The following is a 288358-nucleotide window of genomic DNA, read 5'->3' as shown; positions in this document are numbered from 1 at the left end:
CGGCATGCTGGTGGCGCACAGCAGCAGGCCACCTGCCCATGGACCACAGCAGCAAGCCTGCTTACCCACTGACCCCAGCAGTTTTCCAGCCTATGGATCCCACCAGCCAGCCCACTCAGAATCTCTGGCCAGCCTGACTGGTGAAGAGCTTTCCCTGCTGAAGCCAACCTGTAAAGATTAAAAGAGATGACTCCTTCTTCAAAAGTACAGGCACCAGTGCAAAGCCATAAGGATCACAAAGAATCAGGAAAATACAACGATGCCAAAAGAACACAGTAAAACTGGTAACTGATCTTTTAAAAGATGGAGACCTAAGAACTGCCTGGAAAAGAATTCAAAATAAGTGTCTTAAATAATCTCAGTGAACTATTAGAGAACACAGAAAGAAAGCCACATGATATCATGAAAACAATACATGAACAAAATGAGAACTTCAACAAAGACATAGAGATGATAAAAGAAAATAAATTTTGGAGCTGAAGGACACAATGACCGAACTGAAAAATTTCAGAGGAAACTTCAACAGCAGACTTGATCAGGTAGAAGAAGAGGCATCAGTGTGCACAAAGAGAGATCGTTAGAAATTATCCAGTCAGAGGAACAAAAAAAAAACAGAAATAATTTTTTAAAAGTAAAGAGAACTTAGGGAACTTATGAACATGATCAAACATACCAATATATGCTTTATGGGATTTCTACAAAGAGAAGAGGAAGAGAAAGTGGTAGAAAACTTATTTAAGGAAATAATGGTTGAAAACTTCCCACATCTGGGAAGGGAAATAGACATCCAGTTTTATGAAGCCCAGATAACCCCAATTACCCAATTAGAAGAGTAAAGAGAAAAAAGAATTTAAAAAAAGAGTGAACAGGGCCTACAAGAATTGTGGGGCACCATCAAGTGAACCAATTTCCACATAATAGACATTCCCAAAGGAGACAAAAGAGAAAAAGCCTAGAAAGCATACTTAAATAAATAATGGATAAAATTTTCCCAAATCTGAAAAAAAAATAACACCATTCAGGTACAAGAAGCTCAGAAGTTACCAATAAAATTCAGCCCAAAGAGGAAATCCCAAAGGCACATTATAATCAAATTTACAAAAATCAAAGACAAAGAAAGAATGCTTAAAGCAGCAAGATAAAAGAAACATACCAAATGCAAGAGATACCCAATACAGCTTTCAGTGGATTTCTCAGCAGAAACCTTGCAGGCAAGGACAGAGTGGAATGCTGTATTTGATGTGCTAAAGGAAAAAACTACCAACCAAGCATACTGTGCCTAGCATAGCTATTCTTCAGATACTAAGGAAAGATAGACTTTCCCACACAAACAAAAGCAGAAGGAATTCATCATCACCAAATCTGTGTTACAAGAAATGCCAAAGGGAGTTCTTCAATTTGAAAGAAATGGTTGCTAACACGTAACAAGAAAATATCTAAGGGTATTAAACTCACTAATAAAAGAAAAAAAGACAAATTCAGAATATCCTAATACTGCAATTGGGGCAAGTAAATCACTTATTTCTTAAGTATGAAGACAGAAGACAGCCGGGCGTGGTGGCTCACGCCTGTAATCCCAGCACTTTGGGAGGCCGAGGCGGGCGGATCACGAGGTCAGGAGATCGAGACCATCCTGGCTAACACAGTGAAACCCCGTCTCTACTGAAAAATACAAAAAATTAGCCGGGCATGGTGGCGGGCGCCTGTAGTCCCAGCTACGCGGGAGGCTGAGGCAGGAGAATGGCGTGAACCCGGGAGGCGGAGCTTGCAGTGAGCCGAGATCGCGCCACTGCACTCCAGCCTGGGCGACAGAGCGAGACTCCGTCTCAAAAAAAAAAAAAAAAAAAAAAAAAAAGAAGACAGAAGACAAAACTATTAAACATGATGGTAACTACAACAATTGGTTAAAAGATAGGCAATATAAAAAGATGTAAATTGAAACATGAAAAAGTCAAGATGGGGCATATTAGTGGAGAGTTTATTTTTGTTACTTTTATTCTTTGCAGTCAAATTAAGTCATTATCAATTTAAAATAACCTGTTATAACTATAAGATGTTTTTTGTACACATGGTAAACACAAAGCAAAAACCTGTAATAGATATACTAAAAATAAGTGGCACAGAATCAAAACATACTACTAGAAAAAAATCACTTAACCATGAAGGAAGACAGTGATAGAGGGAAAAAGAAGAAAAGGTCTGAAAAACAACCAGAAAACAAATAAAGTGGTGGTAATAAACCCTTACCTATCAATAATAACCTTGAATATAAATGGATTAAATTATCCAGTTAAAAGACAAAGAATGACTGAATGGATAAAAAACAAGACCCATGGCCGGGCACAGTGGCTCATGCCTGTAATCCCAGCACTTTTGGAGGCCGAGGTGGGTGGATCACAAGGTCAGGAGTTTGAGATCAGCGTGGCCAACATGATGAAACCCCATCTCTACTAAAAACACAAAAACTAGCCGGGCATGGTGGCAAGCGTGTGTAATCCCAGCTACTCAGGAGCTGAGGCAGGAGAATCACTTGAACCTGGGAGGCGAAGGTTGCAGTGAGCGAAGATTGCGCCACCGCACTCCAGCCTGGGTGACAGAGCGAGACTTCATCTCAAACAAACAAACAACAACAAAAAGAAGACCCAACTATATGCTATCTACAAGAAACTCATTTCACCTAAACCTATGTGATACAGCGAAAGCATCTCAAAGAGGGAAGCTCAGCAATAAATGCCTACATAAAAGGTAGAACCAGTGGAGGAATGTGGAACCATGGCCACTATAGTTGCTCTTTGCAGAGGTCTGGGGAGGAAGAAGTTGACACACCTTGTAATGGCTGCTGTTAGCCTTACACATCCCAGGACTCATATGGTGCTATGGAGAAGAGGTTGTTCACAATATAAACAGATATCCAGCAATGAGGACCTGCCCATTCCAATGGAAAATTCTTATAAAGAAGCCCTTAAGAAATGTATCTTGTGTGGAAAGCAGGTAGATTTTAAGAATGTACAGCATCCCAGTTTATTTCTCCATTTGTTGGATGCATTTGTGGAAGGCACAAAACAGGTCTTTGTGGGAAGAAACAGAAAGAAATCACAAAAGCAATTAAGAGAGCTCAAATAATGGGGTTTCTGCCAGTTACATCCAAGGGTGCTGCATATCTCAAGGACCCTAAAGTTTGTAACATCAGATATCAGGAGTAAATTATATCATGTTACCACTGATAAACTTATTTTACAGTTAAAAAAAAACAAGGTAGAAAGACTTCAAATAAACAAACCAATGACACACCTCAAGGAACTAGAAAAGCAAGAACAAAGCCAATGCAAAATAATTAGAAGGAAAAAAATAATAAACATTAGAGCAGAAAAAAATTAAATTGAAACCAAAGAAAACCATATAAACGATCATTGTTGTTTCGTTTTGTTTTGTGTTTTAGTTTAAAGAGAGTTTATTCAAGCACAAAGATTTAGCACTGTAACCCAGAACATGCTTCCAAGTTGTCTTGGGGAGTGCTCCAGAGAACAAATGAGAGACTCAAGTTTTTAAAGAAAACAAAGGATGAATCAGGAGAGTTGGTGATTACCAAAGTTGTTCATCAGCAATTCTCATTGGTTTACAAAATGACATTGGTATTAACCAATTGTCTATCCATTGTTCAACGATAGTGTGTATGGCATTGTATGGCTACTTGCTGTCAGTCTAAAGCTTACATAGCAGGTGACTTCAAGAGGTAATTATTTCACTCAAGGGGTAGTGAGACTTGACTGCTATTACAATTTAAATGCTTTTCTGAGCCTAATAATTTAAAGATTTATTTCTCATTTCCCCCTTTTGAGCAAAATCTTTATTTTTGAAATAACTGATCAAAATCTGAGTGTCAGAAAGCTCACTTCTGATAGTCCTGTCTCACACTGAGGAGGGAAGGAGGAGAAGTCTCAGTGAGGAATTTTTATTTTAAGAGCATTCAAAAGTAAAATTAGGATGGCATCACAGAGTGGCAAAGAATGAGACCTCAGTCAGATCATTGATTTATCACCTGTTGAATCATCTGTAGTATTTGGAAATGCCATCATTTTAGTTTTCTTGGAAGAAGTAATATATAAGGATTATAAGCAAAAAAGAGAATTTGTATGAAAGAATGAAAAAAACAAAAAGACGAGTTTCATTAGGAAGCCAACTGAAAACATCATGAAGAAAATTAAATACAGGTTCTTCTTTAGAGATTTGTTGTAACCAAGAAATAATTCAGAGTTTAGTCCAAATTGTAGGAAAATAATAAAAACTCAGAAACAGTGGTCAGGGCTAGAATCTAATAACAAATGTATATAATTTCCTGTGAAATAGTTTTTCTTTCTCTAGTTCCCCATTTTTTACCAAAGGGAAATCTTAGTAGGACCAATTTACTTGTAAAATAAGTTTCCATATGACATTTGACCTGCTAATTTGTATGAATTGCAACAAGAATAGTGATTAGCCCTAAAGACAGCTTTGTAAGTTGGCTTTGCTGGAGCTTTTTCATAACAAATTTCAGATTAGACTTTCAAAGCCTCTTGAGGCTGGGAAGACAAGCCATGAATTCACCATTGGACTTTGCCTGTAATACTTATACAAATTGAGTGAATTCCTGTCTTCTCAAGGTCCCTAATTATCTTGAGGTTCCTGGGCCTGTTAGAATGTGATATTCTTTTCTTACTGTAAGGTCAGGAATCTTGTAAGGGAACCATGTAAATAATGTACCAAGCCAGTCTTTCTCCAAGTCTATTGGTCTTATAAAGTCAATTTCATTCCCTCAAAGCAGTTTGGTCATATCCAAAAATGTGTCATTCCAGTCGTTATGTCATGGAAAACAGATTCTTATTGAACTTATGAAAATATCTATATTGCCATAAAATAAGAACACTCAAATAGTTCCCAAATTTTGGAGAAATCAGGTCAAGAGAAAGGCAAATGTTTTAATTTTGCTTACAAAACTCTACTTTACCCAATTGCTATAAGCTATGAATACCTCAAAAAAGAAAAAAAAGTATTTGGCTTTGAAAACAAAATATAAAAAGAATCGGTAATGTTTCAACCAAAAAAGACATAAAAAGCATTTCAGTCTTCTATCGGTTCAGTCCCATGTAATTAACTTTTGTTCTGCTTGATGTTGGGTTAGCAATCCTCATAAGCACATCAACTTTTTCTTATTACTATTATTATTATGATGATGATGATTTTGAGACAGAGTCTCACTCTGTGGTCCAGGCTGGAGTACAATGGCGGAATCTCAGCTCACCTCAGCTCAATCTCCACCTCCTGGGCTCATGTAATTCTCCCACCTCAGCCTCCCAAGTAGCTGGGACTACAGGCATGGGACACCATGCCTGTCTAATTTTTCCACTTTTAGTAGAGACAGGGTTTTGCCATGTTGCCCAAGCTGGTCTTGAACTCCTGGGCTCAAGTGATCCACCAGCCTTAGTCTCCCAAAGTGCTAGGATTACTGGCATGAGACACACACCGGACCCACATCAGCTTTTTAACTGAAGTCCTGAAAGTTTTTACCTATTCCAATGGTATTATCTTGAAAGTTATGAGAAATCTGTGTTCACAAGTACTTGTCAATATTCTTTCTATGAATTTCCTTTTGCTGACTTGTCAGGTTCTGAGTTCCCTTCACTGCAGCTTCAAGCAGAATAGCTTTGATGTCCTACTCACAGTGCCAAAACTACATGGTCCAAGGGAAAGTGTCCCCTTTGCCTCCTGAAAGTTTACAAAGGCTACTGCAACCTTCAACAGGTTCAGCTGGGCAAAAACAGCCCACGCCTGTACCAGCGTGCCAGCTGTCAGTGAAGCAGCAGAAGTCAAAGGAAGCCTGCTTCAGGTCCCATCTTGGTCACCCAAATGTCAATTTATGTTTACTGATTTATTATAAAGGATATTAAAAAGACACAGATGAAAGGGTGCATAAGCTAGGTCTGATGGAAGGGATTCAGAGCTTCCATGCCCTCCCTGGGCATGCCACTCTCTGGGAACCTCTATGTGTTCAGTTCTCCAGAAACTCAAAAATTTGTTTTTTTTTTTTTTGAAAAGATAAAATCACCAAAGCTTTAGCTAAGTAAAAAAAAAAAAAAAAGAGAAGAATCAAATAAATTAAAACAAAAATAAAAAGGAGACATTACTACTGATACCACAGAAACACAAAAGATCATTAAAGACTATTATGAACAACTATATGCCAACAAATCGGAAAACCTGAAAGAAATGAATACATTTCTGCACACATATAACTTACCAAGACTGAACCATGAAGAAACAGAAAACCTGAACAGACCAATAACAAGTAATGACATTGAAGTACTAATAAAAGGTCTCCCATTAAAAGAAAAAAAGTCCAGGAACTGACAACTTCAGTGCTGAATTCTACTAAACATTTAAAGAACTAGTACCAATCCTACTCAAACAATTCCAAAAAATTGAAGAGAAGGGAATACTTCCAAAGTCCTTCTACAATGCCAGCATTACTGCAATACCAAATAAGGATACAACAAAAAAGATAAGGATACAGCAAAAAGATAAGGATAAGGATACAACAAAAAACAAAACTACAGGCCAATATTCCTGATAAATATAGATACAAAAAATTCTCCGCAAAATACTGGCAAACCAAATTCAACAACACATTAAAAAGAACATTTGTCATGATCAAGTGAGATTCATTCCAGGAATTCAAAGACGATTCAACATACACAAATCAACGAACATGATAAATCACATTAACAAAATGAAGAACAAAAGACATAATGATTATTTAAATAAATGCTGAAAACATTTTATAAAATTTACATTGCTTCATGATTAAAATTCTCAACAAGCTGTATATAGAAGAAACATATCTCAACACAATAAAACCACATATGAAAAGTCCACAGCTAAAATCATACTGAATGGTGAAAAAGTTGAAAGCCTTTCCTCTGAAATCTATAACAAGACAAGAATACCCACTTTCACTATTTTTATTCAATATAGTGCTGGAAGTCCTAGCTAGAGTAATTAGGCAAGAGAAGGACATAAAGGACATCCAATATCCTTAACAAGCATCAGTACAAAAATTCTCAACAAAATCCTGGCAAACCAAATCCAGCAGCAAATCAAAAATCCTATGCACCATGATCCAGTAGGCCTCATCCCCAGGTTGCAAGTTGGTTCCACATATGCAAATTAGTAAATGTGATTCATCACATAAACAGAACTAAGGATAAAAACCACATTATTTTCTCAATAGATGCAGAAAAGGCATTAAATAAAATTCAAAATCCAGGTGCAGCGGCTCACGCCTGTAATCCCAGCACTTTGGGAGGCTGAGGCGGGCAGAACACGAGGTCAGGAAATCGAGACCATCCTGGCTAACATGGTGAAACCCCCTCTCTACTAAAAAATACAAAAAATTAGCCAGGCGTGGTGGCAGGTGCCTGGAGTCCCAGCTACTCGGGAGGCTGAGGCAGGAGAATGGTGTGAACCCAGGAGACAGAGATTGCAGTGAGCCAAGATCATGCCACTGCACTCCAGCCTGGGTGACAGAGCGAGAAACTGTCTCAAAAAAAAAAAAAATTCAAAATCCATTTATGTTAAGAAGTCTCAATAAACTAGGTATTTAAGGAACATACTTCAAAATGATAAGAGCAATCTATGCAAACCCACAGCCAACATCATGCTAAATTGGCAAAAGCTAGAAGCATTCCCCTTGAAAACCAGCATAAGACAAGGATACCCTCCTTCACTACTCCTATTCAACATAGTATTGGAAGTTCTGGCTAGGGCGATCAGGCAAGAGAAAGAAATAAAGGACATTCAAATAAAAATGAGATGAAGTCAAGCTATCCCTGTTCAAAAATGACATGATCCTATATCTAGAAAACCTCAGTCTCAGCCCAAAAGCTTCTTAAGGTGATAAACAACTTAAGCAAAGTCTCAAGGAACAAAATGAATGTGTGAAAATCACTAGCATTTCTTTACCCTGACAACAGTCAAGCCAAAAGCCAGATCAGGAATGAACTCCCATTCACCACTGCCACCAAAACAATAAAATACCTAGGAATACAGCTACTAGGGAGGTGAAAGATCCCTACAATAAGAATTAGAAAACACTGCTCAAAGAAACCAGAGATGACACAAATGGGAAAACATTCCTTGCTCATGGATAGAAAGAATTAGTATCATGAAAATGGCCATACTGCCCGAAGCAATTTATAGATTCAATGCTATTCCCATTAAACTACCACTGACATTCTTCACAGACCTAGAAAAAACTATGGTAAAATTCATATGGACCTAAAAAAGAGCCTGTATAGCCAAGGCAATTCTAAGCACAAAAAACAAAGCTCATGGCATCACATTACCAGACTTCAAACTATACTACAGGGCTACAGTAACCAAAACAGCATGGTACTGGTACAAAAACAGACACATAGACCAATGGAACAGAATACACAACCAGAAATAAGACCACACACTTACAACCATCTGATTTTTTACAAACCTGACAAAAACAAGCAATGGGGAAGGGATTCCTTATTCAATAAATGGTGCTGGGATAACTAGCCAGCCATTTGCAGAAGATTGAAATTGGACCCCTTCATTATATCATATACAAAAATTAACTCAAGATGGATTAAACACTTAAATGTAAAACCCCAAACTGTAAAAATCCTGGAAGATAACTTAGGCAATACCATTCAGAACATAGGCATGGGCAAAAATTTCATGACAAAGACACCAAAAGCAATTGCAACAAAAGCAAAAATTGACAAATGGGATCTAATTAAACTAAAAAGCTTCTCCACAGCAAAAGAAACTATCAACTGAGTAAGCAAACAACCTACAGAATGGGAGACAATTTTTGCCCACTATGCACTGACAAAGGCCTAATATCCAAAGTCTATAAAGAACTTAAACAAATTTACAAGAAAAAAACAAACAACCCCATAAAAAAAAGTGGGCAAAGGACATGAACAGACATTTTTCAAAATAAAGCATACATGCAGCCAACAATCATATTAAAAAAATACTGAAAATCACTGGTCATGAGAGAAATACAAATCAAAACCGCAATGAGATACCATCTAACACCAGTCAGAACGGCTACAATTAAAAAGTTAAAAAAATAGATGCTGGTGAGGTTGTGGAGAAAAAGGAATGCTTATACACTCTTAGTGGGAGTGTAAATTAGTTTGGCTATTGTGGAGAACAGTGTGGCGATTCCTCAAAGACCTAAAGACAGAAATGCCATTCGACCCAGCAATCCCATTACTGGGTATATACCCAAAGGGATATAAGTCATTTTATTATGAAAACACATGCATATGTATGTTCACTGTAGTACTATTCACGATAATGAAGACATGGAATCAACCTAACTGCCCAAGAATGATATTCTGGGTAAAGAAAATGTGGTAACTATACCCCATGGAATATTGTGCAGCCATAGAAAAAAAAGAATGAGATCATGTCCTAGGCAGGGACATGGATTGGAGCTGGAGGCCATTATTCTTAGCAAACTAACACAGGAACAGAAAACCAAATACTGCATTTTCTCACTTATAAGTGGGAGCTAAATGATGAGAACACATGGACACATAGTGGAAAACAACACACAGTGGGGCCTTTTGGAGGGTGGTGGGTGGGAGGAGGGGGAAGATCAAGAAAAACAACTAATGTGTACTAAGTTTAATATTTGGGTGATTGTTGGGGAACAGGCCCCCAAATCTGGCCATAAACTGGCCCCAAAACTGGCCATAAACAAAATCTCTGCAGCACTGTGACATGTTCGCATGTTCAGCATGATGGCCATGATGGCCACGCTGAAGGTTGTGGGTTTACCAGAATGAGGGCAAGGAACACCTGGCCCACCCAGGGCAGAAAACCACTTAAAGGTGTTCCTAAGCCACAAACAATAGCATGAGCGATCTGTGCCTTAAGGACATGCTCCTACTTCAGATAACTAGCCAGAGCCCATCCCTTTGTTTCAGCCCATCCCTTGGTTTCCCATAAGGAATACTTTTAGTAAATTTATAATCTATAGAAACGATGCTTATCACTGGCTTGCTGTCAGTAAATATGTGGGTAAATCTCTGTTCAAGGTTCTCAGTTCTGAAGGCTGTGAGACCCCTGATTTCCCACTCCACATGCTATATTTCTGTGTGTGTGTCTTTAATACCTCTAGCACCACTGGGTTAGAGTCTCCACGACCAAGCTGGTCTCTGGTCTCGGCAGGTAATGAAATAATCTGTACAACAAACCCCCATGACATGTTTACCTTTGTGACAAACCTGCACTTGCACCCCTGAACTTAAAATAAAAGTTAAAAAAAAAAAAAAGGAAATAAAGGGCATCCAAATTGGAAAGGAAGAAGTCAAACTGTCCTTGTTCACAGGCGACATGATCCTGTATTTAGAAAAACCTAAAAACTCCCCCAAAAAACAACTGGAAATGATAAATGAATTCAGTAAAAGTGGCAGTATACAAAATCAACACACAAAAATCAGTAACAGATTTATACACAAAGAGTGAACAAAATGAAAAAGAAATCAGGAAAACAATTCCATTTACAATAGCTACAAAAAATACCTAGAAATACATTTAACCAAAGGAGTGAAAATCTCTACAACAAAAACTATAAAACACTGATGAAAAAAATTAAAGAGGATATAAACACATATGTGAAAAGATATCCCATGCTCACAGATTGGAAGAATTAATATTGTTAAAATGTTCATACTACCCAAAGTGATCTACAGATTCAATGCAATATCTATGAAAATACAAATGGCATTTTATATTATTTTTTTCTGACACAGGGTCTTGCTCTGTCACCCAGGCTGGAATGCAGTGGCATGATCACAGCTCACTATAGCCTCAACCTCCCAGACTCAAGCAGTCTTCCCACTCAGCCTCCCAAGTAGCTAGGACTGCAGGCAGCTGTCACCACACCCAGCTATTTTTGAAAATTTTTTGTAGAAACAGGGATTTCACTGTGTTGCCGAGGCTGGTCTCCAACTCCTGGCCTCAAGCAATCCTCCTGCCCGAGCCTCTCAAACTGCAGTGATTACAGGTGTGAGCCACTGCCCCCAGCCAACATTCTTTAAGAAATAGAAAAAACAATCCTACAATTTGTGTAGACCCGCAAAACACCTTGAATAACCAAAGCAATCCTGACCAGAAACAACAAATCTGGAATCACTATCTGACTTCAAAATATACTACAAAGCTATAGTAACCAAAATAGCATGGTACTGGCACAAAAAACAGACACATAGACAATGGCATTGCAGAGAGAATCCAGAAATAAATTCACACATTTACAACAAACTCATTTTCAACAAAGACACCAAGAGCATGCACTGGGAAAAGGATAGTGTCTTCAGTAAACAGTGCTGGGAAAACTGGATAGCCACATGCAGAGTAATGGAACTAGAACCCTATCTCTTACAACATACAAAAATCAAATCAAAATGGATTAAAAACTTAAATCTAAGACATGAAACTATAAATCTACTGAAACAAAGCATGGAAAAGGGATTCGGAACATTTGTCTGGGCAAAGATTTTTTTGGTAAGACCTCACAAGAGCAAGCAACACGAGTAAAAATAGGATGGGTGTAGTGGCTCATGCCTGTAATCCTAGCACTTTGGGAGGCCAAGGTGGGCAAATTTCTTGAACCTAGGAGTTTGAGACCAGCCTGGGTGACATGGTGAAACCCCTTCTCAACAAAAAAAAATTTATAAAAATTAGCTGGGTGTGGGGCATGTGTTTATAGTCCCAGCTGCTCAGGGGACTGAGGTGGGAGGATTAGTTGAGCCCAGGAGGTTGAGGCTGCAGTGAGTTGTGATCACACCACTGCACTCCAGCTTGGGCAACAGAGTGAGACCCTGTCTCAGAAAAAAAAAAAGTAAAAATAGACAAATGGGATTATATCAAGCTAAAATTTCTGCACAGCAAAGAAAACAACCGAGAGAAAAGATAACCTACAGAACGGGAGAAAATATGTGTAAACTATCCATCTGCCAAAGGATTAATAACCAGAATATTAAGGAACTCAACTTAATAGTGAAATTAAAATAATCTGATTTAAAAATGGGCAAATGATCTGAATACATATTTCACAAAAGAAGACAAATAATATGTATATGGAAAAAATGTTCAACATCACTAATCATCAGGGAAATACAACTCAAAGCCAAAATGAGACAACATCCCACCCTAGTTTAAATGGCCATTATCAAAAAGAAAAAAAATAGCAAATGTTAGCAAAGGTGCAGAGGAAGGGAAATGCTAGCACACTGTTGGTGAGAATGTAAATTAGTACAGACACTAGGAAAACCATGTGACGGTTCCTCAAAAAGTGAATCCAGCAATCTCACTGCTGGGTTTACCTCTACAAGAAAGCAAATTCATATATCAAAGAGATATCTGCACTCTTGTGTTTATTGCAGCAGCATTCACAATAGCCAAGTTATGAAATCAACTTACATGTCAATCAATGCATGAATGAATAAATAAAATGTGACTTATACACAAATGGAATTCTATTCACCTATAAAAACAAGGAAATTCTGTCATTTGCAGTAACATAGATAGAACTGGAAGACATTATGTTAACTGATATAAGCAAGGCACAGAAAGACAAACATCACATGTTCTCAGTCACATATAGGAGCTAAAAACATTGAGCTCATGAAGGTAGAGAGTAGAATGATGATTACCAGAGGGTGAGAAGGAGAAGGGGAAGGAAGCAATTTTTAAAAGTCCGGTTAATGGGTACAAAATTCAATTACAACCAGGCGCAGTGTATATTGCCTGTAATCCCAGCACTCTGGGAGGCTGAGGTGGGAGAATTTCTGAGCCCAGGAGTTTGAGACCAGCATGGGCAATATAGCAAGACCTCGTCTCTGCAAAAAATAAAACTAAAAAGCTAGCCAGGCATGGTGTTACATGCCTGTAATCCTAGCTACTTGGAAGGCTGAGGCAGGAGGCAGGAAGGAGGATTGTTTGAGCCCAGGAGCTTAAGGCTGCAGTGAGCAATGATCATAATACTGCACTCACAGTCTGGGCAACAGAGTGAGACCCCGTCTCTAAAAAAAAGAAAAAATCAGTGGAGGGAGGTAGAAATTTTAAAAAGTAAAAATAGAAATTCAATTACGTAGAAGGAAAAAGTTCTAGTGATCCATAGCACAGGAGGCTGACTAGAGTTCACAATTTTTTTTTTTTTTTTAAGACGGAGTCTCTGTTGCCAGCCTGGAGTGCAGTGGCACGATCTAGGCTCATTGCAACCTCTGCCTCCCGGGTTCAAGCGATTCTCTTGCCTCAGCCTTCTGAGTATCTGTGATTACAGGCACATGCCACCATACCCAGCTAATTTTTGTATTTTTTAGTAGAGACGGGGTTTCACCATGTTGGCCAGGATGGTCTCGATCTCTTGACCTCGTGATCCTCCCGCCTAGGCCTCCCAAAGTCCTGGGATTACAGGCATGAGCCACCAAGCCCAGCCCACAATAATTTATTGTACATTTTGAAACAGCTAGAAGAGAAGATCTGGAGTATTCTCAACACAGAGAAAGAATAAATGTTTGAGGTGACAGATATCCTATTGCCCTCATTTGATCATTATACATTGCATGTATGTATCAAAATATCACATATAACCCTTAATTAGGTATAATTATTATATATAAATGAAAAACCAGAAAAATTTAGAAAATATCTGAAGACAAATGAAAACAAAAACACAACATATTAAAACTTATGGGATAAACCAAAAGCAATATGAAGAGGGAAGTTTATGGCAATAAATGTCTATAAAGCAATAAAAAGGAAGAAATATCTCAAATAAACAACCCAACTTTACATTCAAGGAATTTGAAAAAGAAGAGCAAACTAAGCCCAAAGTTAGCAAAAGGAAGCAAACAATAAAGATGAAAACAGAAACAAATAAAATAGAGAATAGAAAAATACCAGACAAAAATTTAAAAGACTATGATTTGTTTTTTTAAAAAGATAAACAGAATCAACAAATCCTTGGCTAGACTAAGAAAAAAATAGAGAAGACTGAATAATATCAGAAAGAGGAGACGTTAAAACTGATACCACAGAAATAAAAAGGGATCATAAGAGACTACTATGAACTGTTATATGCCAACCAATTTGATAACCTAGAAGAAAAGGATAAATTCCTAGGAACATAAAACCTAAGAAGACTGAAATCAAGAAGAAATAGAAAGCCTGAACAGACCCATAGCAAACAAGGAGATTGAATCGGTAATAATAATAATTTGGAAAACCTTCCAACAAAGAAAAGCCCAGGACAAGATGGCTTCACAAATAAATTTTACCGAACAGTCAAAGAAGAACTAACCCCAATTCTTATTAAACTCTTTTTAAAAAAATGTAAGAAAAGGGAACACACTCAAATGCATTTTATGAGGCAAGCATCACCGTGATTCCAGCGCAGACAAAGACAACACAAGAAAACAAATCTACAGGTCAATAGCATGTGAACATTGATGCAAAAAATCTTCAACAAAATGTCGCCAAACTGAATTTAACTACATATTAAAAGGATCATACACCATAATCAAGTGAGATTTGTCCCTGGGAGAAAAGGATGGCTCAACATATGCACATCAATCAATGTAATATTGATTATTGACAAAATGAATGATAAAAATCACATGATTGTCTCAATAGATGCAGAAAAAACACTTTAAAAAATTCAACATTTTTCATGATATAAACCCTCAACAAATTAGGTATGGAAGGAACTTACCTCAACACAATAAAAGTTAGTTATGAAAAGTCTGTAGCTAACGTTATACTCAATGGTGAATACTGAAAATTTTTCCAGTAAAATCTGGACCAGGCAAGGATGCCCACTCTTGCCACTCCTCTTAAACATAGTACAGAGAATTCCTAGCCAGAGCATTTAGGCAAATAAATAAATAAACGGCATCCAAATTTGAAAGGCAGAAGTAAAATTATCTCTGTTTGCAGATGGCATGACCTTATTATATGTGGAAAACCCTAATGATTACACACACACACACACACGCACACACAGAAAAACTGTTGCAACTAATAAATTCAGTATACTTGAGAATATAAAATCAACATATAAAAATTAAGGCTAGGCACTGTGGCTCATATCTGTAATCCCAGCATTTTGGGAGGCTGAGGTGGGCAGATAGCTTGAGTGCAGTTGTTTAACACCAGCCTGGACAACATGACAAAACCTCATCTCTACAAAAAATACAAAAATTAGCTGGGTGTGGTGGCATCCACCTGTAGTCCCAACTACTTGGGAGGCTGAGGTGGGAGAATTGCTTGAGCCCAAGAGGTCGAGGCTGCAGTGAGCCATGATTGCACGATTGTACTTTAGCCTTGGTGACAGAGTAAGACTCTGCCTCAAAAAAAGAAAAAAAAAATGCAATAGAGATGCAGAACAAAAAATAGTTGCATTTCTATACACTAACAACAAACTATTCAGAAGGAAAATTGTATTAGTTTGTTCTCACACTGCTAATAAAGACATACCCAAGACTTGGTAATTTATAAACGAAAGAGGTTTAACTGACTTACAGTTCCACATGGCTGAGGAGACCTAAGGAAACTTACAATTATGGTGGAAGCCACCTCTTCCCAGGACAGCAGGAAGAGAGAATGAGTGCCGAACACAGGAGAAAGCTCCTTATAAAACCATCAAGTCTTGTGAGAACTCACTCACTATCATGAGAACAGCATGGGGGGGAATCTGCCCCCATGATTCAATTACCTCCCACCAGGCCCCTCCCAAAACATGTGGGGATTATGGAATTACAATTCAAGATGAGATTTGGGTGGGGACACAAAGCCAAACCAGATTGGAAATTAAAGAAACCATCCTATTTGCAATAGCATTAAACAATAAGAATAAATTTAATCAAAGGGCTGAAAAACATGTACGCTAAAAACTATAAAACACCGATTAAAGAAATTAAAGCAGACGCAAATAAATGGAAATACACCTCATGTTCATAGATTGAATGATTAATACTGTTAAAATGTCCATATTACCCAAAACTATCTCTATATTTAATACAATCTTTGTTTTTTTTGTTTTTGTTTTTGTTTCTGTTTTTTTTGAGACAGAGTCTCACTCTGTCGCCCAGGCTGGAGTGCAGTGGTATGATATCGGCTCACTGCAACCTCCGCCTCCTGGGTTCAAACAATTCTTGTGCCTCAGCCTCCCAAGAAGCTGGGATTACAGTCATGTGCCACCATGCTTGGATATTTTATTGTTGTTGTTGTATTTTTAGCCAAGACAGAGCTTCATCATGTTGGCCAGGCTGATCTCGAACCCCTGGGCTCAAGTGATTCACCCACCTCAGCCTCTCAAAGTGCTGAATTACAGGCGTAAGCCACTGCAATCAACCTGAAATCTTTATTAAAATCCCAATGTATGTTTTACAGAAATAGGAAAGGTAATTCTAAAATCATATGAATCATAAGCAAAGCAATTTAGAGCAAGAAGAACAAAACTGGAAATATCACATTACTTAATTTCAAAATATATTACAAAGCTGCAGTAATGAAAACAATATGGTACTAGGTTATAAAAAGAGATACAGACTAATGGAATAGAATAGAGAGTGCCAGAATAAATCCAGGCATGTACAGTCAACTGATCTTCCACAAGGATATAAGAATATACAACGGGGAAGTTGTAGGCTTTTCAACAAATGGTGTTGGAAAGACTGGTTACTCACATGAGAAAGAATGGAACTGGATTCTTAAATCATAATATACACAAAAATCAACTCGAAATAAACATTTAAATGTAAGATCTGAAACAGTAAAACTAGTGGAAGAAAACATAGAGTTTTAAAAAGCTTCTTGACATTGGCCTTGGCAATGATGTCTTGGATATGGCCACCAAAGCACAGGCAACAAAAGCAAAAATGGACAAGTGAGATTACATCAAACTAAAAAACTTCGGCATAGCAAAGGAAACAACAAAATGGAAAGACAACCTACATAATGAGAGAAAGTATTGCAAACCATGTATCTGATAAAGGGTTAGTGTCCAAAATACATAAGGAACTCCTACAACTTATTAGCAAAAATAAATAGATAAATAAATAACCCAATTAGAAAATGGGCAAAGAAATTGAGTAGACATTTCTCCAAAGAAGACATACAAATGACTAACATATTGATGAAGATGTGTTCAACATAATAGTCATCAAGGAAATGCAAATCAAAACCACAATGAGATCGCACCTATGAGGATGGCTACTATTAGAAAAACAAAAGATAAGTGTTGGTGAAAATGTGGGGAAGAGAGAATGCTTTTACATTATTGATGGGAGTGTAAATTGGTGCAACCACTCGGGAAAACAGTATGGAGGTTCCTCAAAAAATTAAAAGTAGAACTACTATGATTCTAAGTATATATCCAAATAAATTGAAAGCAGGATTTGGAAGAAGAATGAAGGAACAGTAACCTGTTCATTGCAGCATTATCCATAATATTAAAAACATGGAAGCAACCTAAATGCTAAATGTCTGTAGACAGATGAAAGGGTGAAGAAAATGTGTGTGTGTAGTGTGTGTATACATATAGTGTATATATAAACATTGAATACCATATATATGGTGTTTAATATTTCATCATATAATACACCATATATATGGTGTTTAATGTTTATATATATAGAGAGAGAGTGTGTGTGTGTATGTGTGTGTGTGTGTGTGTATGGTGAAATATTACTTAGCCTTTAAAAAGAAAGAATTTTTTCCTTATTGACAACATGGATCAACCCAGAAGACATTAAGCTAAGTGAAGTAAGCCAGACACCAAAGGACAAATTTACATGATACCACTTATACATGGAATCTAAAACAGCCGAAGTCATAGAAGCAGAGAGTAGCATGGTAGTTGCCAGGGGCTAGGGAGAGAAGAAAATGGGGAGATATGGGTCAAAGGGTACAAAATTTTGGTTGTGCAGGATGAATAAATCTTCCAGATCTACTATTCAGTAGTATATATTATACATAGTATAGTGTCTATGGTTAACAACACCATATTGTATACTTAAAAATTTACTAAGTGGGGCCGGGGGTGGTGGCCCATGCCTGTAATCCCAGCACTTTGTGAGGCCAAGTGGGGAGGATGGCTTGAGCCCAGGAGTTGGAGACCAGCCTGGGCAACATGGCAAAACTCTGTCTCTACAAAAAATGAAAAAGTAACCAGGCATGGTGGCAAACACCTGAGGTTCCAGCTTCTCAGAAGACTGAGGTGGGAGGAATTGCTTGAGCCTGAGAGGTTAAGGCTGCAGTGAGCCATATTCATGCCTCTGCACTCCAGGCTAGGAAGCAGAGAAAGACCCTGTCTCCAAAAAAAGAGAGAAAATTTACTAAGTGGGTAGATCTTATGTTAAGTGCTCTTATCACAAATAGTAATAATAATTAATAAACAGGGCAGGAGGAAGCTTTTGGAGTTGGTAAATATGTTTATGGCATAAATTGTCATGATGATTTCATAGGTACATAATTATCTCCAAATTCATCAAGTTGTGTACAGTAAATTTGTACAGCTTTTTGTTTATCAGTCATACTTCTATAAAGTGGCTTTTTAAAAGCAGAGAGAGAATTCTGATAGCCAACAATGGGATGGGAAAGAAGGGAGAGACAAGAGATGGAGGCACCAATGAAGGTGCTCATCTGTCTGCAGATGCATGACTCAGCCTACATCTGTGGGCTGAGCATGTCCTTAAGAAAACCTGGTTCATGTACCAGTCTGCACAGGTGTAATCTCACAACAGAATCACTGCAGCCATGTCAGCTACAGGAATGAAACAGAGGCACGTCACCCTTTGTACTCTGCATGGGTAAAGCCTCTTCTGTGTTAATTTTGGTTGTCACATGTTAAAGGACATCAGCAAATCAGAACATTCAAGAGAGCGAGAATACCCATCACTATGTCATAGAGGAGATGACTGAAAGAACTAGGCACATCCAGTCTGAAACAAAGAAAATGTCGTTAAATGATGGGAAAGGGTCTAGTGTGTATTACACTGCTGGTGCCTTATAAATATTCGTGAATTTTAGGAAAAAATAAAAGAGGGAACAGAACAGCTGCTTTCATACAGCTGAAGGACTTTCATAGAAAAGCAAATTAATACTAATGGTTAGATGGTGCTGGGATTCACAGATTGAGAGAGCTATTAACCTAGATGATTCTGAAATTCTCTGATTCCATCCAATCTCCCCAGAGTCCCCAGGGAATCAGCCTTACCTGGAGAATTGTGTTGGCTTTGAAGGCTATGTTTAAATAAAGGAATATTCACAAGCTGGAACAGGTCCAGAAAAGAGCATTATCTTATAACCAGCATTATTATATTCAGTTACATTTTAGCAGGTTGATAAGGTGCACTTTCTTCTTTCCTCCTTAAAAATAACATTTAATGCTTTACTTGATTATAAAAGTATTCATATCCTTTTAAGAATATTTAGAAGCAGTCTTGGCTGGGCGTGGTGGCTCACGCCTATAATCCCAGCACTTTGGGAGGCCGAGGTGGGCAGATCACAATATCAGGAGATCGAGACCATCCTGGCCAACATAGTGAAACCCCATCTCTACTAAAAATACAAAAATTAGCCTGGCGTGGTGGTAGGTGCCTGTAATCCCACCTACTCAGGAGGCAGAGGCAGGAGAATCCTGGCAACAGAGTGAGACTCCGTCTCAAAAAAAAGAAAGAAAAAATATTTAGAAGCAGTCTCACCATCCCAAAACAACAATTTTTAATATTTTAATATTCTAGTATATTGCCTTCTCAGTTTTTCTATGCACACAGGCAGATTTCTACTTTCGAATATAATGGAAAGAATATACAAATCCCTAATCAAATCTTGCCTTTCAGACGCAACCTTCACAGTTTACTTCTGGCATTATGGACGTCATCACTAATTCTGAATCTTTTCTAAACAATTGAGCTCACAGGTATGACTGCAGCTGACAGCCCACTTCAGATGTCCAACTTCATATTGTCACTGCATTTGTGAGAATGACAGATCTTGCCACAGCACTTTCATAGTTCCATTCCCCTCTCCCTTTTATAAAATAATGACAAGATGTAATAGAAATATTCAGACAATTGCCCAAGCACAGCAATGATGCAGGTGCCAAAATTAAAACTTTGGCCAGCAAGCAGTTTCCTGGTAAGATTCCTCAAAATGCTGATCAGTTGATGTATAAAGTGCTCAATCAGCATGCGAAAGGCAGATTGGGAGAATGAGTGCAAGTCAAACAGAACAAAATCAAGATCTCAATCTCTTTCGTCTCTAAGTGAAATGCATGTTGTGATTCAGGTTTTAGATCCCACTCTGTGCATATAACGTATTTCTGCCGCGTCATTAAACTTTCCTTGAACAGATTGGAAATGGTGTATAATGTCCACCCGATGAATTTACCTTAATAAATTTAACTATTCTATCATTAATACTTATGCTATGGGCAATTTTTATCATAAAAGTTATCCTAAACTTAATATCCTTGTAGAGAAACTTTAACGTGCATTATTTTTGTAGGCAAAATGCTTAGAAGTAAAATATGACTTTAAAGGGTAAGCATTTGAATGATTCTTGATCCGTTTTGCCAAATTGCTCTCAAGAATGTGATCCTTTAATGATTACAGTCACACCAACAGGACGGAAAGCTACTGTTTTATCCTTCCTGCAACTTTTTTTGTTTTTTGTTTTTTGTTTTTTTTTTTTTTTGAGGCTGAGTCTCGCTCTGTCGCCCAGGCTGGAGTGCAGTGGTGCGATCTCAGCTCACTGCAAGCTCCACCTCCCAGGTTCAAGCAGTTCTTCTGCCTCAGCCTCCAGAGTAGCTGGTACTACAAGCGTGCAACCACCAGGCCCAGCTGTATTTTTAGTAGACACTGACTATTATCTCCTTTTTTCCTTCAGTCCTTGACAGTAGGCAAAATGCTATTTTTCTCATTTCCATTTCTATATTTGAAAGATAGGATCTCTTCATATTTATTGAGATTGTATTATTTTTGTGTGTGTTTCATTCACTTTTTATCCACCGATATTTAAAATATTCAGCATTACCCTTGTGTTTTGCTGGGATTTCTTGAATGAAACATATTCAAATTCTCCACCAATGGAGAAACCTGCTCAGAGCCAGCCAAGGTCCAGCACGGAGTTGGAGCTGACAAGCACGGCGGTGGGTGGGGAGCACCGCAAGTCAGGGTGCTGCAGAGCAGAGGCAGCGGGACTGCTGCGGGGCTCGGCGGGTGAGGAGAGGCACGGAACCCCAGGTGCCTGCGCACCGCTGCGCCACCCAGTACCCCCATCATCAGCGGAGTGGGAGGGCTGGTCCCTGCTGGGAAAGGAGACGGAGGTTTTCATGCTTTTTGTTTTGTTTTTCTTCTGTTTTGTAGTTTTTTGTAGAGACGAGGTCTTGGTCTCACCATTTTGCCCAGCCTGGTCTCGAACTCCTGGGCCCAAGCGCTCCTCCCGCCTTGGCCTCCTAAAGTGCTGAGATTCCAGGCCGTGAGTCACCGCGCTCTGCCAGAAGACAGGTTTTCACACTTTCCTGTGTATCAGAATCACCTGGCCTGCTTCGTAAGACAAAAGGCTGGGCCTCTCCACAGAGCCTGGGATTCAGTAGGTCTGGGGTGGGCCGGGAGAAGGAGCCTCCTAACCAGCGCGCAGGGAAAGGCCGCGCCGGGGCTGCGGCGAGGTGGGTCCTGTGCACCTGCCGGGCGGGCACAGCCGCGCCTGGTTCCCTGCTCTCAGGGGCCTTCAAGCTACCCCTCAAGCGAAGAGGCAGTGCCTTCTGAGAAGGGTGTGGGTGCAGGCCATTGTGGGGTGTCAATTCTCTAAGTTCTTCATCTCCCTGCCCGACCCCCGCGGCTGGTTCACACAAAATCACCTTCCACAATGCCTCTCCATGTGACAAAAGCAGGGCTTGTGCCTGGCCCATCCCCCGTCTCAGAAAAGAGTGTAAAAGACAACCGTACCAAGAGACCCTTCTGAATAGAACCCCACGGTAGCTGATGAAACACCTTGCTCCTGCCAAGGCCTCATCCTTCTGGCCCTGAATACTGTGCTGTCCCTATAAGCCCGGGCGTGGAACCGCCGGAATTCAGCATTGCTGTAGTGCAGCTGCAAGAGAGACCTCACCCCTTCCAACCCACCTCCACTCCTCACAAATTACTCTCAAAGGACTCACAGATCCCGAGAGAAGGTCTTACCAGAGCACAGCAAAAAAAGTGTGGAATTCTAAAAATACCTTTTGTTCTTTCCTACTTCATTAGTAGAGATATCATTAGCTAGAAGGAAAAATCTCTCCAAAAAGCAGGAGCAGTGTAGGTTAATGGTGCAGATTATTTTCGTTGTGAATGGAATGTTTTCTGAGGACCATCGAGATATACAAGACCTGCACATTAATATTTGGTGAGCTTTCCTTCAGATTTCATGTATCATTCAATAAGGAAATCAAACTCATGTGGTCAAATAAGGCCATAAAATATTCCAATTGCATAAATCCTCACTTTTATTTGATCAGAGAAAATGTTCATTATGCTCTGCCTTTTGTTAATACAAAATAAAAAGTATACCGCAGGGGTTAGACCAAGGACAATTTTGGTCAATTATCTTTTTAAAATGAATTTTTTTTGGCATTAAAAAAAAACTCTTATTTAATTATTCTTCAAGCCAAACCCTGGAATCCAGTGCATGCTTGCCTACACATTTACTGAAGTGATATCATGGCTTCTTCTATGCTTTCCACCCATACACCTCAGTCTAGTTACGTGTAATATTTTATTGTTAGAAATTAAGTGTTGCTGATCAGCATTGTTATCTTGTTTTTACAATTCAATAGTACACATAATGGAATTATATCTCATCGCTATTGTTTTAATCTTGCTATTGGCACTCTTAAAAGACAGATTTGATAATTTATTTCTCAATGTTATTTGTAATATTCCTCAAATTGCATGTTAACATTTATGTATAAAAATTTTCTATTTTTTCTAACAGAAATTGACTAAGATGTGACAGATGGTTTGACTTTCAGTGCAACATCTATAAAAGCTAACATGGGATGGATGTGATGCAGAACTATACCGCCTTCTAACAGCAAGCAAGGTTCATCCACGGATACATGAATTAATTGGGAAAGAATTCTCATCTGTTTCATTAAGTGATGTACTCCCAAAACAATTTTAATAATTTTTAATAACGAGTTTAATGCATTTGTTGTTTTGATTGGTTTATATATATATATTATGTGACAGAGAAGTATGACAGAATAATCAATAAAAGACATCAAGAAAAAATCAATATTACAATAAAATTGTGTGGAAAAGTAGAAAAAATAAACATAGAAGGAAAAACACAATTTACAGTTGTCAAAGGTTTTGTTTGTGTACTTTTTTTAAGGATGATAGTGTATTTCATATTACTAGAGCACTTAGATTATATTGTCTACATTTAGAGCATATACATTTACTATGTATATAGAACATATATTAATATATGTGTTTTATGTATATATACACACACATACACATACACACACAGACAGTAATATTGTTTCCAGTTTTCACTTTTAACAAAATTGAATCAAGTAGTCAGATGGAAAATAATTTGTAATGATGGATTATTACATAATTTGGGGCATATAACTCCAAACACATCTAAAGTATTGAATATCGTCATAACATATATGTTATATATATACACACACAATTCATACAGTATATGTTATATATACATATATACCTATATACATATATCACATATTGTGGTAACACATACTCTGTGTGTCTGTGTATATATATATAAAACATATACTGTATTAATGTATTCTATATGTATATATATTGTGTGTATATAAATATATATATAGTTAAAAGTCAATGTTTCCGATATACCAAAATTACATTCTTTTCAGATATTTAAACTTGGGGTGAAACATGTCAACAGCCATCTTTGCAATGGGTAAAAAGGGATACAGTTTTTCAGTGTACTTTTAGGAATTTGCGAGAAAAAGTTTGGAGAGCATTACTGTAACTATGGTGTTTCATTTGAATGGGCATGTTTTTCTGACATACAGAGGTGTACATCTTCTCTATGGTTGAATCCCATGTTTCTTTGTGCCATTACTTTTGCTGCCTTCATGCTTAGCTAGTTCTTCCTCATTCAGTTCTATCTTCTAGGGGTTTTAGTAGCTCCTTGGGAGTGTATTTTAACAGAACAATCTCTGACGTCTCTCACTGATCCCGTTTCCTAGTAACATCAGCACTTACCTTTCTGAGACATTTCTCAATGTCTTCCCACCACGGGCTGCAAGCCTTTGTCCTCTCACTCCTTAAGAGAGTGTCCTGTGACTGTATACCATCTAGCATATTTTTAAGTTGATATTTAACATTTTTATCATACATTGGAATAGTTTCAGCATATGGCATATGTTGACATTACAAAAATTACATGCTCTTTTAAATGTGTCCAGTGGAATCTAAACAGCCTGAAAATTATATACCCACCATCCACCAAATTTAAAAATGTGTGAACATGGCTGGGCGTGGTGGCGCACGCTGGTTATCCCAGCACTCTGAGAGGCCGAGGTAGGAGGATTGCTTGAGCCCAGGGGCTCCAGAACAACCTCAGCAACACAGCAAGACCTTGTCTCTACAAAATTTGTTTTTTAATTAGCTGAGCATGGCAGAATGTGCCTGTAGTCTTAGCTACTCAGGAGGCTGTGGTAGGAGGATCACTTGAGCCCAGAAGGTCAAGGAAGCAGTGAGCTGAGATCACATCACTGAACTCCAGCCTGGGTGACAGAGTGAGACCCTGTCTCAAAAAAAAAAAAAAAAAGTGTGTGAACAATCTCCTCCTTAAGTATCCATTTTTTCTCCTGCAACTCCTGTTTTCATTCCTCTTCCTCCACAGAATTTTATTATAACAATTTCTTATGCTTAAAACTCTTCTGTTCATCACACTATCAGGTTTCTTGCTACAAAAGCTATGTATAAAAACTTAAAATTTTAATTTTCTTCAACATGTCTCTAAATGTTAAATAACTTTTTCCAGTTATTGTAAATGATTTATTCCAGTTATCATGGTTATTAACACTCAATTCATTAAGGTAAAATGACTACATTATAACTTGATAATTATTAATAGTGAAAATATGCACTTATCAGAAACACATCTTATAATGAGATAAATGGTACTAAAACTGTTTTCAAATTACTTTATGTATCCATGGATGAATATTACTTACTGGTAGCATGACATATGATTCGGTATCAGTTGGATTCCTATTTTTTATATATGTAAGCATGGCGAAAAACGTTTTTACATGAGTAAATACATCTGAATGGAAAGTGTTTTGTTGTAAAGATTCCACTCCTTCTAAGTTATGTGCTGAAAATTACATGAAGATTGATCATAAAAAACTTTTTTTGAGATAGTCTTGCTTTGTCACCCAGGCTAGAGTGTAGCGGTACAATCATGGCTCACTGCAGCCTCAAACTCCTAAACTCAAGGGGTCCTCCCACCTCAGCCTCCTGAGTAGCCAGGATCACAGATGTGTGCCACCACGCCCAGTTAATTTTTATTTTTAGTAGACATGGGGTCTCACTATGTTGCCCAGGTTGGTCTTGAAATCCTGGGCTCAACCAGTCCTCCCACCTCAACCTCTCAAAGTGCTGGGATTACAGACATGAGCCACTGCGCCCAGCCTAAAAATTACTTTTAATGATCTAATCCATTAGTTTATAAATTGACTAGATCCTCTTTCAGTTCATGGAAAGCAAAGAACTAGAACAATCTGACTTGCCAGAAGATTAGTAACACAGCCATTAGTCACTCACTTTCTCACACTTTCCCAACACTGCAAAAATCCTCTGGTGGGTGGGCTGTGGCCGTGGCCAGGGAGGCCTTCCTCCTCTGGGCTGATGCAACATTGCCCTGGGTGGAAAGATCTGCTTGGGGAGGGAGCTGGGTGCTGTGGAGGAAGGCGGGGAAGAACTGCATCTCCATCAGGGCCTGCCCATGAAGATGGTGTTAGGTTCTGGAACACAGCTTGCTTAACACTGCCTGTGCCCTTGCAAACTTTGTGTCTTGCTGGGGCTTGTAGATCCCAGTTTGCAAATGGTGGCATTGTGTAAATCCCAACTCCCTCAGGCAAGGGCAAAAACACATCACCTCAAACTGTGTTTTGTGCTTTTTTTTTGGCAGGGGGCCTAATGTTTTATAATTTATGTATTCATATATATTAGCAAACTGTTATGGAGGCTCCTGTACCACCTGACCCACCCTTCAGCTGAGAGCCCCACTCATGCTGGGTGCCCAGGAAATTGCAGGCCTGGCCTGGAAGCTCAGCAGCTGAGTGGCACATTGCAGGGGATGAAAAGCCAGGAGGATAAGGCGGCCTGGGGGGACCCTGAGGGCCAGAACTATGAGATGTCCTCCAGGCGAGAGAGGAAGGAAGCCACTGCGGGGAGGATCGGCCTGGAACCCAGACTGACAGCTCTTCCTTTCCAAACACAGCCCCCAAGAGATGGAGAACTCAGATGGCCCCATTTCCAGACAAACAAATGCCACTGTTTTTGTTCTTTCACAAATCTGGTTCCCTTGACAATTAAAACCAAGTCATAGCTGGGTACAGTGGTGTGTGCCTCTAGTTCTAGCTACCTGGGATGCTGAGGTGGGAGGATCACTTGAGGCCAGAAGTTCAAGACCAGCCTGGGCAACATACTGAGACCCCCATGTCTATAAGAAAGAATAAAATTAGGTTATAGATCTTATTTTAATAAACTTGTTTTCAGCACAATGTCTAATTTTAAAAACAACAATGTGCTCTTAGTAGTCAGACTTGGACTATTGCTGTTGTTTAAAAAAATACACACACCTTTTTCTCAAAAAGAGATGATTCTGAAAGTTTTCCAGCAGGAAACATCTCTAATGTAACTGGAGTTAATGAATGATGACTTAGGTAAAAGACACTTTCTACCCATGCTGCCATGCCAGCCTCCTGGTCTGCCAGGGAGAGCTGTGGCCTGCAGCCCAGGGGTCATGAGGGTGAGCTGGCCCAGGAGGACCACGTGGAATGCTTCACAAGATTGCCTCAGATGGCAGGGCACGGTATAGAAGGCAAATCAGAGGAGGAGTGACATTTTCTGCGGTTATAAGGAAGACAGGTGAGGCCGAGAGCTTGAAGAAGGGCTTGCAGCTGTCCTGACATTAAAAGGCTTGTTCATTATGGGGGTCATGAAGCTGTTTCTCATCTTGCTTGGGCTCTTTGTGAAGGACAGATGTGACACCCTCACATCCTTGAGGCTGGCGTCTCAGGTTTTTTGGTGGCGAGTCCCCGAGGCCCACTCCAGTGAGCCAAAGGCAGGAGCCCATGGGATTCTTGGCCAGGACCCACATCCCTGGAACCTGGGCTGTGTGGGGCCCTAGACTAAGATCTCTCCTCGACCAACGGCCAGCCAAGCTCCTCTGAGTCCTCTTCTCAACAATACCTCCACCCTGGCCTATAAAGACTTCAGCTAACACTAACATGGCATCTAGCAGCTCATGGCCACATCCCTAGGATGACACCAGCCCCCCTTATAGTCCCTACCTCAGGAAACTCAAGGCTGCCAAAAAATTCCCTGTTCCAGCCAATCCCTGCAGCTACGGCCCCTGTCTCCCGGCCTCTGTGGGACATCAGGAGCTAACTTCGACCAGAGCCAGTTAGCAGCCCAGTGGGGCCGGCCCGTCCTTCCTGGGCTTTGCAATTTCTCACTTCCTGACTCCAGCAAGCCTTCCCTCACCCCTCCCTCCTCCCTTGGAAACATCCACTCACCTCTGTACACATCCAAGCTGACTTCAGTTCACACTGTAACTTCTTCCCCACTGCAATGGTTATTACTGTGAAAAATCTCTCCTGACCCTCTCACTACTGCCTGGCTTTGTTTGTCTTTGACACTCTGGGTTCAGGTAGGACAGGGTGTGCCCGGCCACAGCCCCCTCCAGTGACTGCAGGCTGACCCACTTCCTGCCGTGTGTGAGGTTTTGGAGTGGCAAGTTTGTTCTGCTTTGTTTCATGGTTTTCAGTCCCTCCCAATATCCCCTGGCCTGTGGTCACCACAGTCAGCCCAGGCCAGCAACTGACCCTGGCTGGAGGTTAACACCACGGAGCTGCCCACACGTGTGTGCCCGAGTCCCTGCCCATGCCTCAGCAATGGTCACAGGCTTCTCACCTCCATTCAGCCCCCCTATTTGGGGCCCTACCTTTAGCCAGCTAGCCAAGTGCTCATTGTAACCCAATATTTGTATTCATTCGCCATAGAAAATTTGTCAAATGGGTAATGCATTTCTTTTTACCCGCCTCTTAGTGACTGGCCTTATGATCAGAATCAAGTGCTATTTTGTGGCCACCGGCCCCTCATTGGCCCCTTCCTCAAACCCATGCAGGATCTGGAGTGAAATGCCCTCAGGTTGACCCCTGCTCAGAGCCCAGGCCAGGTGAGACCGGCTGGTGGGTGCACTTGGAGATCACACCCCGGCTGCTCAAGGGACACTTTGAGCTAGAGCAACATGCATCAGTGTGCACCGAGCCCTTCCTGTGCACCTGCACTGCAACTAGAGCTTTCTAAGAATTGTCTCACTCCATCCCCAAGAATTGTGTGGCTGGGGGGATATGCTCACCCACATTTTGCAGATGGCAGAGAGTCTTGCAGAGCTGCCAGCGTTCCTGAGGCTCACACAGCCAGCCGTGTTGGGGCGGATGCTCCGGCCTCTTGTCTGGCTCCAGAGCGAGGCAGCGCCTTGCAGCACATTCCCAGCAATTTCCTCATTGGGAGGCTTCCTAGGAAACCAGCCTCCCTGCATATGTGGACACTGCGATGCATCAGCCCTATGCCTGCTTCCTCCCAAGCTGAAGGCACCCACTCATGAACCGCCCTTGATATGCCAGGGCATCTTACGCTGCACTGGGTTCCTATTTACGTGTAACCACATTTCACTACCTAAACAATGCCTGTTTATTATCTCATGGTTCTGGTAGATCAGGACTCTAGACAGCCTTGAGCCGAGTCCTCTGCTCAGAGTCTCCCAGGCTGAAATCCAGGCATCAGCACAGGCTGCAGGCTCATCTGAGGCTGGGGATCCTCTTCCAGCTCACTGGTGCTTGGCAGGATCCAGCTGGGCTGTAACACTGAGGTCTGTATATTCTTGCTGGCTGTCAGCCAGGGGTCACTCTGAGCTCCTAGAGGCCACTCTCACGTTTGGAGAGTGTCAATCAAAATATGACTGGGCAGCGGCTCACACCTGTTCTCCCGGTACTCATAGAGGCAGAGGCAGGAGGATCGCTTGAGCCAGGAATTCCGGACTTGCTTGGGTGGCATAGGGAGACTGTCTCTACAAAAGGAAAAAAAAAAAAAAAAAAGAGCAAAATATGGCAGCTGACTTCCTCAAGGCCAGCAGGAGGATGTCTATTGCTGCCTCTTGTCTCCTTTAAGGGATCACCCGATTAGGTCAAGCCCACTCAGGATAATCTCCTTTTTATTGACTCAAAGTGAACTGATCAGGGACCTTCACTATATTTGCAAAGTCCCTTTTTGCCTGTTCACACTGAAACCGTGTTGTCTTCACAGGAGTATCCCACACTCAAGGGGAGATGCTATTCAGAGTACGTACATGAGGGTGGGGACTTTGGAAACCATGTTACAACTCAGCCTACCGCACTCCCCATTATCAAATTCTCCCAGTCCCTCTTCCTGAGGCCAAACCTAATGCTGGAATTCCTCACCCCTCCCTGGACCTCAGAATAGTGAACTTCACTCTCACTTAAAAACAAGGACAACTAAATGACAGACCTGGTATTGTAGAAACTCAGGAGACTGTATTGCCTTCATGCACCAACTGGTGACAGGAATACGTGAATCTGTGAGTCAAAAGGGTACACTCCACTTAGACTCATGGAGGATGGGCACCTTCTCCCCACCCAGGCCCAGCTCCACATCGTTCTCACACTGTCACTGTCAGACTGACCTCTGCCCATTCAAAGCATTGCACATAAGCTTGGGCATAGCTTGCTTGCTTGTGAGGACTGAAGTTTGTCCAGACAGATGAGGCTTTGCTCAACACCTTGGCTCCAACCATGTCACATGGATCCTCCTCCACATTCAGCATTGCAGATTGGCTGAATTCCAAATGCCCCACAACTAGGGCAAAGGAGAGGCAGACCTTCTGAGACAGAAGGGAGACAGTGAGTTATCACAGGGCAGCTCACGTAATAGGTATGAGCCATCCATGAGAGTGGTTGCCCACTCCTAGAGAACAGAGGGAAACGGTGAACAAGACCGGACTCCCAACTTGCACTATTCAACAAGAACCCGCGAGAACTGTGCCACGCTTAATTGAGTATTCCTGCCTCCCCGGCAGCCATCAGCTAGCATGCAACTTTAATCTGTCCTATTAACTGATGTCTGCATGTGGTGAAGGAAGAAATTCACATGGTTCAGAAGGGCCGTCAGTGAAATCACAGGCCTTCTCACTCCACTGAGGTAACCACTGTTCTTCTGGCTCCAGTTCTTCTGTGAGTTTCCATTTATGTCTTTTTCAAGTAAGTCCTGAGAGATTTCCCCAGCTTTAGCTTCCAGATTTGCAACTTGGTGTTCAGCCATTTCCAATTTATTATCCTGCTCTAACCTTTGGCTCATGTTTCATTTATCATGTTTCAAAATTCCAAGAACACATTATATTTCTCTAAAACTCCTTTTACATAGCAGTCCATTGTCATTTTAAGGCTGTATCTTCCTGTAGTGTGTGTGTGTGCATGTGGTGTGTGCATGTGTGTGTGTGTATACACAGTCACTTGTCACTTAACAACAGGGATACACTCTGAGAAATGCTCATTAAGTGATTCTGTCATCCTGCAAACTTCATAGATAAACCTGGATGGCATAGCATCCAACACACCTAGGCTGCATGGGACGGCCTATTGCTCCTAGGCTACAAACCTATACAGCATGTTACTGTACTGAATACTGTAGGCAGTTATAACACAATGGTAAGTATTTGTCTATCCAAACATATCTAAACATAGAAAAGATACAGTAAAAATGTAGTGTAAGAGATGAAGAATGGGACACCCGGATAAGACAATTACCATGAATGGGGCTTGCAGGACAGGGAGTTACTCTGGATGAGTCAGTGAGTGAGTGGTGAGTGAATGTGAAGACCAGGACATTACTGTAGAATACTATAGACTTTAGAAACACTGTACACTTAGGCTGCATTAAATTTATAAAAAATATTTTTTTCTTCAATAACAAACTAACCTTAGCTTACTGTAACATTTTTACTTTACAAACTTTTAAATTTTTAAAAACTTTTGACTCTTGTAATAACACCTTAAAACACAAACACAAAATATGTTGTTTCTTTATATTCTAATACTCTAAGCTTTTTTTTCTATTTAAAAACTTTTAAAAAACCTTTTTAAACTCTCTCGTTAAAAGTTAAGACACAGCTAGGTATGCTGGCTCACACCTATAATCCCAGCACTTTGGGAGGCCAAGGCAGAAGGACAGTTTGAGTCCAGAAGTATGAGACCAGCTTGGGCAACATGGTGAAACCCCATCTCTATAAAAAATACACAAATTAGCCAGGTGTGGCAGTGTGCACCTGTGGTCCCAGCTATTCAGGAGGCTGAGATGGGAGGATTGCTTGAGCCCAGGAGGTGGAGGTTGCAGTGAGCTGAGCTAGCACCACTGCACTCCAGTCTGGGCAACAGGGCAAGAGCCTGTGTCAAAAAAAAAAAAAAAAAAAGGAAGACACAAACACACACATTAGCTTAGGCCTACACAGGCTCAGGATCATCAATATCACCACCTTTCACCTCCATATCTTGTCTACTGAAAGGTCTTCAGGGGCCATGACATGCATGAATCATGGCCGAGATCGCCCAATGCATTTCAACCTGGGCAACGGAGTGAGACCCTGTCTCAAAACATTAAAATATATATATATATAAAATAAGGCCTTCTTCTGGAATACCTCCTAAGGGACTGCCTGAGGCTATTTTATAGTTAACTATTTTTTTTATAAGTAGAAGGAGTACATTCTAAAATAAAAAGTATAGTAAATACGTAAGCCAGTAACATAGTCTTTCTCAAGTACTTAGTCTTTACTATCAAGTACTTGGTACTGTATGTGATTGTATTGCTATACCTTTACGAGACTGGCAGTGCAGTAGGTTTACTTCCACCAGCATCACCACAAACACATGAGTAATTGCACTGCACTAAGACATTAGGATGAGTATAATGTCACTAGGAAACAGAAATCTTTTAGTGGCATTATAAACTTACAGGACCACGGCTGTGTTCATCACTGAACAAAATGTCATTATATGACATGACTCTGTGTGTGTGTGTATATATATATATGAGTGTATATATATATATATAGGGCATGTATATATATACGTAATATTAATATAAACAATTATATTACACACATGCACTCAATTAATATCTTTGTCCAACGAAGTTTCCCCTGTTCTCTGGATTCCTTCTTGATCTTCCTCCCTTGTTTGTAGTTTTCCTCACTCTTCAGGTTTTCTTTTGAGGACTGCAGGGTTTGGTACAGGTGGTGAGGAGGGCGGAACCCTCTGGCAGTCAGGTCAGGCAAGGTGCGCTGGCGGAGGGTGGGCTGTGGGAGCCTTGTCCCCAGCGCAGTCAGCTCTGCCCCATCAGGACCAAGGGCAAAGGGTGGAAAGCAAGGACCCAGCACCTTCGGTGAGCCCACACAGTGATTCACCAGATCCCCCCACCACTCCTGCTCTTTGCCTTGAGAGACCTCAGCTTGTTTCTCATGTCTCCCAGGGAAAAACCCTGCTGATCTTCTTACATTCAGACTATAGTTTACCCCCTGCTCAAACACTCAACCCCGCTCTCAAGGTCCTCTCGCGATTTCCTCAGAATTCATGGCCCATGGATGCCCCTTTTCTGTGTTCCAGCATCTGTGTGTTTTCTTTCTTTTGAAAGTCTCTTTTCTGTCATTTCAGTGGGACTCCTGGAGGAGAGGACAGAGCTGCATGGGCCCTGCCCACTGTGGCCATCATTGTCTCTGCACCCACTGCCTCTACCCACCTTGTCTCTTGAGAGCTGGGGCTTGTGTGTTCGCTGAGGGCTTAGACACCCTCTTGCATTCAATGGATGGAAACCCCATGCCTTCCCTGGGGAAGCAGAGACCATGGCCTGCACGTGGTTCTCAGTACTCAGAGTGCCTATGGTGAACACAGAGGCCAGGCCCCACTTTCAGAGATGCTGATCCAAGAGGGTTAAGATGGACCTGGGACTTCAGCCAGGATGCATGGTGATGCAATGGCAGGACTCTGACCACTGTCACACAAGGCTGTTCAGGAGCAAAGAGGCCCAGGTCTGATCCACCTCCATTACTTACTCACTGTGTGCCCTTGGGGGAATCTAGCTCAACTCTCCAAGCTGTAGAAAGGAAAGGAGGGTGGTCCCTACCTTCTGGGTTTGATTGGATGATTAAATGGTAAAATGCAGCACAAGAAAGAACATAGCACATGGGATGTGCTAAGTGGATGCTAGCTATTAAAATTACCATCTACACAATTGCGTGCACCCCAAGGTTCCCATGCTTCGGGCTGGTTTTGGCAGGTTTCCCCAGGTGTTGAGGTTGGAGGCCACTTCTAGGGTGTCCTCAGGAGCCAGTGGAGTGTGAAGGACAGTCCCTTCCTTCATGAAGGCCTCTGGCTAAATGCCGATGGACCCTTCCTGATGGCTTTTCCTGGTCTTTCAGACTCCTCCGTGGATGGCAGCCTGTCTGCAGTTAGTGCTCTTTAATTTTTATATTTTTGTAGAGGCAAGGTCTTACTATGTTGTCCCAGGCTGGTCTCAAATGTTTTTCCTCAAGGTACCCTCCTGTCTCAGCCTCCCAAAGCGCTGGTATGACAGGTGCGAGCCACTGCACCCAACCAAGTCGTCAATTTCTGCAGCAGGCAGAATACTTCCCTCTAACTCTCTCGGATAATTTTTCTATTTCTCATCTATTATTCTTGGGAAGACTAAATGCCAAATATATTAGAATTTTGCCCAAATTAGAAGAAAAGGCAGAGTGGCTACTGAGTCCTTTATTGTATTGTATGATTGGATCAGGTGAATGTTGTGGTTGGGGCCGCTCAGCCCTCATTCTTATCCCTGCGTGCATTCTCTTTTCTGGGTGACTTTGCATGAGGATGTGCTCCAGAGGGTATCTTGCATCAACCCAGAACCAAATAAACAATTGTTCTGTTTCTTTTTGTTTTCTTTCTTTTTTTCTTTTCTTTTCTTTTCTTTTGTTTTTTTTTTTTTCCACTGCAATGGAGGCTTGCAATGAGGGAGAGAGACTGGACTTAATGACCAAATATTTTTTGTAAATATCTGTCCTTGGTAACAAGAGCCTTCATTTGCTGTGAGAAAAAAGAAATAAAAAGTCATGGTGTTAGGAACACTGATATACAACTAGAGATGTAAGGACATCTTCAACACAAGGAAGAGTTGGATAATAACTCCAGAGATTCCCAAATAGCCCATGATTGTTGGATTCAGAACTGGGCCCATAGAGAGAACAGAGATCAAGACCAGAGCTCTAGCTGCTGCCAAAATGAGCAACAGGAGTTTTCTCCACTTTGAAAAGATGTGAAGATATCAGCTGGTGATAAATCAGGTGATTGCGATAAAATGGAAAGTTTTCCTTTCTAATCTAACAGGAGTGTCAATGGTTGGAAAAGAAAGCTGATATGGAATATCAATGTAGGTGGGTCAAAGTTCATCTTGATAAATATCAAAGGGAAAAATGACCTTGATTTAAATTGTTGGTACATAACACTTCAAAGGAGAAAGGTGGTTGCTTCAAAGTACCCCCTTTATTATTTTATCCTGCTGTGGAACTGAAAGATGAAAACATCGTTGTAACAAAATAGATTTCAATTTAAATAATGTCTACTCTGGAAAACATGATCTTATCAAAGGAAAAGAAGGAGGGAGGGAGGAAGGGAGGAAGGGAGGAAAAGGAAACACTAAGCACAGTGATTCTGAGAATCAAGGAGATTATTTCCTTCTGGCACAAATGCAAAAACATGAGATTATTAAAAATTAGATTACTATGGAACAATTTGTTTCCCATTCATCTTTGCTGTTATCTCAGTTCATATTTTAATGACATTGCAGGGAAAATTGAGTGGTTTATCTCTCTTTTAAAAATTTTATGATGCACCCTCCCCGGTCCCATGTGAGTCTGACCTGGACGCAGCAGGGGCTTCCTCACATTGCAAGTCTACAAGGAACACAGAAGGAACTCTCCTTGGACCACAGAGCCCAGTGGTGCTAGCATGGCTCGCCGCCTATATTATACCCGATGGCCACCTGGGGTTGGCTCTAGTATTGCAGACCATGGGCACCCTGGCTACCAAACACTCCTCCCCAGCAGCATTGAGATCAGGAATGCAGTTGCCACCTGGCAGTGAGACCAGGAGAGGCTGCCCTGTTAGGAGAGTTGAAGTAACTTTAGTTCAGATACTGAAAGTTTTTCAAAAGTCTTTTCCAAAAGAAACGACTTCTCAATATTTCTATCATTCTTACAAATGTGCTTTTGGATGCTGATTTAGAGTCAAGCTTCCTTGCAATTATTTTGTTCTCAGCTCTACCATGTGTTGGACTCAATAGTACTCCCACCTGTTACATAGTTCACTTGAGCTATTGGTATGATGCTTATTAAACATAATAATAATAATATTCCTCTGACTCCAACAATGTTTAAAAAGAATTATACCCCACAGCCAAGTGGGATTTATCCCAGGTATGCAAGGCCACGTCAACATTTAAAAGTCAATTAATATAATCCATCACATCAACAGGCTAAGAAGAAAAATTTCATGATTGTATTATAGATGCAGAGAAAGTATTTGACAAAATCCAACACTCATTCATGATTTTAAAAAAACCCTCAGTATACTAGGAATAGAGAGGAACTTCCTCAACTTGGTAAATAATATCTACAAAAAGCCTACAACTAACATCATAGTTAATGGCAAGAAACAAGAAGCTTTCCCACTAAGTTCAGGAAAAAGGCAAGGATGTCCCCACTCACCACTGCTTTTCCATATCATCCTGGAAGTCCTAGCTAATGCAATTAGACAAAAAAAAAAAATAAAGGTATACACATTAGGAAAAAACTTCTGAGACTAGTGAGTGATTATAGCAAGGTTGCAGGATACAAGGTAAATGTACAAGTGGAATTTGAAATAATAACACTCCTTTGTGATCATTTCAATTTGAATTCCCAGTGCTTAAATTAACATGCAACTTTTCTTTGTTTTCTAGTTGTAAAGTTTCATCTTTCTGTTTTCTTCAGCTGTTCTCTGCCCCTGCCCTGTCTGCCATTCCAAGCCCAAGGCCCGGGAGCACAGTGAGCAAGCAGGTCCCTCTTCCTTGCCTGTCCCATCCTCATGGAGAGCACACATCACTCTGCAAGAGCTCCATGCTGTGCTTAGCCAGTCACAGCTGCCCTGGGAAACAATTACAGGTAAAGCAATAATTTGCTTATAGTTTTTAGTGAAATGTATACTTCTGTGATTAATAAACAGAAAATGTGAGGGTCAAATGCAATAAACTCTTGTGGTTTGGAACACCATATTTCCTCTTGGGAGAGAAGGAAATTAAGAACTTTTTTTTCCTCTAATTACACAACAGTAAAAAATTGATTCCCTTTGTTGTAGTGAGGGTTGGTGGGGAGGGCAGCAGGGAAGGCAGGCTTTGAGAATTTTAAAGCATAAAAGATGACATTCCTATAAAGGATTGCCACTTTTTGTCACGTGATAACATAAACATAGCATTTGGAATTAATACAGTAACAAAACTATGTTAGTTGCACCTAGATCAGCTCACAAATTCTAATAGTATTACACTCCAATTCTCTAGAAGTGCTGCATGAAGAATCCAAGCTAGATATAAATTTACTAATTTAACTTTATTTTAAAGAACACCAGGGTGAGGTTTTCTACTTTGAACATGTACCAGGTTAACTTGGAGTACGAAGCTCTAAGGATCCCAAGTAGTTGGCGATGTTTTTAACATATTTTTAACTGAAATAATGAAGAATCACTTATTACAACTGAAATAAACTAATCCTAACTGTTTCTATATACATTAACTGTTACCAATGTTTATCTCCCTCCTGCCCCAAGATTTCAAAGACTCATTATTCCCATAGCTGTAAAAATCCCAAATGTCTTATGTTCTCCCATCTTCTGAGTCCAGTCCTCGTTTTCAGTCTCATTTCCTGTGGTGTCTATGGCACCCCCTTTCTACCCCAACATCATTTGTTCCAGCACCAAGACTCATCACTGTTCCACAGACCCATCACACGCCTCCTTGCCTTCTGCTCTTCACACATGGCATTCCCTGTCTGGCTTTTTCTCCTCCACACAGCCTCTTACAGCTACTAGAATCTGATAACTCTTCAACGCCAATCGCAAATGCCACCTCCTTGTCAAAAGCTTTGAATTCCAAGTGAACATCTTCTTCTTCTGTTCCCCCTTGAAATAGGATTCCAATCTAGCATTGATCACATTCATTCTTTTAATATAATTCAGCATTTTACTGGACCTTGGCAATGTATCTAGCTCCAGCACATATATTTAGGCACATACTATTAAACGGTCCCTGCCCTCTAGTAACTTGGGGTTTCTTCCTTGTGTTGTAATACTTTGTGTTCATTCTTCATTAGATTTTAAGGCTACCTAGGGCAGTACTTTTCAACTTAGCTTTGTGCCTAGGTTATTGACCAATGGTAAAGGAAGTCAGGTATAAATGCAAATTAACTCACACCCAGGAGGCTGCTCTCTGCACCTGTGGGATTCCAGACACACTGCCTTCAGAAAGCAACCCAGTAATTATAGAAGACCTGAATGTACAAGTTGATCATAATGTTCATATGGAAATATAAACAAGTAAAAATCACCAGAAAAACTCTGGAAGAAATAACAAAGGACTAGCCCTGCCAGATATTAAAACATAGAATTCTTTCTTTTTTTTAGGTGATGCTCATTCATTTATTTCTCATTTTATCCTCATCACACTGGGCTGGGAGAGGAGGAGTCACACACCAGTGTATAGATTGTGCTATTGCCTTGCTTTCAGGCAGAATTGAGATCCAGGTTCTAATTGTCTCCAAGTTTCCAGCTGGGACAACAGCAGGAAACAGGCAGGGGGCTGACCCTCAGGCTCAAGTTCCAGGACTCCCATCTGGGTACCTGAGGATCCTCCACAGAGATCATGCATGGGGGCTGACAGCAGCCCCTTAAAGCAATGGGGATGACAGGCCCGGAACTGATATCAGGAGTTGCAGGAACAACCACATATGCACAGAGAGGACCTGAAAAGACCTTGTCCTTCCATCTGTATCCCAGAATCCCGGCAGGGCCTCTCCATGAGGACAGGGCCAGGGCTGGCTCCTTGGCCCATGGCTGGTCTCATGAGTGGCCCAGAATGAGTCCTGCTCTCTCCAGCATCTGTAGACTGTAGACATTGTTACCAGCTCCTGTTGGTGCCTCTCTGCTTGAGGTGCTGGGCAATTGTCTTGGACCATTCACGATCCTCTTCCTCAAATCTTCACACTCAAGAAATCTCCATTCTTTTAAGAAACACTGGATCTCCTGGTCACTCTAAGTTTTAACTGACTGCATCTGTTGGTTTTTCTGGTTCCTTGGTTTCTTTTTCCTTCTTTACTTCCTGGGGTTTTCTAGTAATTTCAGCCTGAATTCTCACTGTCTCCATTTCGATTCCTGAGTTTTTTTTGTGCAGCCACAGGGTCTAAAAGCACAGGCAGAGAGTTGGCACAGCCTGTGCTCTGCTGGAATTCAGGTGAGTCAGGAGTGCCCGAATGGAAAAATGTGTTTATTCCTCTATACTCCCGGCCAGCTCTCTATGAAGCTTCCTTAATTAAAGGAGTGTGGTATTAGCAAATAAAAGGACGGCAGACCAGCGAAACAGAATGTAAATGCCTGAAATACAGCCAGGTACACATGGAGATAGAGCAAATGATACAGACCCTAAGTCAGCAAGTAAAAGACGGAACCCTTAAATAAATATTTTTGGGACAAATAGGTAGCTATTTAGAAGTAACATTCAATCCATACCTCACTCTCCACACTAGAATAGTATATGACAAATGTAACAAAAATCTAAATGTAGACCAGGTGCAGTGGCTCATGCCTGTAATCCCAGCACTTTGGGAGGCCGAGAAGGGAGGATCCCATGAGGCCAGGGGTTTGAGGCCAGCCTGGGCAAAAAAGTGAGACCCTGTCTCAATTTAATATATTTTTAAAAATCTAAATGTGGAATATTAAGACTATCTAAATTCTAGAAGAAAATATAAGTAAACTTCTTTATCATCTGGAGTAAGAAAATCTCCCTAAATATGGCTCAAAATTCGAACTTCCTAATTATGACTCAAAATTCAAAATGTATGAGCTTCAAGTCAGTGACAAGTAAGAAAAAAATTGGAAATAAAGTAGAAATTCAAATTTTAGAAGCAATAAAAGACCAATAATAGAAAGATGGGCAAGACATCTAAATAGAGAGTGAGCTCCCAGGGGGAAAAATGTAAATAACCCTTAAACATATGAAAATATGGTCAATCTCAAACAAAATAGAAAAAAAAACAAATTAAAACTAAACTGAGATATCATTTCTCACCTACCAGGTTGACAAAAATGCAAAACACTAATGACAAATGATGCTGAGAGGCCCTGGGAAGCAGGCATCCCCAGATGTTGGGGGCAGCACTGCACAACGGTGAGCAAAACTGCATATACGCTTACTCATGACCCTGCAAACACACCTCCTGGAATCTAACTTCAAGCTACATTTGCAAAAATGTGAAAACATATAGGCAAAAGGGTGTCTACTCACTGCAGCCAAAGGCCAGCCAGAGACAGCCCACATGTCAAAACAGCAGGAAACTGATGGAATACATGACGTGGGCAATGCAATTGTAAAAAGGAAAGAGGAATCTGGGCATGGGTTATGTTGGGGTTCTTATATTATTCTCTTGAGTTTTGTATTTCTTTTTTTAAAAAAGTATCAAAAAATGTTAAATTCTGTACCCAGCCCCCTACCCCAAGGGAGATGGGCCCTAATAGAAAGTCGGGGCATCTTTCATGAACACAGAGATCTGAGGATGGCCTGTGCCTCTTCAGGAGCTCACAGCAGCCTTCTACTTGAGGAGTGTTAATAGAGTTTCTAAAGTTTGAAAGTCACTGCTGTATAAGACTTATGCCTGGCTACTTTACAGAGCAATATTTAGTTGCCATCGCAATTCTTTTCCACTCTTCAAATTTATGAGCCTGGCTGCTCTTCAGACTTCTCCTGGCTGCATCCACTTCAGTTGGCATTGTCTCTGTCTGCCGGCATGCAACTGCAGTGAAATGCATTGCTACAGCTTGCGTTACCTCTTGCCTTTTCAGTACTGCATAGTCCCAAAGTCTCTCTCTCTGAGCCCTTAGGAAGCACTGCTTATGGGAGCTAGGGCATTACTAGGACTGCTAGATGTCTTTCACAGCCAAAACACACAGCCTCCACAAAATCCCCACCCACTCGCCTCTGGCACTGTAAAGCAACCATGCAAATGAATATATGAAATGGGTAAAAGCTTTGTGTCCAGACAAACATGTGCACAGGGATGTTTATAGCAGCTTTATTCATAACTGCCAAAACTAGGAAGCAACCACCATGTCCTTCAGCAAGTGGATGGCCAAATAAACTGTGGTACATTCAGAGAATGCAATATTATTCAGTAGTAAAATGAAATGAGCTATCAAGCCACAGAAACACATGGAGGAAAGTGACACGTATGTCACAGAGTCAAAGAAGCCAATCTGAAGAGGCTACCCACTGCATGGTTCCAACTGAACGACATTCTGGAAAAGGCAGAACCATGGAGATAGGAAAGCGATCGGCATTTCCTGGGGGCTAGAGGAGAGAGAGGGATGGATAGGGGAGCACAGAGGATTTTTAGGGCAGTGAAACTACTCTGTACAATACTGCAACGGCGGATACAGGGCATTATACATTGGTCCAAACCCACATAATACACAACACCAAGAGTGAAGCATAATGTAAGCTGTGGTCTCTGTGTAATAATGATGTATCAATGTGGCTTCATCAATCATAAAGAAATGTGCCACTCTGCTGGAAATATGGACGGTAGGGGAGGCTATGCTTGTGTGGGGGCGGAGAAGATGTTGGGACCCTCTGCTCATCTTGCTGTGAACCTAAAACTGCTGTAAAAAGATAAAATATTTTTTAAAAATGAGATTTTATTGATAAATAGAACGTGCTAGAGAAATTGTTATGTGCCCATTAAGTGGGAGGTATATTATGCAGAAATGCCATCCACATAATTTGACCATCTCGTGATTTCTTATTCCTGCAAAGACGGATGTGGCTCATAGCTTGGTCCACCCAGTGCAGAAACAATATGAATAAGTATTTCCATTCTAGCCTAAATGCCTTCCCCATAATGCTTCCAAATCCTTTATTTCCTTTCCCAACTCAAAAGCAGTAAATTGAAGGTAGCAATTTTAGGATCCTATCTGAATTTTCCACCTAACTAACTTTTCCTTTTTCTTAAATCTTGGCAGCTTATGAATCCGCACACATTCCTCTGCCTTGGAGACCTTAAAAAGATTCTAGCGGTCGGGCGCGGTGGCTCACGCCTGTAATCCCAGCACTTTGGGAGGCCGAGGCAGGCAGATCACGGGGTCAGGAGATAGAGACCATCCTGGCTAACATGGTGAAACCCTGTCTCTACTAAAAATACAAAAAATAAGCCGGGCGTGGTGGCGGGTGCCTGTAGTCCCAGCTACTCCGGAGGGTGAGGCAGGAGAATGGCGTGAACCCAGGAGGCAGAGCTTGCAGTGAGCCGAGTTCCCGCCACTGCACTTCAGCCTGGGCAACAGAGCGAGACTCCGACTCAAAAAAAAAAACAAGATTCTAGTGACATAATAAATTCTGCCTTATTTCCACCCAAGATCAAAAGCTCTTTACACTTAGTTCCACAGGACTGTGGGGGCAGCAGGTGACCTTAGTGGTTGACGTGAATCTCTCAGAGGCTGGCTGCCTCAGAAGAGATCAAGCCTTAGGTCTTCCTTACCGTGCATGCGACTCTGCAGCCAAGTCTCAGGAGGGCATCTGTACTCACATTTGCAAAAGGTCAGCCAAGCGTGATGGCTTGCACCTATAGACCCAGCTACTCTAGAGACTGAGGCTGGGGGTCACATGAGACCAGGAGTTTGAGACCAGCCTAAGCCACACAGTGCGACCTGTCTCTAAAAAAAAAAATTGTTTTAAATTAGCAAGCCATGGTGGCATCCATGCACGTGTAGTCCCTGCTACTCAGAAGACTGAGGCGGGAGTTTGCTTGAGCCCAGGAGTTCAAGACTGTGGTGAGCTAGGATCAGGCCTCTGCACACCAGCCTGGGTGTCAGAGAGAGACCCTATCTCTAAAAACAAACAAACAAACAACAACAAAAAAAACTTGCAAAAAGTCAGGATGGGCATGGAGAGAAGGCACTGGCAAGGAGGTGGCTCCCTACAAGTTTCTTACATCTTCCCTTATACGCTAAATCCTGCCCTCTTTTCCTCCTACCTGGATAATGATTTTCTTCCTTTGGCCTCTCTGATGTACATCCCACCCTCAATATCTTCCCTTTAGTCTACTTTCCATTATGAAAACTCTGGAAAGGAAAGAAGCTTCAAAGTCAAAATCCCCTAGTATTCAAAATTGTTTAGGAACCATGAAGTACCAATTTTCCCCATCAGATAAGCAAAAGAGACAGATGGATAGTATCTTATAGGTTTGGACGCAGGGAAATAGCTCACTCCATGCAGTGGCAGATACAAACTCCATGCAGTGGCACAGCATTTTGGAAGGGCTCTTTGGAAGGACTGCACCTATTCAAATTCAAATGCATGTTTCCTTTGACTGAGACACCAGTTCTAGGAATCTAGCCTATATCAATTCAGTCAGTGCCAAATATATATGTGTAATGTATGTTTTGAGTCATATTGTTTGCAATAGAAAACCACTTATATGATCGAAATACTTATCAGTATGTCACTGGTCAAGAAGGTTTTGAAAACACTTTGCTGGAGAATGCAACAGAGCTACCACAAAGGGTAAGATCCAAACAGCCTGCAAAGAAAGATTTTCTATATTGTGCTTCTGCTGTTATATGATAAGCAAAGACCAGGGTCATGTGTTTCTTTTGTAGTTTAGCCATATGGACTCCCAAGGTGTAAACACCACCCCCCATGGAGTCATGGCATCAGACTCCTCAGCAACCTTAAGGACAGGTTTTAGAGTAGCAACTGGACTGCATCTCACATCCTTGCCTCAGCCCAGTAAAGGTCTTCCTGCAGAATCTTACCCTGGCTCACACCTCTTTTCATTCCAAAATACAAAGAAGATCCATGATTCCATCTCAGATCAAATCTAGAAAATAACAGTTATACATTGAGGCCAAAAAAAAGAAAGAAAGGATAAATATTTAAAAAACAAAAATATAGAGGACAGGCTAGATGCAGTGGCTCATGTCTGTAATCCCAGAAGTTTGGGAGGCTGAGGCAGGAGAATTGCTTGAGATCAGGAGTTTGAGATCAGCCTGGACAAGAGAGCAAGACCCTGTCTCTAGAAAAAAAAAAAGAAAAAAGCCAGGTGTGGTGGTGAGTGTCTGTGGTCTCAGCCATTCAGGAGACTGAGGTAGGAAGATCTCTTGAGCCCAGGAGGTTGAGGCGGTAGTGAGCCAAGATCACACGACTTACTGCACTCCAGCCTGAGCAACAGAGAAAGACCTTGTCTAAAAAAGGAGGGATGGAAGGAAGGAAGGAAGGGAAGGGAGGGGAGGGGAGGGGAGGGGAGGGAGGGAAGGAGGGAGGGAGGGAAGGAAGGAAGGAATAAAGGAAAGGAAAGCTCACTAAGGAACCAATAATGAGGAAAGTGTGAGCACAGCTAACATTCAAGAACAACAGCCATTTGGAAAAATGGCTGCAAGTAACAATTAAAACAAGCAAATAAAAAAGCAACAAAGTACAATTTTTGCATAATAAGTCAACAAACATAATGATAAAAACCCTGGGCTGGAGAGGCTCTGTGGAATCTGGTGCACTGTGCATACAAGGGAAGTCCCCACACCCTTTCCCCTCCAAGACAGACACTTCCCCAAGCCAGGCATAAGCACCCAGATCTGCTGGCACAGAATGGGGAGGTTGGGCAAGTCTGCGTGGGAAGGGAACAGAGATGAGGGCCTGGGAGAAAGCACGGGTGACTTGACTAGAGGCCTTGAACTTCCCCTCTCACTGGTCTTTTGCTTTAAAACAAACCCATTCACCATCCCTCCACCCTTCCATGTTCCCTGCTGCTCCTGATTGATGCAAAAGAACAAACACATTCATTTCCTAACAAACACCCATGTGGTGAGATAATATGTTGATCTGAACCGACATGTTTATCATTCCGTCTTTCCCCATGGCCTCCTTCCATTTCGGCAGCAACTTGAGGTCTTATCTTACCAGCTCTCGAACGTTGGCCGGGAGAGGAGAGGAGACCTAGTGTTGGAGCTCTCAGCCTTTGCATCCCAAAATAGACTTTTGAAACTTCATGTGGAGAAACAGAGACCTCAGGGAAGCTCATGATGAAAAGGCATTTCTCTCACCCACTTCATCCCAGACTTGACAAAGACGTCAGAGTGCAGGGAAGGAGGAAAGGAGAAGACCAACACAGATAATTCTATACGGCAGGCGGCCTAGCATCCTGCCCTGCACCCACAAGCCTGATTGAGGGAGAAGGGACGGAGGGAACCCCCTTTTCCTTTCCCTCTTACTTGGCCCAGTCCCTTCCTGGCTTCTGCCTACCCCTGTCTTTGTTCCCTTTGATTCAGTGTTTTGTTACATCCGCATTGGTTTCACTATCTTTCATCAGTCCTATAACCTCTCTTCCCAACTCCTCTGCCTCCCTTTTTCTCAAAATCTATGCCTTTTTTAGACTGACGGTTCCTGCCTTACGATGGTTTGACTTAGACTTTTCAAACTTACTGTGGTGTGAAAGCAATACACACTCAATAGAAACAGTACTTTGAGGCTAGGCATAGTGGCTCACATCTGTAATCCCACAAGTTTGGGAGGCTGAGGTGGATGGATCCCTTCAGGCCAGGAGCTCGAGACCAGCCTGGGCAACGTGGTTAAACCTCGTTTCTACCAAAAATACAAAAATTAGCCAAGCATGGTGGCGGCGGGCACCTGTGGTCTCAGCTGCTGGGGAGGCTGAGGTAGGAAGACAGCTTGAGTCTGGAAGGTCAAGGCTGCCACAGAGCAAGACCCTTTCTCAAAAAAAAAAAAAAAAAGAAAGAAAGAAAGAAAGAAAAGAAAAAAAAAAGAAAAGGAACTAGTAGCTGGAGAACCCACACAACTGTTCTGTTTTTCACTTTCAACCATATTCAATAAACTATCTGAGATATTCAACACTTTATTATAAAATAAGCTTTGTGTGAGATGACTTTGCCCAACTGCAGGCAACTGCAGGCACTCTGAGCATGGGTGAGGTGGGTTAGGCTGAGCTAGGATATTCAGCAAGTCAGGTATATCACATGCACTTTCTACTTAAGATATTTTCCATTGACCACTGGTTCATTGTGACGTAATCCCGTCATAAGCCGAGGAGCATCTGTATTATTACTATTATTATTATTGTTATTATTATTATTGTGTGTGCACAACAAATGTTTATCAGCTTCTCATTCTCTTTTCCCAGTTGTCTCATTTTTTCATTTTTCAAATATTTATGGACAATCTACTATGCGCCAGTCATTGTTGCAGGCACTGGAGCTACAGGAGAGGACAAAGTAAACACAATTTCTATCCTTTCCCTCTCATGGATTTTATATTCAAATAGGCTGGGGGTGATGTAGAAAATGATATCAACACATAGACTGTAACACCAGGTGGTGATGAGGGCTCTGAAGATAAGTAAGTCAGGAAGAAGGAAGCTGCCAAACACAACTGGAGTAGTGTCAAAAAGGTACATACCACTAATCTCAGCGCTTTGGGAGGCTGAGGCAGGAGAATTGCTTGAGACCAGGAGTTTGAGACCAGCCTGGACAACATAATAAGACCCTGTCTCTACAAAAAAAAAAAAAAACTTAAAAATTAGTTCAGCATGGCAGTATGTGCTTGTGGTCCCAGCTACTCAGGAGGCGAGGCAGAAGGATTGCTTGAGCCCAGGAGTTTGAGGCTTCAGTGAGCCATGGTCATGCCACTGCACTCCAGCTGGGGCGAGAGAGACCCTGTCTCTAAAAAATAATAACAAAATAAAATAAAAAGGGACTGACTTGGATGTCAGTGCATTAGGAAAGGTCTTTGAGAAAGTTGACAGCCTAATGCAGTGACAGTGGCAGTTAGACAGGCATCGATTGCTCAGACTCACAGATCTGCAGATTATTATGAGGCGGAATCCAATATGCTGTGTACAGCAACCACATTAAAGTAAGGATATGCATCACAGCCAAAGGGCGTCTCCCAATAAGGGGCCAAGAGAGGTCAGGGCAGGCTCCTCATGCTCCCTCTGAAAGCACTTGGCCAGATGCACACTCTCTCAGGTCAGGACCTAGGGGCTACAGAGGCATGCACTAGGCAGGCTGTTAAAGCTGAACCAAGAAGCAGAGCCAAATTGGGAAGGTGAGGTGCAAGGGACCACAGAGACTGAGTGCAGGGAGCAGAGGCAGGCAGGGGGTGTTTGTGTGCTTTTTGTAAGTATTTTGGTTCATCTTAGTGTGTCTACTTAATGGAGCTAGAATAAGTCAGCAATTTCCATGTGATAGTCCATAATTAAAAGAAATAATACCATGTTATTATAAAGAAAAGAGAGTTGAATAAGAGGTTCTTGGCTTCATTAAGCCAATTAGATCAGTTTCCTTCTGGGAAAGGCACAATGATTCCTTCCGCACCAGAGAATTCAAGTGAACCCTGACAGCTCTCAGGATTAGGAAGTATTTGCTCAAGCATGGAAGTCAAGCTTCAGGGGTGGCTAAAGAATGTCTGAGCCTGACTATGCAGATGCCATGTGTAACTAGACTCCATATATGCTAGGAGGATAGCATATATGGACAGTAAGTCATCCAAAGGGCTTCTAATTTTTGACTTATTATAAAAGCATACTGCACATTCCGGGAAGTGCACACATCATAATGTACAGTTAAAGGATTACCACAAAGTAAATACAGTCATGCCAAGAAGTAGAGCATTGCCAACACTCCAGAAGATCCCTTATGCTTTCCCCAGCCACTGACACCTTTCCTTCTTAAAGGTAACCACAAAAGTAAAAAGAAATGCAAAAACCCAGGCAACTGGCATTCTGTTCAGTTAATAGACTATTATAAAACCTCACAAAGTTCCCTTAAGACCCTTTCCAATCATCTTCCACCCCTCAATGCCAGAGGCAACCATTGTTTAGACTGTTTTCCAGGCTACATTAGTTTTGCCTATCCATGGACTTCATCTACATAGAATCAAACATTAGAGAGTCTTTCATCTCCGGCTTCTTTCACTCAGCATAATGTACTGTGATTCATCTATGTTCTTGAATGTATCCTTGATATTATTGAATAACAGTCCATCATATGAAAATAACACATTTTGTTTATCCATTCACTTGTCGATAGACATTGCAGTGGTTTCTAGTTTTTGGCTATTTTGAATAAAGCTGCAATGAACAACCATTTTATTTACATATATTTTCATTTATCTAGAGTACGTGACTAGGACTAGAATTGCTGATCACAGATAAATATATTTCATTAAAACAGAAACTACCACACATAGTTCCAGAGTGGTTGTGCTGATGCTGGACAGGCGAGCCCCCAAATTGGGGCTTAGCCTGGGAGGGCTCTTGGCTTCACCCAGGAAAGAATTCAAGGGTGAACCGGTGGTGTTAAACAGCAACTTTGATGGCAGCACAGTGCACAGCAGTAGCAGGGGTACTGCTCCTTGTGAAGCGGGGCCAACCACAGGCAGTGTGCCCAGAGTAGCAGCTCAGGGGGCTTCCGCAGTCATTTCATACACACTTTTAATCACAGGCAAATCAAGCGGTGGATTATACAGAAATTTCTAGAAAAAAGATGGTAACTTCTGGGTTGGCAGGTCATTGTCATGGAAAGGGGTGGTAACTTCTGGGTGTTGCCATGGCAATGGTAAACTGACATGGCACTGGTGGGCATGTCTTATGGAGAGGTGCTTTTGCCTCTTCCCTGTTTCAGCTAGTCTTCAATCTGGTCTGGAGTCTGAGCCCCGCCTCCGGAGTCAAGTCCCGCCTCCCGCCTCAGTACCTGCTTTACACTTCCACCTGCAATGCCTGAGAGTTCCAGCTGCTTCACATTATTTGCCAATATTTGGTGGTATTATTCCTTTTCACTTGAGCCATTCTAATGTGTGTGTAATTGTACCGCCTGGGCCTGGAGTTTCCTTTATGGGAAGGACTTTGATTTTGTTTTTATTTCTATTTTTATTCATTTTAAATTTGAGATGGACATTTGGTCTGTTGCCCAGGCTGGAGTGCAGTGACACAATTATGGTTCACTGCAACCTCGACCTCCCAGGCTCAAGCAGTCCTCCTGCCTTAGTCTCCCAGGAAGCTGGGACTAAAAGTGTTCACCACCATGCCTGGCTAATTTTTTTTATTTATTTTTAAGAGAGATGAGATCTCACTATGTTTCCCAGGCTAATCTTGAAATCCTGGGCTCAAGTGATCCTCCAGCCTTGGCCTCCCAAATTGCTGGGATTACAGGCATGAGCTACTGCACCTGGCCTAGGACTTAGATTTTGAATTTAATATCTTTAACTGATATAGAGCTATTCAAATTTTACCTTCATCTTGCACTGGTTTTGGTAAACTGTTTTTCAAGGAAATATCCTATAACATCTAATTTATTGAATGTATAAGTCTCCACTATGTTGACTTGTTATTGTTTTAATAACTATACATTGTAGAGTTGTAGTGAGAGTGTAATTTCATTTAACCTCCACTTTTTTGCTATCAGTGTCATATATTTTAAATTTGCATAAGTTAGAAACCTCACAATAGATTGGTATAATTTTTTGTTTAAACAATTGCTTGCTTTTCAAAGGCATTCAGAAATTAAATATAATACAGTATCTTTTTTGGTTTATATTTACAATATCCAGTTTTCTCCATTTCTTTTCACCTGAAGAACTTTTAGCTTCTCCTCTAATTCAGGTCAGCTGGTAGTGAATTCTCTCAGCTTTTGTTTATCTTAAACTGTCCTTATTTCACACTGTCCTTATTTTTGACAGATATTTCTTCCTGGATATAGAATTATAGGTTGATGGGTTTTGATGAGAAGCAGCTGAATTTATATATAATATCTCTCTATGTAACGTGTCTGGTTTTATCTGGCTACTTTAAAGATTTTCTCCTCATCTTTGATTTTCAGCTGTTTGACTCTATTGGGCCTAGTTGTATTTTTGTTTTATTTATCCTGCCTGCAGTTTTCTGAGCTTCTTGGAGGCTTATGGAAGCTTATATTTTAAACAAATTTGGGAAATATTTGGCCATTATTTTCTCAAAACATTTTTCTGACTCATTCTCTTTCTGTTCTCCTCCTAAGACTCCATCTTTCCATACTGTAGACTATTGAATATTGTCCTACAGATCAATGAATCTCTGCATACTTTTTCTCCCTAATATTAAGATTGGATAATTTGCATTTATCTATATGAATGTAAGCAGAGTATGCTTTGATCATCTTCAATCTACTGCTAGGGCCATCCAGTGAAATCTTCATTTCATACATTGTACTGTTCTAGAATATCCGTTTAGTTCTTTTTACAGTTTCTATTTTTTCCACTGATGTCCCTTATATTAAAATTTATTATGACCATTGTGTACGCTAGGTTGCTGAGAATCTTTTTCTTCTTGGTCTTCTTTTAGATCTGTGCGTTTTATTCTGGCAGCCAGTTAAGGTACTGGTGGTTCAGCTTGATCCAGCTAAGGCTTGCTTCTGGACTTTGATATTGATACTGTGAGTCTAAAGTAGCCCTTACTCTTTTTTTTTTTTTTTTTTTTTTTTTTTGAGGCAGAGTCTCACTCTGTCGCCCAGGTTGGATTGCAGTGGCATAATCTTGACTCACTGCAACCTCTGCCTCCCAGGTTCAAGTGATTCTCCTGCCTCAGCCTTCCAAGTAGCTGGGATTACAGGCACGTGCCACTACACCTGGCTAATTTTTGTATTTTCAGTAGAGACAGGGTTTCTCATGTCGGCCAGGCTGGTCTCAAAATCCTGACCTCAGGTGATCCATCCACTTTGGCCTCCCAAAGTGCTGGGATTACAGGCGTGGGCCATCGCCCCTGGCTGAATAGCCCTTACTCTGACTGATGTAGTCCTGTCCCTCAGATATGGCCTTGCTGTGGTCTCACTTGAATACTCAAGAGTGTTCACCATTCTGTTTCTGGTGAGGCAGAACTCCCGTGTCTCCCAGCACTCCAGGCACTACACGGTCTCTGGAATTTCCATTCAATCTAGCAGCTGCTCACTGCCAGGCCTTGCAATTGACCAACACAGAAGCATAGCTTAGTATCTAGCCAAAGACTTAAGCGGACACTGTGCAGACTTTTAAACTCCTTCTCTGCACAGTTCCCCATTCTTTCTGATAACCTGTCCTTCAAATTGCAGCTGCCTAAGCCACCCTGAGCTTCAAGCAAGGCCTCTATTACGTGGTGAGACTATCAGTCATGCTCTGGGTGGATTCCACTTCCTCCCATCTCCAGCTGCAGTTTGGAAAATGCCCTCAGGTGGCAAACAGAGGCAATTTTGGTGCCCACCCTACACTTTCTTCCTCTTTCAGGGATCACAGTTCAATCTTGCTATTGCCCGGTGCTCAGAAACAATTGCTTTGGCTGGGCACCGTGGCTCATGCCTGTAATCCCAGCACTTTGGGAGGCTGAGACAGGAGGATTGCTTGAGGCCAGGAGACCAGCCTGAGCAGCATAGTGAGGACTCCTCTCTATAAAGTAAATAACTAAATTAGGTGGGTATGCAGCACATACTGTAGTCCCAGCTACTCTGGAAGCTGATGTGGGAGGATCGCTTGAGCCCCGGAGGTCAAGGCTGCAGTGAGCTATGATCGTAACCACTGAACTCCAGCCCGAGCTACGGAGTGAAATCCTGTCTCAAAAAAACAAAACTCCTCATCTATTTTGCCCATATTTATAGTTGTTGATGGTGGAAAGGTTAGTCTGGTATCAGTGACTCCATCATATGGCAAGAAATGAAAGTAAATTGCCAAGAGTTTCATTTTCTTTTTAAATTTGTACTTTAATGATTTACAAACATCGTCATATACAGGTTATATTTTACAACATGTTGTCCAACCTTTAAAACAAACAAAGAAACTTCAACAAATGTAAAGTAAGGAAACAGACTTTTAAGTAGCTTGGTTTTCAAAAAATTCATTTTGAGGAAAGCGGAGCCATGGAAAGGTCTTCTGCTGACAATGCTGCTACGCTACCTTCCGCCACGCCAGCAGAGTCCCTGGATGCTAGGATCTAAATGCATTTGGCAGACACAGCTGAGAAATAGATGTGTGACGTTAATAAAAGAAACAGTTTAAAAATGCATGCTTTACTCCAATCTGTACCTATATTTTTATATTTTTGTCTTCTGCAGCACTCTCATTTGCTTGGAGTTTATAAATTATTGCACTTGCCAGAGCCATCATTTTAATAATAAAAATGCTAAATTTAAACTTTCACTTTTTTTGAAATAAAACTCTCAATTCTGCCTGTAATCTCAGCTACTTGGGAAGCTGAGGCAGGAGAATTGCTTGAACCCAGGAGGTGGAGGTTGCAGTGAGCTGAGATCGTGCCATTGCACTCCAGCCTGGGTGATTGAGTAAGACTCTGTCTCAAAAAACAAACAAAAAACAAAATAAACAAAAAAAACCCTCTCAATTCTACTGGAAATATAACCTAAGGTTTTTTTTGTTTTTGTTTTTGTTTTGTTTGTTTGTTTGTTTTTTACTTTAAGTTCTGGGATACATGTGCAGAATGTGCAGGTTTGTCATGTAGGTATACATGTGCCATGGTGGTCTGCTGCACCTGTCAACCCATCATCTAGGTTTTAAGCCCCGCATGCATTAGGTATTCGTCCTTATACTCTCCCTCCTCTTTCCCCCCACCCCACAACAGGCCCTGGTGTGTGACATTCCCCTCCCTGTGTCCATGTATTCTCATTGTTCAACTCCCATTCATGAGTGAGAACATGCGGTGTTTGGTTTTCTGTTCCTGTGTTAGTTTGCTGAGAATGATGGTTTCCAGCTTTATCCATGTCCCTGCGAAGGATATGAACTCATTTGTTTTTATGGCTGCATAGTATTCCATGGTGTATATGTGTCACATTTTCTTTATCCAGTCTATCATTAATGGGCATTTCAGTTGGTTCCAAGTCTTTGCTATTGTAAATAGTGCTGCAGTAAACATACGTGTGCATGCGTCTTTATGGCAGAATGATTTATGATCCCTTGTAACCCAAGTTTTATTTTAAAAAAAGTTAAAGTTTCAACCAAGCCAGAAGATCATAACTACAGACAAAGGAAAAGAACATGAAATATCCAGTTTTCTACATGGGTAGCTAAAGTATGTAATGTATGTGCATTACTTTTACTCAAAGTAGCTTTTTTCTTTTAGAGACAGACTCTTGCTCTGTTGCCCAGGCTGGAGTGGAGTGGAGTGGCATGATCATAGCTCACTGCAGCCTCCAACTCCTGGGCTCAAGCAATTCTCCTGCCTCAGCCTAAGTAGCTGGACTACAGATGTGTGCCACCATGCCTAGCTAATCTCTTTGCTTTTTAAAAATTTTTTTGTAGATACAGGTTCTCACTCTATTGTCCAGGCTGGTTTTGAATTCCTGGACTCAAGTGATCCTCCTGCCTCAGCCTCCCAAAATGTTGGGATTACAGGCATGAGCCACCGCACCCACGCTCAAAGTTGCCTTTGTGGTGTGGAAGCCATTTCTCTTTATTCTAACTGCCTCTAATGAGGCAAACATGTTTCATGTCTAGATTATCTGCAGCCAGATGGGGAAAGCGTTTAGGATCTAGAACTTGTCAGATAATATGTGTAAAATTATGTTTGGGTAGCTGAAGACCGAAGGAAGTTAGTAGAATCGTGCAATGCCTCACCACATCTAGGATACAGAACTAACACACTGATATAACTCAAATAAGAGCCTCTTTTACCTGACCCACTGCCTCCGTCTGTGCTTATTCCTTACCACACCTAAATTCCAGACATACTGAAACTCTTGTGAAAATACTTGGTGATCTTATTCTTTGCTTCCGCCACTCTCTCTGCTGCGCCTCCTTCTTGTTTCTGTGTGACAAGCTCCTACTCTCCTTTCACGACCCAGTCAAGGATGGCCTCTTGACTACCTCTCTCCAGGTAGATTTTTTTTTTTTTTTTTTTTTTTTTTTTTGAGATGGAGTCTCGCTCTGTCGCCCAGGCTGGAGTGCAGTGGCGCGATCTCGGCTCACTGCAAGCTCCGCCTCCCAGGTTCACACCATTCTCCTGTCTCAGCCTCCCTCGTAGCTGGGACTACACGCGCACGCCATCATGCCAGGCTAATTTTTTGTATTTTTAGTAGAGATGAGGTTTCACCATGTTAGCCAGGATGGTCTCGATCTCCTGACCTAGTGATCCACCCGCCTCGGCCTCCCAAAGTGCTGGCATTACAGGCGTGAGCCACCGCACCCAGCCCTCTCTGGGTAGTATTAACAGTTCTCTGACTTCCAGAGCCCTGCAGAGGTTTCTGTCATGGCACTTGGTGCCATGGTATCACATAGGGGCACTTGGTGTTTACAAGCGGAAGGAGGTAGGATTTAGAGAAGTTGATCTTGGTGACTGGAGCTTTCTATTAGTCATTTGGGAGAGAACGGATATAGGAGGCATAAAATGAGCAACAGCATGTTTTCAGGTTGCTTTATTTCCAAAATTTGCTCTTGGGAATCAAAAAGGAAGGGCTGAGGTGGTATATTACAGCAGAGATGGAAATACAGTGGGAGGGAGAGTGAGACCACCGAAGATCACCCCGCGGCAGGGGGACTGGAGGAGGTGGCCTGGGCGGGGCCTCTGGCCTGTGAGCTGTTGGGGAAACCACAGCTGGCACTGAAAGCCTGCCTAGCTTCACCCTATGTAGCTCCTGGGGGCGACACCTGACAGCCGTGGAGGCAGGCAGTGCCCGCAGACAGGCTGGAATTGGCTGGAGCCTCAAATGCTGCTCCACGTTCTGCCCTTTGCCTTGGCTTGCTACCCACAGTTGTCATCCTGAATTTTCCAACAGGGAATTCCTTTCCTGTGTTTAGATATGATGCTGAGCCTTCTCAGAACTGTCCTGGTAGACATTCTTTCCCGGGCAACGGCCCAGAACGCATCTCTGTCTTTCTAAAATGGAGATGGGCTCCTTGACACCTAGAGGAGCAACAGAGGGTGTGAAGGAAAAATTTCAGACTTAACACTTGAATGTGGCTGGGGAGGGTGATGTTTTGTCATAATACAAGTGTCTCCTCCGCTCAACATGTCTCCAGAGGGCAGAGACACAGCCCTGTTTAGCACGACTGAAGCAGCATATCCACCACTGTTTGTTGCTTGTCTGCAACAAGATAAGGAACTTCTCAGAACATAAAGCAAACACACTGCTTCCTTGCTTCCTTCCTTGAGAGTGTGTTTCCTAACAGGCAGTGCACAAGCCGTCTGCAGACCACACCTGAAGTAGCACTGACTGTGCATCCTTGCACTCCTGATCGTTACTACAGAGCATGGCACATAGTGGGCACTTCGTGGTACTCTGTTTGTGAAATAGTTATTTTCATGAATGAGTTGAGCTTTAGAACAATCATTAGAGGACTCAGGCCTTTTTCGGGAGAGTGGACCTTCTCTCTTCTCAGCAGTAATCACTTTCCTCTCTTAATTACTTCTTCAGTAAAATATAATAGCAAATTGCTCTCTCTTGCTATCGCCCTTTTTCTCTGTCTCCATCTGTCTTATACATCTAATAATATATTATTGGTCCAAATATGATTTGATTATTCTATAAGATAAAATTGAATGTCCCTTTTTTCTTCCTTGTCTTGCTATCCTCCTGTAGCTGGTCATAGCAACAGTGACTCAATGAATGACTTAATCAGTCTTGCTTCTTAGGGATTACTATGGATTCATCTATGTCCTTCTCAAATTTGTATGTTGAAGTCCTAACCCCAAGTATCTTAGAATGTGACTTTATTTGGAAATAGGGCTGTTGCAGATGTAATTCATTAAGTTACAGTGAGGTCATGCTGGAGCAGGTGGGCCCTAATCCAATGTGACTGGTGTCCTTACAAAAAGGGGGAACGTGGACACACGCACACACATACACACACAGAGAGAGAGAGAATGTCATGTGACCATAGGAGAAGATATTGCAGTGATGTCTCTACAAGACAAGAAATGCCAAAGATGAGCAGCAAACCGCAGAAGCCAGGGGAGAGACCGAGAACAGTCTCCCTCCCGGTCCTCAGAACCGGCCAACTCTGCTGGCGCCTGGATTTCAGACTTTCGGCCTCCAGACCTGTGAGACACCTCATTTCTGTTCATGCCATCTAGTTGGTGGTGCTTTGTACAGCAGCCCTAGTGAAAAATATAGGAGTGTATTCTACACACTTTGTTCATATCCCACAAATGGGGCCTAACACGTGACCACACCTATCCTTTTCAGTTGAACCCAGGAGGCTGAGGCTGCCGTGAGCTGAGATTATACCACTGCACCCTGGCCTGGGCAACAGAGCAGGATCCTGCCTCAAAAAAACAAAAAAGAAGAAATAAAAGTAAAAAGAATTTTAAAATGTTGTTTACCTTTAATATGATAATATGTTAGGTTTTCATGCTACAGAAATCGGAAGTTTTTATGTCGTTCATTTTGCTGTTTGTGGCTTCTGGGTTTTGTCCTTGTTTAGAAAATTCTTCCCCCTCTAACACAAATATAACACGTACTTCTCTGGTACTTCCCCTTGTTAAAATGTTTTAATAATACACCCCCTAGGTTGTATTTTAGTTTATGATGTGAATTGAAATAAGGATTTGACTTTTCTGCCCAAATTGTCTATGTTTCCAATGCCATATACTACACAGTACTTTCCTCACTCCATTGATTTCAAACTCCACGTTTCATCGCAGACTAAATTTCCACACACACAGAAATGTTGGTGAGTTCTTATTTTTGTCCCCAGTGTGCATTCCTGTGTGAAAGCCACCAGAAATAATACCTTTAATTGACAGAGTAGATCTCTCTCTCTCATGATTATATTTCACTAGTGGAATTTACATTGTTTCTCTGTGTGTGTGTGTGTGCAGCCCACCTTTAAGATACATCATTTTGAATACAAACATTATATGTTAGACATATGCTAGTTATAAAGCATATGAATATACAAATATATTACAATGAGAAAATTAACATTAATAAAATTAATAAATTAAAATAATCTTGATTTTTTCAAGTAATATTTATAATATACTAAATGTTGATATATTTAAATAATTATAGTTAAATATATTTTATATCAAAATTTATTTAAAATATAAATATATAATTAAATAGTAATTAATAATTAAAATTAATAAAATAATCAACTTTACTTAGATTTCACCATGTACTTTGTGTGTATGTATATTTGCTCTGAGCAATTTTTCCTGTGAACACCACTCTGATTCAACACAGAAAGAGTCCATCATAGGGATCTCTTCCACCACCCTTTTATAGCCACAGCCATCTCCCTCTCTCTCCCCTTTGTAAAAATTGGCACCACCAACTAATTTACCCTCCATCTCTGTTGTTTTGCTGTTTCAAGAATGCTACATTAGGCCAGGCACCGTGGCTCATGCCTGTAATCCCAGCACTTTGACAGGCCAAGGCAGGCAGATCACTTGAGCCCAGGAGTTTGAGAAAACCCTGGGCAACATGGCAAGACCTTGTCTCTACAAAAAATACAAAAATTAGCTGGGCATGGTGGTGTGTATCTGCAGTCCCAGTCACTTGGGAGCCTGAGGTGGGAGGATCACTTGAGCCCAGGAAGTTCAGGCTGCAGTGAGCTGAGATCACTCCGCTGCACTCCAGCCTATACGACAGAGCGAAACCCTGTCTCAAAACAAAACAAAAACAGAAAATAAAAAGAATGCTGCATTAATGGAATTGTATGATATGTAGACTTTAGAGACTGGCTTTCTTCACTCAGCACAAGTCTCTCAAGATCCATCCAAGTTGTGTGCCTCAATAGACCATGTCCTTTTATTGCTGAGTAGTTAATACCACAGTGTGGATGCACTATAATTTGTTTATCCTTTCACCTGTTGGAGGCCTTTAACTTGTTTCCGGTTTCTGACTATTATGAATAGAGCTGCTATAAACATTTACATGCAAGTTTTGTGTGAATGAGTTTTAATTTCTCTAGGATGAATGCCTAAGAGTACAATTGCTGAGTTGTATGGTAAGCACGTTTAGTTTCACAAGAAACTACTTTATCACATATATAAGTATGCTTAACAAGATTGTGCTTAATCTTGCTAGTAGTATTAGTGCTCTGCAAAAATAGTATTGTACTACACGTGGTCATCCGGGACTTACATCCAACATAGTGTTTCCAAGATTTCCCCATGTTGTTGTGTATAACACAACATAGTGAGACACAGTCTGTACTAAGCCCGGGAAGTCAAGACTGCAGTGAGCTGAGATCACGCCGCTGCACACCAGCCTGGGCGTCAGTGTGAGTCCTTGTCTCAAAAAAAAAAAAAAAAAAGAACGTTTGTGTGTATATATAAATATATCAAGCAAATGATATATCTTTGTTTTCTTTCCTCTCTTATTCCCTTGTCATGTAACTATAAGATATATTGAGCCAGGTGCCTTGGCTCACGTCTGTAATCCTAACACTTTGGCAGATTGAGGCAGGAGAATGGCTTGAGGTCAGGAGTTTGAAACCAGCCTGGGCAACCTAGAGAGACCCCTATCTCTATTAAGAAAAAAAAATTTTGACTTTATATCAATATTTAAGTATTGCTAATTTTACATAATATCATTTAAATTATGGGATATTGGCTGGGCTCAATGGCTCATCATGCCTGTAATCCCAGCACTTTAGGAGCCTGAGACAGGAAGATCTCTTGAGCCCAGGAGTTCAAGACCAGCACGGGCAACACAGTGAGTCTCTGTTTCTATAAACATACGTACAAACATACACACATAAATGGATATAGGAGAAGAGTAAACATTACTCAAGGACTTTACCTCCTCTTCTGGAGAAGGGATGGTTTAAGGAAATGCATATGGGTGCTAAATTGACAAGGGGTAGATTTGTGAAGATTAATTTTAAATGTTAATTTGACTAGATTAAGAAGGGATATCCAGATAGCTGGAAAGGCATTATTTCTATTTTATTTTTATATGTTATGTTATGGTTTATGATTTTTGAGATAAGGTCTCACTCTGTCACTCAGGCTCGAGTGCAGTGGCGCAATCATGGCTCACTGTGACCTCAAACTCCTGAGCTCAAGTGATCCTCCCGCCTCAGCCTCCTGATTAGTGTGGACCACAGGTGCATGCCACCACACCTGGTTAATTTTTTTACTTTTTGTGAAGATGGGTCTCGCTAAAATGTCCAGGCTGGTCTCAAACTCCTGGGCTCAAGTGATCCTCCTGCCTTGACCTCCCAAAGTGCTGAGATTACAAGCATGAACCATGACGCTCATGCAATTTCTGCGTCTGTTTAGTGAGAGTGTTTTCAGAATAGGCTAGCATTTGAATCAATGGACTGAGGAAGGAAGATCTGCCCTCATCTGATGTGGGTAGGCACCATCCAATCAGCTGAGGGCCTGGATAGAACAAGAAGTCAGAGGAAAGGTGAACCACCTTCTTTTCTGGAGTGGGCCATCCATCTTCTCCTGCCTTGGACATCAGCACTCCAGGTTCTCTAGCCTTCACACACCAAGATTTACAGCTGTGGCCCACCGGGTTCTCAGGCCTTTGACCTTGGACTGAGAGTTAAACCTTTGGCTTCCCTGGCTCTCAGACCTCAGTACTTGGACTGAGCCACACCACCAGCTCCCTTTGTTCTCCAGCTTGCAGAGGGCACATCATGGGACTTCTCAGTCTCCATAATCCTTGTAGCCAATTCCCACAGTCAGTCCCCTCTCATCCATCCATCCATCTATCCATCTATCTATCCATCTATCTATCATCTCTATCCACCATCATCTACCTATCTATCCCATCTATTTATCTATCATCTATCTATCTATCTATCCATCTATCATCCATCTACCTATTATCTAATCTATCTATCCATCATCTCTATCCATCCATCTATCATCTATCATATCTATCTAATCTATCTATACATCTATCATCTCTATCCATCCGTCTATCTATCATCTATCATATCTATCCATCCATCCATTTAAATATCTATCTATCTAATCTATCCCTCCATCTACCTGTCATCTCTGTCTATCCATCTATCATCTATCTATCTATCTATCTATCTATCTATCTATCTATCTATCTATCATCTAGCTAGCTAGCTAGCTAGCTATTATTTCTATTAATATCTATCTTCTATTCTTGCTGTTTCTCTGGAGAATCCTGACTAATACAGCTATTTTATAGTTCATTTGTTGAGTTGAAAAAATAAATCCAGCTGGAATATTAGTTCAGAAAATGTGTAAGATCAACTGGTTACTTTCAGAGTTCCATTCAGGGACATGGCATATTTTATATCTATTGAGATCTTCCTTTATCACATTCAGTAAAATTTTTAAGTTGACTAGTCATGTGACAACATACTTCTCGTCTATAATATTGGGATAAACATTCTCCTGCCTCAGCGAATGGCCAGGAGGGTGGAGAAAATGACTATAAAATGAGAAGCACATGCCTGGCTGGTGTTACATGTGCTACACAGGCCAAATATTACTGCTGCTGTTGTTTGCTACAATTATTTGCAAACATCTTGAACTGGTTTTTGTTATTTTTCCTTAAATATTTTATTCTAAAAATGAGACCATTTTTGTTCATTTACTGCATTTTCTAATGTGCTATTGCTTGCATAGGAGTAACTTACTGATTTGTACATCTTTATTGTATAGTTAGCCTCATTACTAACTACTTCCCTGATAAAAACCACAGTTTATTACCTGGGCATAGTGGCATGCCTGTAGTCCCAGCTACTTGGAGGGCTGAGATGGGAGAACCTCTTGAGCCCACGAGGTTGAGGCTGCAGTGAGCTGTAATTGCTCCACTGCACTCCAGCCTGGGTGACAAAGCTAGATCTTGTCTCAAAAAAAAACCTCACAAAGTTGCAAATAGTGATAGATTTTGCCTTTACACCTATAAATATTACTATAGAATAAAAAAGAAAACTACAAATAAACTATTTTCCCTTGTAATTCTGCTATCCAGTTTTAATAGCAGGTTTTGCTAACCTTGCAGAATAAATTGAGAGGGTTTCAATATCTTTTTGTACTGCATTATAAATAAAATTGAGGAATAAACTATTTTGTAAACTTTGTCAAATATTCTCCATTGCGTGGTTTTGGAAGATGAGATTCTGAGGACCCGTTCAAGATCTTCCGGAGATTGTTAATCTATTCGAAATACGTGCTTGTTCCTTATTAATTTATATTTTGTTTATTATATAAATACATTAGCATGATATCAAGGTAAATACTTTTTCTTTCAGCACACAAGCACAAGTGCTGTCTCTCTGAGTCTTTGCTTGTCTGCAAATGCATTTAATTGTCAGGATCGTTGAATATCAATTTGACTAACAGAGAAGCTTATATTCAAAATCTACTTCTCAAAAAATTCTGTTGATGTTTTTCCATCACAGAATGAAGGTGAACATTCATCTACCGGATATTTAGTAAGAAGCCACCCTGCGCGGTGCTCTTCTAGGCACAGGGGCTACCTTGCAGCAGTGAAAGAGGCAGACACTGACTCCTGCCTTGTGGAGCTGAACGTCTTGCCACGAAGGAGAAGAGGCAGTCAGCTAACACGTGGGATGCCTATCGGTGCAAATTCAAATAGAGCTGGAAGGGGATGTGGAGCCCTGGGTGGGTTGTGTAGGAAGTGCCTGGAGAGTTGCAACCCAGCTGAGCTGAGCTCTCTGGTGTCTTCCTTCTGCCCGGTCTTGGTTTCATTATCTTAGTTGCCCTGTTAGTTCCCTGTGGCTTTAAAATATATTTTTTGTAAGCATTTTGTCCATCCTTCCTAGATGTCTCCTGAAGGGCTGTCCCAATTTTCTTGGTCTGCTACTGGCGCAGGCAAAAGTGAGAGGGATTTTTCTGGATCCACCCTCTCCCCAATATGATCATCTAGATTGTTAATGTTGCCACTTTGTGGGGTTTTTTTTAATGTGTTACCTGCTGTGCTTTCTACTTCCAAGAATTTTTGGCTGTTCCTCATTTACTTCCTTTCCATGGCAATTTTATAGATGGGCTGGTCTGCTGGATAACTAAGGACAATAATGGTGATTTCTAATGTTATTGTCTGTGTTCTGCATTGGCTCTTTTTCCTCAGAGAGGGGAAACTCACTTGGGTGAAGTTTGCTTTTTTTTTTTTTCATGTTACCAGTTGTTCTAAAACAATCCAGTGACTCTTGACTGTAATATAGATTCATGCTTATCATTGCAGATATAGACCAGAGGTTCTTAAACCTGGCTGCAATTGGAATCACCCAAGAAGCTTTTAAAAAATCTGGGTGCTGGGGCCTGGTCCCCATGTGTACTGAGTCTGGAGCAAGGCTTGGGCATTGCTTGGGCATTAGAAGCTCATCAGGTAACCTTAAGGAGCAGCCGGTCTTAAGAGCAGCTATTTGAAATAACCAGCGTGGGACTTGCAGTGGCATTCTGGATGTAGCAACATGGCGGCCTCGTTATTTTGCCACCTGTGCCTCATCCTAGAATGGCCTGCTTTCTCTGATTTTGAGCCTTCTCAAGGGATCTACTGGAAAAACTCACTTTTAAAAAAAAAAGTGTCCTTGCCTACTTAACTCTGTAATATGTTTTCTTTTTTCTTTTCTTTTCTTTTTTTTGAGACTGAGTCTCGCACTGTCTCCCAGGTTGGAGCGCAGTGGCGCGATCTCAGCTCACTGCAACCTCCGCCTCCCAGGCTCAAGAGATTCTCCTGCCTCAGCCTCCCGAGTAGCTGGGGTTACAGACGCGCGCCACCATGCCCTGCTAATTGTTTGTATTTTTAGTAGAGACGGGGTTTCAACATGTTGGCCACGCTGGTCTGGAACTCCTGACCTTGTGATTCGCCCGCCTCGGCCTCCCAAAGTGCTGGGATTACAGGCATGAGCCACCGCGCGTGGACAATATGTTTTCTTATGTGTGTTAGACTTTCCCGCTAATGTGCTCATCAGTTTTATATATTCCTGACAACCCTCAATATCTTCTGAGATATCTTTTCGTCTTCTGAAGGTACTTTTTCCCAGTCCCCCAGCACAACTGTACATTTATCTTTTTGAAAAATATCATGTGTTTTGTAAAGGAAATTTAGTTTGGAAAAACGGAGAACAAATTATCTCAGGCAAGCATATCAAACTATGAATTCCTTAGAAATGATGGTATGTGGGATAAGGAAAAGCTTAAAAATAAAAAATATAAATTTTTGATTCTCTCTCTAGAATTTTTTTTTTTTTTTTTTTGACGGAGTTCACTCTTGTTGCCCAGGCTGGAGTGCAATGGTACAACCTCGGCTCACTGCAACCTCCACCTCCCTGGTTCAAGCGATTCTCTTGCCTTAGCCTCCCGAGTAGCTGGGATTACAGGCATGTGCCACCACACCTGGCTAATTTTGTACTTTTAGTGGAGATTGGGTTTCTCTGTGTTGGTCAGGTGGGTCTCGAACTCCCGACCTCAGGTAATCCGCCTGTCTCGACCTCCCAAAGTGCTGGGATTACAGGCATGAGTCACTGTGCCCGGCCAGAATTTTGTATTTTTAGGATTATGTACATAATCATAGATTTAGCTTATTCAATCATTAGTCAATTACTTTTGTCCAAAATTTCACAGCTCTATATTTTGGAACTTTTTGGATGATGCTGAGGCCATATTAATTAATAGGTAGCATCTGTGCCTGGTTTTTCATATTACAAATTTCAGAATCTGGCTGGACCCAGGTGGGAGGATTGCTTGAGCCCAGGAGTTTGAGGCCACCCTGGGCAACATAGGGGGACCCTGTCTCTTTCTAAAAATTAAAAATAAAAATAATTTATTTATTTTTGAGATGAAGTCTTGCTCTGTCACCCAGGAGTGCAGTGGCACAATCTCGGCTCACTGCAACCTCCACCTCCCAGGTTCAAGCAATTCTCCTTCCTTGACCTCACAAGTGGCTGGAATTACAGGTGTGCATCACCATGCCCAGCTAATTTTTGCATTTTTAGTAGAGACGAGATTTTACCATGTTGTCCAGGCTGGTCTTGAACTCCTAACCTCAAGTGATCCTGCCCACCTCATCCTCCTAAAGTGCTGGTACTACAGGAATGAACCACCATGCCCAGCCAAAAAATTAAAAATATTTAAAATAAAAATTTTAAAAATGTCAGAATCTGTTATGCCTATTTGTAAGGGCAGTCACTAGAGTAAATATTAAACAATGCTGTCAGGTTAAAATGTTTTAGACTGTGATTCTTACTTATTCCATAATTATTTATTTCACCAGCCATTAGAGGTACTGATTCTTGGTATCTGAAAACTGGAAACAATCTTGATGATTGTCTCATTCAATTCTCTACACTTCTTAGTTGGAAAGTAACAGGCAGAGTCTCTTCTCTGCACTCTGTTTATGCCCTGTGTGCATCTCGCGCATCTAGGTGCAATCTCATCACATAGCTCTAACCCCCAGGTGTCTCCCAGCATCCCCCACAGCTGTGTCACCAGTGTGGACCTTTGCTGTCATGTCCGGTCTTCAATACGCCACTGCCCACTTGCCATCTCACACTTAACATGGCTTATGCTGAGCTTGCATTTTCTCCTTAAACCTCTTCATTTATTTTTCTCACTGAAACATCCAACCTGTTGGCCAGTCACATTAGCTCTACCTGGAAGACGTACTTCCCATTTGTCCATGTCTGTCTATCCAATGCCAGGTCTAAGCCACCTCTTAATTTACACCTCTCCTGCTCCAACTCTGCTCAGAATCAATTTTCTATCTATTAAAAGAGCATATAAGATCCTCTCATCTCACGCCTCTCTGCTTGGGGCAGCCCATGGCTTCCTATTGCACTTGGAGCAAATCCAGAGACTTGTCCTTTCCAAAGGCTAGTGAAGCCCTAAATGCTGGCCACTCTGCTGCTCCTCATGGCTACCCTCTCCTGCATCCAGACCTGCTCTTGACCCCAGACTGACGTCACCACTGCCAGCACGACTCCTGCTCCTGAGGGCTGGTGGGCACCTCCAGTTCTGCCTCATCCTCTGTCTTCCCAACTCACTAGATGAAACTTGGGTTTTTAGCTGTTGGGCCACCCTCACCTCCTTTCTTGCACATGCCACAACCATTCCAACAGCATGTCCTGCATGCTCTGAGGAGGCCATGTCCCACCTCCACCATGGCCACCCAGCCTGAGCCACAGCATCTTTGCAGGATCACTGCAGTGGCTGCTCGCCACGACGTCTCCCTTCTTCTGCCCTGGCCCTCTACATTCTATTTACATTGCAGCAGGAGTGATCTCTGGAAACCTCGGTAAAGCCACCTGATGCCGCTTCTCAAAATCCTCCCAAGCTTTCCCTCTCACTCAAAAGCCAAAATCCTCACCAGGATCCACAAGGCCCCACATGACCTCACTCTCGGCCACGTCTCCAATCTCCCACTCAGCTCCAGCTACCCCGGCTTCCTTGCTGGGCCTGAAATCCCTGAACGCCCCCTATCCCGCCCCGTGCTTACCGTTTCCTCCCTAGGTGCCTGCACAGCTTGTGTCCCTAGGCCTCCGCTCACTGTTGCTTGAGAAGCCTCCTTGGACCACCTAATTGACAGGAGCAAGAGCAGGATCCCACCCCTCCCAGCCCTGGTTTCAGGTGTCCCTTCATTTTCTGAGCCATCTTTGTTGGGATTCCCACGTGAGGACTTAGTGTTCCAGGGAGCAGAAACTTACTGTGTTTCCCAGGTGTCCCCATTGCCTAAAGCAGAAGCTGTGGGGTTGAAGGTTTTAGAATGAGCGTGAGGCAGAAGCCCCACCTGTTTCTTAAACACATTGAGATTTCTCCTTCTTTGGGACCTTTTGACAGAGCTGCCCCCTCTGTCTGGAAGCCTCTTCCACCTGATCTTGTCCCATTCAGGTTTCAACTCCAGTGCCTCTCTTCGAAAAGGCCATCCCTCATCCCTCCCAAAGCCCTCCGTGGGCTCTCATGGTTTTTCGTTCAGTTGCTGCAGCTCCATGACAACGTCTTGTCCTCTCTAGCTCTCCGATGAATCCCTGTGCCTGGAACATTGCCGGGCATACAGCAGGTAATGAGTAAGTATTTGCCGAACAAGGACACTTACAGTGGTTCTCATGGCCTATGGCAGGCCCTTGTTAGAGCCCTGTGGTGCAGATGGCCAACCCAGAGTTGACCAGACCACATCAGAGCCTCATCCTCGCCCCAGCAGGCCAGGGTCTCAGAGTCCAGCTGGCAGAAGACACCTGAGCTCAAAACCCCTCCAAGATTCCCCAGATCACACAGCTTGGAGACCTTTCCCGAGGTGAGCTGAGCTAGGCCTTCCTGGAAATCCTGACTTTGCACTGGGGAAGAGCAGGTGGAAAAAGATTCCAGACTTGAGGAGCATTGTGACTCACAGAATCTTGGAACCTTAGAGCGGAATGTGGATGGGATGAGTAAGGACTGTTCTGAGAAGGATAAGGAGACCTCTCACCTTGGGGCTGGGCCTGAACCAGGGAGGGGCTGAAGAAAATCAGCAAGCTGGTTCCCCTCAGGGCCTCAAGGGACCTCTGCCTGAGGAATCAGCATTTGGCTTTGTAAGCACCAGGGGTACTCCTGGAAGCTCCAGGGTAAGCAAATGGAATGAGGCGGTAATTACTTTGGCAACAGTGTGGACTGGCTGAAGCTGGGAGTCTGGCAGGCGCGGACACCCCTGGAGACTTTGGGAGAAGGGTCCACGGGGGTGCCTGTGAAGACAGGAGGCCACTGTGGAAGTGTAGGGAGGCCGAAGGCCTCGGGGGTCACCAGGTGGGCTGCTAGAGGAAAACACGGAGCCATGGGATGTGAGGCCGCAAGACTGCAGGTGCTGTGGGCCTTCATTTGCAGTTGATGCTCCGTTTGGGTTTCTGCTGGTTCACTGTGAGACCTGACTCCTTTCCCCAACAATGCAGACTTCAGCCAAACCTTTCCCTGATCTGGGCCTCTACATCTCAAAAGCCCACCCCTGTGACTGGGGGACAGGATTACTTTCTTCACACCTGTCACCACTCTACCTTCTAACACTGGGTTCTGGGCAACATTGTGGATGGTGGCAAAACTGGGTAGAGACGTAAGAATGTCATAACTGGAGCTGGGTAAGCCAGGGTGCTGGAGGGGAGGGCCTCCCCAAGCCAGGGTCCTGGGGAAGACGTAAGTGATTTGAGTCCATCCAGGGCAGTGCCTTGTTAGCAGGCACCCCCAGGAAGAGCCTGGGGCCACGGCCAACCCCCCAGCCACGGCCTCCTGGGCAAGAAATAACTGCTTCTCATCTCTGTACTTCTTGAGTGGGAGGCAAACAGTCACAGCCATGAGACATCTGTGGGGTCTCACTGCGGACGTGGGGGACTCCCAGCTCCTTTTTCCATGCCGTGCTTATTCTCCCACCCCTTCTCGGATGCCCCATGATGTGGAGGGGAGCCCTTCGCCCCACACTTCTGGGACACCCTCCTGACGCTCCCCTCTCCTCCCCACAACCATCCTCGCCTCCCCCGCCGTCTGGGCCATGACAGCCACCTCAGAGCTACAGCGCACAAGGAGCGTTTCGGTCCTCATGATTTCCCAGGGAGGGAAATAGACACTCAAATACCTGCAAACCAAATTCTGTCTTTGCTATAGCGATGTATTTCTCCTTTCCATGAAGAAAGAACAGAAAAAAGAAAAAGAATTTATTTAGGAGAGGAAGGAAAGGCAGTAATGATGATGGTGGAAAGGAAACGGTCTAGTTCGCCCAGGAACGGAATCTGAAAGTGGTAGGGGCTGGGCAGTGGGGTGGGAAAGAAGTTCTTAGAGGCAACGCGGAATCGCCCTTCCCAGGGCTCCCCAGGAGCAGAGGTCCTGCGTAAAAAAGACTTAAAAATTGGAGCACTGGATGCCATGGCTCCTTTGGATTTTGATTCCAGTTGATCCCTGGAGTAAGGTCCTAACCGGGCTCTCCCGAGGTCGTTTCGCCGTCCAGGATGGAGCAGGTCTGGCCCCTGGAAGGGCGCGCGGGCTGCTTGGGGACGGGGGCGCCTTTTCTCGCGCTTCGCGGTTTCCTCTCTCCTACTGCAGGCAGCGCGCGTTTGCAGCGTTTTGGGACCGAACTGATGCTTCTGGGAAACGAAACTAAACCTCTCTGAAGTTTCCAGCTCGGGCTTTTTTTGTTTCCCGCTATCCGGCGTGGCCCAGTCCGGGCGCGGAACGAGGGCGGGGCCGTGGCCACCGCGGCGGAAACGACCCGGGCCGGGGGCGGGCGGCGAGGACAAGGGGGCTCTGTGCGGCACCCGCCCAGCTTGCGCCCTGGGGACTGCGGCCGGGCGGCGGGGCTGGACGGGAGTGGACGGGGCTGGGCGCGGACTGGGCGCGCTGGGCCGGCCAGGCGGCGCGCTGACCGCGGTCTCTGTGCGTCCCGCAGGCGGGGAGCTCGCACCGCCGCGCCCGGGCCGCGAGTGATGATAACCTAAGAGGCCGGCGCGGGCGGGCGTGAGCCGCGGAGGAGCCGGGCGCGGCGACACGCGGCCATGGAGCGGGAGCCGGCGGGGACCGAGGAGCCCAGGCCTCCGGGACGGCGGAGGCGCCGAGAGGGCAGGACGCGCACGGTGCGCTCCAACCTGCTGCCGCCCCCGGGCGCCGAGGACCCTGCGGCTGGCGCGGCCAAGGGCGAGCGGCGACGGCGGCGCGGGTGTGCCCAGCACCTGGCCGACAACCGGCTCAAGACTACCAAGTACACGCTGCTGTCCTTCCTGCCCAAGAACCTGTTCGAGCAGTTCCACCGCCCGGCCAACGTGTACTTTGTCTTCATCGCGCTGCTCAACTTCGTGCCGGCGGTGAACGCCTTCCAGCCCGGCCTGGCGCTGGCGCCGGTGCTCTTCATCCTGGCCATCACGGCCTTCAGGGACCTGTGGGAGGACTACAGCCGCCACCGCTCCGACCACAAGATCAACCACCTGGGCTGCCTGGTCTTCAGCAGGTGAGTTGGGCGGGCGGGCGAGCGAGCGCGCGGTGGCGCAGGGCAGGGCGCCCCGGGAACTTGGTGTTGGGCGCGGTGATTGGCAGGGGCTGCGTGCTTAGAAGGCAGCTCCACTCAGGGTGGAGGGCCCGGCTGCGCGGGACCCGGTGCCGACCGAAGCCACAGCGCCGCCAAGGCCTCTCTGTGCCCCGGCCGCAGCTAAAGGGGCGCCCTGGATGCGGGGACGCGTGGGGATCCCCTGTCACTCAGTGTCGGGGCCAGAATGATCCCAAGGCTAGAAACCGACGGCCGCTGGACATCCTCATCCACAGCCGCTCCCACCTGAAGTGAAAGGCAGGAAAAGCCAGCCTGGCCCCCTGGCCTGAAGTCCCTGCCTCAGTCTTCGGCCAGGCACAGTGGTCTCTGAACAGCCGGCACAGGACAGTAAAGCTCGGTCTGATAACAGCTCGGCTCAGGACAGCAGCAAAGTGAAACTGCCGCCAAGTGCTGATATGTCTGGCACGGCCCAGGTACCAGGGCAGGGGAAATAACAGCAGTGTCCATCCTCCACTGTGAGCCATGAGCCGCGAGCCAGGCACCGCCCGGTAGCTGCCTGCCTAATTTTCTTCATCTTAACCTGCTTCCTGGGGGAAAGAGGCTGTGGGGTGTTTGTGAGCCCTGCCACGGGCAGTACCAGGGGTGACCCTGCGATGGACCACTCCTGCTCTTTTTCCCTCCCTGAGTTTTAGAGTCTCGGGCGGACCTGTCCAGAGGCCTGCGGCCTTTTCATCCTTTATGCTCTCCACCCCAAGAGAGCCCCTTGGTAGATCCATCTTGGAGCTGTGTCCAGCAGCCTGGACCACCTCAAGGCCCTGTCCCTGAGAAAGGTGGGTCGTCTTAGCTTTCCTCCAAAGCTCAGCCCATCGTTACCTCCTGCCTCACCTTGCTTGACCCCGGAACACGGACTGAGATGGGCTTCTGAATAGAACATTAGCGGTATCTGGCTTCCATTATGCATGGGGAGACTCTAGGAAGCCCTATGCTGTCTTAGTGGCAGATTGTTCCCCTAAAAGAGGAGGGTCGGAGTGGCTCCTGCCTCTTAGAGGTAGGCATTCATGAATGCCTTAGACACAGGCACTCATAGCTTGGATGAAGCCATGGATGCGTGCCTCTGTAGTTGAGTACCTTTCACCCTCCCAGCAACACTGCAGTGGTTACGCTCCATATTTTTGTAAACAGAGTAAACGGGTTCAGAGAGGTTAAGTAAACCTGCCCAGTGTCACACAGCAGCAAGGTCGTGATACTGGGATTTGACCCAGGTCTTCCCGACCACACAGCTTTTTGAATATTTCTTTGCTCGTGCTTCTGAAACTTTTGTAAGAGTCACTGAAGGCGCTTGTTAAAATAACAGTTTTCCAAAGTGTCTCACTCAGCAGGCCTGGGATTGAGCCCAGGAATGTATTAGATTAGCGTGCACGTAACTCTTATATGATGGCCCACGCTTTCAGAAACACCACTCTGCCTGCTCCCAAGCCTTGCCCTTTGGCCAGTCAGCAAGCGTGACTGTCATTAGACCGGGCTGTGGGATTTCCTGGCCCCTGTTCACCAGAAGCCTGAGCAGGGACAAGAGCGGCACCCCTTACACAAATGCCCTCCGTGTCCCCTGAGCGAGGCCTCCACCACATAGCCCTGGTGGGGCTCAACAGTTTTAAGCCTTTGCACAGATACCACTTCCTGTTATTACTGAGCCCGTAACTCCTGTAGCCTCCTTTTCAGAAATACTTATGCCTCAGGAGAAATATAGTTTATTTTCAGTTGGCAAAGTGCTTTGAATCCATTATGTCATTTGATCCTTATAGTAACTATCACACCCATCTTGCAGATGAGGAAACTGAGGTTGGGATCTAAAAGCTATTCTCTTGTCTCTATGACCTTGTAAGGCTTCGTGGGACTTTGAAACTTTAGCTTCCATTTGGACTACACCCATCTATGTTCCCCTCCCCTTCCACTCTGCCCTTGACTCCAGGCATCTTAACTCTCCCTCAGACTCTGTCTTCTTCCTTACTGAAGGAACTGTCAGCATTTTTCATTCACTTCCCAGCTGCCTTGAGGACAGTGGGCGCAATGCCCTACTTCTGTTTATTGTTCCCTGGGAAGGCAGGTCAAATTCTTCCAGTCCCAGAAAGGCTGGAAGAGGTGGTGTCAGGCCCTGGGAATAGAAGGAGGAGGAGGCTGGTTTCACCCAGAGTTTACTGTAGGGACAGATGGCACCGTACGGCATGTCTACCAGGTGAAGTCCTGGGTGGGGCTCCCAGCCCCGGGATGCAGGCTCCATGTCTGGCGAGGCCTCCCAGCGCAGGACAAGAGTCTGGGACGGTGGTGTGAGGATCAGGAAAATGGTGCCAAGCAAGATGGGGCAGAGAGTGGGTGCTGCAGTGAGAGATCGGGGGCGGGGGGTGGACAGGGTGATGGCACAGAGGTTGAGAACAGGTTGTAGGGTACACTGGGGTGAAGCATCAACATGAAGCCCGGGCTCTCGGGACCTGGCACCCAGAAAGCACAGAGCAGCCAAGGAAATGACTTCTGTGTCAGGCCAAGGTCTGTGCAGTGCCTTTGGTTGACTGCAGAGAAGATCAGACGCACGACTGTGAACTGTCTAGGTCTGTTTTGTGTGGCGCTTCCTCCAAGTGTTGCTGCTCTAGCTGCTGTGCATAGGAGTGTCAGTCCAAGCGTGCAACACATTGTTCACGCAGAGTATGAGCAGACTTTAGCTGGAAGTCTTACCTGCTGCCACTGTCCCAGAAGTGACTTCTTGGACATTCCCTTGTATGTGGATGTGCAGCCCGTAGTGCGTCATCGTTTATGTTATTATTTATGTGCTGTTTTTCAGTGACACCATCCTTGGGCCCCTTTCTGTGAGAATCCCCTTGGAGCCTGTTAGAAATGTAGCTTCCTAGCCAGGGTGTTTGAGAAGCAGTCCTCTGTTTCCTCCTTCTGAACCCATTTTCTCCTAATGGATTTCACACGCTATTTAGGAAAACCCTCTTGAGCCACACTCCGCAGGTTGGGGGAGCACTGGGTGATTCTGGGGGGGTTAGGTCCTGCCTATGGCGCCTGCAGGGCGGAAGGGCCCACCCACCCAGCGTCACTAAGCTGTGGTCCACTGTGATGGGAGGGTGTGGGAAGCCCCTCTGATCATATGGACCTCGGTGCTGGCTAAGGCTGTTCAGAGAAGCCATCTTCCCACAGCCTCGGGTGGGAAGAAAGGGGCTGCCTGCACTTGAGACCCTGCCACTCAGTGAGCCCTGGTGAGAGTCGAGGGGGATGTGGCCTCCGGCTTTCATCTGAGGCTTGGACTTCCCTTTAGCTGACATCGGTCTCCAACACTGAGTGTCCAGCTGGAACAGGGTGGGCATCCCTGGGGGCCGAGAGCTGAGGGGCAGCAGAGCAATCTCAGGGCTCCTGCTGGGCAGGGCTGGAGGAGGAGAGGGGAAGAGAAGGGTAAAGGGACTCAGCCCAGGCTGGGAGAGTGGCGGGCGGTTCTGCAGGCAGGAAGCAGAGATCTCCTATCAGAGGAAGACTTTGTGCCTTGCAGAAAGCTTTCTCATCCACCTCTTCCACAGCAGGGGTGAGGGGGGAAACCTTAAATCAGCAGACCTGGAGCCCTGCTCCCAGAAATGGAGTGTGCCTTGCAAGGGTGCTGCTGGAGGAGGACCTGGGCCAGTGATCTCATCTGTCCCCCAAAGCCTGCCCAGGCTATTGTTATCTTTTTTTTTTTCTCCCTTTTGCTTCTATGTACTTTGTGATGACTCAAATATAATCTTATTGACACCTTTCAGTGTCTGTCTCCAGGATGATGTAACCAGCAGTATTTCTGCAGGAAATAACCAGAGGCGACTTTTCTCTGAATCTTCTGGGCTCTGTGCTTGGGTCTGAGGGCAGCATCTCAGTGTCTTTCCGTCATCTTTTGGGAAACAGGTAGTCAGGAGGTGCTCTCTGCTTATTTTGGAATTGCCCTACTTTTGGTCTTTTCCCCTCACTTTGATTTTCACTCCATTTTCCCAGCCCACCAGGGTTATTTATCCAACCCGTGTCCCCTGCCCTTCATGCTTTGTTGTTTTGGAAGAGCTGAATAGATGAGAAGGTGAGATTCTCACTCAACAAAGTCCTCCTTTTGTTTTCTTTTCTGCCAGGGCTTTTGTTTCTCTTGTCTCCCCTCTCCTACTCCTTCTCCATGCCTCTTTCCCTTCCCTTCCAGGTGAGCCTCATCTCTTCCTCTGTGGCACCCTTGGCTCTTTTGTGGCATATTCCCTCCATCCCTCCCTCTTAATGCAACAAGAGGCCAGCAGTCAACCCATCTTTCCCCTGGGAAGCACAGCATCTCTGTCATTTGGGTAAAAGGTTTGCAAAAGCAGAGACACCAGGACAAGACCCAGGAGTTAAGAATGCGCAGGGACCACGCCAGTTCTTCTTAAGCAGGGTTGACATCCCTGTAGGTAGGTTAGGGCACTGGACGCTTGCGGAATATTATTTCCACATTGCCATTCACATGTTTGTTGGAAATAATTTTTCGGTACCTGTTACGTATCATATATTACTGGGCTCATGAGGTCAAGTTGCAGTGGAAAAAGAACGTTTCTTTTCCTAAAACCTTGGTTGTCATCCAAAGACAGCCTTGTTCATGAGGCAGTTCTTTTTTTACTTGTTAATATGAGCCAAATGTTCTATATGCACAATTCCATTTTATCCTCCCAACGATCATATCATTTCCACATCCCCATTCCACAGATGAGGAAACTGAGGCTTCAAGACTCAATAGCTTGCCTAAGGTCACACTGTTAGGAGATGGCAGTACCGTGATTTGAGCCCAGATCTACCCTGCTCTGACCCCGTGTTCACAGGTATTACCTTACTTGCTATTCCCACCCCAAGAACAACAGGCCTCTTTAAAATAATTATTCTAGAAAATTTCACATACATAGAAACGTGCACATGTAACAAACTGCCATGTACCACTGTCCAGTTTCAACAATTAGCAACTCATGGCTAACATTATTTTATCTGTATTCCCACCTACTCCCTTCTCCTCTGTCATTCTGATGCAAATTCCAGACATCATGACGTTTCACCTGTAAATGTGTCAGTATTTGTCTTTAGAAAAGCATGACTCTTCTTAAAACTAAACTATAAATACCATTAGCATACCTAAAAAAAATCACTATTTTTTAAGACAGAGTCTTGCTCTGTTGCCTAGGCTGGAGTACAGTGGCATGATCACGGTTCACTGCAGCTTCCATCTCTTGGCCTCAAGTGATCCTCCTGCCTCAGCCTCTTGAGTAGCTGGGACCACGGGTGCACGCCACCACACCTGGCTAATTTTTCTTAAAAATTTCATAGAGATAAGTTCTCACTATGTTGCCCAGGCTGGTCTCCAACTCCTGGGCTCCAGCTGTCTTCCTTCCTTGACCTCCCAAAGTGCTGGGATGACAAGCCTGAGCCAGTGTGCCCAGCCTAATTTCCCAATACTGTTAAATACCCAGTCTGTGTTCAGATTTCCACTTATCTCATAAATGGGATGTGTACATTTCAATATGTATGTTTGAATTAGCTATAAATAAGGCCTACTCAGCAGGTGGCTGATAAATCTTTTAAGTCACTTTTAGTCTATAGATTTTCCTCCAGAAAACTCTATTCTCTTTCTTTTTTTCCCTTGCAATTTATTTTGAAGAAATTGGGTTATTTGTCCTATGGGGTTTTCCAGGGCCTGAATACTGCTGATTACTTCTGTGTGGTTTCAGGTAACATGTTTTTTTCTATTGTAATTCCTGTGAATTGGTAGGAGGGTCTGCACACTTCCTCGGTGTTTCATCAGGCTCAGTTTTGAATTTTTGTTGTTGTTGTTGTTGTTGTTTTGGTCTCCACATTCCTAGGTGGTGTTCTGCACTTCCATTAGGAGACACGTGTGCTCACTTGTCTTTTTGTGATGTTGACAGCCATTGATGATCATTGCCTATATCCATTGATTTGTTAGAGGTTGCCAAATGGTGGTGTCCTAATTTATTATAGGAAATACTTTTATAAAGAGGCACTTCCCCTCATCTACTCCCTGGTTTCCCAGTGGTCCAGCCTATATAGTAAAAGAGAAATAAGTGCTTGATATTGGATCACTAACATCTAACGCTAACTCTATTAGTCCATTCTCAGGCTGCTATGAAGAAATACCCGAGACTGGATAATTTATAAAGAAAACAGGTTTAATTGACTCACAGTTCCGCATGGCTGGGGAGGCCTCAGGAAACTTACAATCATGACAGAAGGCACCTCTTTACAAGGTAGCAGGAGAGAGAATGAGTGCAAGCAGGGGAAATGCCAGACGCTTGTAAAACCATCAGATCTCGTGAGACTCACTCATTATCACGAGAACAGCATGGAGGAAACCGCCTCCATGATTCGGTTACCTCAACCTGGTCCTGCCCTTGACACGTGGGGATTATTACAATTCAAGGTGAGATTTGGGTGGGGACAGAGAGCCAACCCATGTCAGTAACCAGTTAGCTTTCTAAAATTCTTAAGCTTTTTACTTTGAAATCATGTTAGACTTAACAGAGAAGTTGCAGAAATAGTACAGATGCATACCCCTTACCCACCTTCTTTTATTTTTAACATTTAACTGCACTATAATTTTCAAAAACCAAGAAAATAACATTAGTACAAAGCTATTCACAAAGTCACATTCTTTATTTAGATCTAAACAGTTTTCCATTAATGCATTAATAAGTTTTGGTCAGTATGTTTACATGTTGATCTTGTGTCCTGCCACCTGGCTGACTCACTTATTATATCTAATAATTGTTTTGTGGCTTCCTTAGTCTTTTCCATATAGAACCATTCATCAGTAAGCAGAGATAGTTTTACTTATTCCCTTTCAACCTGATACCTTACATTTCTTTTTCTTGCCTGATTGCCCTGGCTAGAAGCTCCAGTATAATGTTGAATAGAAATGGCAAAAATGGATGTCCTTCTCTTGCTCCTGATCTTAGGGGGAACACATGCTTTTTTGCCATTAAGTATGATGCTAGTTGTTTGCGTGTGTGTGTGTGTGTGTGTGTGTGTGCTTTAACCAATACTGAGATTTCAAGCTGTGGGGTTTTATAGATGCTCTTTATCAGGTTGAGGAATTTCCCTTTTGTTCCTACTTTGTTGAGTGTTTTTGCATCAAGAAAGAATTTTGGATTTTGTCAAAGGCTTTTTCTACGTCTGTTGAAATGATCATGTGGCTTTTATGTGTAGTTCAATTAATGTGACATATACTCATTAATTGATTTTCAAATGTTAAACCAATCTTGCATTCTTGGGATAAAACTTACTTGGTCATGGTGTACAATCTGTTGTTATATTTTGCTGGATTCCATTGACTAGAATGTGTTGGAGAATTTTGCATTTGAATTCATATGTGATATTTGGGATTGGGGGCCATATGTGTGTCTTTGTCTGGTTTTGATGTCAGAAAAGTACTATACTGGTCTCATAGAATGAGTTGGGGAGTGTTTCCATGTTTCCACTATTTTCTTTCTTTCTTTTTTTTTTTTTTTTGTGAGACGGAGTTTCACTCTTGTTGCCCAGGCTGGAGTGCAATGGGGCGATCTCAGCTCACTGCAACCTCCGCCTCCCAGGTTCAAGCGATTCTCCTGCCTCAGCCTCCGAATAGCTGGGATTACAGGCAGGCATCACAATGCCTGGCTAATTTTTGTATTTTTCTAGTAGAGACCGGGTTTCACCATGTTGATGAGGCTGGCCTCGAACTCCTGACTTCAGGTGATCCATCCTCCTTGGCCTCCCAAAGTGCTGGGATTACAAGCGTGAGCCACTGCGCCCGGCCTGTTTTCTTTTTTGGAAGATTTTGTGAAGATTCGGTATTAATTCTTCATCAAATCCTTGGAAGAATTCAACATGGAAGATAACTTCAGTCTGAGCCTGGGCTTTTCTTTGTGCGGAGTTTTAAAGATTACTATTGCAACCCATTTACTTGTTATGACTCCGTTCAGATTTACTATTTCTTCTCAAGTCAGTTGTGATAGTTGTATCTTTCTAGGAAGTTGTCCATTTCTTTGAGTCACATAATTTGTTGACATAGAGTTGCTGATGGTATGCACTTGTAATCCTTTCTATTTCCATGAAGTCTGTAGTAATTATTGTGGTGTGGTCTAATAGGGATTTTCTTTCCCCCCATTCCTTCTCTATTGATGAACTAGAATTCTTAGAACAGCTGTTTTTCTTTCTCATTGATTTGTGTACTCCATGACTGATGTCATTGTAGTCTACTGGGAATTTGTTTTATTCTGGGGATGATCAGTGGATATTAATGTAATTGATCCTTTTGCTCACACTGTTCCAGGCTGTGGCTTTTGGGAGCTCTTTCAAGCTGGCTGTCCTATCCTTCACAGGCCCCAGGCTTTCTTCTTTCTGAACTCTCCCTTACTCTCTGACTACATGGGCTGTTCCAGGCTCATCTATTTTGGCTGGCCCAGCTCTAGAACCAACCACTTCTCCTGAGGGCTATATAACTTTTCTAAAAAATATATTATTATGAATTTGTGTATTTAAATATAATTTATTGGTTTTAGTTCATTGCAGTTATTACTGTAATTGATTTCTTTGGTCAGTAGGAACCAATCAAGTTGTCTCCTGAGTCTTTTTTTTTTTTCTTTTTTTTTCTGAGACAGGGTCTAACTCTGTTGCCCAGGCCGGAGCGCACGGGTGCAATCATAGCTCACTGGAACCACAGGTGGTCTTGTTTTTGGTTGTTTTGTTTTGTTTTAGCTGATTCTTTTGGATTCCACCAGGTCTTGCCATTTTTAATGCAGTTCTTCCGTACCTTTCAGTGGCCTTTGAAGCCCCACCTGCCTGTTCCTGGGTGCTATGCCATGGCCTGCATGGTGCTCATTTAATGGTCATTCATTGTGGTGATTGTCAATTCTCAGGTTCCATCCTTCCTGCAAGTAAGGGGTCAGGGGTCTCATCTGGGGGGGAGTACTTCCTTCCCGACGTGTTGGTAGACATTTAACAATCACAGTGACTGGCAGTGTCCCTGGCACTGGTACTCACAACCGGGGTTGCTGGTTGACATGTGATGGCCGCACCTGCCCAGGAAGGTCCTGCTCCATTGACTACCCTTTCCCAAAGGCCAGTCAGGCCTTCACTGAGAAGCATGTTTGGAAGAACCTTTTAAAGACAGGGCTTCCCCACGTTTTGGGAAGGTTGAGAAGGGGCTGGGTGACTGTTAGACTCCTGCTGGTCACAACATGGTGCTTCAGCTTCGTGTTGAACTCCTGCAGCAGGGGAGCCCACTGTGCACATTTGTACAAGACTCACCTTGCCATATTTAGCACACTGACAGAACTTACAGGAAGCATGAAGAGCTATTTTGATTTCTGCTTTTTTAGAAGACTCTTAGCCTGACTTTCTATGTTTACTTGTTTTGCATTTTCCCGGAGTGCAGTTTGTATGAATTACCCTGCACATACCTTGTGGTTATTTTTCCACTGGGGATACTGTATTTTGGAACATTTTGCCTACCAAACTATTTTTATTAGGCAATTAAGAATTTTTGTCCTCATTTTAAGTTAGAGACAATTAAAACGCCCTTGTAGGGGCTAGAGGAAAACTTCTCCTTTGCCCTCTGAAAGTTTGCTGGAAATCAGCTGGCAAAGGGCAGATTAACAGGAGAAAAGGCATGCACATTTATTAACATGCATAGCACAGAAGAACTGTGGGAGAATGATTGCCCAATCTCAGTGGAGTACGGAGGGTTATATACCCTCCTTCTCAGGGGAAAGGGAGATGGGAAGTGGGGATGATTGTAGGGGGGTAGTAAATGAGTTTTAGGGGAATTCACTGTGCTTGAAGAACACACCATAGTCTGGGCCACAGTCTTTCAGGCCTGCAGAACAGACAGTGGTTTGTGACAAAAGCCTGTCCAGCTCTGTTGACAGACTTCAGTTTTTCTTCCCACAGTATGAACTCAGTTAATAAAAACTTGTTTTCCTCTTTGGAGTGTCTGGATTTTAGGGAGAGAAGGGAACTTCGGAGGAGTTCATCTTGGGCTTTGGGTGAGACAGGATTGAGAGGTGAGGTTGGAGGGCGGTTAGAGAGACGCTGAGGGTTCTTCAGTTCCGCGCATCAAAGTGCCATATTTTGCGGTATTGGTTCCTGAGCCCCAACACCCTCAATGAGGTCAGGCCCTTGCCAGCAGTTAGATGCTAGGCAGAATGCATTTCTCTTCATCCCAGTGTTCTTATTTAAATTGGAGGGAAGATGGCATTCAATAGGAGGGAGTATAACATTACTTTGGAGGGAGGATGGCATTTAACAGGAGGGAGGATGGCATTCAATAGGAGGGAGGATGACACTTAACAGGAGGGAGGATAGAGGGAGGATGACATTAAATTGGAAGGAGGATGGCATCAAATTGGAGAGAGGATAACATTAAATTGGAATGAGGGTGGCATTCAATAGGAGGGAGGATGGCATTAAATTGGAGGGAGGGGAAGAGCGAAGATAGCAGCTTCTGGTGTGCTGTGAGGAATACGTGAAATAATGCAGAGAGGGTGGGCTACAGTGCCAGGCAGGCAGGCAGGTAAGAATTTGAAAAGTTTAGTTGCAACTCATTAGTATTCCTGTTACAACTGCTATCATTATTGCTATTAAGATCTTTTGATCAAAATAAACTTCCTCAGTTTTTTTAAATTTCTCAAACAGTTTTATTTTTAGAGATGACGTCTTGCAGTGTCGCCCATGCTGGTCTCGAACTCCTGGCCTCAAGTAATCATCCCACCTCAGCCTCCCAAAATACTGGGACCGCACCTGGCCTGTCCACATTGCTAAGACACTGAATTGCGCCCCCAAGCCCAAAGAATTTTAGGTGTCATTTAGCTGTATACTTGTACCATGAGGAAATGGACAGCTTTTGGAAAGAATTTTGAAATATTGGGAATAGATCCGATCCCCACTGAGAATTTTGAGGACCACCAAGGATCCAGAGATACCCTCTGTTGGCTCAAATGTCTTCTGAAAAATGTACCTCACTAGAAGAAGCATTCTGGGGAAATGGTAACATTAAAGCATTCTTTGTTTAAATGGCAATGTGGCGTATATTGTAAATGAAATTGGATTTGATAATAACCTTTTAGGGGGAAGGTTTGTTTTGAAAACATAAAATGAAGTAAATTCATTGGCCCATTTAACGATGTCTTTGATTGATTTTTGCTTATCAACAGTTATAACAATTAAAAAAAAAAAACCTAAAGTAAGTCTTGGTTTTCAAAAGGAAACTCAACCTAGGCCACGAATGGAGAGCCTTGGAACAGAGCCCTCCATGCAAGTCTTCTCAGAAAGGTGCTTAGTAGGTGCTTTGGAGGCCCGTGAGCTCTTGCATAGTAGGGAACTTTAGATCCGCTCAGAGACCTGCCTTATTTCTGTTTCAGCATCAGATCTGCCTGTTGTATAGTAATCTAGGACTTTTCTAGAAAGATCCTGGGGTGCGAACGGACCTCAGCGTGGGCCAGGCCAGACTTGACAAGGCTCCCTCCCCAAGTTCGGCGGAGTCCCCGAGATCCCCACTCACCCCTCCCCAGCCTCTGTTTGCTTTGCTTCCCCCAAGAGGTGATGTCTGGCATGGAAACTACTGCTTCTAAAAGAATCCAGTACACGAGGGGTTAACGAAATGGCAGGAAACCCAGGCTGTCACCGCACATTTGAACTGAGTCATTTGTAGAGTTTAAAACATTTCACTACTTTTGTGTCCTGCCTTTTGTTTTTGTATACTTCTAATAACAGTTTAAAAAGTCAGGGGCAGGAAAGGTAAATGTAAGTTCCAAGTTCCATCCTTTGTTCAGATGTGATCTTGGGGCCCTTAGGTGCTCTGTGCAGGAGGGGAGGTGAGCTCGGCCAGGTCTTGGGGGTCGGTGGGCGTGGTCTCGCCCTGCCCGGGCCGCGGAGTGAGTCACCGCGGCTGGGGAGGGAGGGAGGGAGGCAGGAAGGAGCAGCGCTGGGTCCGCTGCCGCCGGACGCTCTACAGTTCCAGTTCTCCAAAACGGCCGCGTAGAATGGCGCCTGGGGACTCGTCTCGCCTGTGGGCTGGCCCCCAGGGTGTGGCCACATCCCTTTTTCTGGGCCTTTCCCTTCAGGGCTCGGCTGAGGCGGTACCAGACAGCCGGGGCCTCTCCTGTTGCTTTTTGCCAAGTTGGAAATCAGTTTTGTTTCCCTTACAAAACGCATCCACGCTGTCTGTCTCGGTCATCTCCAGTGCTGCACCTTGGCCCAGGAGCATGGTTGACTCAAAACCGAGAGCATTGTGAGAGGAAAGACGAGGCAGGGAGTGAGCGAGCTGGGGAGGCTCCTGTTCCTGCTGGGTGCTCCCCACTGACTCTCTCTCTCTGAACAAGCCAACCATTTTTGAACATAAGTCAAAGCGATGTTTTCCAGAATGTCTCATATACATAATGGGCTACAATTGTTCACCTCCACTGAACAGTTTCAAAATATACGTGGCATGTAATTATTTTCTCAAAAAGGGTAATCTTATCGACCTGCGTGATTTAATTATATTTAGTTATGTATGTCTTGTCCCTCATAATTAATTGGTAGAAACCTAGGTAATGGCATTTCGTAGTGCCATCGTTGTCATTGTCATTATTTTATTTATTCGTGTTGCCAGGACGGACTTCAGTCAAATCAGATGTGTGTGTCTTTTTTAACTCTCGTTGCGACTTGCATTGTAATATTTTCCATGTACACATTTATTATTTTTTTTGGAAAGAAAATCATTGCTTTTAAGCAGGATGGAAAGTTTGATTCATTCCATAGAAATCTGGCTGCTGCCTGTGGTCTTTCACATCCATGGGGAGCATGTCTGGGGGCCAGGAGGCCATGCTGACAGAGACCCTCAGGTTCTCTCTGGCATGGAGGTGAGAGCCAGAGTTGAGCTCAGTCCTGCAGCTGCGCCGTGCTCCTCCTTGATCACGGTTAAATTCCTCCGTTTCTGGTCTTTTCTCTTTTTCTCCTTTCAGTTTCCTATCCTGTGTTAATTCCTCTGTAAAGCGTCTGGCCAGACTTAATGGGAATTCCTTCATAATGCGCCCTTGGGACTTGGAGAAGGCGTAGAAGGAGGGAGGGTGGTGTCTGTAATTCTTGGCTCTGTTCCCAACTACTGCATGCAGTGACATCTAAACTCAGTTCCTGCTTATTCAGTCCTGTACTAAGGATGTCTTTTTATTTTCTCTTGTCTGGTGCTTTGACATCTGGAGCCTTGCTGCCTCCGGAGGGACAGGCCCTCCCAGGGCTAGATAATTCCTAGAGATAGCAAACAGCATTGCTGCAGCATGCCTTACGTGTGCAAGCCACCCAATCCAACGTCCACACCCTTGGCCCCCTCTGTGTTTCATCCACTGTGCACCTGCTCTCGTCACCCCAGGTCCAGCCACCAAGCAGCTGGGGACAGCCCTTTGTCCCAGGGTCCACCGAGGTTATTCAAACTAATGGATTCTAAACCTGCTTACCCCGCCTCTCCTGTTCTTTCCCATGGAAGGCACAGAAAAGACTCTCCCTCCTCTCACCAAGGTCTCTGCCTCCTAGGACGCTGGTCTCCCCTATGTTTCCCCTCCCACAGCGGTAGGTGTGGCGAGCTCCTTCTCTGGAGGACTCTGAGTAACAAATCCTCTTTTCAATGGCAGTCCTCTCCTGACCTGTCAGCCCCATAGTGCTTGAATAATAATAGAACTTAAATTGTAAAACATCCCTGGAGCTACTGCCCTCCCTTAGGTCCCATGAGAAAGGGGAATGAAAGTTGGCTGCAGTTAAGGTGGCTAATCAGCTGATGGTGCTACCTTAACTGCAGCCAATTCTAATTCCCCTTTCTCGTGGAAAAAGATGGGGAGATTATTCTGGAGTGAATTGTGGGCCCAGCGTAATCACAAGTCTGTAAAAGTGGAAGAAGAGCGGGCAGAGAGATCCGATATGAATACTACTTAATTTGCCATTGTTGGCTTTGAAAGTGGAGGACCTAGAATCAAGGAGTATGGGCGGCCTCTAGGAGCTGGAAAAGGCAAGGAAACATTCTCTTCCGCCGCCCTGCCGAAACCATCATTTTGACCCAGTAAGACCCATGTCAGATTGACCTCCAGAATTGTGAAATGACAGATTTGTTTAGCCGGTGCAGTGGCACAAGCCTGTAGTCCCAGGTCCTCAGGAGGCTGAGGCAGGAGGATCACTTGAGACCAGGAGACTGGGGCTGCACTGAGCTGTGATTATGCTACTGCACTCCAGCCTGGGCAAGACCCCATCTCTATAAAACGAAATAAATAAAATAAAACTCCCCAAATTTGTGTTACTTCAAGCCACCAAGTTGTCATAATTTGTTGCCGCAGCGGGAAGCTAATACGTGTGTTCATTGCAGAGTTTAACAAACAGATACCATGTTTATTTTTTTGTTTGTTTTGCATCCTCATTTTACAGATGATTAAAAAAAAACCACTTTTTAGAGGCCAGGTCTTGCTGTGTTGCCAGGCTGGTCTTGAACTTCTGGGCCTCACGCAGTCCTGCCTCAGCCTCCCAAGTAGCTGGAAATACAGGCTCTATCTGCCATGCCTGGCAGAAACCACCTTCTTAACTACAGCTTTTTGTGTGTTAATATTGATTAAGATCATTTCCGTTAAAAAATGGCTGTAGGCCAGGTGTGGTGGCTCACATCTGTAATCCCAGCACTTTGGGAGGCCAAGGTGGGTGGATTGCTTGAGCTCAGGAGTTGGATACCAGCCTGGAAAACATGGCGAAACCTCATCCCTACAAAAAATACGAAAAATTAGCTGGGCATGGTGGTGCATGCCTGTAGTCCCAGCTGCTTGGGGGGCTGAGATTGCTTGAGCACAGAAGGTTAAGAGTGCTATGAGACGTGATTATGATTGCACTACTGCACTCCAGCCCAGGTGACAGAGTGAGACTCTATGTCAAAAAAAAAAAAAAAAAAAAAAAAAAAAAGGCTGTAGCTGTTTGAATTAGCTAGGAATATATGGAATAGCTCCAAATTGCTTAGTGGGACCGTGAAGACCCCGTGACCCCCAAAGATCATGATACGGTGGAAAAAAGGTGCTTCTTAAAATTGTTGTTCAAATACTTAGTGATAAAACTTCACGTATTTCTCTAGCACCATATACTTGCCTGAATTTTTATGAATTTGTATGGTACCATTCTTAGCTAGCTCTGTGAAGAGCTTATAAATTATTCATTGTTCCTGTGAGGAAATGGGAGCCCAGAGAGGGAGGTTTCAGTCCAAAAGGGGCAGAGCTTGGGAGCAGAACAGGTGGCCCTGGGGCTCTGGGGTCCCAAGAGATGTTACTCAGGGCCACTGGCTGAGTGCCTGTGCGTGCTGCTCAGTCAGAGCCTCCTGTGTCCCTTTGATCTTTGATGTGTGTGGATGAGATCAAGTTGTTTAAATATTTCTGGCTTTTGAGAAAGTGTCTAACACCAGATAGTTATCCTGATAAAAGCCAATACCCAGAATTTAACAAGGATAGCTGACAAAGATGCTCTATGGATGATTTTTAGAAAAATGTATATGTTATTGATCCTTTTTAGTGTAGCCGGTTCATTACAGCCGCAGTCTTCAGATGTTTTTGATCTCACACCTCTATCAGTAAAAAGTGGGCATGTGCACCCAAAGTGGGGGTGTGTGTATTTATTTATAAATTATAGGCATGTAATGCATAAATATCTTACATCTATTGAAACATACAAAATATAAATGAAAATGAAATAAACCACAATTACAAACAAAGGTGGTAGTGTTTTTCTGCACTCCTGTGATGGTGTATGTTTTTGTGTGTGGGCATCACTTGAGGCACCACTACCCAGAATGTCTTACAGGAGCTTTATGTTGTGATGTCATTTTAGATCACTGAAGGAACGTTGCACGTGTCAGGCACGTGTCTGTCACATGTCAGGCTAGCTGATTCTCATGCTGTCTCTTTTATCCGGGGATGTTTAGGAAGGCTTAAAGAACGCCCAGCAGCCTGGGACCACCACCACGGTCTACGCTCCTGCCCAGGGGTGGCCCTTCTGCGCTAAGCATGTCAGTTCTGAAGGTTGAGGCATGAGGTGTGGGGCGCTCTGACTCCTCCACTTCCTGGAAGTGGACCATGTGCTAACTTGGGGCTTGTCACTGTCACACTGAGCAGCTGAGCCGTGCTCCACTGGTACACACAGCCTTATAACCTTAAGCGTGTTCTATCTTGTGCTTTACTTTTAAAAAATTGTTTTATTATGGTGAAGTACACATAACATAAAATTAGCCACTTAACCCTTTTAAGTGTGCAGTTCCGTGGAGTTCAATACCTTCACATTGTTGTGAGTATCACCGCCGCCCTCCTCTCCAACACTTTTTATCCTCCCAAACGGAAACTTTGTGCCCGTGAAACACTAACTCCCCCTTCCCCCATGCCCAGCCCCTGGCAACAACCGTTCTGCATTCAGCCTCTACGAAGTGGACTGCCCTGGGTGTCTCACGTGAGCGGAATCACACAGTACTTGTCCTTTAGTGACCGGCTTATTTCACTCAGCGTCGTGTCCTCAAGGCTCATCTGTGTTGGAGCATGTGCCAGAGCCTCCTTTTTGAGGCGGACACCATTCCATTGCATGAACCCACCACCACATCGTGTTTATCCATTCATCTGTTAAGGGACCCTTGGGTGCTTCCACCTTTTGGCTGTTGTAAACAGTGCTGCCGTGAACATGGGGGTACCAGTGTCTGTTTGAGTATCTTGCCTTTTTCGTCCGTGGAGACATTCTGCATGGATTCCGGGACGGCTTTGTTGGGGTGGTGCGTAGGGCAGCATGCACCCTGGGGACCCTCCCACAGTAGCATTTGTGCTGCTCTCAGGACCTCTAGGGAGGTGGCCCCTTAACTCACTATGCTGCTGCTGCCAGTGGAGAGGTGTCGGGCCCTGGCTGGGTGTTTACTCCCCTCCCTGCAGTCCTTTGGCCAGGGAGCCCAGGAGAGTTGCTGTGAGCATGGGGGGGGTCGGGTGCCCTGTCTGTGGTCTTGTTGCCTAGATGTCATCCCACACTTTCTCTCAACCTTGACACTTCTTGTAAGGCCCTGCTCTCTGGTAACAGGGACATGACTGTGAGCTTGAGGCAGAGTGTGCGAAACAGTTCCGGGGAGGCTCAGTGTGTATGTTGGTGGAGGTGGCCGGGCCTTATCACAGTTAACTTCAGCCATCACCCAGGTGGCCTCACACACACACACACACACACACACACACACACACACACACACAAACGGTCCATGCTGATTTCCTGATTTTGAAGGCTTCACTTGGTCTTCTTGGCCTTTTGTTGAATATGTCACTGCCACCTTCTTTAATACATTCAGTCTGTGTCCCTTGTGCGTGCCCAGATTCCTGGCAGTCAGCAGTGAGAAGCTGCCTGCCAGCGCTCCCCGCAGTTCCCGAGAGGCGCCAGCCAGAGGGGCTCCGTGAGAGGCGAGGTCTTGCTTGCTGAGTGTCCACCTCATCACACACTTTCTCCTGGTGTTCGGTGGGGATTTGTGGAGAACCACTTTCTCCGGGTATTTGGTAGGAGTTTATGGAAAACCTTTTCATTCATCCCTTTGCTATGGCCCTTGTTCAGGCCTGTGCCCCTTGGATAAAATCGGAAGCACACAGTGACTGGGGATGGGAGGGACAGGGAGAACAGCCATGCCTGAAACCTGTCATTTAAGACAAGCTGAAGCCACCTCATGTGCCGGTGCAGGCTGCCAGCCCCTCCTTGTCTCATTTTGCAGACAGGGGCTAAGCATGTCCCCAGACGGCAAGCCACAGGGTCCACAAGTCCTGGCTGTTTGGCAGCTGGTGCACGGCCAGGTCTGCCCTCCTCACTGCTTGCCCACCGCAGCCTCTCAGGGTGGTCCAGCCAGGAGGGGCAGGAGCCCTCTTCTTCCTTTGCCACTCAGGGTGCATGGGGCGGGCAGGAGGATCAGGTTGGGGGGCTGCACCCTGAGTAAGTGCTTGTTCTCCCTACATTTTAAAAGCTCACAGGAAAATGGAGAGTTTTTTCCGAAAGAAAACAATTTCAATTATTTGATTTACTTTTGATTACCTGGGCAATTAATATCCCTTTATTTTAAAATATGACATCATAAAATCAAATGGACTAGGAACATGGTGATAAAATAGAAAAATATCTCTTAAACTTCCTCAGTTTAGGAAGACCCATAAAATTCCCTTTTACTTGCCTCATAATTTAACTTGAGGTTGCAGTTTATGAGTCCTCCCTTTCGTAGAGGCTCCAGCTGGCAAAGACGTGCCGTGGAGAGAAATGCACCACCTGTTCCCTCAGGGTCCCTTCTACTGAATGGCAGATTCTCCCCTCGTCTTTATGAAAATGTTCAAATTGCAGTGTTGTGACACATACGCCTTGTAAATAACAAATATGCAAGCAAAGTGTATGACAGAGGTATGTTTTAATACCGTGTGCTTTGTGGCCTTGTATCATTAGTTTCTGAAATTTTGACTCCTTCATGTTGTTGGGGTGACAGTAAAATCAGGTGATATCTCTATTCGATTTGTCTTGAACACAGGTATCCAGTGTGGTGGGCGCTGTCTCAGTTTTGGCGGTGGGTGGTAGTGTCATTTCAGACAACCACTCTAAAACAGCTCCGCGAGACCATGGGAAGCAGGAAATCGGCTAAAAGGGAGACTCCAGCCCTTCCAGTGCCTGGTCCGTGTTCTTGAACTTAGTTTCTTGTGTTAACCGGAAAGTGCATCCAAAAATAGCTTCTAGAGTTAGTGGGGTCTGCGACGGGAGCTGTGGGCATGGCATGATTTTCCCAGATAGCTCAGATGGGAGTTTCCCTGTGGCATCCGTGCGTCTGTCTTTCTACAGGGGACCAGTTTTCCTTGAATATCCCCAAATGACCTTTTCTACTCTGGATGCCTGGATAAACTCTTGAGTAGATGGAGTCTGGGAGGGATGTTTATAAGAAGCTGAATTCACTCATAGATGTCTAAGAGGGCTCTAAGCCTCTGTGCCTGCTTTTGCTGTGATGCGGGATGCAAATGATGAATTCCTGCACAGAGAGGAGTAACTCTTTTCTGCACCAAGTCTGGGCTCTGGTTTGGGAAAATCTATCATCCTGTCTATACAGAGGCACAGTTCAGCCAGATTCTTGGTGAATTTATGATGCTCCCCACTCCCCGTTTAAATCACATCTGTCTCTTTCCACTTGCACTGAGGAGTTTCCTTCCATCTCTGAACTTTGACATATGTGGAGCTGTGCTCCTGGGAGCCTCTGCACACACTGATGTGGGTTTGGGTGGTGATAGGTGGAGTGCCGAGGTCACACCCCGGGACGGTGGGGGTGGGGGGTGGAGGGTGGGCCTGCGGCTCCTAGGGTTCATGGCAGCCCTCTGGTGCCGGGGAGGAGGCACATGGCGTGACTGCGCTGGACATGAGTTTAGCTTAATTTCGTGCCAACTGTTAGCACCTCCTGGCAGCCACTCAGAACAATAGGTTTTGAAATTCTGGATAATGGAGGGTGATCATTTTGATATTTAAGTAAGCCTGCTTGGCCAGGCACCATGGCTTGTGCCTGGAATCCTAGCACTTTGGGAGGCTGAGGTAGGAGGATTGTTTGAGGCCAGAAGTTTGAGACCAGCTTGGGCAACATAGTGAGATCCCGTTTCTATAAAATGTATACATACATAAATAGCCAGTTGTGGTGATGTGCATCTGTAGTCCCAGTGACTTGGGAGGCTGAGGTGGGAGGACTGCTTGAGCCCAGGAGTTCAAGGTTGCAGTGAGCTATGATTGTGCCACTGAACTGTGACTGACAGAGTGAAATTCTATCTCAAAAAAAAAAAAAAAAGTCTGCTTGATTATGGAGTCAAAGACGTTTACCTATCTATACAATCAGAGATAATGTTTATGACTGAGACCTAAAAGACTGTTGACATATTCATTCTATTCATCCTGGTATGAAAATCATTTGGCTCCTATAGAAATATCCCCCAAAATACAAGGAAATGAAAACCAGTGTTTTATTTTCTAGGCAGTGCACTGAAACACGGTAGAAAACTTTAAAAACAGGGGCTTCTGGTTTTAGAACAAGATGGTGTAGATTCATTTTTCCCTGCTCCTCCCCGTGATTACAAGTAAATAATTTAACAAGAAACAGTAAAAGGATGCTGGAAACTAAAAGCAGGCAGACTGACTGGGGCCTCAGGACATGAGGGGGTATCAACACCATGAGACCCTGGACTTCTGTTTTATCTCCTGTATCCTTCCAGTGTGGGCACAGGAAGGCCTGTAACCAGAACCGCCAACAGGTATAGAGAAAACAAAATAAAGCAAAACCAAAAGGCTCTGTCAGGCCAAAGGGGAAGCTCAGTGAGACCTAGTGGGAACCCAAGGCCCGCTCCACACCCAAGCCACCAGTGGACAGCCTGATGCTGCTGTGTGGACCACTCCCTATCCAGTGGCTCCAGGAGACCCAGACCCAGGGGCTTTTGCCCATCCACCCACACCACAGCAACAGGTGGCCCAGGGAACTGCCTTCCACTCCTTTATACAGAGCATTTACAAAAAACCTACAACCAATTTCACAGTTAAGGGTGAAAGACTGATTCTACAAAACCTCTTACAACTGAAAAATGAGCTCATTACAATGACAGGATACAAGATCCATGGCTATGAATTGACTGCATTTCTGTATCCCCACAATGGACTAGTGAAAACTGAAATCACAAACGTAATACCATTTACAGTTGCACCAAGAAAATAAAATACTTACATATAAATTTCACAATGCTCATGCAGGATGCAGGATGAACATTACAAAATGCTGATGAAAAATATCAAGGAACATCTGAATAAATGGAGAGACTTCCCATGTTCATGGATCGGAGAAATGAACATAATAGTGAGTCAGTTTTCTCTATAATTATCTATAGATTTAACGTAACTCCTATCAAAACCTCAGCAATGTTTTTTTTTTTGTAGACATACACAAGCTTATTCTACGTGGAAAAACACAGGTCCAAAAATGTCCAGAAGATTTCTCAAAAAGAATAATAAAGTGGAAGCACTCACTTCTCCCAATATTAATGCTTACTGTGGAGCTGCAAAGTGTGGTATCAGCAAAGGGATGGCACATATGTAATGAACCAGAGTGAAGAACCCAGAAATAAGTCCCAACAGATATGCCCAATTAGTTTTTGACAATCAGTTCAGTGGAGGAAGTATATAGTTTTCCAATAAACAGTGTACGAGCAATTAGACATCCATTAGAAAAAAAAAAACCCTAAACCTCACATACCTCATATAAAAATTAACTTGTTAAAGATTATAGATTTAAATGTAAAACGATAAAACTTTTAAAAGAAAACATAGAACATTTTTGAGATCTAAGACTAGGCAAAGAATTCATAGACTTGACACCAAAAGCATGATCCTTTGCTGTGGGAAAGATCCAATGAAAAAGAGCAGAGAAATTCCAGACGAGAGAGAATATTTGCAAATCACATACCCAACAAAGCACTAATATCTAGAATACGTAAAGAACTCTCAAAATCGAACATTAACAAAACAACGAATCCTGTTTAAAAATGGGCAAGACATGAGACATTCACTGAAGAAGGTATACAGATGGCAAGTAAGCACATGAAAAGATGTTCAACATCTTTACAAAACAGGGAAATGCAAATTAAAGCCACTCAGAGATACCACTGTGCATCTATCAGAATGGCACAAATAAAAAGAGTGATACCACCAAACACTGCTGAAGGTGTGAGAAACGGGATCTCTCCTACGTTGCTGTGGGAATGTGAAACATACCCACTCTGGAAAATAGTCCCTTCACAAAACTAAAAATAGAATTGTCATATAATCCACCAGTTGCACTCCTGGACATTTACCCCAGATAAATGAGAACTTATATCCACCGAGAAGCTTTGCAGAAATGTTCATCGCAGCATTTTTTTTTAAAATAATAACCCAACACTGGAAATAACCTAGATGTTCCTCAAAAGGTGAGTGGTTAAAGAAACTGTGATCCATCCATACGGTGGAATACTAGTCAGTAGTAAAAAGGAACGGACTGTTGATAAACACAGCAACTTGCATGGGCCTCAAGGAGATTTTGGTGAATGGAAAAAGCTTGGGAGCTAAATGATAAGAATTATGAACAGAAAGAAGGGAACAACAGACACTGGAGTCTACCTGAGGGTGGAGGGTGAGAGGAGAAAGAGAAGCACAAAAGATAACTGTTGGGTACTAGGCTTAATACCTGGGTGATGAAATAATCTGTACACAAACCCCTATAACGTGAGTTTACCTATGTAACAAACCTTCACATGTGCATAGGTTTGTTACCTGTGTAACAAACCCCCAAACCTAAAATAAAAGTTAAGAAAACCTAATTTCAAAAGGATATATGCTGCATGATCCCATTTATAGAACATTTGTGAAATAACATTCTTAGGGGGATGAGGGACAACTTAGTGTTTGCCAGGGGTTAGGGATGCAGGAGGGGTGAACGTGGCCCCAGAGAGGTAGCATGAGGGGTCTTGTCCCATTGGTACCATCTTGATTGTGTGTGGGTACTATTTTGGTTGTGGTTGAGAAGCTGCACAGATGCACATGCGCGCACACACGCACACGAATGCACATAAAGCTAGAGAAATCTGAATAAGCTTTGTCGGCTGTACCAATGCCAATTTCCCGGTTTTGATTTTGTCCTCTGGTTTTGGGGCCTGGTAGCCTTAGGGGAGGCTGGGTGAAGGGTGCATGGGACCTCCCTGTACATTTCTTTGCAACTTCCTATGAATCTATAATTATTCCAAAATAAAAAGCTTAAAATATGACCATTGAGTTATTAATGGTAATGAGTCAGTATAAGAAGAAGACATGGAAATTCGGTGTGCCCAGTGCACATGTTGCCCAGGTGGGGCTCCTGCCAACGGAGTGCCCAGCGGTGGGAATGTGAGGTTTTCAGGACCCAGCATGCTCTGCAGAGCGGGAGAGAGGATGAGCCTGCCGCCTTGCTAAGGAGGGCTAGTGTAGATTTACCCTCTTTCCAGCAGAGATGATGATCTTGGTCAACGGCATCTCTCACGGCTGTGAAGATAAGCATTAAGATTTATGAGTAACTTCAAGGAGAGTGGGAGAACGCTGCTTTTTTTTTCCCAGACCTGGGCTCTAAGGAGACTTGGCTCTCTAGTTATAAAGGGTACATAAAATGCTCTGGAAGATTAGATTACATTAACTCCTGGAAATACCAAAAGTACTTTATTTTAATGTGCTTGTTCTTGTAGTTATGAGCAATTTGGATAATTACAGTTGGAAGGGATGCGCTGACGCACATACGCTGGAGTTACATATTATCCCAGCCTTGATCCTGGGAATATCACAGCCCTTCACCTGTGACACTGGAGTTTAAACTGGAGCTAAGGTGTAGCCAGTGTCTTCTAAACAGAATGGGTATTGGATACAAGCCCGCTGTTAAGTCATTGCTGTCAACTAGGTAAACACGCCTTTGTAACACATTTATGAGAAATGGACACCATAGAGAAATAAATACTATACTGCTATGGGATATTCCTGAATGAACCAGCTTGTGGTTAGACGCATTGCTCCACCAGACAAGTTTACAGTGAACTCGGGGCAGGTGTCTTGCAGTTATATGGGAAGACAAGGAAGCTCTCAATAGGAAATGCTTCTGCAAACACACTGCTCGCTCACCATAAAGAAAGGCTGCTCAGTAAACTATCGCAAGAACAAAAAACCAAACACCGCATATTCTCACTCATAGGTGGGAATTGAACAATGAGATCACATGGACACAGGAAGGGGAATATCACACTCTGGGGACTGTTGTGGGGTGGGGGGAGGGGGGAGGGATAGCATTGGGAGATATACCTAATGCTAGATGACGAGTTAGTGGGTGCAGCGCACCAGAATGGCACATGTATACATATGTAACTAACCTGCACAATGTGCACATGTACCCTAAAACTTAAAGTATAATAAAAAAGAAAAAAAGAAAGAAAGGCTGCTTCTAACATTGCAGTAGTACCCTGGAGTAAAGCCCGTCCTTTCCCCATTTTCTCAGGGGAAATAAGTACTAAGGAAGTGCCACATGCGATATTATCATCAAGCGCCACAACTCTCAAAGGGCCGCTTCTCTTAAGAAGCCCCGAGGGACTCTGTTGCATAGTGAGTTTAAAGATGCAGAAAATCAAAACTTCATCTGCACTTGAGTAATAACACTCCGTTGCTGGATTACTAAAATATGATTCTAGGATGGAGATTAAAGGGTGACACCTCAGCTCCCAGCCAAGCCCTGAGGTTGTAGTTCTATGGTGGGAGAGGCCCCTTAGGCTTTCATATTAACAGTGTGGTTAGGGAGGTTGCCAAGGGTGGCTTTGCTGGGGATGTGAAGGTGTCACTGTCACCTTGCTGGGCATAGGCAAGGCACTTGGAATGGACAGCTCCAGGGCTTTCACTCCTATCTCCCTAAAGGAATCTAAGGGTTGGGCAGACACCTAGCGTGCCAGGTGCAGGCAAGTCACCTGGGTGAGATGGGCAGTATATTCCAAAGTGTTAGGCCTCTTAGGCTCTTATTTCTGAGTAATAAGCACTTTTTTGAGTGTGTTGGCTTCACATTTGATTGAAACATCAAAGCATCACAGTTTCTGTTATGTTCAAATTGGGTCAAACAAGTGCCGTCCAGACAGGGTATGGACTTTCATACCTTTCATCATCATTGCTCTACACGTTGGATGCTGGTTCATGTTTAATGAAATGTATTAAAGTTGAAATCCCAGGATGCCCTAGTTTTTACTAAAACAGTGAATCTCGTACATTAATCTATGCAAACTAGCTCCATGGCCCGGAGCCCTGGCAGCTCAGCTGTCCCTCGTCCATCCTCCACACTGCCAAGGGGCAGTGAGAGGCTCCAGCATACCTTCCTTCCAAGAGCACTGTCACCAGTTCCCCCTCCCCACCCATCTTCCCCACTGCCTGGCTCCCCTTCCACCTGAGCCTGCCACGTGCTCCTGAGCAGTTTCCCCTTCTGTTAGCCCAGAGCCTTCCCCATGCCCTCGAGCTGTTTCCCAGGACCCTGCCAGCCAGCGCAAAGCAGGAAGGTGCCTTTCGGGCAGTTTGCTGTTTGTGGACGTGCTTGCCTTCTGGTCCATTACCCAGTGGCGCTCGTTCATGTTAGATGGGAAATCCTCTGAGGGCTGAAAGACACTTTCGGCTTTGATCTTCAGGTCAGCAGGACCAGTCAGCATCAATATCTACTACATGCAAAGCCCTAGGCTTATGCGTCCTGCAGCCTTGAAACTTCCTGCCCTGTGACCACCGTCTCCGCATTTCTCCCACTCCCTGCCCCGGGAGCCTCCTTTCTACTCTGTCCATGTGTTTGAGATTGTTTGTTAGCATGAGATCACGCAGCATCTCTGTGTCTGGCTTATTTCACTTCAAGTCCCTCAGGTTCATCCACATCTTTGCAAATGGCAGGATTTCCTTCTTTTAAAAGGCTGCATAGTATTGAATTGTGTATATATACAATTTTCTTTATCCATTCATTCCTCAGTGGACACTTAGGTTGCTTCTGTATCCTTGTTCTTTTGAATAATGCTGTTGTGAACCCTGTTGAGGGGCAGGTAGGAAAAATAAGCCTCAAGGTCTAATGCACAGCATGAGGACTGAAGCTAATATTATAGTTACTCTTGTATTATATACCGGAAATTGGCTAAAAGAGTACATTTTGGGTGCTGTCACCGAAAAAAAAATGAGGTAACTGTGTGAAATGATGGATATGTGAATTTGCTTGACTGTGGTGATCATTTCTCTATGTATTTCACTACGTTATATGTATATCAAAATATAATGTTTTGTACCTTATATGTATATAATAATTTTTTTTAAGAAAAGAGAGCCCCATGGCAGATGGTGTGTGGACCTGAAGGTAAATACTGGGTCTTGCCTTCGAGAGACTTGCAGGTCAGGGAGAGGGACAGCACATGCATAGACGGTCTTGCTGGATCGGAGACTTTTGCAAGTGACTTCAGCCCTCATCTCCTACTGTGAACCGACAGTAACAATAGTGCCCACTTCCTAGGGTTGCTATGGGCACTGGCGCCCATGAGCCAATAGCTGCAGAGGACTCAGGATGGCTCCTGGCACATGGTTGGCACTGTGTGTGTGTTTGCTAGAGGTAGGGACAAAGCTGCCTGAGGAAACAGGGAGGCTGCTCAGCTCTGGCTGCGCTGCCTGGAAGACACCCTTCAGAAGGTGCTGGGTCTGTCCAGCCTTGATGTTCACCCGGGTAGACAGGAGTTTGATGAAATCGACGTGCGTGATTGCCTGGCTTTGGTGTTCAGCCTGCACCGTGAGCCTTAAATGCTTCTCATTTTGCAGCCAGTGTTGCCACTCTGTTGTTGGGTGTGTTTCTCTTGCCAAGCTGGACCTGTAGGATGGTTGGTTCAGACAACCCGCGGAAAGGAAGTTGGAAAGAGAAGAGAATTAGCAAAGAGGAAAGGTTAGAAAGAGAGAGGTGAAGTTATATAGCTGGGAAAAGAGGAGCAGGAATAGCATAGCAACTAAGAGGAAGAAAAAGTAGAATACTCCCAGGCTGGGGGCCCACACCTGTAATCCCAGTGCTTTGGGAGGCCGAGGCAGGAGGATCACTCGAGGTGAGGAGTTCAAGATCAGCCTGGCCAACATAGTGAGATCTTGTCTCTACTAAAAATTGAAAAATTAGGCCAGGCGCGTTGGCTCATGCCTGTAATCCCAGCACTTTGGGAGCCCGAGGTGGGCAGATCACGAGGTCAGGAGATCGAGACCATCCTGGCTAACACGGTGAAACCCCATCTCTACTAAAAATACACAAAATTAGCCGGCCGTGGTGGCAGGCACCTGTGGTCCCAGCTACTCGGAAGGCTGAGGCAGGAGAATGGCGTGAGCCCCGGAGGCGGAGCTGGCAGTGAGCCGAGATTGCACCACTGCACTCTAGCCTTGGCGACAGAGTGAGACTCCGTCTCAAAAATAAATAGATAAATAAATAAAATAAAAAATTAGCTGGGCGTGGTGGCACGAGCTTGTAATTCCAGCTACTTGGGAGGCTGAGGTGGGAGGACTGCTTGAGCCCAGGAGTTTGGGGTTCAGTGAGCAATGATAGTACCACTGCACTCTAGCCTGGGTGACAGAGTATGACCCAGTCTCTTAAAGAAAATATAAAAGTGAAATACTGATTGGGAGGGAGGAGGCTTTGGCCAAGGATGAAGTTTCCTATGGCCGGCCTTGTTGTGTGCAAAGGGCCAGGCTTGGGACCCTGTTCAGGACAATTGGCAAAAACTGTGCTGACCCCATAGTCAGGAAAGCAGCTATGGTCCCTGCCCTCACTGCGACCAGGGAGGGAGCTGCTTCCGTGGGCTGCTGCTCCTGCGGGGGCTTTATTGAGACCCACTTCACATACCATACAATTCACCCAGTTAAAGTATACAATTCAGTAGCTTTTTAATATATTTGAGTATCTGGGAGAGTTTTGCATCCGTTGCCACAATCGACATTAGAACATTTTAAATTAACTGATTAATTTTTAAGAGATAAGGTCTCACTCTATTGCTCAGGCTGGAGTGCAGGGGCATGGTCATCACTCATTGGAACCTGGAACCCCTGGGTTCAAGTGATCCTCTCACCTCAGCCTCCCAGGTATAGCTGGAAGCACAAGCTCATGCCATCATGCCCAGCTAATTTTTGTTTTTAAACTTTTTGGTAGAGACTGGGTCTCACTGTGTTGCCCAGGCTGGTCTCAAACTTCTGCCCTCAAGTGATCATCCTGCCTCAGCCTCCCAAAGTGCTGGGATTACAGGTGTGAGCAACTGCACCTGGCCTAGCACATTTTTAGCAGAAAAATGAGCCCCATATTCCTTAGCTGTCACCTCCTAATCCTCCACAGATTTGCCTAATCTGTGCATTTCACAAAAATGGATCCTGTGTAATACATGGTCCTTTGTAACTGGTATCCTTCACATAGCATGTTTGCAGGCTCATTCATATTGTAGCCTGTATCAGTACTTGATTTTTGTTCATTGCTAAATGGTATCCCATTGTATGGATGTACCACATCTTATTTATCCATTTGTCATTGATGGACATTTGGGCTGTTTCTACTTTTGGCTACTATGAATAATGCTGCTGTGAACATTTGTGTACAAGTTAGTGTATGGACGTGTGTTTTCATTTCTCTTGTGTATGTCCCTAGGAGGAGACTTGCTGGAGCACACGATACCCCTGAGGTTTAACTGGAGAGCTGTTTGCATTCCCACCAGCAGTTCTCCGAGGGTTCCACTTTCTCCACATCCTCCAATGCTTACCTGTCTGTTTCAGACTCTAGCCATCTATCGGGTGTGAAGTCACATCTTATTGTGGTTTGGATTTGCATTTTCCAGATGGCTACTGATGTTAAGCACATGATGTTTGATGTGTTTATTGGCCACTTATGTATCATCTTTGGAGAATTGTCTAGTCAGATCTTTCACCCATTTTTAAATTCGGCCTTTTATTATTTAGTTGCAGTTTTTAGTAGATACAAGTTCCAGTCAGATAATAGGACTTGCAAAAACTTTTCCCCATTCTGCAGGTTGTCTCTTTGCTTCCTTGATTATGCCCTTTGAAGCACAGACTTTTTAAATTATTATTTTTAATTGACAAAAAATTGTGTATATTTATGGTGTAAAACATGATGTTTTGAAATATATATACATTGTGGAGTAATGAATAGTTAATAACACACATAGTTAATAGTTAATAGCATATAATAGCATAATAATAAATAATGACAATGTATTGTATACTTGCTGAGAGAGTAGTTTTTTTTTTTTTTTTTTGAGACAGAGTCTCCCTCTGTTGCCCAGGCTGGAGTGCAGTGGGGCCATCTGGGCTCACTGCAAGCTCCGCCTCCCGGGTTCACACCTTTCTCCTGCCTCAGCCTCCCAAGTAGCTGGGACCACAGGTGCCCGCCACCACGCCCGGCTTATTTTTTGTATTTTTAGTAGAGATGGGGTTTCACCATGTTAGCCAGGATGGTCTCAATCTCCTGACCTCGTGATCTGTCCGCCTCAGCCTCCCAAAGTGTTGGGATTACAGGCGTGAGCCATGGCACCCAGCTGAGAGTAGATTTTAAGTGTTCTTAGCACAAAACAATTAAGTCCATGAGGTATGCAGGAATAACATAGGAACTGAGAGGAAGAAAAAATGGAATACTGCCCGGCGCATGTTAATTAGCTTGATTTAGCCATTCCACTGTGATCCATTTTGTAATAATTTTTCACTCCAGAGTGAAGAGAAGTGTGGGAGGGGTACTCTACTGTCAAACTGCTCTTTAAATAAATAAAAGTGAGGGTTATCACAAGAAATTCGTGGTGAGCAGGCCTCAGACCAGTCATCTTCGGCTCTGCGGGGCTGGACTTCTCTGGCTGTTTAGAGACCTCAGTGTTGCTTTTCAGTGAGGTCTTTTGGGGAGAATGGCCAGCAGGCATTCATGCTTTTTGTTCTTTCAATTAAAGATAAAAATAAAAAAATATGGGCCCGGCGCAGTGGCTCACACCTGTAATCCCAGCACTTTGGGAGGTCAAGGTGGGTGGATTGCCTGAGGCCAGCAGTTCGAAACCAGCCCAACCAACATGGTGAAAACCCGTCTTTACTAAAAATGCAAAAATCACCCACTTGTGGTAATATCCGCCTCTAATCCCAGCTACTTGGGAGGCTGAGGCACAAGAATCACTTGAACCCAGGAGGCGGAGGTTGCAGTGAGCCGAGATCACACCACTGCACTCCAACCTGGGCAACAGAGTGAGACTCTGTCTCAAAAAAAAAAAAAAAGAATAAAATAGATTAAAAAAATTTAATTGACACGTAACAATTATACACATTTGTGGAGCACAGAGTGATACTGCCTATGTATACAGTTTGTAATGATCAAATTGTGATAATCAGCATGTCTATCCCCTCAAATACTTATTTCTTTTTATTGGGAGCATTCAAAATCCTCTCTTCTAGCTATTGGAAAATACACACTAAATTACTGTTAACTATAGTCCCCCTGCAGTGCTGCGGAACGCCACAACTTATCCCTCCTCTCCAGCTGTAGTTTAGTATCCAGTAACATACTCTTTTCATTTCCTTTCTTTGGGCAGAAGGCTAGATGTTGCCTGTTTTTGTTTTATTTTTCTGCTTCACATATAGCGCACGAAAGCAGAGTGTATTCAAAAAAGGAAATGTGTTTGAAAAAAAAAAAAGGAAACGAATTTACATAGGACCTGTAAGCATAAGACAAAAAATGGAATCTGGTCATTGACAACCTTAAATATAAAGATGCCAATTTTAGACTGCGACAATGGTCCAGAACATGACAGATCTTTGTGATGTCTTTGCCTTGCCCGGCACACTCACAGGCAGCTGCCTTTGCTGAAATGAGGCCTTGTGTCTGCTAGGAGAGTAGCACTCAGATTTTCCACCCATTGCTGAATGAGTTTCCTGAGGCTTCTATAACAGATTACCATACACCAGGTGGCTTAAACCAACAGAAGTGTATTCTCTTACAGTTCTGAGGCTTCAAGGCTGAGACCAGCATGTGGGCAGGGCCATGCTCTTGTGGAAGGCTCTAGAGAAAAATCCTTCCTTGCCTCTTCCTGCGTCTGTGTTGGCCGCCAGTCCCCTGTCTTGCAGCCACATTGATCTGATTTCTGTCTCTGTCTTCACATGGCTGTCTTCTCTCTCATGAGTCTCTGTGTCTCTGTTTTCTCTGCTTATAAGGATACCAGTCATTGGGTTAGGGCCCGCCGTACTCCAGTATAACCTTATCTTAACTAACTATATCTGCAAGGATCGTATTTCCAAATAAAGTGACATTCAGAGGTTCCAGATGGACATGAATTTTGGGGGACACTATTCATTCAACACAGTGTAATCGCCAAAGTCACGTACTGGCACTGTCCTACTGGCACTGGAGGGTTTTTGTTTGCTTGTTTATTTTAAGCATTCCATTTTGCTCATGAATAATGAGTTATTAACAGCAGGAAGTTCAGAAGGTTGTGTGGCTCTTTGGAAATATATGACAATGCTATCTTCTAGATCCCCTCACCTGGGTCAGGCAGTGAGGTGGTGCCCGTGGGAGCCTCTATAGGTGCAGGTTCCCCTTGGTACCATGCTTTGCATATCGTGTGAGCTCAGAGTTTGTGGACAGATAGAAACTCAGGAAACACAAAATATCGATCCATATGGTATTTAGCTGAATCTGTGAAGACTGTCATTGATTGCCAAGAATTATGAGGATATTGCTAAGTCAGTGGCAGTCATTTACACTCCACAAAAAGCCATTTTCACATCTCGACACACTGAACATGTATTTTTAGAGAATGACTAAATGCAGTTCCATCCCCTATTAGGAATTCCCTGCCCGCAGCATTCTCCAGGAAAATGTTGTCAAGGAGATTAACTGTCCACATGGGTGAGTCCAGCATTTTTCTGAGGTAGCACAAACACGCAGAGCCCATTACAGTTCCAGGACTTGCCCAACAATGTGTAATTGCAGCGGGGAGAGAATCTCATACGGGGTGGAGCCCCCGAGGCCCCCGAGCCACACACAGCTTTGGAATGAGGTGGGAGAGGGTATGGGCAGCGGTCCCAGACATCTAGACACTGTGGAGGGTGCTGGGTATGCACGGGGTCCAGCCTGTCTGCTGAGGAGCGGGCAGGGCATGGTGGGGAAGGTGGGATGAGTGGCTGGGACTTTTGTTTGCATTTCATTGCAGACTCATCATTTGCCCCAAATATAATTTTGGCCTTGAATCATGTAGCGAAGCAGCCAGATGAAGGGAGGCCCGGCACAGCCAAAGCTCTGAAGCCTGGGAAGTATTGCCGTCCCCCTCTGAGAACATAGTTCAGTGAATCATTTTTCTGGCTTCCTTTCAAAGTCTGAGGAAATGAAGTACTTAGGTTTGAAACAGTGATTCCCAGGAGCAGGTAAGTGCTGAAAGCCTCATCAGGTGACACGTTTACTAAAGCCACTTGTTTCTTTTGAAACGGGTTTAATATAGACCATCTTAAAATGTCATGACCTCATGGGACAACACAGGGGGACAGAAATAAGTTGTCACCTCTGAGTTTGGGACTGAAGACCCCAGAGCCACAGTGAGGGAAGACGGAAGGGGGCCGTGGCGAACTGGGCTGTTAGAGATCATGTGGCCAGTGCAGGGACACAGGACCCCCCGGAGAGAAAGGGTCTGGGTCTCCTCCTGAGAGCCTGTTGAGGAATCTCCAGATTCTTGAACTTGTGGCGTGGTTTTCTTTGGAAAGGAAGGAAGGTGTAAAGAAGCCCAAGTCAGTTTCTCGCTTGAGAAATGCTGTTGCAAAGGGGCAGTGTGGTGGGAATTTTAACCTTTGCCACTCCCTCTAGCAGAACTGTGTGGTTTTGGACAGGCTGGCCGCCAGTTTCAGGGCACAATAGAGGGACACTTCCACCCCTTTCAGTGACTTCCCAAGGTGGCTCTGCAGAGCACCCCGTAGGAGAGTGGAGCCTGGCCTCTGAGGCCATTCTGAATGAGGTGAAGGTGGGGATGACCCAGGAAGGCCAGAGCTGCATGGCTGCACCCCCTCTCCTGCATTTACCCCCAGGTGCCTGTGCTGGCAGCGGCACATCACCAGGCCTCCTCCTCTCCGTGGCTCCATTCACAGCTCCTGCTGGCTGAGGCCTTGGACCTGGATGCTCACCGCACTTCTCCCTGCCTGAACCACCTCCATCTCCCTCCAGATGGTGACCGAGGCCTCCTAGTTTACCCTAACCACCTCCTGCCTCCACCCCGGCCCCTAGCACACACCTGAGCATCCTCCACCCAATGGCCAAAGTGATTTCTTACAATAGAAAGCAGACCAGGGCCCTCCTCTTCTTGGAAGCCTCACTGTCTTCCCTTCCCTGGGAGTGAGATCCAAAGTCTTTGCTTGACCCACAGGGTCCTGTACCTGGTGGCCCACTGTGTCCCTCCCCCCACACCCTCACTCTCCGCCTCCCATCCCACTACGCCTTGGCCTCCTGGGACTCCAGGGCGAGCCCTGCCTCAGAGCCCTGGGCTGCTGCCCCTTCCCCCAGCTCTCTCCTGGCTCCTGCCTAGTTCAGGCACCTTTCCCAGTGTCGCACTCCCAGGGAGATCCTCCCTAAATGCCTCATCTCTGTCCCTACTCTGTTTATCTTACTACAGTCTGACCCACTTATGGATTTGGGCATTTAGATGTTTCTCTACCCACCCTCCTCCGCATTAGAATGTTAACTCTTGGGAGCAAGAGCTTTGTTTTCTGTGTGGTGGCGTGCTTGGTTCCTGCTCAAGAAAAGAAAAATTTTTTGAAAGAACAAATGACATCAACACTCAATACTCATTTATTCACATATTTAAGACATTTTTACTGGGTATCCCATTTTAATTCATCCTTAAAATGGAACTGATCTTGCCTCCTTAGCCTAAGTTCAGGGGAAATGGATGCAAAGCTCTGAAAGTCACTGATCTGGGTGCTGTGAGGTGACATCATCACAGGTGACATCACCACCCAGCCATGGAGACGTTTGAACGGACCCTCCCCTTTTCTCCCAGACAGATGTGAGCAGGCTTTATGAAAATTTTTCTGTAAAGAGGCACTTTTCACCACATTATTTTAATACACTTCTGTTATTACCAGAAAAATGGGAAAGAAGGAAATAAAATTTGCATCAACTTTCCGCCTCCTTACTCCAAGTTGGTTCTTGCAAACAGACTGGAGTTGTGTGTCTGTTACCCCCTCCTTTCTCACACATGTTCCAGCGTTATGCATGATGTGGAGCAAAGCTTTATTAATAAGGTTGCCAGGAATCACCAGCCATAGAAATGCCTACCTTTTTGAGTGAACAATTCCATTTCTATAAATGTATCCTGGGAAGATAATCTTTGATGCAGTCAAAGATCACAGTGCCCCAGGATAGTCAGTTTTTACAACAGCACATGTAAAACACAACATGAATGCTGCCAAATCCATATAATAATTAGATATCATGGTTCACTTACTGGAATACTGTGTATTTATTAAATTATATTTTAAGATACTTTCTGGTTACATGGAAATGCTTATGACTGGATAAAGCAATACAAATGATATCAAATATGGGATGTTAAATTTCCCTCTAAGCCCTGCTTTAGCTGCATCCTGTATGTTTTGGTGTGTTGGATTTTTGTTTGCGTTCACCTCGAAGTATTTCCTAATTTCCCCTGTGATGATCCATTGGTTATTTAAGAGTGGATTGTTTAATGTCCACGTATGTATGTCTTTCTCAAATTTGCTTCAGTTACTGATTTCATTTCTAAGCTCATTCCAAGAGCCTACTTAGTATGGTATCGATCCTTTAAACTTACTGAGTTTTGTTCTATGGCTTAGCTTATGGTCTGTACTACAGGACACGCCACATGCACTTAAGAAGAAAGTTTATTCTACTGTTGCTGGGCAGAGTATTCTACAGTTGTCTGTCAGGTCTAGTTCATTTATAATATTTTTCAAGTCTTCTATTTCCTTGTTAATTTCTGCTAGTTCTATTGTTGAAAGTGGGGCATTGGATTCTCTGTTATTGTTAAATTGTCTATTTCATCCTTCAGTTCTGTCGTTTTCTGCTTCATTTGTTTTGGGAACTTACAGTTAGCTTCATTTTTGCTTATAATTGTTATGGCCTTCTGATGGATTGACCTTTTTTTCATTATAAAATGTCTTTCTTGATCTGTAGTATCATTTTTTTGTTTTAAAGTCTATTTTTTTTTCTAATACTAGTATAGCCAATCCAGCTCTCTTTTGGTTACTTTTTGCACAGTATAACTTTTTTCATCCTTTTACTTTCAACCTATTTGTATTTTTTAATCTAAAGTGTGTCTCTTACAGATCACATATAGATGGATTGTGCTTTTTAAAAAATCTATTCTGTCAGTTCTGCCTCTTAACTGGAGAACTTGACCATTTACATTTAATGTACTTAGTGAGTTGGTAGGATTTAAGTCTGCCATATTGCTATTTGCAGTCTTTATGTCTTAGGTATTTTTATTTGTCTATTCCTCCATTACTGCCGCCTTTTTTGTCAAATAGATATTTTCTTGTGTGCCATTTTTATCTCCTTGTCATTTATTTTATCACTTTGGGGGTTATTTTCTTAGTAATCACCTTGTGGGTTTTAATTAGCATCTAAATTTCCAGCAATGTAGGTCAGATTAATACCACCTTAATTACAGTGCCATGAAAACTTTGTTCATATGTAGCCCCACCATCCTCCCTCCATTGTGCTGGTGTTGTCAAGTCCTGTCGATTACATCTTGTATACTTTGTATGCCCATCAACATAGATTTGTAAATGTTGCTTTATGTCTTTTAAATCAAGGGGAAAAAAGAGTTACAAAGAAAAACTACCTATGCGTTTTATATTTACTTAGTAGATACTTTTACTGGTGCTCTTTATTTCTTCTGATCTATTCAAGTTACAGTCTAGTGTGCTTGCATTTCAGCCTGAAGGACTCTGTTTATTATTTCTTGTAGGAGAGGGGTCTGCTAGTGGTGAATTCTCTGTTTTTGTTTATCTGGGAATGTCCAATTTCACCTATGTATTTTGAGTAGTTTTTGCTGAATATAGAGTTAGCGACTGGCAGTCTTTATTTCAGCACTTTGAAGATGTCACCTGACTCCCTTTTGTCCTTCATGATTTCTGATCAGAAGTCAGCTGTTAAACTTACTGAAGATCCCTTGTACGATGTGCGTCACTTTTTTCTTTCTTTTTTCCAAGTTCTTTCTGTTCATTACTGAATATAGGGTTTTGGGCTTTTGGCGGTTTGATTATGATGTGTATAAGTTTAGATCTCTTTTGAGTTTATCTAACTAGGAATTGTTTATTTAGCTTCTCACATGTGCAGATAGATGATTTTCATCAAGTTTGGGAAGTTTTCAGCCATTATCATTATCATCATTATTATTATTACTTTTTTTTCTTGAAACAGAGTCTTGTTCTGTTGCCCAGGCTGGAGTACAGTGGCACAATCTAGGCCCACTTCAGCCTCTGCCTCCTGGGTTCAAATGATTCTCGTGCTTCAGCCTCCCATGTAGCTGAGATTACAGGTGTGCACCACCACATCTGGCTAATTTTTATATTTTTGGCAGAGATGGGGTTTCACCATGTTGGCCAGGCTGGTGTTAAACTCCTGACCTCAGGTGATTCCACTTTTTGAGACAAGGTCTGGCTCTGTTGCCTAGGCTGGAGTGCGGTGGTGCAATATCGGCTCACTGCAACCTCCACCTCTTGGGCGCAAGCCATCTTCCCACATCAGCCTCTCAAGTAGCTGGGACTACAGGTGCACCTTCGCACCTGGCTGATGTTTGTATTTTTATTTTGTAGAGATGGGATTTTGCCATGTTGCTCAGGTTGGTCTCAAACTCATGAGCTCAAGTGATCCACCCACCTAGGCCTCCCAAAGTGCTGGGATTACAGGCATGAGCCACTGTACCCAACCCAGTCATTATTTTTTCAACTGTACTTTCTTCTTTTTGTCTCTCTTTTTTCTTCCTGGGACTCCCATTATTCATACATCTGTTTGCTTGATGATGTCCTACGGGACTCTGAGACTGTTGCTATTTCTTCATTTTTTTTCTGTCTGTTTATCATACTGAGCAATCTCAATTGACCTATTTTCAAGTTTGCTGATTGTTTTTTCTGTTTGCTCAGAAATCTGCTGTTGAGATCTTCAGATTTTTATTTCATTTATTGTACTTTTCAACTCCAGAATTTGTACTTGGTTCTTTTTTGCAATATCTCTTTATTGATATTCTCTATTTCATGAGACATTATTATCATACTTTTCTGTAGGCATGGTTTCCTTTAATTTTTTGGAAATATTTATTTTTTCTAGTAACTCCAACATCTGAGCTTGCTTGGGGACAATTTTTCCTGTGTGCATGGACTTTCTTTTCTTATTTGTTTGCATGTCTCATAATTTTTTTGTTGTTGAAAATGGCATTTAAAATAAAACAATGTGGAAACTTTGGAAATTGAATTCTTTTTTTCTCCCCAGGGTTTGTTGTTGCTGTTTGTTGCTATTGTTGTTTATTTATTGACTTTTATGAACCAGTTCTGTAAGGTCTGTATTCTTTGTCCTGTGGTAGCCACTGAAGGCTGTGCTTGATTATCTTAGTGGTCAAATAATGATGGACAGAGTCTCCTAATCTTTGCTGATGTTATGTGTGCATGTTTTGGGCACACCTTCAACTCTGAGCCAGGTGGTTACCTCTCTATCTTAGCCTTCATTCCTGCTTGTGCAGAACCTCATGTCTGCCAAAGCTGAGGGCTCATGGCCCTCTCGTGTTCCTTCTGAGTGTATGCATAGCTCTGAGCATGTTTATATTCCTACACATGGGTGTGGTCTTAGAGATTCCCAGGAATATGCTGGAGTTTCAAAGCCCTCTGTTAATATCTCATTCCTCAGGCTTTCTTTTTAAGATTTTGATCTGCTTGTTGTTTGCCCCACCTCATAGCCACCATCTCAGATGTTCTAAACAACTGCCTCTAATTTGACAAATGTCAAGTGAAAACGCTTTTCCTAATGGGTGAGTTCCAGGTCAGGTTAAATAAACACAGACTTGTGAATGGGATTTTCCAGGGAAAAGCAGCCTGGTCAACTAATGATAGTTCTCTGGTACGGGCTTTGAAGGAGCTCCAACCTCGTATTTTGCCCTTCGGTAGCTGGTTTCTTGTTTTGTTTTGTTTTGTTTTGTTTTTCCCAGAGTGAAGGTGTCGTTCTGTCACCTGGGCTGGAGTGCAGTGGTGCTCACTGCAACCTCAGACTCCTAGGCTTAAGCGAACCTCCTGCCTTAGCCTTCCAAAGCGCTGGGATTACAGGCATGAACCACAGCACCTGGCCTAATGGCTGGTTTTAAAGGCTACCTTGGAGCTGCAGTGAGGAGAGTAGGAAATACGGAAACGTAAAACGCTACAAAGCTCACTGTTCTTACTGAGTTTCAGCCATTTTTCTTGAATAAATGTTTTTGGATTGTTGCTAATATTTGATTAATTTTCAGAGACCTGAAAAAAGTTGATTTTGACGGTATTTTGCCATTGTTCTTTCTCACTGCTTTTATGAAAGAGATAATTTTTGGACGTCCTTCACTCCACCATCTTCACTGACTTCCTAAACATAGGATATTAAATGTGTTTCGTTAAAATGCAAAAAAAAAAACAAAAAACAAAAAAAGTGAGAATGTTAAAAATGTAAGGAAGAGGAATGAGTTGAGAAATGTTTTTTCTTTTTTCTATTTTTTTTTTTTTGAGACAGGGTCTTGCTCCCTTGTCCAGGCTGGAGTGCAGTGGTGTGATCACGGCTCTCTGTAGCCTCAACCACCTGGGCTCAAGCAACACTTCTGCTTCCATATCCCTAGAAGCTGGGACCACAAGTGTACACCATCACACCCAGCATTTCTTTGTATTTTTTAATAGAGGTCTCACTGTGTTGTCCAGTCTAGTCTGGAACTCCTGGGCTCAAGTAATCCTCCTGCCATGGCCTCTGAAAGTGGTGGGATTACAGGCATGAGCCACCTTGCCAGGCTGAGAAATGTTTTTTTCAATTACTATGTTTAGTGAAATATTTTTTTTTCTCTTTAATAGTAGGAAGTGTAATCTATAAATGTTATGTTCATACACAAGTAAGTTTGCCTTGTAGCAAATTTTTAGTAAGTGGTGGGGGTTGGTAAACTACAGCCCCCATTTTCGTAAATCCAGTCTTACTGGCATGCAGGCATGCTGTTCTGCTAATGCACTGCCCGTGGCTGCATCCGTGCTGTGGTTGCAGAGGTGCATAGGTGCAAAAGAACTCACATGACCTGCAGAGCCTAATATGTTTACTCTCTGGCTCCTTACAGAAATCATTTGCCAACCCTTCGTGCATAGGAAAGTAAGTAGCTATTTTTTTTAATATAGTAATGAATTGGGAAATGTGTGAACTTGAAGTTTGCTTATTACTACATGGTTATTTTAAAAGCTCTAATGTCAAGAATGAATTTATGAGAACATTTTGGTTGTCGGCAATGTTATGCTATGAAAATTTTTTACTTGCCTTATAGAAATTAAAGATCAACAATAGTTGAGTTAATTCAAGTAATGCTTTTGGTGCTGTGAATAAATTGTACCGTAACTTTCTTGGAAGACTTCTATTTGGAAACAATTTGGTCCAGTCATTTAAATCTTAGCATTTGAAATACAACATAGTGGGTATCTGACCCAAAAGCAGGAGGAATGCCTGTGTAAGGGCACTGACCCCACAGAAGGGCACCTGGGGGACGTCCTCAAGTTTTCAGTTGTTATTTGAATTTGTGCAGGCTACTTTATTTTTCTGGTCTCAATTTTATCCTCTATTAAATGGGTGTAATATAACTCTTCTGAAAACATTGTATGAATTAAATGAGGTTGTGTGTGAATATTCCTCATGATCTATAAGAGTTGAACAATTGTCTGTACTATTACTATTATCGATACTGTTGCTAATGTGTAATCAAGATGCAGAAGAGGTTTTTTCTGTTGCTAATGCCATTAGCCATACCATTGAAGCCAGATTCTTTAAAATATTAAACCCTCCATTAATTTAAAAACACTGTGTGCTTTCCAAGCCCAAACCCCAATTTCGGTTTCACTCTTGAGATTTTTTTCAAAAACAATAAAAGTTTAATTTAAAAAATGTTGCTTCTTTAAATAGTTGATTTCTGAAAGTTTGTACATTGCAGAAGCATCAATAGTTCTTATTTTTTTCATGTCCTTGAAAAAAAAAGAGTTGTTATTTAGATTAAATGACTCACAATTTAGTGAAGGTAGAATTTACAATCCTAGATGGAAAGTCTAAGAAAAAATACTACATAGGAATCTAGCTTGTTTTTATTTTAGGTTGAAATTAGCAATTCTATTTGGCTAAAACTTTGACTTACCGCAGTTAAACATTGATTCAACGGTGAATTGATGATATACTGCTTTGTATAAGGTATAAAAGGTGAGGGGAAATAGTTATCTCTAAGGTAATTTTCTCTAATAATTATTTTCTAAGCAGCAGGTTCTGTATGTGTGTGAGAGAGAGAGAGGGGTACAGAGGGTATGTGACTAGGTTTGTCCTTGGAGTGAGACAGGTCAGGGTTTTGTTTCCACTCTACTTAGAAGCTCATTGTGTCAATTTGGGTGCGACACTTAAGCCTTGTGCTCCTCTGTAAACTGGGAGTATTACTTGCCTCATGTAGCCTTATTGTGCAATAGGCAAAGGTGTGTCAGGACCCTGTGTCCTGCCTGCCACTCTGATCATTAGGCCAGCAGAAATGGGAGGGCAAAGCATAGGTCAGATCAATAAAATTCACACCTGTCCCAAAGTTACATGTCCAGACTAGAATGTTAATGAAATGCTGAAAAAACATAGGTTATTATTTACCATTATTTGTGTTTTCAGAAGTACTACCGAACAACTTGGCATCCTACAACATATATTTGTAAATAACACACACAGCCAGCCCTCCGTATCCATGGGTTCTGCATCCCTGGATTCAGATCTAAAAGTATTAAAGACAAAAATCACTGGGTCTATACTGAACACGTACAGACCTTTTTTTCTTGTCGTCATTCTCTAAACAATATAATATAATAACTATTTACGTGGCATTTCCATTGTATTAGGTATTATAAGCATCTAGAGATGATTGAAAGTCTGTGGGAGGATGTGTATAGGTTATATGCAAACACTATGCCATTTTAGATCAGAAACTTCAGCATCTGTGAATTTTGGTATGGGGGACTCCTAGAACCAGTTTCCCACAGGATTCCATACTGGAGGGTTGACGGAATTTTCATAATTCTAAAAGGTACACAGTATTTCCTGTAGATCATTTGGACCCTAGAGTAATGTGGAAGAAAACAACCATCATTTGCAGGATTCTTTGCCATTCAGAGCTGTTACCAATTTGGCATAGCTGTAGTTTTGTGTCCCATGTTTGTCCCAACAATATTATGTTTCCTACGCCATGAAATATTCTGCAAAAATATGATTTCTAAAGACTACAATGTTTCTGCTCTAAAGATTGTGACCATTGACTTCATTATTTGTTCTGACCTGGGCATAGATCCTTGTAGACAAATTTGTGTACTCTTCCAGTGATTTCAAGCAAAGCCCCTTCCAAAATTGGATGCCACAGTTGAAATGCTCACCCAGAGAGGCCCCTCCCCAACTCTCACTGACACTGGGCCACCCCCTTAAATTTGGTCTTTCCTTTAAGGTAGGCAAAAATGACATCTTTTTGTTTCCAGTTTTTATCTATTCAATGTTGTTTCTGTAAGGTCGCTAGCCATATGCTTTTTTTTTTGGTTTTTTTTTTTTTGTTTTTTTTGAGACAGGGTCTTACTCTGTCACCCAGGCTGGAGTGCAGTGGTGAGAACACAGCTCTCATTGCAGCCTCGATCTCCCGGGCTCCAGTGATCCTCCCACCTCAGCTTCCTGAGTAGCTGGGACCACAGGCTCATGCCATGATACCCAGGTAACTTTTTTTGTAGGGGTCTAGCTATGTAGCCCAGGCTGGTCTTGAACTCCTGGGCTCAAAGGATCCATCTGTCTTAGCTTCCAAGCATGCTGGGATTGTAGGCATGAGCCATTGTGCCCAGTCTGCTGTTTCTTTAAATTGCCTGTTTCTTTGCCAGTTTTTCTAAAAGTTAAGGTTTTTTAAATTGAAAAGTTTATAGGATATATTGATATGACTATAATGTATGTTTATTTTTATCTGTCAAGTATTTTTCCCACTTTATCATTACTTTCAATTTTGTTTAGAGTGTTTTTGACACATAAAGTGGAAAACTTGCATACCTTCCAATATATCAGCCTTTTCCCTTTTAAGTACTTTTTAACTTAAAAAGTTCTTTCGAACCCTGAAATATGCAAATATTTGCCTACATTTATTTCTGTTTGCCTTATGGTTTTATGTTTTAATTTATCTGAAACTTTTAAATATGTATTCTGTTTGGGTACAGGTGTTGTTTTTCCCCTTCATATAATAAATTTTCCCAAGCAGCATTTTTGAATTTTCTCTTCTTTACCACATAAAATTCGACCTTTATTGTACTTTTTAAAACATTTTTTCCCAGACCACTGCTATTGTCTTGCACACTATGTCGAACATTTATAAACATTTCAACACATAGTGGTGAAAACCCACCTCTGAAATTGTTTTCTTGTGTGTTTTCACCTATTTATTTTTCCATGTAAGTTTTAGAATTATTGTCAGGTTCTCCCCTCGACTTTGGAGTTTTAGTTGGGATTGCTCTTCTGTCAGGAGAATCAACATCGGTATGGTATACTGTGTTTCTGTTTAAGACACGGTATGTCTTTGTATTAGCCCAGTTTTCCTTTTTAAGTCATTCAGAAAGTACTGCCATTTTCTCCATAGACATTCTGTCCATTAATTTTGAAATTTACTTCTTTAACTTTTGTAATTTTTGTGTTATGGTGAATGGACCTACCTTCTGTGGACAAACCCCTTTTCCCAGATTTTTGAGCTAGTTATTGCTGATGCATATTGTTCATGTGAAGCTGGCTTATTTATTGAAGGTTTAAAATTATGATCCTGTAGTTCTATCATATTTTTATTTATCTATATGTATTTCTATTTATATCTATAATACAATGTATTCCTTCCTTTAGTGCTGTTTTTAATTTTTAAATGTTTAAAAATTTGTATAAATTGAAGGGGTACCAGTGTATTTTGCCTGGGGGTGAAGCCTGGGCTTTTAATGTATCTACCACATGTATATAATGTACATTAAGTAACTTCTCATCCCTCACCTCCTTCCACCCTCCCCCCTTTTTAAGTCTCCAATATTATCATTTTACACTCTATATCCTTGTGTTCATGTTATTTAGCTCCCACTGATAAGTGAGAATATGTGGTATCTGACTTTCTGTTTCTTAGTTCTTTCACTTAAGATAACAGCCTCCAGTTCCATTTATGTCACTGCAAAAGACATGATTTCATTCTTTTTATGGCTGAATAGTATTCCAGTGTATATATGCCACATTTTCTTTATCCAATTATCCTTTGATGGACACTTAGGTTGATTCCACATCTTTGCTACTATGAATAATGCAGTGATAACAATACAGGTGCAGGTGTGTCTTTTTGATATAATGATTTTTTTTTTCATTTCGGTACATACCCTATCGTGGGATTGCTGGGTCAAATGGCAGTTCCATTTCCAGTTCTTTGAGAAATCTCCATATTGTTTTCCATAGATTCGTACTAATTTACATTTCCACCACCAGTGTTTAAGCGTTCCCTTTTCTCTGCAGTCTCATCAGCACCTGTTATTTGTTAACTTTTTAATAATGCCATTCTGGTTGGTGTAAGGAGGTATCTCATTGGGGTTTCAATTTGCATCTCTTTGATGATTAGTGAGTTGAGCATTTTTCATTTGCTTGTTGGCCATTTATATGTCTAGTTTTGAAAAATGTCTATTCATGTTCTTTGCCCACTTTTTAATGGAGTTACTTGGTTTTTGTAAATTTGTTTGAGTTCCTTGTAAATTCTGGATGTTAATCCCCTGTCAGCGGCATAGTTTGCAAATGTCTTCTCTTATTCTGCAGGCTGTCTATTCACTCTGTTGATTATTTCTTTTGCTGTGCAGAAGCTTTTTTAGTTTAAGTCCCATTTCTCAATTTTTGTTTTCGTTGCTTGTGCTTTTGAGGTCTTCGTCATGAATTCTTTGCCTAGACCAACGTCCAGCAGTCTTCCCTCGGGTTTCTTCTAATACTTTTATAGTTTCAGGTCTTAGAGTTAAGTCTTTAATCTATCTTGATTTGTGTATAGAGTGAGAGATAGGGGTCCCAGATCATTCTTCTGCATATAGCAATCCAATTTCCCCAGCACCATTTATTGAAAAGGGTGTCCTTTTTCCTGGTGTTACGTTTTTGTCGACTTTGTGAGATCAGTTGAATGTATCGGTGTTCTCTTCCATTCCATTGGTCTGTGTGTCTATTTTTGTACCAATATTGTGCTGTTTTGATTACTAAAGGCTTCAGATATAATTTGAAGTCAGATAATGTGATGCCCCGGCTTTGTTCTTTTTGCTTAGGACTGTTTTGGCTATTCAGGCTCACTTTTGGGTCCATATGAATTTTAGGATGGTTTTTTTCTAATTTTGTGAAAAGTGATATTAGTATTTTGATAGGGATTGCTTTGAATCTGTAGATGGCTTTGGGCAGTATGGTCATTGTGATGATACTAATTATTCTGGTCCACGAGCATGGAACATGGAATGTTTTCCATGTTTGTGTCATCTACAGTTTATTTTATTAATGTTTTGTAGTTTTCTAAAAATACTTGTTTAATATGAACTTACTACCTTTCTTTAACCTTTTTTTGTATATTTGGCTTATAATATATTTTCGTATTAAAAACTTATTCTAGATTTAACTTGCATTAGGAGTATCTCCTATAAAGAGCAAATATTTTGACTTTTACATAGTTTGCATAAAAATCAAGTTAAATTGAAAATTCAAGTTTCCTTAGAGATCACTTTAGTGGGATTTAAGTTCAAATAAATAATAGTATGAGATATTTATGTGTTTCTAGGTTTTTTTAATATATTAGTGAATTTATATCCCAGATGTTTCAAACAATTTCCATGCAAATTGCTTTTTTTAAAAATAATTTTTTAAAAGCTAGTAAAATTTAGCAGTGGGGGGATTGTATAGTGACAGCAATGTTAATAAGTTCTGATAACCCACTACCATCTGACCAGCCAAAAGTTAACTAGAATACTAAAACTAATTTCTAGTGAAAAACAAAAATGAATACGACTTTGTATATTCTCTTTAAAGGAATGTACATTGCAAACAGAATTTTATCATCATCATATTATTACATGTAATCTTTCAAATTCTTTAAACCATTTCATCTTCATAAGAGCCCCGTGTTGTATTGTTCCCATTTTAGAGACAAGAAATCTGACCCCAGGAAAGGTTAAATAATGTGTAGAGGTGGATATCCATGTATTGAGCTGAACTGACAATTGAACCTTGATATTTCTTTTGAACCATGGTGGTGACCAGTGTCCTCCCAGCTATAATCAGAGTGGACTAGAGATTTGGGGGAAAGGAAAGAATAATTTATGTGCATTTGAGCAGTTGTTTTCTGCACTTCTGTAAATTATTTTATCAATCTTATTTAGACCCTTTTGTAGGATTAAATATGCTAAGTGAAGTTGTATTTCCCCATATTGCTAATATTTGCATTTCAGTTGTCTTTATACTATCCAAATTGGAAATTGATTTATTAAACTGATCTAATTTAAATAAGAACCTCACCTTCTAGTTGGATATAAACCACATTGTTTGTTAAAAGAGAGATTGAGGCTGGGTGCGGTGGCTCATGCCTGCAATCCCAGCACTTTGGGAGGCTGAGGTGGGAGGATCACCCAAAGTTAGGAGTTCGAGACCAGCCTGACCAACATGGTGAAACCCTGTCTCTACCAAAAATACAAAAATTAGCCAGGCATGGTGGCGGGCGCCTGTAATCCCAGCTATTTGGGAGGCTGAGGCAGGAGAACTGCTTGAACCTGGGAGGCAGAGGTCGCAGTGAGCCAAGATGGCACCATTGTACTCCAGCCTGGGTGACAGAGCGAGACTCTGTCTCAAGAAAAAAACAAAAACAAAAAAACAAAACAAAACCAAAAAACAGAGAGAGAGAAAGACAGAGAAAGTTGCATTATAGATAGTATATTATATAGACTAGCTAAATTGTAAAATTCAGGTAGGATTTTTTTTTCCTACACATTAACAAATTTTAGGTTAGAGGCCCACGCCGTTTATAGCCAAGAGTGTAAGATACAACAGAATTTTGTTTGTTTGTTTTACAATTGGATTTTTAAGATCCATTTTTATGCCAGATTTTTCTTTGTAAGCCTCTTCTTTCCCTAACAAGGAGAATAATACATTAAAAGTGGAGATCTTAGATCTTTTCACTTTGCAGATAGGTCATACCTTAAAAAATAATGTGACTAAGACAAAAAAATTATGTTGTCTTCTCATTTGTTAATTCTTTACAATATCATACCGTCTCAGAATTGAATAGCATTATCACTGACCTTGCAAGGTTAGGGAAAGAAGTACACAAACCTTTCGCATGGTGGATTGTTACTTTTTAAAGAGGTATGAATGGAATGGCAGTACTTGTGAAAGTATTTTTTAAAAAGCTCTCTAAAAATTGCACAGAATTCTGTATTTCATATTTTTACTGTGCCCATCACTTAACACAAACTTGAATTTATATCATATGTAGAACCAATTGTATTATTTAGGGACCGTCAGAAAGGAAAAAGTTTTTCATTTGGTTTTCCATATTTTTCCACCTTTAATTTTAAAAGCTGAACTAGAAAAGCAGCTGGGTGTAGTGGCTTACATCTGTAATCCCAGCACTTTGGGAGGCCAAGGTGGGAAGATAGCTTGAGGCCAGAAGTTTGAGACCAGCCTGGTCAACAAAGTGAGACCCCTCATCTACAAAAAAACAAAGCAAAATAAAACAAAACCCAGAGAAGCAACATAAGAGCTTTCATTTCACTTATAATAATTTTTATTGTTCTCAAAGTTCTGTTTACCAACTTAAAATATTTTAAATTCTAAGTTTCAAATATTATTGATAGTAAATAAGCAAGTATATCTCACTTTAAAAAATATTCTTAATTTTCCTATAAGTCAATTATTACTGGCATTCTAGATCTTCTACCCTGGAAATCTTTGATTTAAAAATATTTAAGTAATTTCTTCTTTTCTTAAAACTTTCCACCCTACACAATTGTCAGATTAACCCTTAGATTATTAGCATAGAGTTAGGCAAAATTTCCTTACATTTGCAAGAGTTGGAACCAAAATAAGTCAATTAAAACTCAAAGATACTCTATATAAAGCAAAAATGTGTTATTCTAAGCAGGCGAACTAGTTGCTTAATAAAGTTAGCTTTTCTCCTAAAATGGCTAACAAATAGAAACAGTCTTTTAACATTTCCAACATTTTTTTTTTGTGGAAAAAGCAATTTTTCACATGTGCAGAAAATGGAATGATTAAATAAGCTTAAGAAATTTTCTTGCAGAATTCATTTTTGGGTTTGGTTTTAGTCTGTGTTTCTGTAGTACCCGGTAGACATAATCTTGTGTGATGGGTAACAGTTGCGAGAGGTGAACTCTTAAGTTTCTTTGCTCTTTAGGATTCTGCAACTTGCAGAACATCTGCTAAAAAGTAGCAAAGCTGATGCATTTAAGTTTTCCATCTTCTGTTTGCCTGGTCTTTACCGGCATGGAAAGTAAGGAAGAGCTGGTGGGAAGGGCTGAGGGAATTGAGGGGCCGGAAGAAGGGCGTGTCCACACTGAGATGCCGCTGGGGTGTATGGGTACTGGAGCTCCGGTGATGGGAGGCACTGTGTGGCTGCAGAGCAGTTTGGCCCCAGGGGGGCCCGGAGCCCGTGGAGTCCAGTGCTGTCTGAGGTGTACAACAAGCTATGCATGGAGATTTTCATAACTGTCTTTTTCATACGTCTCCTTTTTTTCAGCTCTGAGAACAGAGTTTATTGAGGATCACTGGTTGGCATCTCGACACCCCCATGGAATAGACTGCCCATGCACTGTGTACATGCTATTTTTAAAGTGTCGGGAATAGACTCTTGAGGCAGGTAGGGAGCTACCATTCATCCTTTACACAATGAGAAGTCTGTGCACATATAAAATGAGAAAACAGGCTTAGAGTGTGTGAGCAGCCTGCCCGTGGTCACATCCCAAGAAGCCCATGCATGTTCTGAAACTGGAAGTCACGTGAAACATTTTGAGCACTGATGATCTCCCTTTATCAGTAATTTCAACTAAGTGGGTTGTTTAAGTGAGTAGGCATTTATTTGTGGTTTTGTTTTTCTTATGATGGAGAATAGTAGTCGGGTTCCATGGAGCGTAACTTCTGAGTGCCTGGTGGTGTGATGTCGACCTGGTAGTGAGTTTAGGGGATGGAGGGAGATCCATCTAATCAAGTTGATTTTAACAACCAGCAGGACACTCTGTTGGGCATCTTTTTCCTTAAAAAGACATTCTGATTCTTTGAGAGAACCTTCCTGTGTATACATTCTTCATAAGCCAGGTGGATTTTTCATATTTGTAAGGTACACACCATACACAAAAATGTATGTGTTTGTGCATTTTCTCACTGGCATTTCGTCATTGGTGCCAGGCTGTGACAAGCTTTGCAGTACCAGATTATGTAGCTGGCTCTGCCTTTTTCTTCTGTCTGTCCTCAGATTTGGAAATAAAAAGTGTTTGCACTTTTTATACACCAGATGACTTCCCAAATAAGACAGAACGGTTCCAAGGGCAATGCACGGTAGCTTAAGTTAACTTAAAGAAGGCTTATTCACTTGTCTTTAGAAGTAGCTGACTCCCACCTGCCCAGCTTCCCAGCTTTAGGACTGTGGGGACTCCAGGGATCACAATGAAGTGGGTATATTCCAGAGCGATTTTGAAGAGACAGAGGAAGATGAGGTTCCTGTCATCACGGATGGTACTGAGGAAAAGGGCAAATGGGATTTGGATTCCAGTCCCTATCACGTTGGTCTGCAGACATCATTGGTGGAACCAGGCAGAGGGGCATCTTTGCCATTTCTGGTGACTTTCATTCCTTGTGTACATGCAGATTTTGTCTGGCATCATTTTCCTTCTGCCTGAAGGACTTCGTTGAACATTTGCCATGGTACAGGTCTGCCCATGATGAATGTCTTTGTTTAAGTATGAGCAAGTCTTTATTTTTCCTACGTTTTTAAAATACATTTGCACCAGTGCAGAGTTCTAGGCGGGCAGTTTTCTTTCACTTCCTGACATATGATGCTCCTCTGTCTTTTTGCTTCATTGTTTCCAATGGGACATTTGTTATAGTTCTTACCTTTACTTCTCTGTATATATAAGATATTAATATTTTTTTTCTCAGTTTTCAAGATTTTTCCTATCATTGATTTTAAGCAATTTGAATATGGTGAGCCTGGGTGTAGTTTTCTTCTTGTTTCCTGTGCTTGGGGTTTACTGAGTGTTTTGAATCTGTGGCTGTATGGTTTTCAGTAAATGTGGAAACATTTTGATCATTATTTCTTTAAGCATGTTTCTCTGTTTCCCACCCCCCCAAACTTGAATTTACAGATAGATTAGGCTACTAGAAGTTGTCTCATAGATTACTAATGCACTTTTCATTTCCTTATCTTTAAAAAAAAAGTCTGTTTCATATTGGATAGCTTCTATTGGTTTGTCTTTAAGTTCACTAACTTTTTTTTCTTTCGTGATGTCTAGTCTGTCATTAATCCCATCAGTGGGTTTTTCATCTGGGACATTGTAGTTTTCAGCTCTAGAAGTTCAGTTTGGATCTTAAAAAATTTTATTTTTTAATCCATTCCATGTCTCTATGTAACTTAATCTTTCCTCTAGCTTCTTGGACACAGGGATATTTCACAAGTGTTTTATCTGCTATCTATTCCTTTTATCATCACTGCCATTCCTGGATCTTTTTCTATTGATTGATACTTTATTGTAGGTTGTGTTTTTCTGCTTCTTTGCATGCCTGCTTTTTTTCATTGGAAATCTAACATTGTGAATTTCACCTTACAAAGTGCTGGACGTTTTTATGTTCATATAAATATTCTTGAGCTTTGTTCTAGGATGCAGAGAAGTTACTCAGAACAGGTGGGCCCTGTGGAGGCTTACTTTTAACCTTTCTTAGTTGGGATCAAAGCAGCCTTTAATCCAGGCATTTTCCCCTAGTGCTGAGATAATACCCATCAGATTACTCTACCTGATGACCTGTGAATTTCTACCTTAACTGGTAAGATCAAGGACTATTCCTGGATCTTGGTGAGCTCCAGATAAATTTTCCTTTGCTTTTACCATTGGGTCTTTCCCTGAACTTGGGGAAGTCTCCTCACATGCATGCACTGATCAAGCCTCAGCCACAATCTCAAGGGTACCCTCCAGAGACAACTAGAGCTCTCCTACTGGGGCACTGCCTTACAAACTTGATCTGCCCGTGTCTCCGTGGGGCTCCATTCAGGGCGCCTGCAGGCTCTGCCTGGCTCCTCAGATGATGAACTGGGACAGAGAGCTCACCTTGTTTTGCCTTATTATAGGATCATTGTCCTTCATTCCTGTGTCTAAAAATCATTTCTTAACATGCATTTCTTACTTATTTGATGCAGAAGAGTAAATCCTGCACTGCACTTTTATTCTATCTTAGTGAGAAGTAGAGGTTTGTAATCACTTTCAAAGTGAAATCACACTTTGTCTATTTAACAATCCCACTCAGAGATCAATAGTGTGCTTGGCCACCCTTCCACAGCCAAGAGAGAATAATCATGCAGTGTTTCAGAATACTGTATTCCCCTGCGTTCAGAGAAAAACAGAGACAGCCCAGTAACAACAACAACAACAAAAATAGCTTGTTTTAATTTAAAGTAGAACAAAATGAGTATTTTTTCCTTTGTGTTTAAGTCAGGTCGATTGTAGATAAATTAAAGGGCTTTGATATCATCAGCAAAGCATTCTTACCAGCTCAGGAACAAATGCAAGTGTTCTTGGAAAAGGTTTGTGGGTGTACTTAGGGCGTCGTTGTTATTTTCCCTCGCTTTGAATGAGAAAAGAAACTTATTTATTTTTATAGTAATGTTTCCTCAAAGTGATTGTGTAGCAACCATAGAACATAACCCTCTGTGTTACAAAGTAGAAACAAATAGAGCTTTGTACTTAGTACAGGTCATGATATCCAAACTACAAAAGTCTTTTTAACAGGGTGAGGATCTGAGTGAGAGGTTCCTGTTTCCTGACTTGTTATTTTGAAGTGTGATTGATACTGTGCTCTTCACCAGAGAAAAGTCAGAAACTAAGGAAACTGTTAGCGACAAAAAAACTAAACTAAAAGTCATTTTGGTTGATTTAACTCCAAGGCGTCAGTTTCTTAGAGTGCCAAACCCAAACCCTGGCTGCCATCTTTGCCGCTATAAACGTTCACTCCATTTTAGGGGAGCGTGTTTGCGCCATGTAGGGTGGAATGGGGAGTGTGCGCTGGGTGAGAGCCATAGCAGTCTCTCCGTGATGCTCTGCACCAGCTGGGGTGGAGCGCTTTGCCCACTGGCAGCTTCCAGCTGTGTGCCTCGGTTTCCTCTGGCATCGGGGTGGGTGTGAGCTGTGTTGGCCCTTGCAGAGTGGAGAGCAGTCCGTGCAGGTGCAGACAGCTTGGACAGATGCGTGATGGGAGGACAAGCCTACATCCATCTGGACGAGGAAGCGCTACAAGGTCAGGCTGGGTCAAACGTTGGTCTCCTTGCCACTGATAAACCACCATGCATGGTCCCTGGACTCCTGACGCCTGTGGTGTCTCTGGGCTCCCAGCGTTTTCTCCCCACAATCTCACAAGTGGTTTTTCACTTCCTTCTTGTAAACTTTCAGATCACGTCCCACCTATGCACTGGTCTTGCTACAAACACTTACCAAATAGTAGAGAGGAGTGTGCACTCCTCTAACAAGAGCTGCGTTGGATGGGCCCATCCACAGAAAGCCGGGAGGGATGCCCGGGTGTGTAGTTTCCACATGGGGAAGTCATTGGAAGGCTTCTAGCATGTTCCATGCCATTTGTTTTGTCTCCTCATCCTTACCTCTTGTTCCTTTTTTCATTTCCTCCTCTCCTTTCTTCTCCCAGCTCTGCCTTATGTCTTTGGGGATCCTTCACTCCCTTGATGGCCTAGAACTGGGCAGAAAGAAAAGTTTGCCTCTGTTCTCCTCCTTCCTCTCACTCACTCCAATCCCTTATCCGCAAAGAGCCTGCTGGAGCCCAGGGAAGTCCGTTTCTGCTGGGGACATCCCAGCCTCCGCCTTCTGGGTCCGGGCAGTGCCCCTGGATACTGACTTCTCCCTCCCTTTTGTGTCCCACCCCGCGCTGAATCGTCCAGGACCTATTTTGCTATTTTGTCTGGGGACTTAAGGTTGTTCATGGGCTTTAATCAATGCGAGGAAGTAAAATTCCTGCCAAGCTGCCCTTAAGGTCATCTGGGGGAGACCCCGCCATGTAACATGATCCTCCAGCCTCCTTCCAGCCCCGGCTTCATTGTATGTAAAGCTAGGCTTCTGCTGACTCTCAGGTCAGACCGTCCTGGCTTTGTGTGCCTTTGTAAGGCTGTGGTTACACCTGAGGATCTCGGCTGCCCTCCTCTTAGCTGTCAGACGTAATTGATGGTGTTTGGGTCTTGGCTGCACCTCACCTTCCTGGCTCTGAAAATGAGTCACTAACCACCTCGATTCCTCGTGTTGGAATCCCTGGCGTGCTATTTTCCGTGGGAGGCTTTTACTTTTAGAACCTGGCCAGCCCTGGGCTCCTCGTCCTGCCCAGGGCTGTGCTGGCTCGTTTTTCAGACCGTGGTACAAACAGGCCTTGTTGATCTTGTGCCTTTTGTAGGCAGGTATGAGGTAAAGCCCTGTTGGATATATAACCTGACTTTAGTTTGGCTACTGCTTTCTTTGACCGGCTTTTACCCGTGTGTGTTTTCAACTTTTGCAAAACAGTCCCCATGCCCAGAGTCCCAGTGGCACTGCTACACTTTGAAAATAAGCAACTAAACACATGATGCCCATTCCTAGGACATCCTCAGATTTAAAGGAACCATAAGAACCTCGGGCTGGGCTGGAACTGCTGATAAGCAGTGGTGACCGCTGAGCGGTGCAGGTACCTAGGGCTTGGTCCCGGTAGGTGACTCACAGAGCTGTCCTCCCTGTGGGCTCTGCCCTCTCGGGTGACCAGGGACAGGGAACGTTAGGGGATCTTAAGCCAGGCCCTTGGGCTTTCTGACAGCAGATCTTATTAGAAGGTCTGGGGGGAAATGAGGAGCATGAGAATGGTTTTCCTGCTCTAGCCCCGCATCCATCATCTCCCCAACACGTCCCCACTGTGGGTCACTGGGAGTGATCAGGAAGTGATGTGGAAACCCTCAGCAAGGGTTCTAGTTGCTAGGTGACGAGCCTAATGTGTAAGACTAGGTTCCACTATGGACGTTCCGTCATTTTTTTTTTTTTGTAATGACTTTCTTCCCGTTTGGATGGTTCACCATACATGTCCCAGATTTTCTGGAAGTGCTTGTAGCTCTCCAGCTTGGGCGACTTGGAACCTGTGACTACCAGGGCAGGCCACTTCTTCATGGGTGACCCAGGCAGCAGCGGTCCAAGGTGGAACTGAAAATGAAGGTTGTGGGAAACAGGACTAGGTGTCTCCAGTCCCTTCTTCACCTGTCATGTGTTTTAGGAGCTTCCCATGCTTAAGTTACAGTATGTTGCTGGAGACCAGAGATTAAATGCAGGAGTGGGGTTGTCTTCCTGCCTTCCCAGCCCGTCTGTGGGGAACAGCACTGTTCTCAGGCACGTAGTACATATATGGAACCATGAGTGAGTTTGAGATTTTCTCAAGAAGAAAAGGAAAATGAATAAAAACGAAGGTTTTAAAGCAGAAATTGAATAATGTATTACTTTGAAGATAGGCTTTACAAAAAGAATATCATTCTTGAATAAAGTAAATTTGCCCTGTTTATTCTTAAAAGCTCACAGCAAATTTTTGATGAAGCAGATGGATTTCTTAAATTAAGGTTTGATACTCCATTTGATTTTTTCCTTCTCTGTGATTTTAAAATAAAACTTATTCCTTAGAGAAAATCAGAGTAAAATGCATGTTCTCCATTCCTCAACCATGCAGTAAGCCGTGTCTGAAGGTTTGGGGAGTGCATGCCTGGGTCATGTCTCACCCCACCTCAGACATATGCTCCTCTCTCCCATCTCATGGGCTCTTCATGTGACATCCTGCAGGGCCCACCCCACCCCACACTCAGTTGGGCTCTTTCTGGTGGTGGCTTCATCCCATCTGCGGCCACTGGGGAGCCCTGACCCACAGAGTAGACTCTTCCATCCTTCAGGAAGCATCTGCAGGGCTCAGGTTTCAGGGACACAAGAGGGACATTCTCACTTAGGCATCATGTCCCCTCTCCCAACCCTGTGGCCCCTCTTCCATTAGACCCTTACTGCCTGTACCTGGCTTCTCCACATGCCCCACCTTCATCTCGTGGCCACGCAGTGAGAGCATCACACCCTCCCAACTACGTCCAGTCTTCCTCAAAGCCTGGGGAACCCTGCTCTAATGTTAATGCCTGTCCACCTTCCCCACCCTCTAATCCTAAACTCAAATCCCACCTCACTCAAGGAGCTGCTCCAGGTTCCCTCAAAGAATGTATGGCATTTGGCATAAAGTTGGTATACTGGCACAAAGATAACATAGATCCAGGTCGGCCACCCAATGGGGGAAAAGAGTGGGGTAAAAATACCTCAGTTGGGAATCAGTAGTTACTTATAAAACTGTTCTCAGCCAGGCACCGTGGCTCACGCTTGTAATCCCAGAACTTGGGGAGTCCGAGGCGGGTGGATCACCTGAGGTTGGGAGTTCGAGACCATCCTGACTAACATGGAGAAACCCCATCTCTATGAAAAATACAAAATTAGCCAGGCATGGTGGTGCATGCCTGTAATCCCGGCTACTCCGGAGGCTGAGGAAGCAGAATAGCTTGAACCCAGGAGGCGGAGATTGCAGTGAGCCGAGATTGTGCCATTGCACTTCAGTCTGGGAAACAAGAGCAAAACTCTATCTCAAAAAACAAAACAAAACTGTTCTCACACCTGCAAAATGAGGTAAACTGGAGCATGTTTCTATGAGAGCTGTTGTGACTTGTGTTGAGGTAATCCTTCCTTGCTCTTCCTCATGTGACCATTAATTTATGGCCAGCTGCTTAATCTAAAATTTCCTGCAGGATAGTAAACCCATGATGAGACCTTGACAAAAGACAAATGCAACAATGAGAACAAGCCTTAGACCCAGAAAATAACCTTGAGGAACAGGGAAGATTCATGGCAATGCTGTTTTCATATTGCAAAATTAAGGACGTTTATTACATCCAGCATGAAAACAAAGAGTTAAATCTCGAGGTGTGTTCTATCAGCCAGTGATACATGTGTCACTTTTGAAAAGTAGATATGACCGATTAAATATTCTTTCATGATTGCTTATCGTTTTTTTTTTCCTACTGGTATGTTCCACTGTGGTCTTCCTCAAAGAAATCGTTCAATTGACCTTCACCTCCACTACAAAACAGCTGCAGAATTCATAAGGAAGTTATTTCAGAGCCCCGGTTGTCACCAGTACATGTTGAGTTTTTTTTTTCTTTTTCTTTTTTTTGGCCGGGGGGATGGAGTTTCGCTCTTGTCACCCAGGCTGGAGTGCGGTGGTGCCATCTCAGCTCACTGCAACCTCTGCCTCCCAGATTCAAGCAATTCTTCTGCCTCAGACTCCCGAGTAGCTGGGATTACAGGTGTGCACCACCACGCCCAGCTAATTTTGTATTTTTCATAGAGGTGGGGTTTCACCATGTTGTCCAGGCTGGTCTTGAACTCTTGACCTCAGGTGATCTGCCCGCCTTGGCCTCCCAAAGTGCTGGGATTACAGGTGTGAGCCACCACACCCAGCCCCATGTGTTTTTCTTTTAAAAATATTTGGTGAATGACAACTTCATTTAAAACCGTTATTTCACAGGGAGTGTTCAGCTGTCGTCACAAGAACTTTCAAAGCCTTCATTCACTGAGCTAGCGAAGCTCACTTTAATATATCTGGGAGGCCCCTGTGGCTGGACACAGAGGCAGATGGCCTGAAGCCAGTCCCTAGCCGCAGAAGGGTGGGCAGGAAGGCCCCTGGGCTGGTGGGGGGACCACCCTGCTGGCCGCCCCACCTGCCTGGGGCGGGGTGCTCAGGACAGGGTCGAGCAGCCAGTGATGCTCCAGGGAGGAGAGTGGATGACATTGGAGCAGATGCTTGAAAAACGTAAGGATGCCACCAGGCGAGAAAAGAGTGAAGGATGTTTTCCTCATCTCACAGCCATCACAGCCATTCCTTAAAAGCCATGAACTTCTCACTCCTCGCGCTTGTGCTCTGTTATTGCTCCTCCAAAGCTGCTCTTTCCAGCCCGGCAGATGCCCCTCCGTTTGATGGAAACACACGTGTGAGTGGAAGCGTAAGCTGAGGTCAGAATGGTGCAATCTCCACATACTAGAGAAAAATACATTCCCTTCAGTTTCTGGAGAAAGGGAAGGAGTTATAGTTTGAAGTAAGTGAACATTTATGGTGGAGAGGAAGAGAAGTAAATGTACAGCTGACTTTTGAATAATGCTTAAGGGTGTTGACCTTTAACTCCCTGCACAGCCGAAAACCTGTGTTTGACTTTTGAGTCCCTGAAACTTAACTGCTGATAGCCTACTGTTGACCGGAAGCATTACCAATCACATAAACAGTCGATTAACTCATATTTTGTACATTAGATGCATTATATACTGTGTTATTACAGTAAAGTAAGCTAGAGAAAAGAACATGTTATTAAGAAAATCTTGGCTGGGTGTGGTGGCTCACACCTGTAATCCCAGCACTTTGGGAGGCTGAGGTGGGCAGATCACGAGGTCAGGAGATGGAGACCATCCTGGCTAACACCGTGAAACCCCGTCTCTACTAAAAATACAAAAAATTAGCTGGGCGTGGTGGCAGGCGCCTGTAGTCCCAGCTATTCGGGAGGCTGAGGCAGGAGAATGGCGTGAACCTGAGAGGCAGAGCTTGCAGTGAGCAGAGATCATGCCACTGCACTCCAGCCTGGGCGACAGAGCAAGACTCCATCTCAAAAAAAAAAAAAAAAAAAAAGAAAGAAAAGAAAATCTTAAGGCAAAGGAAATACATTTACTATGCATTAAGTGGAAGTGGATCATCATACAGATCTTCATTCTCGTCATCTTGATGTTGAGCGTGCTGAGGAGGAAGTGGAGGGCATCTTGCTGCCTCAGGGTGGCAGAGAGGTGGAGGAGAGGTGGAAGCGGAGGCAGGAGAGCCAGGCACACTTGGTGTAACTTTTGTTAGAAAAAAACCACATGTATATGGACCTGTGTAATTGTGGCTGTTTCATGTAGTACGTGGAATGAATGAAAAAATCACTTGTTTGATGCATGACCAAAAGGATATTTAATTTTCTGCATTAGAAAATAAAAAGTGCTAAAAATTTGGCACTTTTCTGTTTCTTCTCTAGGTTGTAAGGGGCTGCTTGTAATCATTAAGGTAAATGGCTTGGGAAAACTATTCCAAATAAACGGCAGATGTGCCTGCCATCTTTGATTTCAAAATACATTTTCCTTTAGTCTCTGTTTGGGAATTGTGGGAATTACAGGTTTACTTTTTCTTTTCTTTTTTTAAAGTAAAGGCAAGACCTTGTTTTCACGAAGCCAATTATAAAGTGTTTGGCATTCCCTAGACTTAATTTTGGGGGAAAAAAATAGCGCAGCCTTTGTGTTTCACATATGGATTCAGCATTTCTTCATGTTCTTCCCATGTAAGACAGACACACCCCTCCAATCTGAGGGCCCAGGAAGTGCCAGAGAGGAATGAGACCTGCGTTTGTTTGGCTGAAGACTGTGACTTTTATCTGAGACCTACTTAGATTTTAGTGCATTCAGTTCCCCATCAAAATATATAAGTAGCCAATTCATTTCTGTTCTCACTCAGAGATAGCACAAAAATAAGGACACGTGTAAAGTGTGCTGCAGTGAGTGGGTACATACATTGCTAAGTGCTGCCATTGAAAAAATTCATTGTGGCAAAGGACCCTTTTTCAACAATGAAGGCAGCATCTCTTTTCCTGGATCGAGACCCGTAGGCACAGTGAAGGAACTTGGAATTGTGTGGCTGGTGGCATGGCTCCAATCCCATGGAGGGACCGGCTGCCACAGACCAGCGTGGGCTCCTGGCACACAGTGAGTCACCCGGATCCAGCCAGTCATTCAAAAACAAACTTGAGAAGGATCACTGGGTGCAGCTTCTCTACACGTGGCAGACAGGGGTCCCATAGGCTGCCCGGGCCCCGTGTGTGGATGCTGGACTGGCTTCTCCTGGAAGAATGCCCACGTGATGGCCCGTCAGCTCACCATGGCTGCCACAGGTCCCATTCTGGCAATGCGCCTTTTATTTCAAAAGAATTTTTCCTTTTCCTCCACACCCGCCTTTTTATTTTCCAAACGAAGAGCCTCCACCTACCCAGGCTTTATTATAATTTAAGTAAATCTAAAATGCCAATGTTTAAAATTTCTCACATTTCTATCATATTTTATTTTTTACTTCTAAAAGAACTTTCATATCAATTTTTTCAACTATTCAACAAACACTTATTTGAAATATGTTAAATATTCAGCAAAGGCCTACTTTGTGCTGGAAGAATTCTCATTCGATTCTTAAAGACTGTGCTGAGAGGTGACTGGCCTACTGTCGTTACCGCATTTCACAGATGAGACGGCTTGGGTTCAGCTCACAGGAGTGAGATGCTTCTCCAGGCACATGTGTGGAGTGGGTGGCCAGGTGGACCTGGACCTGGACCTGGCCACCTGTTTAAGGCCTCAGCTCTTTCCACTCTACTCCACTGCCTGTCATTTGTCCTTTCCGTGTTTAGCCATATGTGCTCATTCATGCATGTACACACACACGTCACACACAGACACACACCACACACATACATACACCACACACACACCATGCACACAGACACACACACCACACATACACACGCAGATGCACACACACCCCTACCCGCATATGCACTCACACACACCATGCTATGTACTCACAAACACAGCGTCACATCATAAACACAGCGTCACATCATAAACACCTCATATCACACACTAAGCACAATTACACACACACAAACACACACCACACACTCACATCCATAACCACACACACACCATGAACATAGACACACACATCACACATATAGACACACACACAGATGCACACACATACCAAGCTACATACAAATACAGCCTCACATCACAAACACCTCACATCACACACTAAGCACAATTATACCTCACACACACACCACACACTCACAGGCATGCACCACACACACACACACACCATGCACGTAGACACACCACACATACAGACACACACACAGATGCACACACACACCATGCTGCATACTGACAAACACAGCTTCACATCACAAACACCTCACATCACACACTAAGCACAATTATACACACACATTCATGTGAATACCTCACACACATGTGTCTTGGGGCGAAGCAATACACAGGCAGACCAGCATGCTGCTGCATGTGCGTGCCAGGAGAGGTGATGGGAGTCTGTGCCTGGGAGGGCAGCAGCGGCTACTGGTTATACTCAGAGAAGCCGAGGCCCACGGAGGTTTGCGAGTTGTCCATCATGGTAAAGACTGGGTGTCATTCTCAGATTTTCTGAATCCACTGTTCAGTTCCACAGGCCCTGCCGGAGTGCCCACTGCGGGCTGTCCCGGAAGTGCAAGCGGGATGACCACAGGCCTTGGATCCCGGGGAACGTATACCTGTGTAGAACAAGTGTCAGTGATGGATACTTGGGAGTAGGACAGGACTGGCCCACTTGAGGCTGCGTCTGGGGATGAAGCTGCCCCTGGTTCATACGGACTCACACAGACAGAGCAACTTGGGCTCCTCATTTCAGTTCTGTCACTTTGCAGAGCTCTTGGTAGAGGGCGAGTTGTCCTAGCCATTCAGTCCTTGTACCCAAGAAGCAGGAGAGAAAATGTCCCAGCACCCAGAGGACATGTGACATGGGCAGTGCCCACCCTGTGCCCCACTGTATCCTTAGCACCTAGTGTGTGCTCAGCAGAACCAACAGATGTTTCCTTAATGAACGCATGAATGAATGAATGGAGGAGTCCAGTGGGCGAAGCATCATTCAGGTATTGGAGGGGACGGTGTGGCGGAAGTGCCCGAGACAGGGAAGGAGGCACCAGCACAGACCAGTGTCACAGACCAGCTGTCTGCTTACTACCCGTCTCCCTCCTCGCAGGTGCCGAGATTGCTACATCCCGGGTGAGGATGTGGCTGTGTCCTCATGACCCGGATTTGCCAGGAATTATCTCACCTCACAAAGACACAGCCCTTGGCCATAAGAGCACCTGGAGGAAACTAGGTTCTAGGCAAAACCCCTAAAACAGCAGCCCTACTGGTGTTGGCCACACCCTCATATGTAAAATGCAGTTTCACCTAAATTCTGTTCATGATTTGTTTTAGGCAGATTAATGACCCCCACAGATGTGTACATCCGAATCCTCGGAACTGATGGATGTTTTAGGTTGTAGGGCAAAGGGGAAGTCAGGAGCTCCTCAGTGACCTCGAGATAGATTCTCCTGGATCATCTGGGTGGGCCCAGTGTAATCACAAGGTCCTTAAGGTGGAAGAAAGAGTCAGATGAGGGAACCAGAGTGCCGGTGGCCCAGTGTGCAAGACTTGCCACCATTGCTGGCTTTCAAGACAGAGAAGGCGGCCAGCCGTGAGCTGAGGCATGCAGGTAGCCTGCAGAAACCAGGAGAGGCAGGGAAGCATATTCTCCACTGAGCCTCCAGGAAGGAGCGTGGCCCTGCCGACAGCTTAGCTCAGTGGGCCCTGTGTTGGAATTCTGACCTACAGAACGATAACATCATAAATGTGTGTGGTTTTCAGCCACTAGGTTTGTGGTGACCTGTTACAGCAGCCCCAGGAAGCGAGTTCATGGGCCTAGTGGTCGGAACACAGCACGCAAGGTCTGGGTAGCCCCAGCCTACAACAGGGAGGCTCACGGGCCTGAGAGAACCTGCTGGACGTTTATCAACAAAAAGCCTGCAGTGGGAGGTGCTGAGGAACATGGTCCTCAAGGTTTGCAAGGACTGAAGCTGGGTGCCACAGCCTCGGGCTGAGATTCCGATGTTGAGAACAGCTCGGTCTGTGCTGTGGCGCAGGCACACGCACGTGTTTCCACGGTGCACTCTGCCCAATTTCTGTTCTGTTCTAAGAAGAAAAGCATCCAGACGGAGAGTTCCCAAATAGAGTTTTGGCCCAAAAGCAACATTTTACTGAGTCAACACAGGAAAATTATTTTAAAAGGCTCTTGGGAGAACAAAGATGGCTTTGTATTTGGTGCTGAACCCAAGTAGGCCACATGCTCTTGTCCTGCAGATCTCGTGTTCTCCGTGTTAACATAAAGGAGTTGATGAGATCCTCGGCTCCGGAACACAGGGAGGTGTGGAGCCTTCTGTAGGGTGCAGGTGGCCAGCTGTTCACCACCTGGATCTGTTATCCATGTAACGAGTCAGTAACTGGGGAGGTTTAGGGACATGGGGCTTTTGTATGCTGTCAGATACATCCATCGGGGTTCAGAGACTGGCACGGGGGCCTTCCAGCAGGTGGGCTGTGATGCCATTCCTGCCCAGCAGTGCTGAGCAAAGCCAGAGCAGACCAGGCAAGTCAGAGACACATCAGCGTCACAGGGCTTGAGAAAGCTGGAAAGTGTGTTTTTCCTGAAGCGAAGCTGTCCCACACCGGATTAAACCACTGTAACATGCTTAGCAAATTGAAGTCTCAGCATAGTGGCCATTGGCTGCCCAAGAGTTGACCAGGAGTGAGCATCGCACCTGCCCCCAGGACTCTCATCCGCCCTCATTCTCAGTGTTCTGCCTGACGAAGGATGCTAAGCGCTGCATGTACCTTAACACAGTCCCCCTGACTACCACCTGCCACACAGGCACTGCCAGTGTTATCCCCACATTGCAGATGGGGATGCTGAGGCTCAGAGCCGTGATTGGCTGTGAACTCTTAAGTGCTGGTGCAGTGTAACCCTGGGGGTCTGGCGCCCACCCCTCACTCCTCTTCTCTGCTGGTCCACCTCATGCCCCGAACCCAAGTGCAGTGGAAGGGCCCCTGGACACCTGCATCAGCTCTCCCTGGGCCTCGAGGTGATGCTGGCTGAGTGGCCTTGGGCATTTGGAGCACATGTCCTCAAATTCCAGCATGCACAGGACAGCCTGTGGGTTAATACACATGGGGGCATAGACCCCACAACCAGCCTTGGGACACCCCTTGTGCACCTAACTGCTCTCCTGTGCTGAGGAGAGGCTGTCACCCCAAAGGTCTTTCTCTTTTAGTTTTGTAAAAGGAAAACATATTTTCCCTTCATCTGGAGCAGACTTACCAAACCCCATGACAGTGAGCCAGGAGCAGCGTCAGCATCTAGTACAGCGGGTTCATCAAACACCAGGAAGATGTGGCAGAGACAGGCTTGACTTCTATGGGAACTCGGTTCCTGATGTCGTTGTAATATTGGTAATAAAGTTAAACCAAAAAATAATAGATGAAATGAAGTCAGAAAGACATGGTTAAAATAGTTACTGTGAGCACCAGCTTTTGAAATTAGGGTAGGTGGGAAGCCTCGGGGGCCCCCAGAGTGGGGGCTGAACAGACCTTTCCACACAAAGCTAAGCTGAGTTTGCATGAACATCTTCAAGTGTTTGCGTTTCCTCCTGGTGCTTGTACCTCCATAAACTCACTCTTCATTTGCCCCATTTGAAATTGCCGTGTCAGAATGTAGCTTCTTCCGGGAAGGCGCACGGTGGAACAGTGCCAGGGAGCAGCAGCGCCCAGCAGGCACGCGTGGAGTGAAGGAGCGTGGTCAGCTCCCAGCTGCAACCGCTGGGTCATAAGGGGAGGTCAGGTGAGAACTCAGGCAGGAGAGGAGAGGCACTTGGGAGGCAGAAATCTGTGCTGTGTCCCCTGGGGAGGCAGGAGTAGGGGACAGGCAGATATCAGAGAAGGAAGGAAATGGTTCTTGGGGTGTTCAGTTGGTGTGGGGTGGGCCAAGGAGAGCAAGGGAAGCAGCTTATCTGTCCAGGACATAGAAAACTCACTGAAGCTCTATGGGAACCTGCAGCCAAAGAAAACTCAGCAGTGCCGATTCTGTCTTTATTTTAAATGTCAATGTTTCTTCCTCAGGGATATTTGTTCACTCGTTTTGTTTCGTAAAAGATATTGCATTAAAATAGTGTTCATCCTGATCCCTGAGCTGTTGCGTGCACCCTTGCGTTTTGCACTTGATGTGAGCTCCTCGCCTGCCTCACCCTGGCCCCCAGGCGAGTTTGGTGTTTAATGACAAGGTTCTTTGTCGCTTTTCCTCCTTCTTTAGAATTCCTGAGACTGAGGAGGAGTTAGAGGTATCCATCAATAGTTCCTGTTAGTGAAGAATTGTTTCCACTCTGTTGGGTTTTCTGGGTTTGTTGTTGTTGTTGGCCAGGAAGAGATACATTGTATTCCAGAACTTTTACCTAATTTATAAATGTACCAGTTGATAAATACTTCATTATAAATTGATGTGTTTGGACTGGATTCCCTCACAGTGATGCCCTGAAGCTATATGTACTTTGGGTTTGTTGAATTTTACTTCTATTTATTTATTTTGAGACAGAGTCCTGCTCTGTCACTCAGGCTGGGGTGCAGTGACGTGATCACAGCTCACTGCAGCCGCGTCCTCCTGGGCTCAAGCGATCCTCCCACCTCAGCCTCCCGAGTAGCTGGGACCACAGGCGTGCACTTCCATGCCTGTCTTGAATTTTATTTCTTTGTGGAACATGCCAATGAATGTTATTTAGTTTAACTTTGTTTTTTTTGTCTGTTTGTTTTGCTTTTATTCTTAGTGAGGAATTTTGCTGAACACCATTTTGGTTCATCTCTGAGTTTAGGGTGCTTGGGCCGGGCTGCCCACCCCTCAGTTTGTAGTGCCAGCTTTTAGAGGCTGTAAATTCCCAAAAGCTACATTTGAGCACCCGACACATCAGCGCTCAGGAGCAAGAAATGTGAGGCCGGGAGAGACGAGCTCCCAAATCCGACCTGCGTTTGGACATAACGGGGGCTTTTATGAGGAAGGCAGGGATGCGAGAGGGGAGAGCCCAGGATGAAAGCTGCTCACCTTTCTGGGCCAGTCAAACCAGACACCATCAGGGAAGTCTGCGTGACCGAAGGATCATTGTTCTTTGAAAGAAAAACAAGTTCCGTAACCATTCGGATGGCCCCCGAGTTAGGATGTGAAGTTATCGATGACTAGTGATGCCCCTGTACCAAAATAACTGCGGGCAAGCAGGCATGGGGAGAGGAAGGAAAGGCACAGAGAAAGGGAGGGGCCAAACAGGCACCTTATGGTTTGTTTTTTAAAGTCACATAGCCTCCGTTACATGAGGACAGGGGAGTTTGTTTCTTCTATAGGGGACACAGAGCAAACCACTCAAGCCAGTCGGGGGCCTCCGAGTGGGATCCCTATACCGGGCTAGTGGATGCGGGAGGCGCACGGTGTCCTCCTGAGGAGGAGCGAAGGGACACGGGCACAGCTGTCAGGCAGCTCCAACAGAATCACAGAATCGGTTTTGCCCCACTGTCTGCAGTTTGTTCTCCCTCTCAGTGTCTGAGGATTGCCCAGTTCACTCAGCCATGGAGACCTGGGCGCTGTTTCACCAGATGGGAGTCTGGCACAGTGCCCGCAGGAAAAGAACGTGCCTTCTCTGTGGACTTGAATATTTGCTGCCTTGTGCCGCCCTGGCCATTTGGTTGGACATCCACGTAGAGGCTGCAGTAGGCTGTCTAAGCCCCCAGGAGCGTTTGCAGGGTCATTTAATTACACACAACATCTGTCACCCAGATGAATCTGGGCTTCGGCCCCCTTTTCTATGACAAATGGACTTGCGTGGGTGTCTGTTGAGGCTTTAGGATTCCCGCCTGAGCCCTCCTGGTGGCTATGGGACTTCAGACTGCCTGGGGCAGGGGGAGGGCTGGACAGGCACTGGTTTCCCCCACGCCTCCCAGCACTGGCTTGGGGAAGGTGCGGCCTGTATGTAGAATTCAGACCTTATAGCATGAAGCGCACACTGCACCAGGCGCCTCCAGAGTGTTGATTCGCCTCCAGGAGACTTGTTTGGAGTTTTGATATTGTTGCTTTGGGGTCCATCTCCCCTGCCAGGGCAGGGCTCTCATTGCTGAGACTGCCTATGTCAGTGAAGCTGAGGAGCTCCTTAACTCCAGTGATGGGAGTAGCTGGCTGAATGCAACCCAGGGCCTCCCTCCCTCTTCCAGTTAACTAGGCCGGATTCCAGATTTGTGACCCTGACGAGTTTTGCAAGGGTTATATTTCTAAGAAGCTTAAAATGAAGTCTATAACAACACAGAAGTCTCACATTTAACTCTCTCCTTGGACAACGTCTTATTGTGCTCTCTGGGTAACACACTTTCAGTTTAATCCCTGTAGATGTCCCTGGAGGATATGACATAGACGAGGAGCCAGCCCAGGGTGAGATCGGGTAGCATGGCTGTGCTGGCACGTGGAGGGTAAAGGCAGGGCTGAAGGTCTCTCTCCCCACCCTCACCCCCCAGGGCGGCAGTCTCCTGGTGATCTGCCTGCCCCAAAAGAGTGGCAGCCAGAGGAGTCCCAGCTCTGACCTTGATGACAGAGAAGGATCTGCGTGCTGTGGAGCTGGGCTGCCCTTCTTGGATGGCTGTCCCCCGAGGACGGGCCCAAGGACCCACTGACCCTGCTCCAGAGCTGCAGCACTGGCACCTGGAGCCCAGAGCATGTCATGTCTCCGTATGTAGAGAGTCTGTAATTTCAAAGAGAAAACCTAGCACAAAATGGAAAAGTGTGGCAGAAAGTCAGGAAGAATTGAGTTCAAGGGAGCACAGAACCTCTGAAAGGGTGGGGTGGGGGCAGGGGCCAGGGGCCAGGGCAGCCACCATGGCCCTGGCCTCAGGGGACTCTCTCTGAGGGGGCTAGCCTGTCCTCATGCCACTGAGGAGTCCTTATTCACAAAGATATGTACTTTGTGAATTCTTTTCTGAAAAAATTACATTTCCAACTTACTAGAACTTGCAACAGCACAGATGAACCTGGAGAACATTATGTTCAGTGAAATAAACCAGCCACAGAGAGACAAACACTGCATGATCTCACGTACGCAGGGAACCTAAAAATGTCGAACTCATAGAAGCAGAGAGTAGAATGGGGGTTACCAGAGGTTGGAGGGGACTTGGGGGGATTTTGGTCAAAGGATACAAAGTGTCCCTTAGACAGGAGGAGTCGTTTTAGGATCTGTTGTACAGCACAGTGACCATAGTTAATAGCAATGTGTATTTCAAAATTGCTAACAAGTAGATTTTAAATGTTCTCATCAGAAAAAAAGATCGGTACGTGAGATGTTAATGGTTTGATTTAACCATACCACAGTGTATACATGTATCAAAACATGACATTGTGCCTCATACTATATACAATTATTATTTGGCAATTAAAATTTAAATTTTTTAAACATCTCCAAAGCTACGGAAGGAGGAAGGCCTCTACAAGGCCAGCTCAAATTACTGCTGTCACCACCTTCTGTCAAGTGTCACATTGTCCTGTGGCCTAGTTGACCCATCCCAGAGGGATATCCGGCAGGTTCCAGGCAGGTAGCACCTGCCCAGGACACATGTGGCTCTGACGATGTCTGCCTAACCTGTGGAGGGTCCATGACTATGGGAGAAGGTCCCCCAGTGTGGGTGGGAAGAAGCCACGTTGTGAGGTGGGCTAGCAGCTCCCCGATGACTCATGAGTACCACGTTTGTGCATGAACGGAGGCTTCTTTTCCAACTCCAGCTGCTCGGGCATTGCTGTAAGCATGCACACAGGCCATAATTAGACCATGGCAGTGTGCATTAAAGAGGCCAGTGCCACACTCATATTTATAAGCTCTGAAACAAACTACTTTTTTTTGGAGACAGGGTCTCGCTCTTTTGTTCAGGCTGAAGTGCAGTGGTGCTATTGTGGCTCACTGCAGCCTCAACCTCGTGGGCTGAAGCAATCCTCCTGCCTCAGCCTCCCAAGTAGCTGGGACCACAGGGGTACACCACCACACCTGGCTAATTTTGTTTCTGTTTTTTGTAGAGCTCGGGCTAGTCTTGAACTCCTCCCACCTTGGCCTCCCAAAGTGCTGGGATTACAGATGTGAACCACCACGCCTAGCCCTGAAACAAACTATTTTCACATGTTGTCCCTGTTCGTTTTGTGTTGCTATAAAGGAATATTTGAGGCTGGATAATTTACAAAGAAAAGAGATTTATTTGGCTCACGGTTCTGCAGGCTGTACAGGAAGCATGGCACCAGCATCTGCATCTGGTGAGAGCCTCAAGCTGCTTCCACTCATAGGGGAAGGGAGAGGGGAGCAGAATCACAGGGGTGAGGAGGGGGGTGCCAGGCTCTTTTTAACAACCAGCTCTCACAGGAACTAATAGAGCCAGAACTCTCACACATCCCCTACACCCCCAGGGCAATCATCTATCCGTGTGGGATCCACCCCCACGACCCAGACACCTCCCATGAGGCCCCACCTCTAACGCTGGGGATCGGTCTTCAGCAGAGGTCTGGAGGGGACAAACATCCACACTATAGCACATGTCAAAATTTTCCCAGTGTGTATTATTACACAGGACTGCAGAGTGAAGGAATAAAATGATACCTAAAGAAATACTTCCAGACAGATGTCTTAGTGCTAGTACCTGTCTGGCACACTTTGGGAAAGCAAGTACCCCTACTAGTAAGCATAAGTGTCATAACATATGACTAAAACCAAAATCAGAGCTCATTCTGTGGCATTAGGTTGTTATTCCCTTCATCAGAAATCCAAAAATGTTAAAACAGTTCTTGTTCCTATTTACAATAGGAAAGGTATTCAATCTCAAATCATTGGGCAGAGTATAGGGAAGAGGCTGTCACTCTCTCCTCTCAGCAGGTGGCAGGGAAAGCCCAAGGTCACCATTCATTAGATGTTAAACATCGGACTGGAGGTGCCAAGTTGGCGCAGGCCCTCCCTCCGTGGGCCTGTGTCATAGTCACATGGACGGTGGTGTCCTGGGTGGCCCCCAGGCCCCGGGTGGGCTGGGCTGTGTGGCTGTGATTCGTGCTGAGAAGGTGGGGATGCCCTGGCCGATTCAGTCCCTCAGAAGGGGGCACTGCTCATTGTTGTATGCTTGTGCAGTCACATAAGATACCTGGGATATAGCCAGTTGTAACCTACACAATTTTCCCAAAGAAAAAAAAAATTTTTTTCCTAAATAAAGATAGGAGAGAACCACTGTGATTTAGCAATGCCCGTTTCTCAGCACTTCCTGTCTCCCAAATACTCTAAAATTGGGAGGCATGAGCCAGTTGAGTTTTGGGCCTTAGAGCTGCTGTTCCGACCTCCAGCTGTGAGTCTTTGGGCGTTGACTCAACCCCCTCGATCCTCAGTATCTTCATCCTGATAATAGGAATGGCACACCTTCCAGGACACTGCCAAGACTGACTGGTGACAATGACCCTGCAATGGCCTTTGTGGAATCCACGTGTGTGGCCTCCAGAGAAGATGACCATCTGCATGGCCCTTCTCACTGTATTTTACCCAAGGAGGAAAACTCAGTTTGTAGTTAGTTCTGCGTTTCAGCCTTGTTATCCATTCCCGGAATATTACTGGGTAAAGTCAGTTTTGCGAGGGCACTGCTGCTGTTGATGCTTGACTGGGAAAATTGACGTCGGCTTCCAAGCCGGGATTCACAAAGGTGTCTTAGGTCACTGCACACTGTGCCCAGGGAAATCATGTCTCCACAGTATATTTTGATCCATGTGTTAAAGTCCCCTCTATTCCCAGGGCTGGGTCTTGCAAGACGGGGCAGTGTTTGTTTGCTTAAGGTACTTTACTGATCATACTCTGTAGCCCATTACAGTTTAGGGATATTTGCAGTAAATATGTTATGGAGAAATATTGTGATATTTTTTGGAGATATTTCCGGAGATTTTTTTTTTTGCTTCTTATATTTATTTATTTATTAAAGAGGTTGCTTTGTGATTTTTAATTCTGCGTGGTAGGAGAAGCCAGTCTCTGGGCAGGGTGATGTTAGTAAGGGACTGATCGGAGGGTGAGTGCTTTCAGTAAGTTGTTGCAAGAGAAGCCTCAGGGAAAGGCACATCTGAGGGCTTTGACCCAGGCTGCCACCTTCACATGAAAGAGAAAATCAATCTGCCTGTCTGGCTTTTAATCCCCTCATAATGAAAAATGAGAGAGAGGGACCTTATAATTAGTGAAGCCTTTTCACCTTCAGAATTCTGATTTAGAGGAATCAGGCAGGGGACTCTGGGGAAATGGTGTCCTGGACAAAACCCTTCTCTCCCTCCCATACACATCCTGAATGAGGTAGCTGCTGTATCCCTGGGTATCTGGGGCAGGACTTGGGTTCCCTGTGTCCCTAGACAGCACTGGTGGGGCATCGGAGAACCCTGGGGTGAGTCCCACAGAGCAGAGCATCTTGGAGGAAACTTGGGCTTGCAGAGGTCTGGGGGCCTCCAGTGGAAAAGAGGTCAATTGTGCATGCAAAGGCGACTGGATGCCCTGGTTCCCCAGGCTGATTTTCCCTTGCTCCTGAGGGAGGTTTGGGGGAAGTTATGTGCCCACAACTCTTGGGAGGCCACTTCACCTTTTCTAAGAAAGGGATCTGCCATCACTTTAGAAAGCTGACCCAAGCATGCTATGCTAACCAAAATAGTAACCATTCATCCGCAGGGTCCTGGCAGCCAGGGAGCGGAAGAGGGTTTGGACAAACAGAACTCACACCCAGCGAAGTGGAGCTGCTGGGGAAGACCTGTGGCCACTTACAGAGAACTACTTATAATCACTCAGGGAGCACAATGAGCACTTAGAAGGGGAAGTGGGGAAGGTGGTCTACAAAAATAGGAACAAAAACTGCACAGTACTCAGAAAGAAACTTAACAAGAGGCTTAGGACCTTCATGAAGAAAGTGGCGATATCTTTTTAAAGGGTGTAAGCGTGCATGAGGCACTGCAGCATCTCCCAGGGCCCTGGGTGGGACGAGAAGAGCAGGTATGATTGCAGTGCTCATTCTCCCAAGAGCCGCATGCCTTTCTATCTGGAGGCTTCTCTTGGAATTGAATAAAATGGCCTTAACATTTGTGATGCCTCCAAATGAGCCAAGACAGTCTTAAAAATAAGATTGAGGCCAGGTGCAGTGGCTCATGCCTGTAATCCCAGCACTTTGGGAGGCCAAGGTGGGTGGATCACCTGAGGTCGGGAGTTCGAGACCAGCCTGACCAACATGGAGAAACCCTGTCTCTACTAAAAATACAAAAATTAGCTGGGCATGGTGGCGCATGCCTGTAGTCCCAGCTACTCAGGAGGCTGAGGCAGGAGAATTGCTTGAACCTGGGAGGTGGAGGTTGCAGTGAGCCAAGATCGCACCACTGCACTCCAGCCTGGGGAACAAGAGCAAAACTCCATCTCAAAAAAAAAAAAGGATTGAAAAGGAGCAACTTTTTGTAACAGATATTGGAACTGGGGCTGCAGGTGAAGTTGTGCAGGTAAAGATGGTCTCAGCGATGAGAGCCCTGCCCTGGCAGGGGAGATGGACCTCAAAGCAACAAAATTGACACTCCAAACAAGTCTCCTGGAGGTGAATTAACATTCTGGAGGTGCCTGGTGCAGTGCGCGCTTCGTGCTCTAAGATCTGAATTCTAAACGCGGGCCTCACCCTCCCTAGGCCAGTGCTTGGGGGGTTGGGGTTGGACATCCACATAGAGGCTGCAGTAGGCCATCTAATCCCTGGGAGCATTTGCAGGGTCATTTAAATACATGCAACATCTGTCACCCACGTGGGTCTGGGGTTGGCCCCCTTTTCTATGACAAATGACCTGCATGGGTGTTTGTTGAGGCTTTGGGGCATCCCGCCTAAGCCCTCCTGGTGGCTATGGGACCTCAGACTGGCTGGGGCAGGGGGAGGGCTGGTGGCCACTGTCTTTGCAGAGAGCAGAGCAGGACCTCCCCATTGTGCTGGCCCAGGGCCCTTTCTCTGGGCTCCACCCTGAGTAGGTACCTTTGCATGAAGACTCCTCACAGCGCTGAAGCTGATGGTGGCACTGATCCAACATACTCTACTACCATGCCATATGGGGTTGACATGAGAAAGGACAAGTAGATTACTGGAACCTAATAAGCCCAAATCAAATGATATTATCTGTAACAGAGTGGGTATGTAGGTTCAGTGGGAAAAGAACTAGTTAGCAATATTGACGCAATTGGCTGTCTGGAAGAAGCAGCATTGGATGCTCAGGTCGTAACAGAGGAAAATGAACATCGGTTGGTTTGACCATTTAAATTTTTTTTTTTAAATACTCTGCACTCCTCCCACAAAAAACAAACAAGCAATACTTGGAAACAACATGTATAATACAGGGACATAGGTGACTGTCTTAGCCAGGCCTGGAGAAGTCAGATATATTTACCTATATAAAAATCTGAAAGGATTATATAACAAAATTATGCCACAACTAGAAATTTTAAAACCGACAAACCATGGCTCTTAGAGAAAAATATTTGCAAGGCAAAAGACAGAAAAGGTGTTAATATTTTCAATATGAATGCTCTCACAGGGTTCGTGGTCAAGAAGAGAGGAAAGAATACAATAGAAAAAATGAGGGAGGCCAGGCACGGTGGCTCACACCTGTAATCACAGTGCTTTGGGAGACTGAGGCGGGAGAATTGCTGGAGCCCAGGAGTTTGAGACCACCCTGGGCAACATAGCAAGACTCCGTCTCTACAACCAAGTTTAAAAACTGTTGGGCAGGTGGTGCATGTTAGCTACTCCCAGCTACTCCAGAGGCCAAGGTGGGAAGATTGCTTGAGCCCAGGAGGTCGAGGCTGCAGTGAGCTGTGATTGTGCCACTGCAGTAAGCTAGATTGTGCCACTGCACTCCAGCACGGGCAGCAGAGTGAAACCCTGTCTCTAACTAAATAAATCAGAAGAAGAAGAAAAAAAGAAAGATTGAAGGGGAAACATGCAGAGTTAATTCACAGAGGAGCCTGCCAAGTGGTCTGGGTGGCAGGCAGATGCACATTAAAAGAAAAGTAGATGTCCTGCCCTAGCCAAGTGTGGTGGTGCACGCCTGTAATCCCAGCTACTGGGGAGGCTGAGGCAGGAGAATTGCTGAACCCAGAAGCTGGAGGTTGCAGTGAGTTGAGATCGTGCCAGTGCACTCCAGCCTGGGCGACGGAGCAAGGGTCTTGAAAAAAAAAAAACAAAAAACAAAAAAAAAACACACACTTGCAGGGAGGTTTTAAAAAGACAAAGCAGCTGGTTTTGCAGAAAAAAGGGCCTGGAGACTCTTAGATACTGATGGAGGAGTGTGAATCGTTACAGCCTCTTAGGAAAAAATATTTACAATGCAAAACTTCTCCGTAGGAGTGCACAACTCCTGCCTGTTTCCTGGGATTGTCATACCAATGAATGAATTAATGCATAAGAAATTACCTTGAAAACTCTAGAAGTGCCCCAGAGTGTTTTACATCCATTACTAGTGGGCAGTATTATTGAGATGTCTTGAGGTCTACTAAGATACTTTGAGAATGTACCATTATATGCAGAAAAGGCCACTGTAGAAATGATTTGTCAGAAAAAAAGTTTCATGTTAAAACTTACTAAGAGGTTTGTAAGTGACATTGTTTTTAGGCATCGTTTTGCTTTCGCAAACTAGTGTTTCCTGGGGAAAATAGATTTAATCTGGGTGTTCAGTGTTGCATTGTAGTGAGTAATTATGTGATGTGAGCATAGCATGGTGTGTCACTTTCTCTGGGCTGAGAGACTCTGCATCCTTTCTTCATTCTAAAAAGAGGCCAGAGGCCCTGCCTTCTGGGGGTGAGTTCCGCTGGGACAACGTTCAGCCCTTTCTGACTTACCACAGAGCGACCAGTATTTTCCATTCAGCTTGACTCATTTGAGCAGTCTGCTCCATGCACACATGTGCTTCCACACATCTGGGACATTTCTTAGAGCTCACATCACCTCGAGGAGACATACAGAATAGAAAGTAGTTCAGAAAATACATTTTGTGCATCTAGTCTACACTACCGTATTTTTGGCAATTTTGGTATCAGAAGATTCACTCCAGAAAAAGCACTCCAACTATCATTTCTCACTGCCTCTCACTTTTAGTATTAGATTCAGAATCCATTAGCACGTCTCACTGAAGGAGCAGATGTTTCAGTTTATTGTGGAAGGAAGACACATTCTGGGCGTTATGCAACATACTTGGCTCACGTTCCCACTGCGGATTTTGCCATTGCTGTTTCAGTGCTGAGTTCTCACCTTCGTGATTTTAAAAATACGTTGGTTCTGTAAACATTTACTTAATAATCCATTTTCCAGAATCTTTGTCCTGGGTGTTTTAAAGCAGCATTTCTCAACTGGGAGCGATTTTGCACCCCCAGGAGGCATTTGACAATGTTTGGAGCTGTTTTAGGTTGTAACAACTTGTGGGGAGGGAGCCCTACTGGCATCTATAGGGGGAGGCTGGGGATGGTGCTCAGCAAAGTGCAAAGCCCAGAGCTGTCCACCATCAAGGATATCCAGCCCCAAATCTCAACAGCACTGATGGCGGAGAAACCCTTGAAAGCTATTGTTGCTGGCATTCTGGGCTTTCTACTTCTCTGCCTGATGTATAATGAGTGTATATGAAATCTGCGATAATTTTAGAGTCTTGTTTGGTCTTTTTTAAGTGATGTAAAATTATTTTCTCTCTCTGTCTCTGTCACACACACACACACACACACACACACTTCTTTATTTGTCCACCATATGAAAAATAAATTCCAAGAAGGGTTTTCTTATTCCCAAGGCATCGGCCTTGGCACTAATGATTATTCCACAAGATTCTTGGATCTCTTGTGGTGATCCTCCCATTTAGGGCTCGCCTGTGTCCTGGTTTCACATTTGCTCTGTTTAAAGTGTTATGCACTTCTCCTGTTAGTTGGCCAAAGGAGTCCCCCAGGCTGACCTCACTTGGGAGGCCTCAATCTAGTTGGTCTGCATGTTAGGTTCATTAACATGTCTTCTTTTTTCTTAAAAAATGTATTCTGGCCAGGCATGGGGGCTCACTCTTGTAATCCCAGCACTTTGGGAGGCTGAGTCAGGTGGATATTTGAGCCCAGGAGTTCGAGACCAGTCTGGGCAACATGGTGAAACCCCATCTCTACAAAAAATAAAAAACAAATTAGCTGGGTGTGGTGGTGCACACCTGTCGTCCCAGCTACTTGGTAGGCTGAGGAGGGAGGATCCCTTCAGCCCTGGGAGATGGAGGCTGCAGTGAGCTATCATCACAGCCCTGTACTGCAGCCTGAATGACAGATCAAGACCCTGTCTCAAAAACAAACAGCCCCGCAAAATAACACATTACCTGTTTCATCTATAAGGCACAAAGCATCCTGATTTTTCTAGGTTTAGTCGAATGTAACACAGGTTTAATTGGAGCTTTTCTCTTTGTAGGGATTAATTGTTCTCTTCCAATGAAATAATACAGAATGATACTAAACGCATAATCATATTTTATATACCACCGCACCTCAAGCAGTACTGTCTGTGTTCTCCATTTCATGGAAATCCTGTAAGCAATCTTACAATCTTTCTAATAAAAAAATCAAAGTAACAGCTCTTGTTTTAATTCCAAACCACAAATCAAAGATAAGATATAACGCGCTGCTCATTTGTACTATTTCTGATTGTGTTAGTCAAAATCAGACACTCACTTCAACAATAATAGTGAGGAAAAACCATGCTCAAAAAGAAAACAGGAGATGTGAAGTCAAAATAGCGGCCACGGCCTCTCACTTAATTGAACAGTCACTGTTGACAGTCTGGTGACAGCCAGAAGAGCGTGAAGCGGGTGGGACGGGAGCAGAGGGCTACGGGGAAATGGGTCAGTGTCTGCTGGGGGAGACTGTAGCGATCCTACAGACCCCCGTTCTGCAGATCAGGAACTCGGGCACTCAGAGTCCAGGCTTCTGGGCTGGTGCCCTGTCTTACTGGGGATGAGTCATCAATGCACTTGAGACTGTGTGTGCACCGTGGCTTTGTGACCCTAAATGAAAGTAGTGGCCAGATGTGAAGCACCCTCGTTAATTATTGATCATTCCAAAGCCAGCTGTTTAGTGCTGCTCCTACATGTTTCCTGCAGGAGGGATTTTGTGAGGAAGGGTATGGCGGCTTTGTGCAGAAGGAACCTGTCAGGTGGCCAGGCTGGGGCCCCTCAAGTGTCAGGTGTGCCCTGCCCACGTTGGGAGCACCTCTCAAAGCCACCAAATCAGCCTGATTAAAGCCAGGGGAATAAACAGCTACCCTGCCCTAGCGGGAACTCTCTCAGTGGCTTGTTTAGCCCAGAGGGAAGTCCCCAAGGTGATCCTGGGGGAGGGCAGTGTCCTTCTGTGGCCACACCTCAGATGGTCCCAACTGCAGGTGGTACCAGTGAGGGAGGAGTTCATCCCTCATCTATGCAGGCCGATGTAGGGGGCACTTCCCAGTTTGTAGCCAAAAAAACACAGTTTGGTGACTCCTGATCTTGGACAAGCCCCCTCCAGTTGTTTGCACATTGGAAGTGGTTTTGGCAAATGGACTGAACTGTGTTACTCCATGTCTGTATCAAACACTGGCGCAAATCTGGAACTGTCTGCCTTTCCTCCCACCTTTTTCTTTTCTTTTTCTTTTTCTTTCTTCTTCTTCTTTTTTTTTTTTTTTTAAGAAGGAGTCCTGCCCTGTCATCCAGGCTGGACTGCAGTGGCGCAATCAGGGCTTACTGCCACCTCAACTTTCCCAGGCTCAAGTCATTCTCCCACCTCAGCTTTCTGAGTAGCTCGGACCAAGGTGTGCCAGCACACCTGGCTCATTCTTGTATTTTTTGGAGAGATGGGGTCTCACTATGTTGCCCAGGCTGGTCTTGAACTCCTGGGTTCAAATGATCCTCCTACTTCAGCCTCCCAAAGTGCTGGGATTACAGATGTGAGTCACCATGCCTGGCCTCCACCGTTTCTCAAGCTTAGTGATATTTTATCTCAGACCACATTAGTCTCTGCACTGCATAATTTTAAAGGGAAAAATGGAAGAACTTTTTTTGCTTAGCACTTTATAGTCTTCATGAGATATTCCTCCTTTAGACTACCAGATCAGATGTGCTTTCAAAACCAAATCTCTCTAAGGCTTCCCAGACCCTGGAGTCACCCAGGTTTGTGTGACTTTTGGGAGGTCAGTCTCTGCGCGTTTGGTTTCCATGTCTGTAAGTGGGAAGATACTGTCAGGATCGCGGGAGGGTTCACTGAGAGAGACTGTGAAACGTTCTGTGCAGGCCTGGGTCATAATAGGATATCCAGCACAGCTTTGCTGATTTTTTAATGTTGTTATTACAATTAAGATGATAATGGGCCAGGCACGGTGGCTCACACCTGTAATCCCAGCACTTTGGGAGGCCGATCATGAGGTCAGGAGATTGAGACCATCCTGGCTAACACGGTGAAACCCCGTCTCTACTAAAAATACAAAAAAAAAAAAACCAAAAAACTAGCCGGGCATGGTGGCGGGCGCCTGTAGTCCCAGCTACTCGGAAGGCTGAGGCAGGAGAATGGCTTGAACCCAGGAGGCGGAGCTTGCAGTGAGCCGAGATCACGCCACTGCACTCCAGCCTGAGGGATGGAGCGAGACTCCACCTCAAAAAAAAAAAAAAAAAAAGATGATAATGATGTCTTAATGCTGAGAGGAATTTAGCGTCTAGAGCTCCTGCTGGTGTGGCCTAAAGACCTGTCCCAAGCTCTTAGTCGTCCATGGCCTTTGTAGGGGAGGTCCACTTCTGAAGAACAGTTCTGTCGTTCAAAAGACTACATGGTCTCGCTACAGCTGGGCATGAAATGTGCTTGAGTGATGCGCAAGAGGACTGTCTGCCTTCATGGATGTGCCACTGGAAGTTACTGTCTCCAAAAATGGAGTAAAACTGCGGTGGTGACGGGCACACATTCGAGATGTCCTTCCAGCCGTGTTCACTCGGCCGTGGGAGGTGAAGGCCGAGGTGTGGAGGCAGACCTGTGGCTGCTGGCTGGGGTGGCAGGCACCCAGGAACCCTGTGTCCCCCGGGCCCTGTGTGGTCAGCCCTGGCCCACCCCGATGCCGTGTGCTGGCGTGGCGCCTCTCTGCCCCCAGCCACTCCACCGGCTTCCCCGCCTGGGCACGACCTTGCCTGCATGGCCTGTGCTCAGCCCTCAGCTCTCCTTCTCCCAACACTTCTCCCTGGTGCTCTCAGTGATGACATCCACAGTGGGGGCTGCTGTCACCTCTGTGCTTAAGACCCCCAAATATTTCTGTCTCCATCTGCCTGTCTTCAAAGCTGGAGACACCTCCGGAGAGCGGATCCCGCACAGCCCCACCAGCTTCTTGAACTCAAAGTTGGTCACTGTTGGACTCTGTCCCTTCTCCAAGCAGACCCTGCCCCTGGGCGAGGTGGGTGGTGCCCCCATTCCAGCCACCAGGGCCAGAGAAGTGGATGCCCATTCAACGATGTCCTCTTCAGCAGCACAGGCAGACTTCCCCAGCCAGCCGTTCTTCCTGTCTCTAGAGGTCCGTGCTGATAAAAGCCTCAAGAAGGGCGTGGTTGAGTGGCTGGTATTAAGAGTGTTGTGCCAGTGGGCTCGATTTCTGTCTTGGGGGTATGTAGAACCTGTGCATGGGGATAAATTGCAGGGTGAGATGCCTCTCCTGCCACTCACTGCTTCTGCCTGCCCTTCAGTTTCTGTCACTACAGCCTGTGAGCTGCTCCTTCTAGCCAGAGTCACGAGAATGGATGTTATTAAGTGTATTCGTCAGCTCAGGCTGCCGTAGCAATGGACCACAGATGGGGTGACTTCAACAGCAGGAATATATCACCTCGCAGTTCTGGAGCCTGGAAGTCAGACACCGAGGTGTGGGCAGGATGGGTCCTCCTGAGGCCCCTCCCCTCGCCATGTTCTCCCTGTCCTCACGGCTGTGTGCGCACGCCTCTGCTGCCTCTTTCTCTTATAAGGACCCCAGCCACATTGCATTTGGGCCTAGCCTTATGGCCTCATTCTAACTTGAATCCTCTTTAGAGCCTCTCTCTCCAAATAGTCTCTGGGGAGACACAGTTCAGGGGACATTAGGAAAGGCTGGAAAAAATAAAATAAGATATCCCCCCATGGAAAGGAGGGGATTTGTACATAAATACAAACACATATCTATATCTGTCTATATCATAAGATATATATCTATGATATAGATACATATACAAACATATCTATGTATATATCTATATCATAAGAAGAATAAAAATCAGGGAAATGCAGCCAATGGTGACATGGCAGGGTTGATGTGGGCCCAGGCTCCTTGCCGGGTGCTCCAGCTGGAGTGGTTGCAAGATTTGGACCCCTGAGGCATCTCTTGCTTCTTTGGTCTGCTGCAGTAAGGAGGGGCCTGTCCCGCTGTTCCTTCATAAGGGGCTCCTGAATCTGAGTCTTCCAGGGTCTGTCCCCGGTAGGGATTCCCGTGGACTGCAGGGCCTTTTCTTTTTCTTTTTCTTTTTTTTTTTTTTTTTGACATGGGGTCTCGCTCTGTCACCCAGGCTGGAGTGCAGTGGCGCGATCTCGGCTCACTGCAGCCTCCACCTCCCGGGTTCAAGCGATTCTCCTGCCTCAGCCTCCTGAATAGCTGGGATTACAGGCATGTGCCACCACACCTGGCTAATTTTTGTATTTTTAGTGAGATGGGGTTTCTTCATGTTGGTCAGGCTGGTCTCAAACTCCTGACCTTGTGATCCGCCTGCCTTGGCCTCCCAAAGTGCTGGGATTACAGGCATGAGCCACTGCACCTGGCCAGGGCCTTTTCTTAGAAGCCAGCGTCCTTTCTGCAGCCCATGAGGAACCCCTTCCCCCGCTCCCACAAACCAGGACAGTGACCTGAGGTCTGCACGTGGCACCCCCATCTCTCCATGTGTGGAGGGTCCTCAGGGGGGAATCTCCTTCAGAGCCCAGATGCCTCCCCTGAAGTTTCTATTTTAAAAGCCTCCTGGATAGGGCAGGCAAGCTATTGTTTTATGATTACAGAGCAGATGGAAACTGACTTTATTTTGGATGAGAGTTATACATGGAATGTAGTTAACATAAACTGAACAGAGACAGTGCCTTGCGGTGTCTCTCCTCCTCCGCCCAGGGTGAGGCCCAGGACTGCCCGGTCTCCTGGGGACCCCATCGCAACAAAGTCTGCCCCGCCGATGCTCGGGCATAGGCTGCCTTCCTCTGAGAGCAAACTGTGACTGAGCGTTGGGAAACTTTCTTCCAAAGGGACAGGCCCTTTCAAATGGCTTCGTGTCCTCTGTAGGAGCCCAGCAGACGCTCATGAGAAGGAAGAAGGACAAAAAAGCTTGTAATGACATGAAGTCAAGGCTTGACCTTTGGAAAAGGAAGTAGGCACATGGCTAGATATGTCAGAGTCTCAGTCATCACAGCTTCCTGTCTGTGCTCAGAAGGGGTCCGACTGGCCTTCGTAAGCTGGACGGCCCGGGGATGGGGGCCACTGCCATGCCTCCTCTCAGACCTCGGGCTGGGGCCTGAGGAACGAGCCTCTGCATGGCCAGAGGACCCCATTGTTCCCTGAACTGACCATGCTGGGACCACATGGCCTGCAGGTGACCGAGCTTGTCGCAGCAGGAGAAGCAGCTCTGAGGAATGCTTGGGTAAGCTCAGAAAGAACAACTTTGGGACCACTTTCAGGGGCTTGACTCCACAGTCCCCAAAGGGCGCTCTCTAGTGGTGATAGCTTGCCTTGCATTTGTTTTCGAGGTCAGAACCACATCATCTAATGTATCTTTGTTCCCAACGTAGTGCCCCAGAGCTATGCTTTGTACATAACTGGTTTGGTGGATCTTGAATTAGAGGATTTAAAAAAAGTAGAGGCTTAAAATGGCAGGGGACACTCCTCTCTTCAGCATCTAGGGCAGCCGATGGTTTCCTAGGAGCCTCTGGAACTTTGCCAGGGGGTCCCTCAAATCCACACGGGAATAAAATAGAAGTGAGAAAATTGGCGTGTGGCTTCCTAGCTCTGCAAACTCTCCATACTTCTCATCCAATGCTCAGGCAGCTGATAGATGTGGCCCACACAGTCCACCTCCAGATACAAACCAAACTCCTTGCTCTCTTGGAACTTGGGTGAGAGTAGAGTTTTATGGGGGGTGTAGGATGGGAGGATTAGTAAGATGGTTATGGTAAACATGAAATGTGTTTTAGTGCTTTTTACTCTTTTACAGTATCACCCAGAGGACAGGTTTTTTGTTTCTTTGTTTTTGAGATAGGGCCTCACTCTGTCACCCAGGCTGGAGTGCAGTGGTGCCATCACGGCTCACTGCAGCCTTGATGTCCTGGGCTTAAGTGAGGCTCTTGCCTCAGCCTGTCAAGTAGCTGGGACTACAGGCTCATGCCACCATGCCCAACTAATTTTTTTTAAAATTTTTTTGTAGAGATGGGGTCTCACTGTGTTGTCTAGGCTGGTCTGAAACTGCCAGCCTCAAGCAATCCTGCTGCCTCAGCTTCCCAAAGTGCTGGGATTACAGGTGTGAGCCATGGCACCCGGCAACCCAGAGGATTTCTCAATGAGATTTCCTTTCCAAGGCATGTTTCCAAGGTGTAACATACCTTGTTCAGATAAATTTATGTTCCTCCACTTATTTAAAAATGGCCAAAACCGCCTTCAAGGAACTCTTACAAATGACCTTTGTGACATTAGTTAGCCTGTTATTCCAGGAAAAAGAATTAAAGAAGAAATCTAAAAATTATGTTTTAATCTAAATATCTGTTGATAGTGACTCGTAGGTTCTGCAGGCTGACTGTATTGGGTGTTGTTCTAAGCAGGTGGCTTGGAATGTGTCCCTGGGAGGTAAGGGGGCCTTCCAACTGCCAAGTGTCTCCCTTACCTGCTGTACTTTAAGTCCCATTTCCCATGGCTTAATGTGTTTTAATTATTTTTTATTATGATGAAACATGCAAAATATAATATTTAACATTTTAACCATTTTACATTTTTTAAATTATAAAATGCACATAAAATCTGCCATTTTAACTATTTTTAAGTGTACCATTCAGTGACATTAGTGATACTTACGGTGTGGTACAATCATCACTACTATGTATTTCCAAAACTTTTCCATCACCCCAAACAGCAGCTCTGTGTCTATAAAATGGTAACTCTCCATTCTGCCTCTCTCAGCCACTGATGGTGCCTAATCCACTTTCTGTCTCTGAATTTTCCCCCACTGGGCACCTTATATTAAGTGGAACCAGCAAGAGTTGTCCTTTTGTTAATGGCTCATTTTACTTGGCACGATGTCTTCAGTATTATAGCACTTCTCTTCATGACTGGATAATATTCCATTTTGTTTATTATTCACCTGTTCATGGATACATGGATTATCCTACCTCCTAGCAATTCTGAGTGATGCTGCTGTGAACATTGGCTTGCTATACCTGTTCCAGTCACTGCTTTCAGCTCTTCTGAGTGTAGACCTAGGAATGGTCATTTTAACCATTTTGGAGTGAAAAATTCAAGTGCATTCAGTGTTGTGCAACTGTCACTAATTCCAGAATATTCATATCTTCCTAGAAAGAAGCCTCTTGCCGTTAAGCTGTGACTGGTACTCCCTTTTCCCCCAGCCCTTGGCAGCCACAAATCCACTTTCTGTCTCTATGCATTTGCTTGTTCAATGGAGTCATACAATATGTGGCCTTTATGAATACTCTTTTCTTCTTTTACTTTGAGTGAGCTTCAGTGGTATGAATATTCTTTTTTTTTCCTTCTTTTTTTTTTGAGATGGAATATCACTCTATAGCCCAGGCTGGAGTGCAGTAGTGTGATTTCAGCTCACTACAACCTCTGCCTCCCAGGTCCAAGTGATTCTCCTGCCTCAGCCTCCCAAGTAGCTGGGACTACAGGCACGCACCACCGCACCCGGCTAATTTTTGTATTTTTAGTAGAGACAGAGTTTCACCGTGTTGGTCAGGCTGGTCTCAAACTCCTGACCTCATAATCTGCCCACCTCGGTCTCTCAAAGTGCTGGGATTACAGGTGTGAGCCACCACACCCGGCCAAATATTCTTTTTAAAACACCTGTTTATTATCAAAATTTTCAGCCTATGCAAAGGTAGAAAGAATTGCCATATGAGCCCCACGTGCCCATCACCCAGATCCAGCCACGACCAATGTCTCGTGAGTTTTGTTAATCAAAACCTGTTTTCTAGGGAAGAAAAGAAATACGTGAACCGATTCTGGAAAGAAATCCACGTGGGAGACTTTGTGCGTCTTCGCTGCAACGAAATCTTCCCTGCGGACATTCTGCTGCTCTCCTCCAGTGACCCCGACGGGCTATGCCACATCGAGACCGCCAACCTGGATGGAGAGACCAACCTGAAGCGGCGGCAGGTGGTCCGCGGCTTCTCGGAGCTGGTAAGTGACCCACGTTTCCAGGGCCTCGCAGGCATTACAGCCACACAGTGTCCCCATGATAGCCTTCTGGGGCTCAGAGCACCTGCATTTTCCTCTCTGTCAGACCAGGCTGTTTTTCCTAGTAGATGAGTCTGAGGGTCTGAGAGGACCCCTGACCTACCTGAGCCCATGACCCGCCTGTGACTGTGGGAAGCAGAATTCAGTTTCTCTGACTCTGATTTCTCTTGTGCATGTCTAAGTTTCTCAGAATGTTATTTGTTCCTGTAAAGTTACAAGGAACATTTATGAGCAGCTGATGGTCAACACGTACCTAGCCGTTTCACTGGTTTACTAAATGGCAACACAGCAGGAGTCATGGCCTGTTCCCACCAGGGTGCTCAGGAACATTTTCTCCTCAAGGGTGTTTGGGTTCAGCGCGAGGTCTTCGTAGCTGAATCCTGCCTCTGGTGTGCCCCAGCCACTGTGCAGCAGGGTGAGGGGTGAGAGGCTGGAGGGAAGCAGGTGTGACAGCTGCACACACCGACTCCATCGTGTTGCCCAACCTCTGTCCCTGCTCCAGGGAGAAAGGGCCCCACCCGCCAGGTCTGTGCCGGAAGTGCGAGGTGCTAATGCCAGGTGAACTGACAGGGGCAGGAGCCCTCAGAGATCAGGAAGACCCTACAAGGAAATGGGCCTGCCCCGAGCCTTCTCCTCCCAAGCCTCCTTCTCCCAGCCCTGCTCTGGCCTAGACAGCAGGTCTGAGTCGGCCTGCCTTGAAGGGTGGGGAAGCCGGCCTCTGGTTCACAGGGAGGATGCCACTGGGCTTTTCCTCCTCTATCAGACAGTGCCCTCCCCCATCAGACAGTGCCCTCCCCCATCGGCCTCGGCACCAGCCCATCGGGCTTCCCTGGGGCAGTGGGCTCTGCTGTCTGTGGACCTCAGCAAGGGCACTGTAGGGAGTGGGGGAGTGAGCATTGGCTGGGCAGGGTTGTGGGGGGCTCTAGCATCCCTGTCTCCGCTCTAGATGCCCCCGGTCACCATCACAGGGGGAGGTGCCTGACACACTTGCAGCAGGCCAGGTACTCCGCACCTCACCTGCCCGGCCTGCCTGCGGCAGGCGTCAATACCACACAAGCGTCTGCCTGACTGTTCCAACCGGGCTGATTTCCGCCATGATTTCCTTATTTACTGTGTGTGTGTGTGTGTGTGTGTGTGTGTGTGTGTGTGTGTGTGTGTGTGTGTGTGTGTGTTTTAACCTTCTTTTATGCCAAGTGTATTTTTGTGAGCTGCCTCAAATCTTTTTGGAATAAGGCAAAGCAGACATAAAAATTAAAAACAGTATTTTTTTTGTTGTTAATGGAGCGCTCTCATTTAGATCAGGAGAGCTGGTGAAAGAGTTAGGGACCCCTCGAGGCACAGCCCGGCGGCGCCCAGCTTCTCCATGACTGTGCTCCAGGGTTTGGTGATAAGTGTGGGCCCCATCCGCTGCCTCCCCCTCGCCCCAGGCCCTCGTGCCCACCCCCCACCCCCGGCTCTCTTCAGGAAGTCATGGGCGTGAGCCGGTCTCACTCTCAGCTTCTCCCCTAGGCCTGCCCCCGTCTCCTCTGCAGGGATGTGAACTAACACATCAGCCAGGGACAGCATCCCCTCTCAGTTCCCGGGGTCTCAGCTATAGTTAGGGGCAGGCAGACGGCTGATAGCTCGAATGTCACCTCTGAGAGGAGCAGCCTGTGCGCACAGAGGGTGAGTGCCACTTAAACAAATGCAGATGAGTATCTACTGGTAAAACCTCAGACGAGGTGGAAAATACAGCAGAATTTAAGCACTGGAGGGTGGAGCATGCACACTTGGCATGGCAGGTAGGGGAACGCCGCAGATAGATCTCCTTGATCAGCTCTCAAGAATAACTTCCTCTACAGGGCATGGTGGCGCATGCCTGTAATCCCAGCACTTTGGGAGGCCGAGGCGGGTGGATCACTTGAGGTCAGTAGTTCGAGACCATCCTGGCCAACATGGTGAAACCCCATCTCTACTAAAAATACAAAAATTAGCTGGGCGTGGTGGTGCATGCCTGTAGTCTCAGCTACTCAGGAGGCTGAGGCAGGAGAATCGCTTGAACCTGGGAGGCAGAGGTCGTAGTGAGCCGAGATCACACCACTGCACTCCAGCCTGGGTGACAGAGCGAGACTCCATCTCAAAAAAAAATAAATAAGAACTTCCCCATTTCCTATCTTCTGATCTTCAACTTCTGAACCCGGTCGTATCTACAGTCCTCCCCCGCCCACTTTTTACCCAAACAATAACTGCAGCACTTCATAGCTCGGTGGTGCTTTATGTAAATGAGCTGCTTACAAGTTAGATGTTTGAAACTCGAGGACGGCTGCAGACCGACACATCTACGTCACCCTTCTCAGGGCCCCAGAAATGCTGAGGAAGTAGCTTTGAGCCATGATCTCGTCAAAACGGCCAAATTAACAGCCTAAACAATTCTGAGGGTTTTTAAAAAATTGTTTTATTAGCACCAAAATTCTTTACCTGCATGCACATTCTGGTCCCAATTACCTTTTCCCCCCCACTTTCTGGGTTTTTTTTTTTTTCTCTTTCCCTGAAGGTCCAAAGACATTTTTTTGGTATCCAAATTCCCATTTATGCATTATATTCTGAAATCTATGAACCACCCCACTGAAAATAAAGGAAACAAGTCTCTGACTTTTAAACCCCAGCAATCGAAAAACCACAAATGCCAAGAACATTTAAGTACTCTGTGTTTCAATTAGCTTTTTTGTAATACTGAGTTAGCTTGTCTCAGACAGGTTAAGAACTGGTAATAATCTGTACACTGACTTATGTGAAATACAACATAATATTTTACCAGTTTAATGAATGATCAGTTGGAAGTGGGAGCCCCTTTGCAAATCACTTAAATTAGAAGTGATTTGCAATGCTTAGGTTAAGGAGAAGAGCGGGCCGTGGCATTAATGCAGGAACTTAGTGTATCCAGCGGGGTCCAGTCAGGAGACAGAAACCACACATGATTCAATCAGAGAAAGTCTGATGTGAAGAATTCTTAGTTGGGGATTGGGTTATAAAGGTAATGATATGTGAATTATATCTCAATAAAGCTGTTATCTTTAAAAAAATAAATAAAAAAGAAATAAAGAGGACTCTGAAGAATATAGGAGCGAGGAGCAGTGGCTCACGCCCATAATCCCAGCACTTTGGGAGGCTGAGACAGGAGGATTGTTTGAGACCAGGAATTCCAGACCAGCCTGGGCAACACAGAGAAACCCCATCTCAAAAAAAAAAAAGAAAAAAAAAAAAAAATTGCCAGATATCGTGGTGTGCAGCTGTGGTCCTAGCTGCTCAAGGGATTGAATGGGAAGGATGGTTTGAACCAGAAGTTTGAGGTTGTGGTGAGCTGTGATCATGCCACTGCACTCTAGCCTGGGGGACAGAGACCCTATCTCTGTCTCCTATATATATGGGAATAGCTGATGAAGGGACAGCCACTGCCCCGGCTCTGAGACAGAGTTCTCCCACTCAGGGAAGAGTACCCTCCCAACCCCTGAACTGTGGCAGGGGGCACAGCCTTAAATTGGGGATGGCAGAAAAGGTACTTAGGGGCTGCACTGGTGGAACCTGCTAGAAGCCTTCTCTTGGGGGCCGGGGAGGCTATTGCCAGGGAGGTGCCAAGCATAAGAACTTGCTAGATGCCAGGAGCAGTTGCTGGCCACTGGACGCTGCTGGAGCCACGCCCTCGCTGCAGTGGATGAAGACTGGTGGCAGCTCTCTAGACAGCAGCGCCGTGGAGCCCCACCTTTGAGAGGGTGCATGGAGCAGCATCCTGGGCTTGAGAGGGCCCAAGTTACCTGCAGCAATATGTCCAGGGTACCCTGGACTGAGAGATGGGGAAAGTGTGGAGCAGGCCAAGCCCTGGAGAAACCTGGAGGGGGTGGGCAGTGCGGAACGGGTACACACACACACGCACGCGCATGCACACACACACACCCCCCACCTAAAGACCAGCCACGGGACCAATACGTGGAGGACTCAGGCCTATTCACCAGCGATGCCCAGTATGGAGCAGTGAGATGAGTCCAGGGGGCTTTTGTTGGGGGTTTGGGGCCATGAGAGGTCAAGGGAGGTTCCAGAAAGAGGAGCTTGAAACTGACTCTGAAGGCCAGGATGGAGAGGTCTCGGGTGCCAGGCACTACGGGGAATGACGTCGGTCAGAAGGTGCCCCGGAGGTGGAATAGGGTTGTATTTAATGAAGAGCATTGGAAAAAGTGCAGAGTGTTGAGGGGCTACAACAAAAGCCGGAAGGCGGTGGGCATGGCCCACCCAGACCCCAGCATCTGAAGGCGAGGCCTAGACACCGGGCTGATGGCTCCGGGACCTTAAATCACCCAGCTATTTCACTTCTGGCAAAAGAAACAGAGATCTTGAGACGTAAAGATTTGATGTAAGAGTTGGAGTTGAATGGATGTTATCCAAGAATTGAGGGAGGCCCCCGTGTGGAGCATCACACTGTCAGGCAATGTCTCACATTTGTTCAGCCTCCTGCACGCCAGGCCTACTGTATCTCCCACAACTGTAGTAGAGCAAACATTTTTAAACACAATTCCACAGAGTTTTAAGTATAAATCTTGTGAGATAATGATTATCACACCATTTTATAGATGAGAAACAGAAAAAGTGAAGTCAGGAGATTCTCCCAAGGTGCCTCCCCTCCCCCATCCCATCCGTCAGTGTGGATTCGGAGCGGGTTCCTCCACTTTGCGTGGGGTGTCTGCTGTCTCTCACCTGCACATTTGTGCAGCCCTGCAGCCCTGCCACGAAGGTGCATACGTTCAGACGTTCTGTGGGTAGCAGTTTCTAGTTCATTTGTAACATTTGTCATTTCTGCAGAACTAGGAGATCCCTAGACTGATAATTTTGTATAAAACTCAGTGTTTTCAAAGACTCATTTTTGTAAGGTTTAATTCATTCAGCAGATACGTACTGAGCATTTATTATGTTTCTAACGCCATTCTAGGAGGTGCATTGATCAAAACTGGGGAGCATCTTTCCTCCCATAGTGCTTACATGATCTATGTGAAAAGTTGGGTAGACGGTTGAAGTCTTCGGTGCTAACTGTAGACGAGAAAGCAGAAACAGGGATATGAAATGTCAGATGAGTGTTGGAATTTCAGCCGGGGTGAGGTGGGGACAGGGCTGTCCTGCTTGAGAACAGCTGGAGAGTCCAGACCCAGAGGACACGTCAGTGTCGGGAAGAGCCGTCCCAGAGGTGACTTCTGTGTGGGTTAGTTTACTGAGAAAATAGTTTCCAACAGTTTGTCTCTTGGGTGGACCTGTTTGGATGAGTGCCCACAATCCCAGCCACACCCACGTCCTCTGTGCAGCGCTGTGGGGAGTAGTCATTGTCAGGCTTGCAGGAAGATCTGCTGCTGACTCTTCCCAGGCGTGTGCACATGTGTGCACGTGTGTGTGTGCACAGTGGTGCGTGTTCCAAATAAGGAAGAAAGATAAAAGGAGTATGGAAACTTCCTAGGCTGGACAAACACTGCTCTTAAACACGTACCTTCACAGTCAGGTCAGCAGTGATGCCAAGGCAGAGACAGGGCTTCCCCTCTGTTTTGTGAATACACTGTGACCAGTCCCTGGGGGGCCTGGTGTATTCAGGCTGTGACTCAGCACGGTTTTCTTTACAAAGGAGAGTCAGTCCCACCCCAAGTTACTTGACAGAATTCAGAAGCTTAGAAAATGACTTTAAAAGTCCAAATATGTAGAAGACAAAATATTTTTTTTAAAAAAACTGCTACCTACACATGCTTCCAAAATTGTCTCTATCACAGGAAAACTGGAAGTGAAAAAGTATAATTTGCAAGGTAGTTTTTGTACCCAAGTCTCTTTCTCCCTAAGCTTTTCAAGTCGTTAGTCTTTAATGAAATTTAGCTACATTGGCCGTGGAATTGAAGGAGGCAGCATAATCTATCATCTAAGTGGAAAATAAAGACAGCTGCCTGGGTATGGTAATTAGATCGGTCAGTTTTAAGCCTTTACAAAGAGGCTTCCATGTTTTTCTCTTATACATTGAAGGATAGTCAACAAGCTCATAATTTATACTGAGACATTTTTGTTTTTAAATTTAACAATCTCGTAATTTTCTTGAAGGACATTAAATCTGTAACAGGAAAGACAGAAATAAATGACTTTGACAATACAATAACTTTATTTAGATTAAATTTTTAATTCAAACAAGTGTGGATATTCAGAGAAATTCAGTTTGGTAGGTAATATGATTATTTGAGACATACCATGTTTTTTCATATTAACTGTGTTTATTTCATGGCAATATAAGTTTGGCCCAAAGAAGATTTTTTTTTTAATTCTTGTGACTTCATAATGGATTCTTTGCCTTTAATTTATAGTCTATTAAATCACCATGTACAGAGAGTGCAGCACCAGCACTCTGATCTTTTTTTTTTTTTTCTTTTTGAGACGGAGTTTTGCTCTTGTTGCCCAGGCTGGAGTGCAATGGCACCATCTCGGCTCACTGCAACCTCTCTGCCTCCCAGGTTCAAGTGATTCTCCTGCCTCAGCCTCCCAAGTAGCTGGGATTACAGGCATGTGCCACCACTCCCGGCTAATTTTCTATTTTTAGTAGAGACGGGGTTTCTCCGTCTTGGTTAGGCTGGTCTTGAACTCTGGACCTCAGGTGATCCACTCATCTTGGCCTCCCAAAGTGCTGGCATTACCAGTGTGAGCTACCGCACCCGGACCTCTGATCTAAATGAATAAATTAATGCCATGAAGTTGATAATAATTTGGCTAGTCTGAAATATTTATCCAAAAAGATCTTCTTATATTGTGTGGAAACTTAAAATTTTTTGTGTGGTTGGAAATGATCATTTCTTATTCCAGAAGTAAAAAGACAGCCAAAGCAGTAAGATGTTTTAATTCTGTTCAAGGTAGCATACAATGTGAAATGCTTTTTTTCTCTTTAACTATATTTTCACTGTTTAAAAAAAAAAAACAGGGGAATGTAATAAAATTTCCAATTTTCCTAAATGTAGTTTAATTGCATCAGCAGTTGCAAAGGGTTTGAAACTTCCTCTGTGTGTATGTGTGTTTCTGGAGCAGGGATTTCCTTACCAGTAGGAAGAGGTGACAATGTGAGATCGACGCAGTTAACACTGGGTATCTCCTCATGAGTGAGTGAATGTGTGTGTGTGTGTGTGTGTGTGTGTGGATGTTTAGGTGTGTATGTTTGTGTGAGTGTGTATGCAGACAGGTGTGAGTGCAAACATTTTTGCAAGTGAGTGTGCAAGTAAGTGTATGTTCCAAAGAAGAAAGCAAAATGAAGTGATATTGCTTTATTAGGTTGTCACTTTCTATTATCTCTAAATTTAGGAGAGGATAAATGTTCCCTCCTGGGCTAAGATATAGTGTTGCAGAAGTGGATTGCTCTGCAAGAGAGTGCTCCCTGGGGGAATCTGGAGTTTCCAATCTCACTATTGAGGACCTGCTGTGAGCCCATGCATTACGTGAGGGGTGCCCACGCAATCCACTTCTGCTGATTGGACTCTGGAACCTTTGTCCCTTGGTGGAGGCCCTGTGCTGTGTGTCATTTCCCTTCTGCTTGTTTTGTGAGCACAGCTTTCAACAAGAGGGAACTTCCTTGTGTCCACAGAGCACAATGCAAGACCTGTCAGAGCACCTCCGCAGACATTGGAGTTATCCTAATTTTGTGAATTGGTAAGAGCCAGCTTCCCTCGTTCAACCTATGCAATGCTTTCGGTTTGCGAGTGCTCCTCAAGTGGAAGGCTGTATTTTGGTTCTCACTGTGGTATTAGGGCTTCCTTAGAGTTTCGCCCGTCTACAGCAGCAGAGATCCATGAACACATTTGCAGTTTCATATAGTCACATAAACCAGACCTTATAAGGGAATCGACCTTTAAGGAAAGCAGGAACTCGACTTCAGAAAACACTATTGCCTACTGGGATGTGGATGAAACTGGGCTTCCTGACATCTCAGTTGGGTTTAGTGTCGAAATTAATTCAGGGCTTTTTCACCATTGCTAATGAATAATCCATGTGCCAAGGAAATGACTTCGTGAACCCCAGTGAGACTTTTAACCAAGTTGAGATCAGGCCTGCAAACTTCTTCAATTTGTCAGTTTTCACAAAGCCCTTTTCAGTAGTGTGTCTGTCAGAAGGCCTTATGTTCCCTGCCTCCCAAAACTGTAAAAGGACAAGAAGTGTGGGTGTCATTGCTGGCCACGCTGTCTTCCCTGGGGTTCCGGAGAGTGGGGGATTGGGTGCATGCCGGGGTGTTCATAGGTTAGGAATTGTGCCAGAGCTTCAGGGTCGTTCCACTCACCTGTCACAACTGACCTTTGCCGCACTGGCACCAGCCCTTGGCGAGAAACAAGCCCTTTCATTTGTGTGGTAAAGAAGGCCAACTTCAAAGCATTATGGATGTAGGTTTGTTTTGGACAAAACTTCAAATAGCTGGTTTGCTCATCCGGCCTTTATCAAGCATTCTGGAGCCTTGACCACCAGGCAGGAAATTCTGCGAGGACAGACTGAGGTTGACATCTCCACCTCGGCCCAGTGAGCCTGCGTGGGCCACGGAAACCCCTCTCGGGGATTTTGAGTGTTGTTTTAAGGCTAAAAGTGGGCACAGAAAGGTTTTGGGTGCAAAGTCGGGTTCTGAAGCTGAGATCAGACTGCCGCAAGCATCAGAGACGTCAGGGCCTGGTGGGTGGGTGGGGGACGTTCGGAGGAGAGAGCCCTACCTATTCTGCAAATCTCCTATGGACCAGAGATTCAGCCACAGCCCAGAACCTGGAATTGGGGTGGCTCTGAGTCAGTGTTCAGAAAGCTGGTAACCCTTGATGACTGAAATGAGTGACTGAGGCAGAAGTATCAATCAATTGAGGTTTGTTAAGCCAGCTTTAGGATGTGTCCCGGTAAAATAGGAATCACAGACTGATTTCTGAAGAGGTTTTCAGGCCAGGCACGATGGCTCACGCCTGTCATCCCAGCACTTTGGGAGGCTGAGGCACGTGGATCACCTGAGATCAGGAGTTCAAGACCAGCCTGGCCAACATGGTGAAACCCCGTCTCTACTAAAATACAAAAATTATCCAGACGTGGTGGTGGGCGCCTGTAGTTCCAGCTCCTTGGGAGGCTGAGGCAGGAGAATAGCTTGAATCCAGGAGGCAGAGGTGGTTGCAGTGAGCCGAGATCATGCCACTGCACTCCAGCGTGGGTAACAGAGTAAGACTCTGTCTCAAAAAAAAAAAAGGTGGCTTTCAGGAGGTGTAGTATTCATACATTTCCTTAAAGCAGGAGGAGGCACACAGGAAGAGGGGAGGTAGGCAGCCAGGGAATGGTCACTTTCCTGTGAGACTTCAGTTGGTGTCCAGTAAATCCACATTTTTACATCAGACAAAGTCAGTGTGTGAAGAGAAAAAGCACAGAGTCAATTATGCAGACATCTCTGGGTGAGTGGAGGAAGGAGTCTTGTCTTTGTTCTGTAGCTGGGAAGATAAGCCTCTAGTGGGCATTATTAATGTGGAATCCAACAGACTTTAGTTTTAGAAGCTAGACTTAGATCACAGACCTAATGTTTTTCTTTTTATTTTTTCTAGAGATAGGAAGGTCTCACTATGTTGCTCAGGTTTGTCTTGAACTCCTGGGCTCAAGCAGTCCTCCTACATTAGCCTCTCAAAGTGCTGAGATTATAGGCATGAGCTGCCGTGCCGGGTTCTTTGTGTTATGATTGGCATGTCCTTGTTTATGGGTGGCCAGCAAACAATGTCCTCATGAGTGATCCCGGGGGGCATGCTGTGCTGCACCCCTGTTAACCTCAGTGGGGAAGGCACAAGTCCAAGAGGCCGAAGAAGAGACCCAGAGCCAGCACTTGCAACACGGGGTTTGATTAGGGGCTTACACAGAGGGGAGAGAGTCTGGTGGTGGCGGGCTGAAAAGGAAAACCACTACCGCTTATAAACAGCATGCACTTTCTACAGCATTTTCACTTAACACCCTCCCCTGAACCACCTCTACCTGGAAGCCTTCATTTAACTCAAAATTCAGGGCCTCAATCCCCTGTGCGGCCCGAGTTCCACAGGACAGGTGGGGGCTCAGATGTTTATCACAGACAAAGAACAAATCTCTGGGTTGGCCACGCCCAGATGTCCTAGCTCAGCACACATACTCAGGCACATCTGCCATGCAGAGTCATCCTCAGGGCAGGCTTGAGGTATTGCTGTCAGGTGCATTTGCCCTGCAGGGCAGCCCTTCAGAGATGCTGTAGGCCTCTTCCTTGTCCCTGGGGCGTTGGATGATGAGTAATGCCAGTGAGAGCGGTTCATCTGGAACAGGGTGTTGCCTGACTCCACCTCTGGGCCTAAGTTTGGGGGTCCTGAGATTTATTATTTTCCTTTGCAACCCTCTGGTGAGAGTGACGACCCCCACTACTCCCTTCTCCTGGCTGGGTAACAGTGCCATCTGACACTGGGCACTTGCCTGTGTGAGGCCCTCATTCATTTAGTTCTCTTGGCAGCTCTGAGAAGGTGCTGTTATTACTCCCATTTAGCAAAGGAGCCACTGAGACTCAGAGGGAGTCAGCCCCTTGGCCTCCTGGGGTCCAAGTGAGTGGTGGGCCAGGTTCTCGGCCAACAGTTGGGGCGCAGGGCCTGGCTGTGAAGCCCCTCAGGGCCATCTCTGCAGAGCAGCGTCACCATTGCTGTCGCTGCTCAGGCTGATTGGGCTGGGCTGGGCCGATCCCCAGCTGTGGTCAAGTCTGGAATGGCTGAAAACATGGGTGGCGCCCCTCCCCACCTCGCCTGGGTTGTGTTTTCAATGCACACCTCATAGTTGGCTTGGGCTGCCATAACAAAGTGCCATGAATTGGGCGGCTTAAACTGCAGAAATTTATTTTCTCACAGTTCCGGAGTCTGGAAGTCTGAGATCAAGGTGCCGACAGAGTTGGTTTACTTGAGGCCTCTCTCCTGGGCTTGCAGGTGGTCGTCCCTCTGTGTATGTCTGTGTTCTGATCTCTTCTTTAAGGACACCAGTCCTGTTGGATCAGGGCCCACTTTAGTCACCTCATTTAACCCTTATTCTGCACTTCAGAATTGAACTCCTGCTGTTAGTATTTGTTGTGGATGCTCTAGACATACGGCATGAGGCATTTCTAACATCCCAGGCACTGGCACGCAAATGTCAATTTGATGGGCTGGAATGTTTTGAAAGTGTATGTTGTAAATGCAGTGTTTGGCTGCACACCTGCACTCGCTGGACTGCATGTGCTGGGGGAAGGGAATTCTTAAGTCCCTGGTTCCTGTAGGTCACATTAGGGGATCTGACTCTCATCCAATAAGAACATAGGCCTGCAGTGGTGGCAGCTTGGTGCACAAGGCAAGATGTGTCCCTGAGCTATGACAGTCAGCCTGGTGTTCCAATCCCCAGAGAACACATGGCCCCCGTGACCTCGAATCACTCCAGCCAGGAGCGCCAGCCATTCCTGCTGGGTCCAGCACTCAGGAACTCACCTTTCCACCTTGGCATGGAAATCCCCTGAGGAACCAGAAAGAAAGGTAGACTTTGTGTCTGGGTGAGGAGGAAGGGACCACCCCGTGATGGCTCTGTGGCCTTAGGACCCACCCAGCAATTTGGGGTCATCTCTGCTCACTTGAGGTTTTAGTCTGCAGGAGTCCATGAATGCGGACACCAACTGAAGTCTCAGCTTCAAGCTCTGGGGGTGTCCTGGCTGAAATCCACTGGGAGGGACAGCTGAAAACATGGGTGGCGCCCCTCCCCACCTCGCCCGGGTGGTGTTTTCAATGCACACCTCATAGTTGGCTTGGGCTGCCATAACAAAGTGCCATGAATTGGGCGGCTTAAACTGCAGAAATTTATTTTCTCACAGTTCTGGAGTCTGGAAGTCTGAGATCAAGGTGCCGACAGAGTTGGTTTACTTGAGGCCTCTCTCCTGGGCTTGTAGGTGGTCGTCCCTCTGTGTATATCTGTGTTCTGATCTCTTCTTTAAGGACACCAGTCCTGTTGGATCAGGGCCCATCTCAGTCACCTCATTTAACCCTTATTACCTCTTTAAAAACTGTCTTCAAATAAGGACACAGTGTGAGGTATCCAGGGTTAGGATTTGAACACATGAATCTGGGGAAGGTAGAATTCAACCCCTCACAGTGCAGGTTCAGAGTGAAAGTAACCGCCATTCCTGGATGGTGGCATCACCATGCTGATCACCTCAGATCAATCCATTTCACTGCATCCCAATTCTCTCCACTGTCAGGAAGAGGAAATGCTTTCTCATGATGAACCTACAGCTAGAAACTGCAGTTCCAGAAAGTTAGCTGAAGGCTGAGGCACCGGGGTAGGATGGCCACTTCCCCGGCTGGCTGCAGTGTTCTAGGAAGCTGATGGTTATGGTTAGTATATGCATGTCTTTTTTTTTTTTTTTTTTTTTTGAGACAGAGTCTCCCTCTGTCACCCAGGCTGGAGTGCAGTGGTGCCATCTCGGCTCACTGTAACCTCCGCCCCCCCTGGGCTCAAGCAATTCTCTGCCTCAGCCTCCCGAGTAGCTGGGATTACAGACACCCGCCACCACCCCTGGCTAATTTTTTTGTATTTTTAGTACAGACAGGGTTTCACCATGTTGGCCAGGGTGGTCTTGAACTCCTGACCTCGTGATCCAACCGCCTCAGCCTCCCAAAGTGCTGGGATTACAGGCGTAAGCCACCATGCCCAGCCTGTATGCATGTAAAAGTAAAAGCTCTGTGGATAACAGTGGATCAAAAGGAATTAGGATTTTACTATGGGGCAGACTTCGAAAATCTGATTAGAGTGTGTTTCAGTATTGGAGCGTGTGTGCATGCATGTGCGTGTGAGAGTCAAGGCATTAATAAGCAATGTCAGGACAGAAATTCTATTAAACATTTCCCTTAGAAATAGTGAGGGAAAACCTTTCAACCCTTAACTAAACTCTCCTTTAAAAGTTCTTAGCGTTTCCTTCAAGGAAGACATAATTTCCACGGAAGCAATACGTAGTGTTTTTCCTGTTCCCTGCTTGTTTAACATTATAGAAGTAATCCAGACTTGTTTTACACCAGTAGTGAAAAGAGGGCTCTACCAGGCATGGTGGTTCACACCTGGAATCCCAGCACTTTGGGAGGCCAAGGTGGGAGGGCCACATAAACCCAGGAGTTTGAGACCAACCTGAGCAACAAATTGAGACCCTATTGCTACCAAAAAAAAAAAAAAAAAAATTAGCCCAGCTACTTGGGCGGGTGAGATGGGAGGCTTGCTTGAGCCTGAGAAGTTAAGGTTGCAGTAAGCCTAGATTGTGCCATTGCACCCCAGCCTGAATGACTGATACCCTGTCTCAAAAGAAAAAAAAAAAAAAGAGAGAGAGAGCTCTGCTGAGAGTCAATTAGAAATTGGAAACACAAGGCTGGACCTGGACCTGGGTCTGGGGTTGAAGCACTTGGGGTGGACAGGATGGGAGTCCAGGTACCCAGCCAGGAGCTTTGCCTCTCAGTCCACACTTGCGAGTAGAAGGAATTAGGAAGCACTGCTTTTCTTTTAAACAGACAATGCCATTTTTTCTCAGATTACATCTTTCACAGAAAGTCCACAGTAATGACTGTGAGCCACAGTGACAGGAGCAGTGGCCCAGGAGCCCCTGCCGCTCACCAGCCCACAGCTCTGGAAGCCCAAGCCACTGACCCTCCCTCCATCGCAGCTGCTCGCGTGCTGTGTCCTGTGAAGGGTCCAGAGGTTTCCTCGTCATGCCGGCCCAGCACTTGGGGTTCCCTCTGACTGGCTGTCCCTCATCCAGTGCAGAGAACCAGCTGCCAAGTGCTGTAGATTCTGCGCGTGCAAGTCCAGGAACCAGCCTCACAGGGGTGAGGGGACTTTGGGAGCCAGCCCGTTGGACCCCCTTGGCCCCATGTTCACCCCAGTGTCTCCCAGGTCAGGGATGCCCAGTGCCTGCCCATGCACCCATCCAGGTTGGCATGTTAGATGCGTCTCAGACAGAGGGCCCGCAAGGGTCCCATACTCCAGTGAGCACACCTACCTCCGTCTACAGCACAGTACTTCAGCGAGGTGACAGCGGCTGGGTCCTTGCTCACTGCAGTGGCTGCAGAGAACGTCTGCCAGCACTTAGCACAGGCAGCTAGCACGCATTAGTTTTTAGCCTCTTAGTGTCTCATTGGCCGAGGTGGGATTCCCCTGAGGAGCTTTAGAAGTCCCAAAGGCCTGGGCTCACCCCTGCATTCTGACTCCCCTCATGTGGGGTGGGCCAGGCGCTGGGGTGCTCCAGGCTCTTCTGCACTAAGAACCACCACCCTGAGATAAGTACAGTTGCTTCCCTATTTTACAAATAAAGGGATCCAGGTCTGGACAGGTCAATGGGCTCACCCTACTATGCAGCCAGTCAGAGGAGGGGCTGTGCTGCAAACCCAGCATTGGGCTCCAGATCCTGTTCTTACAGCACTCCCCAAGCCCATGCCTCTCTGCCTGAGCCCTGGTTCATCCAGGTCTCCCAGCAGACTTGCTGTCCGGGATGTGGCGCAGCCTCCATCCATCCTCTGCTTCCTGGTGACAGCAGCCTTGCATGGCACCCCCTTCACCGTCTCAGGGGTGCCACAGCGTGTCCACCCATCTCCAATCTGCAGGAAGCCCTACGTTCTGCTGCAGCACCTGCCAGAATGATGCACCAAAATTGCAGTTCTAACCTTGGCACTCTCAGGCTGAAAGGTCTGCAGCGGTGAGTGTCACCTGTGAATACCATGGTAAAGTTAGGGAATGGCTCTCTAGACCAGAACAGGCAGAAGGGAATTTGATTGCTGCCCACACATCTGACTGTAATGTGCTACATAGCGGAGCAGCCCTCTTCAAAGAAATTGCTGATGCCAAGAAACCAGGCAGGGCAAAGTGTGTGTATGTGTATATGTCTGCCTGTGAATGTCCATGTATTTAGTTATATGGGGCCCATTAACGTTTTTTTTTTTTTTTTAGAAACAGTTCCACTAGTTTAAAGTATGGACAAAACCCCGATTAGAGTATTTTTCAGGAGTTTTTTGGGACTGGTGCCTTCTCAAGCTGCAGCTCTAGTCCCCGTGGCACCTGGCTGTGTTCTAGGATGTTTTGCTGAGGCCCGAGGAGCGCTTGCAGGCGGCACAGACACTGAGCTCAGGGTGCTGGAATGGAAGCAGCTGGGTTGGGGCCTGGAGGCAGTGTTTGAGCATGTGGTTCCTCAGTGCATGTGAGCACCACCTGGCCCTTTCTTGTCACCGAGAACTGCCAGCAGGAAGATCCAATTACAAGAGAGGCTGGTGGAGCTTCCTGCCCTCCTCACTTCTGCTGGCTCAGAGGGAAGCCCTATTTCAGGAGGGGTGTGGGCTGCTGGGCTGGGCCTGGGGAGGGAGATGCTGGTGGAGCATTTGGGGGCTTGATGATGTTGGGTCTGAGGGCCTGACCACAGCACAGTGAGACACTTGATTATACAGGTAGGCTACAGCATGGCATGGAGAGTGAGCTTTGGGGTCTGCCTCCTGCATTTGCTAGCTTGTAATCCAAGAACATCATTTGACCTCTCTGGGCCTCAGTTTCAGTATCTGCTGATACGGTTTGTCCCCACCCAAATCTCAACTTGAATTGTATCTCCCGGAATTCCCACATGTTGTGGGAACCAAGGGGAGGTAACTGAATCATGGGGTCTGGTCTTTCTTGTGCTATTCTTGTGACAGTGAATAAGTCTCACTAGACCTGATGGGTTTATTAGGCGTTTCCACTTTTGTTTCTTCCTCATTTTTCTCTTGCCGCCACCATGTAAGAAGTGCCTTTCACCTTGCACCATGACTCTGAAGCCTCCCCAGCTATGTGGAACTGTAAGTCCAATTAAATCTCTTTTTGTTCCCAGTTTTGGGTATGTCTTTATTAGCAATGTGAAAACGGACTGATACATCTGCAGAATGGGAATGATGTCAGAGGTCCTTCCAGCCTGTCCTTTGCACTGCACCTGGCAGGTGGTGAGTGCTCAGAAGGGTGGCCGCCCTCAGCACTGCCCTGCTGCTGCTGTCATTGAAAGGCAGGCTACTGGAGGAAAGGTGAGACCGGCACCAGGAGTGAAGTTATAGAGAAAAGGGTTTGCGTCTCTGTGAGAAGAACTTGATCATGAATACAATACCTCTGTCTAATCCACAGAGCTGGAAGAATTAAGGTGAGGCTGGAGAGTTTGGGTATTAGATGAGAATTGGCTGTCCAGGGCTGGGAGCTTCCAGCCCGAGCTCTGGGAAGGAGGAAGCTGCATCTCAATGATCTTTTCCTTGCCCAGGACTTCAGGAGTGACCGCTTACCTGCACATAAGAGCAGGACAGCTGTAGTGCCGCGGTGAGGGATATGATATCATCAGAGGCTGTACACGGGCAGAATTCTGGAATGTGGGTGGGAACGCTAAGTCTCTGACGTTAACCTGAGCTTTCTTGGTGCCAGAAAACCAGAGCAAGTTGGACACGCTGAATGTTCTGGAGGGCTTCTGAGATATCAAAGGCAGGGGCAGGTAGACGTGTTTCTAATGGAAAGTTCTGATGCTGAAGGGGAATTCTTTGTTCACATGTTGTCATTATTGGCAGGTATTCTATAGAGGAGTGGAGAGTATTGGATTACTATGCTACTGGCTGTTAAACATTGTCTCTCCACGAAGCCGCCAGGCTGTGCCAGGCAGACACAACACCCCCGCCCCGCCCCCCTGTGTTGTGCTGACTTCATCATGAGGGCTCCACAGGGCTGCTGGTGCTCCCCAGAGATCCTTCACCTGAAACATCAGGGCTGTTTAAAGTCTAGGCTTCAAGGAGAAAGTCGTCTAGAAGCAAGTCTTGATGCTGTTTAATGTGTGTCCTGCATCCTCACTAGCATTCCGCAGACAAACGCTTCAGCCGGGAGGTTTAATAGAATGAAGTGTATTTCCTTACCTTTCCCTGCAGTCTCAGGTCCCCAGTGGTACTCATTTCCTGAACCCAGTCATGGAAGCCGCAATTACCCTCTGCCATTAGCAGGCCGGAGCTTTTAGTTCATGGCACTCCTAAACCCAAAGGTAGAGCCTCTGCGGTTTCTAGCATCATAGGCTGAGTGATAACCCTTTGTATTTCAGGTGATAGGAAGAAGTGAAGGATAGCTCAGATTGTTGGAAAGGGAATATCTTGGTCTGTTCCTAATACTGTAATGAAATGACCACAGACTGGGTCACGTATAAATAATAGACATTTATTTCTGACAGTTCTGGAAGCTGGGAGTACAAGACTGAGGCACCAGTAGATCTGGCGTCTGGCAAGGGCCCTCTTCCTGGCCTGCAGACAGCCACCTTCACTGTGTGTCCTCACATGGCAGAGAGAGAGAGAGAGAGAGGCAGAACGTGGAGTGAGTGTCTCTTCTTAGAAGGGCACTAATCCCACTCGTGAGGCTCCACCCTCATGCCCTAATCACCTCCCAAGGACCCACTTTCAAATACCATCAAATTAAGGACTAGGTTTTAACATATACATGGGGGACTCAAACACATACATTCTAAGGGCTAAGTTTTAACATATACATTTTGGGGGACTCAAACCTGCCATCTGTGGCAGGGAACATCCTGAGTCCTGGAAGCCCGCGCTGCACCGTGCACCTTAGGTTGGAAAGCTCTTTGCCCAGGATTCCTCATTTTCGTAAGTCTTTGTCGTGTCAGTGGAATAACAGCATCAGCCTCACTCGGTGCCTTGAAGAAATGCAGAGTCCCAGGCCCCGCCCAGATCCACTGAGGCAAGGATCTGCATTTTGACAAGATCCTGGGGGATTCATGTGCCCATTGGAGACTGAGAAGCCCTGCATTGCATGGGTGTCACCTGGACATAATGAGGCATATTCTTCTCTAATTGTTGTCCTTGGTTTTGGGTGCAAGTGGGATAATCCACTTCTGTGATCTTGCTTTCCTGACATAGTTGATATTTTCATACTTCACTAATCAAGCACTTAAAAGAAGACACAGAGAGGTTATCTTTTACAAAAAAATGTACTTTTGAAAAGCTCTGAATAAAATAAAATTAAACAGTGTTCTCCTATAGATACAATTTTAGGGATGCTTTATTTCCATTGCTTATTGATTGATCCACAGGGGAGGAGCTTATAGCTGGCCAGCTCTCATCTGCAAAGTAGTTAATTATTAACAGCACTTATTTGCACTGATCCTGTGCTTCCTGGAGTGAATCATTTTACAGCAGGTGCTGCAGAATCAGTGTCTTGCTGTGTCCTGGTCTTCATTAATCTGCAGCCTGTGTTCCTCCAGCTTTTCCAGATAATGACAGAGGACAGACATTCACAGAAACAATCTTTAATCTGGGCACCCTGTGGCCCACTCAAGTTGACACATAAAATTAACACTCATGTGCATGGAAGTCTCAGAGGCATCCTTCTGGGAGCCCAGTGCTGGAAGGGATGCTGGAGAGCCAACTTCACCAGGAGGAAGTGAGTCTGGGTGCAGGGGGAGGAGCCTGGCCATCTGCTCTCGTTTGGGATGAGTCGGACTCACTAGTTGCTGATATTCAAGACCAACAGATGAGCGGATGTTAAATTAGTGATCTAGAATTAAAAGGATGCCCAGTCCCAGTGAAAATAATTTATTTCAAGAATTCCATGGGCAAGCAATTTAGGCACGTAAAATAACACCCTTATTCTCAGCAGGTTAATTTTGCTCGAGAATGAATTGAGTGCAGGTGGAGGAGCAATTATTTTCTTACAAAAATAAGCTTCCCTTTCCCTAAGTTGAAAATAGCCTTGGATAAGTCAGATGACAGTAGTTTCTTAAAGACAGGCAGTTCATTAACTGGTTGTTTTTAGCTGCTCAGTAAGAGTCTTTCAAAAAACCAAACGTTTGGGAAAATGTGTGTCACTTGAAAAAAAAACATTGTTAATTATCGGTTGAAAACTTTAGCTGCCCTTTCGTTTTTTAAAGAGCCTTATTGAGGTCTGACTGACATAAAATAAACCACACATATTTAAAATGTATAATTTGGCCAGGCTCATGCCTGTAATCCCAAAGTTTTGGGAGGCCAAGGTGGGAGGATCACTTGAGGCCAGGAGTTGGAGACCAGCCTGGGCAACGTAGCAAAACCTTGTCTCTACAGAAAATTTACAAATTAGCTGGGCATGGTGCCACACGCCAATTCCTAGCTGGTTAGGAGGCTGAGGCTGGAGGACCCCTGGAGCCCAAGAGTTCTAGTTTGCAGTGAGCTATGATTGTGCCGCTACACACTAGCCCAGGCAATAGAGTGAGACCCTGTCTCTAAAATAATAAATAGGCTTGGGCACAGTGACTCATGCCTGTAATTCTAGCGCTTGGGGAGGCCAAGACGGGAGGATCACGTGAGCCCAGGAGTTTGAGACCAGCCTTAGCAACACAGTGAGACACAGTCTCTACAAACATTTTTCTTTCGAATTTGCCGGGCGTGGTGGTGCATTCCTGTAGTCCCACCTACTCGGGAGGCTGAGGCAGAAAGATTTCTTGAGCCCAGAAGATCAAGGCTGCAGTGAGCCATGATTGTGCCACTGCGTTCCTGTATTAGTCTACTCTCAGACTGCTAAAAAACATACCCAAGACTGGGTAATTTATAAAGGAAAGAGGTTTAACTGACTCACAGTTTGGCATGGCCGGGGAGGCCTCTTGAAACTGATAATCATGGCTGAAGGGGAAGTAAACATGTCATTCTTTATATGGTTGACAGGAAGGAGAAGTGCCGAGCAAAAGGGGGAAAAGGCCCTTATAAGACCATCAGATCTCGTGAGAACTCACTGTCACGGGAACAGCATGGGGGGAACCGACCCCTGAGTCATTTACTTCCCACCGGATCCCTCCCACAACATGTGGGGACTACGGGAGCCACAATTCAAGATGAGATTTTGGTAGAGACACAGCCAGGCCATATCATTCCACCCTGCCCAAATCTCACGTCCTCACATTTCAAAACACAGCCATGCCTTTCCAACAGTCCCCCAAAGTCTTCATTCATTCCAGCATTAACCCAAAAGTCCAAGTCCGAAGTCTCATTTGAGACAAAGCAAGTCCCTTCTGCCTATGAGACTATAAAATCAAAAGCAAATTAGTTACCTCCTAGCTACAATGGGGGAACAGGCACTGTTTAGGTAAATATAGCCATTCCAAATGGGAGAGGTTGGCTAAAACAAAGGGGCTACAGGCCCCATGCAAGTCCGAAATCCACAGGGCAGTCATTGAATCTTAAAGCTCCAAAATGATCTCCTTTGACTCCATGTCTCACATCTAGGTCACACTGATGCCAGAGGTGGGCTACCATGGCCTTGGATAGCTCCACCCTTGTGGCTTTGCTGGGTACAACCCCACTCCTGGCTGCTGTCACAGCTGGCGTTGAGTGTCTGTGGCTTTTCCAGGCACTTAGTGCAAGCTGTCCGTGGATCGACCATTCTGGGGTCTGGAGGACGGTGGCCCTCTTCTCACAGCTCCACTAGGCGCTGCCCCTCTGGGGACTCTGTGATAAGTGTGAGTCAATTAACTCTCTTTCCTTTATAAATTACCCAGTCTCGGGTATGTCTTTATTAGCAGTGTGAGAACAGACTCATACAGTAAATTGGTACTGAGAGTGGCCCCGGACAACCATTGATCTTCTTTCAGTCACTGTAGATTATTTTGAATTTTTAAGAGATAGAAATGGAATAATACAGTGTGTCCTTTTTTCGTCTGACTTTTTTCTCTCAGTATAAATATTTTGAGATTTATCCAAGTTGTAGGTATTCATAGTTTATTTCTTTTTATTGAGAGTAGTATTTGGTTGAGATATATAGTATAGCTCAACTATGTATCTTTTGGATTCATTCATCTGTTGATAGACATTTGGGTTGTTTACAATTTTTGGTTGTGATACATAAATGTGCTATAAAAATTCATATTAAAGTCTTTGCAAAGACATAGTCTTTCATTCTCTTAGACACATCTCTTAGATAAATCCAGAGGTGGAATGGCTGAAACATATGGTAGGCACATGTTTTATGTATGTATGCATGTATGTATGTATGTATGTTTCAGTCACCAGGCCGGAGTGCAGTGGCACGATCATAGCTCACAGCCTCAAGCTCCTGTGTTCAAGCCATCCTCCTGCCTCGGTCTCCCAAAGTGCTGACATTACATGCATGAGCCACCGTGGCCAGCCCCATGTAATTAATTCCTGCTGTGAACTTGCTTAGCACAAACCCATCAGTTTCTTCATTATAGTTTTGGAAATTCAGTCCAATGCTATGAACTCAAAATTATTAGAAACTATATGCTTGTCAGAGTTTTTTTCATTCTTTCCATTCTTTCCATGAACTGCCCTGAAGACACAACACTTGGAGATTGTAAGTGCTTACAAGTAGCTTTCAGAAAGGCATCGGAATAAAGCAATTGCTATAAACACCAAGGCTTAAAATGGCTATGGCAATGCAGTTGACAAGGAAATTTGGTTATTCGTGAACCATAATTATGACTGATAGCATTTATATGAAGACATAGGTTTCTAGGAACTTTATACAATTTTGGAACATCTATTAATAACACATCCATATAACTGTCACTCGAAGGCTAAACATCATTCCATGTTTTGACAGTGCTTCCCATATAATTTAAAATATTCGATAAGCCCATGTTGGTTTAATCTCTTTCTTTTACGGTTCCTTTTAGAAGTTCCAGGGCTTTCTGGAATGTCCTAAAGTTGATTTCGGTCAAAAGTTTTTTGAAAAGTTTGTCAAATATCCAAGGTTTAAATTACATAGCTACTCAGGGAGGCTGAGGCAGGAGAATTGCTTGAACCCAGGAGATGGAGGTTGCAGTGAGCCGAGATCGCGCCACTGCACTCCAGCCTGGCGACGGAGTGAGACATCATCTCAAAGAAAAAAAAAAAATTACACGATCAGATAGGAACACAGATCACTGTGAAATAAAACCAAAGTGACAGAAGATTTCAAAGATACAAAGCACAAGAAATTATCTTGATTAAACATAGAATCAGTTTCCTAGGCCAGTTACCTAAAAGGTAAAGAAAAACTTTTCACTTTTTTTTTTTTTGAGACAGGGTCTCCACCCAGGCTGGAGTACAGTGGTGTGATCTCAGCTCACTGCCACCTCCACCTCCCAGGCTCAAGCGATTCTCCACCTTGGCCTCCTGAATAGGTGGGACTACAGGCATGTGCCACCATGCTCGACTAATTTTCTTAAAAACTTTGTGTAGACAGGAACTCACCATATTGCCCAGGCTGATCTCGAACTCTTGGTCTCAAGCAATCCGCCCACCTTGGCCTCCAGAAGTGCTGGGATTACAGGCCTGAGCCACCACATCTGGCCCACAGTTTTCTATTAAGAGCAGAGCAATGCTCCAAGAAAACCTTGTTCTAACACAGAGGCTCAAACTCCTCCCTCCCATCGGTGTACTTTTCATACTAATGCTCAGTTTTTTAAAAACTTAAATTTTCTAATTTTAGTCAATCTGATCGCACATAAAATTGTTTTCATGAGATTAATCTTGCACAAACCTACATCTTGCTTAAACCTTCCATTTTGTCCTATGCCTTCTACCTGAGGATAAAAATTTACTTGCCTTTTCCCTTTATCATTTTGTTATATATATTGTTATATATAAAGTTTCGGTGCCACAAAAGAAATAGCACTCGAATATAAAATTTTCCTTTTAATTCTCAGCAAAGGCAAGTTACTTCTATATAGAAGGGTGCGCCCTTACAGATGGAACAATGGCGAGTGCACATTTGGACAAAGGAGGGGAAGGGGTTCTTATCCCTGACGCACGTGGCCCCTGGTGCTGTGTCGGTCCCCTATTGGCTAGGGTTAGATCGCACAGGCTAAACTAGTTCCTATGGGCTAATTTAAAGAGAATGACGGGCTAAGTGCTTTGGCGGGAGTCAGGGGAGAGCAGGTAGCAGGTGATCAGAATGAGTTAGGGTGGAGCAGGTGGAGCAGGTGATCAGAATGAGTTAGGGTGGAGCAGGTGATCGGAATGAGTTAGGGTGGAGCAGGTGATCAGAATGAGTTAGGGTGGAGCAGGTGGTCGGAATGAGTTAGGGTGGAGCAGGTGGTCGGAATGAGTTAGGGTGGAGCAGGTGGTCGACTCCGACCCTAACTCACTCGAGTTAGGGTGGAGCAGAATGAGTTAGGGTGGAGCAGGTGGTCGGAATGAGTTAGGGGGAGCAGGTGGTCGGAGTGAGTTAGGGTGGAGCAGGTGGTCGGAATCAGTTAGGGTGGAGCAGGTGATCAAAAAAGGTTGCTTTACGAGGAAGTTAAGTTTAGAAGTAGAAGGCAAAGAATTGAACATACTGACATATTAATTCTTTGAAAAGAAATTTAGAACTCATATCTAACAATTTTGACCGCACAAAGTTATCTCTCATGCAAAAGAAAGAAATTACTCTTTTTCAACTTTTTGATTTTTTACCAAAAACAAATCCTCATACTTACACCTTTTTTTCTCATCTCTCCTATTTACTGCTCCTTTCTGCCTTTTTTCTATTTTCTCCTTAAATCTATATTTTGAAGAAAACCTCTAAATAACCTTTGAATTAGATAGAATTGCTCTTTTTTAACATAAAATATATCCTTCTATCTTCTCAAGATTTTTCTCACCAAAAACACATCTTACTTTCTTTGTACATTTTGCATACAAAATTGTTTTCCTTTTCTCTAGTAGTTCTAATTAGCTATATTAATTAGAATTTTAACCTTTATTTTTTGTGAAAAGCTAGGAAATATGCAATTTTTATTTGTCACTTACCAATATTTTATGAATTTAAATTTTATAATTACTAGAAACATGTAACTTCCTCACAGAACAATTGTTTTATGTTTACTAACAGACCCAAATATATTTAGCTACTCTATATCATATAAAAACAAGATGTCAAAGTATATAAACTTTTAACTTATTGTTAATGATGAATGCTTAGTATTTAACTTATCAAGAAATGACCTAAACATTTAATGAGTATCTATTACTTAATTTCACTTGAAGGTTTTAAGTTACCAAAAAGATTTTTTGAACTATGAAGAATTCATTTATAAATGTTTATGGCTGTTTGAATGTACCTAATTTACTCATTTTAACAGTTATATTTGAGCTGTTTATGAACATTTTATGAGACATTGAACTAAACTAGCCATCATCTCAAGTTTTCCCTGTGAACCATTCTTACAACAGGCAAATGTTAGTCAGCACCTAAGCAAAAACACAGGTATTTTGCTGATGAGAAGACACAACTGTTTTCATTAAATCAGCAACATTAAACCAGTTTTGTTTACCAAAGATTTACCCAGGTAATGTGGATCAAAAGTCATTTGAGTTGTTCTGTTTCTTTCAGATAGAATGTTTGATTTAAGCACTCACTTTTCTTTCTTTTTTTTTATTTGAGACGGAGTCTTGCTCTGTGGCCCAGGCTGGAGTGCAGTGGTAGGATCTCGGCTGACTGCAAGTTCCGCCTCCTGGGTTCACGCCATTCTCCTGTCTCAGTCTCCCGAGAAGCTGGGACTACAGGTGCCCGCCACCACACCCAGCTAATTTTTTGTATTTTTAGCAGAGACGGGGTTTCACCGTGTGAGCCAGGATGATCTCAATCTCCTGACCTCGTGATCCGCTCGCCTCGGCCTCCCAAAGTGCTGGGATTATAGGCGTGAGCCACCGCGCCTGGCCAGCACTCACTTTTCTTTAAGCCAATTAATCAGAGCTCTCATATATTTTGGCAGAGAAATATCACATACACAGAACACATATAGACAAACAGACACACAAATAGGAGCAGATCTGACAAGATTCTTCGTTTGCCAGTGTTCTCTCCTTCCTTTGACTGTCAATCTTCTGCTTACCTGTTCCATTGTCCTAAACAATTGCTAGCTAGGCAACCCTAAATTTGCAGTCTCAAAGGGATGGCTCCCAAATGAAACAAGGTAAACAATGAACAGAACTTAGATCTAGATAATATTATTTGCCAAAACAAAGAAGGGGTAAAGGCCCAGTTAAGGCAAGATGGCCAGGAAAAGTACATTAAAGAAAGGTAAGGTTTGTTATGTGAAGGTTGAACCGATGTTTTTCCCAAAGCAAAAGTTTCTAGTGGTTTAAGTACAGAGAAGGAGACACGCTTACAAATGGAGATTTCCTTTATAGATGTAAATTTCTTTTACAAAGAGTTTCAAAATTAGCTAACTAAATTTCAGAAAATTGTATTTTAAAGACAGGTTTAGTTCCAGAGTTGGACTTTTCAGCTTTGTTTCTTAATTGGATTATTGACTTAGGGGGTGGAGGCTACTAATGAATGGGCAAAGCATATTAGGTAGAAGTCTCCTGAAGCTTCCCTCAGAGGCCCATTTGTCCTGGTGGTTAACATGGAGACCATTTTCAGAGGTTGGGCAGACTGTTTTTAAGGGCTTTCTTGGAAATCTTTGAGACAGCCCCTTTTCTAGTGTCCTGGTTGTTTGCACAAGTGGCAACAATTTTTTGGAAACTGTTGTTTTCAGAGTCACCTATTAGAAAGTGCTCCAGGGCAGTCCCAAAACTGTTCTGGGTTGTTGGTTACCATGGAGCTGAAACACTTTAGGAATGGCTTTCAAAAGCTCATTTGTGCTGTTTCAGCATTGCCTGGCCCATAAGTAGTCCACTGAGACTTGTCAGGTTCCTATCATTCTCAAAAAATATCAGCGTGCCCCTTTCATTCATTTTTGGGCCTCCCCAGGTCCCACCAACCTGTGTATTAGTTGGTGGCAGTCAGGTATCCAGAGGTCATATGTTACAATTAGGACCTTGAATTCTTTAGAAAACTTTCGAAGGTCTTTCCTAGGTTTAGGAAATTTTTGAACTATGGCGCTGAGCTCTATTTCTGTCTAGGGAGTATCAGTCACTTGGGGATTATCTCCTGAATTTGTGGGTAGTTCTTATAAGGAAACTGTTTAACTGCTATTTCAAGGGAAAAAGGCAATTCAGACAGAGTGTTAGCCTATGAATATTCAGGAGTAGACCATGAATATTCAGACAAAGTGGGATAGGGTATGGGGAATATCTTGCATTTTTAGATTTTCATTAGCTTTTTGTAATGAATCTTTATAAAAGGCTATTTTGGAATCTTGTTGTCTCTTTGAGGATCCTGAATGCCAATAAGAATCCCATTCCCTCTGCCTAATTTGTGGAGCCCAGGACTCAAGTGCACTTCTTCAATAAACAGTTTTGTTCATCTGGAACGTTTTACATAATGGCTGCTGTAATTCTGGATTATCTTTAGTAAGATTTTTCCACTTCTGTAAATATTTGCAGGTTACAGGGCCAAATATACATGAAAAAGGCAGGTCTGCTAGAAGGCAAGTATTTAGAGCTTGAGAAATTAGGGATCCAATTTTTATGTCGGATATTGGGTTTCTCAGGGCCGGGATGACTTTACCTCTGAGATTGCCTTGACCAACTCAGCCAATGATTTTCCATTTTCTGTCTGACCCAGGCACCCAAGGCTTCTCTTAACCTGTGTATGTAAGAAAAAAGAATACAAATCCAAATCTGTGAATTCCAAAAGCTGGAGTTCACGCCCTCCTGCAGTAATAACCACTTATGGCAACTGCTGTCAGTTTCCTTTAAAACTGCAGCCCAGTGGCTCACGCCTGTAATCCCAGAACTTTTGAGGCCAAGGCGGGCAGATCATGAGGTCAAGAAATCAAGACCATCCTGGCCAACATGGTGAAACCCCATCTATACTAAAAATACAGACAAATTAGCTGGGCATGGTGGCACGCGCCTGTTGTCCCAGCTACTCGGGAGGCTGAGGCAGGAGAATCTCTTGAATCCAGGAGGCAGAGGTTGCAGCAAGCTGAGATCATGCCACTGCATTCCAGCTTGGTGACAGAGGGAGACTCCATCTCAAAAAACAAACAAACAAACAAACAAAACCAGACAAACAAAATAAAAAACCGCAGCACATGAATGCACAGTGGTTCACACCTCTCATCTCAGCACTTTGGGAGGCCGATGCAGGAGGATTGCTTGAGGCCAACAGTTTGAGACCAGCCTAGGCAACGTGGCAAGACTCCCATCTCTACAGCAATTTTTTATCTTGTCTCTACAAGAACAAAAAATTAGCTAAGTGTGGTGGTGTGCATTTGTAGTCATAGCTATTTGGGAGGCTAGGGTGGGAGAATCCCTTGAGCCCAGGAGGTCAAGGTTATAGTAAGCTCTGATCACGGCAGTACACTCCAGCCTGGGTGACAGAGACCCTGTCTTTAAAATATATATATATAACATATATCATATATATAATTATATATGATATATATAACATATATGTGATTATATATATAGAAACTGCAGCCCTTTATTTATGCCAGCCACGGGTGGGGTGCAATGTACACTTCTGTCCAGCCATATTCTTGGGAGCTTGACTCAAATGTTTTATGGAACTAAGCACAAGAAGTCTTGAAAAATGGAGCAAAAATTACAGCCCTTAAGAGTGACTTGTGGGGGGGTGCAGTTAGGGGTGCCTTTTCCTGTGTTCCTCAGGGGGTCTCAGGGAATCAACTTAAGTGTCCATCAACAGATGAATGAATAAAGAAAACGTGGTATACACACACAATGAAATACTATTCAGCTTTAAAAAGAAGGAAATTCTGTCATTTGCAACAACATGGATGGAGTTAGACAACATTATGTTAAGTAAAATAAGCCAGGCACAGAAAGACAAGTATCTCATGTACTCACTTATATGTGGAATGCAAAGCAATCATACTCAGAAGCAGAGAGTGAACTGTGGTTACAGAGGCTGGGGGATGGGGGAGATAGGAAGATAGCTGATGGTCAAAGGGAGCAAAATCTCAGACAGGAGGAATAAATACATATTTTTTGAGTTCTGTTGTACAGTGTGGTGAATATAGTTAGTAATGGAGTATTATACATTTCAAAATTACCTAGAGGATAAATTTCAAACGTTCTTACCACAAAATCGTCAGGTACTTGGAGTGATAGATATGTTAACTAGCTTAATTTAGTTATTCTATATTGTATTCACAAATTATACCATTACTTTATACCCCATAAATTTATACAATTATAAATGATTAGTTTACAACAAAAATCGCAAAATAAAATAAACAATTAGAGAAAACAGCATCTAGAATAATAAAATACCTGGAAGAAATTTAAGCAAGGAGGTGAAAGACTTATGTACTGAAAACTATAAAACGTTGCTGAAAAAAATTTTAAAGGACTTAAATAAATGAAAAGACATCCTATGTTCATGGATAGGCAAATTTCATATTGTTAGGATGCCATACTACTCAAAGCAATCTACTGATACAATGCGCTATCTGTCAAAACCCTAATGAATTTTTGCAGAAATAAAAAAGGCAATCCTCAAATTTATGTAGAGTTACAAGGCTCCCCATATAGCCAAAACAATCTTGAAAGAGAAGAATGAAGTTGGAAGATTCACATATCTTGACTCCAAAATGTACTACAAGACTACAGGAATCAAAACAGTGTGGTCTACCTGAGATGTTGTACCCTTTGACCATCATCTCCCCATCTCTCCCAACTCCCAGCCTCTGTAACCATAATTCCACTTTCTGCTTCTGAGTTTGGTTGCTTTAGATTCCACATATAAGTGAGTATATGAAATATTTGTCTCTGTGCCTGGCTTATTTTACTTAGCAAAATGTTGTCTAGTTCCATCCATGTTGTTGCAAATGACAGAATTTCCTTCTTTTTAAAGCTGAATAGTATTTCATTGTGTATCTATACCACATTTTCTTCATTCGTCTGTTGATGGACACTTGGGTTGATTCCATTATTGTAAATAATGCTTCAATGAACATGGGAGTGCAGACATCTCTTTGGCAAACTGATTTCAAATCTTTTGCATAAATACCCAGAAGTGAGATGTTGGTTCATATGGTAATTCTATTTTTAGTTTTGGGGGAACCTCCATATAGTTTTCCATAACAGCTGCCCTAATTTTTATTTCCATCAACAGCATATGAGTGTTCCCTTTGTTCACATCCTCATCAACATTTGATATCTTTTATCTTTTTGATAATAGCCATTCTGACAGTTATGATAGCAAATCTCATTGTGGTTCTAATTTGCATTTTCCTAATGATTAGTGATGCTGAGCATTTTTTCATATGTCTTTTGGCCATTTGTATGTCTTCTTCTAAGCAATGTTTATTCAGATCCCTTGCCCATTCTTTAATTTGATTTTTTGTTTTCTTGTTATTGGGTTTTTGAGCTCCTTGTATACTTTGGATATTAATCCATTATTAATCAATAATAGCTTGCAATAATGGATATATGGCTTGCAGACATTTTCTCCCAATTCGCAGGTTGTCTCTGCACACTGTTAATTGTTCTTTTGCTGTGCAGAAGCTTTTAAGTTTGGTATTACCAAACTTGTGTATTTTTGTTTTTGTTGCCTGTCCTTTTGGGGTCAAATCAAAAAAATTATTACCCAGACAAATGGGAAATATTTTTTATAATGTGAGTTATGGTAAACTTGTTGACACTTGTTTTAGGACCTAAAATATGGTTTATCTTGCTAAATGCTCTATGTGCTTTTGAGAATAACGTGCATTCTGCTGTTTTTAGGTGGAGTATTTTATAGATGTCAAACAGGTAACACTGGTTGATGATGTTATTCAAGTCTTCTGTGTTCTTGCTAATTTTATGCCATTTTTTCTAGGAATTATTGTAAAGGGCTACTGAACCTCTGAACATAATGCAGATATGTGTATTTCTCTTTGCAGATCTATCAGTTTTGCTTCATTTATTTTGAAGCTTTGTTGTCAGGGGCATTTTGGCCCTTTTATAAATCCCTGGCAATATTCTCTTCTTTGAAACTTACTTTGTCTGATAGCAATATAGCCATTTTAGCTTTCTTTTGACTAGTTACAGCATAACCTTATATAACATATTTGCATCTTGTATTTAAAGTGCATTTTTTTAGACAGCAAGAAATTGAGTATTTTGCTTATTTTTTTAAAAAAGAGTCTGCCTTTTAATTGAAATGTATAAAGCTTTGCATTTAATGTGATTAATGACATGGTTAGATTTAAGCCTATCATCTTGCTAGTTGTTTTCCCATCTTCTCTTTGTGACCCTTTTCTTCTTTTTCTGCTTCTTTTTTCTCCCATTAGCTATACCTCTTCATTAGAGGTTACTTCAAGGTTTGTTGGATACATCTTTAATTCATCCTGATCTATCCTTTCAGTGATATTATTTCAGTTCACATATAGTAAAGGAACTTTGCAATGGTATCCTTCCATTTCTCTCCTTCCAGACTTTGTACTGTCATCATCATCATCATCGTCATCATATATATATGTTGTAAACAAATGTTATTTTTATGATACATTTTGCTTATATATTACAGAGATTTATGTAATAAGAAAAAGTCTTACCCATGCTCATAAAAAGAGCACTAAAATCACCTAGAGCTTAAGGATGAACTGGCTGTCAAATAACAAAACAAACAAACAAACAGTTGCCTTTTCCTGTGCTCTTCATTCTTTTGTGTAGATCCATATTTCCAACTGATAATTTCCTTTTGCCTGAATGGCTTCCTTTATCATTTTTTTCTGGTATGGATCTGTGGGTGAGGAATTTTTTTTCAGCTTTTGTATATGTGCAAACATCTTTATTTTACACCCTCCTTTTTTATTTTGAAAAATATCTTTACTGGGTATAGAATTCTAGGTTGACAGTATTTTACACTTTGGTGCTTTAAAGATGTTGCTTAAGTGTCATCTTGCTTGCACTGTTTGTAATGAAATATCTGCTCTTATCCTTATTTGTGTTCCTTTGTACATAACACAGCTGCTTGCAAGTTTTTTTTTTAATTACTAGTTTTAAGCAAATTGATCATGATATGCTTTGTAATTTTCTTCATAATTTGGGAGTTTGAGATTCTTGGATCTGTAGGTTTATAGTTTTCATTAAGTTTGGAAACTTCTCAGTTATTATTTAATCAAATATTTCTTCATACTCTTCCCCATCTTTGGGGATTCTAAGTAATAGAATATTGGCTTCTTGAAATTGTTTTACAACTTACCAATCCTCTCTTTTGATTCTTTTTTCTCTTAGTATTTCCGTTTGGATAGTTTTGGTTACTATTTTTCAAGTTCACTATATTTTTCTTTTGTAACTTCTAATCAGCTGTTGATCTCATTCAGTTTATTTTTTGTCTCAGATATTGTAGCTTTCATCTCTAGAAGTTCAAGTTTGGTCTCTTTTATACCTTCCATGTCCCTACTTAAGTTTTTGATCATTGGAAAGCCAGCATAATTACTGCTTTAATGTCCTTTTCTACAAATTCTAACATCTGTGTCTCTTCTATGTTAGATTGAGCTGACTTACTTATTCTCTTTATTATGGGCCTAGTTTTCTTTCTTCTTTGCATGCCTGATAATCTTTAATAGGATGCCAGATATTGGATTTAACTATAAATATTCTTGAGTTGTGCCCAGGACTGCAGTGAATTTACTCAAAACAATTTGATTTGTTAGGAGTGTCTAAAGAAGTGCTCATCTAGAGTTAATTGTTCTCCACTCCTGAGGCAAGACTTTCCTAAGTTCCCTAGCAGTGCTGATGAATGATTAGTTTTTCCAGTGTGGCTGGTGGAAGCAGGCACTGACCCCAGATCTATGTAACACAGAATACAGTTCCCTCTATTTCTCTCTTATTTGCATCATCTTTAATCTCTTAATAATACTTTATAGTTTTCAGTGTTGAGATCTTATACATTTTTTAGATGTATTCCTAGCAAAGTGATTTTGTTAGCTTATTACAAATAGTGTACTTATGAATTCAATGTGTGTGTGTTTACATGTAGTAAATATAGTATACATGCATATGTATGTATGTTCATACAGTCTATAGAGACATAGTAGGTGATCTTGTATCCAGAAACTTTGCTAAACTCATGTATTAATTCTTTTTTTTTTTTTTTTGACAGAGTCTCACTCTCTTGCCCAGGCTGAAGTGCAGTGGTGCTATCTTGGCTCATTGCAACCTCTGCCTCTCAGTTTCAAGCAATTCTCCCACCTCAGCCTCCTGAGTAGCTGGGATTACAGGCACACGCCACCACGCCCAGATAATTTTTTTTTTTGGTATTTTTAGTAGCTATGGAATCTCACCATGTTGGCCAGGCTGTTCTTGAACTCCTGACCTCAGATAATCTGCCTATCTCGGCCTCCCAAAGTGCTGGGATTACAGGCATGAGCCACTGTGCCTGGTCACTCATGTATTAATTCTAATAAGTTTCTAAGATTATTTTAGATCTTCTACACATTTTATTTTTGAATTATGACAGCATTATTTCTACCTTTTTAGTCATTATACTTTTTTTTCTTACCTAATTGCAGTGGCAAGGACTCCAGTACAGTTGTAAATGGAAGTGGTGATATCATACATTCTTTCCCTGATACAATGTGTAAAGGGAAAAATTTGAACATTGTGCCACTATATATGATATTTTATTAGGATATTAGTGAATAGCCCTTACAAACTAATGATTCTTTTATTCTTAGTCTGCTAAGAGAAAGTATTATGAATAAATGTTGAATCAAATGCATATTCTGCTTCAGTTGAGTTGATCATATGATTTTTCTCTTTTTGTGTTAATGTGTCTAATGACATTGATTTTTCTAATGCTATACCAATCTTGAATTCTTGAGCTATATCCATCTTCCTAATGTATTATCTTTTATATATTTCTGGGATTAGTAAGCTAATGTTTTATTAAGAACTTTTGGCCGCTCACACCTGTAATCCCAGCACTTTGGGAGGCCAAGGCGGGCGGATCACAAGGTCAGGAGATCGAGACCATCCTGGCTAACACAGTGAAACCCTGTCTCTACTAAAAATACAAAAAATTAGCCGGGCGTCGTGGCGGGTGCCCGTAGTCCCAGCTACTCGGGAGGCTGAGGCAGGAGAATGGCATGAACCCGGGAGGCAGAGCTTGCAGTGAGCCAAGATCGCCACTGTACTCCAGCCTGGGCGACAGAGCGAGACTCCGTCTCAAAAAAAAAAAAGAATTTTTGCCTAAATAAGATAGACTTGTACTTTCGTGTTTTTAAATATGTTTATTGTGTTTTAGTATAAAGCCCATGCCAGCTTCATAAAATAAATTAAGAAGTATTTGTTCTCACTACTGGAAGAGTTTATGTAAGTGAATGTTATTTCTTCCTCAAATTTTTGGCAAATTTACTGGTGAAGCCATCTGAATCTGAAGTGTTTTTTGCAGAAAGATTCAAATTACCTTTTAATTTGCTTAATGTTAAAGAACTATTGAGAATATGTTGGGTTTTTTTCTACTCCAAATTTTAGAAACTTGTATTTTTCTATTGATCTGTCCTTTTTACTTAAATTTTCAAATTTATTAGCATTCAGTTGTTCACATAACACTTTTAACCTGTTGATGTATGTAGGATTTGTACTGATGTTCCCTTTTTTATTTCTGTTATTATATAATTTATGCTTTTTTCCTAGATTTGTCTTTTAATTAGTTATTTTTATTTATTTTTTCTGCTATTGTGTTTAGTATAGTCTTCTTTTTTACAAGTTGTGCCTAGCTCATTAATTTCTCCTTTTAGTATTCCTTAATATATTCAAGTAGACTATTAATTTCCCCAAAAGCAAGCAATATCCCACAATCTTTGATACATAGTACAAGTTGAATATTCTTTTTTTTTTTTTTTTGAGTTGGAGTTTTGCTCTTGTTGCCCAGGCTGGAGTGTCGGCGCGATCTTGGCTCACTGTAACCTCCGCCTCCCGTGTTCAAGTGTTTCTCTTGACTCAGCCTCCTTGAGTAGCTGGGATTACAGGAGCCCACAACCATCCCCAGCTAATGTTTTGTAGTTATAGTAGAGATGGGGTTTCATCATATTGGCCAGGCTGGCCTCGAACTCCTGACCTCACTTGATCCACCCTCCTTGGCCTCCCAAAGTGTAGGGATTACAGGTGTGAGCCAGCCAAGTTGAATATTCTTTATCTGAAATGCTTAAGACAAGAAGTGTTTCAGATTTCTGATTTTTTTTTTATTTTTGGGATATTATTTGCATTACATTTACCAGCTGAACATTCCTAATCCGAAAACCTGAAATCTGGAACGCTCCAGTGAGCATTTCCTTTGGGTGTCATATGCCAACACTTAAAAAGTTTTAGATATTGAAGCATTTTGGATTTTGGAGTTTCTGAGTAGGGATACTCAACCTGTATGTTTAATATCATTTACAAAAATATTTTTCTTAATTTCTCTCCTGACTTCTTTTCTTTGACTAATTGGTCATTTAGAATTGTATTACATAATTTCAAAGCAAATGGGACTTTTAGTAATTTTCTTTTTATGGTGAATTCTGATTTAAGTTAATCCTATATGAATTTAGTTTTTTGAACTTTATTGATACTTGCTTATGGCACAGAATATAGTCAGTACTTGTCAGTGTTGTGTGAGTACTTGAAAAGACTGTGTTCTACAGCTCTTGTGTGCAGTGTTTTATACGTGTCCATTAGGTTAGTTTATTAATAGTGATGCTCAAATATTATATAACTTCCTGGTTTTTTTACTGTTTTATCAGATACTGAGAAAGGAATGTTACCAAGTTTGTGGATTTGTTTTATGTCTCCTTTGTTTCTGTAAATTTTTGTAATATATAATTTGAGTTTATGCTATTAGGATTATATAAATTTAGACATTTTTATTTTTCAAATGAGTTGAACTTTTTAATTCAAATTAATGCTTTTTATATAGAGACATGCTTTTTGATTTAATACTATATTATCTAATATTAATACAGGCACACTAGCTTTCTTTTTGTTACTCTTTGCCATTTATATCTTTTTCAGCTTTTCACAATTTTCTAGTATGTGCATGCTTTAGGTCTTTCTTCTTGTCAATATAGTCTTGAGTTTTTAAATTCAGTCTGACAGTTTTTGGGTTTTCATTAAAATATTTTTCTTGATCCACTTTTAAAGTTACTACTGGTATATTTGAGTGTGAAGCATCCATTTATTATTTTTATTTGTCCTGCCTGATGTATTCTTTTTTCTCTCCATTTTTGCCTTCTTTCTGATTCATTGAGTTTATCATGCTTTCTTTGGTTGGTTCGGAAATTATATGCTTCTTACTATAATATTGGTGGTTACATGAGAGATTACAACATGCATCTTTGACTATCAGTATTAAACATGAATTGATTTGTATTCTCTTTCTGAATAATGCAAGGGCCCTTTTTAAGCAAAAAACATCTTTTTATTCTCTTCCAACTTACATACTCTTGTGTGTTGTAATTATATCAGTTTATGAATTGCCAAAGACATTATTATTTAAAACAGTCAACATGCTTTTATATTTGCTTTCTTATTTACCATTTTTGTTGCTTTTCATTTCTTCCTGCATCTTAGTCCTTTCATCAGGCCAATGTCCTTCTCTCTCTCTCTTTCTTATAGCAGAGATGGGGTCTTGCTCTGTTGTCCAGGATCATCTCAAACTGCTGGCCTCAAGCAATCCTCCTGCCTTGGCCTCCCGAAGTGCTTGGATTACAGGCATGAGCCACTGTGCTTCGCCTCCTTCTCTTTTAACACTACTGTTTAGTATTTTCTTTAGTTTTTGTGTGCCAGTAACAAGTTTTATCAATTTCCCTTTTTTTTTTTTTTTTTTTGAGACGGATTCTTGCTCTGTTGCCCAGGCTGGAATGCAGTGGTGCAATTTCTGCTTACTGCAACCTCTGCCTCCCAGGTTCCAGGTTCAAGCTGCAACCTCCGCCTCCTGGGTTCAAGTGATTCTCCTGCCTCAGCCTCCCAAGTAGCTGGGATTACAGACAAACGACATCACACCCAGCTAATTTTTGTATTTTTAGTAGAGTTGAGAGTTCACCATGTTGGCCAGGCTGGTCTTGAACTCATGACCTCGTGATCTGCCTGCCTCGGCCTCCCAAAATGCTGGGATTACAGGTGTGAGCCACCGCGCCCGGCCCCAATTTCCCTTTAAGAGTTTATTTTCTTTGGTTTTCATCATTTTAGTGTCATGTGCCTAGGTATAATCTCCCTTCACAGACCCTATTTAAAAGTTCTTGCATCTGTGGTTTGTTGCTTTTTAGTCAGATTTACTACATTCTCAGCTATTATGTATTCAGTAATTGCTCCTGCATCATTCTCTCTCTCTTTTTCTTCTGGGGCCCTGATTACACACATGTTAGACTTCCCTCTATCCTTTATGGTTTCTTCCCTGTCTTCTGTACTTCTCATCCTTTCATCTTCCCATGCTTAATTCAAAACCATTTTTCTCATGTTTCTTATAGTTTGCTAGTTTTCTCTTTGTGTTTGCCAAATCTGCTAATAAGCCAGGCAGTCAGCTTTTAATTGAAAATTTCATGCGGGCTCTATTTTTTCAAAATCTCTAAGGTCACATTTTATAATTTCTAGCTGTTCTAAAATTTCAGGTGCATCTTTAGCTTTATGATCACAGCAAGTATGATTTTAAACTTCCTGTGGATCTGTTCCTATTCTTGTTTTGTTGGTTCTTCCATGATGCTTTACATCCTGTTACGCCTGGTTATCCCTGAGTCTGTGTCTGATATTGTACCTGGAAATTGGTTTTTTACAAATAATTTGAGGCCTAATATTTCATGTATATATATATATATATATATATATATATATACACACACACACACACATACATGCACACACACATACATGCACACACACAGACGCGCATATATAAAGAAGACTTTGCTGGTTTTGTTTAGTATCTAGGGGTTCTAGCAATTTGGAATTATTATACTCCATTTTTTACATTGAGATTTTTCTGGGCCACTCAGTTGACTCTAAGCTGGGTAGCAGCTGCACAAAAGGAGCTCAGCAGTGTTCTGGATGTGTTTGATGCAGTGGCACCATGTTGGATTAAGTTCCATGTTGAAGCTCTTTCCTGCAGTTCACTTTCTCTGTGATGCAGTTCTTCCTGGTTGCATTAGAAAGCATAGGTGTTTATCAGGCCCCTCTCTTGGTAGGTTTTATGGTAGACAGAATAGTGGTCCCCCAAAAGATGCCCACCTCTTAATCGCCTAAACCTGTGGATATGTTATGCTACATAGCAAGCAGAAATGGAGGTTGTAAGTGGAATTAAGGCTGTTAATCAGACCTCACTATCAAAGTGATACAGCGTGAGACAGACTCAATCCCCGCACACTGATGACTTTAAAAATGGAAGGAAGCCATAAGTCAGGGAATGTGACTCAAGAAGCTGGAACAAGCAAAGAGATGGATTCTCTCCTAGAGCCTCCAAAAGGAACACAGCCCTGCCAACTCCTTGACCGTAGCTCAGTGAGTAATGAGACCTGTTTCCAACTTTCGACTTCCAGGACTGCAAGATAACAAATGACTGTTGTTTTAAGCAACCACATTTGTGGTCATTTGTTACAGCAGCTACAGGCAACTAATATAGGCCCCGAGCACCAACATGTGTCTCATGAGCTCCACTCAACCTCTTAACTACATCTTGCAGAAGCTGTAGACCCTCCTCAGGGAAAAGAAACCTCAAAGCCCAGCCTCAACTCTGGATTTTTGTCTTTTTATTTCTTGGCTTGCTTATTCTTCACTTTCTTGTTAAATCCTTCATACCTCCAGGCAGCTGTCTTCAATTTTCTGTCCAGCATCTCTGTTTCCCAGTAACTACAGGTTTGGTCCAAATTGCCCAGTCGTCTGGTGCTGGATAACTTTTCTTTTGAATCTGATGACTGAGCAAATCTGGTTGTGCTTTAGAATTTCACATTTCTGTTGCCATTTCAATCTTGGAATCATTCCCCAGATTAGCACAAGAGGTTTTTTCTTAGCTGACCTCTTTTTGTATTCTCCATCCCAATTGGCCTCTAAAATAGTAGTATGGTCTTCCTCTATGTGGCTACCAATGGCCCTGTGGTCCATGGAACTCTGCCTTTAGGGTCCCTTTTATTATAAATACACTGAGGCTCCAGAACCCTCTTATGCTGTGCAGAGAGAGAGCACCTTTTCTCCAGCAAGGCTGTCTACTCAGTGAGCTCTGAAGCATGACACATTCACACCCAAAAGCTGTGCCTCTGCTCACACCATCACCCCCACCTGTAGTGATAGAAGAGGCACTAAGTGGCCTGTGGCTGTGGAAGCAGACAGACTGATGTGGACCTGACTGTGCTAATAGCTCAGCAGAGGGGCTGCAGGCGGGTTTCATGCAGGGACACCCTGTTGGATTAAGTACAAATACGTTCAAGAGGGCAATTTTAACGAACAGCCCTCATCTAGGTTTGAATTTGGTGTTCTGTGAAACAACTCTCATTACCTACTGCCTGAATGCACAGCCAGTTCTTAGGGACTCTTAGGTGCATTTGACGGAGGAGAAAGCAAGGCTTTGCTGACAGCCACAGCCCACTGAAACAGCATGGAGCGTTTGGGGCCAGGAGGGAAAGAAAGGGTTTTGATTTTGAGACTTCAAACTCTAACCCCGCACTGTGAGCCTTTGAATTTTGCCACTATCTACCGAGGCTTTTTGACTGTGCGACAGTCAGGAGGCAAGGGGACAAAAGATGAAAGGCAGGAAAGGCAAGGGGAGGCTGGCATCTGCATTCTCAACTAGAATTTAACAAGGGAAAAGCTGTCTTTCTGCTCAGAAACTAAGGGAGGACCACTTGGTCTCTAACACTGGTGCTTGCGGCAAGAAAATCTCCAGTTAGAAAAAGAAGGCAGAACCCAGACACCCCTTGATCAGTTTCTCCGAGGCGTGAGCCTCCCAGAAGCCACCTGTGGACCTGTGTGAAACTGACTCTGAAAGAGGACTGCGGAGGCCCCGATGCCAGTTCTCATTGTCCCTGTCAGCTTGTCACCGTGGAGACGAGAATCACGTCAGGCAGGGACGCAGCACTCACAGAGTCCGTCACATGCTGTGTGACGTGCAGTGGAGTGTCCTGCCATGAGCGGCTGGGCCAACCTACTTATCACTTCCATATTTAGGATACCTTAAATAATACAATCACAGCCGCTATTATAGATTACATTGCTGTCTAAATGGGTTTCATGCTCATTTCTATTCAGTATTTGTCACGGGGCATTAACCCCTAGAGTAACACTGAATCTGTGGAACTTGGAGAAATTATCACTTAGAGTTAAGTTTCCTTGTACGTTCGGTGTTTCTTGCCACCAGACGCTTTCACTTGGGTATTTATTTATTATTTATTTTTTCAGTAAATAACTGATTGAGTACCCACTATGTGTCAGGAGACACGTGGTGGACAAAAACAGACTACTTTGCTGTTTCAGTTTAGCAAATTGAAAATGTTCACCTGACAATACAGTCTTGGCAGTGAAAAAGTAAATCACTCATTCATTCAGTATTGGGATCGGGCCATCCGCCCTCCTTTGAATTTCCACAGCACTGACTTTCAAGTGGTAAATACAAATTAGATTGAAATACAAAATAATAATAATAGTAATAATAAAGAAAGTACAAAACAAAAGAGTTGGGGTAATTATTCCATTAATTTGGGTTAAAATGCTTGACTTAATTTAATGAAGGCATTCTTTACCCATGGTCAATAAGTAAGGCGCTAAGGAGCCGGATTAGAGGCTATGAAGAAATCATTTTGTATTGCTGCCAGGGGAAAAGAGCCCGCACTTTAAAAAGAGGAACTATGCATTCTGGAACCACAGAGACGCCTCAGCAGGCCCTCTTGGGAGATGGTGCGGCAGGCAGGGGCTCTAGGTCCCCAAGAGCCCAGCACGGAATTCTGGGGTGATCCAGAAGCTTGTGGCACCTGAGATTCTTCTGAAATAAGCATTCGTCACCCTCTGACCATGTGTGTGCCAGGCACTGTGATGGTCTCAAGGGCACAGAGTACCTGTGCTCAGGGAACCTGTGGTCTAGTGAAGGAGGAATGGGAGCCAGCTCCAGCTACACCCAGGAAGCACGGGGTTTGATGTCTGCATGGGGACTAAGCAAGTTCGGAGCTGTGGCACCTGCCTACCCTACCAGGGGGCCGTCAGGAAGGCTTCTCCAGAAAAGACAACATCCTGAAATGCTAAATGAAGGGCACTTCGCCTGATGCTGTAGGATGGCAAGACAGAGGAAGCCATGCAGAAAGGTTTGGGCTTCCTCAGGGTTCTCTGCGTGGCAGGAATGGGTGCTGGGAGGGATGGTAGCCGAGGAGGTCAGCGCAGTGACCCTGAGCAGAGCTTTGCTGTTACATGGGATGAGGATTGCATTCTGTAGGGCAGCAGCTGTCTCCAAGGCTTTGTTAAGGTGGAAAACTTCTGTGATCAGACGGGGATCATTCAGTCCAGGGCCAAACAGGCCCATAGCAGGTGGCGAGACCAAAGCCAGGTAGACAGAGGTGTTGTGTTTGTCACTGAGAGCCTTCGAGGACCATGTCCAGGCGTGATGTCAAGGCTGGAGGTGAACCAGGGGGACCTCACCCTCCTTGTGACCTGGGAGTATCATGAAGGGAAATGCAAAGGGCGTTTTCAGAACGGGATCCAGATGCAGAAGACAGGGGAGTGTGTGTGTTTTCCATGTCTTCTTGCTGGTGCAGGCGGTGGCCCTGCCTGGCTGGCAGGTGCTGGCCCCTGCTCTCTGTGCATTCTCTCACCAGGGTTCTCTCTGCCCACATCATCCAGAGACCCAGACAGGTGGCCTCACTCACAGATTTCCACCTGGAGCGTTAGGCAGGATCCCTGCTGGCAGCGGACCTGCAGATGACCCAAGTGTGCACCTGTGCTGTGTGCTCACCCAATGGCTGAAGCAATATGAATCTCTTTACTTTAGTTTTTTTATGATAGAAAAAAAATAACAGTATCCTCTTTACTGGACTGTAAATGCCCTTTCCAACATCACTGCTGTTTCAAGATGGAGGACATCTGTATTTGCTTTTGTTGAGTACTTAGTAGCAATTCACTTAATACAAATGTAAAATACAAGGTTGGTAACAGAATCTCCCCTGTGAATCAAACCATTCATTCAAGTAGCAATCTGGGCACTGCTGAATTAGACACACGCCTCCCCCATGTGGTTGAAGAGGGGACACAGCTGTTCTACCAGGAGGAGGTCCCAGGCATCAGGAGGAAACAGAAGCATGCCGCAGGGCTCTGGGCATCCCTGGAGCACCTGCTGCTGTGGTCTCTAGCAGAAACGCAAGTTCAGGGGCAGGGCTGGAGGGCTCTCTGTTGCACCACTGTCCTGCCTCTTTCTTTCCACCTAGTCAGGTCAAATCACTTTGCCCAAAGAAGTTTCAGAAATATTTGTAAGACAACAACAGAAACTGTGAGCACTTTCTTTCTTGCCGGTGAGATATTTATTTGAACATGTTGCTCTGCAGTGGGCGAACCCTTCACAGTGTCCGCTTCCTTTTGTCTGAGATGCTGGGGTGCTGTGGCAGAGATGCAGAGGGCAGTGCTTCAGCTTGAGGCTGGCATGTGTGGGCAGCACTCTTGCAGGTGATGCTGTTTCTGCAATAGTGAGTCTGTCGTCCCAAGCACAGGGATTCATTGGAACCATCTCTGCATCCTACAGAATTGTGGACTTATAGGGCAACAGAGACTCTGAAGATCCGAGTCCAAATGCCCTCTGTTCACTTGCCAAAAGTCTCATATTTATTAATCAGAAGAACTAGCACTAAGTCCCCGGGCTCCTGATTTTTTACTCTGTTTTTAAGTGGGCTCTGGTAAGCCCACATCCACAGGCATTGCTGAAGATGGAAAGAGGGTATCTACGATCAGATTAAGGTATGTTGAGCTGAAGCATGTTTTCAAAATATTAAAACTTAAATTTTGGAAACTTAGAACTTTAAAAAGCAGTTAAGGCCGAGTGCGGTGGCTCACGCCTGTAATCCCAGCACTTTGGGAGGCCAAGGCGGGTGGATCACCTGAGGTCAGGAGTTCAAGACCAGCCTGGCCAACATGGCAAAACCATGTCTCTACTAAAATACAAAAATTAGCCGGGCATGGTGGCGGGCGCCTGTAATCCCAGCTACTTGGGAGGTTGAGGCAGGAGAATCGCTTGAACCCAGAAGGTGGAGGTTGCAGTGAGCCAAGATCCCGCCACTGCACTCCAGCCTGGATGACAGGAGCAAAACTCTGTCTCAAAAATAAAAAATAAAAAGCAATTTAAATTTTTGGGGACATTTCTATAGAATCTGTTACACATTTTCTGGCTTATCTGCACAATCTTTTTCTGTTAATGCCAGATTGTCTCTGCAGGTATTGATGGCTGAGCTGATAGCTCAGAGGCCAAGAAAGCTCCAGTCTGTCACTCCAAGACCACTGTGACCTTGGGCACGATACTTAAAGATCCTAAGTTGAAGGTGGTGCAAAAACCGACTTTCTAGCAGGGTTGCGTGATAATTGTAGGGCACTTAGCACAATGCCTGGCATTTGGCAAGCCTCCCAAAACTCGTAATTATGTTGATGGTGATGACGATCAGAATGGCAGTGCCCTCACGAATTACTGGCGAGGGAGACTTTATGTACTTGTACTGAAAGGTGCCAGATTTCTGGTCTATGTTCAACTTGATGATTATTTCATTTCTTCTCAGTCAATTCTCAGAGTTTGTTTATATCCACTTAAAAATGTTTAAATTGTGTCTCCCATCCAAGTACTGACACTGCTTAGCTTCCAAGATCAGTCAAGATTGGATGCATTCAGGGTGGCATGGCCATAAATGAAATTTTTTATCATGGCAAAATATGCATAACATAGAGTTTACTATTGTAATCATTTGTGAGTGTACAGTTCAGTGGCATTAAGTTCATTTGCATTGCTGCGCAACCATCACCACCATCCGTCTCTAGAACTGCTTCCTCTTCCCTAGCTGGATGTCTACTTTTTAAGAAGAATGGAGTTAGTGTGCCCAGAGCAGAAGGGTGGATCGGGGGCCTCTACCTTTGTCCATGCTCCAGGGGGCAGGTTGACAAGTCTGACTGATGGATAACTTGGGCATGACCTCAAAGCTGGTTTGGAATGAGTCAGGGGTAGACATGAGTGGATGGAGGGATAAATCAATGTATTTCCTAAATGGGGAGTGTTGCTGTATTGCCTGTTGTTAGAAATAAACAATGTAAACAGGATTTTCCTCATCCAGAAGGTGTGCTCTGGATATGAAATGCTTTTTAAATGAGAAACTCAAAGATGGTCTCTGTATTCGTTTACTGGGGCCTCTGTGATGAAACACCACAGACTGGGCTGCTTAAGCAACGGAAGTTTATTTTCTCACAGGTCTGGAAGCGGGACACTCGGGAGTAAGGGGGTCAGCAGGATGGTTTCTTTTGAGGCCTCTTTTTTTGGCTTCTCCCTGTGTCCTTGCATGATCTCCCCTCTGTGTGTCTTTGTGTCCTGATTTTCTCTTTGTATAAGGCTGCCAGTCATGTGGGATTAGGGTCCACCCTGATGACCTCAGTTTAATTTAGTTACCTCTTTAAAGACTTCATCTCTGAATAAGGGTACGTTCTGAGCCACGTGGGGTTAGGACTTCAATATATGAGTTCTAGCGGCAGATGAGGGGCTCCAGTTCAGCCCATGCCAGTCTCTAGAGATCCCTCCAGTTCTAAAAATCCTCCAAATCCTCCCCAGTTCCAGAAGGATGCAGAGGAAGCCAGCCGTCACGTGCCTGGGACCTCCCCTGCGCACACTCCCCAGGGCATGGGATTGTTGGTAGAACATTACAAACACAGCTCTGAAGTCCCAGAGACAGAATGTCCTACTGTTTCTGAGCCATGTCCATGACATTTTTCTTAGAGAGAAAGAATAATAAACAGAGACAAAATATTTTAAGTCCTACCCTCCTCGTCTGCCAAGAATAATCCTGGTGTTCTCTGGAACTCACTGCCTTCATGGCCATCCTGTACTTTGTATCTGCAAATGTCTGCCCTGGAAAAAGCCATCCACTGGTTTCAAGATAATCCACAGGCTTTAAATAAACACAAGACTCCTTGAAACAGAGCCCTGCTCTGGAAATAGAGCGAGAGGCCATTTCAGTCCAAGGAGAAGAGAGACTGATGGCTAATTAAACTCCAAGAAGAGCCTTTTAAGATAGCATTTCAATTTCAGTTATTGAATCGAGCTACGATTATCTAGCACACGCCCCTTTTAATGTACGCTTTACACTGGGAAACAGTAGGAACTGAGTTTTGAGTAATTACCTTTATGGCTGTATTCTATGCAGGGAAATGTGTGGTTGCAGCAGAGCCATCAGTTAACCTGGGGTGGTGTCAACAGTGTTTATGCCATTTCTATAATTTTTAACCACCTTCACTTTTTGTGTGTGTCATCAAAGATAGTTCCATTTTTTACCATGTTATGACACCTGCTAGATTAAGTAGAATGCCAGGCCTGACCAGAGAGCTGATAAAAAAGAAATCCACTAATTGTGCTCATTTATACTGAAGGCTTATTCCCTCCATTTCTCTCCCTTCTTCCTCCTTCCGCCCACTCCTAAGCCTTTCTTATGAGCCAGGCTCTGTTTTATCTATCAATGGAAAAATTCTAAAGACATTTTTGTGGTGAGTTGTCAGGGTTTTTTTTTAATTGAGCAGAATACTAAAGAAGTTGTTGGCTCACTCATTGGCTACGTAAATCTTTTTCACCAAAGATCCATGAAGATCATGTAGTGTACGTTGAAAAAATAGAATTTATTATAAGCTCCTGTTTTCCAGGTGGAATTTGCTTCTCTAAGTCTGTAGAAATGGGCAAGTGCCGTGTGTCTTAAAAAACTCATTCATCCCTTTGCTTCATTGATGGCCTCCTTTGCTTTATCGCCTGTTCTCTCATTTTGCAATAGAGCTGCAGTCATTTCTGCTCACTTACTAGCCAGTAACCAGTACCGGTCCCCCAATTGTCACTCGTTATAAAGTGATTAACTGTTATTTATTAGACAGTGGAGAAGGCGGTGCCTTGGCTTTCCAGAGAGATTCATAGGCAGAGTTCTTCCCCCGTGAAATGTGCCTGCCACAGATGCGAGACAGAAAAGCGAGTGCCTTTTAGAATGGCGCAGCCTGAGCCCGGATTTCTCTAATGTCTACGTGCTGTTATTTTAGGTCTCCGAATTCAATCCTTTGACGTTCACCAGCGTGATCGAATGTGAGAAGCCAAACAACGACCTGAGTAGGTTTCGCGGCTGCATGTGAGTATCGTGCGTCTGCCTGCGTGCATCCTTCTGTTTGATAACTACATAGGCAGGTGTATACACATTCTCAGTTATAAAGTATGCATTTAATACTCTTTGCCAAATGGTGTAGCTGTTTGGGAATGTGGCCCAGCACCTGAGCCTTCTTGGCTGCTTTTGGAAGTAAGAGCCTGTTGTCAGTAGTGGGTAAGAGCCTGCTGTCAGTAGAAGCTTGACACTACCATCTGTAAGGAGGAGGTACCGCTTTTCCTCCCGCTAGCAGGCCCCGGGAAGGTGATGGGTGTGACCAGAGATGTGTAGCTGACCACACATGGCCCTGTTACATGGAAGCAGGAGTAGGCTGGGTGGAGTTTCATGGATGTATGCTTCCACTCAGTCACTGAACAAGTATTTATTGATACCTGTTACATGCTGGGTGCATTCAAGGCACTGGATGTAATGTGGTAAACTGAATAAACAGAAGTTCCTGCCTTTGTGTTTATTTCATTCTAGTTAGGGGGAAAGAAAGACAATTAAAACAAATAAGCATAACCTAGAGTGTATCTAGTAGGCCAGCCCCTTCCTGCTCCAAAACAGAAAGACAGGTGGATCAGGGCACAGGCCTGGCCCTGTGTTGGCACTTGCTGAAGCCACGTGATGGGGAGTAGTAGAAACCACCTTCATGTCTGTTTGAAAATTTCCATAATAATCGGAGTGTGTGTGTGTGGTCAGTGCTGTGGGCAAAAACATGGAAGAGAATAGGCAGTGTCAGAACGGAGTTGCTGAGTGGCCTGCCAGGGCCCTTGGGGATGGTCTTCTGGAGAACAAGGCTGTGACAGGGGCATGATGCACATGACGTTCCTCTGCCCTCAAGCTCTGTTCCAGCTATCATGCCTCAGCCACCTCCCGTGGGCTCAGCCCTCTCCCCTGCAGCACAAGGGGCCACCTCCTGGCACTGTCCTGCTTGGAGGCAGGGATGGACCTTTGACGCCTGCAGCCACTGAATGGCCCAGGCAGTGGCCTCCCCTGCCCCACCCACTTCCCCCACCCCCCCACCCCCCACCCCCCTGCTCCCACCACGCAGATATACGGAGGCGTGGGAGCGATCTGCTTCTGGAAGTGGCCCCATTTCTAAGAGCTTTCGGGGTAGGTTGAGTCTTCTGTTTTGCCAGCACCTCCAGCATTACTGCCTGTGCCCAGCACACAGTGGCAGGCGGTAGGGCTGGGGATGACCCAATGGAAGTGAACTCTGCACAGCAAAAGCTGAAATGTGTCTGCAGCCAAGTGACGGCCCCGTCACCCACTGGAATTGCCCTTATTATCTGAGAATCAGACACGGATAGCATTAAATCACCCCTTAAATAAGCCAATTAAAGCAGGGTAAAACTCAACAACAAAATGTAAGCATATAACCTCTACGATTTGGGGAGGAAATACTCAGCACAACCCGTGTGCTGTGGCTTTTCTGGTCTTTCTTGACTCCTGGGCCATCTTCCTCAGGCCTCCTTGATCCCTTGCCCCAAGAGTTTGTGTGCACGGCACCATCCTCAGCACTGCTGGGAATCCCCAGGCATGAGTCGGCTACAGAGAGCAGGTGCTGGGTTGCTAGACATCTTGACCTGAAAAAACAATTGTAAAGGGCGGGGCGAGGGCAATCTCTGGAGAATGTTCAGTGGTATCCCTGGAATAATTTTACGGTGCCAACTCCACCAAAAACATAAATAAACCAGGAGTCGACTTTCTCTTCTGAAGACTGCACTCCTAGCTCATTGTCCTTGGTGTGACAGGGCGGTGCCTGGCAGTGGAGGCACAGCAGGGACAGATACGAAGGCCTGCAACCTGCTGGATCCCACAGAGCCTAGGAAAGGTGACGGCCCTCTGCTGGGGTGGACGAGAGGGGCAGGGTCTGGTGCAGGAGACGGGAGGAGCATTGTATTGCTCAGCCACTGTCTCTAGCAGTGTGGTGAGGACAGGAGTCTGGGGTGGTGTCTCCGCCCTGCGCTCAGCCCCAGCACCTCACTGCCTCCCACATGAGGCCCTTGCCTGGCTATGTACCCCCAGGCCTGGCTGCACTCCCCCCGGGTGCTGGGGAAGATGCCTCTTGAGTGGGTGTCATCTGCCTGCAGCCAGCCAGCCAGGCCCACCGGGGCTTCTCCAGCCTGTGCCGCCAGCAGGCGTTCTTCGTGTGGTGTCCTCACCGGCATGTTGCCCGAGAAAGGGACATGAGAAGAGCAGCTCTCCCAGCGTGAAATCCTTTCCTGCTTTGCCCTCAGTCATGTCATGTTGTCTCCTTGTGTACTCCACCCATCGTCCAACCCTGGTAGCCCGCCTGTAGCCTGGGCACAGGCACCATCTGGGCCAGTGTGCGCCCAGCCAATTCAGGCCTCTCCACACCTGACGCTCTTTAACGATAATTTGCCATCTCCACCAGCCGGGGTGTTCTGGGCTTGCCACAGGGCTGTCAGGGTCTGGATGGCCCCTCTCCCAGCCAGACAAGTCAGGAGGGGCCTCTGGGGGTGGAGCAGCAGTGTGTTAATACTTCCCCCCATGACTGTGGGGCACGACCAGAGGGAGCAGCCCTGCCCCAGACCGTCAGCCTGAAGGGGACTGGGGCAGCCTCACAGTGAGGAATACTCCCGGAGTAGGAGTGCTCCCTGGGGCTGGAGTGCTCCCTCAGGCAGGAATCCTCCCTCCTGTAGGGCCTGGTAATGCTATCCATCCCAAGCAAAGAGAAAGGAGGTCTTAACCCCATACCAGTCCTGATGCCCAGGGCAGGGAGCTAAGTTGGGAGGTAGATCTGCTGTCTAGGCTCAGGAAGTGGCTCAGCTGCAGAGCCACCTCCCTGGTTTGCTTCCTCCCACTGGCCTCCTTGCAGCCTCCATGAGGCAGCTGCTGCCCCGTAAACTCCTTCACACCACAGAGCCCAGGAATGCCGGCAGATTTGCCTCTTTTAGGACCTGCCATTCCAAACTTGAAACATTAACCGTTTGCACTTGGAGAACAGAACTGAGTTTGGGTTTGTAGCAAGAAGACCCAAGTCTGAATACAGGCTCTTTCTCTTCCCTGGGAGGTGGCCTTAGGAAAGTTATTCTGCCTTTCTGAGCCCCGGCCTTCTCCTAATCCTGGAGGTATCATTGACTGCCTGTCAACCTCACAGGCTGACATGAGAGTCCAGTGAAGGAATGAATGTGAAGTACAACATGAATTAGAAGGTGTCGTGGCCAGGCGTGAAACCCCGTCTCTACTAAACATACAAAAAACTAGCCAGGTGTCTTGGAGGGCACCTGTAGTCCCAGCTACTCGGGTGGCTGAGGCAGGAGAATGGCGTGAACCCGGGAGGCAGAGCTTGCAGTGAGCCAGAATCACACCACTGCACTCCAGCCTGGGTGACAGAGCGAGACTCCATCTCAAAAAAAAAAAAAAAAAAAAAAAAAAAAAGAAGGTGTCGCATGTGAAATGCTCACAGTAGGAAAATCTTAGACATAGAAAGTGGATTGGCAGTTGCCAGGGTTTGGGGGTGTGGAATGAGATAGGAATGGGAAGTGACTGCCCGTGGGTCTAGGGTTTATTTTTAGGGAGATGAAAATGTTCTCGTTAGCTGGGTGTGGAGGTGCACTCCTATAGTACCAGCTACCTGGGAGGCTGATGTGGGAGGATCACTTGAGCGGGGGAGGCAGAGATTGCAGTGAACCGTGATTGTGCCATTGTACTCCATCCTGGGAGACAGAGCAAGACCCAGTCTCAAAAAAAAGAAAGAAGAAAATGTTCTCATATTAGCTGGTGGTGGTAGTTTTACAACTCTGATGATACAAATACAAACAGAAAAAAAATTAGGCTGTGCAGTGGCTCATGCCTGTAATCCTTTGGGAGGCCTAGATGGGAGGTTCACTTGAGGTTAGGAGTTTAAGAGCAGCCTGGACAATGTAGTGAGACCTTGTCTCTACAAAAATCACACACACAAAAAAAAATTAGCCTGGTGTGGGTGTGGTGGTGCGCACCTGTAGTCACAGAAACTCAGGAGGTTGAGGTGGGAGGATGGCTTGAGCTCAGGAGGTCCAGGCTGCAGTGAGCTATGATCACACCACTGCACTCCAGCCTGGACAACAGAGCGAGACCCTATCTGAAATAAAACAAAATACAGAACTCTATGAACTTTAAATGAGTGAACATTATAGTATGTGAAATATATCTCCAGCTGGCAGAAAAATAGTGCTAGGAGCCTCACTATTCAAGTGCCCTTTAAGGCTGCGTTCTTTGAAAGGATCCTCATATAGTTAAGCCCTAGCGAAATCTTCAGAGTTAGGATCTGGAAGTAACATCGTTCCCCACCTTCTCCAGCTGTTCCCAGCACTCACTCCTTAGCCCCAACCCTGAGGTGTCATCGCCCAGAGAGGCCTCCTGGGAATGGAGGCCTGGCTCAGCCTGACCCTGCTGATTGTGCTCAGCCAACTTTATGGCATGTGGTCACCTCTGAAGCCACAAATCAATCAAACATTTGCACTTTCCCCTAAAGAATAAAGCAAAGAGGTTGGCTGGTTAGTTGGTCATCCAATGTAAAATTCCATTTCACATTGTAAAGCAGGTTCCCTAGTTCTCTTTTCCGATCTGTCAATGTTTGCTTTATATACTTGGGTGCTTTGATATTGGATGCATACATATTTATAATTGTTATGTCTTCCTGCATAATTGACCCTTCTTTGTCTTGTAGGATAGTTTTTGACTTAGTCTATTTTGTCGTTTACAAGTATAGCCAACCCTGTTCTCCTTTGGTGACCATTCTTACCCCACAGAGCAGGCTTCTGACCTGGAGAGCCTCCTACAACCGCATAGGGCCGGCACGAGCACCAGCTGCATTTTGGGGTAGGCTCTTCGCCCTGGTGGGTGACACTCTTCAGAGACGGTGGTTAGTAAAGACAGCAGGGCTGTCACTAACAACAGAGCTGTCAGGATCCCTGCCCTCTCCTGCCTGGTGTCTGGTTGGAGCCTTGTGTGGGCTGTATCCAAAATGTCTTTACTGCCAGTGACCAAGCATTAAATAAACTGCATCAAGTAGATTCATTAAAACTGGAATGTTTTAATTTCACCTTGCCACCTTTAGTTGACATATTTATATCTTAAAAATATTGAACATCAGCACAAAACAGTCTGGTAATTTCCACACTTACTTTTGTTAGATATGAACATCTGATTATTTTATACAGAAATATTTACTTATTTTTATTTATTATTTATACAAAAATATGAACATCTGATTATTTTAAAGCAAATTCTGCCCAGGATTTGCCAATGGAAGGAATTATCTGTCATTCCTTCCTCCCAACTTATGTCAGTCAGGACCCACTTAGGAAGCAGACTGAACACCCTGATTCATATAGATGAGGAAAGATACTTGTTAAGGGTGCATCTTTGCTAAGGTGTTTCTGCAGGAGTGGGTGGGTGTAGGGGACACATCGGGGACAGAGCAGATGCTAGATTAGTGGCCGCTGAGCAGTCACTGCCATGAGGCCCCATGGGGAAGAGTGGCCCTGGGGGACTCATGACCAGGGAGATACCTGGGGAGACTCATAGCCCTGGTCAGGGGACACTGCCAGCCAGTGCTGCCTCTCTAGGAGGGAGCAGGGAATAAACTCCCTGTCCTTCCTTCCTTCCTTCCTTCCTTTCTTTCTTCTTTTTTTTTTTTTTTTTTTTGAGACAGAGTCTCACTCTGTTGCCCAGGCTGTAGTGCAGTGGCGCGATCTTGGCTCACTGCAACCTCTACCTCCTGGGTTCAAGTGATTCTCCTGCCTCAGCCTCCCTGAGTAGCTGGGATTACAGGTGTGTACCACCATGCTTGGCTATTTTTTTTTTTTTTTTGTATTTTTAGTAGAGATGGGGTTTCGCCATGTTAGCCAGGCTGGTCTCTAACTTCTGGCCTCAAGCAATCCTCCCACCTCGGCCTCCCAAAGTGCTGGGATTACAGGTGTGAGCCACCGCGCTCAGCCTACTCCCTGTCTTTTCTTGCTCTCAGCCACTACTCCAGTGTCCTTCCTGTCATCCCCCACTGGAGGGACCCAGCTCAAAGCCAAGGGCCGGGCAGCCTTCAACGTTTGCCAGGCTCTGAGGTAGGCACTGGGGTGTGCAATGGATAGGACATGAGCAGCTCATGTTTGGAAGCAGAGACATGGAAGCAGATGGAATACTGCTGGCTGGCCTGGGTGGGGGGCCTGGGAGTGTGGCATGGAGGACTGCCCTGAAGGCGGCAGAAGCTGAGCCCAGGCCGGAAGGCCAGGCTACCTCAGGCAGAGGCTAGCACAGAGTGGACAGAACGTGCTGTGTGGGGGTGGCTGGGGCAGAAAACCACAGAAGCCACCCCTTCTGTGGGCCAAGCAGGGGCTGCAGAGTCGGCTGGTTCCCACGTCAAGCTGGAGCAATGAGGAGTCCTGCAGGGGACACTCACAGGCGCACACTCGAAGATTGCTCCGGTGCCTGTGTGAGGAACCCACGTGAGGAACCCAGGCCAGCGGAGCTGAGGCCAGCAAGCGTGTGTTGCCGGCTCCAGCAGAGAAATGCAGACGCCTGAATCAGAGCAGTGCTGCATGGAGATATACAGAAGAGGGCATGGATTAAAGACACAGCCAGGGAGATGAGGTTGAATGGATGCAAAAATGAGGGAGGAGTCAAGGACACCTGGTGACGGGGTTTCACCATATTGATCAGGCTGGTCTCGAACTCCTGACCTCAAGTGATCCGCCTGCCTTGGCCTCCCAAAGTGCTGGGATTACAGGCGTGAGCCACCACGCCTGTCCAAAGGACCTCATTTTAACTTAAGGATCTCTTTAAAGACCCTGTCTCCAAATACAGCCATATTCTGCAGTCCTGGGAGTTAGGGCTTCACCAGCTGAATTCTGAGGGGACACAGTTCAGCCCATGACAACGGAGCTGACGGCTCACGTTCTTGTGTGTGCCTTTGTGGAGCTGAGCCTCGTGCCTGTGTGGTTCTGGGCCTGTGTCGCCCTCGGCTGGGCCCCTCTCTCTCAGAAGCCCAAGGCAGCCTCTAGCCCAGGCACCAGGCACCTGATGGTGATGTCGTTCTCCAGCTTCCCCTTTGTGTTGTGGGCTGTTCACGCAGGAGTGCGTTCCCATCCCCTCGCATTCGCTCTTCCTTCTGGCGTGGACCTGTATAGGTCGATGCACCTGTGTAAGGTGCCAAGTTGCCGTCTGGCTTGGACTCATCAGAAATCACAGTAGTTGCTCAAAAGTCAGTGTCACAATTAAGAACATTTAATGTAGAACATTTTTCTTGTTTCTATAAAGTTTATCGTTTGTCCTTAATAAGCATAACCCGAACTTGGAGACGGTTTGTTATTTTCTACTGTCCCAGTGCAATGGTGTCTTTGTCTGGCTTTCGCTGGAGAAGTCCACGGGAGACACGTGATAGGGGGTGTCCTCACTCCACAAGTGCAGAGCAGGGTTTTGTACCTAAGGATATCTCATACCTGCCAGGCTTTTGATGCTGTGGCTGGCAAAGTGGTTTGCCGTCTCGAATCTCTCTTTAAAGGAAAACCTTACTCTGTCTTGGCATTGCCAAGGGAACGGTAGACACGGCGTTGGCTGAACAGCCCTTGTGTGGCCTCCCTGTGTCTGCTCTGGCGAAGAACCCTTGCTGTTGGTAAATAACTGACTTGTGGAAAATATATCCTCCCAGCTTGCATTTCAGCCTTGCCTTTACTGTTTAGCTTCTCTTCTTCACTAGGACATAGGTTTATTTCCCTGGTCAGAAAGGTTAATAGTTGGCAGGAGGGAAACCCCTGCAGGGGTCCCTGGTGAGACGCTAAGAGCCATACAGGAAGCATGTGGGCTTGAGAGTGTGGGGAATGTGTGCGGGGAGGAGGTGTGGATGTGAAAAGGTAGCCTCTCGGAAGGCACTCCCTTGGTGGCCCTGCCTGGGATGGGTTAGGCTGGGCCCCTGCTGTTGTTCTGGAAACCTGGAACCACAGCAGGCCTGGGCTACAGTTCCAGTTATGAGGCCTCCCCCTGTGACCTGTGCTGTGGCCCCTGGGGCCATATCTGTCCCAGGGCGGTCCTAGCCCAAGGCTGCCCAGCCAGCCTGGGTCATCAGTGGGCCCGGAGGACAAGTTTGAAAACCAGTAGCTTAAGCTTAGACTATCCCTCTGAATCTAAATAGCAGTAAAACAGAATTTATAGAATTGTTTCATGGAATTTACCACATTTCAGACCACGTATATTAATATTTCTAATAACTTTATAACTTCTTGTAAGAGAAAAGGATGTTAAAAATGAAACCAATATCGTCCCCTTTTGTAGAAAGATGTTTGTATTTTTATGACAACTTGAGACTGATGAGGAGTAACATTTCCTGTATTGAGCAGGAGATGTACAGAGACCACGTAGCAAGGCCTTCCTTGGCCGGTTGGGGGTTTGCCCTTCCTAGTGGTGATCAGTCCCGGAGTGAAAACAAGTCCATCTGCAAAACAAATAAACACCAGGCTCTCGAGCTGCTTCTGGATGCCTAGTGACTAGTGAACAGCAGTTCTGTCTCAGCTCTTGCAGAGACCCACAGGGCGAGCCACCCACTCTCGGGGGCCCCCTGTACCGTTCCCAGTCCAGATCCCAGCGGCCCCAAGCTTTCATTGTGTCAGGGCCTTCCTTCCTCAAGGCAGTGCGGCTCCAGACATGAGGCACAGGCCTGCAACCACGTGACATGTGCCAACTGTCCCTCTACAGCATACATGACAACGGGAAAAAGGCCGGGCTGTATAAAGAAAACCTGCTGCTGAGGGGCTGCACCCTTAGGAACACGGACGCAGTCGTCGGCATTGTCATCTACGCAGGTAGGCTCGGGCACCTGGCACCACCTGCCGCCAGACAGCGCTGTGTTCTCCAGCACTTCCCCTCACTGTTTTCTTTTCTTTTTTCTTTTTCATTTTTTTTTTTTTTTTTTTTTTTTTGAGACGAGTCTCGCACAGTCGCCCAGGCTGGAGTGCAGTGGCGCGATCTCGGCTCACTGCAAGCTCCGCCTTCCGGGTTCACGCCATTCTCCTGCCTCAGCCTCCCGAGTAGCTGGGAGTACAGGCACCCGCCATGCCCGGCTAATTTTTTTTTTTTTTTTTTGTATTTTTTTAGTAGGTACGGGATTTCACCGTATTAGCCAGGATGGTCTCGATCTCCTGATCTCATGATCCGCCCGCCTTGGCCTCCCAAATTGCTGGGATTACAGGCATGAGTCACCGTGCCCGGCCTCCCTCACCGTTTTCTAAGAGTAGCATGGCTGGATGTGGTGACTCACACCTGTAATCCCAGCGCTTTGGGAGGCTGAGACGGGCAGATCATGAGGTCAGGAGCTTGAGACCAGCTTGGCCAACATAGTGAAACCCCATCTCTACTAAAAACACACAAAAAATTAGCTGGGCATGGTGGTGCACACCTGTAGTCCCAGCTACTAGGGAGGCTGAGGCAGGAGAATCTCTTGAACCTGAGAGAGGGAGGTTGCAGTGAGCCGAGTTTACACCACTGCACTCCAGCCTGGGCAACAGAGTAAGACTCCATCTCAAAAAAAAAAAAGAAAAAAAGCATAACATATCCCCATTGTAGAACATTTGGAAACTAGGAAAATGGAAAGGAGCAAAAGCAAAAATTCTTTGAATAGTACCTCAACCCAAAGCCTTCTTTCTTGGCACGGTAGTGTATTTCTTTCCATTTCTTTCTCCACTGTGATTATATATATATAAGATTAATTTCATTTTATTTTATTTATTTTCAGACCTGTTCAACAGGAAGTAAGATTAATTTTAAACCCTGCTTTTTTGATCAAGCTTCTCACCTAAGCACCACTGAATGGCAGCATGGGATTCCCTCCACGCCATCCGTGCAGCTGGTCCCTTAGCTCCAGTCTCTGACTTGCCATGTCTCTTTGTCCTCCCCGACAGGACATGAAACCAAGGCTCTGCTGAACAACAGTGGGCCCCGCTACAAGCGCAGCAAGCTGGAGAGGCAGATGAACTGCGACGTGCTCTGGTGTGTCCTGCTACTTGTTTGCATGTCTCTGTTTTCAGCAGTCGGTAAGTCTCCTAGATGGATCGGAAATGAGTGGGGGCCAGGCGCAGTGGCTCATGCCCGTAATCCTAGCACTTTGGGAGGCCGAGGCGGGCGGATCACTTGAGGTCAGGAGTTGGTGACCAGCTGGCCAACATGGTGAAATCCCATCTCTACTAAAAATACAAAAAAAATGTGCCTGTAGTCCCAGCTACTCGAGAGGCTGAGGCAGGAGAATGGCTTGAACCCTGGAGGGGGAGGTTGCAGTGAGCTGAGATCGCACCACTGCACTCCAGCCTGGGTGAGAGAGTGAGATTCTGTTTCCAAAAAAGAAAGAAAGAAAGAAATGAGTGGGCTCCAGGTGAGCTTGGTGGGCTGCCCCCAGACATGCAAACCTAGCACTCAAAAGTTAAAACCCCAGTTTTTCACTGACTTGAACTCAAGGGCAGCCTGCATCAGCACAGGCCAGATGGAAACGCCTGGGTGAATGGGCATAGCAGAGTATAGCTGTCCCTAGGTATCCATGGGGGGTTGGTTCCAGGACTCCCCCTCTATAACAAAATCTTCAGATGCTCAAGTCCCTGACATGAAGTGGAATAGTATTGGCATATAACCTACCTATACCCTCCTCTGTACTTTAAATCAGCAGTCCCCAACCTTTTTGGCACCAAGGACTGGTTTTATGAAGACATTTTTTCCACGGATGTGGGGGTAGCAGAGGATATGGTTTAGGGATGAAACTGTTCCACCTCAGATCATCAGGCACCAGTTAGATTCTCATCAGGAGCGTGCAACCTAGATCCCTCCCATGCACAATTCACAGTAGGGTTCATGCTCCTGTGAGAATCAGATGCTGCCGCTGATCTGACGGGAGACGGGGCTCAGGTGGGAATGCTTACTCACCTGCCACTCACCTCCAGCTGTGCCGCCCGGTTCCTAACAGGCCATGGACCAGTACCAGTCTGCAGCCTGGGGATTAGGGACCCCTGCTTTAAATCACCTCTAGGTTACTTATAATGCCTAATACAATGTAAATGTCATGTAAATAATGGTTATACTGTGTTGTTTAGGGAATACACACAGATATAATTTTTTTCTCCTAATATTTTTGGTCCATGGTTGGTTGAATCCATGGATATGGAACCCACAGATACTGAGAGCTGACTGTAATGTTATTTTCTGAACTGACGATTTCTTAGTGGAAGAATGCTTTCATCACAGCAGTGGTGGTAATTCCAGGGGAAGAAGTATCAGTAACCTGGTGCCGAACTAAGGCTCATAGCAGGAGAAGCACAAATGTTACTAATGGGAACTTCATGAAAAGAGAAACAAAAAATGGCTTTGGATCCTAAGAAGGGACTAGCAGTTAGGTTCCATGTAGGGCTACACCAAGTGGGTGCGATGTGGTCTCAGCCCAGCGGCATAAGTTACAGATGTACAGGACATGAAAAAGGCTTCTGTGACCAGACAGGTGTGGGTCCAGTGGATTAGGCAATGTGCACTACTCTTGGCTTCCCAGAGCCTCCCATATGTGAATTGTGAATCTCAGGAAAGGACAATAATGGCAGTGTCTGAGCCTACTGACTGTTTTTTTGCTGCGCATTTCATGAGACTGGTATTTCGTGAGATGCATGTTAAGAAATTCTGTCTTGGCGCCTCACACTGTCAGCTGCCAACACGCGGGTAGCTCTGTGTTGGGACAAGTGGTGTCACTTAGCACCAACAATAGGAAACTCTCAGTGTAAGGAAGAGACCAAGTCCCACCTCCTTCCTGAAGTTGGATCGAAGGTGCTGAGAACATTGTGTTTTTGCTTTCTGACATGGCAAAGCTGACTAAGAAAACCAAATGTGCTTGCATCAGGTAAAGTTTTGCTTTAATATACGCTAGCAATGTTCTTATTTTTCCATTGGATGAATGACATTTCTCTTTGAACATTACTACAGGACATGGACTGTGGATATGGCGGTATCAAGAGAAGAAGTCATTATTTTATGTCCCCAAGTCTGATGGAAGCTCCTTATCCCCAGTCACAGCTGCAGTTTACTCATTTTTAACAATGATAATAGTTCTGCAGGTAACAATACTAAGTGTCGTACAATAATTGCTTTACTTTTATGAAGAGAACTTAAAATCATCATACTCTGTTCAGAATTTCCTATAAATTCTGTGTCTAGGAAGATGGCAAATATATCTACCTGGAGTTCTGCCTTTTATTTTTCAGCCTAAATCACCAATGGGATCTTTCCTTGGGTGATTTTTAAGTTAAAATTCTCCTTTTCGGCCGGGCGCGGTGGCTCACGCTTGTAATCCCAGCACTTTGGGAGGCCGAGGCGGGCGGATCACGAGGTCAGGAGATCGAGACCATCCTGGCTAACACGGTGAAACCCCGTCTCTACTAAAAATACAAAAAAATTAGCCGGGCGTGATGGCGGGCGCCTGTAGTCCCAGCTACTCGGGAGGCTGAGGCAGAAGAATGGCGTGAACCCGGGAGGCGGAGCTTGCAGTGAGCCGAGATTGCGCCACCGCACTCCCGCCTGGGCCACAGAGCGAGACTTCGCCTCAAAAAAAAAAAAAAAAAAAAAAATTCTCCTTTTCTGTTCTTAAGGTTCTTGTGCTTTGAGGGTTTGGTTTGGGTCACTGTTTTCATTTTGTTGTTTTTCCTTTCAGTTACTTTAAAAAAAAATAGAGGCCGGGCACGGTGGCTCAAGCCTGTAATCCCAGCACTTTGGGAGGCCGAGGCGGGCGGATCACGAGGTCAGGAGATCGAGACCATCCTGGCTAACACGGTGAAACCCCGTCTCTACTAAAAATACAAAAAATTAGCTGGGCGTGGTAGTGGGCGCCTGTAGTCCCAGCTACTCGGGAGGCTGAGGCAGGAGAATGGCGTGAACCCGGGAGGTGGAGCTTGCAGTGAGCCGAGATCGCGCCACTGCACTCCAGCCTGGGCGACAGAGCAAGACTCCGTCTCAAAAAAAAAAAAAAAAAATAGATTTTATTTTGGGATAATTTTAAGGTTTACAGAAAAGTTGCAAAAGTCATTGCAACTTTTCTGTAAATCTTAAAATTACTCCAAAATAAAATTTAGTTTTCTAAATAAATTTTACAGAGAGTTTCCGTGCATCCCTCACCCAGTTTCCCCTAATGTGAACATATTACATTGTCATGGGACATTGTGAAAACTAAGAAGCCAACTTTAGTCGTTCGCTTTGTTTTTCTTTTCTCTTTTTCTTTTTTTTTTCTTAGACAGAGTCTCGTTTTGTCGCCAGGCTGGAGTGCAGTGACACGATCTTGGCTCACTGCAACCTCCACTTCCTGGGTTCAAGCAATTATCTTGCCTCAGCCTCCTGAGTAGCTGGGATTACAGGTGCATGCCACACACCTGGCTAATTTTTGTATTTTTAGTAAAGATGGGGTTTCACTATGTTGGCCAGGCTGGTCTTGAGCTCCTGACCTCAAGTGATCCACCCACCTCGGTCTCCCAAAGTGCTAGGATGACAGGCATGAGCCACTGCACCCACCCTAGTCCTTTGCTTTGAACAAAACTACAGCCTTCTTTCAGATCCCACTAGTCCTTCCATAAATGTGCTTTTTGTCCTCCAGGATTTAGTTAAGGTTATCCACATTGCATTTATCTGCACTTGCTATTGTTACTATTATTATTAATTCGCATGCCTCCCTGACACCTCCCAGTCAATGCCTGGCTATCTATGCCCAGAAAGGTCTGTGAAAGAGTGGGGAGGGTCCCAGAGTCCAGAGGACGAGGGGGCAGTGGGGTCACTACCAACCTTCCTGGGAGCTGAGTGACCAGAGGACATTGGCTCAGACTTTGCCTAGGAGGGAACCTTTGCTGTCTCTTATATGTGCTTCATACAACAGGAAACAGTCTTATTTAACTGTCTAAATTAGTTTTCTAAATAAATGCAAATTTTGTTCTAGCCTCGAGTTAGGACTGTAGTTGGTGTTTGATTAATGTACTTCAGTTCCCAGGAGAACCCGGTTAGTCTGTGTGTGATATTCTGAGTCTGTAAACATTAGTTCAATACTGTTACTCTACAAAAACAAATGAGTAAGCAAACATTAATTTCGAGGAGAATTGTTCTTAAATTATGGAGGCATCACTGGATGTTTTTCTCAAAGCCTCTTTCCCTTTCCTCTGCATTGTACAAGAAGAGCACAGAATCACAAGGCCAGCATCTGAAAAAAGACTGTCTGTTGTGTTTTCACTGCCCCCTGAACTTGGGGTTGTATCCCTGGGAGATGGGAGCCCAGGGAAAGCCTGGGGGTTGAATGCCACCATGGAGTGTGGTGTGAGGTGACCTTGCTTATGAGGACTGACTGTGCCATGATTTTTTTTCTCTTTTCTCTCTTTCCTGTCCTAGCCTCTCTCAAGCACAACTTGCTTGCTTCTATCCAAGCCATGGGTACCATACTTCCAGACACCATAGTGGATCCCCGCCCTGCAGCTGCTCCATAAGCTGTCCTAGTTTATTCTCTTTGCCAATACTCTAATACTTTTCCAATACTGACTCTAAACCAACCTATTTAAGCTCTCTTAAAGGTACAGTATAGTCCCTACTTTCTTGCGGTTGTAGTCATTTGTTATTTAAATAGATTTGAGTGATTCCCCAGCTCCCTGGTCCTCACGGTCATTCATCCTGTGTGCCTTGTCTCTTCCAGGTTTTGATCCCAATTTCCTTATACGTTTCCATTGAAATTGTTAAAGCGTGCCAAGTGTACTTCATTAACCAGGACATGCAGTTGTATGACGAAGAAACAGACTCGCAGCTGCAGTGCCGAGCTCTGAACATCACGGAAGACTTAGGACAGATACAGTACATTTTCTCAGATAAAACTGGCACTTTGACAGAGAATAAGATGGTTTTCCGAAGATGCACTGTGTCTGGTGTAGAATATTCTCATGATGCAAATGGTGAGTCTGGGGGTGCGGGGCTCCCAACCCAGGCTGAACCAGAAAGCCCTATCCAGAGCTGCTTGGAGACACACACACACACACACACACACACACGCTTCAGGGATTACTGATTTTCAAGGGGGTATAAAGACGTGGCTGTCACAGCAGCTCAGGTGCCTGAAGCCCGGTGCTATTTATAGAGCAGGCACTGGCACGGCCGCCCGCCCTGTTCCTGCAGTGTCTGGGGTGCCAGGCATCCACCTAAGCAATCAGGCAAGCCACCCGCAAGGAGCTCACTCCCAAGGCATCCGGTCCCCTTGCTCTGCCACACCAAGGGACAGAGAGATGTCTCTGTTGTCATCCATCCATTTTCTAGTCATAAAATCCTCAGAAGGGCACTGGCTAATTCATGTTTCATTCTCTTCCCTGGAACAGTGTTCCTGGGAACTGGAAAGATGAATCGCCTCACTCCCAATTATTGAAGCGGTCCCCACTCCCACCTCACCCTTCCTTATCTGTGGCTGCCTCCTTCCAACCTGGTGTCTCTGGGGAGACACCAGCTTCTGAAGCCCAGGGTGTGACTGCAGCCAGCACCCCACCCCAGTCAGGAGAGGGCATGGACCAGGGTCCCCGCCACCACTGTGCCTGGGGCTGCAGCGCCCTGGGAGTGGGCACCCTGCTCTGCAGCCTGGGGTCCATTTCCTGCCTGTGACAGAAACAGAGTCCATGCTACAGAAACAGCAAATTAAAACCGGACAGAGGGAACGCAAGCGGGCATGACTAGGAAGCTGCTCTTTAGAAGGATTTGGTGGGAAGCATCTGTTGTTTACCTGACACTTTTGTGAGATTTATAAAACCAAGGATTATCATGATAGCCACAGTCTTCCTCAACACAAAATGAAAGCAGTCATAGTAAACAGAAGGCAGAGGAAATTACCCACTTTGTTTAAAAGTTTTATTTGCCACCCAAAATAGATAATCAGTGACAGTACTCCATCCACTCACCCGTCCTCCCTCCCACCAGCCTCCTTCGGCCTCCCTCTTCTCTCTTTTTCCCTTCTCCTACCCTCCTCTCCTCTCCCTCCTTCCTCCCCTTCCCCTCCCATAGTTGCTAAACCTGGTGCAGCACAGTGCATTGTGTGCTCTTCTCAAAAACAGAACTCAGCAGAGTCCTGAGGGGATCAGAGACCCGGGCAGTCGGTTCTACAGCAGCCCTTAAAGCCGAGACCCAGTTTCAGATAGACACGAGGAATAGGTTTTGAGATCTGTTGCACAGCCAGGTGACCAGAGGCAATAAAAATGTATTACACATTTCAAAATGACTGAGAGAGTAAATGTTAACTGTCTCATCATAAAAACATGATAGGCGAGCAAAGTGACAGATTTGTTAATTAGCATGATTTAATCATGCCACATTGTACAGACACATCAGAACATCACATTGCACCTCATGAATGTACACAGTGCTGATTTATCCATTAATAATAATAATACATTTAAAAGATAATAATAAAGTTGGAAGCTCAGGCTCCGTGGGGCAGGATCCCAACTAAGATTACAGAAAGATTCTGACAGTTGCCAAATGCTACCATAAAACCAGAGGGTTCCCTTGCCTCAAGACACAGGGAGCTTCCTGGTGATGAATGAAACCACATACATCTCAGCAGCGTGTTTTAGAGAAGTGCCTGGATCAGCTATTGACAGGCACCCAGGCAAGGAGCGTCATCAGCCAGTTATCTTATGATCTGACCTCTCCAGATCTCACTCATAAAGGAGTTCAGATGGACTATGAGCCCCAAGCCCTGCTCACGTACCAGAACCGGCTGTGGAAGCCATGGGTGTGCCCCCTCTGACAGCTTGGCAAGATGACCTGGAGCTAGCTGGCTGTGCATGCCCAGGAGGGGGCATTACCTGCTCCTGGGCCTCATCTTTCCTGAGGACATGGAAGGCATCCCAGGGGCCACTGCCGATCAGAAACTGCTTCAGAACACCAACATACCAGCCATGGCCCCCACAGCCTCTGAGGGAAGGAGGGGGCCCTGAAGGATGGCTCCATGGAGCTCCGGATGTGCGGGACCACTGCTGGGGGAGGGTGGGATGGGCCAGTCCACTTTCTTGGCGGCTGAAGCCCAGCCCCTCACCTCATGCTGGACAGAGTCATGTGTCCAGGTTCTGTGCGTCCTTGCTTCCGGTGCACTGGGCTGATGCCACCCGAGAGCTGGGGAGGCATTTGCAGGGCATCTGCTCCTGGAATTAGGATCTCCCTGAGTTGGAATCCTGGCATTGGCAAGTACTCAGCCTTGTGATGGTGGGCAGGTGACTTCCCCTTTTTTATCCCCATTTTTCTCATCTCTCACAGAGGGTCTGTTAAGAGATGCGCAGTGTAGGGCCTGGTCCACGCGGCTGGCCAGCTCCATAAGTATCTCCTTCTCCGGCCTCTTGACAGGCCCCTGCTGCTTTGACTCAGCACCATGCCTGTGCTTGAAGTTCTGATTAAACGGTTGTTCTGATGAGTAATCCTCATGAATGGTCTCCATTTTGCTCATCCACGGTGAAACAAGCTGTCCTCCCTGGGCTAAACCCAGAAAACTGGTTCAGAGCCATGGGTTAGCAAGAAGCCACAGCGCAGGCACCTCCAAAGGGGATTTGCCCAGCGTTCACCAGGTCATGGGGAATTTGCTCAGCAGGGCAACATCACAGTCAAGATCATCTTGGATGGAGTTTCAAAGCTGAGTCCAAACCCTAGCTGTAGGGGTCCAAGCTGTGCAGTCTGGGAGTGTGAGCCCCCCTGTGCCATAGCATTTCATCCAGACAGGAGCAGATGGTGGCCACCGTCCATGTGGGCAAGGAGCTCAGCACCAGGTGAGCACCGTCATCCCAGCATGACTGGAAGGCCCGCCACCCTCTGTCCTGCCTCCCTCCCCCGGCCACCTGCCACCCTAACCCATGTACACCTAGGCTCTACCTGAAGAGACCGGCTGGACATCAACCCGTTCCCCTTCCTCTAAGTCGTGCGACCTTAGAAAGCTCCTTACGTTCTCTGACATGAAAGTCAGTCTCTGTGAAACAGAGTTGAGAATATCAACCTCCCCAGGTTGCAGCTGACTGAGGATGTTCTCTGTCCCTTGCTATTAGAGAGCAAGGGTGGTGAATCCTCTGGGGCTGCCCTGCCGGAAGCCTCGCGGAACCTAAAACACACTGAGTGGGTTCTCTCCACCCAGCCTTCCACCATGATGCCTCACCCTGCGCCCTCTCCCCACAGCGCAGCGTCTGGCCAGGTACCAGGAGGCAGACTCGGAGGAGGAGGAGGTGGTGCCCAGAGGGGGCTCGGTGTCCCAGCGCGGCAGCATCGGTAGCCACCAGAGTGTCCGGGTGGTGCACAGAACCCAGAGCACCAAGTCCCACCGGCGCACGGGCAGCCGGGCCGAGGCCAAGAGGGCCAGCATGCTGTCCAAGCACACCGCCTTCAGCAGCCCCATGGTGAGTGTACAGGGCCTCCTGCTAGGGCGCTGCCACATCTCTTCCCCATTTTCACCATCCCCCGCTGATGGAAGGTGTCTATATTTAATCCTAAAAATACACTGCCGCTGGGTGGCTTGGCTCTACTCAGCAGAAGCTTTTCTGGCCAACACTTTCCACTGTCGTCTTTTCCAAGACACTGACATGGCCCCTTTGCATGGCTTCTAAGGCTGGTTGATTGCTGGCAAGTCACCCAGAAAGGGTGACAAAGAGGAAGCCCGTGCTGCCAAATGAAGCAAATAAAACCTCAGGACAAGATGACAACCGCTAAAAAGCAAAGCCAACCCCTCCCACGGGAGTTTTAATTAGACGAGCCCAAATCCATAAAATGCTTTCTGCCTGGCCTTGTCAGCCGCCCAGACATTAATGGACCACCATCATCCCGCAGGGAGAGGCGCAGAAGTGAGCAATAACCTCTGAAAGAGCCTTTCACTTCTGAAATGTTTTACCAATGCAGCAGAGGGGATGAATCCCCCTTGCTTACTCTGTGGTGGCCTCATTCTCTCATGTGCTTCTAAACCCACAGAGAAGCTGCCATCTAAATAGGGCTGATTTAGAGTTTTGGACGCTGATTGGTGGGTTTCTATGGGGCCCCTGGGAGTGGGGGCTCTCACGCTTGGCAGGAGGGAGGCTGCATTGGAACAAGGTTTCCTGACAGCATTTTTCAGTATGAGTCAAGAGTATTTAAAGTATTCAAACTTTCTCGTCTAGCAATTTAGCGATTCAGCCAAAGATTGCTACATATGGAAGTTTATCAATGTGTAATTTACATCAGCAAAACTGAAAGAAATTTAAATATCCAGTGATAAAGGGATGGTCAAATAAATGATGACATGTCCATTTTCAAGCTGTTAAAATGTGTTTTTAAATAATTCTTAAAAGCCTGGAAAAGTTCAGACAATTAATAATGTTTTGGAGAAAATGGAAACCACCAATATGTATATAAAATATTTTGATTATGTGAAATTTAAATGTAGAGCGAAAAGACTAGAGGGCAATGCTGAAGCATGTTTTTCACAAAGTGGATAGAAGCTATGTATATTTTGTGCAATTAAAATTGTAAGTAATTTACAATTATAAAATGACATATATGTATATGAGAGATGAAGTTCTGTTTACAGCTTATAATAAAATCAAAGTACCTTAAATAGTCACGCCCCAAGATCCTCGGCAGGCTACTGGGTGGGACTCACTGCCAGCCTCCCTTTCTCCCCAGGAGAAGGATATCACGCCCGACCCAAAGCTGCTGGAGAAGGTGAGTGAGTGTGACAAGAGCCTAGCCGTGGCGAGGCATCAGGAGCACCTGCTGGCCCACCTCTCGCCCGAGCTGTCTGACGTCTTTGATTTCTTCATCGCACTCACCATCTGCAACACAGTCGTCGTCACGTCCCCGGATCAGCCACGAACAAAGGCAAGTTCTGGAGGGTCCCTGAGCTTGACCTTGACCTTCTGCGCTGCGGGCCATGGTTGTCAGTCCTCCTGAGGGCAGGCGCCCTTCCCTTTCCTGCAGCAAGCATTCTTAGCACATCGTGACCTAAGGGGGATGCAGTGGGGTGCTTCATACTGGGCAAAACAGTGCTTGTGGTTCTGCAGCGTTGGCCCCAGGCTGTAGTGGGCAGGGGCTATGGTTGGGGCCAAGTGGGAGGGGACAGCCCACCAGAGATGACTTCTGAGCCTGGGAGGGGAGGGACACAGGGCAGCCAGATAGGCCAGCCTCAGGTAGGCAGGTGGGTGTGTGGAGGCCCTGCCTGCCTGGGTCCTTCCTTCGCTGCCTGGCCTGGGGCAGGGCCAGAGGGAGGCTGCCCAGGACAACCTCCCTGAGCCTCAGGGTCCCAGATCCACACAGGAGAGAGGACAAGACAGGCCGGGGGCCCAGCTTCTGGGACGAGGAGCTTGCACATGGACCCTGACTCTACCAGCCATGCAGCTGGAGACACATTGGCCTCCTCCCTGTGCCTGGGGTGCCTGCCTGGGCCGTGGGGCCATGGGGAGGATTTATGGGGCATCAAAGATTGTTCTTCAATGAAAAGCGGTCGAGAATCGATCAGAGGCTACTTAGGATACTGGAAATATAGCAATGCTCAAATTGGTTTTGGTTCAGTCTGACATTAAGGTTTTCTCCTGAGAGGGGAAAGGTTGCACGTGTGAAAGCTCCTCTATCACCCAGTGCACCCCAGAAAGCCCTTCAGTGGGCTAGGCAGTGTAGGGGGCACGGAAGCGTGATATGCATATGGAACCAGGCAGTTTTGCATGTTGAATGGGGTGGGTGTGTGTCATAGACCTCCCAGCCCCCGACTCTCCCAGGATCCCTTCCCAGCCTCCTGGGTCTGCCCTTCCAGCAGGTCCCTCAGCAGGCAATGTGGGGTGAACAAGGTGGCCTGTATTTTCTCTGCTGCGGCAGCATGTCTGGCAGTACCTGGACCCAGTGACTCCCAAGTGGACAGGCCTGCCACTCAGAGACCAGCAGGCTTGAGGCTTAGGCCGGCAGCCCTGGGCTGGAGCTGCTTCCCGAAGCTGCAGTTCATCTCCTGGCTGCCTCAGCATCTCCCATCTGGCCTCTGGGCTCTGCCCCCAGCATTAAAAACCCTTCTGGTGTGTATCCCTGCAGGAAGTGCCCCTTTTCTGGGCTAGACCCTGACTGACAGATGTTAAATGAAGGGTGAGAGATGGCAGTGTCATTGAGGCTTGTGCTGAAGGTTACACGGCTTGAGTTCCACCCAGGGAACAGCCTGTCAATCACCCACACTCAGGCTGTAGGTGAACATGTCTCTGGGTGCATTTCTGTTCCCACATATTGGTTGGTGAGCGCCACCTTCGAGGACATTTGGAGCCAGCAGGGATTGCTGTGCAGGTGCCTGTGTCTCCCAGCTGGCTATGTAGCGTATTTAAAGTCATAGCAAGACCAAAGGAAAAGCACCTGTATCAAAATCTGGCTCTATGCGCCTTGCTTTACCAAACACCTGATTTTTCTGGAGGCTGTTACTGTAATTCACAACTTAGGATGCGATGGTAAAATTGCAGTTTTAAGAATTGCTAATTCAGTATTTTGGTTGTTTTGACATTTGCTCTTTCAATAAAGAGCAAGAAAAAAGCATGGCTCTGTTGCCCTATCATTGAGCTTTTTGAAACTTTAACAATTGTGTGTGTGTGTGTGTGTGTGTGTGTGTATGTGTCATTCATTTTGTTTCTTACTGTGGTGGTTAAAATATTGTTTCAATGTTTGGGATCCTCAATTTGTCAGTGTATTTAATGCGCTTAGAAGGATTATTTGGGGACTGGAAATGTGATTTGTATATTAAATTTTTGTAGACATAATTCAAAGGAAGCATAAACTGATGGTTTGTTAAGTGACTTTTTAATTGGAAAAAAAATGCCCAGTTTTGTGCCAGGCAATGGTGAGCCTGCTCCCCTGAGCTGTTTTTTGCAAAGCAAGGGGACACTGTAGTACAGGGACAGCCCCAAAAGAAGCCTGCAGATGCCACCAGCTGCAACTCCCCTGCATACATCCAGGCCTCACTGATGGGCCCTCAGCAATCACGTTCTGAAAGAATCTTGCATAACCTCTGTTTAAGAGAAGTGGAAGAGGCCAGCGGACGATCTCAAGGAAGGAGTACTGTCTCTGCTTGCAATTTCTTTTTTTATTATTATTATTATACTTTAAGAAGTTTTATGATACATGTGCACAACATGTTTATTGCGACACTATTCTGCTTGCAATCTCAATGCATGCCTGAAATCTGGGAAATGGGAAATCTGTGCTCTGAGACCCCAGTGGGGAAGCGAGGTCATTGTTCCTCCAAGTGCCTGGAGCATCCTGTGGGAACCAGGGTGGGGCCTCTGGGGGACATAGCAGTTCCCTCACCTGCCTTCTGACCATTTCTCTTGCAGGTGAGGGTGAGGTTTGAGCTGAAGTCTCCCGTGAAGACGATAGAAGACTTCCTGCGGAGGTTCACACCCAGCTGCCTGACCTCAGGCTGCAGCAGCATCGGGAGCCTGGCCGCCAACAAGTCCAGCCACAAGTTGGGCTCCAGCTTCCCGTCCACCCCGTCCAGCGACGGCATGCTTCTCAGGCTGGAGGAGAGGCTAGGCCAGCCCACCTCGGCCATCGCCAGCAACAGCTACAGCAGCCAGGCGGACAACTGGGCCTCGGAGCTTGCTCAGGAGCAGGAGTCAGAGCGCGAGCTGCGGTACGAGGCGGAGAGCCCGGATGAGGCGGCACTGGTGTATGCGGCCAGAGCCTACAACTGCGTGCTTGTGGAGCGGCTGCACGACCAAGTGTCAGTGGAGCTGCCCCACCTGGGCAGGCTCACCTTCGAGCTCCTGCACACACTGGGTTTCGATTCTGTCCGCAAGAGGATGTCAGTGGTGATCCGGCACCCGCTTACCGATGAGATCAACGTCTACACCAAGGGGGCCGACTCAGTGGTCATGGATCTCCTGCAGCCCTGCTCTTCAGGTACCCCCACCCCTGCCCAGCTGCACCCCAGCTCGGGGGAGGAGGTCCTGAGAAATATCCCCACCCAATTCCTTCTCTTGAGTAAAGTGATTTTCATTAATCCTTTTCCAACAGAAATGCCCATTGGAGAATTGCATGGTTTCTTCAGATCACTGTTTGCCTGTTTGAAGGGTTTGGACTAGGAAGTATTCGGGGGCTTCCATGCCTGCACACCCCCACCTCCAAGAACTGGGGGGTCAGAGGATACTTGAAGAGTGTCACGTTTTAAATTTGAACAATGAAGGTTGAGAATCTAGACTAGTAGCTCTAGAAAGTTCTTTCTGCCCTGTGGACCTGGTGCAGCAGAGAGATCCAGGCCACAGTTTATGGGGCTGCATTGGGCCACAGTGGTGGCCCAGGAAGTAAGGGATGCTGGCCTCCGCCACTGCCCTCTGTTCTGGCACTTGGGAGGGGAAGGGCCGAGCCCCCCTCATAAAGGGAACCTGGCCACCCACCTCTCCCTCTGTGCTCAGAGGACGGAGGAGTGCAGCCTCACCTCCAGGGAACTGAACTGGGTGGAGGTGAGGATGCTGCAGGAGCCTAGGGGCCCCGCTGAGGCTCTCCTGCCTGCCACGGGCTTCCTATTTGCTGCACCTTGGAAGCACCTCTGGGCAGCAGCTGCTGGGAAATGCTATAAGCCGGTTGCTCCCTTCTGGAGCTCCAGGTTGGAGCTAGGGAGTACTTTACCTCCCACTGGCCTTTCTTGCCAGCATCTCAGTGCCTCAGGAGAGGACCCCTGGCACAGAAGCCCAGGACCACTCATAATGGAGAATTGGATGGGAGGAAGAGCTTCATACAGGAAATCCATGTCCCCATCACAGAGCTGTGACCTCCAAAAGGCAGCTGAGCTAAATCTGCAAATGTGTCTCTGAGAGGAGTTTGGATGACCTTCCATGTTGATGACCACCGCGGGGCGAGATCTTCCCTTTCTCCCGCTGCAGTGGCTCTGCCTTGGAGTCAGCAAAGAATCCAATTCATGGACACATTTTGAGTTCTAGGAAGCTTCTTCTGAAAATCGATTCTTGTTTACATCCACACAAAAGAAAAACATAAATAGGGCAATTATCTGAGTGATTTCATTCTGCAGCAAAAAAATCTCTCTGTCTTATTCCACAGCCTTGGGTTCAAGACAACATAAGGGGTCCTGGGCTTCAGACTTCACAGCATGACGGGTGATGTCTAAGGGGAAGGCATGGAGTGGCCCTGGCATGTGGGGGCTGCCCAGCGCTGGCAGGCGAGGCCTGTCCGGTCCTGTAGAGCAGGGAGCCCTGTGAGCTGTGCAAGGAAGGCCGCAGCACTTGCCAGGTTTGTCTTTGCTGGCAACATATTTTTTTACATGAGTAAAAACCTCAAAAGCAGAACACACACAAAAAGAACTGCTGTCACTAAGTCTCACTAATACCATCAGCCATCATTTCATAAAAGAAGGACCACATTTCACACTCCACCCCGTCCCCCCCAAAAAATTACCAAGGATATCCCAGAAAACTGGATGCCTTTCAATTGAATGAATTTAGCATCACGACCTGCTCACTCTAACCCTGCTTTTCTGGTACCTTCCCAGAGTGGATAGAGCATTATCAAGAGGCAGGGCCCCCCTGCCTGTTCACTAGCAGGTGCCGAGGGCCATGGCAAAAGGAACAGAGGTGGCCTGGCCTCCAGAGGCCCCTGAGTGAGCCAGGGATTTCCTCGTTTGTCTGCAAGTTGGGAAGGCACCTGATACCGGTTACAAGACAATCCACATTGCTCTCGTCCGACTCAAAATCAAACTCAAAGTCGGGGTGGGGAGCCCCTGCCCAGGCCGGGGAGCCTCTCAGGCCTGGCATCGTCAGCGTGGCTTTGCTCTGGGTCTCAGGAAGGGAGCTTCCCATAACCAGGTAGCTGCAGATAAGAAAAAGAACCTCAAATCAATGGCATCATGGAAGGGCCAGGTAATGACATTGTCACAACTCTCACCTTATCAAAACCATGACATCGATAGGAAAAGTTAATCAAGGGCTTGTGTTGATCTCCGCCTTCCTCTGGGAATTTCCAAGCAGTGCATGAAGTCAGCTTTGGATAGGGAAGATCTACGTGTCAACACTGGGCAGGTTAAGGTTCAGGAAGTTCAGAGACCCCAGCAGTTTCCCAAGAGAACGACTACAGGAGGGCCCTGGAGTCCCCTCGAAGTTACCCACCTGTGACCGCCTGCCCTTATGCACAGATCATTCGCCTTTTACTTGGGGAGTGGTGGAGGGGTGTGGATAGGTGCAGACTCATTGCAGAGGGCTCACTGTGCCTGGGAATCGCTCTGCCTGTGTAAATCAACTTACTACCTGTGTGTAGGTGACAAACTGAGGAGGGCACAGAGGTGTCCCACTCCAGACTTAATCTGATGCCCTCTTCAGAGGGCTGGAAACACTTTCACCAGAAGAGGCCCAAGTTGGCTGAACAGATAGTGGACGTGACTGTATGATATCAGCAGGATGGGGCCATGGCTCACCTGCCCTGGCAGGTGTGGTGTCAGGCAACAAGCAGGGACTCCACCCCAACCCTTTCTCACAGATCTCTGTTCAAATCCCAGGTCTGCACTTAACGGCTGGGATGACCCTGGACGAGTCACTCACTCTTTCTGTGCCTCCGTTTCCTATCTACAAAGGAAATCACAGTGCCTGCCTCTCACAGGAAGTCCCCACACGAGCCCCTAGCTCAGTGCCTGCTGTTACATTGATGTCCAGCGTCCACTCGGTACCTTTCCCAAGTCTCTGGCTCCTTCTTGTTAAGATCCACTTGCTTATGCTTTGGTGGCGTTGCTACTTGGAGTGGTCTTTAAGGTGTAAACCTCAGGCCACTCTGCCTTCTCCCAGAGCAAGGACAGAGAGATGGCAGTAGCCCACTGCCTAGCGTGGGCCTCACACATTGATACCATGCGGTAATCAGTATATATTTTTTGCATGATGAGTACATGCATGTACAAGCAGGGACTGCACGTTAGTTTACCATTTTAATAAGATAACTCCTTATTGGGGAAATATCGCTTGTAAAGCTTAGAAGAAATGGAAATATCACTTGGAACGATTTTAAAGCACGTGGTAAAATCATGAAGAGAGGCTACCCTCATCCCTCTGAGGGCCTCTCTGTGGGTCTGCAAGCACCACTCGCCAGCTGTCTCCTGGTGGGAACATCAGGTGCAGCCCACTGTCAGGTGCAGCTGTCTCAGCCCTGCTGTGTCTGGGGTCAGTGGGCACTGGAGTCATCTTCGCAGACTGCACCTGGAGCTGTGCCCCTTAGCCCCCTACTCCTGCCCCGACCCAGATGCAACCTCAGGGTCCTGCAGCACAGAGCGCTCGACTGTCCCTGCCCAGCAGGGGGCGCTGGGCAGCACTGGTCCCACTCCCACAGGTGGTGTCACTCCTCACCCAAGGAGCTGAGTTCCAGGCACAGAATTCCTCCTGTCACCATAGGGAGACAAGACACACAGGACTTGGGTGACTGTGGAACATCAGAAAGAAGGGGCTAATATTGCATGACTGTTGCCTAAAATGCAGTGTGAAAATTGCCATGCCTTCAGCTCGAAATCAGCCACCCCCAGTATCACTTCAGCAAGTGGAGAAGAGCAGGGCTGACTGAATGCCTCTGGGGATCCACACTCTTGTTCCCCAGTACATTCTCCTTCGGAGGTTCCCCCAGCTCCTCAGTGATGGTCTCCTTGGAGCTTGAGTTCTTCCCATCCTCTCCTACCCCCATCAGAGTGTAGACCGATTCCAGCCTCCACAAGGGCCCCACCCTCCAAAGCCCAGCCTCGGTATTCCACAGTGATTGCCCAGTGGTAGGCGCGGCAGGACATGTAAGGGAAAAGTCACCCAAGAACGAGGGGCAGATCTCGCCAGAAGGGGCAAAGGTGTGTGTCCGTGTCTGCAGGAGAGGACAACAGGCTCAGCCACTTCTGCCTGGCAGGGCCAGGTGCTCCCTGTCACTAGGCTCTGTGCAGATGGCCCTACAAAGAAACACCCCATTGTCCACCTGAGAAGCAGACACCTGTGGGGCCATCTCCTCGTCTGGGGCACCCAGGGTCCCGAGTGGCCCATCCTCCCTCCGTGGGCTCAGTTCATTTTGTTTTGGAGAGTGGTTAATCTCAGTGTCACACCCGATACCACCGCACGTCCCAGTGCACGCCACATGTCGCCTCTCCCCAGGACAATGGGACAGCTTTATCATGAGTATTTCAATTCCAAAGCCCCTCAGTTAGGCACGGCTTTGCTCGAGGAACAATCTGATTCTGGGAAAAGGTTATCTGCATCTTCTAAGAGTGTTACCACGATACCAGGAATACAAAGATGAGTTTGAGCATCATCCTTTCGGGAAATGTAAATACCTAAAGCAAAGGATTCTAGGGCAACTGTTTTTCTTCCCCATTATCAACTCCATAAAGAGTCTTTTCTGACTTCTTTTTCAATTGTCCCCTCATGGCCTTTTAATAACATAGATATGCTGTGTATCTGTTTATGTTCTATATGTGTACTTAGACTTTGTTTAGAAAAGAGTAAGATTCTTCCACCTCCAAGAACCAGTGATCACTCCCTTGAGGGCTCTGTCACCCCTATGGAGAATGCAGCATGGTCAGGCATGTAAAAGGGTCTCTTACCAGGTCCTCTTTCAGGCGGTGGACTTAGATTAGTAGATAATCCTTCCTGGGCCACAGGCCTCATGACTGGTCAGTAGTGTTGCCAGATTTCACAAACTATATATATAGAATGTCCAGTTAAACTTGAATTTCAGACAAACAAATCCTTTTTTAAGTAAAAGTATGTTCTATGCCATATTTAGACATCGTTTGTTGTATCTGGCAATGCTACTTGTAAGGATCCTACTGTTCTGAGGATAGAAAGTGCACTTCCCATTAAGTAAGACTTTTCATTAACAGGAAGAACGTGAGCCTCCATTTAATAGGCTGGGCAAAAGGATGCCAAATGACTTTTGGTGTAGTTTTTACTTTCATCAGCTTATTTCAACAAAGGATGTTAAAAACAGCCAAACATTAGCAGGGCGCAGTGGCTCACATCTGTAATCCCAGCACTTTGGGAGGCCGAGGCGGGTGGATGATTTGAGCCCAGGAGTTCGTGACCAGCCTGGGCAACATGGCAAAACCCTGTCTCTATGAAAAAATAAAATAAAACAGTCAAACATTTGCATATTGATGAGACTTTTTTTAAAAAACATAACAGCTCATTTTTGCTTTGAATTCTATATGAAAACTTGTGCTCTATTCGCAAGTAACGAACAGACGTGGGGTAAATCTCGGAGTGTCTGAAGATCATTCCACAGGCGCCAGTTCTTACCCATGTTTCTGCTTATTCTCCAACCTAGTTGACGCCAGAGGGAGGCATCAAAAAAAGATTCGGAGCAAAACTCAGAATTACCTCAACCTGTATGCGGCGGAAGGCCTGCGCACCTTGTGCATCGCCAAGAGGGTGAGTGGGGACGGCTCCGCAAGGGTGCACGTGCAGGTGGCCGCCCCACAGTGAGCAGCGCCCGGTGCAGCACTCAACAATGTATCTCCCATAGGTTCTGAGTAAAGAAGAGTATGCCTGCTGGTTGCAAAGCCACCTAGAAGCCGAATCCTCCCTGGAAAACAGCGAGGAGCTCCTCTTCCAGTCTGCCATTCGCCTGGAGACCAACCTGCACTTGTTAGGTAATTAACCTGAGAGTGGCATGCCTAAGGGCAGTGTGGAGTTTGCAGGGACGGCCCTGGAGGGGTGAGTGCTCTTGTCAGCGGCTGCTCCGCAGGCTGGCCTTGGTTAGGGAGCCACCTGACAGGACGCTGGCACAGCCGAGGCGGGAGGGTGCTTGCCTGAATCTTCCTAGTCTCATTTCTGTGAGGTGCACGTGCTGCCCCCCAGGCACCCCAAGACAGCAGCTGCCATGCTTCCCCTTAACCAGGTTTCCCACCAAAAATAGAGCCAAGGAGTGAGATTTCTGACAGTTGGGAGTTGAAAGGATTTTCCCCTCGGGAAACAGGGAAGCTTTTGGGACCCAGAAACTGCTGCATTTTGCATCTTAGGAATGTTTCACAGATTCGAGGTGAATGAAAAGAAAATGGGCTCATTTTTACTGAAATATGTCCACATTTCCAACTGTGTTCATCTTGGTACTTAATAAATGCTAACTAGTATTAGTGATAAATGAAGGTATTTATTATGTTAATGCTTACTTTAATACTTAAAATATTTATTTTCCTATGTATTAAAGCATTCATTAAATAGCTAAGTCATTGTATACATGCTCTGTGTGTCCTTGAAGAGCTGGTGTTGAGGATGGTGCACCCCCACCTCCATCCCGGGTGCTGTGAGTCAGGTGGTACTTCTCGAGCACAAAGCCCTGGGGAGTTCATCTTCACTTAATACAAAAAGGCGGTGTTCACTTGCCCTCTTTTTCTGGGCAGAGGAGTTGGGATAGCTATATATTTACATCTACATTTCTAGTATAATACATAGTTGAGGTTTGCATTTAATAGCATAATGTACACTAGGCATAACATATATCTGCACACATTTTATATATTGTTTGCCCACAGAATCTTATAGGAGGCCACGCATTACTCGGAAAGCCCCGGGATCCAGGGGCCCACTGGCACCATGAGCGGCAGCCCTGGATGTGAATTAAATGGAACACCTGAGAAATGGCTGTGCCTGTTTTAGGCCCTGAAGTTTTGGCTTACTAAAGCAGGGCTGCTGTCGTCTGGACTGACTGGGCTTCCCCGGAAGACAGTATTGTGCAGGCCTGTGGGGTAGGAGGCATCTGCTGGTTGTCCCAGACGTGCCCGCCCAGCCTCACTGACCAGCCTTGTTTTTAACCCTTCACTGTGGGGCACCTTCCCCAGGGAGCAGCTTTTCCCCTGGACAGCACTAACTTCTCAAATGGAGTGAAATTGGCCCTCCGGTGCCGTTTCACAGTGCTTGCTGGTTCCGCCCCCTGGAGTAATGCAGACAGAATCTCCTCCCTTTTCCACATGATGAAACCTTGACTATTTGGGGACATGGCTGTGAGTCCCAGGCTGCCCCTTCTCCATCTTCCCTGCTCTCAGAGCCCAGGAGCCCTGACTCAGTTGTCCAGCCCTGCTCTGCCACTGCAAGCTGGTCATGCAGGCTGGTCATGCAGGCTGATCGGACAGCCTGGGGCAAGTGGCTCAATCCTTTTTGCATCCAAGTTCTGCTCTGTGGTAATCCCAGTGTTTCGGGCTCTTGTGAGGGTGAAAGGAAGGGATGACGGGAGGCACTGAGCATGGCGCAGGCACAGGGCCTGGCACTGAGCGGTTGTGTGGTGAGTCTCCTGGTTGGTGCTTCCACACCGTTTCCACCCAGCGGGCCTCTCCTCTGCAGGCTTTCTCTGGTGATCGTGCATCAGTCACCTCTCTTGGCCCGGATGCTGCAGCTCTGTTAACATATCCTAAGTTGTTAACGGCCCCTGCGGCACCCGAGGCTCATGGTGAACTTGAGATCCAGTCATCTTCTTAGGCCTTTTTCATGGGGATTCCTTGCTTGGATTCTATAATTTTTACTTGGGCAACTGTGTGAAGATCTAGAATCAGAGTTTTCTACCGATCCCCTGTTCCACTTCCTCTGGTTGGAGTCGGGATCCTGGTCATCAGCGTTTCTCCAAACCGATTCCACCACATCCCGCTGTCATCCTCAGGTGGATTCCTTCCCTCCAGGTGCACATGAGGATGGCTCTGAGATGTGTCAGCAATGGAACTCCTGGGTTGCCCACATGGGTGCCAGCCGTGCACTGGAGTCTGCTCACACCTCCTGGCAGAGCTCATGGATACATTTTGAAGAATTTTGCAGTAGCCCACATAAATGTTCAGGAATCTCACGTCGCCTTTTGATGCTATGTTAGTAGATTGAAGTCAGCCAAGGTGGGAGTATTTACAGCACAGAAATGAGCAAATGCAGTAAATCGACCTTCCTCCCACAGACCGGTTGTTAACCACTTACCATCTCCTGCTACCTGATATGTTTATGTTTCAAATGACGAGGCCTGAGCTGGAGAGTATGAGAGTCACCCACCACCTTAGTGTTCACATAGCTCAAACGCGGGCACTGTGTTCCAGCTCCTCAGCTTCATTAAGAAAAGTGAAGCCAGCCACTTATATTTTTACTATTCCAAAGCCAAATCTTTTCATGAAGGTGCTTTTTTTTGTTTTTGTTTTTGTTTTTTTGCTTTGAGACAGAGTCTCACTCTGTCACCTGGGCTGGAGTGCAATGGTGCGATCACAGCACATTGTGAGCTCAAATTTCTGGGCTCTAGTGATCCTCCCGCCTCAGCCTCCTGAGTAGCTGGGACCACAGGCGTGTGCCACCAGGCCCAGATAAATTTTTACTTTTTTTGGTAGAGACAGGGTCTCACTCAGGCTTGTCTCGAACTCCTGGTTTAACGTGATCCTCCTGCCTCAGTCTGTCTAAGTGCTGGGATTACAGGCATGTGCCCCTGCACCAGGCCCAGGTGCTTATCTTAAATAGCATCAGAGAACCATACATAACTATCTTCAGCAGAAAGGATCTCCATTCTCTCCATGCTCTTGAAATTTTCTTTTCCTTAATGCTCTGGGCAGGAATCTAAATTCAAAGGATACTGTTGCTCATTTTCCCTGGCATCCTTGCTAGTTTCTCTAAATGTCTAAAACTTCCTCGTTGGTGAAATCCTTTCCCCTCCCATTCAAAGCTGTGTGGCACCAAGCACAGTGACGCTGGGCTCTGCACACCACCAACTCCTGAGTTATGATACTCAGAAATGCCAGGCCTTCCAGGGTCAGGTCGTAAAGACAGTGGCATTTACTCAGAGTCACATAAATTATATCACAAACAAGTACCTTGGAAAGCTGAAGAAAGCCGCTGTGCCCCAAATCATCTTGAAAGGCTGCTGCCTGCAGGCACTCTTTCCTCTGCCGTGTTTCATGCCGAGGTGGGGGTCCCTCCCATAACTCCTTTTTTCAGTTCAATGCTATTCTGCACCTGACTCAGGCTCACACCTTATAAAGGTGAGTGTTGGTGGGGTGACCCAATGGGAGGCCCATGAGTTTGACCAATTAGCTCCTGAACTAAGGAGGTTCTGTTTTCAAGGTGTTAACTTTTCCCTGTGAAACAGCAGACACCCTCCATACTGGAGTTTCCGGCAAGGCCTTCCCTGCTTTCTTTCTTGGCAGACATTTGACTTTAGCTCAGCAGCTGGGATACAAAGGTGGGAGGCACAAGGTCCTTGAGGCAGAAAGTTGCCATTTAGAGAAGAGTGGGCAACTGCTTGGGTTATGTTTCAAGCACCGTAGTGGAAGTGTTATCCTGGCAAATTGTCAGTAATCCATCAAGGTTAGCCATTATTAGTCTTACTCTATAATCATTATTACTATCATTAAGTATGAATGAATTACTATGAACACACAGAGGAAGGCAAGACCATCCCTGTCTTCCCCAGACATCAAGGAACCTGTCATAGTACAAGTGACACTCAGGATGAGCCAGGGACATGGGCCACGCACAGTCTGCCCCCCTGCTAGTAGAGCCCAAGGGCCAGGGTAGAGGAGCGAAGCTAAGGTCAGATGCCTTCCCAGTGCCCGGGTGGCTGGGGATGTGCTCACGGGGAGCACAGAGCGTGACCTGGCTTTCTTCCTGAGCAGGTCTTAAGCTCCACACGCTGTGTGGTCTTCCCAGGGTACTCAGGTTATAAGGTTCAGAGCAGTGTGCAGCATGGGTGCAATGTTCCCTCCTCCTTTCTGGGCCCTCCCCAAGTTCCCACATCACCTTCCAGTACCTCCCCGACATGGGAGCTAGGCCCAGGCTACCTGAGCTGGAAGACAGCAGATCAGCCACTTGCCCCTGAGGGGGTCTTCTGGGGTGCTGGTGATGTTCTGCCTCCTGAGCTCAGGGCTGGTGACACTGGTATGTGACTTGTGAAAGTGTATCAAAGGAATATTTAAGAAATGTACACTTGTGTGTTTACTGTACCTCAGTTCTACCTTCCCCTCCCCATGCCTGCCGTCCCGTCATTCTAGAAGAAGGGGTAAGGGTGGCTTAGTTCGTTTGTTCTGCTGTCACACAATACCACAGACTGGGGACTTAAGCCACAGACATTTACTTCTTATAGTTTTGAAGGCTAAAAGTCCAAGATCAAGGCTCTAACAGCTCACAATGTCTGGTGTGGGACCTCCTCCTGGTTTGCAGATGGCCGCCTCCTTGAAGTGTTCTCACACAATGGGGAGATTGAGAAATCACCTCTCCAATGCCTATTTATTTATTTATTTCTTGAGACAGAGTCTCGCTCTGTCACCCAGGCTGGAGTGCAGTGGCATGATCTCAGCTCACTGCAACCTCCACCTCCTGGGTTCAAGCAATTCTGCCTCAACCTCCCGAGCAGCTGGGATTACAGGCACCCACTACCACGCCCAGGTAATTTTTGTATTTTTAGTAGAAACAGGGTTTCACTACATTGACCAGGTTGGTCTGGAACTCCTGACCTCAAGTGACCCGCCCGCCACGGCCTCCCGAAGTGCCGGGATTACAGGCGTGAGCCACCGCGCCCGACCACAGTGCCTCTTTTTATAAGGACACCTGATCCCATCACGGGAGCCCCATCCTCATGACCTCATCTGAACTTAATTACCTCCTGCAGGCGCCACATCCTAATACTACCACACTGGGGATTAGTGCTCCCTCCTATGGATCTGGGAGACGCAAACGCACAGTCCATAGCAGCATCCCAGCACAGGGCACAGCATGGTGTAGCGCAGTAAAGGAGCCTCAGTCAGGGCTCGAACCTAGGGACCGGGGCTGCAGCTCACTTCCAGAGTGGGGAAGACAGAAACCATCTCACCAAGATGTAAACAGATCTTAAAAAAAAAAAAAAAAAAAATTCTGAGGCAGGCCTAAGCACATTTCCGCAGTCAATAGTAGATTTTTCCCAACATACTGAGACCAAAAAGGCAAAACCTGCCTCTCAACTTCTTTATGTTTGTGGAAAAAGCATATTTAGGATAATCTTGGTTTCAAGAAATAATGGCCTTACCTGTGAAGTCTGTTTCTGTAGTGACTAGTAATAAGCATTGTTGAGACTGGACATTCTGAATTTCATTCACCAGAAGCTTTCTATGGGATGGGCAATTTTTAAGACTATATTTTTATCCCTCCGAATATCGTCATTCCCAACACCTTCCCATACGCTTTGCTTTCAGGTTATCTGTAAAGTTACAAGTTAGAAAAAAGTTGAGGTACTTTGGTGTAAGTACACATAATTATGCTCAGTGACTCACAGTTATTCTTACGCACTCGACTGAGTCACATCGACAGAGCTGTCAAAAGCGTCCACCACTGTCCTGAAATGGTTCCACAGGGGACTTCCTGTCACTACATGGCAGACAACTGGCAGCCCAGCCCCGGGCAAGGCCCAGGCAACAGGGGCTGTACCAGTGCCTGCCTTCGGTGTATCTGGTGCATGCCATTTGCACCCCAGAAGGATTGGGGGGCACGTGAGAAGCGGGTTCACTCACACTGCTGTGCATTTGACCAGGTGCCACTGGGATTGAAGACCGCCTGCAGGACGGAGTCCCTGAAACTATTTCTAAATTGCGTCAAGCGGGCCTGCAGATTTGGGTTCTCACTGGTGACAAACAAGAAACAGCTGTCAACATTGCATATGCCTGCAAACTGCTGGACCACGACGAGGAGGTCATCACCCTGAATGCCACCTCCCAGGTAGGTGGGTTTCAAGTGGCTCCGCTTCCTTCCCCTGGGGTGGTCCATGTTTATCGTGGCCCCCTTGGCAGACACTCACATTCCTGGCAGCTGCTGTGAGAAGGACCTCACCCTCCGCGTTCGGGTTTAGGATGTGCATGTTATTGCCTTGGAAGAGGTAAAGTTTGCTGGAATTTCTTAGTACCAAAGGAATGCACGTCTGGGCTTTACTGATACAAAGTTCAGCCTGGTTTCTCCTGACATACTGTCCAAGTCATCAAAGAACTTTCTCGTGAGGTCCCATGTGCTTCCACAGTGGAGCCAGGGCAGTGGTCCATTTAGCACTGACCACCTCAGGACCATTGCAGGCACTGAGGACTTCTTTATCCAGTTGGATTTGTCTGTTTAAATCCCCAAGTCTGTGGCGAGTAGCTACTTCATATACTGCCCTGGTCTGGGCTCTGAGTCCTCGCAGAAGTTCCCACTCAAAACTTCTTGAGCCAGCTTTCAGGCTTCTTGAATGGAGCAGGGAACTGTCTTGCTGTGGCTGATCTGCTCCTCCCCAGTGTGGCCAAAGCCACCACAGCATCTCTGGGGCTCACACTCAGACTCCCCACCCCAGCCCCTCTTAGGTCCACACCTGCACCATCAGCTGTCAGGACCTTGGGACTTTGTCGCTTGGGAGTGCCCCTTTCTGAGATGGCCTTGGTGGGAGCATTCCTGCTTCGTGAGTTATTGCAGCAGCCCCCACTCATCTCCTGGCCTCTAGGACCTCTCACTCCATCTGTAAGTGTAGGAAAGGCTGCCTGCTAAGCCCCGTTGTCTGCATTGTACAGACGCCATTGTGACCCTCGCACCTTGTTCCATTGGATTCTATGATCCAGATTCCCGCCATTCCCAGTCCTTTCTTCACAGCCACGCTGGCCGGGGCGCCCCCTTCCTCTCACATCTATGCAAGGTCATCCTGCTTCAGAGCCTGTGCCTTCACCAGGGCCTTTTTTTTTTTTTAAGTGACCTCTTTCTCCAAGAAAGTTTGCGAATTTATACTAAAGGTTGACCTGAGGACCTGGTCATTGCTTTTATTTATTTATAATTAGCATATAGTAAAATTGGCTCTTTTTTTGGTTATACACTTACATGAATTTTAACACATGCATAGATCTGTATGTGTATATACACCACCCTATCCATGGTCCAGAAGAGTTCCATCATCCCCAGAAAGTCTGCCATGCTACCCCCATGCAATTGTAACTTCTCTCCTTTTCTAACCTCTGGAAGCCACCAATCTGTTCTCCAGAACTACAGTTTTGTCTTTTCCAGATGTCGAGTAAACAGAATACTCCAGTGTGTAACTTTCAGAGCCTGGCTTCTGTCACTCAGCATAACACTTTTGAGATTCACCTGAGCTGTTGCATGAACCAGTAGTATATTTCTCCTTGATGCTGAGTAATATCCACTAACACCAGATTTTGCATATCCATTCACTCAGTGAAGAACATTTTAGTTGTTTCTGGTTGTTGACAATCATAAACAGCACTTCTGTAAATGTGTGCATACAGGTTTTTGTGTGAACATGTTTTCATTTCTTTAAATACCTAGGTCAGATGTGAATGTGTCTGAGTTTATGAGAAGCTGCCAGACACCAGCCTGCTTTTCAAAGTGCTGTATTACTTTGCTCAGTGTCTTTTCCAGCACTTCGCATTGTCACTGATTTTTTTTTCTGCTAGCCCCTCTAAGGGGTGTGTAGTGGTATCTTGTTATGGTTTTAATTTGCATTTCACTAGTGTCTAATGAAGTTGAACATCTTTCCATGTGCTTATTTTCCATTCAAATATCCTCTTGGATGAATTGTCAAGTATTTTTCCATTTTCTAATTGAGTTGTTTTCTTAATGTTCAGTTTTGAGAATTCTTTATGTTTTCTGTATGTGAGTCCTTTCTTGGCTATGTGATTTGCATATATTTCATCCCTATCTTCTTTATTTTTTAATATTGTCTTTCACAAAAGCTTTTAGTTTTGATAAATTTTTATTCTTGTTAAATTTAATTTTTATTTTATTATTTTATTTTTTTGGAGATGAGGTCTCACTCTGTTACCCAGGCTGGAGTGCAGTGGTGCCATCGCAACTCACTACAGCCTCAACCTCCCAGGCTCAAGGGATCCTCCTGCCTCAGCATCCCTAGTACCTGGGACCACAGGAGCGCACAAGCATACCTGGCTAATTTTTTATTTTTTTAAGAGATGGGATGCCCCAGCGTTGCCCAGGCTGGTGTCAAAATCCTGAACTCAAGTGATCGTCCTGCCTCGGCCTCTCAAAGTGCTGAGATTATAGACTTGAGCCACTGTGCCTGGTTTGATTGGTCATTTTTTTTTAATTTTATGTATCATGCATTTGGTGTCATGTCTAAGATGTGCCTAATTATGAATATTTTCTCCTGTGTTTTATTCTAAAAGCATTACACGTTAACATCTTATCTATAGATACAGTCCATTTTGGGTCACATTTCATGAAAGATGTGAGGGTTAGGTTAGACTTCATCTTTCCACGTGTGGCTGCCCAGTTCCTCCAGTGCCATTTGTTGAAAGCGTCTTTTTTTGGTTGAAAGCGTCTTTGCCAAAAATCAGTTAGTTATATTTGTGTGGGTCTGTTTCTAGACTTTCTGTTCTGTTCCATTCATTTGTTTGCCTATCCCTTCACCAATACGATGTGTATTGATTCACTGTAGTAGTTTGATTACTGTAGTATTTTATAAGTCTTAAAAATTGGTAGTGTTATTCCTCCAACTTTATTCTATTTCAAAATTGTTTTGGCTAGTCTTCTTATTTGTTGCCTTCGTATATGAATTTTAAATTAATTTTTCTGTTCAGAAATTCTTGCTGGAGCTTTTATTTGAATTTTGTTAAATTTATAAATCAATTTGGGAAGCATTGATATTTTTATCATGTTGATCTTCCACTCTGTAAACAGGGTATATCTCTACATTTTTAGGTCTTCTTTTATTTCTTTTATCAGCATTTTATAGTTTTCAGCATACACATCATATACATGTTTTGTTAGATACATACCCAAGCACCGATGCTCCTCAACTTATGATGGGGTTATGTCCCAATAACATCATAGGTCAAAAATATCATAAGTTGAAAATGTATTTAATACCCCAAAAGACCCATCCAAAAGTTGAAAATGTGTGAATTGAACCATTGTAAGTCAGGGACCATCTGTGCAACGTTTTTTGTAGGTTTTATAAGTAGTATTTTTAAATTTTTATTTTCCATCTGTTTGTAGTACACTTGACCCTTGAACACATAGGGGTTAGGGATACCAATCCCTCCATGTAGTCAAAAATCCACATATAACTTTTGACTTTCCAAAAACTTAATTACTCATAGCCTACTGTTGACCAGAAGCCTTACTGATAACAAATAGTCAATTACCACCTATTCTGTGTATTGTATGTATTATATGCTGTATTCTTACAATAAAGTAAGCTAGAGAAAAGAAAATGTTATCAAGAAAATCTTAAGGAAGAGAAAATATATTTACTATTCATTAATTGAAAGCGGATCTTCACTGGCTCTTTCCTTGGTCGTGTCTATTCTGCCATTGAGCCCATCCAGAGAGTTTTCAAAAATAAACTTTATATATAGAATTGTTTCAAATTTAGGGAAAAACTGTGAGGATAGTACAGACTTATTTCTCATGTATGCCATACATAATTTATTCTGTTACTGATCTTACATTAGCCTAGTACATTTATTACATTAAGGAGCCAATGTTGATACATCATTACTTTCTGAAGTTCATTCATTGCCTTCGTTTTTACCTAGTGTCCTTTTTCTGTTCTGGGATCCCATCCAGAACACTACATTACATTTTGTCATCATGCCTCCTTACACTCTTCTTGGCTGTGACACTTCGGTAAACTTTCTTTATTTTTAATCATTTTGACCATTTTGAAGAGTGCTGGCCAGGTATTTTGTAGAATGCCCCTATATTGGGATTTGTCTGATGTTTTTCTTATCACTAAAGTGGAGCTAAGGGTTTTAGGGAGGACAGCCACAGAGGTCAAGTGCCATTTTCATCATATCCTATCAAGGGTACATGCTGTCAACACCATGTCACTGTTGGGGTTGACCTTTTAGTCACTGTACTCTTTGCGTCTTCCCATACTGAATTCTTCCGAAGGAAGTCACTGTGCGCAGCTCACAGTTAAGGAGTGTGGAGTTATAGTTTTCTCCTTGAGGGCAGAGTATCTACATAGATGATGTAGAATCCAGTGAGCTTTTTATTTCAGTTAATGTATTTCTGTCACAAATTTCTATTTGGTTCGCTGAAATATCTTCCTTCTTTTTGGCCAAGACTGTCTGTCTCTCTGTTCATTTCCAGCATGTTCAATCTTACTTCTTGGAACATTTGGATAATGGCTGTTTTCGTCTTTCTTTGTCGATAATGTCAGTATCTGTGTCATCTTGACATTGGCTTCTGTGGATTGTCTTTTTCCACAGAGTTAAGATTTTCCTGGTTCTTTGTATGCTAAGAAGTTTTGGATTGTATCATGGGCATTTTGAATATTATGTTATGACCCTGGCCATTTTTAATTTCTATGGAGAATGCGGATTTTTTTTTAAGCAGGTGATCAACCCTGTGGGGTTTGGGCTGTGAGCTCTGGGTGTTGCTTTCAAAGGCAGATATGTTTATAAGACCTCGTCTTGCATTTTTGCCCTCCAGAGGTCACCTTGGAACTTGGGTGGCAGTCTGTTGCAGAGTTTGCCTCTCAAAGGCTTTGTTATGGGTGAGCCCAGGAATTTATTAACAACATTATGGGGTCAGTTAGCCAAGCTTCTCTTTACAATTTTTCCAGCGCCTCTGGTTCCCCAAGAATCCCCTTTTCAGTCTTCTGGCAGGAAAGCTGGAGTGTGTCACCTTCTTCTTCCCATATTTCCTGCCCTTCTCCTGCATCCAGCGCCAAGTGGGGGCAGAATAGAAGACAGAGCACCACAGGCTCTGATGGAAAGGAGGGTCTAGCTCCCTTGGAGTCTGCGGCAGCAGACAGTTCAGCCACTGCCATTCCTGCATAGCCACGGTAGCAAAATTGCCTGGGACTGAGTTCAAAATAATAGACGAAAAAGAATAAATAAAATTGGAGACTTCCTCATCTTCTCAGAGCATTGGGAACCCCCTTTTCACTCCTCAAGCCAGAGCTAGAAGGTATCTCCTGCTCTCTCTGTCCTTGCCTTGGAGCCCACGTCCAGGTTCCCTGGTGCCTTGGGCTAAGCCAGGGGCTACCAGAGTAACAGTGACATACCCACCACCCATTCAGTGTCCTTGGCACACTTGTCTCCTCTCCCAGTCCATCGGCTGCTACTCCCTCTCAGAGCTCTGCAGTAGTGAGCCTATGCGTCCTGCCCACGTGCCGGCTGCAGTCAGTGGGAGCAACGGGATGAAGGAGGAGTCTCCACTGCTGTGCGAGTCCAAGGAGCTCATGGAGTTCCTGTGATGGCATCCTGCATTCTCCTCAAGGCCTTCCCCAGTTACTGCCATATCCCACCCCATGCCTTGCAAGCAAAGCTCTCCCTCTCCTGTCCATCTCCACACTTTCGCACATCCTGGTTGGTGATTTGCTGCAGCCATGAGTGTGTGTGCATCAGCTGTCTGTTCCCCCTACGGCAGTAACTGTGTCTTTTCAGTCTTCTTTTCTCTAGTCTGGCTTCATTTTCTGAATACAAAGGATCCTCAGTAAGCGTGTGTTGAACACAGCTGGATTTCCGTGATGTGTTGCAGGGCACTGGTCACTGACCCGGCAGACTCACCGTCTGCGGAGGATCGGGAGCTGCCCAGGCTCCCCGGAGCGTGTTTGTTCCTGGAGACGGTGGTCCCTCCTGTGCCTCCAGCTCCTGCCCCTGATCCCTAGTGCTGCTACCACCGTAGGTTTTCCTCCTTTCTCTGGAATCCAGATCAAGTTTTGCCTATTAAAAGCCTCCGTAATTGTGCTTTTTTTTTCTTTTCCTGGCAGAATTGGAGAACTTAGGGAGGATACTGAAAATTGCATTGCTTTAGGGACTAATCATAACAAAGCCTTTTGCAGAGCTTTGTGTCCTGCAGTTAGTCCTTGGGGGGTTAGGTAAGGGCCTCTGAGAACTATCAAGAAGTACATGGAGGGCCTTCAGCAATTTTCAGAATAATACAGTACGGCCTCCCAAAGTGAAGATGGTCCATTCCAACCTCTGCACTGTATCATGGGCGATCAAGTAAGATCTTAGAGAAACCTAGACCAGTTCAGTCTCTTTTTTTTGAGACAGAGTCTTGCTGTGTCGCCCAGGCTGGAGTGCAGTGGCATGATCTTGGCTCACTGCAAGCTCCGCCTCCCAGGTTCATGCCATTCTCCTGCCTCAGCCTCCCGAGTAACTGGGACTACAGGCGCCCACCACCACGCCTGGCTAATTTTTTTGTATTTTTAGTAGAGACGGGGTTTCACCGTGTTAGCCAGGAGGGTCTTGATCTCCTGACCTCGTGATCCGCCCACCTTGGCCTCCCAAAGTGCTGGGATTACAGGCGTGAGCCACGCTGCCCGGCCACCCATTCAGTCTCTTCTCTGGGGAAAGTCATCCTCTCCGGCTGAACTTCACAGTTTCTGGAGGGTGGCCTCTGGGCAGGCGGGTACTGCAGCCTGGAGCCCGGAAGGATGTCAGCTCCAGAGGTGTTGAGCCAGGGCGGGGATGTTTGTGGCATGACTCTGAGGGAACTGCGCTGTCCTCTCATGTCCCTTTCAGGAGGCGTGTGCAGCCCTGCTAGACCAGTGCCTACGCTACGTGCAGTCCAGAGGCCTCCAGAGAGCCCCTGAGAAGACCAAGGGCAAAGTGAGCATGAGGTTCTCCTCTCTCTGCCCACCCTCCGCGTCCACTGCCTCTGGCCGCAGACCCAGCCTCGTGATCGATGGGAGAAGCCTGGCCTACGCTCTCGAGAAAAACCTGGAGGACAAATTCCTCTTCCTTGCCAAGCAGTGCCGCTCCGTCCTCTGCTGTCGGTCGACGCCTCTGCAGAAGAGCATGGTGGTGAAGCTGGTGCGGAGCAAGCTCAAGGCCATGACCCTGGCCATAGGCAAGTATCCCAGCTGGCCAGATGGCCTCCTCCCAGCTGGACCCAAACTTCCTCTACCCTTCCGTGCTACACCACGAGATGGGAAAACACTTCCTCACCTTTCTTTCTGTGTGTAAAATCACACCCAGTGTGATAGAGCAGGCAACATGTTCCGAAGGTAAAGTTTACATTGGAAAGCCACAAAAGAGAGTAGCAGAGTTACAGGTTCATGCCGCAAGGTCAGTAATCCAGTGCTGCTTTACGGCAACAAGATGGAGCTTACCCTGTTTCTCAGGAGACAGGACACAAGAGACTTGCCTGTCCCAGTCTGTCCTGGCCACAGCAGAGGGCACTACACACTCAGCCTTAGCCCAGGCCAACTTAGAAGGCCCTTTGCAGCTGCTTCTGGTCACCATGAGCCTCCGGGTGTCCAAGGCTTTGTAAAGCCCTAAGGGCCCAGAGGCTTGGTGACCAGAATTCCCACTGCCTCCTGTCAGCTGTGCTGATGGTTCTGGGACAGGCTTCTGAGTAAATAAGTCCATCCTCAGATACGCATCACTGCTCAGTTTTACACCAGTTATTTAAGGACTGTGTTTCTCATGGTGGTTTTTCCTGGCAGACACTGTTGGCCTGGAGAGCCCTGTCTGCTCCTCTCTAGGGATGGGATGGTGGCCACTCGCCTCCTTCCAGGACATCCTCTCTGCCCACTTCTAGTGCAGGCAGTCTCTAGCACAGGTTCAGGGGCTCAGCAGCACCACCTCCTGGTGAGGGCCAGGAAGGAAGCAGTGGCCGTGATCCCCACATGCCAACAATTGGGCCTCCCTGTAAATAGAATCTACACCTAGGTGAGAACTGGATCAGAAATCAAGTACCCTCACCAATCAATCAGCCAGTGTTGGCAGTATTTTCTGCAAAAGGTCTGTGACAGCCCCTGCTTGTTGACATGGAGATTGCTGCCTGTTCACAGTGGGCACCTCACCTGGCCAGAGGAGACCGCTGTTGAGCCTGGGTTACAGTGGCAGTGAGGAGAGCGAGCACTGGCCTGAACACGGTCGTCATGGGGACCCTGCTCTACACACCCTGAGGCCAGTAACTGCTAAGGAGAGTGGGCACAGGGCACGTGTTCAGGAGGCCCAGGGAACCTAACAGCCACGGCCTGTCCTGAGGCCATCTTTGCCTTCATGTGCCTGGGGTGGCCCTCAGGTTTCCCTGAGGAGCTGGAAACGGTCTTCAGGCTGACCTGCACCACCCCTGTCCCAGCCTCCTCCTCTGAGCGTCAGTGTCCTCCCTGGGAGCACGAGGACAACGTCAGCCCTGAAAGGCCACAGTACACAGTAAGACGTGAATGATGTTTCCCTGGCCTGGCCAGTGCCTGGCTAAGCCGCGTAGCCACTGGTGTCTGGTATTCCTGAAGACGTGGAAGGAAATCCTTGGCTGATTAAAAAGAAAAGGAAACACAGAATGGAATCTCAAAAGAAAACGGGAAAGTAATGACCCATAAGAACATCAGCACATGGCTGGGCACGTGGTTCACACCAGTCATCTCAATAGTTTGGGAGGCCAAGGCAGGAAGATCACTTGAGCCCAGGAGTTTGAGACCAGCCTGGGCAACATAGTGAGTCCCCATCTCTACAAAAAATAAAAAAAGTTAGCTGTGTGTGGTGGCATACACCTGCAGTCTCAGCTACTTGAGAGGCTGAGGTGGGAGGCTCACCTGAGCCCAGGAGGTCAAGGCTGCAGTGAAACGTGATCACACCACTACACTCCAGCCTGGGCAATGGAGTGAGAGACCCTGTCTCAAAAAAAGAAAAAAAAAAAAACTGCTGGGGCAACATGGTGGGCGAAACCCCATCTCTACTAAAAATACAAAACCTGGCTGGGTGTGGTGGCATGTACCTGTAGTCCTAGCTACTCAGGAGGCTGAAGTGGGAGGATCACTTGAGCCCAGGAGGTTGAGGCTGCAGTGAGCCATGATCATGCCACTGCACTCCCACCTAGCCTGGGTGACAGAGTGAGACCCTGTCTCAAAAGAAAAAGAAAGAATGCGTTAAAGCATCGATGTGACCTATTCCTAGTGCCCAGTGGTTTATAATGTAGAGAGCATTGTTGCATACCATATCTCATTTTTTACCCTATCTCATTTTAAATGGGACATTCTGGGGAAAGCTGTACAGATTTTTATTGCTTCAGAGAATTCCAATTTGATATATATTAACTGATCAGTTAATATTGGTCTCAACATTATAAAGAACAGGAAAATCACAGGGAAGAGACATCCTGTAGTCACACTACAAGTCATTCTAACTTTGTGTATCTGCACCTTTTCTCATTTGTGCAACTTGGGATGTATGCCCTGATTTGGGCTCTTCTGCTGCCCAGTTCCAAGAATGGTGACCGTCACGGAGTGATAACGACTTTATGTCTCTGCTGTCCTTTCCCCGAAGGTGTCCAGATATCTGACCATGCTCTGTGTTCCTAAACATTTTCTATCAACAAATTGACAGAATGAAGAGAAGTTCTCCTTTATTGCACCCCTAGAGGGCCCCAAAGTGAGCACAATGGCTAATACTGTGGCAATCCATATGCAAAAAAAAGAGCTCCACAACGTGCTGGGCTGAATTTAACCTCCTTCCTTTAGTTTAGAAACTGCCCGGGAAGTGTGGCTGGGAGTAGCCTTGGCTGCTTGGCTGGAGTGGTTCAGTAACTAATGATGATGAAGATGATGATAGCATCTTTCCTTGTGCCAGACAGCAGGATGAGGGCTTTACTGGTGTAAGAGCGACACTGCAGAGCGGGCGCCACGTACCAGGTGGCTCAGCTCCAGCCCGCTTTCTGAAACATCTCCTGGTGTCACTAGCTTATTCTGAATGCTTAACTCTATTCTCCCAGGATGGATGCTCTACTCCTTTTTCCCCCATCTTCCCCAGGACCCTTTCACAGGACTGAGTTCAGTGGGGACTCCCAAGAAAATCTAGCACATTGATTTGATTCTGTGCTGTTTCTAGAATCAAACAATTCTTCTTGCCTGTGCTGTTTCTAGGTGATGGAGCCAATGATGTCAGCATGATCCAGGTGGCAGATGTGGGTGTGGGAATCTCCGGCCAGGAGGGTATGCAGGTAAAGACCAATCAGGCTATTCTGTGTGACCAATTGGCCCTACTGACCTCTTGTCCTATCACCCTGTGGGCTGTCCCCGACTTCCTCTGGGCTCTACTGAATGAGGCTAAAGGGTTTGCCCTTAATATAGCTGATGCTCAATACAGCTGCTAAGCCACTAGTGGAAGGTAAGGAGGAATGCCATTCTTCCTGTTTATGAAGCAGTGTGCAATAAGCATGTCTTCCCGTGTCACAAGTCTATTTTTGTGAAATAAGTGATTCAGAGAGAGGCAAGGTGAGTCATCGCCTTCTGTCTGGCTTTCGATGGCTCAGTCCCAGCAGGCACTTTTTACTGTCCGTGAACACTGAGCAATACCATTTGAAAAAATGCCTTTGATGTAGGTGGAGCCTGGTGTCACTGTACAGGTGGAATGTAGCCATCCTCACTCACATGGAAGTTCACCTCTGCATCTTTCCTCTGCCACTGTGTTCACTCTCGGTCTGGGAGTCAGACATTGAACAAATGACTTAACTAAAAATGTGCTGCTTTTGGATTTAGTATTACAACAGTTTCCAACATTTGATTAAGTATGAATCACAACATTTTTGGGTTGGTGGAGATTTTAGGGAACAATTTATCCGAAGTTCTAAAAACCAGGATGTTGACACCACTTACTCGCTGGTTGATTCATTTGCTGACTCAGTAGTTCGATCAGTAATGATCTGTTGGGCATGTACTACATGCCAGGCCTGTACTACATGCCAGGCCTGTGCAGAGCTCATTAATAGTTTTAGCTGATGTTCCACCCTCAGATGGAGGGTCCCAAACTAGATGCACAGTAGTTCAGTCATGGCTGGTCCTTGACACTTGCCTCACTGCCCCCGCCGTCATCTGACTGGAATCTCCGTGTTACGTTACTCACACATTTTTTCTTCCTCCAGAAAATTGAAAATGGTGTTCATGTTTGACTCACCTTTGTGTCTTCACAGTGCCCAGTGTGGCACCTTGCACAAGGGGAAGCTCAAGAAACATTTGCTAAGTAAATGTACAAAATACAGTGGACCCTTGAACAACACGGGTCTGAACTGTTTGAGTCCACTTCTATGGGGACGTTTTTCAATAAATATTTGGAAAATTTTTTGGAGATTTGTGACAATTTGAAAAAACTTGCAGATGAACCGCATAGCCTAGAAATATCGAAAAAATTAAAGCGGGCCAGGCGTGGTGGGTCACACCTGTAATTTCAGTACTTTGGAAGGACAAGGCGGGAGGATCACTGGAGGCCAGGAGTTTGAGACCAGCGGGGCAATGTGGTGAAACCCCATCTCTACTAAAAATGCAAAAACCCCAGCGTGGTGGCCCATGCCTGCAGTCCCAGCTACTTAGGGGGCTGAGGCAGGAAGATCACTTGAGCCTGGGAGGTTGAGCCTGAAGTGAACTATGATTGCACCACTGCACTCCAGCTCGGGCAATACAATGAGACCCAGTCTCTTTTTTTTTTTTTTTTTTTTAAAAAAAAGGGAAAAAGAAAAAATTAAGGAAAACATAGGTGTGTCATGAATATGTGAAATACATGTAGATTCCATTGTGTGTGTTTATCAACTGTTTATGTGATCAGTAAGGCTTCCTATCAACCGTAGGCTATTAGTAGTTAAGTTTTGAGGGAGTCAGAAATTGTATGTGGATTTTCGACTGTTCGGGGGCACCCCTAACTCCAATGTTGTTCAAGGGTCAACTGTAGTTCATTCATTCTGACTTTGTTGGCATTGCTTCTGTTTTCACTGTTTCCTCTACTGAAAATCTGATGGGGGCAGTGCCTATTGACCTCATATGCTTGGAAACTCGACTAGTAAACATCTTTTGGATCAAACACATGAATGTTGAGCATGTGGCTGGGGAGGGGCCGGAGCTGCCGTGCCTGCTCTCCTCCTCAAGGTGGGAGCACCAGCCCAAGCCCTGGGGCTCTACATGCAAGGTGATGGGAACAGCTGAGCCATAGGGCAGGTGCCCAGAGACGCAGCTTTGAACAGGCGTAGCTGCTGGGGAGGAGGTTGCTGGGCACTTCTGCACATATGTAAAGCTGTGCATCCTCCCTGGGGATGTGTTAGGTGAGATGGGGACGAGGCTTGATACCTTGCCTTACCATCCTATGCACTTGGGTTTTCCAGCACTGGGACCCTGTTGCTTGCATTTTAGTCAGTCCCTGCTGAGCCCTTTGAGAGATGAGCTGTGGGATGCTGAGGGAGAGGGATGCCAGAGATGTCAGAGCTGAGCCGTGGAGGATCAGGCAGGAGGAGCAGGCGCTCCCCAGCTCAGCCAAGGTGGGGAGACTGCCCCAGGCAGGGGGCAAGAGGAACAAAGGAGATCCCACAGCTCCTGGGAAGTTCTGTCTTCGTGAGCTCTGGCTCATCTGGTTCACCCTATTTGTCCTGCACCCTCTAGAGCCAAGGCTGACTGGGAGCCAGGAATACAAGGTGACCCCAACATCTCTGATCCTGCTCTCCTAGAATTCCCAGAAAAGCTGGGAGGCTTTGGAAAGGCCACTTTGACGGAAGGACAAGCATTGTATTTGAGGCCTGGATTTAGGGGAGGAAGGAGCTGCAGAAGGCTGGCAAGCCAGGCGTCCTCGGAGGGGTTTGACTGTGGTTCTCAAGGGCGGGGGTTTCTTCTTCAAAGGCAGCCTAGAGTTTGGCCTTGTAGGCCATCAGCCTCTTTTTAACACTGGTCCCTTTTGACTGAGCTTTTCAGACTGATTCTGTGGAGGACGGGGACTGTGTCTAATGGTATCTGTTTCTCCAAGTCTGTGGCTGGCAATAGTGGAGTCTTAATAAATGATTTTTGAGAGAATGAATCATGGGGTTAATGAGTAAAGCATTACAGAACACGAAAAACCTTTTAAGCCCCTATGTGTTGACAGCAAGAGGTAGAGGGACATTTGCTTTGAAATCCTTAGCTTTTGGTTCAGAAAGTTGATGTTCTAAGGTTTTGTGTATCGTGACACTATTCCATTTCAAGCGTACCACTTGAGGCATAACTTACTGCTTTCTACATATTATTTGAATATAGGGAAACCAGTTAGATGTTAAAGGCAGGTTGGCATTCTGTTTAGAATAACCTTCTGTTGATAAGCAGAAATCTAGCTTTTCCTGCCACTTTGTTTGATTTTTTTTCCAAAGACATTTATTGTACAGTGGGTTTCAAATTATTCTGGGGACAAAAGGTATCATTTTGATGGTGTTTTCCAGCCTAGTTGGCTTCACTGTGTAAGCACCTTGCTTGATGACATGCAGGGGAAGCTTCCACGGCAGGGTCCTGCCTGTACATGGCGGAAACGTCTTCTCCACTCCCTCCTGCACACGGCCACTGCCCGCAGCCGGCGTCCTGGGTTGGGAGTATGTGGGAGGCCAGTGGAGCCGTGGGCCTGGCTTTGCCCATCACCAAGGCTCCTGGGGGAAACAGCCCAAAATGCACCTCCCAGGACAGGGGAATGTCTGTCTCTGATACATATGGCAGGAGCAGCTTTGGGTCATCCTTGGGTTGTGACCATGGACCGATTTAGAGGAAAATGACATCCAGGGGCAAAGAAAGGCAGATAAACTCCATGTATCTCTGTGTGTTTTCATTTGTTGAGAAAACAGCAGGAAAAAAGAAAACCTTTTAAACCCCATTAATGACACATATTTGAAAGCGTAAATGAATCCTATAAGGTGACATCCCTGAACTAGCGTGTTGGGTGAGATTGCCTCTTTTGTAACGGAAGGAGATGCTGAGGGAGACGACAGCAATGGAGACCCTGGCCAGCCACGCTCGCACTGTGTTCAGAATGGGGATTGTCCTTCCCTGTTGTGTACCTTGCATTTTGAGAAGAGAAGACAAACCTTACGCCAGGTCGGCATCACCAGTAACAGGAATCCCTCTCCCTTTGAAGGCAGTGATGGCCAGCGACTTTGCGGTGCCGAAATTCCGATACCTGGAGAGGCTCTTGATTCTTCACGGGCATTGGTGCTACTCCCGACTTGCCAACATGGTGCTGTACTTCTTCTACAAAAACACAGTAGGTATTGGATACCTGTCTAGAGTTTTGGGATTGGAAGGTTCGGTTCTTAGGACCATCGCCTGAATGAGGCGAAGGAGGATGGAGCAGATGGGAGGCCATGGACAACCTGCTCCATCCTCCTTCGCCTGTGTAATTGTCCCCTGTCCTGGGCTGGCTCTGCGCTCTGTAGGCTCAGAGTCTAATTCAGGGGCATGAGAGCAGCTGCATCTCTATGGAGAGGTGGTGGAAACAGGTGGATAACACTAGCAAGTCCACTGATGGCTGCAGAGTGAGAAGGGGCATAATTATGAGGCTAGCAGTTTGCACAGGGGCACACAGCTGGTAAACCTTCAAGGCTGCGTTCACCCCAGGCCACCCAGTCCTGCTCCCAGGCTCCTAACCACTCTGTCCGTGGGTTTCTCAGGAGCATGCTGCCGAAATATCCCCAAACAGGAGTCCTCTAATCAGCATTTTCTCTAGAGTAGATGGAAAATCCAATGATAAGCACAAGTGTGCTTTGTGGTCTGGGATCAGAATAAGGGAACTTAGCCTCACTCTGATTCCCGTACTGAATGGCCTCTGTTGGGACACACCCACACCAGGACAGGTGACAGGCGGCAAGCCCCTAGGTCAGGGAGGCTCAGACCCAGCAGGAAGGGGGTGCCCTTTGGGCCTTCCCACCCTCTCCCACCTCCCAGGCTTGCAGAGCAGACACACCCCTCTCGGATGAGCTCATTCTGTAGCTAAAGTGACCCTGCTGTAAAGCCACACCCAGGGCAGATTGGCTGCAGACATTTCTGTCTCTCTGAGGGTTCTGCATGGTCATTTCATGTGGATCTTCACGTTGGACTCTTCGTTCCTTCTTCACTGCTTCTTTGGCAGATGGGCTCCTCCATAGCCCTGCAGGATGGACCACATGGCCGCCTCAGAGTTCTGCCCCATTTGTAAGAGATTTCTAGATATTTTAATGAGGAGTTGCTAGGCTGCTGCTGCTTTTGGCTGAATGTACAAACAAAGAGACAAAATAAACTCTTAGGATAGGTGATCTTCCAAGGTAGTCCCATAAATCTACCTGGCTAAACACCAGAACTCCAGTGTCAAGATTATCCTATACTCTTCTGAAAATAAAATAAAATAAAAGGTGTATTCTTTTTCCAGTTCCATATAAAAACTCTCCGGTTAGCTAGCTCTAAACTGTCAGTGGTCGTTCGTGTTCGTTTTATTTTTATTTTTTGAGACAGGGTGTCACTATTGTCTCCCAGGCTGGAGTGCAGTGGTACCATCATAGCTCACTGCAGCCTCAACTTCCTGGGCTCAAGTGATCTTCCAGCCTCAGCCTCCCAAGCAGCTGGGACTACAGGTGCGTGCCACCACGCACATCTAATTTTTTTTTTTTTTAATTTTGTAGAGGCAGGGTCTCACTTTGTTGCTCAGGCTGGTTCTCCATGTTCTTAATTGTTTTTCTGGAGGCTACACCTGCCTTTCTTTTCCCAACCTCTCTTTCCCCCTCACACTCCCCCCCCTTCATTTTTCGGAGCGTCTTCTAGCAAATGCATACAGCTGCTCAGATCCAGTCAGGTCATGTTTAACTTGATAGGTTTGGTCCCAGACATTAACTCAGATTAGGCTGTGCCTGGGACTAACCGAGGAAGGCCGTGTCACACCACTCCTGGGCTTGCCGGCTCATACCTCGTTTCTCCCAGCCCTGGCATTAAATCCCCTAGAGCTTTGAGGCCTGAAGTGCACAGTTGTAAGCCTAAAGGTTCTCAGCTCCCGAAGGAGTGGAGGGATGAATGGGGGTGGACAGGGAAGAATCCAAGCCCCCTTTCTATCACTTGTTAGCTGTGAGTTCTTGAGCAAGTTAATTCCTTCTTTGGATTTTTTTTTTTTTTAAAGACAGGGTCTGATTCTGTTGCCCAGGTTGGAGTGCAGTGGCGCCACTATAGCTTACTGTATCCTCAAACTCCTAGGCTCAAGCAATCCCCCTGCCTCAGCCTCCTGAGTAGCTGGGACTACAGGCCACCATGCCCAGCTAATTTTTTCTATTTTGTAGACACGGTATCGCTATGTTGCCCAGGCTGGTGTCAAACTCCTGGCCTCAAGCTATCGTCCCATCTCTGCCTCCCAAAGTATGGTATTATAGGCATGAACCACCATGTCCAGTCTTCTTTTAAATCTTAAAAAAACAAAACAGAGCCTGTGAGTTGAGCCAGCTGATCCCTAATTCCCAGTTAAAATGTCTCAGATCGAAGGGAGGGCAAGAATGATGTAGGCCAAATCATTAAACATTTCAGATGCAAACAAAGGCCCTCAGCCTCCTGCCTGCTGCGATGAGTCCCTCCCCATTGAAGGGTGCAGAAAGGAGAAGAGGACGCCTGTTTTTATTCCATAAAAATGCCAGGCCTTTGTTAACAAGCATTAATCTACATGAGGAGTTCAAGAATAATCACTCTGCCTCCTGAAATGAGAAATTCATTAGTTTTAGGAATAAGGTGGCCTTTCTTTCCAATAAAAAGCAGAGAAGAAAGGTTTCCATAGCAACAGTGGTTTGGGAAGAAAGCTTTTTGGTACTATAGGAAAAAAAATCTCAATTATCTGAGTACTTATCTTCTCTTTCTCTTGACTGTATTTGCTACCGATGACTCACTAGGCCAAGCCTGTGGGGGTGAGTGAGCGAGAGCCAGCCGTAGGAGTGAGGAAGGGAAGAAAGTCAATGAATAAAAACCAAATGTTCGTTTTCAGCATGTAGGGAAAGGCTGCATATTAAGACATTTAAATCATAGTCTGACACAGGACTTGGAGGCTGTGTGGCATGGTGGGTTATTTCAACATAAGCTATCATTTCTTATGATCTTCACAAGTCGCTTTCAGGTCAAGAAGCCAAAAGCTCAGGGAGGTGAAATGACTGAGTCAGGGTCAAAAGGGTAGATAGTTGTAGCTCCAGAACCAAGCCTAGTCCTTGCGTTGCCCAGCAGAAAATGTCTGTCTAGCGTCAGAGTTCCCTGCTGGGACTGTGCCTGCCCTCCAAGCCAAGACCCATCGCAGTTGAACAAATTGGGTTCCTTACTCACACCGTGACCTCAGCCAAGTCACTTGATGTCTTGGAACTTCAAGTTCCCTCTCTGTATGTGGGATAAGAGCACTCGCCCTGCCTGAGTCCCAAACAAGGGAACTAACGATACACTCACCACCACACACCGTAGGCGATCACCTATAGCTCTCCAGGGACTCTGATGAGTACTCTAAATGCACTGGGTCGCTTCATGCTCACAGCAGCTGCATTGGCTGAGTATCATTGGTATGCCCATGTCATGTGCAAGGAAAGCGAGACTGAGGAGTTCATGCTCTGTGCCCAGCTACATAGCTCATGAGTGTTAGAATGCTTTGCAATCACTAAACTGTCATGTCCACCGTATAAATGCACTCAGGCCGCTGATATTCAGGAATCTAGCAATAGTGAGAAGAGATCTGACCTTGCTCCCACCCCAGTGAGCAGGGGCCAGAGGTGGCTGTTCCACCTCCCTGAATCTCACTTTCCTGTTCTGCTGAGCTGGGTAGCTGTAGCTATGAGGATCAGAGATGATGTCTCTCCCTCTCCCCCGAGCAGAGGGCCCCGTGGATAATCAGGTCACCGCAGCGATGTTGATGAGGTCGTTGGCTTTGCTATTGTGCTTTTGGGTGTCCTCCCCTCAGTGGGAGTCAGTCACTGTCCACTGCACCTCCTCAGAGAGTATGCAGGTCACTAAAGAAGAGACAGGAGCAGAGATATAGCCACAGGTAGGCTTTGTCTGGGGTCACAGGCAGAGGAGGGCCACTAGGGAAGATGCCACAGCTCATACCCAACTGGCCCTCTTGAAATGTGAGCAGCCCTACACCCCTGTGAAACCTTGATTTTGTTTTATGTTAATGATCCAGAGCTTGTCCAGCACAAAAATCTCATCCCCGCAAGGGCTGCTCCTGGGAATTCCCAATTCCCACTGCCAGTTCTTCTTTCTTAAGGGAGTGAGGAGGGCGAAGGGAAAGAGGAAGAGGGAGAGGCAGAGGCCAGCAGCAGGGCTCAAGGTCACGGCTGTCTTTGGCAGAAATCGCTGCCAATACAGTTAATCTTGACTGTGAAACTCTGCAGGCCTGTCAGCTCCCTCGGGTGAGAATCCTCAGCAATGGCTGAAGACTCGCCTGTTCCTGTTCTTTCTTGATTTCAGATGTTCGTGGGCCTCCTGTTTTGGTTCCAGTTTTTCTGTGGCTTCTCTGCATCTGCCATGATTGACCAGTGGTATCTAATCTTCTTTAATCTGCTCTTCTCGTCACTTCCCCCGCTCGTGACTGGGGTGCTGGACAGGGATGTGCCAGCCAACGTGCTGCTGACCAACCCGCAGCTCTACAAGAGTGGCCAGAACATGGAGGTAAAGCTCCCCTGAGTCTCCGCCTTCCACCTCCTGAGCTCTGCCCTCCACGTTCACTCTTCCAAAGTGCCAGTCCCCCAGCCTCCCTTCAGATGGACACCCTGGACAAACTGAAATTCTAGAATTCACCATTCTAGAGGATGGAGAAAAAGGGCTGCTCTCTGCTTGGCTGCAGTGCATCAAGTGTTGTAAGCGAAACTGTCCCCCCTCCAAGAGTCTCCAGGAGCGCAAGAAAAGCCCAGAGTCCAGTCAGTCACAGGGGATCACTGAAGCTAGAGGGGGGATTTTTCTAAAGCAAGGAAGAAAATGTGACTTATTTTGAATGGGAGTTAACAAGAAGACAAACCCACAAGGAAGCCACTGAGCCACTGAAAGAGCAAATAGATTTAAATACATACTGGCATTAATATACCACAGATTCACACACTGATGACCAGCTGTTTCTAGCCAGCCATTAAAATAGACAGCAAGTGCTTTTCTTTGCCTTGAATTATTCCACGTGGGCAAAAAGAACATGGAGTCTCATTTCTCCTGCAATAATCCCTAATTCCACATTCATTCACTGATGAGTTAACTTCCCCTGGCCACCTCTGAGAATGTTCAGTTCCCACAGAAGCAGGCCGCATGCATGGGGTGCTGGGAGGCGAAGGGCCAGGGAGGGGAGCAGGGCCTCTGCTTGTTATCTGTTGCTTCAGGGGAGTTCCCATCCTTGGCCAGGCCTCAGCCTCCTCGGCCACCTGTGGGACAAAGACGCTGGGAGTGTGTCCTGTCCTGTGGAATTAAGTGGCCCACAGGAAGAGCCTAGCCAGCACTTTCCCTAAGTGCTCAGCCAGAGCTCCTTCCCCAGTGTGTGTTTCCTGCAGGTCCCGTGCCAGCTGCTCTGGTACTTGGCAGGGTCAAATACACATTTGGTCACCCGGGTAATAGAGACTCTGTTCATCTATATCAAGGTTATTTTCATTTCTGCCCATGGGTATATAGCTGTTTGCTTTTAACATTGGGACACATCCATCGTGTAATTTTAAAAGTGAAGACTCACTCTTAAGAAACATTCTAAGGGACCCACCACCAAGAGAGGCAAAACCTGGTCAAAGTGGAAGGAATAGAAGGGCTCAAACTGGGGGAGAATGCCCAGAATTTCAGGTGCTATTCCCACTTCCTACTTGAGAGACATGTTCCCTGGGAAGAAGCAGAAAGCAGTTTCATCTTTTTTTTTTTTTTTTTTTTTTTGAGACAAGGTCTCGCTCTGTCACCCAGGCTGGAGGGCAGTGGCGTGATCTCGGCTCACTGCAAGCTCCGCCTCCTGGGTTCACGCCATTCTCCTGCCTCAGCCTCCCGAGTAGCTGGGACTACGGGCACCCACCACCATGCCCGGCTAATTTTTCTGTATGTTTAGTAGAGACGGGGTTTCACCATGTTAGCCAGGATGGTCTCAATCTCCTGACCTCATGATCCACCCACCTGGGCATCCCAAAGTGCTGGGATTACAGGCGTGAGCCACCGCACCCGGCCAGTTTCATCTTTTTACTGTGAACCTGGAGCTACTGAAGCTGGTCTTTTTGGTGCAGGTGTTCCCAGTGAGTGACTCAGCTGCAGATAGTTTTGTAGGTGTTTGGTAGTGCTTTTCATCGGGCCTCTGGGGCCTCGCGTCTCCAAAAGTCCTGAGAGAGTGAGTTTTCCTTGGGTGCTTGCCTTGTGGATTAACTTATGTGTAGCATCCTAGGAAATGTCATTCGAGGTGTCAACCTAAATAGCAAACAGAGAGAGGCTCTCTAAAAGAGAATGGTGTTTATTCGGGAATAGGGCATTGCAATGGGAATGTGTGTGCTGTAGTAAGCTTTGTGCATATTTAGCGAGGTAAAGGAAGACAAATGTATTTAAAGGAAAAAATTTCATGATTGTTTTGAGATGCTCTTTCCTTGACTACAAGGATAAACGACAAAGATGGTGCCTGTTTGAGGTTGGACAGACAGTTGCTGGGCACATGTCTTTATAGATATATTTTTCTGTGGATATGATCATTTTTGTTATCAGGTATTTATGCATGAGAACCCTCCCTTCAATGGCCTTTCCCAGCTCTACTCCTCAGGGTGGGTTTTTGTTGTTGTTATTGTTGTTGTTTTTAACACAAGTGACTCCATTTTTATTCTAACTGCTTTCACAGAGGATGCCAATGCTTCACTGTAACATCACTGATTGTTTTTGTGTCCCAGGAATACCGGCCACGAACGTTCTGGTTTAACATGGCCGACGCCACCTTCCAGAGCCTGGTTTGCTTTTCCATTCCTTACCTGGTAAGTTGGCCTCCGGGTGCAGTTTTTCTTACCAGCTGGATCCGGGGACCTACAGATCCAGGACCCCACTGTCTTTCAGGCCTACTATGACTCGAACGTGGACCTGTTTACCTGGGGGACCCCTATTGTGACAATCGCGCTGCTCACTTTCCTGCTCCACCTGGGCATTGAAACCAAAACCTGGGTAAGAGCCGCCTGCGTGGCCACGTCTCAGAAGAGCACTGATGCCGTGGACCCCACACTTCCCTGCAGATTCATGAGGTCTGGGAGGTCGTTTTGAGTAGACAGGAGACTGCAAAGCTGACCTCAGTGTGATGAGAAGGACAATGACACATTCCTGAGCCCTGTGGTGTGGGGAGCCGCTGCAGCCTGATGCTCGCACTTCCCCGGCCACGCTCATCTCCCTCCCGCCTCTTTCCCGCTTCCACCACCACATTCTCTCCTTTCCCTCCTGTCTTGCCCTCTCGCCCCCGACTCCATCTCACCTCATGTGCGTCTCCCAGGGTGGTCCATGGGTTCCGGAGGCCTCACTGAGCCCCACCGGTTACCCGCGTCATAGACCGCAGTGTGTCTGAAGGCCTCAGAACCTCACACCTGCTCATTGATGACTGGCACGTTTTTGTTATTGTCATTGTTGTCACTTTTAGGTGGAAATAAAAGCCCTTTCTTTCTCATTCCCCCTCAGACCTGGCTCAACTGGATAACTTGTGGCTTCAGTGTCCTTTTGTTTTTCACCGTGGCTTTGATTTACAATGCGTCTTGTGCCACGTGCTATCCTCCGTCCAACCCTTACTGGACTATGCAAGCCTTACTGGGTGACCCAGTGTTTTACTTGACTTGCCTGATGACGCCTGTTGCTGCGCTGCTGCCCAGGTGGGTGTCGGAGCGGGATAGTGCCTCTGAGCCCCGAGTGAGCCCAGACAACATTGGCATTGCTTCTGCTCTGTGTGGGTCTCTGGAAGCTCAAAGACATCACCGACAGGAATATCTAACTTTTTGTTTTAATGTACTTTTTCTAGATTGTTTTTCAGATCCCTCCAGGGGAGCGTTTTCCCCACACAGCTTCAGCTGGCACGTCAGTTGACCAGGAAGTCCCCCAGGAGATGCAGTGCTCCCAAAGAGACCTTTGCTCAGGGACGCCTCCCGAAGGACTCGGGAACCGAGCACTCATCAGGGAGGACTGTCAAGACCTCTGTGCCCCTGTCCCAGCCTTCTTGGCACACACAGCAGCCGGTCTGCTCCCTGGAGGCCAGCGGGGAGCCCAGCACAGTGGACATGAGCATGCCATTGAGGGAGCACACCCTGCTGGAGGGGCTGAGCGCACTGTCCCCCATGTCCTCTGCGCCAGGGGAGGCTGTCCTGAGGAGTCCAGGAGGGTGTCCTGAGGAGTCCAAGGTGAGAGCTGCCAGCACCGGCAGGGTGACCCCCCTGTCTTCCCTCTTCAGCCTGCCTACCTTCAGCTTACTCAACTGGATTTCCTCCTGGTCGCTGGTCAGCAGGCTGGGGAGTGTCTTACAGTTCTCCCGGACGGAGCAGCTTGCAGATGGACAAGCGGGACGTGGAGTTCCTGTCCAGCCCCACTCAGGCCGATCAGGACTTCAGGGGCCAGACCACAGACTACTTATAGGAGCATCTTCAAGGCGGTCACAGTGAAAACCTTGAAATGGCCTTTTTTAATATATATAAATAAATGTTAATATTATTTATGTTTATTATTTGCACAGAAGAGTTCTAGGGAGACGTATTTCTAAATGTTTCCCAGGCTAATACAGGAAACAAGAGGTACCAAAAAAGAAAGTTTATTTTTTAAAGTTCTAAGTAGAGTATATTGAAAAGAAGAAGAAGAGCCTTAACATATATAAAAGTTTAAAGAAGAGTAACACTTGAAAAGTGTGTTTAGATTTATTTTTTCATCTCATTTTTAAGAACAAGCAGTACGATTTGTTTTCTTCAACATGTGTGACTGTGCACTGAGTACAAACGTGTGACTGCTCGTAGTTAATGCAGGCAGGTGTGAACATGGGGGAACAATGAGCAGAGATGGCAGAGGGCAGAGTACATGGCCCCCAGAGGCTTCCAGTCTCACTGACACAGGAGGGCTGGGCTCCACTTTATCCAGATGAAGGAAAGGAAGACCTCAAGAAAAATTCACAGTTGAGTGCATCCCAGCATTCTGTTCCGGGCAGGCATTTCAGGAAGACCACCTTGTAGGTATTACATCCCTGGTGTAGTATTTTGCCTGTTAAATCATAACAAGCAATAAACAACTTTCACTTTGCAAAGACAATGTGTCCAGTTACCACTGGTGTATGAAATGATTAATACCTGACCTCACAGACTATGATCTGAGGGCACTTCCGTAAGGCAAGTCCTTTTAGAGGCTATGAAGAAAACAGCTGCATGGCACATACCAAAGCTGCTGCACAGCCGGCCACCATGGCACCATGGCACCCTGCACCAGGCCATCAGCACCACATGCCAAGGAGGTCAGCAGTCTTCAGGCATTTTTCTAACGAGTCATTAGCTGTGTCCCTCTAAAACTAGAAAAGGAAGGGGAGGAAATGATAACGATCCAAGGCAATGATATGGCATGTCATCTTCTGAGCCCTTCTTTCTACTTTGTCAAACAGTTCTTAGTTGCTGGCTCTGCTCAGCACCGGGGCTGTGAAGGGTGTACTCCCTGCTGTGTGGAAGGGACCTAGGGCCTCTTTGGATGCCTGTCTTCGAGGACAGCAGTGCAGAGAGGGCATAGGATCTGAGGACAAGGAAATTCCTCAGCATGGCGTATCAGGAAAGCATGGCTCATTCTGCAATGAGCCATGAGTGTGGGCCATTGCAAGTCACAGAAAATGCACCTCATTCCAGTCAAGCAGAAAAACAGGCACAGGCTCAGTGTCGGTCCCAAGAGAGGGTGCCTGGACTCAGCAACTCAGACCTGGGCTTTTCTCCCAGCTTTCAGGGACAGCTTTGTCCTGGGTCTGCCTCTGTTCATGGGGATGCTTGGCTGGAGTCACCCCCAGGACTTATCCATGCATCACTATTCAGAAGAGACAGAGGGCCCCTCTCTCCACATTCCAAACAGAGTCCTGGTTTCCTCAGCCTCACCCTGCATAGCTTGCACAACATCCTCAGAACCATTCACTGGCAAATGGAGGGGAACGTCCTGACTGGGACTCCCAGCTGGAGCTGGGAGAGAGGTCCACTTCCCTTAGAACACCTGAGCTGCTGCATGAGTGGACGTCAGAAGAATCTCTATGCCCTGTTAAATGGGGAGACAAAGGGGTGGTGGGGGCTTCAGCCAGTGATTTCAGACCGAAGGTGACAGCCGTCCCAACCCTGCCCAGCCTGATGCCACCTCCTCTGTTCTTGGAACAACGCATAGGAAAAGAATCTCCTTTGGAAGGTGACAGTGCTCCCTGAATTAAGGTAATGGTTGCAAGCACCAAGTACAAGGACTAGACGCATATTTACCTGCGTATCTGAGAGTTCCAGATTCCCAGCTTCCAGATGACCCTTGCACATACAACCTACCTTCTTTCCAGAGGATGTCTTTCTCCTCTGGAGAGTAGATGCCTGCTCTTGGGAAACGGAATGACCTTGGCGCTGGCTTCAGGAATATGCATCCCACAGCCAGTTTAGAGAAATAAATGTTGTAAATGGCATTGACAGCTGCTCTTTAGGATGGGGAGTATTATGGAAATCCACAATAACAATCTATGGCAAGCAACTAAGTTTGATGTCAAAATGAACATAGTATGGGGGCGAACTTCATGATTATCTCAGAAAAGCAGTAGGTGAAATAGGTTACCAAATCCTAGTAACAAATCTAAAATAAGTAGGAAGGCTGGCTTCCTGAGGTTTGGCGACAAAATAGCTGGGTTAGTCATTTGACATTGTACGGTGTGCCTAACTCAAAGTCAAAATCAATTAATTCTAAGTTCTCGGAGGTCAGATACTATGTCCTCTTCACTTTGGATCCCTGGCACCTTGCACAGAACCTAGCAGTTTGAATGTGCTGAGAAAATGTTTGAAGAATCAAAGAATGAGTGGTAATCCTGAAACACTGAAGGCATTCTGGTGATAATCAGAGGTAAAGGACAATTGCTTGCAGTAACCCATTATGATTTAATATTTTCTGTAATCTCTGGCTAATATGACAAGACATGCATTCTTCAAAAGAAGGCATGTGAAGTATAAAGACAGTGGGTTGAAAGTAAAAGGATGCAAAAGGATTTAATATATAAACAATATGTAAAGGAAAGGAGACATAATTATATTAATATCAGACAACATAGACTTCAGGCCATAAAGAGGGACCTGATAATGATAAAAAGGCCTTCTCAGGACATGAGAATCGCCCAAGTGATGTACTGCTAATAACCAGAGCTTTAAAATACATGAAACTCAAATTTACAAAAAGGAGAAATAGACAAATCACAAATATACCCAGACTGTCTTTCAGTAATTTATAGAATAGATAGAGAAAAAAGTGGGTGTAGGAGTTAGAGAGACATAGGCAATGTCCTTATTTGTGACTAGAAAATGCAGGCCCAGCTGTAAGTGTGCATGGCTGCAAGTGCTTGGATGTAACTACAAGCAGAGCTTCTCCCCTGCACATGGAAGTGGCCCAAGCCAAGCAAGGCCAGGGAGGTGCGGGGAGAGGTGCAGAGTGCAGAGAGGAGCAGGGAGAGAGACCTGCGAGAGGAGTGAGCACAGAGAGGGTCCCGGCTCCCTGACTCATTGGCCAGGAGGCACCTGCCCTCATCGTATCTGTGCCTTCGGTAAGGGGCCGGGACTCAGCTTCGCCCTGCTCTTGCTTTCCTCGCATCTCTACTGAAAATGCCCCTGTTTGGACCTGTTACCTCGAAGGCATGAAGACTTACATAAAAAGTGTTCACCCTGCCACTGCTGCAGAGCCCATGTCCAGGGGAGCTTCCCACACTCAGGGTGAGGGCACATTTGTGGATCACAAAATCAACTTTGTCACCACCAGCTTTTTGGTCCCTTCCTTTCCCCTCCTCCTCTCCCTCCCCTTTCCCCTCCCCTTCCCCTTTCCTTTCCAACGGGGTCTCACTCTGTTTCCCAGGCTGGAGTGCAGGGGTGTGATCACAGCTCACTGCAGCCTCTACCTCCCGGGCCCACAGGGTCCTCCTGCCTTAGCCTCCCAAGTAGCTGGGACTACAGGCACCTGCCACCATGCCCGGCTAATTTTTGTATTTTTTGTATAGATGGGCTTTCGCCGTGTTGGCCAGGCTGGTCTCAAACTCCGAGGCTCAAGCAATCTGCCTGCCTTAGCGTCCCAAAGTGCTGGGGTTACAGGTGTAAGCCAACGCCGCCTGACCTTGTTTTTCTTTAATGAAATGATGGCCTTTGGTGGTCTGAGCAAGCTCTGGGGAAGACAGCCTTGTTGCTCCCTCCCTCCCAGCCCCTGGGGTTCATCTCACTCAGAAGGGAAGCCATCTCCAGGGCCTCTCAATGGTGTGGCCGCTGTTACACGGGCCCTGAGAGCCCCACCCAGAGGGTCTTCCCGTTGCAACTCCTTTTTTATCTCAACCTAGCCTGTTCTCACACAACATCAACCTGGTGTCTTACTGAATGAATCCCTTCTCATGTTTGTATTTAAAAGCACTAAAATACTTTCGAACTACTTGACCTTGGTTTATACCTAACCTGGGGCAAGCGTTTTGGAACAACATAAGTGACAAGAGTGTTTACAGGACACTTAGAATGGTACTGCTGTTCTGTGGTCCTCATTAATCAAACCACAGCTGGAGGCCTTCGCTGGAAAGTGTACGACATGGCTCAGACTTGGGATGGCACAAACCAACACCTTCTGAGCCAGGCCCAGGCTCAGGCCCAACCACTACACGATGTGCCTCCAACTTTGCCGGGAGACCATCTGCGGCTTCCAAAATTCCCCGAGCAGCGTGCCCACACGCACAGCCATCCAGCCAGGGCAGACTTCGGCCGGCTCTTAACGTTTTCTTCCTAATGAGGAATTTTCAGCATCCTCAGTTCTTGTTTAAAATGGCACACAAAGCCCAGGTTGTTCCCTGAACTGCAAACCTGTCTGCTTTTCACCTTTTCCCAGCCTCTCTGGCTGGAGGGCAACAGCAACCCAGGTGAGACTGGGGAGGCCCCAGGCCCCGAGCTGTCCTCCCATTTCCCTTCCAGCTTTCAGCACAGCTGCCTTCTCTAATGCCACAGGCAGATTCGTGCTTTACTGCAGAAAGTGGTATTTCCTAGCTCATAATTTAATTATTTTAGAAAAGGCTATCTTTTTAGTTTTACAGATGTTAACTTTGCATCTCAAAGTTAAATGACAAAAAAATAATAAATAATGTAAGACAGACCAGCTGTCCGGCAAATAATCCAGAGAGAAATGCAAAAATGTTCTGGACAGCCAGGGCTGACCCATCTATGCCTTCAGAATGAAGCTGTGAAGTTTCTTTTTATTTATTTATTATTCCCGAAGCCATGAATTTTAAAAAGGCCTGGCCAGGGACACAATCACTAAATAAAACAAAGAAGGGGATCCTGACTAGCTGGGCTGTCTGAGTTAACCAGTCATTTATTATCAATAGCAGTCCCTATGCTGGGAAGACAGCAGAGGTGTGTAGACAGGTAGTGCCAAGCGTCTTTCTCATCCTGAATCTCCTTTGTCCAAGCTCAAGGCCTGTGATGAAGACTCACTCTCAGGCCTTTGGGGTACAAGAGGCTGCCATGGTTATTCTGTTTGGAAAACACTTCCAGAGCCCTGACCCCACAGTGCGTGGGTGGCTCTGCCTCATCACCCAGCAAGCCTGAGGGGACCTGGGTGAGCTTCTTCTTTGCCCTCCAACCCTGCAGGGGCGTCAGGGCACCATGAAACTCATGCCCACATGCATTTTGATGGAGAGCGTCCCAGGCTGGGGACACACACCAAGGCTTGCCATCATGTTCTTTTCATCAGTGTAATGGCGGTAACCGTCCAGGGACACGCAACCTCCTTGTCTCCCATCACACTCCATGGCCCAAACACAGCACAGCTGGAGCCGGGAAATACCCACTAAGTGAATGCCCATCACTGCCACACACACAGCTGTCTCCCTCGGCACCTGCACACGCAGGACGGCTCTGGACAGGTGGGGCACTGAGGCAGCCCAGCCAGGCTGCCAAGACAGGGCTAAGAAGCCCAGTGGAAATTGTGGATTTCACCAAAGACTCCCAGAGAGAAGCATTGCCATCCCCTCCCTTCTTCAAATGCAAAGAAAAAAAAGATAGTTTGTTGTTCTCAGGACTTCTGGGCATGGCAGTCTCAAAAATGAGCCAAAGTAGGCAAGAAAGGGCATGCAAGGCCTTCTCTGGGTGACAGTGATGAAGGGGGGGTCCTTCAGAACGCTCTACTCTGGAAGCCCGGCCCACTGCAGAGTGACATCTCCGTCACTTGGAAGGCCAACGTCGTCCCCCAGCTGTCGGGTCCAGTTCATGCTTGTGAAAGTCCTATGTGTGTGGCCACACATGTGAGGACACATTAGAGTAGTTTGAAACTGAAGAGAGCAAATTGCAGAATGAGGACAGTTCTGACAAAAATGTACCTCTTTTCCAGCTGATGTAGCTGAAAGCCATTGGCTGCTGCACGGAAGCAGCAGTTGTATAAGACCGACACCCAGGAAGCCCCACCTCTCCTCGACGCTTGTTTGAAATTTCTGCCAAGGAGTGTCCATGACAGTGGGTAGCAGGGGCCTCCTCCACCCCTGCCCAGCGCATAGGGGGAGTCCAGCAGGTTTTGCCTGAGCTACCCCGCTCAACCGGAGTGGGCTGCTCCTGTAAAACCCACCCTCCACATTGGAATGAGATTCCAGTTCATCCTGACAGCTGACCACTGGAGTGGCAGCCCACCCTGCACCCCTCAGAGCCCCTGAGGGGCCCTGGGTATGGTCTTGCATGCTGCTCACTGGCCCTGCTCATTGGCCCTTGCCCCTGTGACCCTCCTCCTCCTCATCCCACCCCAGGATGTTACGCTTGGGATGTGGCCGTGCACACATCTGTACAAGTGTCTCAGGAGCAGTGACCACAGGTTAGTCCTTAAACTAGTAACCCTCCGCACACCTCGTCTTGCCCTAGGACCCCTTCTCCCTCCCAGGCACCATGGTTTCCCTTACCCTCGGTCTACCCTCGAAAACAACCACCAAACATATCCTACAGGAGTTTTTTCCATTGTTTTGGTAATCATTCGTATAAAATCTCATAACAAGGATAGTCAAGGCATACTCCACATCACTAATCAATAGAGAAAGACAAAACCGCAGTGAGATAGCACCTCACCCCCATTAAGAAGGCTTTCTGGATCATTTAAACAATGAAGAAATGACAAGAGCTGGTGAAGATGTGGAAGCTCCAGAGCCCTGTGCACTGCTGGAAGGAATGCAAAATGGCACAGCTGCTGTGGGAAACAATGTGGCAATTCCTCCCAAAATTAAAGGCAGAATGACCATCTGATCCAGCAGTTACACTTCCAGGTACCTACCCAAGCAACTCAAAGCAGGGACTCACACAGATATTTACACCGCCATATTCATAGCAGCATTCCGCACAATAGCCAACAGATAAACATAGCCCATGTCGGCCGACAGATGAATGAATAAACAAAAATATGGACTCTACATAGAATGGGATATTATTCCGTCTTAAAAGGAGGGAATGTCTAACACATGTACAACACAGATGAACCTAGAGGACAGGAAACTGAGTGAAGGAGGGCAGTCACAAAAGGCCGGGCCGGGCACGGTGGCACACGCCTGTAATCCCAGCACTTTGGGAGGCTGAGGCCGGTGGATCACCTGAGCTCAGGAGTTCGAGACCAGCCTGGCCAACATGACGAAACCCCGTCTCTACTAAAAATACAAAAATTAGCTGGCGTGGTGGTAGACGCCTATAATCCCAGCTACTTGGGAGGCTGAGGCAGGAGAATCACTTGAACTCAGGAGGTGGAGGTTGCAGTGAGCCGAGATCGTGCCGTTGCACTCCAGCCTGGGCAACGAGTGAAACCCCTTCTCAAACAAACGAAGAAAAAAGGACAGATGATGTGACTCCACCTACATGCAGTGCCTAGAGTAGTCAAACTTGTGCAGACAGGAAGGAGAATGGGGGTGGCCAGGAGCTGGAAGGGGAAAGGGGAGTTCATATTTAATGGGCACAGTTTCCATTTAGGTTGATGAAAAAGCTCTGCGGTGCATGGTGGTGGTGGTTGCACAACAGCCTGAAGGCACTTCAGGCCCCGGAACCAACTATATGCTTTAAAGTGGTTAAAATGATACATTTGATGTATGTGCAAGTTACCACAACAATTTTTTAATTAAAAAAAAAGAGGCAAGAGCACCTTAGGGAATACAATTTTAGATCAAAATATTTTCAAAGCACTCGATTCCGAGACAGAGCTCAGAGAGGCTTCCAGAGCCTCCAGCCTGAACCTGCTTGGTGGCAGGACTTGCCTCATCACCCTTCACTTTCAGAACCTCTGAAAGTTCATCTCCTTGTAAAATCAACATGACAGCAAATGTGTCTGCTCTGACTGGGAAGCCCTGAGTAACTTGTTGGAACCCAGGTGGCCATAAATCTCTGTCCTGAGTTATGGCCGGAGATGCAGGAAACACGTGGATGTGGAGGTCCAGTGCAAGTCATTCTGCTATTTTTAGCTCCCACTTTCTCTCAGAGAAAACTAGGGGCTGACAGCCAGGGGCTCGGAAGCCATCAGAAGAGCCACGCTGGGCAGGACAGCTCCCCTGGGGCACCTGGCCGGCCTCTGCAGACATAAACTGGGACACCTTCCCCAACCCTAAGCCAGACACTTCTGCTGTACACACACTGTATTTCCTTTGCAGGAATTACTGCCTCGTGATAGCATCTTGTATACTTTATACTCGCTTCTTATTTTCTGCTCCTTATCCCCTCCCTTCCCACTAAGATGGGGAGTTTCCATCTCAAAAATCCCATACAAGAAATGAGGAGAGAGGAGAGAGAGGGAGAAATTATCTGATAGACGAGACAGTATTTTTCACAGTTAATTGAGGATGATTTTCATAACTGGCAAATGTCATTTTGATCTTTGCTATTAGAACATCTGCACCATCTCACAAAAGGAAGCACAGATATATTCCTTGGGATTTACCTATTCTTAGAACTAAGAGCACACGTTCCACCAGCTGTCTCGTGTTGAAAATGTTAGCTTTCCAAATCCACGCAATTGGATTGAGCGTTTATAAATAGATTCAATAAAAGGAGGTTCCATTAGGTCTATACGCTAAAACTGGAATTTTTTAAAGATCCTCCAAGGCCCCTTTTATTTGGTCTCTTCTTGAATCATGCCCTGAGAGCAAACCATGCAGTTTTATTGCTGAAGATAATATACATTGTTTTTTGAAAAAAGAAAGGTAATACGATATTCCTCTGTGTGAAGAAGGAGCTCAATTCTCGGCTACACCTAAGCATGCAGCCGCATAGTGATGCCTTGAAAGGAAGTGTACGTGACACATTCAGAGACTGGGAGCCCTCCTGCTGGAGGAGGCTGTGTACACAAAGCCTGGTCTCTGCGGGGGCTTGGGGAGAGGTCTTCACAGCCCCCGAACCCAGGAAATGCCCCCCCCCCCCCGGCATTCCTCAATGCACATTCTAGATTTATCAGAAGGCACTGGAGTTAAAGGAAAACCAAGCCTGCGGTGTATTCCAGTGACATATAAGAATAAGCCAATGCTTCTGGTGTACCGCAATTTCATCAGTGCTCTCCTAACGCTGCTCTGAACCCTAGAGGAAAAATCGTGCCTCCCTGAGCCGTAGAGTGTGAGGCTCTAGGCTATTTTCAGCCTGGATTTCTCACGCGGGCTGGCCACGTGGGGCTGAGGCTGCTGCTGTCTGCAGCCTCCCTGCTGGGGATCCTGCACAAGGAACCAGGATCACATGTCCCCTCCCTCTGGTGGTTCCCTCGTTCCCTCCCCCAGCCCTGACAGGGATTCCCAAATCCAGCCAGGGGTGGGAATCAAATGCAGAGACCCCAGCCCAGGGCTAAGAGGGGTCTCTTTAAATGAGGATGTTGTCTCCAAGACAACTGTCCCATGTTTTCCTAAATACACATATATATGTAGTTACATATAATCACCTTTTTTAAAAAGCTGTTTCCATGTGCTCTTATTAAGCATAGCACAGTGTAAAGCACAATCTAGCAAAATGATGGTGAGTGAGTGCCCACAGGCTGAAGGTGCATGTAAGTAACCTCTGAGAGGGCTTTACCAAATGCCACCCTCAACACACACACACACACACACACACACACACCATGGCTATACGTGTGCTCGGTATGCGGCTTTAACAAAAGTGTTTAAGATGGAGATGATATGAACTTGGTTCTCTCGAAGCAGAAGCACCAAGGTTTCTCTGTGTGGCAGCCTGGTTCTTACACAGTTAGGTGGAGGGAGGAGCAGCTGGATGCTAACCGTATTCTTGGATCTAAATAAATGTATTTTATACACGGTTTCATCTCTGCCTGCATCCCTATGCTTTGGAGTCAGCTGACTGCAGTGTGGGGAGGCTGGGATAGGAATTCAGGTCCTTCCCTTAGGGCCATTAGATCGGCCACCTAATGTGATGTGACACCCACACATTTCAAAACCAAATGAAGCAGCACCCTCCAAGCGCCTGCCTGACGTGTCTCTCATGATGAGGCAGACATCCATCAAGGTGATTTATGCAGATGGACCACCTCAGCCCTCACAAAAGCCTGTAAAATTTATTCTAATTTCACCCAATGTGCAGATGGGAAACATCAAGTCCCAGAAAGGGTAATTAACGTGCTCAGGTCACATGGCAGTAGCGGTGCAGCTGGGACTAGAGCCCAGGCAGGCTGGTGCATGAGTCTTCCTGACTACATTCTAGGATCTTGGTGGAGGAAAGGTTCTGCAAACAGGAATTTCCACATGTAAGTCAAAAATATGAATTCCATTTGTGCATAGACATACCGATTGTCTTTCTCAAATCCTGGCCTTTGGAGATAAAGTAAATTAAAGTAAACACTTTAAAGGTAATTCTTGTGGGACCCATGTTATTTCTAAATCAGGGTTCATGTGGCACCTACTGTTTAATTCAATTCACTCATCCATTCATTCACGCATTCAACAAATGTGCACTGAGCAGCACGCCTGTGCCAGGCCTGGGTGCCCCTGCAGAACCCTCAGTGCGCTAACGGCTTCACACTTGGGCCCTGTCCTGGGTACGTTTGGTGCGTTACTGGAGACACGAGCTTTGTGTCAGGTGTGTCAACAAGCGCTGTGAAGGGGCCACATGGGGCAGAGGCTGGCATTGGTGGGGGAGGAAGGGAGGGCAGGCTGGGGTGGGGGGAGCTAAACCAGAGTGGGTGAGAATGTGATCTTGGCATCAGGAGAAGGCACTGAGCTTGGACCCAAAGCAAAGTAACAAGAAGGGGCTTAGCATAGTGGAGTTGTGTGGGAGGGAAGGAAGAAAGGAGGGATGAGGGAGGGAGGGAGGGAGGGATGGGTTTGCCCCAGGGCTCCAGACATACACAGAGATAAACACAGTGGTATGCACCATGAGGACAAAACTGGGACCAGCAAATGTGGTGGAGTTTCTCTAGAATCATCTGCCCTTCCTGCCTGTCTGCTCTCACCCACTGGGTAGCAGGAACAATTTAATGTTTATCCCGTCCCCTCCAAGCAACTCTTGGGGCTGCTCCTCAGTAGGGCTGCTTCTCCTTGCTCTCATCCCCAAGTCTCCTCACCCCGCCCAGCCTCTAAGACGAACCTTGGCTCTGTGAGGGGAAGGTTTTGCAAGGATTGGGGCGGTGGGGGCTCCTGGACCCACTGGAAGGTGTGCTAGGACTGTCATCCACGTTTACAGGCTGCAAGGCTCCTGCTACCTTGACTGCTGACATCAGGGCTGTCAACATGTGGGCTCTCAGGGCCTGCACAGGATCCGGCAGCCTTCCCCCAGGGCCAGCATACTGCACAGGGAGTGTGGCCTCGGGGGCACATGGGGGATGCCGTCAGGCCTGTGTTCATGGAGAAGGGGTGACGGGTACTGCACTGCTGGAGCTTTCCCTGTCTTCATGCCGTGGATCCCCAAGGTCGTCTGCAGAAGACCAAGGACTCCTCACACTCATGCTTCTAAGTGCATGAAATGAACTATATCAGGTGACAGAGAAAACCAATGACACTGAAACAGCAAAATAAAAAACCAACTTGCTATATGACAACATACGTGCATTATTAATGCATTAAATAATCTGGAAGCTGGTTTCATAGTTGCTGCAATTTTGGAATAGTGATGAGCACACATGTTTGTCAGGATAATTGCAACAAGCATAATGTGAATGGAAATAGCTGATTGCTGTTGGGGACAGAGTCCCCAGGACAGAGGGTTGCCAGATAAAACACAGGACACCAGTTAAATTTAAATTTCAGATAAACAACGAATAACTTTTGTAGTGTAAGTATGTGTCAAATATTGCGTGAGATATACTAAAAAATTTTGTTTATCTGAAATTTATTTAGGCATCCTGTATTTTTTATTTGCTGAATCTGTCAAACATTGCCTCCCAGTACCGTAACAGTCGTTTATTGTGCACATTTATAACTGAAAGAAATGTTAACTTTTGGTTAGAGATTAGTGACAATAAATATTTTTTTCCCACCCAGGTGTATGGACCTCCCTTGGTCAGGAAGCCCTGGCCCAGCACCATCCCTCAGCAGACATTTGGGTGCAGGGCGTCAGCCCACGGCAGGCACCTGTTTTCTGTTCTCACCATCATGCTTCATGGGCTCTAGACCCTGTTTACCTGCTGGCCTGGCCTCACTTGGGGTCTTGCTAGTGTCCTGGACCCTGAGTGTCTGCGGGATGATCCAGAGACTGTTGGGCTGACTCCTCATTGGGGCCTCAAGCCCATGGTCAGTCCCTGTAAGACATCATCTCTGCCATCTCTGAGTGTGTCTCATCTGGACCACCCAACACTCTACCGGACGGAGATTCTTCTCTTATTGGGATCCTTTTCTAGATTATAAGTCCCATGAAGACTGGAGTTAGATCCACCATTGTATTCCCAGCTACTAAAACAGTGCCCTACGCACAGTAGGTGCTTAATATTTTCTGAACGAACAAATACATAAAATAACAAAGAATTACAGACTTCTTATTATGTTGCTGATTATGATTATGTTTGTCATTTGTGTGTAAAATGTTCCCAGAGAGGTAAAATGGAGCCATTTGATACAGCCTTAAAAACCACAGGGATAGGCCGGGTACAGTGGTTCATGCCTGTAATCCTAGCACTTTGAGAGACCAAGGCGGGCAGATCACGAGGTCAGGAGTTCGAGACCAGCCTGGCCAACATGGTGAAACCCCATCTCTACTAAAAATACAAAAATTAGCCGGGCATGGTGGCGTGTGCCTGTAATCCCAGCTACTCGGGAGGCTGAGGCAGGAGAATTGCTTGAACCTGGGAGGCAGAGGTTGCAGTGAGCCGAGATTGTGCCATTGCACTCCAGCTCTGGGTGACAGAGCAAGACTCTGTCTCGGAGTGGGGGAAGAAAACTATAGTGATAAATTTTAATTTTATGAACTGGGAACTTCAGAGCCATGATGAGCTTCTTGGGAGAGAGGGATATATTTGTAGTGTCAATCGAGAAGGAGTATTTTGGGCATCACTCCTGGCAGAGCAAGTGGGAACGAGGAAGACAGCACGGTGACTTCTCTCAAGACTACTGTGCACTAGGAAATCTGTTCCAAGCTCCCTTCCATATGGAAGTGATGTCATAGAGTCCTATTTTCTTCTCTTGGGTCTTCCTAAAATCTGCATCTGAAGCGGCTTCCATAATGCTCAATATAACCTTCCTCCCCAGATCTGGAAGATGAAAAGTCCACCCCCTCCAAGACAGTAGCTGAAGTTTCACATTAAAATGAAAACCTGCCTCTGGGGCAGAGAACACTGAAGTTGGGAAGGCCATGATTTTCCAGCAGTAATTGCCTATCTGGTCCCATCATCTTTTTTGTTCGTTCAAATTCTCAGTTAGTCGGATACATTCAACACATCTGAGCCCAATACGAGAGGGAACTGTAAAGATCACAGCAGCAAATAAGCTCTGGGTACACCCAAAGGGGTCCAGTTGAATCTGAAGTGTGCAGACATTCAGACGTGGTACCACACATGGCCTGGGCGAAGTGAGAAATCACCTTTCCATTCCACACAGACACCTCCTGAGCTCACAGGCCCACACCCCAAGTCAACCCCGACCCCATTCCTCCCCTACTGTCCCCATCTCTGACCCCACCCAATCCTTTCTGAAATCTTCTTAGTTCAGCTTCAAAATGTGTCCAGATGCAATTGCCTCTCCCCACCACCACCCCCAACCCCTGCACTGACTTCCCTGGGACTGTACTCACAGTCCGACATTTGCTCCCAGCAAAGGGGGCCAGATCTCCGTGACCTCCTGCATATGGAGGGGCACACTCCACACTAGGCAGCTGCAGGCCCTGCTCCTCCATGCTCTGTGAGGCCCCTGCACCCTGCGGAACACTCATGATCACCCCACCTGTTCTACTAGGCTCAAGCTTTTCTCTTTCCTCCACGCCTGCCACCCTCTTCAGATAAACTCTCCAATTCACTTTTACACAGATGCTCCTTGGTTCTTGTCTTTGCCCTGCCATGAAGTTAGGGGGTTATCTTTGTCTTTGTTTTGTTTACTTCAGTATCCCAAGTGCCAAGAGCAGTGCCTGGTTCACACAGAATGTTCCATAATTACTTCTACGATGAATGAGTGATGGAGCAAATGAATGAATGGATTCAAAGATGAGTGAGACAGATGACTCAGACTTAGTTTCAGGTCGTTTCCATCTGGCTAACTACCAAACCAGCAGACTAGCTGTGTGAAGGATACACCCGATGTCAGAGGAAAGACTTGGGCTGGGTGCATTCTCTCATTCCCACAGAGGAACACTCAAGTTCTCGGCAAGCCTGTGCAGAGTGAGTTTGACCGTCAGAGGCAGTTTGTCCCTCTAGGCTGCGGCCATGCCAGCCTTCAGGGTCCACCTGTTATCATAGAAGAGTTTCTTACTCCATAGTTAGAAACATGTGTGTCTCTCTCCTGCTTGTGATGGAGCCAGGGCCATTGCGTCTTGTGTAAAGTGATGGATTCTTAGAAAACTGCTCCTAGGAATATGGACGAGCCTCGAAGACATTATGTTAAGTGAAATAAGCCAGGCACAGACAGGTCAATACTGCATGTTTTCACATGTGGGAGCTAAAAAGGTGCATATCATAGAAATGGATAGCGGTTACTAAAGGATGAGAAGAGGTAGGATAGTGAGACATGAGTTAACAGATACGAAATTACAACTAGACACAAGGAATAGATTCTAGCAGTAGGGCCAGGTGTAGTGGCTCACGCCTATAGCAGATTGGGAGGCCAAGGCAGGCAGATCACTTGAGGCCAGGAGTTCGAGACCAACCTGGCCAACATGGCAAAGCCCCGTCTCTACTAAAAATACAAAAATTATTTGGGTGTGTTGGCACACACCTGTAATCCCAGCTACTTGGGGGGCTGAGGCACAAGAATCACTTGAATGCGGGAGGCAGAGGTTGCAGTAAGCTGAGATCGTGCCACTGCACTCCAGCCTGGGCAACAAGAGTGAAATTCTGTCTCAAAAAAGAAAAGAAAAGAAAAAGAAAAAAGAAAAACCCATGACATGCCTTTTTATTTGACGTGGCGTGCCCACCCTGTCCCTGCACTTCCCACCACCCTTAGCCCCGTTTCACAGCAGAGGATGTGGGAGGATGTGTGAGGCTGTGGGCAGGAAGAGGGTATCTCCTCAAAAGGTGCAATATTGGCTTTTAGGGAAGATCAAAATGGCAATGTCAAAACGTCTCACACTCAAGCAAAGCAAGACGTTCTTTCCATCAACCATCATCACCTGGGCACCTGGAGATCCCTGGTGCACAGAGGGGTATCCACCATGGGGCCTGTCAGATGCCTCCATTTGGAAAGCAAAAGGCCGGCGAGTGGGTTGGGTGGGAGGCAGTGAGATGTGAGTTTTGAGTGGTGATTCTTCTCTACAGGCCCACAGAACATACAGGCCATCTGTCGGGTCAAGTCTTGATTGCAGTGAACAGTCAGCTGGTTTAGAATGTCCACCACTGAGTAAGTGTTTCCCAGATGCCAGCTGCTGCCAGGGACTCTCTCTCCAGACCCAAATTAGAGAAAGTGGCTGAAATTCGATTGAGAAATAACTTGAGTACAGTATTAAGAATCTCTAAGTACTACTTCATACCCATTAGGACAGCTATTGTATTTTTTGTTTGAAAAGAAAATAGCAAGTATTGGTGGGGATGGGGAAAACTTAAACACTTGTTCCACTGGTGGGAATATTAAATGGTAAAATCACTGTAGAAAACAGTGTGGCAGTTCCTCAAAAAACAAACAAAAAAAACAAAAACAAAAAACACATAGAATTACCATATGATTCAGCAATTCCGCTTCTGGATATGTACCCAAATGAATTTAAAGTAGAAATTCAAGCAGATATTTGCACATCCGTGTTTATAGCAGCATTATTCACAATAGCCAAAAAGTGGAAGCAACCTACGTGTCCATCAACTCAGTGAATACAGAAGATGTGGTGTACGCATACAAGGGAGTATTATTCAGCCTTGAAGAGGAAGAACATTCTAACACGTGCCACAACATGGGGGAGCATTGAGGACAGAATGCTCAGTGAAATAAGCTGGTCACAAAAGGAAAATGCTGCACGATTCCACTTATAAGAGGTACCCAGAGTAATCAGATTCAGGGACAGAAAGTAGAAGGGTGGTTGCCAGGGGCTGACAGGAGGGGGAATGAGGATTAGTGTTTAATGAGCACAGAGTTTCAGTTTAGAAAGATGAAAAAGTTCTGGAGTTGAATGGTACTGATAGTTGTGCAACAAGGTGAATGTGTGATACTTAATGCCATTGAACTGTACACTTAAAAATGGTTAAGATGGTAATATTTATTTTATGTATATTTTACCATAATAAAGAAGAAGAGGAAGCAAAGGAGGAGGAAGAGGTGGAGGAGGAGGATCAGAATCTCTAAGTGGATTTGCTACAGAGGAAGCATGCAGAAGCTTTTCCCCTTAGCCCTCCCTTTCCTGATCCACTGTCCAGTAGACTTGCCTGAGCTCCTCCCCACTTCTGGAGTACGCATCGCCTTTAAAACACAATATTTTGTCTACCCAAGGACTACGTGCTCATGGTTTAAGGTGCCCAAAAGGACCTAAACCATGACATTTAAAAAAGGCAGTTGCCAATGCCTCCCTCCCTGCCTGAGGTTGAATTCTACTTTCAACCTGGTTCTTCCAAAGTTCTAAATAAAAATGCTTGTTGTCCTGTTTATTGATTGATTATCCATCCACTGTCTGCTATGAAATGAAAACTTAGCACTTACCTGCCCCTCCCACCCCAATGCTTCAAATCTATCCCCATTTCTGTTAAATCAGTTTTCATTGCTTACATTTTCAACACTGAGCCCAATATACTGCTAGGCTAGTCCCATTTGCTGTCTCACGTAAGTTTTTTTATACTTGTTTGGAATTAAAACTGACTGTTCCCTTTGCCTCATTTTCTATATAGCTATCCCAAATTCATCTTGTCCCACCTAATGGGACAGCAAAATGCCTCTCAATGCTGTTTTCCACACAAACACATCAGGTAATGGACCAGTTTGGGCAGTGTACTCGTGCCACCTCCTACTGGCTGAAAGAGTCTGCTGTTAAATATTCAGGAATTCTATAATTTAGTTGCTCAACACAGCATGGTGACAGCCTTTACAGTACAGAAATCAGCCAATGCTACAAGTGAGGTTTTGATTTGTTTTACCAGGGAGCCGTTTCCCCACATAGCAGGTATCAGTTCTCTTTGCCTGCAGGGCTCTCTTCTAGCCCTCTCCTGCTGCTGCAGGCAGCAAGCCTGCCCCCCTGGCCTTCACTTACCACCTGGAGTGGTCCCCTTCACCCTCCCCAGCATTGTATTCCATTTCCTAGTCAGATATCTCCTTCTTCTTTATTTACTCCCTATTTTGGGTGAAATCTTCCAGTAGCTTCCTTAGCAAGAGTGTACTGGAAATAAATTGTGTGATCTATTAAAGAGAAAAATACTCCTGACACTTGTTAAGTAAAAGGTGGTAAGGAAGACTTTATTCAAGGGCAGCTGCCACAATGGGGTTTTGTAGTAGGCAAGAGACACTGGCTCAACTCTGACTACAATAAGCAAAAATGCAGATGTATAGGCAAGAAGCAGGTGTGGGGGGCTGGTGGATGGAAAATTACCAAGAGTTATTCTTTGCTAAGGCAGTTCTTTGCTAAAATGACCTATCTGAATTTTTGCTGAAGGTAGCCAGGGTGATAAGATAGCAAGAGTGGTCGGACTAAGGGTGGGGGATTTTCACTAAGTGACTCTGCAGGATTCTTGCTAAGATCAGAGTAAGTGGGCCAAGAACACAGCCCAAGGTCGGGGCCCAGTCAGAATTCAGAGGAGCCGGACTAGAGTTAGATCAAGGTAAGAGCATTGGTCGGGTCCTTTGCTTGCTTTATCCTTGCTCATAATTGACTGATAATAGCTTGACAATGAAATTCCAGGTTGAAAATAACTTTCCCTTGGCATTTTGAAGGCCTTCCAGTGCCTTCCACCTTGCAATGTTGCAGCTTAGAAGTTGGTTGGAAGCCATCCTTGTTCCCAGTTATTTGCATGTGATTGTTATTTTGTCTTTCTGGAAGTGTTTAGGATCTTTCCTTTATAGCTGCGTTATAAAAATTTTACAGTGACATGAGTTGCCTTGGAAAAAATACTTGAAAAAATTTTTCAGTATTTTCCTGGGATACATAACTGACACTTTAAATCTGAAAACTCTTGTCCCTTCCTCTTGACAGTTTTTTTTTATTCTATTGATAAATTCCTCTTCTGTCCATTTCTTCAGTTATTCCTTTATGGAATTTATAATTCTTTGTACATTTAGAGTCTACTTTTTCTCTTTTCCTTTATATTTTCACTTTGTCTTTTTGAATCTATAAATATTTTCTAGGATATTTCATTAACTTTTTCTACTCATTAAAATTTTTAATTTGATATACTTTTAATTTCTTATTTTTAAAGTTCTTTTAAAAATTTTCTTTTTCCTTTTAATTAATAGAGATGGGGGTCTCACTGTGTTGCCCAGGCTTGTCTCAAACTCCTAGGCTCAAAGCAATCCTCCTGCCTTGGCCCCTTACAGTGCTCGGTTCACAGGCATGAGCCACTGTGCCCAACCTATAATTTTAATTCCTAAAAGCACTTTCTTGTTCTTTATTATTTGTAATGCCTTCCTGTTTTTTTTCATAGGTGCAGTATTTTGGGGGATATTACGTTTTTCCCTGTTTGTTTTGAGCTCTAACTTTCGTGTATGATGCTTTCTCAAATGTTTGATGATTCTTTACATATATTTAAAAGTAAATGGTTGAAATCTAATTGGAGATAACAATTTTCCTTAGGGTGATTGAGCTGGGACCCAAGTTAGAGAAGTTGCAGGTCTTTACTTTGGGGCTATTTAGTTATTATAGTAATGAGGCATCCAGTCTGCACCCTGGGGTGGTGTGGACCCAGCACAGGTGTGTCTACCTGTGCTGTGGAGCAAGCCGGGGCAGGGCTGGAAGCTCTCCCCTTCCACAACAGACAGGTAACCTGTTCTCACACCAGTCTCTCACCCCTCTCTCCCACTGCCAGAGTTCACAGGCTTCTGGATGCGTTTCTCCTGTGTAGGGGGAGGGTATGTGCTTCTGCAGTCAATGCACCCCTCTCCTGGTGTTCTGGGGTTCCCGGCGCCCAGGCTTCCCGGGCTCTGCAGGGAGACTCCGGGCTCTTTGCACATCTCAGTGGCGACTCCTTCTCTGTTCTTTCCCTGCTGCCTTCCTTTCCTCTGATCATCGGATGCTCTTGTCCACTAGGTCGGTCTATACACTGTTTTCTCCCCGACTATAACTTCCTGCGGTTCTGGAAGGAGCTGAGATAAATACGGGTGTTCAGCCCGCCATCTTTAACTGGACGTGGATTTATCCACCACTTTTCTTGCTCTTTTTGTTTTGCATTCTGTCCCTGGTAGGAGCATCCCTACGCCTTTGCCAAGGAAATCCCTTCTCCTGCACTCTTGCCCCATCTCCCCCCGATGCCATAGTCTTTCTTCTTTTTTGTTTTCCACCTCTTTCTTTACTGACTCCTTCTCAGCCTGCAGGTATGCTCGCTCCCCCACCTCCCCTCATTCAAATCTGATGAATTTTCCTGGACCTCTTCTATGAGACGGACACTGAGGCTGCACAGATGAGCACAGCACATGCCCGATCCCCGCCGGATGCGGAGGCAGCTGAGCATAGGCAGGGAGAGGAGAGCCAGGCCCCGGCTGCGCAGGAGAGGGCAGTGGGCGCTGCACACCAGGCTGCAGGAGTAGAGGCTCCTGGGGCGCAACGGGTGGGGATGCCTCCAGAGGGGAGAGCCCAGGGGAGTGAGAAATGCTCTTCCAGATTATTTTACATACCAAGGAAGCTAAGGAATTTCTTTTCTTTTGTTTTTTTGTTTTTGTTTTGTTTTGTTTTGTTTTTGAGACGGAGTCTCGCTCTGTCGCCCAGGCTGGAGTGCAGTGGCGCGATCTCGGTTCACAGCAACTTCCACCTCCCGGGCTCAAGCGATTCTCCTGCCTCAGCCTCCCAAGTAGCTAGGATTACAGGTGCGTGCCACCACGCCGGGCTAATTTTTGTATTTTTAGTGAGACAGGGTTTCACCATGTTAGCCAGGCTGGTCTCGATCTCCTGACCTCGCGACCCGCCCACCTCGGCCTCCCAAAGTGCTGGGATTCAGGTGTGAGCCACCACCCTCAGCCGGAAGCCAGGGAATTTCTGAGCTGAGGAAAGAGCTTGTGTGAAGCCCTTTGAAGAAGGGCCTTCCACCTTTGGCGGTGTCTGCCCCCACAGCTGCACTGCAATTGCTCTCTCAAATATCGCCAATGATTTCTGAGTATCCCACGGATGTCTCCTTTTCGAGTTCATGGCTCCCCCGGCTCCCCCGCCTCCACCAGGGCTGTCCCTGAAGCTGAAGCTGCTCCGTGGAAGCTTCCTCCCCTCGGTGTTCACGCGCGGCCCGCTGGCTGTCCCCTGCATCTCCACCTGTGTGCACCCGACTTCCAGCCAGAGCCTCCCTCTCACTATGTGCCCTCTGTCTCGGGGTGCCCACCCACCGCCAGCCCTTCAGCAGCCTCCGAAGATAACTCTCAACCTAGCGCCTGAGGCTTCTGCCTTGCGTGTCAAGGAGACGCGATGTCCTGGATGCCCCAGGAATCTCAAACCCCAAGCGTCCCAGATCCAGCTTGTCTCCCGTCGAGCCTCTGTTTCTGCTTAACCTTTGCTCTTAGTCATAAAATCAATGGCCTCAGCTCCCAACTGAAAACCCTCCACCCTGTCTTAGATTCCTCTCTTGACAGAGCAAGCCTTTCAACAAATCCCACTGATTTTACCTCAGAAATACCTCTCAAATTCATCACCTCTCCTCCACTTTGTCCCACAGTCAATGCAGAATCTTCCTCCCTGTCCCTGGTTGCTGAGACCTTCTCCACCCCACCACCAGCATCCTCTTTCAGAAGCTTAAACATGCCTTGTGTGTCTGAGTCTGCTTATGAGAGGCCTTCCACAGCTCCAGGGTCTGAACTATGGAGCCAGTCAGGGCACTTCACAATCTCATCAGCCTGTTTCCATTCACCCCTGCCACTTCGGACCTGCCATGAAGGGTCAATATGCTTCGAGGCTTTCATCTATAGCGTTTCCTCTCATTCTGGATATATGGCAGGACGGCACGACCCCACGCCCTTGAAGTTAGGTGTGACCATGTTACTTGCTTTGGCTACTAAGACGTGAGTGAAAGGGACATGTGTGGCTTCTGCAGAGAAGCTTTGAAGAGCATGTGATTCACTGGGTTCTCCCAGACCAAGGAGACAGCGATGCCGTAGATGGTGGTTCCATCAGCCTGGGAGCAGAGCCCACTGCCAATAAAGATGACGTGAGCATGAGAGATACATCCACCTTGCTGCCTTATGCCATGGTAACCTTAGGGTTGTCTGTTACTCAGCATTATCTAGCCTGCCCTGACTGAGAAATCATTGATGTCTCTCAGTATATTAGAGCTCTCCAGAGAAGGCCAATTGGATATACATAGATCTATATGTATATTCAATTTATATAGCTATAGGAAGAAATTTATTATGAAGTATTGGCTCATGTGATTATGGACACTAAGAAGTTCCATGGCCTGACTACTGCAAGCTGGAGGCCCAGAAAAGCTGGGAGTCTCATTTAAGTCCAAACCTGAAGGCCTGAGAGGAGCTGATGGCATAAGTCCCAATCCAAGACCAAAGGTGGAGAATTGGAGGGCCATGGTCTAAGTCCTATTGTTACGGGTGGGTCTTTGTTCTTAGAGCTGCCAAGAGGGTGGCGGCCGCTCCCAAGATGGCGGCCAGCCTTTTGTTCTCTGACTTGGGGTTCTTGGCCTCATGGATTCCAAGGAATGAAACCTTGGGCCATGTGGTGAGTGTTATAACTCTATTAGAAGCCGTGGGTCATGGAAGAGAACGTGGAACCCAGTGACTAGTGTTCAGCTTGATTAGCACAAACCCGAGCCTTAGCCATGCAGGAACAATGGCGAACCTTTAGCCCGAACAGGAGTGGCAATGGGCGCCTCGCTGGATCAGAAATGCAGCAGACACCCTGCCGGATCCGGAGGGGTGGAAGTCAATGGAGAGTCTGGGATGCCGGCGAACAGCAGTGGTGGACGGTGAGAGAAAGCTCAGCTCGAGCCAGAACAAACATGGACCAGAAGAATGTGCAGTTGCAAGATTTAATAGAGTGAAAAAAGAGCTCCCATACAATGGGTAGGGACCCAAAGGGGGTTGCCCAAGCCCAGCTCGAATGCCTGGGGTTTATATCCCAATCATTGTCCCTGCCCCTGTGCTCTCAGGTGATAGATGATTGACTATTTCTTTACCTCCTGCTTTTAGCCTAATTTGTATTTTAGTGAGCCCTCTTTACTACCTGATTGGTTGGGTGTGAGCTGAGTTACAAGCCCCTTGTTTAAAGGTAGGTGCGGTCACCTTCCCCAGCTAGGCTTAGGAATCCTTAGTCAGCCTAGGAAATCCAGCTAGTCCTGTCTCTCACTATTTGAGTCTGAAGGCCCAGAAACCAGGAGCACTGATGCCTGAGGGTAGGAGAAGAGGGATGGCCCAGCTGGAGGAAAGAAAGCCCATCTGCCCTTCTTCTCCCTTTTTGTTCTGTTCAGGCCCTCAGCAGATGGGATGATACCTGCCTGTACTAGTGAGGGCCATCCACCTTACTCTGTGTACTGATTCAAATGCCAGTCTCTTCCACAAACACCCTCACAGACACACCCAGAAATCATGTTTTACCAGCTATCTAGGCAGCCTGTGACCTAGTCAGGCTGGCACATAAAATTAATCCCGGCACTCAGCTTTGTCCCCTCTGCCTGGAATGTCTGCTAGCCTCATCGTCTTCTCATAACAAAGTGCCTCTCCTTCCTCAAGCCCCTTCTCCCCTTGAAGTTCCCATAATGGCTGGATCACCCCTCATGCTGCCCTAGCTCCTTGCCCACACTTGAAGCCTCAGTGTTCATCTTATATCTGCTTCAAGTGCTTTCCTTCGTGTGTCCCCTTCTCAGCTGTAACTTCTGCAAGAGCAAGAGCAGCTTCTTTTTCACCATCAGCCCACAAAGAACCTGCCAAGTGCAAGAAGACCCCCCCAAGTAGGCACCATGGCCTGTTTTCAAAATTTTATATTCTGTCCAATTTGACTAACCAGCTTCTCAAGCCTCCGGAAATTATTTTCAGAAATCATCAGTTAGTCTAAAACTGGCCAACCAAATGGATTGTTTCTAATTTTAAACAAATTCAAAATATAAAAATTCTGGCTTTATATAATGGATCAATTAGGGGGAGATTGCATGATATACATAACAATTGGTTTCTTCACCAAGGTTTATTCTAGAAGCTTTTGAGCCTATTATAATACAAAATCCAGAGAGCTCTGGGAGGCAGGCGAGGGAAAGCATTTTATTCGTGTCTCCTAGAAGCTAGCACAGTGCCCGAGCTAGAGGAGGTACTCAGTTGACATTTTCTGAATTAGATTTAATGAACAGGAAAAACGGCTTATAAAAATGAAAGCGAAGTTTCTCTTCCTTTTCCCTTCTACCTGCCTGCTTTGTCTTGTCAACTGAAGAACGACAAGGTTCATACATTTAGAAAGGAGAGCTTTTTCTCATACAGTGTTGAGCCTGCAGGGTGGCCATTCTGACAGGCTGAGAAGGGTAGCCTCTGGCCAGAAGCCAGAACAGGCACCTAGAGAGTGAGAAGAATAAGTCAGGGATTTATGCTAAGCAGTGTGCCCAGATATGCATATTCAATAAGCATAGGAGGAGTCATGAATATTTATGAAAGGAAAAATGTGCGCATGCGTAGTCGAGCTTCCTGGCTCTCCATAGGGCCCACGTTCAACAAACGGTGTTGTTAGCATGATCCAAGGGTGGAGCTTTTGGACTTGTGATGTCAAAAGGTGGACAGAGGACCCCTCTTCACTGTGCATCCTCCCTCGACTGGCCAGAGCCACTGGTGGTCTGTTTTCAGGAAGAAATGCTGGTTGGTTGTGCCCAGGCACGGTGGCTCACACCTGTAATCCCAGCACTTTGGGAGGCCGAGGTGGGTGGATCACTTGAGGTCAGGAGTTTGAGACCAGCCTGGCCAATATGGTGAAACCCCGTATCTACCAAAAACACAAAAATTAGTAGGGCATGGTGGTGTGCACTGATAATACCAGCTACTCGGGAGGCTGAGGCAGGAGAATCGCTTGGTGGAAGGTTGCAGTGAGCCAAGATTGCACCACTGCACTCCAGCCTGGATGATGAAGGAAGGAAGGAAGGAAGGAGGGAGGGAGGGAGGGAGGGAAGGAGGGAGGAAGGACGGGCAAGCCAGGAAATCAGTTTTCTTTCTCTGGGGGGCCTTTGGCCAAGAGGAGATTCCATCCAGTTTGTTGTGGGACTTTTGATTTTATTTTTATTTCTCAGTCTTATGCAAAGCCTTGTTTGTTCTTTAATTTCTGAAACCAAATACAGGGAGGGTGTATCAATTTATTTGTTTTATAAAAGTTGTAAACCAAAAATAAAATCCTAAGCCCTCCAACCAAATGAATGGGCCCCCTTCATTGCTCAAGAAAACTTGCTCAAGAAAACCCAGAGAAACTTGAGAAACTGAATTCCCAGTTATGATGGGAAGGGAGGTCAGACACACCTTGTTACACCCCCGTTTTTTTGGCATTTAGGTTAAAATAGAGATTATAAGACTAGCCAAACAGACTATTGTGCCAATAAGATACCAAATTATAAGCAAGACCTGAAGCCATGCAAGTCAGGGATTCAGTCATGCCTGACACACCATGAAATCGCGTTAGACAGTTTTCTATTAGCCCAGTACAATGTGGCTTACTTTCCATCCTGACTCTGATGTAGCATCATCACATGACAGCTGACCTGAAGGAGATCAAAACGTTTTACCCCAAAATATGTTTCTCTGACACATTCTGAAATGGCTGGCTGGGTGTGGTGGCTCACACCTGTCATCCCAGCACTTTGGGAGATGGAGGTGGGAGGATTACTGGAGCTCAGGAGTTCAAGGCTGCAGTGTCCTATGATCACGCTACTGCACCCCAGTCTGGGTGACAGAGTGAGACCTTGTCTTGAAAGAGAGAGAGAGAAAGGGAGGGAGGGAGGGAGGAAAGAAAAGAGAAAAAAAAGAAAAAAAATTTTGGCTGGGTACAGTGGGTCATACCTGTAATCCCAGCACTTTGGGAGGCTTAGGTGGCAAGATTGCTTGAGGCCAGGAGTTCGAGATCAGCCTGGGCAACATAGTGAGACCTTGTCTGTATAAATAATTTAAAAATAAAAGTAAATTTTAAAAAATAAATGAAATGGTTGCCACAAGGCCGATGGATTGAAACAGCCCTACAAAGCCATCTTTTGTGGGGAAAATTTGCATCTGTAGAAGATCGCCATTAATGCAGCCAGATCTTTCCTTTCTAGGCCTTTCCCTGATCTAGGAGAGATTAACTGAGAGCCTGACACCTTTAAGGTCTGAGAGGAGACATTCACCATCTATGCTTCTCTCCAAGGCCTGCCACCTATGAGCCTTCCTCTACATAACAAGAACTTTGGCCCCACAACCCCCTTATCTTAACTCAACCATTCCTTTCCACTGACTTCAAGTCTTTAGTCAAAGCTAAATCCTTTCAACCAATTGCCAATCTGAAAATCTTTGAAACCACTTATGACCTACACCCCCTTGCTTCAGTAGCGCCTGCCTCTTTAGGCTGAACCAATGTGTACCTTCTATGCATTAATTTATTATTTCACCTATAATTCCTGTCTCCCTAAAATGTATGAAACCAAACTGTAACCAGACGACCTCAGGTGGACTTTCTCAGGACTGTTCCCTGGGCCATGGTCACTCATATAAGCTCAGAATAAAACTCTTTAAAATACTTTACAGAGTTGGGTTTTTCCATTAACAAAATTATATGCTGAATGCCTTTGGGAGCTGCAATTGAAGAAGAAGGAAGATGGAGGAGAACGAGGAGAAAGGAGGAGAGGAGGAGGAGAGAGATGAGGAGGAGAGGGAGGAGGAGGAGAAAGAGAAGGAGAAGAGGATGAAGGAGAGGGAGGAGGAGGAGAGAAAGAAGAAAAGGGGAAGAAGATGATGATGACAAATATGACACAGCAAGAAAATAAGTGAGGAAAGGGGTGCAGCAGGTCGTGCACAGTCATAATAAAAGCCGTAACTTCCTGAGCTCTGAATCCTTGGGGCACCTCTCACTGTAATCTACAAGCCTTACATCAGCCTGGTGGTGAGTGCTCCTGCTGCACAGATGAGGAAGAGGACTCAGGACCAGACAGCTGCTCTAGGCTCTGAGGCCTGGAGTGGAGCCTCTCCGTTACCCCCGCGTGTGCCCTCTGTCTAACCCAAAGCTTCCTCCACTCCTGGGAGCTGACTTGCAATACCCAGTTCTGGCTCCTAACTAGAATTCTTCTTCTAAAGTGGATCGGCCACCCTGAAGCCTCATCCCGGGGTGAAAGTCAGTTCGTCCACTCTGCTTGGCTCTGATGTAAAAGAGAAGGCTACTGGAACAGCCATTTTTACATTCTATGCCTGTGACCCCCTAGCTGGCCTGAAGCCCCCACCTGCCCTCCATAGCCAAGCTGCCAATGGTCCTGCCCTCACCAGCTCCCAGCAGTCTTAGAGCCTCCCTCTCCAACCCTTGGGTAGCCTAAGGCCTGAAGTTGTCAGCAGAATCAAAGGAGGAGCTAAATTGTCACCCCGAACTTTCATTTGTATTGAGGTATAATATTCATGCAGTTAAATGCACAGATGTTAAATGTACAATACAGTTCATTGGTTTTTTTAATGTAAACACACAGCCACATCACCACCACCCTAAACAAGGTATAGAACATTTCCATCAGCCCAGAAGTTTCCCTCTCGCCCATTTCATCAATTCCATTCCCCACACTTTTCATTGATCTGATTTCTATCACTATAGTTATGTCTGTCCCAGAACGCATATCAACAGAACCACGGAGCATACATTGTTTTCTGTCTGTTGCTCAGCACAGTGAGATGTACGCATCTCAGCATAGTTATTTGGAGATTCATTCATGTTGTTAATACATATGAATAATGCGATTTTTATTGTTGATTAGTATTCCATTGTGTGACTATACTACAGTGTTTATTAATTCTCCCTTTTTAAAAAAATTTTATTTTACTTTGTTTTTCTAATGACAATTTTTAATTTTTTTATTTTTTACATTTTGTTTTTCTAACGAGATTCTTTTTTAATTTGAAATATGCATACAAGCTGGGTGCAGTGGCTCACGCCTGTAATCCCAGCACTTTGGGAGGCTGAGGCGGGCAGATTACCTGAGTTCGGGAGTTCAAGACCAGACTGATCAACATGGAGAAACCCCATCTGTATTAAAAATACAAAATTAGCTGGGCATGGTGGCGCACGCCTGTAATCCCAGCTGAGGGAGGCTGAGGCAGGGGAATCACTTGAACCTGGGAGGCGGAGGTTGCGGTGAGCTGAGATCCTGCCATTGCATTCCAGCCTGGGCAATAAGAGCAAAACCCCGTGTCAAAAAAAAAAAAAAAAGAAATATGTATACAAGAGTGCCATGCTTTATATATGATATACGGTATATGTGACATACATTATGTAAATATGTATTATATTGCATGTGTGTATATATATATGTATATATGCACACATACATTTTAAAAAATAATGATAAAATAAACTGCTATGTTCCCGTGAGCCAAGTTTAAGACAGAGAACATTACCAATACCAATGACCCCCTACTCAATGTGCCCTCCTCTGACAGCCTGCCACCCCATCCCCAGGGAAATACTCTGAACTTGGTTACTTGTTTCCTTGGCTTTCTTGGAAGCCATGTCCCACATGTGCATATTCACAGACAATGTAGTGCTCAGTTGTGCCTATTTTTTAGCTTCATATAAACCAGATCACTTGTATGTATCCTCTGCAGCCAGTTCTTCCTGCCCAACATTGGTGAGATCCTTCCTGGCTCATGCCTGGAGATGTGCTTCATCTATTTTCACTGCTACACAGTGTCCCCCCGTGTGAATGTGTCTTGTGTGTCTGTCCATTCTGCTGCTGTTGTTGCTAGCAGTGCTGCTGAGAGTGTTCAATGCACCTGTTAGGTCACGTGTACGGATGTGTCTCTAATGCATATGTAGAGGGTCAGAATTGCTGGGTAGCAACCTATGTGCATATGTTAGTCAGGGTCCTCCAGGAAAACAGAACCAGTGGGATGGGTGGATGGATGGATAATAGATAGACAGATTTATTATGAGGTATTCACTCACACAACTGTAGAGGCTGAGAAGTCCCATGATCTAATGTCTGCACACTGGAGACCCAGTAATGCAGGTGGTATAATTCAGTCCAAGTCTGAAGGTCTGAAAACCAGGGGAGCTGATGGTGTAACCCAGTCTGAGGGCCAGAGAAGATGAGATGAGAGGAGAGGAGAGGAGAGGAGAGGAGAGGAGAGGAGAGGAGAGGAGAGGAGAGGAGATGTCCCAGCTCAAGCAGTGAAGCCAGACAAAGGAAGCAAATTCCTCCTTCCTCCACCTTTTTGTTCTATTCAGGCCTTCAAAGGATTGGGTGCTGGAATCAACCTCCCTGACACACCCAGAAGTAAGGTTTATTCTGGGCACCCTGTGGCCCAGTCACATTGACACATAAAATTAACCATCACTATGTATCTTTAATTTTACTAGGTGCCATGGGCTGAATCATTTCCCAAAAAATGTGGATGTTGAAGCCCTAACCCCCAATGTGACAGTATTTGGAGATGGGGCTTTGCGAGATCACTGGGTTTCGATGAGGTTATGAGGGTAAGGTTCTCATGGTGGGATCAGTGCCTTTATAAGAAGAGACCAGAGGCTTGCTCGTTGTTTCTGTCTCCACTCTCCATCCCCCCTTTCCCCATGTGAGAATACAGCAAGAAGGCAGCTGTCTGCAACCTAAAAGAGAGTCCTCACAAGGAAATGACCATGCTGGCACCTTGATCTTGAACTTCCAGGCTCCAGAACTGTGAGAAATAAATGTCTGCTGTTCATGCCACTCAGTCTATGGTATTTTGCTATGACAGCCGAGCACACTAAGACACTAAGCCATGCCAAATTGTCTTCTAAAGTACACACCCTCTAGAAGAATCCTTACTTTTTTAAAGAAATTTTTTTTCTAGAAAAAAAAGAAAAAAGACCTTTTCTGCAGACTCCCAACTCCCCATGCTGATTGATAATTGCTGTGGTCTGGAGGTCTCTTCCCCTACCTGATTCTCTCTCCCATTGGCCACACTCAGTAGTCAGGCTTCATTATTTGAGCTGCTTTCATTTCTAACTTCCCATGAGAGCCCTGGGGGATTCACCACTGGGGTCACTGTCAGCACAGCCTCCAAGGACAGTGCAGCAAAGCCCTACAGCGTATACTCATAGAGATGTTTAATTCCTCTCAAGGTCTCTAACACAGATCCTTTGTGAATCCAATAAAAGTGATAATCCCTGTCCCTCGGAAAATGTACATATACACACAGCTTTCATCTAATTTCAGAAGGTTCATAGCCTCCCAGCCCTTCCCTAAGTGAATAAGTCATATTAAGCCTGGAGAAGAATGCTGTGTTGGCATTTGGTTCTGGATAAAACAAAGGCTGAATTTCAAAGTAAATGATAAATGGATAAATGTTTATGTGCTTTTTAAACATCGTATTTTTAACAGAAAAAGATAATGGCAAGAGAAGATGAAGTATTGTGATTTCCCCTGCTTGAAACCCCCCTTAAAATTGTGACATCTCAATCCTGGTATCCAGCCCTACTTGGTCAAGGATTTAGACTAGGATAGGAGGGAAGCAGCAGGGATGGATAAATACCTCCTCTGTCTTTCTGCTAGGGTTGGTGGTAGATGAGTGTGTGGATCAAGAAAAGGCCATTATCATAGTTCTGAAGGTCCCCAACCCTATGCCCCTGAAGACCCTCCTCTTCTCCCCTACACAGGCAGCCTTGGCAGTCTGGAGCTCTCTCCTTATTTTCCCTTTGTCAACCAACAACTTGCTAGGGAACAACTTCACTTGAGTTCTTAATCCTTTGGTGTGGGAGTCAGCAGACGTGACCTCTTGCAGGTGTACTTCTTTGTAAACCTCGTCACTGATTGTGGACAGGGTAGTTCACTGGTAGCTGAGAGCATCTGGGATGAGAGAGAGAGAGAGACATTTTTTAGGACAGGGTCCATTTCTTGAGGGCCTGCAGGAGGACCAAATCTCTTGTCTGAGTCCTTGCTTTGTTTCTTGCGAGTTGTGTGATTTTTGTGTAAGTTACTTAACCCAGGTATGGCAATCTCATCTATAAATTAGGAGTAATTATGACAGTAGCTGTTCAAGAGTACTGCAAAGATTCAGTAAAATCATGTGAAGTTGGAGTGCTTTGTGGACCATACAAATGCAATTTATCCATTCATCTGTATACCTGCCTACCTACATAGCAACCTATCCGTCTTTCTTGTGTATGGAAGGATGAATATGTGTGTGAAGGCATGTATGAATGTACGCATATGTCCATCCTATGCATGCATCCATGTATACATCCATCCATCCTTCCATCTGTCATCCTCTCCATCTCTCCACCCACCCATCCACTTAGCCTCTGTCATTCATCAGGAAGACAGTGGACTCTGGGCTCTGGGATGCAATATCACTTATACAATGGCATAAACCTGTCACTCATGGTCAGAGGAATTAGTAAAAGTAAAAACAATATGATGAATAAACTGTTTTGCAGGTATCAAGGAGAAAGGTGCCTTAATTTTTCAGCACTTGAATGTTTTCGGCTGCCCTGGGAGATCTGTCATCTTGTTGAAGCACCACTCATCAATGTATCTGCTCATCCACAGATCCAATGTACTGTGCCTCCTTCCTCTAGGGGCCTCGAGGGGAGACCTGGAGCTGCTGTGCGAATGATCATGATTGAAGATTTCACACTCCGTTGTGGAAGGAATAGAATGTGTATGTGTATAAGCTACAGTAATAATTCCATAACTCGTGTTGAATTTGTTTGAACCACTTAGAATGAGGCCTTGTGAAAATGTTATAAAGGTGACAAATTCATGGGCATTTTAAGAATTACTAAATTTTTCTGTATAGTTCCAGAATTTAAACTAAAATAAGCAACAACAGCAACAACAACAAAAAAAACCACTGCGAGAGAGCACCTATTTGGGGACAAGATAGGTTCAGAGTTAACCCATCCTTTGTGAGGGTGACATTGCTGCAGGGAACCAGGACAGTGGGGTGCTCTTCTCTTTCCCCTCTCTGTCCACAGGTCTCCTCTCACCTGGGTAATGTGAGCTTCTCTTCCGCCTTACCTGGCCCCATGCCATACCTGGAAGAGCCGTGTGTTATGTTTGTGGAGGCAGGCATTCTTTTCTTGCTCCTCTTCTCCTGCATTCTTTCCACAGCCCAACTCTTTGTTTGTTTGTTTGTTTGTTTGTTTGTTTGTTTGTTTGTTTTGAGATGGAGTTCTGCTCTTGTTGCCCACACCGGAGTGCAGTGGCACGATCTTGGCTCACTGCAACGTCGGCCTCCTGGGTTCAAGCGATTCTCCTGCCTCAGCCCCCCGAGTAGCTGGGATTACAGGTGCCCGCCACCATGCCCAGCTAGCTTTTTGTATTTTTGGTAGAGACAAGGTTTCACCATGTTGGCCAGGCACAGCCCAACTCTTGACTATCCCAGTGTCTGCTTGGCTGTCTTGCAGGACTCCAGGGTCCTGTGAGGTGCTTTGTGCAAAGGGCTTCCACAACCAAGTACGAGCAGATGCTGCTCCTGGAAATCAGCGATTCTCAATCTTGAGTGCCAGTCAGAATTACCAGGATGTTTAAAAATGCCTGTGTGCCTAGGTTCCCCACAGACAGCTGGGGCGGGCCCCAGCAAGTTGAGAATTCCTGCCCTAAATCAAGACTTCCCAATCTCGGCTCTCAGCTGGTTTCTTAGAACTAGAACAAAATATCTGCCACTACAATGGGTAATAGTCTTTTTCCTCCCTCAAATTAAGCAGAACAAAATAAAATTAGTGGATAAAATTTCCCAAATTTAAATTTTCCGCTCCTAAGTTTTCTTAAAATTAGGCAATCTAATTTTTTTTATCCAGCTAAATTTAAGATTTAGGGATCTAATTCTGTTGTTATGAATTAAAATATAGCCAAAATATTATGTCTGATTTAGACCATATTGTACATTTAAATTTTAAAAAACTTAATTGTGGTAAAAAAGAAAACACAAAATATGTCATCTCAACCAATCTTTAAGTGTATAGTTTAGTAATGTTAACCATATTCACATTGTTGTATAACAGATCTCTGGAACCTTTTTATTTTGCAAAACCAAAACTATAGCTGTTGAACAACACCCCATTTTTCCCTTCTCCCAGTGCCTGACAACCACCATTCGACTTTCTGTCTCTATGAGTTAGACTACTTTTTAATCTTTTTAAAAATTTTTATTTTTAGAGATGGGGTCTCACTATGTTAACCAGGCTGGTCTCAAACTTCTGGCTTCAAGTGATCCTCCTGCCTTGGCATCCCAAAGTGCTGGGATTATAGACATGAGCCACCGTGCCTGGCCCAATTAGACTAATTTGGATAACTCACGTAAGTGGAATCACACAATATTTGTCTTTCTCTGTTACTTACTTATTTCATTTAATATAATGTCTTTAAAGTGTATCCATGTTGTAGCATGCGACAGGATTTCCTTCTTTTTACAGGCTGAATAAATATTCTATTTATGGCTAGACCACATCTTGTTGATCCACTTATTCTTCCGTAGACACTTGGGTTGCTTCTACCTCTTTATTATTACACCTAATGCTGCAGTGAACAAGGGTATGCAAATATCTCTTCCAGATCCTGCTTTCATTTCTTTTGGATATATACCCAGAAGTGGCATTGCTGGATCATATAGTAAATCTATTCATAATTTTTTGAGGAACCTCCATACTATTTTCCATAGTGGCGGCACCACTGTACATGACCACCAACAGTATACAAGTGTTCTAATTTCTTCACATCCTCACCAATATGTTTTCCACTTTTTTGATACTGTCCATTCTAACGAGTGAGAGGTAATATCTCATTGTGGTTTAGGTTTGCATTTCCTTTTGGTGATCACTGATGTTGACACATTTTCATATACCTGTTGGCCATTTGTATGTCTTCTTTGGAGAAATGCCTGTTCAAGTCCTTTGGCCATCTTTTAATCAGATTATTTGTTTTTTTGTTGTTCTGAAAAACATTTCCAGGAATGGAGATTCTATCAGCAAAGTTCAGCTGCAACCTTCTGACTCCCTCATCACAGGAACATCTGCTCGTACTCGGTTCTGGAAGCCCTTTGTACAAAGCACCTCACAGGACCCTGGAATCCCACAAGACAGCCAAGCAGACACTGGGATAGTCAAGAGTTGGGCTGTGCCTGGCCAACATGGTGAAACCTTGTCTCCACTAAAAATACAAAAAATTAGCTGTGCGTGGTGGTGGATGCCTGTAATCCCAGCTACTTGTGGGGCTGAGGCAGGAGAATCGCTTGAACCCAGGAGGCCGAGGTTGCAGTGAGCCAAGATCCTGCCACTGCACTCCAGCCTGGGCAACAAGACCGAAACTCCATCTCAAAACACAAGCGCATATGCACACACATGTGTGCACACACACAGATACACATAAACACACATACATGCACATGGACACATAAGCACATACACACATATGCACACCACAACTTTGCCAGCTTGTTCCAGTGTTAAGTCATTATCTTAGTCCATTTGCTGTAACAAAATACCATAAACTCAGTGGCTTATAAGGAGCAGAAATGTATTTCTCACCATTCTGAATGTTGGCAAGTCCAAGATCAAGGCACAGCAGGTTTGCTGTCTGGTGAGGGCCCATCGTCTGGTCCATAGACAGCACTTTCTCACTGGGTCCTCACATAGGGGAAGGGACTAGCCAGCTCTCTGTACTCCTGCTGCCTTTTTGTTTGACTCCAAGTGGAAAGCCCAGAAGACATCCCAAAGGATCCAATGTGTCCTCAGTGTGCTGCCTGCACAGTTGTGCATATACAGCCTGCCTTCTTCAGGGGTGCAGAGGACCGGCCTCACCTCCATGCCCAGCGGCTCTATTGGGCCCAGTCTGTGTATCAAACCAAAGCTCAAGAAATGCTTGCTGGTGATGATGACATCAGGAAAGCAAATGGGCTGTTTTCTGGTTTTTTCCAAATGAGCTGCCATTTTAATCAGGGCCTCACTACTTTCCCAGTTTAGAATTTTTCTAAAAGGAGTTTTATCCTCAACATGGAAACTCAGAAATTTGGGACTTTTGAATTAAAAAGAAAAAAAAAATCAAGAAACAAAAGATAATTTTTTTTGCAATAGATCATCCAGACACTGTTACATTTTCACTATGGTATACCAGAAAATAAGGTTTTTTTTTTTAAGTTAAAATAAACTCACCACAGCCTTATAATCTATTTATAAGGTCCTCCCAGTCTGCCTGATTGTCTCTTGCCACTATTATAAAGTCATCTTTGGTCCCAGTTTGTATAATACAGAGAATTGCTCACCTGCAGTCATTTAGTTCTGAACATTGTCCCCTCGGTGTGAGGGGGCTTTTATGAAACTAAGGCTCATGCAGACTGAATGCAGTCTTGCAATGGGGCACAGGATTTAAATAGAACACAGGACTGAGTGAGGGCGGCAGGGCGGGGCTTTCCTTTGTTCTAGGAGCTGAGGGGGGAATGAGAAGCCCCCTCCTGCCCTGAAGCCCTTGCGGCAGGCTCTCTCCCTCTCCGCCCAGTCCCTGGGCTTCCTTTT

The 288358-nt window shown here is 45.3% G+C and overlaps 1 protein-coding gene and 1 pseudogene across 3 annotated transcripts; both read left to right on the top strand.

The window, feature by feature from the left end:
* The first annotated feature begins 2772 nt into the window (after nt 1–2772).
* LOC101133964 (small ribosomal subunit protein bS18m-like) lies at nt 2773–3203 on the top strand (annotated as a pseudogene).
* A 62877-nt stretch (nt 3204–66080) lies between these two features.
* On the top strand, nt 66081–253667 carry ATP10A (ATPase phospholipid transporting 10A (putative)). 3 transcript variants are annotated; one of them, XM_004055856.5, is made up of 22 exons: nt 66081–66233; nt 68036–68590; nt 150823–151027; nt 196159–196244; nt 204951–205057; nt 206153–206284; nt 208203–208333; nt 210937–211189; nt 214434–214651; nt 215907–216101; nt 218579–219146; nt 224532–224635; nt 224730–224856; nt 230721–230905; nt 237655–237982; nt 241002–241078; nt 244987–245112; nt 249297–249497; nt 251711–251791; nt 251871–251975; nt 252477–252664; nt 252811–253667. In XM_004055856.5, exons 2-22 carry the CDS (start codon nt 68142–68144, stop codon nt 253442–253444), a joined length of 4500 nt encoding a protein of 1499 aa, XP_004055904.5. In that variant the 5' UTR covers nt 66081–66233; nt 68036–68141; the 3' UTR covers nt 253445–253667. The 3 variants fall into 3 exon arrangements, with proteins under 3 accessions (XP_004055904.5, XP_055219325.2, XP_063554491.1); XM_055363350.2 differs by lacking the exon at nt 66081–66233 and having other exon boundaries at nt 67880–68590; nt 252811–253186; nt 253291–253667; XM_063698421.1 differs by lacking the exons at nt 66081–66233; nt 68036–68590 and adding an exon at nt 90620–90648.
* The last annotated feature ends 34691 nt before the right edge of the window (nt 253668–288358 follow it).

This window comes from Gorilla gorilla, chromosome 16 (assembly GCF_029281585.2).
Source record: "Gorilla gorilla gorilla isolate KB3781 chromosome 16, NHGRI_mGorGor1-v2.1_pri, whole genome shotgun sequence".
Lineage (NCBI taxonomy): Eukaryota > Metazoa > Chordata > Mammalia > Primates > Hominidae > Gorilla > Gorilla gorilla.
This window is presented reverse-complemented; position numbering and strand designations above follow the sequence as displayed.

Coding starts and splice junctions, on each gene's coding strand:
- ATP10A (XM_004055856.5), top strand. CDS start 68,142: ATGGAGCGGGAGCCGGCGGGGACCGAGGAGCCCAGGCCTCCGGGACGG. Junction 151,028..196,158: donor TCCGCGGCTTCTCGGAGCTG/GTAAGTGACCCA, acceptor CTGTTATTTTAG/GTCTCCGAATTCAATCCTTT. Junction 224,636..224,729: donor CCTTGTGCATCGCCAAGAGG/GTGAGTGGGGAC, acceptor TATCTCCCATAG/GTTCTGAGTAAAGAAGAGTA.